The 271004-nt window shown below is 42.3% G+C and overlaps 6 protein-coding genes and 1 long non-coding RNA gene across 10 annotated transcripts in view; 3 read left to right on the top strand and 4 right to left on the bottom strand.

Annotated features, from left to right (window-relative positions):
• Positions 1–17666: 17666 nt before the first annotated feature.
• On the bottom strand, positions 17667–58850 carry IL23R (interleukin 23 receptor). The gene is made up of 14 exons (XM_065409236.1): positions 58787–58850; positions 55770–56066; positions 52878–53001; positions 48441–48601; positions 47627–47772; positions 45708–45867; positions 35429–35511; positions 33046–33262; positions 31896–32093; positions 29387–29488; positions 23388–23462; positions 22014–22110; positions 19035–19125; positions 17667–18308 (listed from the first exon to the last, which is right to left on the bottom strand). Exons 1-14 carry the CDS (start codon positions 58842–58844, stop codon positions 17667–17669), a joined length of 2451 nt encoding a protein of 816 aa, XP_065265308.1. The 5' UTR covers positions 58845–58850.
• A 53059-nt stretch (positions 58851–111909) lies between these two features.
• On the top strand, positions 111910–142097 carry SLC35D1 (solute carrier family 35 member D1). The gene is made up of 12 exons (XM_065409763.1): positions 111910–112097; positions 113106–113139; positions 113232–113318; positions 113974–114041; positions 115015–115086; positions 116178–116246; positions 117332–117434; positions 119704–119796; positions 130916–130983; positions 131945–132023; positions 136980–137062; positions 141989–142097. The coding sequence occupies exons 1-12, from the start codon at positions 111910–111912 to the stop codon at positions 142095–142097; spliced, it is 1053 nt and encodes a 350-aa protein (XP_065265835.1).
• A 17262-nt stretch (positions 142098–159359) lies between these two features.
• Positions 159360–213971, bottom strand: MIER1 (MIER1 transcriptional regulator). Of its 4 annotated transcripts, none has more exons than XM_065408954.1 (14): positions 213892–213971; positions 193339–193363; positions 187560–187705; positions 183843–184004; positions 177447–177579; positions 174174–174238; positions 172842–172877; positions 172296–172368; positions 167886–168037; positions 166819–166900; positions 165829–165923; positions 163400–163527; positions 162144–162283; positions 159360–160510 (listed from the first exon to the last, which is right to left on the bottom strand). In XM_065408954.1, exons 1-14 carry the CDS (start codon positions 213898–213900, stop codon positions 160185–160187), a joined length of 1572 nt encoding a protein of 523 aa, XP_065265026.1. In that variant the 5' UTR covers positions 213901–213971; the 3' UTR covers positions 159360–160184. The 4 variants fall into 4 exon arrangements, with proteins under 4 accessions (XP_065265026.1, XP_065265027.1, XP_065265028.1 ...); XM_065408955.1 differs by having other exon boundaries at positions 177465–177579; XM_065408956.1 differs by lacking the exon at positions 172842–172877.
• Positions 213972–218357: 4386 nt separating this feature from the next.
• LOC135883064 (uncharacterized) lies at positions 218358–221347 on the bottom strand. Its single transcript, XR_010561601.1, has 2 exons — positions 221261–221347; positions 218358–219321 (listed from the first exon to the last, which is right to left on the bottom strand). It is a non-coding gene; the product is annotated as an uncharacterized LOC135883064 (long non-coding RNA).
• A 2441-nt stretch (positions 221348–223788) lies between these two features.
• On the top strand, positions 223789–253489 carry DNAI4 (dynein axonemal intermediate chain 4). Its single transcript, XM_065409235.1, has 17 exons — positions 223789–223844; positions 226450–226639; positions 228873–229066; positions 230417–230523; positions 230757–230913; positions 232948–233087; positions 235130–235297; positions 237068–237265; positions 239062–239318; positions 240820–240906; positions 245857–246008; positions 246886–247043; positions 247240–247361; positions 248202–248300; positions 249466–249692; positions 250558–250711; positions 253445–253489. Exons 1-17 carry the CDS (start codon positions 223789–223791, stop codon positions 253487–253489), a joined length of 2511 nt encoding a protein of 836 aa, XP_065265307.1.
• A 6317-nt stretch (positions 253490–259806) lies between these two features.
• On the top strand, positions 259807–261557 carry INSL5 (insulin like 5). Its single transcript, XM_065408903.1, has 2 exons — positions 259807–259984; positions 261313–261557. Exons 1-2 carry the CDS (start codon positions 259807–259809, stop codon positions 261555–261557), a joined length of 423 nt encoding a protein of 140 aa, XP_065264975.1.
• A 6538-nt stretch (positions 261558–268095) lies between these two features.
• DYNLT5 (dynein light chain Tctex-type family member 5) overlaps positions 268096–271004 on the bottom strand; it is a 9042-nt gene continuing 6133 nt past the window's right edge. Inside the window, exons 3-4 of the mRNA XM_065410108.1 lie at positions 269661–269785; positions 268096–268299 (exon numbers count right to left, since the gene is read on the bottom strand). Of these exons, the coding sequence (XP_065266180.1) occupies positions 268096–268299; positions 269661–269785 (329 nt within the window). The remainder of the gene's footprint in view (positions 268300–269660; positions 269786–271004) is intronic.

The following is a 271004-nucleotide window of genomic DNA, read 5'->3' as shown; positions in this document are numbered from 1 at the left end:
TAATATTGCCACACTGTCCCTAGCTATATTTTTTTGTATCACCATAAATAATTCCTCTCCCTCCATGAAACATTCAAATATTTCTAGACTTACCATATTGCCATCACTTACCTAAGCTATTTATACTTCTCTTTGAAGTCACTCCTTCCAATCATTTTTCTTTGAATATTCCCCTATTAGTCAATATTATTCTGGTACCTCATTACCAGAACTGAATGTTCTATTCTAGGAGTGATAACACACTGGACCATATAGAGAAAGACATACTTCACTATTGCATTACTGTGGCAACGCTCCTCCTCCTCCTCCGCTGGCTCAGCACTTCCCCCTCTGGCGGTGGGGGCCTAGAGTAAATCATTCTGGACAGTGTTTACTCTCCCACTTGGGGGTTTATTTCCCAATATTTTCCAGGCAGGCCTCAGGGCAAGCCCAAAGAGTGCCCCTCCACCAAACAAAACCAAAAAGAAACCAATTTCAACACAAAACTGAGGGGAATACCTTTCCCTACCCTCACTCCTGAGAGTGGGTGGCCTTGTTATTGGCCCTGGGGGTGCCCCTCCTTCCTCTAAACTAAACAGGCAATCTGTTATGTAGCTTCCTCTGTAGAGAGGAGAGCAGCCATCCACCCGGGAGCACCCTTTCTTCCTGCTGCCACTAGCCCTGGCTGCAGAAGCTTGTCTCTCTCCCTCTCTCTCACTGGAGGAGGAATTTTTAAAGGTCTCAGGCAGCCTTTATATGGATGTAGGGATCCCTAATTGACCTGAGGTAATCCCTTTACAATTTGTATGGAAAATAATCTTTATCATTCTAGGGCTAATATACCTGCCTTCCAATGCCAAGCAGAGAACAGAAGTATCCTGTAAAAAATACAGGAGTCTATTATCTAATGAGAAGTGGAACATAAAACAATAAGGAAGTGAAGGATCAGGGCTCCTGTGGAATTATAGACTTGGGCTGCCAACAAAGTAGAGTGTCTGACTGATCTTCCCATGGATTATTTGAACCTGAAGTTCATTTTATGAAATGTATTACTGGACTTTCATTGTGGAACATGAAACCTTCACAAAAACATACAAGCAATTCTGTATATTGAGAAGACCACCCTCTTGCAGCTCTCCAGCCTGACTTTGTCACAATTACATAGTGTCTCCACTCAAGCAACCCAAAAATGCATTGGCCATATTGCCAAGTGCCATCATGTTGCATTACAAATTCAAGTTTAATTTTGCGTTCACTATTATGCCAAGGATACTCTTGTCATCACTACTTTCCAGTATTCTCCCTCCTATTGGCTATGTAGTTTAGATTATTTTTCTCCAGATAACTTGCAGAGATTCATTCTAACATATTAGCATACCTTTTTCCCCCCAAGCTTTCATTTTGCTATCTTTGTCCATACCTTTAACTTCTCTTGCCCCTTTTGTGTTATTTTTCTGTTCTGTCTGATGTTTGCAACCCCTTACAATTTAGAAGCTATGCAAATTTCACTAACATGCTGCTGTCTTCTTCTTTCAGATAGCTCCTGCCATATTTAACATCCTCATGAACTGACAGCGATTCCTGTGCTACCCCCATAGACACCCATTCCCCAGTTCAATGCATTCCCATTTACTATTACCCTTTGCCTTCAGTAATTCAGTCAGTTTTCCTCCATGTGTCGTTCTTCTTCGTGTCCCTCCAAATTCTGCTCCTGTTCTTACTCTATGGGCCTTTCCCATGCTTTGGTTTGATGGCAGCCAGAATACCCATAACTCCTTAAGGCCAAGACCATTGGTTGATCAAGAACACAAGTTGAGTGAAGGTCATTAAAACAGCTTGCTGCAGTAACACTGAGTAGCTTACATAATACAAAGTTTATTTAATGTTGAAAATATAGAATAAAGGCAAATAAATTGCTCCCCTCCATATTGCTGTTGAGAGTTATCACAGGCCTCATGGAGTAGCTGGAAAGGCTCTTTATGTTACAGCTTAAATGAAGTGGAAATCAAAGAATCTTGAATCCTCAGGCCATCCGTGTCCCCATTTGACCATATGAGCTAGTATCACTCAGCTGCCAGCCCTCATGCTTCTACTTTCACTCCCCTTTCCTTTTTTCCCCCTAGTAACCTGACTAACCGTGGTATCCATGGAGACAGGCCTCCAGAGCCCCATGCTAGTGATTCAGTTGTCCAGGCCCTTTGTAGGCCAGTTTTGAGGTGGTTAAACTTTCTTCCTACTGCTTCCTGCACACACAACCAGCTTCCAAGACTCAAGCTACATCTCCTCACTTCATCTCCCTTCTTTGCAACCATTCTATTTAACTCTGAGTTGAATGATTTGGGGCTACTATATTGCTCACTTGGTTTGCTTCACAATGCCATACAGATGAACTCTACTCTGGCTGTTAGCTCTTTGCCGGTGTGTCTATTGTTTATCTCAACAATTTTGTTCAGTGCAAGTTAGTTATCCAGCAGTATAAAAAAATTATTTATCTGTATCAAATATAGTTTCACCTCAACTGCTCTCCCATCCACATCAGTACTGAAGCCAAGTTGAATTAACTTTGAGAGTATGATTTTGTGAGATGTTGTAACAATAATCTACTAAAATCCAAATAGCTAACAGCTGTTGAATCTGCTACTCCCCTCCCCCCGCCCCCTTTGTGGTAAGATTGATTCTTTATTACTTCTTAGGTATGTGGATTATGTTGGGGAGGGAGCAGTCCAGAAAACCCCCACGATAGATGATGCTAATTGTTCATGGTTCTTTTAATCCCTTATGTTTAGTGTTTGCTTGGTTATTTTCTCCTAATATTTGTTCCATTATTTTACTAGACATTACAAGTGATGTTTTCATAAGAATACATTTGTAAAGCTAACATTCAATGAAGCAGGTAAATGTATAAAACCACAGCCATGACTTCTCACATCCTCTTCTGGAAACTACATATTTAGTTTCATTCTCTGCTGTTGCATTCAGTCCTCCTAGCCCTGTAAGTACTTAATCCTCAATAGTGCTAACAAAAAATACTAGAGACCATACTGAATCATATCATTCTAATAAACATTCATGCTCTGCTTGTGTAAGCACTTGAAACTCTGACGTTTTCTGTTGCTTTGTTGTCAGGGTGATTTTGATATACCAACTGCAGTTTATTTACTGTTTTGCTTTTATGTGTCTGCCTGAACTTTAACCTTTTATCCTTGCACTCTGAAAGCCAAAAATGCTATGGGTTAGTGCTTCAGCATAGCTACTTAACATTGTAAAACTTTAGTTTAGTCTTTTAATCCAATTTTTAGTCACTTCAACATACTTACCTGCCGAAAGCTTTATCTCTGTGACTAGTGAGTTACAGAATAATATTTTGACACCTTTTTAGTGTGATGTATGTCAAAAATACATGCATGGTAAAACTAAGCAATACCAGATTATTAGAAGAATTATTCTATTCTGTTTAGTGTTTTATAACACTACTACTTGGTTCCTACATAGCACTTGTCATCTGTAGAGCCTAAAGTGTTTTACAAAGGAAGGTAATTATCATTATCCTAATTTTATAGATGTGAAACTGAGGCACAGTGATTGGCTGAAGGCCACACTGCAGGTTAGTTGCAGATCTGGAAACAGAACCTAAATCTCCTGACACTGGTCTAGTGCCCTAAAACTAGTTAACGCTTGCACTGCCTCCTCTACATAGCATCCACAGTGTAATAACAATGCATGTTTAATTTCATGGAATAATATTTAATTTTAAAATGCACTTAAAATAAGAGACCAACACAACAACTGAAGCAAAATAACAGACTCCATAATCATTACTGTTCTATCGATATCTCATCCCTCTGAGCCTAAAGTTTGTATTTGTCTCGGGAGAATTTCTGATATGCCATATAAAGGTCTGTCAGGGCTGAGTTAAGGATGATATCAAAGCCTTGAGCTTGAATGTTTTTGTTCTTGTGGGTAAAATCCAAAATCCAGGCTCTTAATGGATTACTGTACAGTTTCTTGTATTTTCTTTTTTTTTTAATTGTCCTCTCTTTATCCACTGATAGATCCCTCCCATTGAGATTGCATTAGAGCTGTGAGAAACAATAATAACGGGACTATCTAAGTTCTTTATTGTGTAGAATATGATGCTAAGTTAAGCCATTATATTATATTTAGATTGAAGGTCATAACAATGTCATGTACTGGCATGATATTTTCATGCACCAGTAGGTCTGTTATTCAGGAGTTCCTCCACAGGGTGATAAGTATGAATTTTGAGTGGGCCTGTTACCTCGCTTGTGTCTGCACTGACACCAACAGCGGAGGATGTGAGGCCACAGCTTTTGTGCATCATAAAAGCCAACATCAGCATGAGAAGCTCTCCCACACCATATTCTGACACCAGCCAGTTCCTCTGCACTATGCACAGAAAGAGGATGCCTGGCTGTCATGAGATAGCAGGTAAAGATTTTGCTCAGTGGTAGGATGCATGCAGCAACACACAGACATTTCTACTAGGGCTGTCAATTAATTGCAGTTAACTCACGGGATTAACTAAAAAAAATTAACTGCGATTAAAAAAAATTAATTGTGATTAATCGCATTATTAAACAAAAGAATACCAATTGAAATTTATTAAATATTTTTGGATGTTTTTCTACATTTTCAAATATATTAATTTCTATTGCAACACAGAATATAAAGTGTACAGTGCTCACTTCATATTATTTTTGATTACAAATATAGTCATCCCCATAAAGTCACAGGTTGAATTCTAACATACGTTGGTTTTAGATTGTAATGACTTTCAACTAACAGCAATGTGGTGGCCTGCATGAAGTTAGCAAATGTTCTTCATCCATTAACAAATGTTCATACATTAAAATCACCCTCACAATGGGCAATGATCAGAAGACTTAATGAGCGTCTCAGCAGGGAAGTCCAGGACTGGAGGAGTATGGACACTGAACTATCCTCTTGCCCCTACAGGTCACTTCATGTCAGAGTTGAGATTCATTGCTGGGGAATTAAGACCATAACAATAACCATGTTTTACCTGTTTTTTGACTAAATCTAGAACTTTAGTCCCCTGGGCTGTTGATCTGGGATCTCTCATGAGTAATAACTTCAAGATTTAAACATTTTTTTTAATGATCAAACTATCTACAAGTATCAGAGGGGTAGCCGTGTTAGTCTGAATCTGTAAAAAGCAACAGAGGGTCCTGTGGCACCTTTCTGTTAGTCTTAAAGGTGCCACAGGACCCTCTGTTGCTTTTTACAAACTATCTACAAGATCACTAACTTCTGCGCTTTTGGGTTTGTTGTAGTTTCTGTTAGGGAAGTCAGTATCTGTACTATTTAGTAAGGAATCAGGTTTGGCAGTTCACTTCAATTATAACTACATGAGTTCTCAGTTCAATCAAAGTGTACACAAGTTGATGGAAATAGCTCTGTCACATTGGGAACACTCAGAGACTTAACACACGCCGTGGCATATTTGGTCTCATTCTAACAATACACCTGTGTATATATAGTTGCTGTCATTCTAACACAATATCTAGCCCTGCAACATCCTATGAATGCATGGAAGGGATAGAAAGCAATTAATTTTGCCCTGTACTGTGATACAAAAATGAGTAGAGGACACAATGAAACTGAAAGGCAATGCGTTTAGAAAAAATAAAAGGAAATTCTCCAACATCCAAGTTATAAGTAACCCATGGAACAGGCTGCTGCAAGATAAATTTGAGACAAATGGCTTATATATAATTTAAGAAGATTAGACATTTCTCTGACTCAGAATCCAAGCTAGTTTTCAGGGTCCTCTAAAACCTAAAATATAATGCACATTTGAAATGTAATTCTGATCATTCCATCACAAAAAGATCCAGCAGACTTTGAAAGGACTCAGGCTACGTCCTCACTACGGGGGGGGGGGGGGGGGTCGATTTAAGATACGCAAATTCAGCTACGCGAATAGCGTAGCTGAATTCGACGTATCGGAGCCGACTTACCCCACTGTGAGGACGGCGGCAAATCGACCTCCGCGGCTCCCCCGTCGACGGCGCTTACTCCTACCTCTGCTGGTGTAGTAGAAGCGTCGATTCGGGGATCGATTGTCGCATCCCGACGAGACGCGATAATTCAATCCCCGAGAGATCTATTTCTACCCGCCGATTCAGGCGGGTAGTGTAGACCTGCCCTGAGACAGGATGAAAAGAAGAGGCACGGGAAGACTTCTACATGAGGAAAGACTGAAAAGATTAAGCTGGTTTAATTTAGAGAGAAGATTAGTGAAAGGGGACATGACAGAGGAATGTAAACTAATGACTGATATACAGAAGATGAATCAAGCCTTCCTATTTGTCCTTTCTCCCAGTAAGAAGAATAAGGAAACACTCAATGAAATTGAAAAGCAACCAGTTTAGAACTTCTAAATGGAAATAGTTTTAGACCATTCATAATAATCTGTAGAACTCTTGCCACACTCATAAGTAACATGTTACCACAAGATATCCGAGCATAGCAGAATTCCAAAAGGATTAGACAGACAGATGGGAAATGAGAACATTCATTGTCACACTAGATAGCATAAAATATTTTTAGAAGGGATATAAACTCTCATCCTTCAGGGCATGAGCCATCCACTAACTGGTGTGGGGGTTAAAAAGAAACTGCATCTAATAAATTTGTTAGTCTCTAAGGTGCCACAAGTACTCCTGTTATTTTTGCGGATACAGACTAACACGGCTGCTACTCTGAAACCCATCATAAGCTTGTTATTCCACATTGTATCAGGCTATTGATACTTCTCACTTATTCCATAATTGTCTGAATTAGTGATATGGAAGTGGATAAGCTAAGCTAACCTAACCAAAACTCCATATTCCCCAAATGAGAAGTGGGTAAACTCAGTTTACACATGTTTAACCTAGACCACACTACTGCCTTGACGCATCTGGTATGGTTACTGTCAGTCAGCATACTGGATTAGATGGCTAGGTGCTGTGCATAATCAAAAGAAGGCACAATTCCTGGGCCAAAGAGCTCAGAAAGGGCAAAACAGAGAGATAAGGAAAAAGACATGCATACAGAATATATTTCCCAGATCTGAAAAAGAACTCTGTGTAAGCTGGAAAGTTTCTCTCTTTCACCAATAGAAGTTGCTTTAATAAAGATACTACCCCATCCATCTTGTCTTTCTACATACAACAAAGTTGTATGGAGTTGTGCTTAAGTTATCCTGTTGCTGGTGATTTCCACTATGAATGAATGAGGTTTGTGACATGTTGTATTTGAAATATTTGTTTTCTTCATATACCTGTCAAAACACAGACCATCCATTGCAGCCCTGGAGATGGAGCAATTTCTTAGAGTCAAACGCAGGACAAAACTGCGCCCAGTGCCTGTTTGTAACCAACACCATATTTGAGTTGCACCCATTCAACTACGAGGAAAGAAGATCTGGGTTCAATTGTAGGGACCCTGTTCTGCATGACTGGGAGTGAAATCCTGAACCCACTGAAGTCAGTGGGAGTTTTGTCATTGACTTCAGTGGGGCCAGGATTTCATCCCAGGAATTTGGAGTACAAAAGGAATGCAGGATCAGACCCTTCTGGTTTGTCAAAGAGACATTTCCAGGTTGTGATGACTTCTGTGCATTTCTTGCTCACGTAGTGTCTTGAACTGAAATGTCAGGATGTGGACAAGAAAAAGGTTTATTAACTTCCACATCTCACATTTTGGGTGGTGTGGCTGCTCTTACAATTTCCTTCCTGCACAAGTAACGATCACTACTTTTAGACCAACTTGCATGCTAGAAAAACACTTGCGCTTAGAGACAGTTTGCAGCTTCTAAAATACCACCACAACCTCCGGGTTAAAAAACTTACCTGGTAATAGAGTACTCTGTAAATTAAGTAGAAAGGTGACAGATTTCATAGATCTGACTAGCACACCGCATATTACTAGGAAGCAGCCACAAATAGTCCACAACTATCTCAGCTCAAAAGCCAAGGACAAGCAATTAGAAAGATCAGTCATTCCATCATCAGTTATTTGAGAAGAGCGTACAGAGCCTCACCATTTGAGAAAAGCCTGTAGAGTACTAGCACAATTGGGTTCGTTGTCCATGACTGGCGCTCTTAGGTGTCACCACAATAAAAAATAAATAGTAGTAGTAGTAATTAATATTTAAGTGCCATGTTCCTAGATAGCTTGGTATGGGTATTATAATTTATCTGAGCTTTAAGATTATTAATACACTCCTACAAAATCAGTATTTGTTTCCTTTTAATATTTTACATTTCAGCTTGGTTGTAGGCATTCAGAGGTAACACTTCCTTTTAATATTATTATTAGCTTCATCATTACACAGCGAGAGAGGGATAGCCCTACAATTTGTGTATCCAATTAAGCCATTTATATACAGTATCCTCTATGATTCCAAGCACGTTAGAGACACTTGTATAAGCTTCTTTGTCACATAGTAAAAAGAATGTGCCTAAGGTTACTATTTAAGTAGAACGAGCCTAACAGGCTTGTACTTCCTATGAATAAAATAAGCATGTCCAAAATACAACCAAAAGGAACAAATGCATTTTATGGTTACCCCCACCTTCTCCCTCTTATGCAGGTTGAGGACAATGCTTGGTCTTCTGCAGAATTTTATTTCTAGTCAACTAAAGCAACCAACACATTGTATGAATGTACTCATAAAAATTGGTGTACAACCAAAGATTTTGGCTCTGACCACTAATTTTTATTAAAAATTAAGTCCATATGCAAATAAGATTGGGCCCTGGGCTCCTGACAAGCTGCTAATGTGACTCTCAGTGTCTTTTGGGTATCACATGGAAGTAATCTAAGTACCTCAGAACCCAAGCCAGCTCGATTGAAGTCAATGGGTGTCTTGCCATGCTCTTCAAATGGAGCAGGATTGAGCATGTATTTGCAAACAATGTAAACTAGATACTAAAATATCATCAGAGCTGAAAATATCTTAGAATTTGAGAAAGCCTAACGATCTCTTTCCCCCCCCCCCCCAGATTGTGTAATGGCAGCAAGCCAAAGCCTATAGCCCTTATTCAGACCTTAATTGTAAAGCTTGCACTGAAGGCAATGGGCCTGATTCTCATCACACTCACTTTATAACTCCACTGACTTCTCCATTAGGCTTAATTATGTTTTCATTTCCATTGGGGTAAATTGGGATTAACCCCACTGAGATTGCACTGGTGTAAACAAGAGAAGAATCCAGCTCTGTAAGTCTTTGTCTCATTGCTTTATGGTAATAATTATAAAGCAACTGCAGTAGCTGTACTAGAAAGGACATGCAAAATTTGTGTTTACATAGAATCACTTGGGTTCAGATTCTGATAATATTACTCAAGCTGAACTGCACATTTGAAGACAATCCAACTATTCATGGGGTAGGTACTATTCAACCCAAGTAAGGATATCAAGAATCTGGATCTTAAGGAAAAAACTTAAATTCAGGCCATGTCTTCACTACAAAAGTAGGCTGACACAGGTTACATTGGCATAAAGCAGACACAGTTAGTATATTGCTCATGCACGTGCATATTTAGGTCCTTGCAGCGGCACTCATGAGGTGTCCTTGTGTCAATTCACAGTGAGGTGCATGGATAGATGTCTCATTGTGCAAGTCACCATTGTCCTGTGCACTGAAATTCAGGCAATGCATAGTAGAGTGGAAACAAGCAGCACAATGGTGACTGGGAGCTAGGGGTCAAGTTCCCAGCATGCAACTTTCGCCATCCCATACTAGCATTCATATCCCATAATTTTTATGCCTTTTTTTAATATCCCACAAGGCCATGTGGCACTATTCAGTGTCAGCCATCTCTGACAGAAGCATGGAGCCCACACAGCTCTGTACTATTGTCATGACTGTTGCAAATACAGGCCATACGAGTCTCCAGTATTATCAGAGCTACAGGAAGAAGCGAAACAACAGGGGACCTGACGATTTTTTCAAGTACAGATTTCTGAGTCACATAGCAAAATATAATTCAAGGATGTTGGTGTCATTCACAGAAAAGCTTCGGATGGTGGAGCGCTGCTTCTGGGCGAGAAAAAAGCACTGACTTGTGGGATTGCATCATGATGAGCAGTAGCTGCAGAATTTTCAGATACACAAAGCCATATTCCTGGATCTGTGTGCACTGGCCAGTCCTACAGCGCATGGACACCAGAATGATAGCTGTGTTGACAGTTGAGATGCAAGTGGTGATCGCACTCTGGAAACTTGCAACACTGGATTGCTATTGGTCAGTCTGAAATAATTTTGGATTTGGAAAATCCACGGTTGGGGCCGTTGTCATGTTTCTTGGGTCATTAATTGTGTTCTGCTATGCAAAACCAGGGCTCTTGGCGATGTGCAAGTTACAGTGAATGGATTTGCAACAATGGGGTTCCCAAACTGCAGTGAGGTGACAGATGGCATGCACATCCTTAGTTTGGCACCAGACAAACCTTTTAACAGAGTACATCAGCAGCACAGGCTATTGTTCTATGGTTTATGTAAGCCGTTGCAGATCACCTGTGCACTGGTCTGGAAAGGTACATGATTCTTGTACCTTTAAGAACACAGGACTGTTCAGAAAGCTGCAACCAGGGACATTCTTTCCTGACTGGCCAATTACCATTAGTGATGTTGAAATGCCAATAGTGATCCTGGGAGACCCAGCCAACCCGTTGCTTCCCTGGCACATGAAGCTGTACATCGGCCACCTCAACAGCACCAAGAAAAGATTCAATTACATGCTCAGCAGGTGCAAAATGACTGTTGAATGTACTTACGGATTGGTTCTCATGAGAAAAATATCCCAGTGGCTATAGCTGCCTGTTGTGTCCTATGTAATATCTGTGAGGCCAAGGAGGAAAAGTTGGTGCCAGGAGGTGGGGGAGTGGCTGTCTGCTGAGTTTGACAAGCCAAACAAAAAGGCCATTAGAAAAGCTTAATGTGGAGCTGTGACCCGAGGTGCCTAGGGCCAGGGCCAATCAGAGGAGGGCCATTTGGCCTGGGCCTCAAGCTCAAAGGTGGCCTCAAATTTAGGCACTTGTTAATTTTTTGGCATTTGATAAGTTTCGCAACTTGTTTTTATGCGCATCCCTATCGGGCCAAAATGTGACACACACTCTCAGCTTAGAGCAGCAAATTTAAGCAAATAAGAGATGTGATTTGGTAAAAGACTTAATTTTTTTTGTTAACTGATATAGATTTTGTCATATTAAAGAGTTTAAAATGTTCATAAATATTAATAAAAAGATATCGGTTCTGATGGCACAAGATTAGACCGTGATGAACGTGTCCTCTCTGATCAACTGATTATATATACAAACTACTAGTAGTGGCTGGTGCTGGATCAAGTGCATGTTGAAAAGTAGAGAATTGTCACATTTTAGTGTCTTTATAGTTTTACGTCTAGTTGACGAATAAATTATTTGTGTGTGAGAATTCCTCATTATTATCTTCATATCGTAGCTAAAAGTGGTGATTGGTTGGTTGGCCAAGCTTGGTAGCTTGGCCATCATCATAGGCTTTTGTAGTCTATAGGTCCAGATTCAAGGTGAAAATTTGTGAGGACAATCTTGTACAGTGAGTTTCGTGAGGACACACATTTGAAATTTTTGCACATTATACCTCTGTCTGTATCTGTGTCTGTGTTACTATATATATGTCAGCCCTTTGTCTTCAGCTCAGCCTGTTATATTATACCTTGCGTGCTTGAGTTTTGATTCAGTGATAAGGATAATAACCTGTTTGACTGTTTCCTTTTGTGTTCTTAATTAGTATTCCTTCATTTTAGGTCTTTTCAGCATTTGTGTACATGTTTACAGTAGAAGATTTCAAATGTAGATAAGCTACTTATTTACAGCAGAATATTTCAAGTGTGGATAGGCTACATATTGACCAGATAGATCACTTTGAAGAGGAGATTTGAAAGTGGTGCAAGCAAGAGATGGTGAAAACAACTGAGTGAAGCAGCAGCTAAGAGCTCAAAGCCAATAACTTCATTTCTCAAACCACTGGAAAACACACGTTACCCAACAAACAATGCTACAGATAATGAAAACTCCGCAACTGCAACAGGTGATATTTCGATGCCAATACCTGAACATGAGGAGAGTAGTCAAGGAAGAGATGTGCCAACAGTAACAGATGCAGCAGAAGATCCTGTGTACGATCAAGAAACTCAGCAGCAACAGGAAGATGTAGATCTTACGCAGCAAGAGCAATTCACGAGTACTACAGGTTTGACTGTGGAATTATTGACAAGAGCAATGCTGCCCAAATGCAATCTTTTCTTCAAATTAGTTGTTTTGAAATTCCAAGTAACATTCCACAAGATGCTGATAATCATGCTTTCCCTACTCGTCTGCTGACAAAAACTCTTCCAAATAGTGAGACCTGCACAAGAGACTGGTTATGCTGGAGTACGGAAAAACAATCTCTGTACTGTGCACCCTGCTTCATTTTGAACAAAAGTGCTGCAAATGCATCAGTTCTCTCTGATCAATCAGGATGGAGCATCCACAGAGGTTGGAGGAAGTTGAAAGACTGAATACCATCACATGAGAGTTCAACGTCACACAAAGAAAACTATGTTGTATGGAAATCAGCCAGTAGGGCAGCATCAACTGAAAGTTCAGTTGAGAATTTACTCTTGACTGAACTTTCTACAGAAACTAATAACTGGAAAAAACTTCTTGAGTGCATCCTGAATGTCCTCTTTTTTTTTTTTTCTGTGGGGATTGGCTTTCTTTGGTTCCAGTCAACATATTGGTGATCGTGCAAATGGAAACTTTCTAGGTATAGTTGAGCTCCTCAGCAAATATGACCCACTTTTATCAGAGCATGTTAAACGCGTTCGAGAATCGCAAGAGAGTCAAAAGTGCATGCAAGTCAATTATCTCTCAACACGCATACAAAATGAGTTTATTGAGCTATGTGGGTCATTCGTACAAACAACAATTCTTGATGAGATTCGAAATGCCAAGTATTTTTCAATCATTGTTGATGCCACTCCAGATTGTCCTCACAAGGAACAGACTACTATTGTTATTCGATATGTTAAGATTGTAGACAGCTCAAAATTTTCAATTGAAGAAAGGTTTATTTTGTTTGATAATTTCACGAGAAAAACTGGAAAAGAAATTGCTGCTTGAGTACTAGCAATTCTAGAAGGTTTTAAGTTAGATTTTTCAAGTCTGCATTGGTCAAGCCTATGACAATGGATCTAATATGGCTGGGAAGTACAAGGGTGTACAAGCAGTTCTGCTTGAGCATAATTCAAACTCTATTTTCTCCAGCTGTGGAAACCACACACTAAACCTTGTAGGTGTTGACTGTGCTGAATCATGCAAGGAGGCAATTACTTACTTTGGAACTATTCAGCAAATGTAGAATCTCTTCGGTAGCAGTCCACAAAGGTGGGAAATTCTGAAGCAATATCTTCCTGTTTCACTGCACGGGATGTCCAAAACGAGATGGTCTGCACGGATTGATGGTGTTCAACCAGTTGCACAGCATTTGAATTCAGTGAGAAAGGCTTTAAATGAGCTTGAATCTCTCAAGCTCACTGCACAGGCTTGAACTGAACTTCAGTCTATTCAGAAATACATGTCCAAATTTGAATGCATTCTGATGTCATCTTTGAAGATGAAGCTACTTACAACAATCCACCAAACTAATCTGGTAATTGGAGCATGCAATGTTACACTTGATGTTGAGAGGGATAACATTGAAAGTCTTATCAATGATATTCAATAGATTCATGAACAATGGAATGCGATCCTGAGTCCAAATTAGTAGCACAGAATATTGGCATTTCATCTGAGTTCTCCACCAATCACAATTTACCTACTGAATCCGATGCCAAGCAGCATTGTAGGGTCAATGTCTTCCTTGTTATCATTGATTCGATTCAATCAGGTCTTACATGTCGATTTGAGTCACTGTGACTAATTTGTACCCTTTTTGGATTTCTTTGGCAGTTCAACAGACTGAGTAATGAAGATCTACTTTCTGCAGCTGAACAATTTCAGCAAGAGTACAACAAAGAAATCTCAAAAGATCTCAGTGACAAGGTCATCTTCCTCAAACGAATATATTCCACAAACTTTAAATTGGTTTGCAAGCCAAAGGAATTGCTTCAAGACATACTCAAACTTGGACTCTCTCGGGTGTTTCCTAATATCACAACTGCATTGCATATTTTTGTCAGTTTGCCTGCATCAGTGGCTTCAGGTGAACGCACCTTCAACATGTTGAAACAGGTAAAGAACTATCACCGTTCAACTATGGGACAAGAGCATTTGAATGGGCTTGCCATGCTTAATATCAACTGTGACATTGCATGAAAGCTAGATTTTTCCTCAATAATTGGTGCATTTGCACAGAAAAAGACTAGAAAAGCATTTGCTAATTAAAAAAATATTCAAATTATGTCTCTTTTTTGGTGCCTTATTTTGTTTTCATGTGTCGTCATTTTTTATTTTTATTATGGCGTGGGGCCTCAAAAGCTGGCAGTGGCCCGGACCTCTCTGGACCTCTGAGAGGGCCTGACAACGGTGTCAGCTGAACTCATCGTGGAGTAGCATGGGAAAGTGTCCTCCTACAGAGGAAGAAATAAGGCAGCCAACCCTAGAAACCTCAGAATCTCCATGAAAGTTTCATCGAGATCTCTCAGGAGGATACAAGGGACGTCCTTATGTATATCAACAAACTGCTCTGCATGCCCTCCCTACCCCCCCCCCCACCTAATCCTACAGGGGAATGAAAACAACTCTACCTCAGTTTGTTGCACTGCAACCTTTTCTCACACAAGTAAACTGATGAAAAGTTGATACATGTGTCTTTGGGAACCTGGGATGGTCCAGGCACCATCTTTCCATTTAAACATTGTAATGGGAAAATACATACACACGCTTACCCAAGTTTCCTTTCCCTGCATCGGGCTCATCTGTGGTTGGCTGGTGGGACTGGCAAGAATGTGGTGGAGTCTCAAACAGGTTCTGGCTCCCTGCATAGCCCATATTTTCCTCCTTGTCACTATTCATGGCCAGGGTCTGTGTCTTGGGCTCCTCAGAGGTATCTGTAGTGGTCTAAGGGGTGGTGGTGGAGACTTGGCCATACTCATTGTAACAGTAGCAGGTCTGTGGCTCAGCACCAGATCAACTCTTGGTCTCCCTGACCTCATCGTATGCCTGCCACAGTTTCTTCACTTTTTGTAGATGTCCACATTTCTATGACTACTCCTTAGCTGTGCCTGAACAGTCCCTTCTCCCCAGGGACCCAGGAGATCCAATACCTCCTGTCTACTACAGGCAGGAGCATGTCTAGAAGATGTGACCGGCATGGTTGGGTGGGCAGTTGTACCTAGCACGGGAGAGTTGCTGGGGCACTCACCATGCTGGACAATCAGGGAAAAGCATTTCAAAAATATGCAGTGTTTTCCAAAGGTGGGGAGTGGCTTCTGGTCTCCAAGACCCCTGGGCAATGAAGTCCACAATTGTGACCAGAGCAGTCAGTGTCAGGCATGCACTAGAGCAGTGTTTCTCAACAACCGATCTGAGGACTGGTGCCGTCCCTGAGATCTCCCTGACACAGTTTAGGAAGGCAGCAAGCCGGTTCCTGGTATCAAAAAGGCATAGACGTGGGAAGTAGGGGTGCAGGGGGTGCTGCCCCAGCCTTGGCCCCCTTACCCTTGTCTGGGTCCCCCCTTCCCAGAGACACAGCCCTGCTCCTAGCCCCAGCTCTAGGGGGAGGGGTGTGGACAGGGACAAGGGGGCTGGCTTTCAGCACCCCCACTATTAAAAATTATTTTCCAGCACCACTGCAAAGAGGTTAAAAAACACTGCTAGAGGATTAGTAGGGTTGACGTAGGTCATGCAATGTCTACACTCACTCTGCATCAACCTCAGTACATCAACCAGGACTCGAGGCTGTCCAGGGAGGTCCTGTTACTGCATCACCAGAATGGGGCACTTACATCAGTGGGAGACAAATCTGAGTGTAGACACATGCATGAATTGGTTGATGCAAGGCGGCTGTCATCAACCTAACTTTGTAGTGTAGACCAGGCCTCAGGATAGTGTTTTTAAACAACCCCATAGGTGGGGCTAGACATCTCACAAGTAACATGCTGTTTGTAGCAGGATGGTTTAGGATATGAGTAGCTGGATGGCTAAAAACCTTAATATAACAATGATAAGCCAGCAGTGTATTTAAATACTGGATGATGTTTGTAGGTCCATACCTGGCGCTTAACAAAGACTTTTTTATTTTAATTACAGGTATTAAAATATTGTTCTTATTTTATTATTTGTAGTGCAGTAGCACCTAGGAGCCCTAGTCATGGAGCAGAACCCCACTGTGCGAGGTGCTGTAGAAACACAGAACCAAATGAAGGTCCCTGTGCCAAAGAGCTGACAGTGAAAGTAACGATTAGGAAAGCAAACATTTCCAAGTCAGTTTTTGAATGGGCTGCTGGAAGTTTGATATAAAAATTTGACACTTTCTATTAATTACAAAATTATTTGAAATTCTGTGGAATTACTCCTTTAAAGAATTTATTTAAACTCCCTTTACTGTCATATTTAAGTCTCTAAAACATATGCCAATTTGTTTGTTTTTTTTAAAAGTTTTGACTCACCATGTGAAATAAAAATATTAAACACAATGATACAACCCTGTCTCATTTAAAGTAAGTTTTAGAATGCCTAGGGAATGCTGTGTGATATCTCTAAGAGCACAGGCTGAATTTTCCATGATAGCAGTCCAGGCCATCCTCATACGTACATATCAGAAAAGAGAGGCCTGGCTTTTCATTATCTTGATTTCAACAAAACTGTATTCCCTGCAACATACCTAATGCACGTTCTCATTGCCACGTTGCAGGTCACTCAGAACACTGACGCTGGACTAAAAGAAAATAATTGATGAGGAAGTGAGAAGTTGGTGGGGGCATGGAGGGGAGGTGATTGTGGTAAATCGGTAACATTGTTCCCATTAACTTAGTATGAAAAGTTGTTTTGTGGCAAGTCTAGAAAGATGTTTTAAGTCAACTGGGCAGGGCAAGGTTTGCTGAAGGCTAGTTCTATTCTTATTACAGGATGGAAGTGACAATTAAATATCGATTTTCAGTTGTATGGAAAAGATTTTGTGATTTCAGCCTCCAGGCCTGTATTATACAATATATAAAAATAATCTTAAATGTAGTGCCTTTACATCCCTAATGATCCCAAGATATTTTACAAACTTCAGCTAATAGATATAGGGATAATTTTATCCTTCACTAAAATGCAACCAGCTCTGGAGTGAAACATATCTATTGCAACTATTTAACTAGAGAATGACTTAGGATTTAGGATAGGAGAAGAATTCTGTATCCAGTTAGAAGCGGGCAGGATATAATACCCTTAATTTGAATTCATCTAGGGCACCTGATTTATATACTTACTCTTCTGAAAAGCCAAGGGAATTTAATGACTACAAACGATTAGTGATTTAAGGACCCAAAGTGTTTTATCTCATCCGAAAGTCTTTTGATTCAATTTAAGAAAATGAACTTCAGATTTTGAATTAGGTTTTCAGTTCTGATGCTTGGAAATTCAGAGAGATAGATGTATCATGGCCATAAAATAGTATTATTTCTTTATTACAATTATTTCTATTGAAATAGTTTTCCAACAGTTTGTGGAAAATAGGACTTTATACCTATGGATTCTTCAGTCACAGCTCCTAAGCAAGAGACCAACTCATCTGGAACTAACGTCTGCTCTTGAACATTTTCAGTGGACGGTGGATTTTTCCACTGGTTTTCCAAAAGTGTATTAGGTTCCTCATCTGTTGTACTGAAAGTGTTGCTCTGTCCACTTCTGTTGTTGTTTAAAATGAGGTTAAACTTCTCAAGTAAAAATGTATTGCTCCCAGTTCCTTCAGCATTCCACAAGAAAGTAATAGGACTTGTATAATCTTTTAACAAAACATGTGTATCTTGGCTTGAGAGATACGTGTTTGGATCCAGTGCTTGGGACTGTGTTTCGTAAGTATTACTAAATACATTTCCCAGTGGGCTTCTGTTGGAAACCTGGGGCTTATAGCCATTGTTCTGCTCAGTGACTAGAGCGCTGACAAGCAGTGAGTTTTGGGAGATGGCCATATGCTCAGTGGCCACTTTTCTGTTTCCCTTTTTGGTGTCTGTGGTCTTGCACTCCTCCTGCAGTGATGTCTCTAGTACTTCCGTAACGACTGGATCATCATTATCCAAGAACAACTGGGTGGAATTGCTACTCATTAACTCACTTTTTTCCTGAAAAAAATAAAATAAAATTAACAAATAGACAATATTTTGTAAATGGTAGAAATGTCACTGCTGTTTCCTAAGAAAGAGACAGGAGCGCAGATTCAAAATCCTACTCATTTCACCTATCCTTACTGTTCTCCCTTTCAGTCTCTTTGTTAGCATGTTACACCATCATTTAACCACCTCTGCAAAGGGAACTAGAGGGGAGGAGGAAAGGGAACATGTGAGTGTGCCTGAATATTTTTCAACACACTTCAGGGCCAGTCCTGATTGTAGCGATATTATTTAATATTTAGGTTGCAGTAGAGTCTCCAGATCTCAACCAGGTTGGACCCGATGGTGCTAGGCACTGTACATGCACACACAGATGACGACAGTTCCTGCCCCCAAGAGCTTGCAATCTGATTTCCAGAGCCGCTCCAGAATGTCACAGTGCTTGCTGTGGAATCACGGTGAGCCACGACCCATAACCACAGCATAACCTGTTTCAAATAGATTCATGGATTCCAAAGCCAGAAGGGATCATTGTTATAAGCTAATCTGACCTCCTATTAACGCAGACCATAGTACTTCCCTGAATTAATTCCTGGTTGAACCAGAGCATATCTATCCGAGAGAGAAGATTTCTCTCACTTTGGGCTGTATTTATTTGTTATGACTTTTTGCATGTGGAGTTAAATTTGATCTGTATAGAAAAATGAAAACAACTGGGATGTTGTTTTGAGTAGTTACCTGGAGTGACTTTACCACACTGCTGTTTTCCACATTAGGAAAATCTTCAGTCAGCCATTTTGGTGTCAATGATGCAAGTGCTGTGCTAACTCTTACATAAAATAAAATTAAGTAAAAAGTTAGTGTATTGTATTAGTGACTTAGCAGGGTAAAATTGCCCCTGGACAGAGTGGCAATATGAGACTTATGCACAACTTATGTCTCACTTCAGTGGCATATAGGCCTTGCATTTGCCCTCTGCCCAAGGGTGACATTTACCCTAGGAGTATTAAAGGCTCATTTACTTACAGTAATGTGATATAAATAATGGCGTGCTGTGAATTCTCAGAATTTCTTTGAAAATTGAATCCCATTTTTATTGTAAAAATAGTGTTGAAACCTCCTGGCAAATTTTCCTTGATTTCAATTTAAGTGCCCAATTGAGCATCCCTTTCTCAGACAGAGTTCCCATAGAAGTCAGAGAAAGGTAAACGCAGAACAGGGCTCTTTGGGAACATGAAAGTAGCTTGGTAGATGCACACAAGTGAGTCAGGGCTTGATCCTGAAAGCCTTCCATATGTAGAATTCCTAGGGAAACCATGGAGAGCTCCATTTGAAGTTTACTTGTGGGATTGAGCCCAGAGTATATAGTTTGAATTCCACACATTTACTAATACTGTGAATCAGTTCGATGCTAACAGACTGACTGAGCCTGAGGGAATGGGGTAGGTTGAGTCTGGCTTCACCCCTGGGAAGGGGACAGGCTCTGGAAATTGCTTACTCTGGTCTTATGCTAGGTGGCTGCTACTGAGGAGGCAGTATCCTCTCAGATTCAGCCTTTGCAGCTGTGTAGCCTCCAAGGCCTATGGTGCTCCCATGAATCAGAAGCCATGGAAGCCATTTTAGTCTGGCCCAAGCTCTTGTGCAAAATGTATAGGTTTAAATTTACAGTGTTGCCAGCTGTCAAACTGGAAAAAACAACATATGTTAAGAAGAAGAGGATGCCTATATTTCCTGATCTGTTGAGATTGGCTCAGGCACATGGTCAGAAAAACTGTGGTATTGAAACTTGACTTTCTTACAATCAAAGCTGCTCTGTAACCTACACAAAAGAAAATTACTTAGAAGAAACTTTAAGTGAGCCAAACTTCCATTGTTTTAACTGTGTGGTACAGTGTTCCTGAGGGAATAGGGAGTCTCTGGTTTCAATTAAATGCTTTTATTTAATAGGTGCATCAATAGCAGAATAGATGAAACCTGATTCTGATTCTGTGTCTGGTTCAGAGAACCAGATTTAGTTGGGGATTGGTCCTGCTTTGAACAGGGGGTTGGACTAGATGACCTCCTGAGGTCCCTTCCAACCCTGATATTCTATGATTCTATGAACCCCTTAACACCATCTGTCCACATATTTCTCTTTAGCCTACTTTGTGTTAGTGCCATCCTTTGGATCATGCAGGTTAACTCCATATGCAGGTTAATCCACATTAGGAAAATCTTCAATCAGCCATTTTGATGTCTATGCCACAGGAGTCTGCTTGCCCAAGAACCACAGCATTTCATTCAAGTTTCCTGTACAGGTGTGTTTGATGCAGCAGTGGATGAATTCCTAGGTATCAATATCTTAGTGAAGCACAAGATTCAAATGTTGAGGTAATTCACAAATAACATGCCCATTGTTCTGTGAAGTCCATGGTTCAGAGGGAAGGAGCAGGGGATACAATACATTTGATACTGTATCACTGGTGAAATGGATGTCAGGAAGTCTTTGTAAAATATTTTAACTGTTCTGACTGATTTTTCTTTCTGCTGCCCCCTCCTAAGATCTCTTCCTGTTTCTAAATATCCTAATGTGGGATTTTGATAGGTAAGTTCTATTTAAGTAGTAATTTAAATAGAACAGACTGTTGGGAATCATCAAGAAAGGGATAGATAAGACAGAAAATATCATATTGCCTCTATATAAATCCATGGTACGCCCACACCTTGAATACTGTGTGCAGACGTGGTCGCCCCATCTCAGAAAAGATATATTGGAAAAAGTTCAGAAAAGGGCAACAAAAATAATTAGGGGTATGGAACAGCTTCTGTATGAGGAGAGATTAATAAGTCAGGGACTTTTAAGCTTGGAAAAGAGGCGACTAAGGGGGGATATGATAGAGGTCTATAAAATCATGAGTGGTATAGAGAAAGTAAATAAGGAAGTGTTATTTACTCCTTCTCATAATACAAGAAAAAGGAGCCACCAAATGAAATCAATAGGTAGCAGGTTTAAAACAAACATAAGAAAGTATTTTTTCATGCAATGCACTGTCAACCTCTGGAACTCCTTGCCAGAGGGTGTTGTGAAGGCCAATACTATAACGGGGTTCAAAAGGGAGCTAGATAGATTCATGGAAGATAGGTCCATCAATGGCTATTAGCCAGGATGGGCAGGAATGGTGTCCCTAGCCTCTGTTTTCCAGAAGCTGGGATTGGGTGATGGGGCATGGATCACTTGATGATAACCTGTCTGTTCATTCCCTTTGGGGCACCTGCCATTGGCCACTGTCAGAGGACAGGATACTGGGCTTGATGGACCTTTGGTCTGACCCAGAATGGCTGTTCTTATGTTATTTCCATTTATGCCTTAGCAATAAAGTTTTAAAAGATCAAATATATGCCAACATAGAATAAACTTAATTTGGGTTTAGATTAAGCTTTTTTTCCATTCTTTTTTCTCATATGTCTATATTATGAAATACCCCTTGTTCTCTAAATATGGGCTTTACAGAGGAATGGTCATATTATTTTGTGTTGTGATTATCCACCTTATTGTAAAAAAAACAAAAAACAAAAATCTCGGACATCTTTTGGCAACATAGGATTATGAATGGGAAAAGTTGCCCTGGGTAACGGGGCTGTACAAAACTGGATCAATTTCTATAATTCTAGGGTTTTCTGAGAGAGAGGCATATTCTGGAGACTAAGGGGGGGGGGGGAATGAAAAGAAAGCGGTACCTTTTTCTAAGTGATTTTTTAAATATCAAAGTTAAGAAAACAATTGATAGTATGATCGCACCAGTGCCTATTCCCCAAAAAACTTCTCCATCATTATCTGAAAAGGGAGGGGAAAAAAAGAGAGTTAATCAAATTGCTTATATCTTAGGGAAGATTTTTTTCTAGGCCCCAAACCTGAAAACATGTATACACGTGTGTGAGTAGTCCCATTGAGTTCAATGGGATTATTAACATGCATAAAGTTATTAATATGCATTAGTGTTTGTAGGATTGGGGCATTAGTTTGTAAACCAGCGGCCTGGTGAGAGAACAAACATTTTTCCAAAAATGAAGCTTAGAAAGGCTGAAGGAATCTTTCTTACTTTAAGAAATGCTGTGGGGCCCGTTGCTCAGCTGACATATATCAACATAGCTCTACTAAAGTCAATGGAGCGATGCTGATTTACACCAGTTGAAAATCTGGGATGAAATACACAAAATAGAATATTTAGTGCTTGATTCAGCCCGTTTGTTTAAAAATGACAAAGCAAGGGAGATGAATGTGCACTGTTGTCTTAATTGTGCATTCCCTGTGCACCCCAAGCTCTCACTGTCTTCAGTGAGTGCAGGACCAGGGGCTAGAGGAGCAGCACACTTTACACTGCATACTTCTGTACATTTGCTGCTGTGATCTGGCTGTGAGAATCTAGCTGTGGAAGGGAGTTTCCAGGCAAGCACTTCTCAGAAATATGGCCAGTGTGTTTAACCATTAGCTACACATAAGAACAAATGTGTACGCTGCTTTTAAATTGATCATTTGTTTGGTTTTGGCTGCCTGACTCTGAACAAGCAATACAGAAGTACCTTTACTGGTTACAACAAACCAGAAAAATAACTGAGGTTAGTGTTTCATGAGAAATAAACAAGGCTTTGGCTCAAATTGTGGAGTCAAAATAGCTTAGCCAACATGCCTATCTGTATGATCAGGAAATGCTATCTTATTTTTTGTCTCAGTTTCTCATATCCTAGCTGTTGTCACATACATTTAATTTTAAGTGTCTTAACAAAACAAAAAGTCCTAAAGCATAATTGTTGCAATAGCACAGTTTATACAACCTATTAGTATTATGCCCTAGACTAACTAACATGTGTTGTTTGCTTTATAGGGCTGCAGCATTCTTGTACTGGTGAACGGGTGTGTTTTTGGCTGGGCCATGTCTCCAATAACAAACCAAGTGTTACTAACTTTTCACTTCTCTGTTATCACGTCACTAAACTGCCCTCCCCTCTCACAGTCTCTGAGATACTATTGGTAGCATATAGTACAGCAGAAACCACCCACTTCTGGTCAAGTAGAAACTCTTGCTTACCAAGTCTGAAATACTATCTTCTTACCATAGGAAATCTCCCCTGTAGCTGTGGCGATGATTACAGGATCAGTATCAATGCTTGCGTTTGGGAGCCTTTTTACTGAAATAATTTAATGAGGGAGAGAAAACAGTGTTGTGGTGACAACCTTACAGAATATGTTTCCTTTAAAAATTGGGTACGAAGTGCCTAAATCTGTTCCAAATGGCATTTAGGCACCCAAGACGCTTAGGTGCTTTTTGAACATTTTACCCATGTCCTTACTGAGGGGAAAAAAATAGAGCTGTTTCACTCAAGCCCCAAAGCAGCTGTTGGCACCTATTTGCCTTGGTGTCCAAGCAATTCAATATGGATTTTTGTAGACCTGTCTGGAATTTAGACACAAGTGCAGAATGCTCATACTTACCCTTTTCAGCTCCCCCGCTCCTAACTGGGTGGATGCTTGAGATTTCTCTTCCCAATGCTGACTGCCGGTAGATCAGTTGCCAAACCGCCTTGTCTAATGAGCCTCTTTGTATAATTTTTAAATGGTAAAAGAGAGAAATCCCTACGCCACTCTGCTGTGAGTGGATACCATCCGAGATATTTCATTAGCTTTTCCCCAAAGAGTGTGGATTTTGATGGCCAAGACCACAGACCAGTATGACAAACTGTAACATACAACTTGACTTTATTTAAAAATAACCCTATTTACAGCCATGGAGACCCATCGCTATATCTCTATCTATCTATTTTAGGCCTCCATAATCTGGACTCCCAGGAGATGGAGAACTCTCCACCCACTCAATCATTTCTCCCTGCAACGTTCGCAAAGAAGAATGCGGCAGCCTTGCCTGAATTCCTTTTGAATTCCTTTTGATATCGTTCATTTGGACTGGCTGGATGCAGAGCGATGGCCAGTGATCGTGAGTAGCTTCCATGAAGGGAAGCACATTTATACTGAACAAAGTCACTAGCCTGGTTTCTTGTTTCATTGTTGCAATTCCCTTGGTATCTCCATTTCCCTCAGCCAATAGGAGTCTTTGATTCCACGGAAAACCTCTTCCTTTAATTTTCGAAGTTCCAATCTGTGCTTCTCACTTTGTTTTTAAAGTTACATTCAAACTCTGTGCCCCTAGACCTGGCAGTTCAGGCAAGCAAGTCCAACCCTGATACTTTATTTTGAAGGACTTTTTAAAGCTAACAAAGAAGAGTTTACAGATACAATTTATCCCTTTTTAAAAAAAAATACAGTAAAGGTTCAGAACTCTGTCTTACAACAGGACGATATCATTACACTAAGTCTTATAATAAAACATTGTTGTAAGAAGTAGAGTTGAATGACACTGAGCTTTGAGCCATTGCTGTAGAGTAATGCAGTATTTTTTATAAAGGAAAAATATATTGTAGGTTTACACATGAACATGTACTGGATTTCGAGAACTGCTAATCCTGCTAATGATAAACATCATTACAAGATGTATTGAATTTCGAACATATGTTTGATTCTCAGGATATGAAATACTATTTTAAATACTGATTGAATACAAATGAGTCATCACTGTGGACAATTACAGTCCATGCACCATATCATTTACTCGGTTCTTTGGTTCCCCTGTTGTTCTAGGCACTATTACAATACAGTTAGTAATAATAATAATGGCCGTATCTAGCACAAAATCACTTTTGCCATGTCATTGAGCACCATTTAACCATAATTCTTTTATCTTTAGATCTGTGCTCTATTTGGGTTAAGGACATGACCTTCACCTGAGGTAATTTGTTGGCCTATGTGAAACGCCCATTATATGAAGTTAAATTTTGTCAGGATGACTTGCTATTGTATGATGATTTTCACAATATATCATTTGTTAACACTGAAGAATTATGGGGAGGGAGGAAGTTGTGGGTGTGAAATGAGAAATGTATTGATCTATATATTAAAATATATTTAGCCAATATTAGTGGGTTGAGACAGAATTACTATATTCTACATTGAATGCTGCCATCATGTGGCTCAGGTGGAAATTGCAAATTATAACTATGGATGTTACTTAGAGCTAGTTGAATCTGTTATTGCAAATAGTTTATCTGGTCACTTTGGCCCTTTGTTCTGTTCATGACCCAGTCCTGATTTCTAAGAATATATTTGGTTTTTGCAAGCATTCATCAAAGAGTTTATGCAAACTGATTTCCACAAAGCATTTCTTTCAGCTATGTCTTTGACTACTTGTGATTTATGGTATGTGATTGGTCACCAAAGGCTTATGGCATTGTTTTTGTTCCCTGATTGGATGACTAAATACTCTTAAACTTGGAAATAATGAATGGACTATAGGAATAGCAAATAATGCGGTCTGGAATGAATTTTCATAGCTTGATACATGTTAAGGCCAGAAGGAACCATTATGAGCATCTAGTCTGACCTCCGGCCGCAGAATTTCACCCGGTAATTCCTGAATCAAGCCCATTAACTTATTGTTTCAGATGAGCTCAGGTGAAAAATTTGGGATTCACAAACATTTTCATGAATAAACCAGTGGTTGTCCAAATATTCTCAAACAACAACTAATGGGACCCGACACACACAAACTCTTACAGCAAGTGAAGAGAAATGAGGAGTATTCTATTCTGTAGAGTATGGCAGTATGAGAACCAATATAGAATAGAACAGAATACTTGTGATGGGTTATTCAAACTCCACACTGATAAGGAAGGGGTTAAGCTGTTGCTCTGATCCCAAGAGGCCCTACCCTGCCACACCATCAAAGCATTCATGGCTTGGAGGAGGAGCTCAAAAGGGGAATAGGCCAGCTCAGAAGGAAGGTAGACAGTGGAGATGAACTGATCTACTTGGAGCTCCTGGGAAGGAGCACTACAAGAGATCCTGAGGCTCTGGTTGTAGAGACTTGGCTAAACCCATAGTGGAGAGCCTTGCCACACTCAAGAGGTCTGAGACTTTATCTTTGATTTCAGCAACAGAGGGTCCTGTGGCACCTTTAAGACTAACAGAAGTATTGGAGCATAAACTTTCGTGGGTGAATGCCCACTTCATCTTGCGTCTGATGAAGTGGGCACTCACCCACGAAAGCTTATGCTCCAATACTTCTGTTAGTCTTAAAGGTGCCACAGGACCCTCAGTCTGAATCTGTAAAAAGCAACAAACACGGCTACCCCTCTATTCTTTGATTTCAGTTATTTGATGTTTATTGCTTTACCTGTTGGGAAACAGGGAACTGGTAAGGAAGCAATCCAGGAGTCAGCAATATGGCACTTTCAGGCACAGAACTTAGCTGCCTACCTTTGGGTCCTGGATCTGAACCCAGAGGAGAGGGCAGGCTTGGGGTTCCCTACCATCCCCAGAGGTGGATAGAAAAGTGTGACCTAGCCAGAGGGCCAGAGCTTGAAAGGGGCAGACCACCTCATGGCTGGAGCCACTATTACCAGTGGAAGTGCAAAAGAAGTGATCCTGCTATGCCTGAGCCCGATCACAAAGGGGCACCTCTGGTGTGCACCCACCTGCACAGTATTCCTCCTCTCTTCATAAAAATACTCACAAATCACCTTTTCCGCTATTCAACTGGCTCTAGTGCCCGTAGTTAACATTTCCTTTTTAAAATGCCTTGTTTAACCAAGACTTTGACAAAAAAGGAAGACTGCCAAACTCAGAGACTGTACCAGATTTCTTCTTCTTCTCTGGACCTTCTCCACAACTGTTATATAAGATGAAATGTACGTGTCACGATATCACTGCTGTGTCAACTGTCAAACTATTTCATACAATTGTCTTGGTACGAGTTTCAGTGCAGTCTTTGATCTGACCTGACATTCAGGCTGACATTATGGTTTATAATCAAAGGTGGGAATGTGACTAATTCACAAAAGAAGAAGAAAAACTATTCACTTGTTTTTGCCCCAGTGTGATTCAAGTCCATTGGGAAAATAGGTAATATAGATGTGAAATAGCTTTGACGTATTTATGAGCTTCCTAAATCAACTCTTAACAGAGACAAACTCATTTAGCTAAGTGCTTTAGAGTAATTACAAAAAATCTCTTGGATAACTGGGGTTGTGGATGATGGGGATAAATTATATAGCTATATAACATATATCATTTACCCCAGTCATTTATATATGTAATGTTATTTCTCCCTAATATATATATAATATATGTCACCCATGCCTTTGTCACCTTGGATTACTCTACAAGGGAACACAGATTTAAATATTCAATAGCTGCAGCAAGTGCAGAATTCACCAGCCCAGTTATTAAGTTGTATTTCTCATGACTAGCACATATTTGATTTCACATATGTGGCTTAAAATCACAATATAAATATTGATATGTTCTAACTCAACCAGAAGATATGGGCTTGATGCAGGAATTATCAGGTGATATTCTATGGCCTGTGTAATGCAGAAGGTCATACTACACACTAGATGGTCCTTTCTGGCCTTAAATCCTATGAATATATTAACTCAGCTGTACCGATAACACTCTATACTTAGATCCTGTAGTGTCTTCAGCAGTGCAGCAAACATCACCCTAAGCTATGTTTTGTTGAGAGTTCAAGTTTTAGTGTCTTGCTTATACTGATCCTTTTTTTTTTTTTCCTCACAAGGAGTAGATGGAATATCTATAGCCTGGTTAGTTTCTATGGGAACCCTGTCTGCTGATCTAGTAACTAGATCACCACATTGGAGACAATCAATTTGTCTTTGAGGAAGGACAACACTGAAAACAATGATCAAATAACTTTGAGTATATACTCAAGGTCATGCCTCCTTGGTGGAAAACATTGGCAGGACTGCCCCTGAGAAAAATCCTGGCCAGAAACATAGCCAGTTTGTCTTAGGGGCAATGTATGTACAGCTTCAGGTAGCTCATCTGGAAATCTATTCAGAGTAGCATGAAAAATGATTTTGTGGCTTTATGGAAAAAAACACATATGTTGTCCTTGTCTCCAGTTATGGGTACAGTAGCTTTTCTTTACTGAAGAAAACAGCCAGTAGAATTCTGATGGCCTCCAAAGTGTGTCTCTATTGATCCAGAACAAAAGATCAGGTTTGGGTTTTGTGTACATTACAAATTGCATGAGTCCAAGCCAGGAGAAAACAGGACCCTTTCCCTTTGATCTGGGTGTGAAAGTATGTGAAGTAGCTGTAGGAGAGGGAAATACTTGTGTTCTCCCATATTGTTCTGAAGATCCCTGATTGGCTATTGGCTTGTCCCAGTGTGCCATTTCAGCTGGTGGTCTGGCCAAGGATCAGTTGCACAGAACATCTCAATTAATTTTGTACGTCTGGCTCCCAAGCAGAACAGAGGCCAAAACAATGCTAGAGGCCACTCAATTATCCTACAAGGGAGACAGGGGCATTCAGAATACTGGAGGTTATGCAAAGCTTTCTCTTATTTTTCTATATTTAGACCACATAGGGCCTGGCCCTGGACCTACACAGCTGCTTCTCCCGGGGAGGTTAAGAAGGATCACTGCTTCGCCATTTTCTCCCCATAAAAATGATGGTGTTTCCCCGCATTGCATGGGCTTTAATTGTCAAATGTGCCCCCAAAAGAAGCAAAATTTGTCCTCTTCCATTACAAAGTGAAAATTCTCCCCATGAACAAATCTGCAGATTCTCATGAAAATTCACAAACACATCAGTATTTGTACCATTTTGAAAAGTGAAAATTGATTCCCTTGAGCATCAGCTTTAATTATATTGTGTCCCATGATGAGCTGCAAACTACATTATACCCACACAAAGGCAAAGTGCAACTGTATTGGCAAGGTCCCTGCTAGTGGTGTTCAGGTATCCAAAAAAACCCTTCCTTCTTTTAAACTCCTTCTAAAGTTCTGCTTTTCTCTATAGTTCAAGGAAGGCGGGAGAAAATTGATAGGTTTAGCCATAGTTTATAAAATCAAATAGCTCTACAAAATTGCCAAATCATGGAAAGACCTGGGGGAAGACTGTTTTCCATAAAACTGAACACTGAAATGTTACTTCCATCCCAGCACGCAGTGACTTTACCACAAGAGTACACTTACCTGAATCCACCCGATAAAGTTGGCCAGGACATGGCTTGCTTATTCCATCTTGATACACTGCATATACTGAAATGTTCATGTGAATTCCTTCTGTGAGGTCTCCTGAAACGAATGTTAGTTTTATTTAACATTTCTGTGCAAGTTAAAGTTAAAACTGCAGAAAATTTTAATGGGATATTTAAAGAAAGTGAAAAGAGGCCTGGTCTGACTATATAGGAGCAGGAAGTACTAAGAATGCTTAAATTCTATTCCCATCACTCAGACTGACTATCCAGCTTGGTCAGATTTTTTTTTTGGGGGGGGGGGGGGGGTGGGGGGGGGGGTGGGAGGGTCGTGGTGGAAAACTTCGGGTTTTTTTGCAGTGAAAATTCAACTACTGAACGATACACTCTGGGCTCTCCTTTTGGAGAGGGGAAGCAGTGCATCATGGGTGTCCTTGGCACTGTGCATCATGGGAAGATGTAGTCTGGGTGGGAAGCCTAGCCCATGGAGGACAATGGAGACGTGAGGCAACTGAACAACACTTCCCATGAGGCACTGCCTGCAGCAGCATGGCCAAACCTAAATATTTTGGGGGGTTGGCTGAAATATTTCCATTTTCGGGGCTTTTAAAACTAATTAATGTATTTATATATTAATTTTTGATAAAAAATTCAAATTTTCTTGGAAACTTCTCTCTGCTTCCCTATCTCTAATGGAAGAGCACTCATTAACATTGCAGTGAAGATTAATTAGTTAATGTCTGTAAAGTGCTTTGAAGATGAAAAGCCCTGTGGATATTTGACACCACAGTGACTGGTGGTTTTAAAAAATGCTAGAAAGAGAAGCGTATTATTAAAACCTTCAGAAGGAAATTGCAGTTTAATACATATTGAATATAGCTAACTTATGTATGACAGATCTGTTCTGATACATAACACTGGAGACAATTGTGTTGTGAGAGAATTTGGGTATCAAACTTTTCACCAGTAATAAAACTATAGACCCAAATTTCCTGAACCTGTATTGCTGCAGATTTAGCAAAATGAATGCATTTGTACATATGTGCCATAGCAAATTTTATAATTTCTGTGGTGACACATGGTTTATCAGATGGAAGAATTAATTGTATGTCATTTACAATGAGGCTTTGTTTTCTGCACTGTACATTCCACTGTAAAGACCATATTCGTTAACAGTTTATGGAAGGGATTTTAGTTTCATATTCATTTACATGTCTTACTTGTAAAGTAACACGGCATCCAATGAGAAGGTGACTACAAAGGATGTGTTCATTTTTTATTATACAGTTGTATTTATTATGATGAAAGCAGCTACCAGTTTTCACTTGAATTTGGTTTCTCACATTTTCCTCATAATATATCAGTACAGAATCTTTTTTCCAACTAATATGGTTAACTGGAGATTCATCCTAGGCTAAATTGCTACACTGCCCAGGAATACAGATCCCATTATATGCAATTCACCAAGCCTATGACAACTGATTTTACGGGAGTAAAATGCCAATGATCACAGGGAAATGTGGGGACCAGGAACACTTTGCTGACAAGATCTGCAGTCAACATAACGGAGAGACATGGTGAGGGAGGGTAATATCTTTTATTGGACCAACAGAAGTTGATGATGGTAAAAGAAACAAGCTTTTGAGCTACATCGGGCTCTTCTTCTGAAGCTTGTCTCTTTCACCAATAGAAGTTGGTCCAATAAAAGACATTACTTCGCCCACCTTGTCTCTCTCTCATATCCTGGGATCAAGATGGTTACAATAACGCTGCATTCAGCATAATGGGACACATGCCACAATCCTTATTTTGCTGGATGCTTGACCTCAGTGGGAATTTTGCCCGAGTAAAGCCTGCAGGTTTTGTCCCCTACAATTGTTCAGCAACAATAACTGCAGAAGACAGTTGCTGCCTCACATATTACTGCCTCTGCTCCTGTATTTTCACTCTTTATAGACACATTTCCATATGTACCACTCTTCCCTGCCCACGTATGACTTCACTACTTCCCACAATCTAGCCAAGTTTCATGTCTTCTCCCTCTTTGTGACTTGGTCCCTCCTTTCACAGAGCATCCTACATTTAGAACAGCCTCCCAATTAATTTCCACGTTTCCTGCCCCAACCTCTTTCAGACCACATAACTCCTCCCTCCTGCCAATCTGCTACAAACATCCACCTGCTCTCCTTTGTCATATTTGTACACCTCTACCTCGATATAACACGAATTCGGATATAACATGGTAAAGCAGTGCTCCGGGGGGGGCAGGGCTGCGCACTCTGGTGGATCAAAGCAAGTTCAATATAACGCGGTAAGATTTTTTGGCTCCTGAGGACAGCGTTATATCGAGGTAGAGGTGTACTGTTAAAAGTACCAGAGATCTGGGGCTCAATTTAAATTCACAGTTCCTTTGTTTTCTTTTGTTGTATTTTGAGCTACAAGGCCTTGTGTACATCTATAGCACTATACAGAAAGTAGATAGCAAAAAGATTGTTACCATATCTTACCCTCTATATATGTAAATGTATCCTGGCTGGGGACTTTCTTCCATAAAAAATCGTGTTGCTGGTTATGCTGAGCTGCAAAAATCCATTCAACTATGAACCACAGAACTGATCTTCCAATGTATTTAGGCAGCTCCCATTTGACAGATATTCCTCTGTGGTCATCATGGCTAATCTGCATGTTGGTGGGGGATAGGAAATCTGCAAACAGAGGTAGGAGGAGTGATATGACTAAGGTGGGCCGGATCTTTCCAGTCATAGGAAGGCCCATTAAATGGCCCATTCTGCACAGGGAAACTGCCTATGCTCTGAAATAATTTAAGAAATTATCTTGAAATCAAAGAAAGAGATTTTACACAGACATTTGGAGCATTTTATATATTAAAGGCCTATTGTTGAGTTTATCGCACATTTTCTCTCTCTGAAAATCTGTACCTGTTGCTTTTTACAAGAAACACCTCTGGTTCTTCTAATAGAGAGACTCAAGAACAATCAAATTTTTCCACTTTATTTACCTAATGCACTTTCTATTTAGTCATTTTCACTATATAATCCCTTTCACTTGCAGTGTCTGTGGGACTTTCCCCCGTTGCTGAATGCAAGAAACATTTTAGAAAACAGGAAAATGTGGTTGTGGAAAACCACAGTCATTGGCCTGGGGAATCTGAGGCAGATGTAGACCCTGAAACTACTTCTAATTCCCTGTTGTTGTTGTTTGTTTTAAATGACAAGATGTAAAGGTGAAACTGTGCCTTTATTGGAAATGAAAGGGGTTATTTTCACTAAGGTCCTGTGAACATAGGGAAATTGCCCACGTTCTGAGACTGCTTTCAAGACCTAATTAAGCAGCACAGTTGTGTCAGCTGGTGCCAGCCAATGCAGACAGCCCAAAACTTATTTTTAAAGCTATTGTTGAACAATGTCAGAGAGGAACATTTGAAATATATGGCTGCTTATTTATTGTCTCCAGGGCACACAGTCTGGCATCTTCTGGAGAGCACTAAGTTCATTTATAAAAAGAAGTGAGTAGGAGCAGAATTTCCAGAGGGTTTTATCCAATTTAAAGCAATAAACAGAAGATTTTTTTTTTCTTTCCAGTTCTGACAAAACCAGATTTCAGTTAAAGCTAATGATGATGTGTGCATAATCTTACCGTTAAAATTACTGTGCTCTTGGGTCACTGTTATACTGGCTGGCATGGAACTTCCCTTTGAATTATATGCAGTCACATGGACAGTGCGCATTGCTGGGGAAACCAGAACTTTGCATTGTGTGTCTGATGTGTTACATAAGTTAACCATTTCTCCCCGGCTTTCATGGAACACAGTATAACCCAGAATTCTTCCTCTGGCATCTTTTGGAGCGAGAGGCTGAAAACAATGAAAAAATAAATGCCCTTATAGAACAGTGTGTTATTTGCTGCCACTGGGGAACACATTCCTCGGTTCACCATCCCCACGCATAGTGCTCCGCATGAAATTGTAACTATGTGCCAAGAGTATTGTTAATTGACAGAGGATCTCAAAGGACTGGAGTGAGACTCATCAACTTAGCATGCAGAATACTCTGGAACAATTTCTCCTAAAGGAATAGGTACAAACAAATTTTGCCTTAAGTTTATACAGGCATGTCATCGTCTTTGTCCTCTTTCTTCCCTCAAAAAAAACTGGCTGGTTACTGCTTGTACAAGAAAAACATCACTTTTCCTTGTAGCTTTGAGCTCCCATATAACCAGGATGTGGAACACTCCCAGATGAGCCACAAAACTAAAATCTCTTCCCTTCCCTTCTTCCTGAGCCCATAACTGTGCAGGGGAGCCACCCTCACCCCCCTTATGGGGTATCAGGATCCAGGGGTGTCTCTCCTCTTCTCCTCCCTCCCCCCCACCATGTGGGCTTGGGAGAAAGATGCAAAGACCAGCGAGCCAGAGGGGCAGAAGCAGCCAAAGCAGGGACCTTAGTCCTTTTTGGAGAACTTTCTACCATTTCGACAGGACTTTCTCTGCCCTTTGGTGACTGGCTGCTTACTCCAACCATCACCCTCTCCCTCCCTCATAGGGTATGTCTATACTGCAATTAGACCCCCACAGCTGGCAGGGGTGGCGAGTTGTATGGGCCCGTGGTGCCTGTGCTCCAGGAATATTCAGGGCCCAGGGGCCCGGCTTCACCAATGTTCGGGGCCACCTGCTGCCCCTGCACACCTCCCCCGAAGCGTCTCCCAGCCCCACCTACCGCCTCCAGGCAATTTAAAAGGGCTCCCTGGCCGCCACCACCAGCAGTGCAGCAAGGCTAAGGCGGCTTCCTGCCCAGCCTCACTCCGCGCCACTCCCGGAAGTGGTCAGAACGGCCCTACAGCCCCAGGGGGTGTGTGTCTCCGCATGCTGTCCCCGCCCTGAGCGCTGACTCCGCAGCTCCCATTGGCTGGGAACTGTGGCCAATGGGAGCTGCAGGGGCGCTGCCTGTGGGCAGCGGCGTGCGGAGACCCCACGGCTGCCCCGCCTAGGAGCCGCTGCCAGAGGGGTATGTGGGTTGCTTTTGGGAGCTGCCCGAGGTAAGTGCCTCTCCCTCTCCCGCACCCCAACCTCCTGCCCCAGCCCAAAGCCCGCACCCAAACTCCCTCCCAGAGCCTGCACCCCTCATCCCCTCCCACAGCCCAAACCACTGCCCCAGCCCAGAGCCTGCACCCCAAGCCCCCTCTTGCAACCAAACTCCCTCCCAGAGCCTGCACCCCTCACCCCTCCCACACCCCAACTCCCTGCCCCAGCCCAGAGCCCTCACCCAGCAGCCAAGCTCCCTCCCAGAGCCTGCACCCCTCACCCCCTCCCACACCCCAAACCCCTGCCCCATCCCAGAGCCTGCACCCAAACTCCCTCCCAGAGCCCACACCCCTCCTGCACCCAAACTCCCTCCCAGAGCCTTAGGCAGGTGGGTGGGGGTGGGGGGGAGACTTGGACCTGTTCTGGGCACCACCAAAAATTATACAAACCTGCCGCCCCGACAGCTGGCCCGGGCTGGCTGACTTGGGCTTGGGCTGTTTCATTGCAGTGTCAGCGCCTGGGCTCAGGGTGGGGCCTGGGCTCTAGGACCCTGTGGTCTACACTGCAATGAAACAGCCCCACAGCCCAAGCTAGCTGGCAGTGTAGACGACTACCAATAGTCTCTTCATCCCAGCTTCACTCCTCTTACCTTCGTCTCCCTCTCCCTGTCTGTCAGTGTCCCCTCTCCCTTCTACTTTGCTGATATCCTAACCCTCCTCCCCCAGAAAAGTAGTGGCACTAACATGCTGTTTGCTGCCATCACACTGCTCCTGCTGCTGATGTATTCTGCCCCTACCCCACCCTGTGTCTCTTTTGTCTATTTAGATTGTAAGCTCTTCAGGACAGGGACGGTTTTTTTTGTTCTGCGTCCATACAACACCTAGGGCAACAGGGTCCTGGCCCATGACTGGGGCTCCTAGATGCTACAGTAATACAGATAATAATAATAATAAATGGTATTTTAGAATCCCATGCGGCTTGAAAAAGAAAATGGCATTACCTTTATCAAGACCATCACTTCTTGGCTACCGTTCGTGTATACTGGACCCATAACCCTCCACACATCCAGGATTTTAGAAGGTGCTGCAATCAAAAGAAGTACAGTAACTGAATCGGTGACTTCTGGTATTAATATTTAAATGAACAAGGTAATGGCCATGATTTGGTATGTGACTTAGTTCAGTATTAAAATCAAATGAAATGGCGTCAGTAAGTATTTTCAAAGCACCCCCTTGGGGGCATTCTGAGACACAGGCTCTGGCAGATACGTTTCTATAAACTTTCTAATAATAATTAAGAACTGAGCTGCCTTTAGTTTAGCTCCTTAAGACAGCAGGGAAGGAGTTGATGATGCCTGCCTGGTTTTAGAGACCTGCTGGTACATAGCTCTGCCACTATACAAAGGGAAACAACCCAACTCGGTAGAGTTATTTCTTATTACACCTCTACCTCGATATAAGGCTGTCCTCTGGAGCCAAAAAATCTTACCGCATTATAGGTGAAACCGCGTTATATTGAACTTGCTTTGATCCACCGGAGTGTGCAGCCCTCCCTCCCCCACCCCCCGGAGCACTGCTTTACTGCGTTATAGCCGAATTCGTGTTATATTGGGTCGCGTTATATCGAGGTAGAGGTGTACTATTCTTTCCATTGGTAGTTTGTTCTAGTGATTAATCAACGTCATTGTTTAAAATCTGTGCCTAATTTCTTATTTGGTTCTTGTTTCCCACCACTGGTTCTTGTTTAGCCTTTTACCACTAAATTAAAGTATTCTCTCCTCGTTAAAGAATGTTGTCATCACAAAGTACTTGTAGGCTGTATTCAAGTCTCTTCTCACTCTTTTTGATAAGCTAAACAGTTTGAGATTATCCAGACCTTGCATCATTTCTGTGGCTCTCTTCTGTATCCTCTCCAATTTTTCAACATCCTGGTTAAAATGTGGACACCAGAACTGTACACAATATTCCAGTACCAGACTCACCAATGCCATATACAGAGGTAAAATTGCCTCCTTATTCTTACTCATACTTACAGACCCAGGGATCACATTAGCCCTTTTTGCCATGTTATCACACTGGGAGCTCATGTTCAGTTGTTTTGTCCCCTAAATCCTTCTCAGAGTCACTGCTTTCTAGGATACAGCCCCCCATTCGGTTGGTGTGGCTTGCATTCCTTGTTCCTAGACGTGTATTGTAACTTTGCACTTGACTACCTTAAAATGCATTTTCTTTGAATGGGCCTGTGATGGGGTGTCTACCCCACACAGGACTGGAAGGTGTTCAGATGGCCAGACAGGCCAATTAACTCCACGGACTGCACCTGGAGGAGGAGCCAGGGAGCAGGGGATTGACTGGGAACAGACGCTGGGCAGGAATAGGTGGGACTTCCATAAAGCCTGGGAGCATACAGCAGAAGGGGGACCGGAGGGAAGAAGTCTCCAGTTGCTCCCTGGGAGAAGGGAGGTGTGTCTGGGGCTAGAGACAAGTAGCATAGTTACTCCCTGGGAAGAGGGCTGTGGCGTGGCAAGCCCAGAGAAGGGGGGAGAGCCAGAGAGGTAGGCAAGGCTCAGGGCAAAGAGCAGTGAGGTATGGGGTAGGTCAAACCTTGGCTGCTGCTGAGAAGGCCCCTGAGCCAGAACCTGGAGTAGAGGGTGGACCCGGGTCCCCCTACCAGCCGCTGACAAAGTGGCACCGGTGGGGCAGTGAGCAGGAAAACTGCCTGAGCCAATTTGCCAAGAGGGACTTTAATAGTCTGGAAGGTGGGAACATGTTTGGTGACCCAGACGGAGGGCCGAGTCACAAAGAGGAGGCTAGTATCAGAGGGGTAGCCGTGTTAGTCTGTATCCACCAAAACAATGAGAAGTCCGGTGGCACCTTAAAGCAGGGCTTTGGAGCGGAGCCTGGAGCTGGAGCGCGGAGCAGCTCCGGAGCAGTGGAGCTGCAGGTTTTTGCCTGGCTGGAGCGGAGCCGGAGCACAGCTCCAAAGCCCTGCCTTAAAGACTAACAGATTTATTTGGTCATAAAACTACAATACCCACCTGGGGAAGTGAGGAAACAGATTGACAGAGCGAGACGGGTACCCAGAAGTCACCAACTACAGGACAGGCCCAACAAGGAAAATAACAGAACACCACTGGCCATCATGTACAGCCCCCAGCTAAAACCTCTCCCGCGCATCATCAACGATCTACAATCTATCCTGGAAAACGATCCCTCACTCTCACAGACCTGGGGAGACAGGCCAGTCCTCGCTTACAGACAGCCCCCAAACCTGAAGCAAATACTCACCAGTAACTACACACCACACCACAGAAACACTAACCCAGGAACCAATCCCTGTAACAAACCCCATTGCCTACTCTGTCCCCATATTTACTCCAGTGACACCATCATAGGACCCAACCACATCAGCCACACCATCAGGGTCTCGTTCACCTGCACGTCTACTAATGTTATATATGCCATCATGTGCCAGCAATGCCCCTCTGCCATGTACATTGGCCAAACCGGAGTCTCCACATAAAAGAATAAATGGACACAAATCAGACATCGGGAATGGTAATATACAAAAGCCAGTAGGAGAACACTTCAATTTCCCTGGACATTCAATAACAGATTTAAAAGTAGCCATTTAAAAGAGCGGCGAACAGCAGAGGCTAACTGAGGGAGTTTGCCTGGGATCTGTCCGAGAGGAGGTACGCTAAGTGCTGCATTAGGGGGGCTGTGTTGGTGAGTATCTGAGTGTCTGTTGCTGGGACAGTTTGTCAGTTTGACCGTGTGCTTGATTGCTTGCTTGTTTGTTTGAAAAGTGTGAATTGGGAGTGCTTTGTTCCAGGTGGGCCTTGAGTGGGCCTGACTGGTATATAAGGGCAGTCAGCAGCGAACCAGCTGAGTGGCGAACAGCAGAGGCTAACAGAGGGAGTTCGCCTGGGGAGAGCTCACTGAGGCTTTCATCTGCAGGTTTCTCTGAGTAGTTCCTGCAACAGCTGAGGAAGCTCTTAAGAGGAAGGTGATATGGAAGGTGAGCGATCAGCTGTTGTAACCTGCACAGGTTGTGCCATGTTTGTCTTTCTTCCACAGGACAGAAGCGACTTTGTCTGTACAAAGTGCAAGCTGGTCTCCATATTGGAAGAGAAGGTTCGAGGTCTGGAGAAACGAGTATCGACTCTGCGTTGCATAAGGGAAAATGAAGATTTCCTGGACAGATGTCAGGAGATGCTTCTACGGCCACAATGTTCTGAAGATTCAGAGCAGGCGCAGCAGGGACAGAAGGACGGTGAAGAAGTTTGGCAGCATGTGACCTCCAGAAGGAGAAAGAGGAGCGTCCATGTACCAGCAAAGGAGATACAGGTGAGCAATCGTTTCCATGTTCTCTCTACAGGTACTAATGCGGAGAGTGGACTAGATGACCCATCTGAGGGAAGGGAGCAGAAGGAGACTCCACCGATTGGCAGGCAAAAGATGCACTGTCCTAGGGATGGGGGTTCCACGACCACCACTACCAAGAGGAGGAGGAGGGTGGTGGTGGTCGGGGACTCCCTCCTCAGGGGGACTGAGTCATCTATCTGCCGCCCTGACCGGGAAAACCGAGAGGTCTGCTGCATGCCAGGAGCTAGGATACACGATGTGACGGAGAGACTGCCGAGACTCATCAAGCCCTCGGATCGCTACCCCTTCCTGCTTCTCCATGTGGGCACCAATGATACTGCCAAGAATCACCTTGAGCGGATCACTGCAGACTACGTGGCTCTGGGAAGAAGGATAAAGGAGTTTGAGGCGCAAATGGTGTTCTCGTCCATCCTCCCTGTGCAAGGAAAAGGCCTGGGTAGAGACCGTCGAATCGTGGAAGTCAACGAATGGCTACGCAGGTGGTGTTGGAGAGAAGGCTTTGGATTCTTCGACCATGGGATGGTGTTCCAAGAAGGAGGAGTGCTAGGCAGAGACGGGCTCCACCTAACGAAGAGAGGGAAGAGCATCTTCGCAAGCAGGCTGGCTAACCTAGTGAGGAGGGCTTTAAACTAGGTTCACCGGGGGAAGGAGACCAAAGCCCTGAGGTAAGTGGGGAAATGGGATCCTGGGAGGAAGCACAATCAGGAGAGCGCAAGAGGGGAGGACTCCTGTCTCATACTGAGAAAGAGGGACGATCGATGAGTTATCTTAAGTGCCTATACACAAATGCAAGAAGCCTGGGAAACAAGCAGGGAGAACTGGAAGTCCTGGCACAGTCAGGGAACTATGATGCGATTGGAATAACAGAGACTTGGTGGGATAACTCACATGACTGGAGTACTGTCATGGATGGATATAAACTGTTCAGGAAGGACAGGCAGGGCAGAAAAGGTGGGGGAGTTGCGTTGTATGTAAGAGAGGAGTATGACTGCTCAGAGCTCTGGTATGAAACTGCAGAAAAACCTGAGAGTCTCTGGATAAAGTTAAGAAGTGTGAGCAACAAGGGTGATGTCGTGGTCGGAGTCTGCTATAGACCACCAGACCAGGGGGATGAGGTGGATGAGGCTTTCTTCTGGCAACTAGCAGAAGTTGCTAGATCGCAGGCCCTGGTTCTCATGGGAGACTTTAATCACCCTGATATCTGCTGGGAGAGCAATACAGCGGTGCACAGACAATCCAGGAAGTTTTTGGAAACAATTTCCTGGTGCAAGTGCTGGAGGAACCAACTAGGGGCAGAGCTTTTCTTGACCTGCTGCTCACAAACAGGGAAGAATTCGTAGGGGAAGCAAAAGTGGATGGGAACCTGGGAGGCAGTGACCATGAGATGGTCGAGTTCAGGATCCTGACACAAGGAAGAAAGGAGAGCAGCAGAATACGGACCCTGGACTTCAGAAAAGCAGACTTTGACTCCCTCAGGGAATAGATGGGCAGGATCCCCTGGGAGAATAACATGAAGGGCAAAGGGGTCCAGGAGAGCTGGCTGTATTTTAAAGAATCCTTATTGCGGTTGCAGGAACAAACCATCCCGATGTGTAGAAAGAATAGTAAATATGGCAGGCGACCAGCTTGGCTAAACAGTGAAATCCTTGCTGATCTTAAACGCAAAAAAGAAGCTTACAAGAAGTGGAAGATTGGACAAATGACCAGGGAGGAGTATAAAAATATTGCTCAGGCATGCAGGAGTGAAATCAGGAAGGCCAAATCACACTTGGAGTTGCAGCTAGCAAGAGATGTTAAGAGTAACAAGAAGGGTTTCTTCAGGTATGTTAGCAACAAGAAGAAAGTCAATGAAAGTGTGGGCCCCTTACTGAATGAGGGAGGCAACCTAGTGACCGAGGATGTGGAAAAAGCTAATGTACTCAATGATTTTTTTGCCTCTGTCTTCACGAACAAGGTTAGCTCCCAGACTGCTGCACTGGGCAGCACAGTATGGGGAGAAGGTGACCAGCCCTCTGTGGAGAAAGAAGTGGTTCGGGACTATTTAGAAAAACTGGATGTGCACAAGTCCATGGGGCCGGATGCGCTGCATCCGAGGGTGCTAAAGGAGTTGGCGGATGAGATTGCAGAGCCATTAGCCATTATTTTTGAAAACTCATGGTGATTGTGGGAGGTCCCGGATGACTGGAAAAAGGCTAATGTAGTGCCCATCTTTAAAAAAGGGAAGGAGGAGGATCTGGGGAACTACAGGCCAGTCAGCCTCACCTCAGTCCCTGGAAAAATCATGGAGCAGGTCCTCAAGGAATCAATTATGAAACACTTAGAGGAGAGGAAAGGGATCAGGAACAGTCAGCATGGATTCACCAAGGGGAAGTCGTGCCTGACTAACCTAATTGCCTTCTATGATGAGGGGCTCTGTGGATGAGGGGAAAGCAGTGGATGTGTTATTCCTTGACTTTAGCAAAGCTTTTGATACGGTCTCCCACAGTATTCTTGCCGCCAAGTTAAAGAAGTATGGGCTGGATGAATGGACTGTAAGGTGGATAGAAAGCTGGCTAGATCATCGGGCTCAACGGGTAGTGATCAATGGCTCCATGTCTAGTTGGCAGCCGGTTTCGAGCGGAGTGCCCCAGGGGTCGGTCCTGGGGCCGGTTTTGTTTAATGTCTTTATTAATGATCTGGAGGATGGTGTGGACTGCACTCTCAGCAAGTTTGCAGATGACACTAAACTGGGAGGCGTGGTAGATACATTAGAGGGTAGGGATCGGATACAGAGGGACCTAGACAAATTAGAGGATTGGGCCAAAAAAAACCTGATGAGGTTCAACAAGGACAAGTGCAGAGTCCTGCACTTAGGATGGAAGAATCCCATGCACAGCTACAGACTAGGGACCGAATGGCTAGGTAGCAGTTCTGCAGAAAAGGACCTAGGGGTCACAGTGGACGAGAAGCTGGATATGAGTCAACAGTGTGCTCTTGTTGCCAAGAAGGCTAACAGCATTTTGGGCTGTATAAGTAGGGGCATTGCCAGCAGATCGAGGGACGTGATCGTTCCCCTCTATTCGACATTGGTGAGGCCTCATCTGGAGTACTGTGTCCAATTTTGGGCCCCACACTACAAGAAGGATGTGGAAAAATTGGAAAGAGTCCAGCGGAGGGCAACAAAAATGATTAGGGGTCTGGAGCACATGACTTATGAGGAGAGGCTGAGGGAACTGGGATTGTTTAGTCTCAAGAAGAGAAGAATGAGGGGGGATTTGATAGCTACTTTCAACTACCTGAGGGGGGGTTCCAAAGAGGATGGAGCTCGGCTGTTCTCAGTGGTGGCAGATGACAGAACAAGGAGCAATGGTCTCAAGTTGCAGTGGGGGAGGTCTAGGTTGGATATTAGGAAACACTATTTCACTAGGAGGGTGGTGAAGCACTGGAATGCGTTACCTAGGGAGGTGGTGGAATCTCCGTCCTTAGGGGTTTTTAAGGCCCGGCTTGACAAAGCCCTGGCTGGGATGATTTAGTTGGGAATTGGTCCTGCTTTGAGCAGGGGGTTGGACTAGATGACCTCCTGAGGTCCCTTCCAACCCTGATATTCTATGATTCTATGATTCTTCAACAAAAAAAAACTTCAAAAATAGACTTCAAAGAGAAACTGCAGAGCTACAATTCATCTGCAAACTTAAGACCATTAATCTGGGCTTGAATAGGGACTGGGAGTGGCTGACTCACTACAAAAGCAATTTTCCCTCTCTTGGTATTGCTGCCACCACATCAATTATTGGGAGCGAACCACATCCACCCTGACTGAATTGGCCTTGTCAACACTGGTTCTCCACTTGTAAGGTAACTTCCTCCTCTTCATGTGCCAGTATATCTATGCCTGTATCCGTAATTTTCATTCCGTGCATCTGAAGAAGTGGTTTTTTACCCACGAAAGCTTATGCCCAAATAAATCTGTTAGTCGTCAAAGAGGAGGCTGCAGTTCCTGGAGCAAGAGGGACCACAGGGTGAGACAGGGTGGGTGAAGACAAAATATCCCATTTCCCCTTTGAGAGAGAAGGTTGTGAGGCTGTAATGTTCCAGCAGCCTCTGCTTTCTCCTGAGCTCCACCTCCACTTTGGCCACATAAGATATCCTGTGAAGTTCTTGTTTAAAAACAAACAAACCCTGTGACTGCATTATTAAAACAGAATCTCGAATGCCCTAATCAACAGGGGTAGAGGCCGAGCAGCCAACACATCAGTGTCTGGGGCTCGAATCAGGACTGTTCAAGGAAGACTTGAGAAGTTTGCTCCTATAACAGCCCGTGATAAATCACCTCTAGATGGAAGCGGAAATCAACCGGCAAGTTTTCTGGCTACTGACAATGTCATACCCAGAATTAGCCAGCAGAGGGCACCAGCAAAACACTACCGTGAGACCACTTCTTGCCTAGATGTGCCGTTAACTCTATTTGCCCATCAATTTGTGGGGCGTTTGCTTATGTAGGTATTTAACGCTAATCTTTTTCTGTATCTATAGGAGACTAGAGCCCTGAGTATGTAGTTTCCATGATTCAGTCAGGCTGGGGAAAAAATTAATTTGACTGGCCTTATAATTGCCAAAGTAGCGGTACAACTGCCCAACAGGCATACAGTACCTGGCACAATAATACCTAGAGCTTTTCCTCTAGAAAACACTTTGCAAACAGTCTTTACGGCTGCTCACATGTGGGAAGTGACTGGAGTGTAAGTGTTTGCAGGATTGGGGGGTTAACTTGTAATTCGGTTCAGAATCAAGTGGCACTCTGCATGACAGCAGAGCGCATAGAATGACTGAATAATCCAACTGTACATAAGAATCGGATCAAATTAATTATGCTGTTGATATACCAAGAAATAGCCCTCTGCTCTACTTTCAAAGATGAGACACACTGCAACTAGATAAGAAACATAGTGCCTTTATGACAAGTGTGTGAGTTCTACCATGGTTCATATATCGTCCCTGGATGGAAGTACTCATGGTATCTTTGAAAGCCTATATCCACTAATGAGATGCTAATCCAGGGCCTGATCCAAAGCCTAATGAAGTAAATGGAAAGGTTCCCTTTGACTGCAGTGGCTTTGGCTCAAGCTTTGGATGGTGCTGCTGTATCGTTCTTTCCTTAGCTCACTGCCTTCCAGCAGTGGCACATGCAGGGTGTCACAATGCATTGGCCAGGGCTGATGCCAGCTGCATTAGAGCAGAGGCAGAATGGGTACAGCAATTATTTTATTAGCTCAGTTTAAAACATGAGGCAGTAACTAGCGCTGATACTCTGTGCTCATATCAATGCCTTTCATGTCAAGATCTTTATATACGTTAAGGCTCATAATGACCCTATGAGGTAGATGAGTATTGTACCCATCTAGCAGGTATGTACACTGAGGCACAGAGAGATTTAAATGATTGCCTAAGTCATTGTCAAAGCCAGGAACACAATTGTGATGTCCTGACTCCAAATCTCCTACTTTAACCATTAGATATGCTGTCTCCTTTGACTGATGTTGTTTGTAGTGTTGTGGTAGCCATGTTGGCTCCAGGATATTAGAGACAAAGTGGATGAGGTAATATCTTGTATTGGATCAACTTCTGTTGGAGAAAGAGGCAAGTTTTTGAGTTACAAATGACCTGAAGAAGAGCTCTGTGTAGCCCAAAAGCTTGTCTCTTTCACCAACAGAAGTTGGCCCAATACAAGATATTACCTCACTCACCTTGTGTCTCCATTGACTGAGTCATTTAAAAAATGGCACTAACTATTCTGATGACATCTATCCTGATTGGTTAAACATCACCAAAAGGTGAAAGCCCAAACATTACAAACGGTCAATCTCCTCTTTGCAGATACACTTGTATTTGTATTTTTGCGTGTGTGTTTGAATCCCAGGTGCAAACCTGGGTACCTACATCTCTAGCTACCTAACTGCAGCTGTCAAAAGAGAGGTCGCACCTCAGCCCTTCTTAAAAAATGTACCCTTTATGCTGTCAAGTGGGAAATGATGTATAACATGCGATCACAAATATCTTTACAGTGGGCCTTTATTCCCCTATAGCCTGCCAACCAGGAGGAATGGGAAGTGTTTGTAGCAAAAGATTGTCACACAGGGCCTGGCTTAAGTGACTATTTTTTACATTTAGTCTGATTAGAAAATCAAATGCTACATTCCTGTTTTACATGGTAAGGGACAAATCCTGGTCTCTTTGTTGGATTAAGGTGGAAGAAGATGTAAGGAGCTTTCTTGATCACCACCATAGTGCAGACGCAGGATTTCTCATCAGTGATTAAGAGCAGTAAGAGGTGGGCCCAGCTAACATTCCCATTCCTTGCACCCTGGCCCAAAGGGACTCTGATGAGCCGGCAGGGGTTAGGCATGGCTAGACTGAGGGATGCGTGCATGCTGGCATGCGCTGATCAGGGAATCTGAACATAAGAACAGCCATACTGGGTCAGACCAAAGGTCCATCTAACCCAGTATCCTGTCTTCCAACAGTGGCCACTGCCAGGTGCCCCAGAGGGAATGAACAGAACAGGTAATCATCAAGTCGCCATATCGCCCATTCCTAGCTTCTGGCAAACAGAGGCTAGGGACACCATCCCTGCCCATCCTGGCTAATAGCCATTGATGGACCTGTCCTCCATGAATTTATCTAGTTCTTTTTTGTATATATATAATCTGCTGCTCCAATAAGGTACACCTGACAGTGTACTGATCCCACATGTTCCAATAGCAGGGTAACTAGAAGCCCGCACCATTCCACTCCCTTTGACAATTGCCCCAGAAAAGGGGGTGATCTCATTCAAAGTTTTTAAAAAATAAGAAAAAGTGATGCATGACAGCAGGAGATGGAGCAATCCCCTTGTAAGCCTGGGTGTGAACTCACCTGCTTCTGGGGTTGTGTAAATAAAGGGCGCACTCCATCCACTCCAATAGCTTTTGGCAAGAATTAATCGGCATCTCACTTGAAACTCATACTCTGTGTTCGACTCCAGGCTGTACTCTGTGTGTGGCCCTCTTGTCACATTTATGTCCCATTCTTTCATCTAAAATTGACAAACAATATAACTTTCCAAGCTGTACTAACTAGCCTCATGAAATTAGACATCCTTTCAACAACATGTACTGGAACTATTAATGATGCTATAACAATCCCTGTCCAAGTGCCCTAGCCCTGAGGGAGTAGGCACCTGCCTCCCCAGAGCTCCTAGGAGTGCAGGATCAGTGTGGGCACTGCACCGTGCCCAGGGCCGGCGCTTCCACTAGGCGACCCTAGGTGGTCGCCTAGGCTGGCAGATTTTGGGGGGCGGCATTTTGCCGCCCTCGGCGGCAATTCGGCGGCGGGGGTCCTTCCGCTCCGCGTCTTTAGGGCGCTTCGGTGGCGGGTCCTTCACTCGCTCCGGGACCCGCTGCCAAAGCGCCCCGAAGACGCGGAGTGGAAGGACCCCCGCCGCCGAATGCTCTGAGGAGGAGCGCTGCTGCCTAGGGCGGCAAAAACCCTGGTGCCACTCCTGACCATGCCTTAGCCTAGGGCAGTGTTCGTGGCCAGCTCCTCATGCAAATGTGGAGGGGGGTGTGGCCATGGCCCTGCCTCCTCCTTATCTGTACTGGCCGGGTTTGCACCTCTGGGGGTGTCAGGAGGAAGCAGTGCTCCCCCAAATGGAGGGATTGGGATTGTGCCCTGTCCCTCTGGCAGGGTGTGAGGGGTGGAGGAAATTCTCCACGTTGACTGTGCAAAAGGGCCAGGGTCTATCAGGAGCGGGGCACAATTGAGTCCTAAGCAGCTGATATTAAATCGACCTACAAAAGCAGCCTCATCTCTTAGGGATTTTCTGCATCGGACATTATACTAGTCTGATGGTGTGAATTTCATCCGCAATAGTTATAGTGGTATAACTCCCCTGGCGGACACTCTTATTCTGGTATGAGTGGCTTTTCTAGCTCAGTTTGTCACTTTGGACGTGACTTAAATTAAACGGTAGCACTGGGAAATATCTTGAATATTGCGTTAATTTTCTTTTGCGTAGTATAGGGTTTATCTAAAGAATTCTGCAAGTACAGCGGTAAATTATTTTGAGTTACAAAGCAATGCAAGTCTGCATGCGGCAGTGAGTGGGTGTTACTGAATAGCTCAGTTGGAGCCTCTCCCTTCCAAATCACCGGTTTGAATCCAGCCTAAGTCACAAATGCCCTAATGTTGTTAGACTCTCAAACAGCCATGAGATTACTATGTGAAGTGACTAGGTGGTCTCAGTCCAGGTATGAGTGGACAAGTCCACCGCACAAAACCAACGTCACTAATTGACTCCTGGTAGGAGTTTCAGTGGAAAAGCTTAGAGTAACCCTCAGAGGAGGTGTCTCCAGGTTGGGTTTGATGCACACAGATAGGAGAGTGCAAAGAAGCTTGCGCTGTCCTGCTACTGCTGTACCTGTCTGAATAAACAGAAGACTTCAGTCTCCAGGATTAGTAGCCTTGCACCTTTCACAAGAATTTAGTTCATTTTAAAATGTTTTTAAAACAACCCCCCAAATACCCTTGTCGTTATGGTGCTATTCTGTCCGTAGGGAGTATATGCAATCGCTTGCAAATCCTTGTTTCGTAGACGTTCTCCTCTCCTTACTTGAATACAGCAAATGACTGCATGAAAAACCAGATACCAGAGAACTGGTATCAATAACCTAGCCCAGCGATCTTTCACGCAGGGCCCAATCCTGCTCCCACTGAAGGTAGTGGGAGTTTTGCCATTGACGTCAATGGGAACAGCAGCAGACCCATGTTATGTAGTTGAGAAAGGGTTGCCTCACATGCCAAGTTTGGTCTGCCAGTGCTTTGTATCTCTCTTCACAATAAACGTTCTCCATGAATGTTTGCTTTTTCCAGTGGAGTATGGTTCTCGGTGCTGAACTGTCTGTAGTTTCAACATTGGTGATAACCGGTGTGGCTGGTATCACTAGAAGAGAGACAAAAGAATGGTGAATCTATTCTGAGCCCATGAAGAAAATGGTGCCAGTCTATCACGGTTAGGCTCTGCTATAATGATTTTTTAATATACTTTACTACAGAAGACATCTGTTCTCTCCTGAGAAAAATATATCTTGATTTTTCAGTTTAACCTGTTAAAAAGCCCCATCAGAGAACAATCGCTGGACAATTTCACTGTCAGTTAAAGATAACTTCCCATTAATCAGTTTTATACTTTCATTAATGTACGCTGGGAATTTAATGTTGGAACTAATAGACGGGCAGTATGAGACTTGCTAATTGAAACGTACTACCAAATCACAGGCTCTGTGAGCCTCAATGTCAAATCCAGCACATCACAAAAAACTAAGGAGAGAGCATAGTGACCAGTGAAAGAATATTGATGGAAAATACTACAGACCAATTTGAAAAGAACAAATAAGAGAGGGCCATAAGACAGTGTATCGAAATGTACATCAGCAGCTGTTTCCCTAATGTTAAACAGTACTCCATGTGTAATTTGTCACCAATGTTCTCAGAAAACTTCAGTACTGCACATCCATCTAGATGTAGATTTTATCACTTTGGTTAGGGTTTTTTTAGTTCATACATATTACAACCTGCCTTCAAAGCCATTACTGAATTACCATATATTACCTAAATCCTCAAGGTTAACTTGCAGATGATCCGAATGTGCTGTGCCTAGGTCATTTTTGGCTTGGACCCAAATAGAATACAGTTTGCCTCCTTGTAATTTGCTCAATGAAATGTTGATTGCTGCATTCGAAGGAAATGCTTTCTCCTCACCTGTCTGTAAACTAAAAAAGCAAAAAGCACCGGGGTAAATTCCAGGCCCCATTCAAGTCAATGGGAATTTTGTCATTGACTTCAATGAAGCGAGGAAAGAAACAGCACAAAAGCCAGTTTAAACCAATATAATTTAAAAACAAAAATCCCCGAGAATGGGGATGGTAGGGCCACCACATTGTTACAACAGTTTTGTCAGTCTTATCTCCTGCAGCAAATGCAGCCCAGCAACTCATTTAAGATTAGTGGTATGATAATAAGTTGATCCTCCTGCACTGTGACAGTCTCCTGCATCCCCGAACAACCCACAGTTGGTCATCCAGACCTAATAGGATGACTGTCGGGCTAGTGATGCCACCTCTTTCCTTAGCAATATATACCATTGCCAAATTGATGCTGATGTAGTAACGGCTTTTCCTACTACTTCATTGCATCATAATCCCATTATTTCTCATTTTGCCATCCATGTCCAGAATTCTAAACAAAAAGAAAGATGGTGATTTCTCATTCACAGGATTTTTTTTGTGAATCGTTGTATGGACCATGTTGTTTTTTCTGAATAAAATAGAATCTGGTGTATTCAGTTTTTGTGGATCTACTTAGAAAGGTCCAAATTGACAGGTGAGAACTAAGCAATGAGGAAGAATTCTGCAGTAAACACTACAGTGTTTCAGCATTTATTTAAATTGTTGCTTTACTATCTCAAGACATTGTGGTAGATTATAGCATCTCAGGACCTCTTCAAGGGCTGGTTAAACAACTTGATACTATCTCTGGACATTGGGTCCTTACTGACAAATAGAAACATACATGCCATACATTTGAGGGTGGGAGGTTTACTCAGTATTTCCTTCCCTTTCCACGCCTCCCTTCTGTTTCTGACTTGCCTATTTCTCACTTTCCAATACACTGTTTTTTGATTAATCTGCGGGAAGTCCGTTTTTTCTCTGCTGTTAAGTTTCATAAGTATGTGTACGCTATTGAAAGAGGATGGAACTTCAGAGGGCTGGGTTCAATTCCTGGCTGTGCCACAAACTTCCTGGGTGACCTAAAGCAAGTTACTTAACCTCTCTGTGCTTCATCTGTAAAATGGGGATATTATTTTCCTCTTCATCCTTTATCTGTCTTGTCTGTTTAGATTGTAAGGTCTTTGGGGCAGCTATCTCTTGCTATGTTCATGTCTACACTATATTTGGAGGTGTGATTACAACTTGGGTAGGCATACTCATTCTAGCTTTAATCTAGCTAGCACAGCTAAAAAGAGCAGTGAAGACACAGTGGCATGGACTCCAGAGCTGGCTGTACAAGCCTGCTAATGTACAGGCTGGGTACGTACTAATGTTGCTAGCCTGCAACGCTGACTGTGCCACCGTGTGGCACTTCAGATCAGCTATATGTGCCAAACAATGGAAACTTCCTTAAAATTGTGGAGCTGATGGCTGAGTTTGATGCTGTACTCCAGGAGCAAGAAATGTACACACACCACTACCTTGGAAAAACAATTCAAAATGAGATCATACAGTTACTGGCAACAAAAGTCAAACAGAAGATTGTGGCAGATCTGAAGTCAGCAAGATATTCTGTTATTCTGGACTGCACACCTGACATCAGCCATACAGAACAAATGACTTTAATGGAACATTTTGTAACAACAACAGAACCTAGTGAAAATGTCCCTGCAATGGTGACTGTCAGAGAGCATTTTCTAGAATTTATTGACATTGATGATACTACGAGAGCTGGTTTGACAAACGTGCTTCTTAAAAAGCTGGAAGATACAGGAATTGCGATAGCTGACATGAGAAGCCAGGGCTACAATAATGGTGCCAACATGAGAGGAAAGAACAGAGGAGTGCAGACACAGATCCAAGAGTTAAACCCTTGAGCTTTTTTTGTCCCATGCAGTTCTCATTCATTGAACCTGGTGTTCAGTGATGCAGCATCAGCTTCTAGTGAGGCTGCTGAATTTTTTAATGTAATTCAAAGCATCTTAAAATGCCTTGTTCAAAAATTTTAAGTAACACTTAACTTTCAAATGCCTGAACAGCAAATGTAACTTTTCTTGTATTTTTCTCTGCATCAACTCATCGATGGCAAATTTTGAAGCAACATCTGGGAACATCCTTTCTGACATTGAAACCGCTGAGTGCCACATGATGGGAAAGTCGAGTGGAGGCAATAAAGCCTATCAAACACCAAATTGGGAAGATAGAAGATGCCAGAGTTGCCATTATGGAGGATAATGCTATGACAGGAACTGTTCGTGGGAGAACAGTGGCAGAGGGAAATGGAATCACCAGAAACATACATAACTTCAAATTTCTGTGTGGCTTAGTGTTGTGGCATGACATACTGTTTGAAATAAATGTTGTAAGCAGGAAACTCCAAGGTGTTGACCTTGCTATATCTGGAGCAATGGAACAACTGGACAAAGCAAAGTCATACCTACAGTCTTACTGGTCAGATGAGGGATTTCAAAACGTTCTGAAGAATGCACAGAAGTTGGCAGAGGAACTTCACACAGAAGCTATTTTCCCACACATTCAAGAATACAAGAGTCACCGAAGAAGAAGATATTTTGATTATGAGGCACAGGATAATCCCATAAGAGACCCCAAACAACAATTCAAAGTTGCATTCTTTAACCAGGTGCTAGATTGTGCAATACAGTCAGTTGAAGAACGTTTCATGCAGTTCAAGGAACACAGCAGTATATTAGGGATGTTGTATGATATTCCAAAACCCCTCACTATACCTGAAGAAGACCTACACCAGTAATGATGACATGCGCGATATTGATGCAAGTGATTTAGGTGATAAACTGAAAGCCCTTTCAAGATACATTTCAGCAGGATCAACTAGGGTAACCATACGTCCCGATAATGATCTCTGGTCGGGACGCAATTTGTCCTGATATTTTGCTCCGCAGGCAGCACTCGGTTTTTTTTTTTTTCTCCGCCGGCAGACCCCCCTGCCCTGATGTCCCGATATTTTGTTCCTCTCATCTGGTCACCCTAGGATCAACTCCAAAGGCTGTTCTGGAATATATGTGCACAAATAAGATGAGCACCCTCTTTCCAAATGCTTTTGTTGCTCTGCGCATACTTCTAACATTTCCTGTAACAGTTGCCAGTGGAGAATGCAGCTTCTCCAAGCTGAAGTTAATAAAAACACATCTACACTCCACAATGACACAGGAGAAGCTGGTCGGCCTTGAAACCATCTCAATCAGCATGAGCTGGCCCAGACTGTGGACCTTCAGGAAGCAGTTCAAATCTTTGCAACCAAGAAGGCCCGGAAAGCACCACTTTGATTATTCAAACAGATAAAAATGCCAGTGTTTACTATGCAGACAAGAAAAGTTACATTTGCTGTTCAGGCATTTGAAAGTTAAGTGTTACTTAAAATTTTTGAACAAGGCATTTTAAGTTGTTAGTTCTCCTTTATTGGGGTAGGTAACAGAGCAGTACCATGAGAGGAGTAGAACAGGAAGAAGGCAGGATTGAGACCTTTCAAACCCCCCCCCCCCCCCCCCCCGCCGCTTGGAGTGGCAAAAATCCTGGAGCCGGCCCTGTGGGGGCGTCATTTGATCTCCCCGCCTCAGGTGCCAGAATGTTGTAGGCCAGCCCTGTAAATAGCACTGATTAGACAAGTAATAACAACACTGTGTGGAAACCTAGGTCTTAAAAGATTTAAATCCTAAATACCACCTCATTTGCGTTAAGTGAGAGCTAGCCATGTACACTTGGGAGTTCACCTGAAGAGATCTGTAAGGCGGTGTTCTAGAAAGTGTAAGTAGGACACTCTGTCTTTCCAGTCATCAAAACTAGAGCATTTGTATAATCGTGCTTGGCTTGTGGCTGCTGTTTCTCTGACCACATATGTTTAGACCGCATAGTCATACTGGTACTTCAGGTTACAAGAGCTCCCCAGTCTTACCTCAGGAGTTTCAACTAGTCCAACCCCCTGCTCAAAGCAGGGCCAATCCCCAGACAGATTTTTGCCCCAGATTCCTAAATAGCCCCCTCAAGGATTGAATTTACAACCCTGAGTTTAGCAGGCCAATGCTCAAACCACTGAGCTATCCCTCCCCTCATTAGTGTGTAAGGCAGTGGTTCCCAAACTGGGGTTCACAAACCACCGAGCTATCCTCTCCCCCCCAGATCCTCTTGGTCTTATTCCTTTCAAATGCTCAGAGCCACATTCTAAGCCATGCAGAGAGCCTCTACTTCAATTGTTCTTGGTTTTCAACTAAACACAGCAAGAAGCTGTCCTGGCAGGACTTACCTCTTCAGGTAGAGAATGTAATTAGTACTTATGTAGGTGTACTTCCCTGCGTCCCAAGCACAAGTCAGGTGGTCTGAATGTTCATAAATGACACAAGTTAAATTGGTTGGACTGTCCGGTGGATCTACAAAGATAGATTATATGCAAATGTATGTCAGTTCAGTAGTTAATGGGCAGCTCATCCAATGACTGGACATTTAAACATTTGAAACTAATGTCCTATAGAACCTAAACATAGGGGTCTATATCTCTGAACAGAAGTTACAAAGACGTGCTGCATTTTACCCATAATTGTTTGATACCAGAATCAGATGATTGTGTTATTCTGTGGCTTTCCACAGTGGGTTTTAGCTGAGATTTTAAAGTACTCCACTAGTATTAATTAAATTAATCTTCCACTGGGCTGGGATGCTGGAACTCATTGTCCCAAGGATGGAGCTTGCAGGCTGCAGGCAGGGCATTCCTGGCACCTCCGCAATTCACTCTCTGCCAGAGAAACACTTAAAACGTGAACCTGACCACATTAGAAAATCTTACTAGACGCCTCCCGTTGCCCAAGCTAATGACGAACTGTCCAACTGAACTATGAAATCCAGCGCCTTAGCTGACAGTCCAGAGATCCTTCGCTCAGTCTTAAAGCTACAGGCACCAGGGAAATGTAGTGTGTTTGCTCCTCTAATTTAGAATGTTAATGAGCCAATTTAAGCCATGTCAGTGTGTGGCCAGATACCACGTGGATGGGCATCTTGGCATTTATTTGTTACAAAGATTTATCACCTCTGTGGGGTAGATCAGTATTATTTTACAGATGGGTACAGTGAGAAAGGTAGGCATAAAGGGGCAGGGGACAGCCTGTCAAATGCTCATAGGCGGTGGCCAAGGACCTGAAAGCAAAGACTGCCCAAACTCTATTAATCCCAGGCCAGATGTGTGACTTCCAGCACACTCAAGCACACTGGTGGTAAATCTGGCTGTACTGCTATCTTACGGCAGCTCTCCTGCCAGCAGAAGTGTTCATGTGGCTGCTGTAGTGAGGGGCTCTGGAGTGGGGGGAGGGATTTAATGTTACACAGAACAGCGTTAAAACTTTTGCAGCCATGTCTGCATAAAATGCACAGATTTGGAAAGGAAACCATCTGATTCCCAACTCCTTCCACACTCTGCCTGCCCCATCTTTCTCCTCTCAACTCCACATGTCAGGGTATCCATGATAGTGATTGTGTAGAAGGAAGTAAACTATGGCACATCAGTTTGCCTCTCTGTGCCTCTGTTTTCCTATACATAAAATGGGGATAATGGTAGTGACCACCTGGTAAAGTAAAGCACTTTGAAATCTACCCCTGAAGACTGCTGTATAAGCATTAGGTGGTGTTATAGCCTGTAATGATGCACAAAGTCACTTCTGTTACTTGACTCAGGGAGTTCAATAGCTCCTTGCCATTTGGGCAAGCACACGACAGTGATAGGAGAAGGATAGTTTCAGTGTCACATCCAGATACAGTAACTCCTGGCTTAACGTTGTAGTTACGTTCCTGAAAAATGGGACTTTAAGCGAAACGATGTTAAGCAAATCCAATTTCCCCATAAGAATTAATGTAAATAGGGGGGGGGTTAGGTTCCAAGGAAATTTTTTTCACCAGACAAAAAAACTATATATTATATAGATATATACACAGTATACGTTTTAAACAAACAATTTAATACTGTTCACAGCTATGATGATTGTGAAGCTTGGTTGAGGTGGTGAAGTTAGAGGGTGGAAGAGGGAGGGATATTTCCCAGGGAATGCCTTGCTGCTAAATGATGAACTAGTACTCGGCTGAGCCCTCAAGGGTTAACACAATGTAGCCTCTCACACAAGGCAGCATGAACACGAGGGAGGGGAGAAGCATAGCAGACAGAGACAGACACACACCTTGTGTGTGTGGGAGAGAGAGAGATGCACACTGCCCCTTTAAGTAAGCTGACTCACTCTTAAATACATTGTCTTTTTAAGTGGATCAGGAAGTTGAGACAGCAGCTGCTGCCCCAAGCTCTCTCTGTCTCTCTCCGTCTGTGTCCCCTCACTGCCCTATATGGAGAAGGGGTAAGCGGGGTGCAGGAGCAGGGGGGAGGGGGACACCCTGACATTAGCACCCCTTTCTCCCTGCACAGCAAGCAGGAGTCTCTGGGAGCAGCTCCAAGGCAGAGGGCAGGAGCAGCACATGGCAGTGGGGGGAGGGACAGCTGAACTGCCGGCAATTGGTAGCCTGCTGGGCGGCTGCAGCACAGGGAACTTAGGGGAGTGGGGAGCTGATGGGGGGGCTGCCCGTCCACCCTGGTTCCAAGCCCCCACCAGCTAGCTGCAACGGGCTGCTCTTCCTGCAAGCAGTGGGCAAAGCAGGCGGCTGCCAAACGACTTAGAAGGGAGCATTGCACAACTTTAAACGAGCATGTTCCCTAATTGCTCAGCAACGAAACAACATGAACAGGGACAACCTTAAGTGAGGAGTTACTGTACCTGTGCACAGCCACATGACAGAACATGCACTGAAGTTGCTACTAATGATGCATATCAGCTGAATCCAGTTACAACTTAACTTCCTGGTTAACTACAATCTAGGTTTAATTACTAATAAGACCCCAAACCTTTTATTGTTAAATAAATAAAATTAAAATGGAAGTTTCACTTTTCAACTGGAAAATATACCAGCACTGCTTTTGTGTGATTTTTTTTTTTTTTTTGGGTGCGGCATCTAAAAATATTAAAAGATTTAATACTGTAAATCCGAAAATAGTATTTTGGGGGCTGCAGGCTAACACTGTCTAGGAAGGAATAATAGTTTATACCATCTTAAATGGGATGAAGTAGAATTAGTGGAAAAACCATCATACATACAGCAAATTACTTACGTCCTGCAAAAAATTGTGTTCCACATACTATCATATCTGCAGCTTTGCTGGGACACTTGGCATAACATAGGACAATGGAATATGGTTTTCTGAAATCATGAAGCTGAAGTTGCACTGTAGTTTTGTTTATTGTTGTTAATAATTTGTCTTCTATATGAGTATTATTTAGCATCATGTATAACTTTGCCATTTGACAGTTTACCGTAGAGTGGCAATTTATAGAAATGTTCAAACCCATCTGAATGACTGGAGCTGGTTCTATCCACACGTATCCAGAGCAGTGAACGTTTGAGACTCCTGTGAAAGCATAAATTGATTAAAATAAGGCTCTGATTGCTTATTGAAATAGAAGAAGCTAATGTTTCAGTTATGCAGCATATTTGGCTGCACTTCTTTTTGACTAGTCAAATGATTCTAGTGGGTGCTGCTTAAAACCAGACCTTAATGAACGACGTCAGACCTAAATCCAACAATTGTCCCTGGTTTCTGCAGTGCTCTGCATCCGGGAACTTCTATACCAGAGGTCTCACATGCGGCCTGCGGAGCTCTTCCCTGCGGCCCGCCAAGCTCCCCGTGCGCCCCCCCCGAGTTATTTTATGTGGCAGCTAAGCTCCCTGCTCCCCAATATTTGGGGCCAGGTCTCTCCCCCGGCCCCGCCTGCCACCCCCACGCATCTCCCCCGAGTGTCCCCCGGGCTCACTTGCTGCCCCTTCACTGCCCCGGAGCCTGCAGCTCATGCTGACTCCACTCCGCTCTGCCGGCTTCCGGCATCACCTGCTGCCGCAGGGTCCTAGTGCCCCCTCCACTATGGCCAGGGCAGGCTGCCCTTCCCCTGCCCTTCTGCCCTAGTCCTGAGCCTCTCCAATGCCCCAAACTCCTCATCCACAGCCCTCACCCCTGCAGAGCAGGGGTGGAGTGGTGGTGCAGCGCAGTGCAGTGGGGGGGCTTTAACAGAAGTAAATCTAACTAAGTGCGTGTTTTGTCCTTTGAGTGAGGTGCATTACTGTTGGTGGTGCTTAGCACTTTCCAGGAGGGAGGGGGGAGGAGCAGGGAGCCGCGCGCTCAGGGGAGAAGGTGGAGAGAGATGGGGCAGGGGCGGGGCCTCATGGAAGGGGTGGAGTGGGGGCGGGGCCGGGGGCGGCGAGGGTGGGGTGTCAGTGATGCGGCCCTCGGGCCAATGCACTAGTCCTCATGTGGCCCTTGTGGTCATTTGCGTTTGAGACCCCTGTTCTATACCCACTTCAGGTATAGTTTAAACAATGGAAACATCTACTGATTTTAGTTATGAACCTCCATTGTAAAGCACTTTGAGATCTACTGATGAAAAGCATTATATAGGAGCTAGGTGTTGCTTTTGTTAAAATGAATAAGGCAATCAGTATAATATCCCTTGTATTATTTATTTTGATACTAAATGTAATCTGTTTTACCCTGCACTTGCAGTTTCAGTTTGCCACAGATTTTTGGATTGAGACTGTGTGAGAAATATATATTTAAGAACATAAGATCATAAGAACGGCCATACTGGGGCAGACCAAAGGTCCATCTAGTCCAGTATCCTGTCTTCCGACAGGGGCCAATGCCAGGTGCCTCAGAGGGAATGAACAGAACAGGTAATCATCAAGTGAACCATCCCCTGTTGCCCATTCCCAGCTTCTGGCAAACAGAGGTTAGGGATACCGTCCCTGCCCATCCTGGCTAATAGCCATTGATGGACCTATCCTCCATTAATTTATCTAGTTCTTTTTTTGAACCCTGTTATAGCCTTGGCCTTCACAACATCCTCTGGCAAAGAGTTCCATAGGTTGACTGTGCGTTCTGTGAAGAAATACTTCCTTTTGTTTGTTTCTATCAAAAGGATCAGCAGTGAAATAGTTTATGATGAAAATTTACAATCTTATGACAATTTGTCATTAGCACCTGATTGGGATTAATGGGTATTACTCGGCATTCATGTTTAGTGGGATGTGTACTAGATTGCCATCACACTATCGGAGCAGAAATGGAGTAGGGGGGAAGGTCTGAAATCATGTCGCCATTGAAGTCCATGGGAGTTTTGCCACTGAAGTCAGTGCAGCCAGGATTTTACATGTGGGTGCATGTACACACGCAAAGCTATTGATAGCTAATGAGAGCTTAGAGTTAAGATCACAGTGTCATGCTAAGGGGAAGATTTCGGTGGCCGTGGAATCCTGGAGTACAGAAGCCCTGCCTTCCATACCCTCTAAAACAAAGATACTGAATGGAGTAAGGGCAGTACTGGTACTGAGTATGTGGTCTATCATACATCCTGTACTACACTGACTGGTTCATTGTGGGCATGAAGCCAAGGTTCCATCTGTGTGGGAGGGGGGGAAACAGTGACTTGATACACACTGTTCTCCCTTCTGCACAGCTCTCGCTGGTACAGGTCATGGTGCAGAGATTAAGGGGTGCCTCATCCCCAATGCCCCCACATTCTCCTGTGAGGGCACATAGAAACTGGCCCTATGAAATGTCAGCGGTATGCAGTAATAACTCATATAGGAATCACCTGACTTCACAAATTTCAGATTGTGCTTTAATAATGACTAGAGGGAGATAACCTTTTATAAACGGATCTGAGCTAAAGCAAATGGAAGTGGATTAAGGCAGCTCCACAATAGAAGCACAAGGGCCCCTTATGATCAGATTACAGCTCTGCACCAGAGATGACAAATTTAGCTTCTGAGCGATATCAGATGTGATCTGTTCTTCCTGGAAAGGTGTGACTGCATTGAAACCTCTGATTTCTAAGATATGCAATAAAACGAGGCATATCTATATGTCTGTAGGTGTCAAACAGCTAATAGAAGCCCCCAAAATAGTTTATCTGTTCATCTTATTTCCACTACATTCACTTTATGCTTGGCTGTTTATCAGCTCGGTGTTCCATTATGTTAGCTGAAATGTATTGATTTCTCTAAGATACAAAGCTATACTAACAATTGTTCCTGAATTCAGCACTAAGAAGTGGTGAGATGGAAGACAGACTATACCTCTGTAAATCCAGCTGAAGAGTATATGGAGTGCCACTGCCACTTTAAATCTAACCATGGCCTGATTGATTCGTGGCCGATGTCAGTGGGAAAGCATGGCCTCTGAAAAAATGAAATTAATATTAGACCTTTCTCACAATAAACAATGCAACGTTGAGACCAGGTTCTAAGACAAAACAAAACTAATAACATGAGAGGCCAGTATCAGAACCTCAAATACACAAATGTCATTGGTCCTGCTAGTTCCTGGATCTGTACACACTGCTATAGCTCTGGTCCTACCTCACTTCCAGACGTACTGAAGGGCCTCAGGCTAGTTTCCAGATCCACAGCAGCAAAAATTGAACATGTTGGCCACAGTAGGATGAATCTTTAGATGCTGCTAAATACAGTGGACCAAACTCATGACTGGTGCAATTCCATTAAAGTTAATAGAGGTGTGAATTTGGCGAGGCGTTGTTTAGAGCTGGGCAGAGGAGGCAATATTCAGAGATCTGAGTTCCAGGGCTAGGGTTTGCTAGAGAGGAAAGTATACAGAAGCTATAATGTGGAATCTTAGATCTTTAACGGTGAGTACCTAAAGTAGATATGGCCTGATTTTCAGAAGTGCGGACCACCCACAGCTCCTGTTTTTATCTGGCTCCTTTCTGTCAGTTAGAGAAAAGGAAAATGACTTGCTGTAAGGTGGAGCCCTTGGTTAATTTGCCTACTGGTTATGACTTTCTTTCTGGTTTTTCTATTTCTTTTCTTTATTCTGCTTTGTTTTGAAGATAGACTTTGACTTCTTAAGAAAGATGTCACATCTACCGCAAATTCACTTGAGTACTTTCTACTTAGTACTTTCCTGTGACACTTTCTGGCACGTTCTGATGGTGAAGGGGATTTTTACTCCCAGTAATCTTCAGACACCCACATTCCCTTTGGTAGGGAGACAGTGATTTTTACCCCTCCTACTCCTGACCTATTGTGCAGGTGCCATCAGACTCTAGAAGATTTAGATTAAGCCTCTGAAGTGCCTAGTAATTTTGGGTGTCTCTTGGAACCCAATTTGAAACACCTTTAAAGTGGCCAGAGGGTGGGTACTCGGCACTTTCTCCAAATCAGGCCCCTTTAAAGTAGTCTCAAAGCTGAGCACCCAACTTCACTAGTCACTTTTGAAAATCTTGACCTTAAGCCTCACTGCAACCTGATTGCTCTAGATCAGTTTCCCCCAGACTGTGGGCATGCCTCCCTAGCGGAGCACAGAGGAACGTTCAGGGGGGTTGCGATGGGAACTGGGCCAGCCCCTATGGGGAGTGGGAAGGGAGTGCCCCCTCAGCTCCAACCTGCCCCCAGTCTCTTCTCCAGCGCTCCAGCCCCACCCCCAATCAAGGTCCCGGTGTCGGGTCCTGGCCCCGGCCTTGGACCCTGGCTGCAGCTCCCACTTCTGGCTCTGGCCCCACTCCTGGCTGCGGCTCCGCTCCTGGCTCCGCTCACAGCCGTGGGACCAGCCCTGGCCTCGGCTCCCAATCCTGGACCTGGCTCCCGGTGTGTGTGTGTGTGTGTGTGCGCGCGCGCGGACAGATTTCATTACGGATAAGGGGAGCATGACATAAAAAGTTTGGGGACCACTGCTCTAGATACATCTCTGCCAGCATTTGCAGGGACTTGGAATTTTGAGGCTTGTAAAGATCTAGAGGTTTGAAGTCCAGTCCCATGGAAGAAGAAGTAGACTGGGCCTGGAAATATATCAGTGTTCTGAAGAGAGAGGCAATTCACTATGTACCCACATTCTTCTCATGAATTCATGACATACATGGATTTTGGATAAACTTATTTTCTTGGTAAAGTCATCCAGAGACATCACTTCCTTGTAGGCCACTGGTATTCACCACTTTAAGAGCTTGAATCTGAACTTGCTTAGAAACAAAAGGAATAGGTGCAAAAATGTGCTGCATCCCTCTGTGCCCTAAGGGCATCAGAGCTTACACCAGGTACTGCTATCTGGCATGGGAGCGGATCTGGCTCTGAGCTGGGTGTGTTATTCCAGGGTTACTGTATTCGGTAAACTCAGCACCATCCAGGTGATATGAAATTTCAGAATGGCAGGAGGCCAGGCTCCATCCTCATTAAGCCCTTCTCTCTATCCACAGCTACTCCTCACCCAGTGCTATTTCCTATCTCCTCTCTTTGGAGTCTAATCGGAAGGCTGATCAATGGCCTGCAAGCCCTCCCCTCACATTCATTCCAGGTCTTCAAGGACAAGGTTACTGCCCCTTTACTGTGCATCTAAAAGGCATGCTGAGTAGAGGCCTCCTTATCCCCCCTTTTCAGGGGGTTGTCTGATAAGACAGCTGTCTCCCAATCCTGGGAAGGTCTTCTAAGGACGGGGGGTGTTTGGAAGACTCTCTTCCCTTTATCAGGCAGCAGTGTGGCAGGAAACTTCTGCATTCATGGCTCCTGGCTGTAGAGTGACGCTGGGAGTCGTCAGCAGCAGTAGTACATTGCTTCCTACCCCATTTGGATGATGGAAATGGGTGGCTTCCAGCTCCCTGGAAGACTTTTTGTAGGATGGCAAGAAACAGAACTACCAGAATACCCTCCTCCCTCCCATCCCCTCACGCCAAGCCCTGAAGGGGCTAACTGCTGTTACTTTGAAGGTTCCCAGCAGGGAGGGAAGGGGACAGTCCCCCAAAGTCAAGACAAGAAGGAAGGGGGAATGGAGCTCTTCCATGGATGATTTCAGACATATGGGAATACAGCAGCCTGTTAGGCAGTGGCAGCTGTGTCCCGGGAATGGATTGGAGGGTGAGGGTTGACCCCCAAAGCTTTTTGCAATCCTGGGTTGAATTTTGGGTGTTGTTGTAATCATTTTTACACAGCCCTAGTTTTCATATGTGTGCTTATATAACGCCCACACCTTCTGGGTGGGGTGTTCTGTCCCATCCAGTGATACTGAGACCACTTAGAGAGAGAACTGAAATGAATCTGCTCTACAGCCTTAGCTAACAGTCAGTTGGCTTTTAGCTCATGTGGTAGAGGCTCATGCACTAAGCTCCGGAAGTCCCCGGTTTGATCCCGCTGACGACGGGTCTGTTGGTGTTACATTTTCGTGAAGCACGTTCAATCTTAAACCCACAGATGAATCTGGATTCACATTCATGCATTTATTTGACTGCCGTGTGCACTGTTGTGTCTGTCTAAATCAACACAGGCTTGCAAGTCATTTCTTGTCTAGACCCACTAGTATCTCTTCTATAGTTCTGGTGTGGATCCATTCAACTGCACTGATAGGAACCAGTCCATAATTGTGTACCACTATGGACTACCATTTAAAAACTAACTATTTTAAAAAAACATTAAATGTTAGCTAAATTACAATAATTCTAAAATTAACTAATGGGTAAAGGGAGAGGATTAAAGGGTCAAAAAGACCAAGGGATGGAGCATGCTTCTGAGACCGCATCACTTAATGGCAGTCGGAAAAGGACCTAAGGAGATTTAGTCTTGCATCAAACATCTGGAAGCATGCAATGGAATAAAAATGGCCACAAATATCACAACATTCCAGCTAGTAGCAAGCTCATGGAATCAAGGTGCATCTTCCCACAAGATCAGATCTGCAGAGGAAATATACTTGGAAAGCTCCAGTTACAGATGAATAATCTTTATTAGAAACAGTGCTAGAGACTTCAATGGGACTACTCACATGCATAAGATTATGCAAGGAGTAGTCAATTATTTTTTGTCAAGGTCCAAATTATTTTTTGGTCAAGGTATAGTCAAGGTCCAGACTCCAAAGAAACATTTTTCACACCACAATAATGATGATAAGTAAATAAAAAGATTTCACAGTCCGTTTAATAGCATCTGGCAACCCAGATTTGGCCAATGGTCCACCTATTGACTACCTCATCCAATGGGAGCTGTAATTGTTTTCCTACGTCTCTTCCATCTCTAATGCTATTAGGTTGGTTTTACTTTCCCCTAACTTGTGCAGGATTAATCACTCTGGTATTTTTCTCTAGGGTGTCATCCAGTCTAGTTTTAAAAGTCCCAAGCAATGGGTTTTCTACTTTTCCCCTTGGGAGACTAGTTTATCACTCTCAGGAAGTCTTCTCTAATACCCAGTCTCAATTTTCCCTTGCTGAACTCGATCCCTTTACACCTAGTTTTAATCCCTCCATACCACCCTGTCCCTGGCCATTTTCTCTTTTATGAACCAGCAGCCCTCCAGAGAATGCCAGAAATCCACATGATGTTTCTCAGTGCTGGACTTTTACATTGAGACGAGACCCAAGTTAGATGTAACATGGGTAAAATCAGAGAATTCTCGATTGATAATGCCTCTGAAGGGGCTAGACTATGAAATATCTGGAGCTGGTGAAACTTGGCACAACCTTGCTTATTTTTGATGGGTATACAAGAATGACTGATGTGCAGGGCTGAAACCTCTTCTTGGGATACCACATCCATTTTGGAGTCTATCTGCATATACACATTAGCTACCCAAGCACAACTTTGAGGCGCATGAAAGTATGCTGCTGCAGCTGGCTCTCTGAGGGGAGTCAACGGTCTTTCTCTTTTGTGAGTCTTTGCATTTGTGGATCTCAGTTCGAAACTGAGCTCTAGGAGATACAGAATTGGCACTAACTGAAGGTCAATGATAGCTCTACCCTTCTGTTTAAACTGGTACTTAAGGCTATAGAAAAATGATCAAAAGTAGATATTGCCAAATAATTTTTTTTAAATAATCCCAATGATCTGAAAAAAAAATATTTCCATTGGAAATGGTAATTCTTCAACTGCTGTACTTAGTGATCTAGAATACATTTCAAAAGGCTTTAGACTAATATTACATATCTAGAATGTCTAATGCATAACAAGTATCCTGGTTTTTCTCCTTGTATTGCCTTTGCCCCAGTGTCCTAAGACTTTCCTCTGTATTGGAGATGGCAAAAAAAAATGGTAATCCCCTTCATCAACTTTCATACTCTCTCTCCTTATCTGATCTGGTACAAGAATTTTAACACCCTACCAACATCCTGCAAGTTAAAAGAAACAAATAAAAAACACACATGCTTTGAAAAAGTTCTTCTTTAAGAAGAACTTTCTAGCCTCCAGCTATAACATTTAGATCAGGATTTCAAACACCATCTGATTTGGGAGTTATTCAAATTTACGTTTTTATTCCAATTCATAGGGGCCACCTGCAAACTTTGGAATCAGATGCAGGCTTGGAATTTGAACATCCCGATAATTTAGAAGTATCTGGCGCTGGCGATTCGATCCCATCTCTACTAAGAACTCTGACTACTAAAAACCTCTTAGGTCCAGATTTGTAAAGGTATTAGGTGTTGTGGCGCTCAGCATCGCAACACCTAACTGACTTAGGCACCTAAGTCTCATTTTCAAAAGTGATTTAGGTACTTAAGACCCTAACTCCCATTGGCTATCAATTGGATTTTGGCTCCTAAGTGTCTGAATCCCTTTTGAAAATGAGACTTAGGCTCCTAAATCAGTTAGTTGCTGCATTGCTGAGTGCTCCAATACCTTAGTACACTAACACTGCATTTTAACTTACAGCAGGGGTTCTCAACCTTTTTCTTTCAGAGGCCCCCCCAACATACTATAAAAATTCCACGGCCCATCTGTGCCACAATAACTGTTTTCTGCATAGAAAAGCCAGGGCTGGCATTAGGGGGTAGCAAGCAGGGCAATTGCCTGGGGCCCCATTCCACAGGGCCCCCCCGTGAAATTAAGTAGCTCAGGCTTCTGCTTCAGCCCCGGGTGGTGGGGCTCAAGGCTCTGGGCTTCAGCCCTGCATGGCAGGCCTTAGGCTTTCTGTCCTGCTTGGCGGACCCCCTGAAACCTGCTCACGGCCCCCCAGGGGACCCCGGACCTCTGGTTGAGAACCACTGATTTACAACACATAATCTGGACAAAGTAGTTGTACCATCTCTGCAACACATGCTGTGCCGTAAGTTTACAGAAAGTATGAACAAGAAAACAGTAAAATACCTAAGCCTGCTGCTAACAGCTTCAGATATTAAAAAAAAAAATCTTATCAAAGTTTTGAGGAGTTTGGTTATTTTTTACCTTGCCATCTATCAGGCCATTGTTCCACTTCTGTAGTCAGCTCCTTGTTTTCTCTACTCACTGCTACTTCACAGCATGTTTAAGAGGCTGGGACTAATTCAGAGTTCACTGCTATAACAGAAACTATCAGCAAAACCCTGACCTACATTACTGATCACTCAAGAATACCTTATTGTTTCCAGTTTGATAAGTATCTTTGACTTTGAGTCATTCTGTGGGAAAACCCAGCAGCCCTTAAAGAAACAGCCTCATTTTTTCTCTCATGGCTTTTTGGAAAAGTTTATTTTTAAATTATAATTATTCAATGTTTTTAAAAAACAAACAACCTTTCTCAATTTCCTAATGTTTGTCAGTTATATATAAAAGAAATCTGATATATTTCATACTTACTGTTAGATAGCAGTGAGTTAGGCTTAATTCAGCTGTTAAGAAAAATATCTTTCTGATAATACACACATCAACCTATTACAAAAATCTTTCCCCCTCTGAAATGCTCCAGCTTTCAGCTGCATCAAATTTAGTTACATTCTATCTCTGCCCCTCTTTCCAGGCAATTTATGTGTGAAATGAACAGAAATGTTCCTAATATTTACCTTACAGCATTCCACCAGTCACATCCCTCCATCCCAAACTGCTGCCTTTCTCACTTATCTCCTAAATTGCATTTATTACAGAATTTCCCCCTCTGGTTGAATGTTTTAAGAAGCAGATTCCAGGGATGTCTAATATTATATCCCAATGCTGTGGTTAAGAGTAGCTTCTTACCACAAGTTTAAAATATGGGCACCTAATGTGGGCACCAAACCTGCTTTCAGGTGTTCATATGGACAGTTGGATACACAAATGCCATTTTTACCATTAAAACATGAGATTCTGACCCTCCCATTTGACAAGTAAGTTCATAGTGTTGCCTGTAACTTCTGGCCCTGTCATTTAGGTCAGTATAGAACAGTAAACTCAGTATTGTGACAAGCACCTTCATTCCTCTACTACAGGGAGAAGTACACTTCACCCCAGACAGCCCAATTTTAATTGGGCTCTAATCTGGTGAAGTGCAGTGGGTGAGAGAAGTGGTGCCAGGTGGAAGGGTACAGCAAAGCCCACCCACAACTCCTACTCCAGTCTATGGATTACAGTCCATTCACACCACAGAGGCAGCCACCAATGGATTCATTATAAGGTGCAGAGAGTTCTACAAGGAATGCTCCAGGCAAAGAAGAATTGTATGACGAGAAGATCCCTTTTGAATGAAGAGGCAGTAAGGGATTTCCCTGAAAGGTGAGACTTTCTCCAGAAAGTTACCCACATGGAGGAAAAAGTGTTTCTGCCGAGGCCTGTTTTACAGGTGGTATTCTCTAGAAGAAATGAAGAAGTCCCTTAGGAGAGATCTCTTGCCCCTCGTAGCCCTAGTATGTGCTTTCCAGTAGATGCCCTATCTTTTAAAGTAGGGGAAGGAGAAATCAGGAGAAAACATGAAGTCTCTAAAGCAGGGGTCGGCAACCTTTCAGAAGTGGTGTGCCGAGTCTTCATTTATTCACTCTAATTTAAGGTTTCACGTGCCAGTAATACATGTTAACGTTTTTAGAAGGTCTCTTTCTGTAAGTCTATAATATATAACTTAACTATTGTTGTATGTAAAGTAAATAAGGTTTTTAAAATGTTTAAGAAGCTTCATTTAAAATTAAATTAAAATGCAGAACCCCCCGGACCGGTGGCCAGGACCCAGGCAGTGTGAGTGCCACTGAAAATCTGCTCGCGTGCCGCCTTCGGCACACGTGCCATAGGTTGCCTACCCCTGCTCTAAAACAATGGTAGACATTGTAATCTGATACATTGCTTGTTGTATGTGGCATTAAGGCAAAAAGAGCACTTGAAGGGTGATGTGTGTTTATAGGGTCCCATTAATGTAGATTATTGTGACCAGACAGCAAGTGTGAAAAATCGGGACAGGAGGTGGAGGGTAATAGGAGCCTATATAAGAAAAAGACCCAAAAATCGGGACTGTCCCTATAAAATCGGGACATCTGGTCACCCTACTCTGCAGATTTTCTTCAAAACTTTAGCTAGTCTGGATAAATACAATCCTGCTCCAGAAGAACCTTTATGGATTCTAGGAGACATTGATCTACACAAGGCAGTTTTCTAAAAACCCTGTTGTAGAGGTGCTCCTTTTAGGAGAAAGGCTGCTGGCTAGGACCCCACTAAATCACAAGTGAGCGCTGTCCCCAGCGGGGTAGAGTTGAGGCAGCGGGGTTGGCAACAAAAGCTACAGGGAGGAATCTAGGTCTGTGAGGCAGGGTTTTTACTGGAGATTTGGATTCCACATCAACTGGGTCTCCAGACAGCAGTTGGTTGCTGCCAACATCTGAGAACAAGTAAGACCTGAGCTGAACCCCCTAGGATTGCGGGGAGAGAGAACCTAGACTTGACACGAGCCTGAGGATTGGGGTGAGATGTTTGAGGATTACATTAGCATAATATTTTCTCAATCAGTGACAGATTTTTTCTCCATTATAAAACACTTCTAAAGAGGTGGCTTCTTTTTTCATGACAAGTTTAAGAGTTAACCTCAGTAGCAGTGTTAACCTCATTAGAGCACTGTAACCACAGGAAACATTTACCACATTCTGCTAGGGTGGTATCATTTTATGTTTGCAACACTTTAAAGAGAAATAAAGCTTACAGAAAAGAGTTTTCCCCTCAGGCAGGGTACTGGATTTCCTTCTCTGTCTTATGGAGCGCCATGCACACCAGCACCTCTTATTGCCTTTACACCAACCAATCCTTTTCATGAAAGTGAGGGTCAGGAAGCGAAAGTGGCCAGTCTTAGGGTCTGATCCTCATCTAATGTAACTTACCATTGACTTCAGTGGAGCCAGGCCACTTTACACCAGCTGGGGATCTGGTCACTAGTCTTTCAAAAAGAAATATTTTAGTTTAATGTTCATGAATTATGTTTAGGGGACCCCAGACTGCCCAGCTCCTTAACTTCCTTTGTTGCTGGCCAAGCTCACTACCTGCCCACATGGTCTCCTACTCATCATGAAGGGGTAGAGCCATTTTCTCACCAATGACTCTCCCTTTAAAGATAATTAAAGCAGCAGAACTACATTTTAACACATGCGGCATAATCCATTCATTCTTATCCCTGTTGCCTATGTCAGGGGTCAGGGCCTGCAGCGGAGTCAGTCACCTGGTAACCCTACAAGCACAGCTGGCCTGCAGCAGGCTACCTGATTGACTGCACCATCTGACTGGTCAGGAAGGGCAGCTGGCTGGCTTTAAGCCCCGCAGTAGCTGGCTAGTTGCGCAATGTGTATCATGCCTGTCCCTGCTCCTGCTCGCTCCAGTTCCCTATTGGCATCTGTCTCTCCAGTGCTGATCGCCAACTCTGCATCTGACCTATGACTCTGTTTACTCTCTGGCTCTGGCATTTGCCTTCTGTCCCTCCAGCACTGGTCCAGGGCTTGTTCCTGAACTCTGCCCACCTTAGACCCAGCTGTAATTGGTAGTATGAACTCTCACGTTAACCACTAGACCAGCCAGCCCATGGCCTGGTCTCTAACAGCCTAGTGCCTTACTACACAAGTAGTCCCACTGAAATCAGTTAGACTACTGGCAGAGTAAGGTACTACCAGCATGAGTAAGGGAGGCAAAATAGGTCCTACAATAAACACTAATACTATAATTGAAACAGTATTCTTCATGAATCAGTTGTAAAAAAGTGATTTAATCACACTGAGAAGAATCCTGCCCTTGCATACAACTCCCATTTGATTTCAAAGATGCAGTAGTTGCATGCTGATAGCCAAGTATAGAATTTGTCCCAGAGTTATGAGTCTATTTAAACTTTATACAGAAGTGCAGGCTTCTGACGTAAATGTAATAGCAAGCATGTGGTTTGCATCTCTGCTTAAACAGAGAACACATTGTTTTTGAGAGCGCTTAATTATGCATTTGAGAAAAGGTCATTTTTGTATAGGTTACTCCTTGGGGACTTGGAGAGTGTGACGTGTCTACCAACTTTTTCCTCTTTTCTTTTAATGTAATACAGGAACAGCCCAAGCTGCAAAATTCACAGCTGTGTAAGCCCCCTAAATCTGGATGCTTGGATCCAGTATTTTGGTTCTGATCCTTCTTCAGTAGTCAGTATATTTTTCATGTTGATAGCGCCTACTTCAAGCAAGCAACTGCCACCTTGGTCTTAGGAAGCACATTTCACTTTTCTTTCCTTTCTTCCTTATTCCATTTCCTGGCTCAGTGGCAGCAACTGTTCTGCATGTCTCACTTGCTGGACCCATACGTAGTATTTTACTGCATCTCATTAAGAATCCAGGCTTTGATCCTGCCCCACCGAGGTTAGCTATTGGCTTCACTGGGAGCTATATCAGGTCCCTAGACAAGCCAAATAATTGTATTTTAAAAATGACTACAAATATTTAGTTTAGAGAAACAAGGAACGGTAGGGCCTAATTGTTTTTCTTACTGCCAACTCAGGGGTGTGGTTCCCACTATTTAGTCACAGGGGTTCTTCGACATATTTAGGGGATACCATGATCAAGACTAAGCAAAATAATCACAATCATTATCCAAACCTATTTTATTATTAAAGAAAGAAAACCTTAAACAAACCACACAACTGATAAAGTGGTGGCTTCCGTTACAATCTCTGCTGTATGTCTCTCCGTGGAGAGCTTAAACAGACACTACACCCTTGAGGGAACCACCTCCGGGGGGAGGAGGAGATTCTTTTCTGTGGGAAAGTTAAGATCAAAGTATATTGCTTCCTAAAATTATTGTGACTCCATTCCTTATTATATCCTTCGGTAATTAAGAATATTTATAGATGGCAAAAATAATTTTGTTTCAGGGCAGGTGGACCTGCTGGTTATTAATAACTAACCAGCCAGTTTATAGTTGGCAAAGTAAGCAATCTTAACTATGCGCTATGAAACTAAAGAAAAAGTTTAAATCAGTTACTTAGAAGAAACCATTTGAGGCGCTGTCTTAAAACAGGCCAATTATGAATATTCAGAATCTTAAATCCCATTTTTTCTCCGTTTATCAATGTTTAGCCCCTGTCTCCTCTCCAGGAGGTACATGGTCCAACTGCTTGGTGACTGACAGGAGAAACTTCCTCTCACCAATCTTCGTTGAAGTTTTGGGGAGGTTTTCCTTGGGTTGGTTTCTTCTTGAGTTCTCTCTGTTTTCTTGTCTGTCCGTGGCAGCTTGCTTGTACCGATGGACGGGATAAGTTGATGAGTGCTTGCTGTTTTAAGAAGACTAGCAGAGGAGGTATATGTGAGAGGGTTTGATGCTGGCAGATCAGTTGCCAGCTCATGCCAAGGCCACCGAGCTTCACAAAAGACTGACAAATGCATAGCTGGAAACCTGTCTGGCTCGCCTGTGTGTTAGTATTGTTGAATAGATATTAGGGTTACAAGAATGTGTTTAGACTGACTGGAATACTTGTAGGAGGCTGCATGTGTTAATCCTACTTATAATATCTGTATCCCAGGTTGTTATAAGGTAAAGTTATAACGTTTGCTCTGTAATTATAAAAACGTTTGCTAAGACTGTAAACCCCCACAGTCAGGGGAGAAGCATTACCAAGTTACCAAATACTAATCACCACAAAAGGCATTATCTCCTCCCCAACAAAAGAGAGCTTATAGACACCAGACAAGCCATTGAGGATCAAGTGCAAATTTGTTCCATCACTTAGAAAATGAAGACCTGTGAATGTCTGGCAGGAGATGAATCAGGATGTCAAGCATTATACATTTTATTCTGCTATTCATGGATCTTATTCCAGGATTGATATGATTTTTGTTTCTTGTCCCTTGGCTAATTTAGTCAAAGAAAGCTAATCTGGGAGTTGTACATTAGTCTGATCGTGCCCCTAATATATTGGATTAAAAGTAGAGCTGTCAAGCGATTAAAAAAATTAATCGCCATATTAAAAAATATTAATCGTGATTAATCGCACTGCTAAACAATAATAGAATACCATTTATTTAAATATTTTTGGATGTTTTCTACATTTTCAAATATACTGATTTCAATTACAACACAGAATATAAAGTGTACAGTGCTCACTTTATATTTATTTTTTATTACAAGTATTTGCACTGTAAAAAACTAAAGAAATTGTATTTTTCAATTCACTTAATACAAGTACTATAGTGCAATTTCTTTATCAAGAAAGTTGAACTTACAAATGTAGAATTATGTACAAAAAAAACCCCTGCATTCAAAAATAGAACAATGTAAAATTTTAGAGCCTGCATGTCCACTCAATTCTACTTCAGCCAATTGCTCAGACAAACAAGTATGGTTACAATTTGCAGGAGATAATGCTGCCCACTTCTTGTTTACAGTGTCACCTGAAAGTGAGAACAGACGTTCACATGGCACTGTTGTAGCCGTTGCCGCAAGATATTTACATGCCAGATGCGCTAAATTCATATGTCCCTTCATGCTTCAACCACCATTTCAGAGGACATGTGTCCATGCTGATGACGGGTTCTGTTCGATAACAATCCAAAACAGTGCAGACCAACGCATGTTCATTTTCATCATCTGAGTCAGATGCCACCAGCAGAAGGTTGATTTTCTTTTTTTGGTGGTTCGGGTTCTGTAGTTTCCGCATCTGAGTGTTGCTCTTTTAAGTCTTCTGAAAGCATGCTCCACATCTCGTCCCTCTCCGATTTTGGACGGCCCTTCAGATTCTTAAACCTTGGGTCAAGTGCTATAGCTAGTTTTAGAAATCTCATTGGTGCCTTCTTTGCATTTTATCAAATCTGCTGTGAAAGTGTTCTTAAAATAAACATGTGCTGGGTCATCATCTGAGACTGCTATGACATGAAATATATGGCAGAATGCGGGTAAAACAGAACAGAAGACATACAATTCTCCCCCAAGGAGTTCAGTCACAAACGTAATTAACACATTATTTTTTTAACGAGCATCATCAGCATGGAAGCATGTCCTCTGGAATGGTGGCTGAAGAATGAAGGGGTATACGAATGTATAGCATTTCTGGCACGTAAAGACCTTGCAACGCTGGCTTTAGAATTAAAGAGTTGGAAGAAAATTTTCAGAAATAGAAGAAAATGGTAAGGAAGGGATCCGGTGTTCTCTAGGATGCCAGAAAGGCAGTAATAAGGAGGATCCTTGTAAATAAAGAATCATACCTCAATAAGATGAGAGCACTCGAAGAAGAGAGTTTGATTAAGGAACTGACTGTTTTAGAGGGTAGACATAAATCAACAGGATCTAAAAGTGTATAAGAAAATAATTGAGATGAGGGAAGATTAACCTGTTCCAAACAAAAGGGTGAGCAAATACTTAAATATATTAAGGGCAATACAGCTGATAGGCTTTTAGCCAGAAAGTTAAAGAAACAAGAAAAGTCAGCCATCCCTCTGATTAAAAATAAAAAGGGGGATTTAGTAACCAGCATCAAACAGATCTTTGAAATATGTGCTAACTTTTTCCATACTTTGTACACTTCTGAAGATCCAAATCTTGAATTTATAAATAGATATTTGAGAAGTGTGAAACTACGTTAGCTTTCAGAGGATGATGTGGCAGCTCTTGATAGGGTAATTGCTTCAGAGGAAGTTGAATTTATCATGAAGAGTTTAAAATCCCAAAAAACCCAAGTTCTAATGTTTTTTTGGGAGAGAATATTATAGAGGTCTAAAATAAGAGGTGTTCCCTATTTTAACTGAATTGCTTAACAGTATACTGCCAGGGAACAAGATTCCAGGTAACTAGATATAAATAGTTCACAATCAAGCTGGAAGGGCATATCGAGTTGGGTCCTGCAGAGATCTGTCCTGGATCTGGTTCTATTCAATATCCTCATAAATGATTGGATAATGGCATAGAGAGTACTTATAAAGTTTGGAGATGATACCAATCTGGGGGGGGGGTGACAAGTGCTTTGGAGTACAGAATTAGAACTCAAAATGATGTTGACAAACTGGAGCAATGGTCTGAAATAAATAGGATGAAATTCAATAAAGACGAGCAAAGAACTACACTTAGGAAGCAATAATCAGTTGCACAAATATAAAATAGGAAATGACTGTGTAGGAAGGAGTACTGAAGAAAAGAATCTGGCGGTTATAGTGGATCACAGACTAAGTGAGTCATGAATGTAATACTGTTTCAAAAAAGGGAACATCATTATGGGCAGTATTAGCAGGAGTGTTATAAGCAAAACACGAGAAGTAATTCTTCTACTCTACTCAGCACTGATAAGACCTCAACTGGAGTACTGTGTCCAATTCTGGGCACCACAATCTTGATTGAAAAAGATCTTGATAAGAAAACAACCCAGATGAAAAGATGGGAGAGGGGTTTAGACAAAGACATTGAACTAGTTGAGTTGGGTCTTTATGTGGGAAAGGGGATATACATCTTCAATTTATGTAGTTCTGTAGCGGGGTGGTTACCCACTCCTGCCCTGAGGGGTTTAAAACAGCCCTGGAGGAGGGCTGTGGAAGGGCAAGATGCCTGGGCTGATTGGGAGGAAGCAGGCTCAGCTGGGGCCACGCCCCAATCAGGGCCCAGCTGGCCCTATAAAGGCTTGAGCCAGGAGCTCAAGCAGACAGTCTCTCTCTGTGTTCAGAGAGAGAAGGGCCTGGCTGCAGGGAGCTTAACTAAGTGCCTAGAGTGGAGCAGGGCTGGGGAAAGGCCAAGGGAGCTGGGGAGCTCCATCCTAGGAAAGTCCCAGGCTGCAGGCCTGGTAAGGCCTATTAGGTACTGGGTTGCAGGGGGCAGCCCATGGGTAGGCAGAGGCAGCAGGTCTGAACCCCTTTGCCTGTGATGAGTGGCTTACACTGCAGTCTGCCCCAGTGAACAGGGGCTAGATGGAGACTGGGCAGTAGCCAAGACTGAGGTAAAGTGGGGATAGTGGGTGGGGGTTCCCCTGGGAGGGGGAGACGGATATATATAAAATACAGTCTATATATATATATATAGACACACACACACTGTTTTAAACAAACAATTTAATCCTGTACACAGCAATGATGATGATTGTGAAGTCTGGTTGAGGTGGTGAAGTTAGAGGGTGGGATATTTCCCAGGAAATGCCTTACTGCTAAATGATGAACTAGCACTCGGCTGAGCCCTCAAGGGTGTTAACACGTTGTTAATTTAGCCTCACACTCTACAAGGCAGCACGAATGGAGGGAGGGGAGACAGCATGGCAGAGAGAGACAGAGACACACACCCTGTGTGTGAGAGAGAGACGCGCATTGCCCCTTTAAGTACACTGACGCCACTCTAAGTACATTGCCTTTTTAAGTAGATTAGCAAGTTGAGACAGCAGCTGCTGCCAGCAAGCTCCCTCCGTCCTGAGCCCTGTCCTGTTCCGCCCCCTGCTCTGTGGATGGGGTAAGCGGGGGGCAGGAGCAGGGGGGAGGGGTACACCCTGACATTAGCACCCCTCTTTCTCCCCTCCCCCCACACAGCAAGCAGGAGGCTCCCAGGAGCAGCTCCAAGGCAGAGGGCAGGAGCAGCACAGGGCAGTGTGGGGAGGGACAGCTGAACTGCTGGCAACTGATAGCCTGCTGGGCGGCTGCTGTACAGGGAACTTAGGGGAGTGGGGAGCTGATGGGGGGGGCTGCCCGTCCACTCTGGTTCCAAGCCCCCACCAGCTAGCTGCAACGGGCTGCTCTTCCTGCAAGCAGTGGGCAAAGCAGGCAGCTGCCGAACGACTTAGAAGGGAGCATTGCACAACTTTAAACGAGCATGTTCCCTAACTGATCAGCAATGTTACAACGAAACAACGTTAACCGGGACGACTTTAAGTGAGGAGTTACTGTAGTTAAAAACAGCAAGTGACCTATGCTCCACTTTGCAAGGAAGGTGGAAAAACTCCCAGGGTCTCTGCCAATCTGGCCTGAGGGAAAATTCCTTCCCAACCCCAGAGATGGTGATCAGTTTAGGGTGACCAAATGGCAAGTGTGAAAAATCAGGACACCTTTTTCCAGGAGGGTGGGGGTGGGGGTTGTTAATAGTTGCATATATAAGATGAAAAAAAATAAATAAAAATAGGACATGCATATAGGCCTACCTTGTACTACAGATTGTACAGCTCTCAGTTTTCAGCACCAGCAGTCTCATACTTCTTGGACGGCTTGGCCATGCACATAACATCCTTTCTGCCGATTACATAAGTGTAGAACTCCTTGCAGCTTGTGTTGAAATTCATTTTTACTTGCGTTTCGGACCTCACCAGCTCAATCCTGCTTTGATTCTTCACATCCTTTGTCACTGAAAATACGTGCTCTGTATCAGCATGGCAGGCTGGTATACTGAGCATGAAGGAAACCAGCTTCTTCATGTTAGGAAGATTAGCACCGTCTCCCTTACTGCTGAGCACCTGAGCCCAGAGTTCCTCAACAGTTTTTTTTTCCCCCTGCTCCAAGTTCTTGATGATTTCTTGGACAGTACAAAGCTCATTATAGAGCTCATCCAGGTCCACGGTACTCTGGAGATTCGTTGTTGTTACAGCTGCAGACAGACCTCTGAACTCCAACTCCTCCTCTTGGCTGATATTACAGCACTGAATGTTGTACAAATAGCCGCTAGTGGGAAAGTCAAACTATTTCTCCAGATATTTGACAGAAATATCATAAAGTTTGGTAAAGGCCTTGCGAAGGACTGAATACAAAGATGTCATTCCAATGAACGCATTCTCAACTTTAGCAGCGAAGAATGGGTCATTTTTGTTGTTGCTGTAGCTTCATTCACAGACCGTTTATTATGGCATACACTGCACACAGAGTCACACTAGCCTTCTCCAGGCAGAGCATTGCTGAACACTTTAAGTACATTTTGTAGAAAATAAAGGTGAACCTCAACACTGCTGGTTTCCTGACCTTCTTCACCTGGCTCACTCTCAGCAAACACAGGCCACAAACTCCGTGGACAGTTGTCTCTGCCCAGAGAAACAAAGCAGCTCTTGACTGCTTGCCAAGTGCTAACTAGTCTGTTCACTGATAGGAAAGACTCAACCAATGTGTTGGGACATGACGTAGCAAAGCAGCTTACTCAATGTCCATAAACTCAAACATGTCTTTCAGCACAGCCACTCTCTTAGTAGAACTGCTGAAGTGATTAAATGTCTGAATCACCAATGACTCATTGTCCACTTTTAGAGCCACTGCATTATGCACGATGTGGGCTGGGCAGTTGGCAGGTAAAATATTGTCATTCTTCTTTTTCAGGTTCTGGTATACAGATTTCTGCCTACCATCAGGTGCACTGGGACCAGAGGAGGTTGGGGGAGCCAGGGCACCCTGGCCCCATCACTTTTTTCCAGCCATAAGGGCAAGCAAGGTGGGGGAGGAGATGGGGTGGAGAGGAGCAAGTGGTGGGTGAGGTCTTGGGTGGAAGGGGCAGCGCAGGGGCAGGGCCATGGTTCAGGTGCCAGTGGGCCCCCCCACACACACACTTTTAGAGAGCTTCCATCGCTCCTGCCTGCCATAATTAACATTTGTATTGTCAGCACAAAAGGAAGAGACTTAAGCTAAGTCGAGTTTGTGAATTACAAGTTTTTGAAGGAGAGTGTGTTGGTTATTGACCTGAAGTCTCCTCACTTTCTTCATAAAAGTCTAACAGTTTATCTTGTATTCCTAGTTCAGGTGTCCAATATCTCAGGGATAAGGGAAAGGTTTTATGTTACCTTTGTCTGATGCAGCCATGGCGATTGAGAAGTAGGGTCTGTCTTGACTGTGAAGAATATCAGCAAATTCAGTTAACAGCGGCGATAATACATCTTTAATCAGGGCTTTGGCTTTTCTACGGCCACAACACATTTTTTTTGCAATCATTGAATCTAGATACCAGCTGCAAGCTTCAATTCACAGTCACAGGACCAATACAACTGTTGCTGCACTACTGTGTGATACACTTGGGTAAGCTCTGCATCAACAACATGAGTCTCCAATGTTTCATTGGGCTTGCTGAAGAAGTTTGAGACCAGGATATTCTTCTTTTGCAATTTGGCAGCTTTGCACATGTTGTTTCCTACTGGCATGATGCTTCACAGCCAACACACCGCCATGCCTGATGCTGAATTCTTTTTTTACACAATTTACAAAATGCCTTTGTAATCCAGTTGTAATTTTTTCCCCACTCCGTTCAGTACTTGCATTGTCTTTTTAGCTCTTTAGTGACAGGTTCATCAGCAACACTAACCATCATGACACTTTGCGACAAAGTCTTCACCAGTGAAACCGCGTGGAAGCACACACATACGCACCAAAACACATGACGTGATTAGATAGCCGCATAGATGCGTTGCCACGGTAACTCAAACAAACACACAGGGCCGGCATTAGGGGGTAGCAAGCAGAGCAATTGTTAATAACAGTCACAGATGGGACATATGCCATCATAGGCAATCTCATCATTACATCCCCTTCAAAAATGTATTAAGCTCAGACTTGAATCAAGGTAGATTTCCTCCCCATTCCGTCCCTTGGGAGGCTGTTCCAGAACTTCTCTCCTCTGGGTTAGAAACCTTTGTCTTAATTTCCAAGCCTAAACTTGTTGATGTTCAGTCTATAACCGTTTGTTCTCGTGACAACATTGGCCCTTAACTTAAATAACTCCTCTCCCTCCCTGCTGTTTCAGCTCCCCTTGTGCATATGCTTTGTGATACAGTCTTTAAGTACCCAATGACATGCTATTTTTTATACAGGACTCCAGCCTTATTTAGCTTACAGTTAAACTTACACTTATGAACTGGAAAATGTTCTCTCTCATAAGGAAAAGTGAAACCACATTTTTCTTCATCACAAAACAATACATATTACTAGAGCTGGGTGAAATATTCATCACGAAAGTGTCCACATTCATGAAACTTCTGTGAAATTGTAAAAAAAACCCAACCTTTTTCTTTTTTAAATTAATGTTTGTGTAAAACATTTTAAGCTCTCTGGAAATTTTGGGGGAAAAAACAATAAAACCATCTTAGCATGAACATTTTTTGTACTTGAGAATTTTGATCAAGTTGCTGATGAGCTCCAGGGATCCAGAGACTGGGGGCTAGGAATTCTTTTCCCACCTTTACATTTATTTAGATAGGCCTCACAACATCCTCATAGAGCAGGTAAATACTATTTCCCCCATTTTACAGATTAGGAAACTGAGGCTGAGAGAGGTCAATTGCCTTGCTGGAGGCCACACTTTGGGAACACATTTTGTTCCTCTGAGACTTTGTAGGTCATGCCATCCCTCACATCCATGGGAGAATATTCTTGAAGGTAAGGGCTATTTTGGAGGCAGTGGGTTAGTTTCATTAGAATGTTGAGCTTTAATATCCTTGTCAGCTTCAGCAATTTATTCTGCAGGGGTTTGTGCAAACATTTAAATCGATTTGCAATCCAGTTTGGGTCACTCCTGTCCTGTCCCTGCCCCAGATTTCAAGTTTAAATGAAAGCACAATCTCCAAGCACAAACGCTTACGTTTCACAAGGTTTCAAGTAACAAACAAACACGAACTTTGCACCATTTCAACACAAAACATCAGCCCAGTTGTGAGGATGTGTCTCATCTCTTTAAATACATAGCGGGAAGTCAGGCTGAAGGGGTTGGAGGAGGTTCTGGGTAGAAACGGTTGAAGTAGAGAAACAGAGCAGCTTTAGGTTTAGAACCTTATTCTAGTAAAGTTCCTTGTTTGCCAGAAGAAAGTGACTTTTTCTGTGATCCCTTCCCATTGTCACATGACACCAAGTTCGCTCAAATGATTCACAAACTTTAGCAAAGTTATCAATGAACTTGTTCAAGTTTGTAACAAAATCTAAAGTCAGGTAAGCTTTATGTAGTTTTAAACGTCATTCTCACAATTTTTCACTGATTCAATGTCATGAGATTTTTAAGGTAAATACTAGAGATGGGTGTGAGCTACAAAACAGACATCTAACTCTATAACTAAATTATCCCAAAGTCTGGGAGTTGTTCAGATCTGGGCCCATATCTAATTGGTGTAATTAATACACATAAGGGGAAATATGAATTCAGTATTCCTTGGGCAAAACAAGGGGGCCCAATCCTGCTAACATTGACTTCAAGAGAAATTTTTGCCAAAGTTACCAGATCATCCTGTAGGGGAGAGACCACAATATTGATGCAAAAATGGTATTAATACAATTACTATACCTTATTTGATTAGGTCCTTACAAATGTCTTTGGACCTTTGCTAAATGATAAGCTATAGCTACAATTACGTTGTAGCTAGGATGCTTGGAAATATAACAATACATATATTTAGCTAGCTATATTACAAAATGTGAAAGCTAATCAAAGAAATCCCAGAAGGTTTCTGCTTCTATCTCCCAAGGACATGCACGCATCAAGCAGATAAACAATGTTAAACATTCATGTTTTAGGAAGAGGTCTGATTGTGAAAAGAATGTAGGGTGTGTTAGAGCAATAAATAATAAAGCGGGCTTTACTGATCTTCACCATCTTGCAAGAAAAGCTGCTAGTGTTCTTCAGAGATGTTTTCAACTTTTGTTTATTTCTTAAATGTTGAAACGGCAAAAACTTTTGAGAAGTGCTGACTTGCAAATATGCTAGCTAAATGCAAAGCTCCTAATGTCATTGCTCTGTAAGTGGTAACAGTTTAGGTACCAACATGAAATCTAATGACCTGGCTAAACTAGTGTAAGTAGCCATTTAAATAAAGAATATGTATATTAATGGGCAATTAATTAATTAATTACGGGCCATAGACAAACAAACCCTCACCAACTCAAGACGACAAGAAAAATCTTTTCAAAAACTGTCATGTAGAATCAACAGCTTATGCTAAAGACTTTCTAAAAGTTATTTAATGTTAAAAGACTGTTCTGATAACTAGAAGCTTTTATTTTGAAACTTTTAAGTCAAAGTTACAATAAAATATTAACATGTTACATCATACTTTACTTATTAAGGATCAAGTTAATATTCAAAGAACCTGGCTAAAGATTCTGGCTTGCTAGCTGGGGAGCCCTGCTCCTCTGAGTACACTAAAAAAGATGAGCACATTTCTAAATACCTATCCTCTTTTTGGTGCTTCTTTTGTGTACCTACTTGTAATGAAGAAGTTTTGGACAGTCCATATTTTACTATACCACATTCCCCAGGAGGAGAAATCTCACTTTCCAATAACATGCCATACGAAGTCTTGCAGCTAACAATAAAACAATTTTTTGGTCATGCTGTTTAAAATGTAGATCCTTTTACTGGCGCATTAAGAAAGGAGATCAGTGTAAATGGTGGATTCTCTGTGAATTGAAGTATTTAAATCAAGATTTGAAGACTTCAGTAACTCAGCCAGAAGTTATGGGCCTATTACAGGAGTGAGTGGGTGAAATTCTGTGGCCTGTGATGTGCAGTTCAGACTAGCTGATCATGATGGCCCCTTCTGGCCTTAAAGTCTATGAATTAAGGTTGCACGGGCATTTCCTAACGTTTGAGTGCTTGATTTTGGCTTTCTGCTATCGTGGTGGTGGCGGTTTTGGTTTCTGTATGTACTGTAATAGAGAAGTTTCAGAGTAGCAGCCGTGTTAGTCTGTATCCGCAAAAAGAACAGGAGTACTTGTGGCACCTTAGAGACTAACAAATTTATTAGAGCATAAGCTTTCGTGGGCTACAGCCCAGAAGAAGTGGGCTGTAGCCCACGAAAGCTTATGCTCTAATAAATTTGTTAGTCTCTAAGGTGCCACAAGTACTCCTGTTCTTTTTGTAATAGAGAAAAACATCGTAACAAAGTGAGTTGTGTATGGTTATCACTGCCCTCTGCTGGATGGAATCAGAACTGGTCAAATATCACAGCCTGGCCTTCTCTAGTGCACAACAATAATGGCAATTCTCCATTAGTTTAAGGAGTCAGGGCTCTTATAGCAAAAGGATCTGCGTCCTAGCCTTGGTGTGTCTAATGTTCTGAGCAACCATAGCATTGTGACATCTGTATAGTTCTAGGTGGCCATGGAGTTGTTAGAATACTTAACATCCCTGTGAGAAAGGCAAGTGTGAGGGTTAAGTGGTCAGCAGTATAGCACTTTACAATTTCAAAATGCTTTTAAAAACAACATATTGAGTTGTTTAGTTAATGCACTGTGGTGGTAAAATGATGCAAAGGATTCTGGTATATGGAGATTACAGGAGAGACTTTACAGGGGCTGCTCTCTGAACACAGTCAAGAGAAGCCTGTACTTCTGTCTCATCATTGTAGTGCTGAGAATACGTAAGTGAGGAGCTGGGTGTGTATGTGTGAAGAAGTTGCCTTAAGTGCAGTTCCTCTTCAGCATGGACAGGAGCAAATACTGTTAGAACCACATGTAGGGTTGCCAGGTGTCCGGATTTCAACCGGAACACCCAAACAGGGACCCTGATGGCTCTGGTCAGCACTGCTGACCGGGCTGTTAAAAGTCTGTGGGGTGTGGGGCTGGCAGGCTACCTACCTGGCTCTGAGTGGCTCCAGAAGCGGTGACAAGTTCCTTGGCTCCTTGGTGGAGGGGTGGTCATAGGGGCTCCATGCATTGCTCCTGCCCCGAGCGCCGGCTCAGCAGCTCCCACTGGCTGGGAACTGCGGCTAATGGGAGCTGTGGGGGCAGCGCGCAGAGCCACCTGGCTGCCCCTCTGGCTAGGAGCTGAGGGACATGTGGCTGCTTCCTGGGAGCCCCACGAGGTAAGCGCTGCCTGGCGCCTGCACCCCCTTCCGTCCCCCAACCGCCTGCTCCAGCCCTGGGCCCCGTCTCATACCCAAACTCCCTCCCGGAGCCCACACCCTGAACCCCCTCCCCATGCCCCAACTCCCTGCCACAGCTTGGAACCCCCTCCTGCACTCCGAACCCCTCATCCCCAGCACCCCAACCCCTTACCCCAGCCCAGAGCCCGCTCCCCCAGCCAGAGCCCTCACCCCCTCCCACACTCTAGCCCCCTGCCCCAGCCCGGTGAAAATGAGTGAATGAATGAGGGTGGGGGAGAGCAAGCAACAGAGGGAGGGGGAAGCAGTGAGCGGGGGTGGGGCCTCAGGGAAGGGGTGGGGCAAGGGTGTTCGGTTTTTTGTAATTAAAAAGTTGGCAACCTTAACCACATGGCTTTTTAAGCATAGTTCTAACATGGTTTCACTTTGAACACACTGGCTGACCAAACTGTGTTAGGGTTTTCTCTCTACCCCGTGAATGCAACCATGTTTAGAGATCTGTAATGGGTCTCCCAACATGGCTGTATTTGTAGGGTAAATAGGCCCTCATAAAACAGGCTGGATCCATGTTTAAACTAAACTTAACTCAAGTTTTTACTATGTTTTAAATGTAATCCTTTAACAGAGTTTGAGCCCCTATCTGGATCAGGCCATAATTTTTCCTCTCCTGTCTAGAGTTACCATATTTAAAAAATAAAAAAAGAGGACACTCCACGGGGCCCTAGCCCCGCCCCTTTCCCACCCCCTTCCCCGCCCCAACTCTGCCCCTTCCCCACCCCAACTCTGCCCCTTCCCCAAAGTCCCTGCCCTAACTCTGCCTCCTCCCCTGAGCACCCCGCATTCCCCCTCCTCCCTCCCAGCCACGCGAAAAGGGCTGCCCGAGCGCTACCGGCTTCACGGTTTGCTGGGCAGCCCCCAGACCCTGCGCCCCCGGCCGGCGCTTCCCCAGCGCAGCTGGAGCCCGGGAGGGGAAGCGCCCAGCCGGGGGCGCAGGGTCTGGAGGCTGCCCGGCAAACCGTGAAGCCGGTAGCGCTCGGGCTTCGGGCAGCCCCCATGCCTCCGGACCCTGCGCCCCTGGCCGGGCACTTCCCCTCCCGGGCTCCGGCGGCTGCTGTGCTCCCTGAACTCCTGGGCTCTGTAAGAGCCGAGCTGCCCGAGCGCTACCGGCTTCGGGCAGCCCCCATGCCTTTGGACCCTGCGCCCCTGGAGCCCGGGAGGGGAAGTGCCCGGCCAGGGGCGCAGGGTCCAGAGGCATGGGGGCTGCCCGAAGCCGGTAGCACTCGGGCAGCTCGGCTCTTACAGAGCCCAGGAGTCAGGGAGCACAGCAGCCCCCGGCGCCCGCTCTAAGGTAAGCCAGGGAGTATTTTTCCCGGACATGTTCGGCTTTTTGGAAATTCACCCTGGACGGGGGTTTGATTACCAAAAAGCCGGACATGTCCGGGAAAAACCGGACGTATGGTAACCCTACTCCTGTCCCTCTCACCTCATAGCTTGGCAGCAAGTCACATAGGAAAGGACACATTTTTCTCTCCGTTAGACAAGTGCAAATCTTGGCTTTCCAGGCAGTGCCTCTGATTTACACTAGCATAAACCAGAGCAGAATCAGGTCCTGCAAGCCCTGCTCAGCCACTTCTTCAGGAGGCAGATTAGCCCATTTTCCAGTCTGGGTGGGGTTGTGCATGACTGCACGCCCTGGGGGGAAAGCCCCAGTTCAAATGATTGAACCTGGGAACAGAATATATAGGCATGGTGGTGCCTGACGGTAACCAACACACAATAAGAAAGCCAAGCCCAGTGAGCTGGGGAAGCTATTGCTGAGCAACACTGTAACAAAAGGACGTGGCAGAATTACTGCAGGGTCCTATCCCTGGGGAAAGAGGTGAAGAGGCCGTATGACTGAACTGCATCTCCCCACCACGCACACACTATCTGTCTGGAGCCGACCACAGGAGCTCAGAGCAGCCTTGCAGATGGGTTAGGGGGCCCTGGTGATCTCTTCTGGTAAGTGCCACAGCAAGAGAGGAAAACTACAGGGGAGGTAGAAGAAATGGAGAGCATGTGGGGCAACACAGTCAGGATCCTAGATGCCCTGAGAAGAAGCAGGAATTGGTGAAGAGGCAACAGCAGTGGGGTTAGACAAAAGGAGAAGCAGCAGGACTCAGGTGTCGAGGAAGGGGAAGCCATATTTGTGGGGAAACAGTGCGTGGCAGCAGGTTTGGGGGAATGATGAGGAGACAAGAAGGGAGAAGCAGCAGTGGATTATAGCAGGAGCAGTGGTGCTGGAACTATAGGTTCTGGAGGTGCGGCCACACCCCCTAGCTTGAAGTAGTAACAACAAACACCAACTACGTGGTTTCTATCATCAGCACCCCCACTATAAAAATTGTTCCAGCACCTCTGAACAGGAGAGAGAGACACTGGGAAAGGAAGAACAGGAGAGGCGAGGAGGAACAGTAACTCAGTTTTCCCCATCTGTAAAAGGGGATAAATACTTGCCCTCCTAGGTATGTTGTGAAGCATCCTCAAGATTTGTAAGGTGCATGGAGTTTCTTGGATAGAAGATGCCAGGTGTAATTTCCCTATGCTCACTGAAGAGCATTAGCCTGGTCTACACTATGGTAATGTCCCAGGGCTGACAATGAGTGTAGTTTGACAAACAGACTTTAATTGCAAATGCAGACAAGGACAAACAGTGTTCAGCAGCCGTTCAGAATAGACCAGCTGTCTGCACACGCAGTTTACACCTTGCTTAGCACCAGTTACGCTGCATTCATTGTCAACACCCACTGTCAGCCCCAAAACCATTTTGTTTAGAGCCCCAGGCTCTAGAGTAAAAGGATACAGAGGTGCAATCCTGTCTAGGTGTACATGTGATTTCACTGTGCTACTGGCCAGGCTGTGGTTTGGAAGGTGTGTGGTTAACTGCAAATACAGTCAGTTTTTTAAAACAATGAATCGGTAATTTTAGCCACTATGATTGTCTCTAATTCTTCCAGACGATTCTGGTTTTACAATCACACTTCCCAGTTTAAAAATAAGTTTTACTCTACCCTTTTCCTGTATAAAAGACTCACGCAGACAGGAGAAACCAACTCACTGGCTGACTGTACAGGGGAGTCAATGAACTGGTTTACAGAAGTGCACAAAATAAAACGAAAAATCAGAACAATCACTTTATTTTCTCTAACTTCTTTTAGATCTAGTAATCTAAGGTTAGACTTTTAACTGGATTGAGTAAAACCCCCAAACTCATGTTTTTAAATTGTGCTGCCCCTTTAAATGTACAGTATATGTATCATACCATATCTATTTCTACTATAGCTTAAAGTATATTATCTCATTGTCTCAACTGGAGATGTAGATGAACATGCAGTTGACTTTTCTAAGCTGTTGTAGATACGCACACAAAGGTTTCCATGGGGCTTTGGATGTGTTTGGTACAGTGTGCGCTCTCTCTCTCTCTCTCTCTCTCTGAATGGCAGGAGTTTTTTGTATAACACAAAAAACGTAACTTTTCAGCAGTTGCCAGTCACATTTCAGGGCTGAAGCTGCATCACGGCATATATCTGTGCTACTTCAGCCTCAGACCCCATTCAGGAAAGTACTTAAGAACATGCTTACCTTGCAATGAAGTTCAAGGGGACTTAACTACATGCTTGGCAAAGCTCAGGGCATGTGAGCTGACAAGCTATTGCTTCCCTTAGAAGAGGAATTGCTTCATCATACTGGAACAATGGCTTCTGAGTCTCATTGTTTTAAAACTTGTGCTTAGGAATCTTTTTGTTAACAAAATGATTTATCACATTTCTCTTCATACTAAAAAAGGAGGGACCAAATTTTGCCATCTAGAAACACCCTATACCCTGTGGCTGTTTTTGCTGTTGAAAGCTGGATTGCTAAGTGTTCAAAAACTCGTAGCGACACAAGGCCTGATTTCCAGAGATGCTGAGCACGTCCAACTCCAAAGGAAGACAACGGGAGTTGAGGGTGCTCAGTCCATTTGAAAATAAGGCCACATTGTGCTATCAGTCAATTTGGCCTAGCGGTTAGTGCATTGAGAAGCCTGGAGGCCTGTGGTCTAGTCCCTGTTCTACCAGTGCTTCTTTGTGTAGCCTGGGGCAACTCATCTAACCTTTCTATCTTGGTTCCACCATTGGTAATACGAGGACAATACTAACTTCTCTGACTTTGAGGATTAATCTTTGTAAAGTGCTTTAAGCATGTAAATTGTTATATAATAGCTAAATAATATTTTATTATTATTACCATGCAGGCCTCCTGTAAATTCTACTATAAGCCAAGGAGCATCTTCCCCTCCCTTCCCCCTTCTTTCCCCATGCCCCCATAAACAATCCCTCCTTTCCCCCATCCCTGCTCACATGAAGCTTGTCACCATGGAAGCCTCATTCAATTTGCATCTCACTGAACTTGGGCTTCATTGCTGCAGCATGTTGTAGTGAAGTGCAAGGTGGTTACACAACAAGAGAGTGAAAGCCTGGATGAAGCCTTCGGAGGACACTTGTTAACTTCATTGCACAGGAGGCCTGTGGAAATCCTGCAGCTGAGAGATCTGCAGCTGGACCCATCATACTTCACCATCGGGGCTATTGTGAGTCTCTGCACTTTTCCTCTCCATCAGCTCAGCCAGGCTGTAATTTTATGTCACCTAATGCAGGAGCCAGGTTACGCTGGCAAAGCAGGGATCACAGCAGGATGAGCTTTGAGGAGGATTCAAAGCATAAATAGATCCCACATGGAAGTCAGGAAGGAACCTAACCCACCCCATCCCCTCCACAGACAGCAAACATAGCACTGCACAATTAGACAGGGGTAGTAGGAGGCTTTTTGCCTACTTTGGGAGCAACTAGTATTGGATACTCTCAGATGCAGGCGACTGGGCTAAATAGACCTGAATCAAATCCAATATGGCAAATACTATGTTCCTATGTAGAAAATGATCTGCATCTGCAAAGAAGAAAATATTGTTTGTGCCCTTTTGCTTGTTGCTTTTTGATGTATGAAGAAGACCTGGTTTTAAAATGGTTTGTTTTTCTGCTCGTATTTTTACATTCCACATTCAGATATTGTCTACTCTGTCTTTCCCGGAAGACCCTATGGACAACTAGAGAAACTAGTAGGATTATGACATCACCAAAACCTGTAGAGGGAAACCTTAGCAATATATGTTTCACTCTATATGCATCCGAAGAAGTGGGTTGTAGCCCACAAAAGCTTATGCTCTAATAAATTTGTTAGTCTCTAAGGTGCCACAAGTACTCCTGTTCTTTTTGCGGATACAGACTAACGCGGCTGCTACTCTGAAACTTAGCAACTGAGACTATCAGACTGTTTAGAAGTCGGGTTCTGTTTTTTAACAGCACCTATATAACAAACCCCGAGAAACAGTTGGGAGAAAAGACCTCATTGTTAAAAAAATCAACATGCCTTCCCTTTCGCTGAAAGGCTAAGAGTTCCAAGTCCTACAGCACTCTGGGTTTCCAAGGAGACTTCCAGCAAAAACAGCAGAGATCAGACTATATTTCCAGTGTTTCTGAGAATAGCAAGTAGGAAATAATTTTGGAGGGAAGAATACCCCTTTCTGTCCCTCTGCATACATCATGACATTTTTAAAAGGGAAAGGTCCCCCGCCCTCCCTTTTCCCCTTTTCAGGTCACCCTTAATGTCTTTGGCTATTTACCGCATTCTCCCCCAGCAGATTTCACATTGGAAATCCAATCAGGAACTAATACAGCTCTGCAGTTAATTCCTGAGTACCTTCTGTGACTGCCTCTGGGGAGGCATCTGATAGCAGCATTAAGGGAGGGGCTAGAAGGGCAGCTGTGCAGAGGCCATAGATCTCTGTGCCCCGAAATCTGTGGTTGACCTCATAAAATACAGGAAGGGCCAAGCCCTGCCTCTGTTCCTCATCCACTTTTATGGAATGAGAAGGAAACTCCTAACCTCTCCCCAGGTTTTTCCTGCTAGGCGATAACATGACCCTTAACAAAGTGATGGGACAGTGTTGTGATCCACGGATTGTTCTCCATGACATTGCCACAAAGTTACTGGTGCTCCACAAAGCGTTTTTCAAAGTTTGTAGCATGAAAGCAACAATTTTTCTAAAATCATTATTTCATTATTATCATTATTTATTTTATTATATTTTATTTTAGGAATTTAATTAAAGAAAAATGACCCAGAGACTCTTAGGAAAACTTGATTCTCTGGAACAATATTCACGCAAAAGACTGGCCAAACATGCAAAGGTTGAAGTAAGTATGGAGCAAATGGAAATCATATCCAGGATAGACGCACCCGTTGTCAGCTTTGAAAGAACTGTTTCTTGAGTTATGCCAGCACCCACACACTATCGTGACTTGCACCATATAATAATATCTAAGGTAGATGGATGAGATAGATGGGAGAGGGAGAGACTGATTTATGTCTGACTGATGATTATTCCAGGCAACAAAGGAATACTGATAAAGCGAGCAGGTCATCTGGCAGCTGAGAAAAGAACAACATTAGAAGTGTGACAGGAAGTACCAAGCATTTGGCACCCCCTGCTGGAGGCCCTGCCTTTGGTGTACACTTCCTAAAGAAGGCATCCTTTGGGGGGAAATAGCAAGTGGCCTAGAGAGGTCCCCCAGGATCAGCTGCTGGCAGAACCAATGAAAATTGGTCCTCCAGCAGCTAGAAGATTCGGGAGCAGGCGGAAGCCAGTCAGAGCCCAGCAGGCATGATCTTTTGAAGCTGCGGGCTGCGGTTTTTTTGTGCATCTCAGTGAGAAGTGAGCATTTTAAAAAGAACCCCTTCCCCCGCTGGCATAACCTCAGATGCACCCCACGCCAATGGCTGCTTTTCTGACCATGTGGCTACGGAAGGCCAATCATGTGCCTCTGAGTCCACAAGCATTTTATTTAAAAAAATGATTTGGATTTGGATTTGCAGAGTAATTGTTGCCAAAGAGAAGTAGCCCAGACCCTCCACATGCCAGGCGAGCCTCCCCCCCCACCCCCCCAATACAGCCTCCCTCACTTGCCATGGGCACCAGCCCCCCATTCTTGCCCATGGCAGCTGTGCGGGTCTCCGGTCTCCCTGTGTGAAAGGGACTGTGCAGGGCTTGGGCTACAACCAAGATGGTTGTGCCACAGGCAGCTGCGTTGTGCGGCTGTGATTGGAAACAGGCTGAGGGCTACATCGCATGTGGGTGGCTGCCTAAAAACAGCCAAACAGTGTGAAAATCCTCACAGCACCCAATGCTTGGGGTCAGCCCCATAATCTGGGGCATGATGCTGCCATGAACACTTTAAGGATGAGAACACTTGGCAGGTGCTAAGTTTTGATGCATGAATAATATAACCACAGTAGTAGTTTGTTTTTAAAAGAGTAATGAAATCTCTATTATAAAGCAGCAGTGGGTTGGACTTGTTTTTAGAAGTTAACTTTTGCTTATTTTTCTGACCTGACCTGCCAAGTTCCAGGGACCCAGCTCTGGGTGAACTAGTGAAAGATTGTTTTATATTACAGAATTTAAAGCCCAGGTGGCCATCTTGAGTTAAATATCAATTTACTGCTGTACAATTAAGGCGTGCTCGCCTTGCAAGAGGCCCCGCTGGCTCAGATGGGCCCGTGACAAAATGCCAATGGAGCATCTCACCACAGAGCACCTGTAAATGCACCTGCCACAATGCCAGTGTATGCAGACCAACTCCCCCACCCTTTTCTCATGTACCCAGGGCCGGCTCCAGGCACCAGCGCAGGAAGCAGGTGCTGGGGGTGGCCAATGGAAAGGGGCGGCACGTCTGGGTCTTCGGCGGAATTCGGCGGCGGGTCCCTCAGTCCCTCTTGGAGGGAAGGACTGGCTGCCGAATTGCCGCCGAAGAATGAAGCGGCGCGGTAGAGCAGCCGCCGAAGTGCCGCCGATCGCGGCTTTTTTGTTTTGTTTTTTCCTCTTCGCCACTTGGGGCAGCAAAAAAGCTGGAGCCGGCCCTGCATGTACCTCCCTCCCCCACCAAATTGTCTGGTTTTATAATGCATTCTTTAAAAAAATCGTAGGTTGTCAGAATTCTAGCAAGCTGATTGGGGAAATCTGTAGTAAAAGTCAGGGTAACCAGTATCACAGTAATACTTAACTAAGCTGTCTCAACAATGCATTGCACTGCCGTTAAAGTAAAAAGACATTTTAAAGTGCATTTAAACTCTGAGTGATTATGTAAAATGGTAGTTTCTTAATAACAGCTCTGCTCCCAATGTGTGTCTTCCAAGGCAAAGATAAGTTAATAAAATAAACAAGATTTTATTGCTTTGACTCATGTTGGCTTTAAATTCAGATGCTTAATTGCAGAAAGAGATAACAATAGCTGGTGGTTCACAAAGTTAGTAATATTTCACGTAATAGAAATAAGTATATTGCAGTCCTAACCAATTACGGCCATGTACACTTGTGTTGCAGAGCCCAGGGCTTGGGAAATTGCAGTTAAAGCCATTTGTGACAACCCCATTGACATTTGAATTTAAAGAGGATTATGATCTACCCAGTGCTAGAACAATAAATATTTCCAGGTCTAAACCTGCACTGCAGTTTTCAGAAGATGAACAGCTCTTCCGACATCAGCAAATAAGGTGACCCCAAACTAGAATGTTTGGTGTTAATTTTAGTTTGACTTAGAGATGCTATAAATATCATTAAAGTACCATTACTCTTTGACTTTTACATCAGTTCACTCTCAGCACAATTAAATGGGAGTTGTTAAAACTATCTTGTTTGCATGATTTACCCAAATCTGCAGCCATTTTAAATAGCAATTATTAGTGTCAAAGGTATTATTGTTAGGAAAAGCCTTGCAATAAGGGGATTCTGTGCTGTTTCCTAAAGTGAAATGATTCCTCACCATAAAACAGGAAGCTGCGTAAACGGTAACTCACATGACTGAAGGATAATTTCTAGCATATCCCAAAAGAAAAAGCTGGAAAAGGACAGGCAGTTAGTTTGCTACCTGAGCAGGGGTGAAAGTAAGCCGGTACGGGCCGGTACGGTGTCCTGGTAAAAAGTGGCCGCTGGTACCAGCCCGTACTCAGCCGATGTTAAAGTGCTGCCGCAGCAGCAGGGCCGGCTCTAGGCACCAGCAAAACAAGCTGGTGCTTGGGGCGGCACATTTTTAGGGGCGTCATGGCCGGCGCCAGAATGCCGCCCCTAAAAATGTGCCCCGGCCGCCCTAGCTCACCTCCGCTGCTGCTGGCGCGCGAAACAGCTGTTTCGCGCGCCGCGGCCGCTCGGGGTCTGCTCCTCCCTCCCAGGCTCTCAAACCTGGGAGGGAGGGGGAGATCCCGAGCGGCCGTGGTGCATGAAACAGCCGTTTCGCGCGCTGCTTGCTCCCTCTCCCTCCCAGGCTCTCAAACCTGGGAGGGAGGGGGAGACTCCGAGTGGCCGCGGCGCGGGCCCCACTTCTCCCCCTCCCTCTTAGGCTTGAGAGCCTGGGGGGAGGAGGCAGGGCTGGGGATTTGGGGAAGGGGCGGAGTTGAGGCGGGGGGGGGGGGCGGCCAAAATTGTTTTTGCTTTGGGCGGCATAAATAGGCAGGGCTGGGGATTTGGGGAAGGAGCGGAGTTGAGGCGGGGGGGGGGGGGGGGGGGCCAAAATTGTTTTTGCTTTGGGCGGCATAAATAGGCAGGGCTGGGGATTTGGGGAAGGGGCGGAGTTGAGGCGGGGGGGGGGGGGGCGGCCAAAATTGTTTTTGCTTTGGGCGGCATAAATTCTAGAGCCGGCCCTGCGCAGCAGCACTTTAAGAGGGTAATTAAAGCACTGCTGTGGCAGTGCTTTAACGTCATTGCCCCTTTTGCCCCTCCTACCCCAGGCTGCCGATTGGGGGGGGGGGGCAAAAGGAGCAGCTGCCCCGGGGCCGGCGATTTAAAAGGGCCCGGAGCTCCGGCTGCCACTACAGCGGCAGCGGCCAGAGCCCCGGGCCCTTTAAATCACCGCTGGAGCCCCGGGCAGCACGGGCCAGGCAACGCAGATGGGCTGGCTGGGGGACGCTGACCTCCAGCCCCGCTCCTTCTGCCTGAGGCCCCACCCCTTCCAGGGGCCAGCACCGGCCCCTGTACTGGTAAGTGTTAAATGTTACTTTTACCCCTGCACCTGAGGATGCAATCTTCCTGTGATCCACAAAGTGATTACATACCAGGGTTTGATGTGCTATGTAAAGTGTGTGTCCATGAGCAATTGGAAGTCAAATCCTAGTGAGGAAAATAGAAAGGAGCATATATTCTGGCAAATCAAGTGTAAAGGTATATGGCAGGCCAAGAAGGAATTTGAAGATCAACTAGCTAAGGACACAGACTAACAGCAAACATTTTTTTAAGGGCATCAAAAGCAGGAAGATTGCCAAATGGTCAGTGGGGCTACTGGATGATCAAGCTGCTAAAGGAACACTCAAGGAATACAAGGCCATTGCAGAGAAGCTAAATGAATTCTTTGCATTAGTCTTCACTACAAAGGATATGGAAGAGATTCCCCCATTTGAGCCATTCTTTTTAGATGACAAATTTGAGGAACTGTCCCAGATTAAGGTGTTAGTAGAGGAGGCTTTGGAACAAAATGATAAATTTACCAGTAATAATTCACCAGGACCAGATGGTATTGTTCTGAAGGAACTCAAATATGAAATTGCAGAACTACTAACTGTGGTATGTAACCCATCACTTAAATCAACTGCTGAACCAGATAACTGGACAGTAGCTAATGTAACACCTATTTTTAAAAAGGGTCCATGGATGATCCTGGTAATTACAGGCTTTGGTAAGCCTAACTTCAGCACCAAGCAAAGTGGTTGAAACTATAGTAAAGAATAGAATTACCAGACACACAAATAAAAATGATATGTTTGGGAAGAATCAACACAGCTTTTTGTAAAGGAAAATCATGCCTCGCCAATCTATTAGAATTCTTTGTGGGGGTCAACAAGCATGTAGATAAGGGTAATCCAGTTGGTATAGTGTACTTGGACTTTCAGAAACCCTTTGACAAGGTCCCTCACCAAAGGCTCTTAAGCAAATTCAGTAGTCATGAGGTAAGAGGGAAGGCTCTCTCGTGGATCATTAATGGGTTAAAAGATATGAAAAAAGGGTAGAAAGAGTCAGTTTTCACACGATGGAGAGGTAAATACTGGGACATTATTTATGATGTCTATGACTATGCCATTCAATATGATAAACATTCATAAATGATCTTGAAAAAGGGGTGAACAGTGAGGTGGCAAAATTTGCAGACAATACAAAATTACTCATAGTTTAGTCCAAAGCTGACTGCAAAGAGTTACAAACTCTCACTAAACTGGGTGATTGGGTGACAAAATGGTAGATGAAATTCAATATTGATAAATGCAAAGTACTGTAATGCACATTGAAAACATAATCTCAACTATACATACAAAGTGATGGGGTCTAAATTAGCTGTTAACACTCAAGAAAGATCTTGGAGTCGTCATGGATAGTTCTCCGAAAACATCTGCTCAATGTGCAATGGCAGTCCAATAAAAAAAAAAAAAACCTAACAAAGTTAGTAACAATTAATAAAGGGATAGATAATAAAACAGAAAATATAATGCCGCTATATAAAATGCATGGTACACCCACACCTTGAATACTCTGCATGCATTTCTTGCTGCCTCATCTCAAAAAAATGTGCAGAGAAGGGCAACAAAAATGATTAGGAGTATGGAATGGATTCCATACAAGGAGTGATTAAAAAGACTAGGACTGTACAGGTTAGCAAAGAGATGAATAAGAGAGGTTATAATAGAGGTCTATAAAATCATCAGTGGTGTAGAGAAAGTGAATAGAGAAGTGTTTTTTATCCCTTCGCATAACAAATGTACTAGGGGATGAAATTACTAGGCAGCAGGTTTTAAAACAAACAAAAAGAAGTACTTCACACAACCTGTGGAACTCATTGCCAGGGGATCTTGTGAAGGCCAAAAGTATAACCGGGTTCAAAAAAGAATTAGAGAAATGAATGGAAGATAGGGCCATCAATGGCTATTAGCCAAGATGGTCTGGGACGCAATCCCATGTTTGGATGTCCCTAAATCTCCGACTGCCAGAAGCTGGAACTAGACAAGTGAAGGACCACTTGAAATTGCTCTGTTCTGTTCATTCCCTCTGAAGCATCTCGCACTGGCCACTGTCAGAGACAGGATACTGGGCTAGATGGACCATTGATCTGACCCAGTATAGCCATTCATACATTCTTATGTATCTATTCCCTGCTACTCGGCAGAGAGGGATAGCGCAAAATCAGTACTTTGAACACTCTCAAGTTTGGAGGCATTGTACCTCTGAACACTGCTCCTTCCACAGAAATATAACATTAAATAAAATAATTTGACTTTCATTCCAGTTCTAAGCGCCATTCACAAAGGTTCATTTAATGGAAATTCTCTTCCAGATTCAAGACTTATGGGGCAGCTGCTGGAGTTTGTATAGTGCCTGTTACAATAGGGAGCTCGAAAGCAGCAAGACTGTGTTAGACTGCCAGCCACTCCACGGAAGCAATTTCAAAAGTACTAGGGCCTATACTGGGAACCTTCTGTTCCCATTAAATTCAGTCATAGTTCAAGTGCTCAGCATCTTTCAGGATTAACCCTCTTAGTAAATACACAAAACACTAAATGATAGGGCCCAACCTAACATTTTGGACCTAGAGCTACCACTCATAAGTGCTAAATTTTGTTATTACTGTTATTTCTCATCACTGGGGGGGGGGGGGGGGGACACAACCTTTATTTTGCAATATTAGCCAAAGTATTGCTGTATAATTCTGTTACCTTTTCCAACCTGTTTAACTTTTTTTAGTCAGATGTTGATTGTGCATGTCTATAAAATGTACAGCCTTGATCTTAGTCCTAGCAGGCTTACATCTGTGACCCCAAGACTGATGGCTAGAAAGAGTCACTCCGGCAAACCAACTGCAAGGCCATTTAGTGCTCCAGATACCTTGCAAGCTAAAGCATGTCATCAGAAAGGTACATCTTTACGTAACACAGGGTTACTGCTGATTCTGACATACACCTTCTTCAACTTGTTTAGCAATTTTGTAAAACATTGTATGCAAAGGATTGATATTTGATTTCACATTTCAAAAAGCATGACTTTAGCACTATTGCACCCTGTCTACACTAAACTATGTCTTCACTGCCAAAAGGCGTGTTTTTACATCGAGAGAGTTAGTTAACTTGATGGAAAAAAATGCATTTTTCCAGAAAAAGAAAAATGGTTGCAAGAAACAATTTGTTTGGATGCGTTGAGCTTACAGGCCCTTGCATCTACATGCAGGGCCGGCTCCAGGTTTTCTGCCGCCCCAAGTGGCAAGAAAAAAAAGAAAAAAAAAAAAGCCGCGGCAGTGCGATCGCGCCCCTCCACTCTTCGGCTGCAATTCGGCGGCAGGTCCTTCGCTCCAAGAGGGACTGAGGGACCCGCCGCCAAATTGCTGCTGAAGACCCGGACGTGCAGCCCCAATAGCAGCCGGAGTGCCGCCCCTTGGTATTGGCCGCCCCAAGCACCTGCTTCTTTAGCTGGTGCCTGGAGCCGGCCCTGTCTACATGTAACAGCCATCTAAGATATAAGTGATGACTGTACATGTGGGAGAAGGTCTTTAGCTCAGATATGGTTGAACCAGTACATTGTGAAAAGGAAACCACAAATGTTGCAGCTGCACTGGTTCAAGTAGTTCTCCTAACTCAGGGGTTCTCAAACAAGGGGTAAGGACCCCTCAGGGGGTCATGGGTTATTACATGGGGGGGGGGGTTGCGAGCTGTCAGCCTCCACCCCAAACCCCGCTTTGCATCCAGCATTTATAATTGTTTTAAATATATTTAAAAGTGTTTTTAATTTATAAGGGGGGGGGTCACACTCCGAGGCTTGCTATTTGAAAGGGGTCATCAGTACAAAAGTTTGAGAACCACTGTCCTAACTCATCCAACAATTCAGTTCCCTGTGTTAGGAAAAGAGCAAAAAGCCCTTGCTCCTGGAGACAGTACTGAGCATTATAAGATATGTGCTGCGGAATCTCAGAATGTGCTGGTACAACCACAGATGAAAGGAGTGCTGTATGTGAATGAATCAGAACGGTTCTGTTTAAAAAATAGTGTTTCAGGGTAAATCTGCTACATCATTGCAAGGGAGCAAAACCTTACATGCAATCACTGTCCCTTCAGCGGTTTCCTTGCTTGATGTGGCTGCTTATTTTAATGATTAATTCACCTCTAATGTAACCTATTAATTTAAAATACTGCACTATAATAATCTCTTCAAATTATTCCTAAATTCGTAGAGAATCTGCACACGTTAAAAGAAGATTTTATTTCATTAAAACTAAACCAAAAAGTAAAACCTGCTAGTCTTAGACCAAAAGTTCACAGAAGACCAAAGTGGAACACAGAGGTAAATTCCACTGTCATCTTAATCCCAAACTACTAACTAATACTCTCCATTGCTGTCTTAACTCTAGCCAGATTTACACATGCTTTAAAACCAATACTAATTTCTTCTTGGGATGGTTTACATCATCTTTTGGGGTATGGAAGAAGGAGGTGTCTGTGTGAGGGAAAATTCCTCTTCTGGTTGTAATCTAGATATCCATGAAAATCACTCACCATAGTGAGGGGCAAATTAGAGATGCTAGTTAGTTAGTTCTTTTTTTTTCTGCAAGAAATACAGATCACAATTTTTTTCTAGTGAAACATGTAATTTTTTCAATTTTTTTCATGGCTGTGTCCCCTTTTGCAAAAATTAAAACATTTTATTTTGTATAATTTAACATAACAAACTTGAGGGTATTTAGAATAAATGCTAAAACAAGATTGCTACAAGGTGAGGCAATCTTGCAGAAAGTTCTGAACTTGATGTACGTACAATATAAACGTCAACTGTAAACTCAGGGAAGTGATCAGTGCTGAAAAATGTTTTGCTGGAATGGAGCCTGAAAAAATGAGTGAACATGTGACTATGGGGCGACTTGGTACAGGCGTTCCTGGAATAGATGCTTCTCTTGCATGAACGCCACATTAATATAACACAAGCTGCATACAGTAAAGGTAAATATCTTAAGGTGGACCAGACAGCCAAAAAATATGCCAATGGAACAAACTAAAAGTGAAAAAATCAGCCTTCTTCCTACTGAGCACTAAAACAAAATATTTCTTGTAATAAACAATTAGCTTTTATTATTAATCATATTTATTATGGCAGTGCCGAAGGACCAACCAAGAATGGGGCTGTCTTGTGCTTGGTGCTTAGTAAAAGGTCCTTCCCCTGAGGTGCTTAGAATCTAAATAGACAAGACGGACAGAGTGGGGGAAAGGGGCAAAACACACAAGCAGGATATGAACAATGCGATGGCAATAACTGTCATATTAATTTCACAGTTTTGGGGGGGTTGGGTTTAGTTAGGAGAGGATGAGCTAAATGGAAAGAAAAGGCAAGGGAAGGGGGTGAGGGACAGGGCAGGGGAGAAGAAGGTAAAAGGGACAGGCGTGGAGCTTTGTTTTTGTTGTTCAACATAATTATAACCCTTTGTGGCTAAATACATTCTGATTGGCATAGCCAGATTTTTTTCCTTCCCCTCTGAGCTATAACAACTAGTGCCTGCTTTCAAAACGCTGATACACCCAAGGATTTTCCTTCAGGGTAAAGGCCAGATTCCAGTTTCAGATGTGCATCAGCATGTAGTTAAAGAATACGTAACATTTTGCCAATAGCAACATAGTGATATCTAAGCTGCCACACCTTATCCCTATACTTAAAAGAGGAAATATCAGTTGTAATCCTATGGGTATCTACTGGCAAAACCTGACTTTTTAACAGCTATTTTTATACTACGCACACAAGCAATATTGTGGATTTTTTTTCTTTTTCATTTAGGTAGGCAGTGTTTGCTCATATATCTGAGCCTAGCACCTGTCTCTAAATATGAAATCTACAAAATCTGTATAAGCGATCCACATTTGTGGATACTTACTTTATATTGGGCAGTCAGATTCTGTCATGAGCTTAGTATAAATGGTTATGCAATGATCTGGTATAACAGTTCCTGTTTCTTATTTATAATTCAAGTGACTGGGCTCTTTCATTTTACACAAATGCTACACTTTCTAATCTTTTTTTTTTTATTCCGTCTATGATTTTTTGCTTTAAATGCATGATCATTTAAAGTTTCTGACATACTATTTGCCATGAAGATAAGTTAAAAGTTTTCATGTTAGGGTTATATTTTTAATGGTGGCTCATTACAAATATGATATAATGTTAACATGTACACATACTTCCTCATATCCAGGTTGAAAATATTCTGAAGTTGGATGTCCTCTGTCAGCAAGATAGCCAAGCCCATTTACCATCTACTCTTGACCATATGGACACTTCTCATTGGTGCCCTCCTAAAAGTGCCAGTAGTCAGAATGACGAGTCATTTCTAACAGCTTTAATTGGTAAGAATCAGTGAAATCCTTATGTATCTACAGTTGAGGAAAATACCTGGAGATTTACCAGTAGCATTGCATTGCCTTAGATTCGAATTAGAAGGAAAGTTTTACTTGGAGAAATTAGCAGCGACAATTGGGTAAAAGGACACATCCTGCTTAAATGGGCTATTAAATGTGCATAATTCTAACTTGTTCAACTTACATTTTTCTTTAATTATTTAATTTATTTTTATGACATCAGTTTAAGAAAAAAACAAAAACGTGAGTAACTGTAGGAATGTGCAATGTTCCCTAAGATGGGAAATTCTATGTGACCTGCCACACTTCTGCTACCATCTTGAATTCCTTGTTCTGAAGAAGAAATCCTTATGGCTGAATGTATTATTGCTGCAGCACCATACTGTCAAAGATGAAGACAACATAAGACACCCTCTCTGCAAAGCTGTAGGCCAGGATCGGTCAGTTTAGACCACTGATGGGATTTGCTGAAGCTCTCCCATGTGCTTTATAATACCTAACGCCTATACTATTTTCCAACAGCAGCCTGTGAGAAGTAACTTTTATCTCCCTTATTTGCACATATACATATCACATACGAAAACTCACTGTCTTTTCAGGGGACAAGATAGCGCAATACAGTATTTATGGGGAAGCTGGCAAATTCGTTGCTCAACAGCTAGAGAGAGACAATAAAATCAGAGTCTGTGTAAATGGCCATTTGCCATTAGATGGTCTGAAAGAAAGGTAATTACTGACAGACTGTAAATATTACTGCAAATCTAAGTTGAATTACTTTCTGAATGACCTACTGTGTGGCATCCCAGTAGTCAATGACTGGCCTTACTACCCGGTTAGATCTCACAAGACAAGTAAAGTCAGGCCTGGGCAGTAGTTGGAGTGGAGAACTTCAAAGAGTGCCTAGGATGACGAAGCAGGAAGTGGTACTAGCAATTCAGTGGGTAGCTCTCAATACTGAACCAATGCCCCTGGATGATGCTAAGGAGCCCTGTGCTGCTTAAAGTGCCATTTTTATTGTAAAGCTTAAAAGACAAGTCATGCTGGTCATCAAAGATCTCCTTGGCACTTTTGCAAGGACAAAGACATTAACCTGGGAGTCCTGGTCAAATTCTAACTCAAGTAATTGCCGTCTGCCTACTTACGTTGCCCCTGCAGTTTCACCTGGTTATGGTATTCTTCACCTCTCCTAAGCTGTTGCCTAGTGTTGCTGTGCACTGTTGAGCCATTGTTATACCCCATTCAGACCCGACTGCATGTAAGTGTTGAGCTGATTTTGCTCTGTGTACCAGAGAGGTGGGCAGCCTTTGCTGATTAAAGGGGAAGGCAGAGAAGGAATTAGATCAGGTGAGTCACCTCAGCTGCCCATGTTTAAAGTGAGTTGTCTGACAGACCATTCTCAATGTATCCGAGATGGGGGTTGTTAGCATGAGGGCTCTGCATCTCATGGCTTGAATCAGCATGGGGACAAATGGTCATGCCAGACCCTGCTGGACCTTAGAGGTAATGTCTGAGCCTGTTGCATGACATACAATGTCCCTGAGCCATGGAAGGGGTCGATGGACCCCATTAAGCTGTGCCCCCAGGAGAACTCAGTGGCAGCCCATGATTGGACAATTGTGCAACGCGGGTCGCCAATACGAGCAGGTTGAATCAGGAAAGGACACACGTGTATAAGATAGTTCTGTGTTAACAAACCTGTACTCACAAAGGGCTAGATTTTCAAAAGAGCTCAGCACCTACATTCAGTATCACAATGGGCGCTGCTGGGCACTGAGCTCTTTTGAAACTCTGCCTGCGCGCTTCCACAAAGCCTATTTCTTTCTCCGTTTTGCAGCCTGATATTTGGCAATTCTCATGATAAGCAAAACCTTCAGGAAAAGCTGTCTGCACTGGAGCTGGAGGTATAATTTCCAGCTCAGGTGGATGTAGGTGCACCTGCTTTGATCAACGCAGTGCACTAGAAACAGCAGTGTAGCCATAGAGGTGCAGATGGGTGGACAGGCTAAGTACCAAGGGTCTGGGACGGGATTATACTCAGGGCGGCTAGCCCATCCACTGTGGCTACACTGCTATTTTTAGCATGCTAGTTCAATCAAAACTAGTATGCGCACGTCCACCTGAGGTGGGAATTACACTTCCAGCATGAAGTGTTGTCATATCCTAAGCTGAATGCCCATACCTGCTTTTAAAACATTGTTGTCTGAACATGTTTCAGGTAACAAGCAGCTATCTGCATCATCACTTGTTTAACTATAGGTTTCAGAGTAGCAGCCGTGTTAGTCTGTATCCGCAAAAATAACAGGAGTACTTGTGGCACCTTAGAGACTAACAAATTTTGTTAACAAAATTTGTTAGTCTCTAAGGTGCCACAAGTACTCCTGTTATTTTTGTTTAACTATGGCCTTCTTTATTTTAAGAAATGAAGCTCCTCTGAAAGAAGGTGTTTTTAATCTTGAAGAAACAGAAAGGAAGAATAATTTTCACCTGTCTAAATCTGCTTCAGAAGAAAAGAAAAACCACATCTCCTTGACTATTGAGGATGAAATGGAAAAACCAAATGCCAAAATAATCAATGTGGGCTCTCCGAAAGCAAAATCTCCCAGGCCGGTGGTGGTAATGTCCTGTTTACTGTCCCTGTTGTGTTTGGTAAAGTTTACAATGGGTCTCGTATGTTAGTGCATACTGCTATTAAAAGAATATTCTATTCTGATGTAACCCTTCTGCCCATCTAAGTTGGCAGCAACAAGGGCCGGGTTCTGTATCTAGGGGTTCCGTTTCAATAACACAATGCAAAACCGGCTCGAGCCCCCACCCAGTGACCTGGGACAATTACATAGCACCCCCCTGGGTACCTCTAAGAGGCAATACTTCCCCTCTCGCAAGCACGGAGTCTGAGTGTAGCAGAAAATGTTTAATAACATGAGGTAAACGACATCAGCATAAAATTGGAAAAAACACCACAAACAGGATTCATAACACAAACCATGAGCAAAACCCACCCCAGCAAATTGGGCTGTGTCCTTTCCCTTTGTCTCTTGAATCCAACAACTCAAAAATCACCCAGAGTCCCCCAAAGTCCAACACCCCCAAAGTCTCTTGGGTCCAGCAACCACCCAAAGTCCCCAAAGTCCAACAACCCCCAAAGTCTCTGTCCCTGGTCAGTGCAGCCCCAGAGCAAAAAGGGGGGGGCACGCAGGGTGTTAAGGGGCACCTTACGTGATCCGAGGCTGGCCAGCCGTCTGTTTCTCCGTGGGGGTTCAGCCGCAGCCTTCACCACGAGCCAGTCCACTTTCCTGCCATCCCACGAACTGCTCCGCTCTACAAGCTGCTCCGTTCCACTCCGCTCCGCTCCCCGACCTGTGAGCCGTTCCAGCCGTCCCCGCAAACAGCTCCGCTCGCCGTTCCTTGGGCCACTCCAACCGGCCCCACGCCGCTCACTGCTCCTCCAGTCGTCCCCACAAATTGCTCCGCCAGCTGCTGAGCAATATAGCTTCAGGCTCCCCCACTTGTTAACACTTCACTCAGCGATCTCAGCTCTTAATAACTTTAGCTCTTTTGTGATTTCAGCTCTTAGCGATTTCAGCTCAATAGTAGGGGAGCCCTAGTGCTGGTGCACCATTGGCCCAAAGTGAATTCAGCTCAGCAGCCTGTAACTAGACTCCTAATGGAATCAAAGTTAGCTCTGACATTCAACAGTGGAGAGAGGAGGTGGTGCAATTGGTGTTTCAAACCCTCAGAGGGGGGCCATACCATCAGGTACAAATACCTGTCCCCATCCTCTCTCAATTCACTGGGTTTTGTAACCCATGCCCCTTGTCAAGCAAGTGCTACTTAGGTAATGGTGAAGGACTCACTCAGTCCTTCTGTCATACACCAGTTCCACTGGCCTTGATTCACAGAATCAGGGTAACAAAACTTTATTCTTCCTGCCCCAATAATAGAGAAACTGGGGATCCCACACCAGCCAAAGTAACCACTTTCAGTTGCTGTTGTTCCATGCATAGGCGAGTGCCTATGCAAACAAGATCAGCCCCTGGAGTTCTTTTCCACACTCGCCATAATTCACCACCAGATGTCAGGGTAGAGCTCATCCTGACTCTGCTTACACTGAAATAAGACCAGACTTTTGAACACTTGAGATTCCTACAATAATAGCTTGCTATTTCATTATCCGTATTTGGAATAGTATGTATACAGAGTAACTTTTAGCAGGGGTGGAATCCTGGCCCCAGTGAAGTCAATGGGGATTTTGCCAGGATTCCGCCCTAGATCAGTGGTTCTCAACCAGGGGTACATGTACCCCCGGGGATATGTAGAGGTCTTCCAGAGGATACATCAACTCATCTAGATATTTGCCTAGTTTTACAGCAGGCTACATAAAAAGCACTAGCGAAGTCAGTACAAACTAAAACGTCATACAACAACTTGTTTATATTGTTCTATATACTATACGCTGAAATGTAAGTACAATATTTACATTCCAGTTTATTTATTTTATAATTATATGGTAAAAATGAGAAAGGAAGCCATTTTCAGTAATAGTGTGCTGAGACACTTGTATTTCTATGTTTGATTTTGTAAGCAAGTAGTTTTTAAGTGAGGTGAAACTTGGGGTACAGAAGACAAATCAGACTCCAGAAAGGGGTACAATAGTCTGGAAAGGTTGAGAGCCACCGCCCTACATCATATGTCTACACCTTAGCTTCTGGCCAGTGTACTAGGCTCTCAGTTGAAGGCTGTCTGGAGAGAAGGGAGTGAGTGCAATTTTTAGCCCCTGAAGAATAGGGTAAATTAGGACTCTTGGAAGGAGCCAACCTGATCCCATTTCCAGCACACTTGACATGATCTGCTGCCAGTTCCTGCTCAGTTTGCAAACCAGCAGGGTGAGGGAAGAGACCTCTATTGGGATCTGGTGACAGGGAGGAACTGGCTTAGAGCTAGCAACAGAGCGAGAAAGTAGTGCAGGCTGCAGATGGTTGGGGGGGGTGGGGGGCAGCAGCACATTCTGGCACCCAGCAATGGGTGAGAGGCTTTTTTGATAACGGAAAGGGAGTAGGGCACCTGCTTAGCATGCAGATGAGAAAGGAGATGAGGAATTGGTGATGAATACCGACGTGGTACTAGTCCCTCTGTAAAGAGGAGTACGGACAAATACACACATTCACAATGCTTTAAGGCTTAAGATTTCATGATTAATTTTAAGGCCTAGTAAAATGCAATTTGTGCTTTATGTTGGCAATTGAACCCCGTGGTCTGTCCAGACTTCTTTAAGATTGACGTTTGAGCTAACTTGCATCAAACATGTCCTGAATGAACTCTTCCCATGGAGCCTGAATTCACTTGCTGTGGTATTTTCTGTTTCTGGAGTTATTGGCTATTTTTTTCAGACCTATGTAAAGATTTCAAAAAAACTCTGGAGGTCTTTCCTTCCACTGGGACCTCTATGTATCTCTTTTTTGTTTTTTCTACAGTTTTCTGTATTGTACGTGGATACTCACGCTCTACTTTGGCTAGAAACAAGTGTCAAAAATGTACGATAAATACAGTTTATGTGGATATCAGCACCATGTGACTGTTAGTGTGATATCTTGCTATATTATCTGATCTGATCCTATATATTTCTGCATCTTCAATACATTCTTGGCCTTCTTTATGCAAATATCTCAGAAACTATATCAGTAAGAAAGGAGCAAACTAAAGTTCCATTTTTTTTCCTACAGAAAGTGAGTGAAACATACCCCATCATTTATGCTGAAGAAGAATATATGCAAAACTTTATTTTGAAGAGGTGGCTGCATTTACATGGAGATAAAGTGTCTTATGACTCAGAAAAGGAAAATGGTGAGGTACAAACAAATCCAAATTCCGTTTTACAAAACAACTGTGATTATGCCCTTGCCTTAGTTGGAAAGGAAGAAAAGAGTACTTTTAATGTAGCTGTGAAAGGGAATAAAAAGCTAAAAAGAACATTATCTGGGAAACAGAAAATCAATATTCATATTTTATCTTCAGATGGAAAAAGTAGGAGCTTAAAAGATTCACAGAAGGAAAAAACTTTTGTGCAGAAAATAGTTGGTAGCTTTCATGATGTTGAAGTACCAATCAGTAAGCTTACATCAAAAGACAGGAATGTTTCAGCAACAAGGGCTGAATGTAACCCTGATGGCCTTGTTATACTTGGAGTAAACCCAAAAGCTGCAGCACACCAATCTGCTAAAGCAAATGCAGCAACCGTCACTAAATCTCACGGCTCTTACAGCAAGCCACTAACCGTGGTCTCCCAGCTTCATAAAAAAGGCAGGTTGGCTCATTCGTCACAGTTGGATTATATATCCATAACAAAACCTATTAAAATACCTGACTGTCCAAATGTCAATTCACAGTCATTTCACAAAATCTCAATGAAACGTGATCATTTGGAAAACAAAAGGATTATTCTATCTGGGGCCTGTTTTAAGGAAAAACCTCCACTTAGTCAGAACAATGAAGTATCCAAACCTGCCAGGTATTCTCAACCAGCTTCTTGCAAGGAAGAAACATCAGCTGAGATAAAGCTAAATAATAAGGAACATTGCATAGATAGTAGGAAAGGCCAAGAATGGGATAATACTGTGGAATTCTGGAGCACTCGCAGATCTTCAGCATCACTGAAAAATTCACATGCAGTGCCAGACAACGGCCCTGAGCCCCAGAAAAAAGCAATGCTGCCTGAACGTCCAGCATCATTACCTGTTAACTTCAATCATCCAATTATTAGTATACCAACCGCACAATGTGATGCCTCAGAATTCAAGATAAAAAAATTTGAGGCTGAATTTACAGATGACACCGATACTCCAAAGGACACCAGTCGTTACAATTAACTGATGGTATGTCTAACAATGGGCTACCAAAGATATATGGGATCGATCCATTTCTGAAATGAATGCATCTGCCAATCTAGATGTTATGGTAATTTTTTCTCAGAACAGCTATTATTCTGTATATGAACTTATGTAAACCATGAGATGTTTGCCATTACAATGAATTATGATATAGCAATTATAAGGGGATGTGTGTCTCTTAAAAATTACGATAATTGATAGGCCTTTATTCAATGGTTTTACTAGGCACATATAAGAAGCATTAAACTCCTATTTCAAGCACAGAAGTTACTTCTTTTAAATCCTGAATGACTCTGTGTGTGAACATTTTAATGCATTAAGATATTATCTTTACTTTTAAATACAGAGAGAAAAGGTATTTAGAGTATTATCCACCTTTCTTCCTTAATTTATTGCATAGATTTAAAAAATCTTACAACATCCAGTACTGTGAATTTCACATTGCTTATCATCTATGTTGTATATTTCAAGATTCTAGCCCAAGTCCTCCCTTGCAATGTTAACAAAATTGTATTTAGTGGAATTAGGCTTTTAATATTTAGCAATATTGGATTAGGCTGGAGTTCTCCATAAAATACATTGTAGACAACATGCGTAGACTAATGACTACTTTGATTCACTTATTCTCAGCTAATATTAAATCACAGGCACTTAAAAAAAAGAAGAAGAAAAGGCTTTCAGCGGGATAGATTGTCTCCATATGGGAAGTGTTTGGAACTGAAATGAATGCAGGAGATTTTCATCATGCTACTTAGAAGATATCTTACCAGACGAAGCTAAATTTACACATTGTATTCAGACCTGATAGTTTGAACTTCTGAATAGACATGCAATTTCACTCCTATAACTCTTTCAGTAAGCAACATGTAAGAACCCCACACTTCCAATCATTAGGTGCCTAAATGGTGATGCAAGTCCATGGGCCCTTGGCTTTATCTCCTTACATTGCTAGAGTACATGCAACATAGCTGAGCACCTCATTTGGTTTCTGAACTGAGCTGATGAGTTTGTACATGTAAACACTGTATTTGTAATGCTTTGCCTATAAATGAAATTACTGAGGAACAGATTTGATGTTGGGGTCATTTTCTTTTCTTTTTTTTAATTTCCTTAATTAAGTTCACACTGCTCCACCCACATGCTTGTTGCCGAGCTATGCAACCTTTCTTGTAAAGTGTCAAAGTAGCAAAGTTCATGTTCTCTTTGACCTTGCTACATCAAAGAGAGCCAACTATTTAGACTCCAAAATATATCTTTGTCTGCCCAACATCCCTGTTGCCTTTGTATGTATTTTTGAAAACTATGGATTTATTTTTGTAAATGTGGCTGGATCATCATTGAATGCCCAAACGGAGACACCCCTCCACTCATGCTTGTAGCTGAAGGCTCTTTTAGATTTAAAATTGTTCAATATATTCTAAATCCAACACCATGCAAATCCTTCCTCTTGCCCTGTACAATCCTTCCATCCACCAGCATGTTATATTTCACCCCCAGCTCTCACTACAACCCCAGCACCTCTGCAGGCTTCTGGTGGCTGGTGATAGGAAGGCAGCTGGAAGACTGGAGTTAACCATCTGGTGAGTATCTCTGGGGCACTTCTGTCTTATTGTTACTGATTAACTTTGGGGAGTGAAAGAGGAGCATTTCCGGTGCTGGGAACTTGCTATTGAATTTGATAGGACTGGGCTCGTTGCTGTGTTTTGAAATTTAGACTTGGTTGCCTTGCAGTTAGATGAGTTATCACCTGCTTCTAGCAGGGCTCTTTGAAATGAGAGAAGAGCAGTTTTGATTGGATAGGCCAGTGATTAGAGGCAGATTCCAACTGTTTGTAGGGCCGTGGTTGGTAAGGCAAAGGCAGCTGGGATACTAAGGGAATTAGCCAGCTGAGGAAGGCAGGGATATAAATTGTGTGTTGTTTTCCTTAATTTGCAGGTACTCTACAATGGGAGGAAAATGGTGTGTTGCCAACATCACTGCCAGCTCTTCCTCTGCCTGCACCTATGGGGCCCTCTGCCAGAGAGGCATCCTGACCCTGGAGGCTTCCATCCAGGCCCTGGTCTCGACTTGCTAAGAATGTGGCCTGCATGTCCCTGCTGATTAAAGCCAGGCAGGGGGAACCACTCGGTGTGAGAGGGGTCTGTTGGTGGAATCCCTCAGGGAGCAGGTAAGAGCTGCAGGAGGAGATGGCTCACTGGCATTTAATCTAGGAGCACAAGGACTTCATTGACAGGACAGGCTGCACATGGAAACATTTGGGATGGAGGATGCTAGCTGAATACAGATGACTACAGTGGCACCAGCGTAGGAAGGAGAATGGCTGCTTGCTGGGGAGAAGACTAACTGCTGGCCACCTCGGGCAATAGATAGTGCTCCACTCTCCACCCAGATCCCCCCCATGCATTGAGATGAAGAACTATTATGCCGTACTGGCAACAGGAGATGAGGAACAGACCCCAGTGGCTGAGGAGGAGGAGTCATTCGCCCCAAAAGCTGGGAGGCTCATGGCCATTGCACCCAACAGGAGGAGGTGTAGGATGCTGGTGGTCAGGGACTCCCTTCTGAGGGGGATGGAGACATCCATCTGCTGACCTGACATAATGTCCTGGGAGGTGTGCTGCCTGCCTGGAGCCTGCATCTGAAATGTTACACAAAGTTTACCAAGGTTCATCCATCCCTCTGACCACTCCCCCATGCTGCTCATCCAGGTATGACCCTGAGCAGATCAGCAGTGACTCCAGGGTCAGGAGTGTAGGTTCTGATCTTAGCCATCCTCCCAGTTTAGGATGTGCATGGCCCTGCCTGGTCCTTTACCCTCGAGATGAACGCATGGCTGCACAGATGATGTCAATGTGTGGGCTTTGGCTTCCTTGACCACAGGCTGCTGTTCCAGGAAGAAGGTCTGCTGGGAGAGATGGGGTCCACCTGACTACAGAGGAAAAGAGCATCTTTGTGCACCGGCTTGCCAACCTAGTGAGCAGGGCTTTAAACTAGGTTCAAAGGGGGCAGGTGAGTATAAAAAGAAGTGACCTTAACAGAGAGCTAGATATTGAGGGGGATGTGGAAAATTACAATGGGGTCATAGGAGCAAAAAGAGGGAAATCAGTGGGGGAATCTGTTTAACATCTTAGATGTTTATACACAAATGCAAGGAATATGGGGAATAAACAGGAAGAACTGGAAGTATTAGCCCATCACTCTTCTTGATGTCATTAGTTATTAGCTCTCTTTCCCTGCTAAGTAGCGGAACTACACTTTCCATTGTCTTTCTGGTGCTCCTAATGTATTTAAAGAACCTCTTCTTATTACTTTTTATGTCCCTTGCTAGGTGTAACTCATTTAGTGCATTAGCCTGTTTGGTTTTGCCCCTACATTCTTGTGTTGTTCTGTACTCCTCATTAGCAATTTGTTCATGTTTCTACTTTTTATAGGATTCCTTTTTTGATTTCCAGGTCATTAAAAAGCTCCTGATGGAGCCATATTGGCCTCTTACTATCCTCCCTATTTATCCTTTACTTCGGAATAGTTTGCAGTTGTGCCTTTAATATTGTCTCCCTGAGAAACTGCCAGCTGTCCTGCATACCTTTCCCCCCCCCCCCGAGATTGTCTTCTATTTTGCTTCAGTCTTCATTAAAAAGGTTAACGATGACCAGATGCTTAACACAATTGATACTAACAATTAGGGGGAAAGAATGCAAGGCAAAATAGAGAAAGAAGAGGTTAAAGAATATTTAGATAAATGTGATGTATTCAAGAAAGCAGGGCCTGATTAACTTCAAACTATGATGCTCTGAAGCAATCTCAGAACCATTAGTGATTATATTCGAGAACTCACAGAGGACGGGTGAGGTCCCAGAGGACTGCAGAAGGGCAAATATAGTACTTATCATTAAAAAGAGGAATAAAGAGGACCATTGGAATTATAGACCAGTCAGACTAACTTTGATACATAGAAAGATACTGGAACAAATTATTAAACAATCAATTTGTAAATACCTACAGGACATAGCATTATAGGAAATAGCCAGAAAAGATTTGTCAAGAACAAATCATGCCAAACCAACCCAATTTCCTTCTTTGTCAGGGTTACTGACCTAGTGGATAGGGAGAAGAAGTAGATGTGATATATCTCAATTTGAATAAGGCTTTTGACACAATCCATCATGACATTCTTATAACTAGGGAAATATGGACTAGATGAATTTACTATAAGGTTAGTGCACAACTGCTGAAAGACACTACTCAAAGAGTACTTATCAGTTGTTTGCTGTCAAACTGGGAGGGCTCATCTAGTGGAGTCCCACAGGCATCAGTCCTGGGTCTGGTACTATTCAAAATGATTAATGACTTGGATAGTAGTGGAGGAGAGAATATGGTTATAAAATTTGCAGATGACACCAAGCTGGGAGGGGTTGCATGCATTGTGTTGGACATGATTAGAATTTAAAATGATCTTGACAAATTGGAGAATTGGTCTGCATTCAACAAGATGAAATTCAGTGAACATAAGTGTGATGTTTCACTCCATATTTTTTATGAAAATATGCTTATGATATGAATGGCATAACTGAGATATACTTTATGCAAGATATCAGAGGGGTAGCCGTGTTAGTCTGAATCTGTAAAAAGCAACAGAGGGTCCTGTGGCACCTTTAAGACTAACAGAAGTATTGGGAGCATAAGCTTTCGTGGGTAAGAACCTCACTTCTTCAGATGCAAGTCTGAAGAAGTGAGGTTCTTACCCACGAAAGCTTATGCTCCCAATACTTCTGTTAGTCTTAAAGGTGCCACAGGACCCTCTGTTGCTTTATGCAAGATGGCTCATGTAAGATATCATTGGAAAGGTTATGATTTACTGAATGTGATTATCCAATTCGTATGCCTGTATCATTTCTGTATCTGAAGTTAGGAATATTAATTATGTATCTGTATTTCAAATGTGTTACTTTGGGTGTCACCCCCAACCAGCCTTTCAAGTACAACAATGGAAAAGCCAGACAGGGCTAATGGGCCATCAGCAGAGACAGTGGACTGTGAAAGGGCTTAGTCTTCCTGTGGATGCTCCAGACAGCCTACAAATAATGGCTGTCACAGCCCTGCAGAGACATGGGTCTGAGTCGCCTGGGACTGGACCCACCCCTTGGAATGCCAGCGTTCTTCCACTGGGAGACAAAGGGTTCCCGCCATACACAAGAGCTATATAAGGCAGGGCAGTGACATCGTCGAGGTTCTCCTCTGCCTTCTCACCCAAAAAGACACTGAAAAACACCTGGAAGCAAGAACTGGACTGAGGGGAGAAGGGTTGAAGCCAGGCTGGGAGGGCATCCACTCTGTGAGTGGAAATACCTGAAATCTCCAGCTGCAGGCCAGTGCAGTTGCCTTTCAAGACTTTCTGTAATCTACCTGTGACAATATCTAGGGTGAGAAATTACATTTGGGGGGATAGCTCAGTGGTTTGAGGGATAGCTCAGTGGTTTGAGCATTGGCCTGCTAAACCCAGGGTTATTCAATCCTTGAGGGGGCCATTTAGGGAACTAGGGTAAAAATCTGTCTGGGGATTGGTCCTGCTTTGAGCAGGGGGTTGGACTAGATGATCTCCTGAGGTCCCTTCCAACCCTGATATTCTATGATTATTTTATTTTATTTGCTCCATCTGCTTTGTTCTGTCAGTTATCTCTTATATTCACTTAAATTCACTTTTTGTAGTTAATAAACTGATTTCTTGTTTATAATATAACCCAGTTTGTGCAATTCACAATGGGGGGGGGGGAGATAAGAGGTTGTGCATACCTTCCTACACACTGAGGGAGGAGGCAGATTTCATAATACATCTTTGGGTCTCCACCCCTAGGGAGGTGGACACCTGAGTGCTGTGGGCAAATCCCTTAAACTGAACCTTCCCAGAACTGATCTCAGTGTCTGTTTCGTTCTGCAGTTTGGCATGGCCCTGTTTGTGTGTGCGTGTGCTGGAGGAGGCTTAATAGAATTGCTTGGCTCAGCAAGACAGGTAAAAAGGGTACCCAGGCTGGCATAACAGACAGGCTCAGTGGTATCTCAGCACATCAGGTGGCATCCTAAGGGGGAGGCAAACCATCACAATAAATACTTCACTTAGGAAGGAAAAATGAAATGCACAACTACAAAATGGGGAATCATGGGGTAGGCGTTCGTACTGCTGAAAAGAATCTGGGGGTCATAGAGGAGCACAAATTGAATGAGTTGCAAAAAAGGCTAATATCATTGTGGGATGTATTAACCGAGGTGTGTCCTGTGTAAGACAGAGAAGGTAATGATCCTGCTCTACATGACTCGACTAAGGCCTCAGCTGGAAGACTGGGTCCAGTTCCGTGCACCCCACTTTAGGAAAGATGTGGACAAACGAGAGAGAGTCCAGAGGAGAGCAACAAAAATAGTACAAGGTTGAGAAAACTTGACCTCTGAGGAAAGGTTAACAAAAACCGGGCCTGTTTCATCTTGGGAAAAGAAGAGTGAGGCAGAACCCGCTAACAGTCTTCACCGTCCTCTTTACAAGAGCCTTTGAGGTATTTGATCAATTGTCCCCCCAGAGCCAGTGAAGATAAGACAAAAATTACTGCGCTTAATCTGCAGCAAGGGAGCCCTAGAGAAAAGTGTCGCAGGGGGCTCGCCTGGCAAGGGAATGTGTGGACGCAGGACCAGGGAAGGTTTGAAAGAATAGGTCGGGGACACACCTGTGGGAGATGATTCTAGGTTGACTTGGTCCTGCCCCAGCGCGAGGGCTGGACTTGGTGACGGCCCGAAGTCCCGCGGCCCCAGGCCAACCCCGCGCGCTCTGCCCCCTGGCCGAGCATCGCGCAGCCCCCGCCCCTGCGCTGCCTCCCCCCGGGCGGGCGGGCGCAATCGGCCGCCCCCTTGGGCTCCGCGCCCGGCGCCGCCCCCCGCCCGTCTGACGTGCCCCTGCAGCCATGTCGGCCGCCGCGCGCAGACGCCAGGCAGCCGGGGCGCCGCGAGAAGCCCCCGCTGGCGGAGATGAGGAGCCGGGCATGGCGGCCCCGAGCCTCAGCGTCTGCCTCAAGCTGCTGGCGGCGGCGCTCTACGGGTTCAGCTCCTTCCTCATCGTGGTGGTGAACAAGAGCGTCCTCACCAGCTACGGGTGAGCCGGGCCGTCCGCGCGGCGCTGTGCTCCGGGCAAAGGTCGGCGCCGCGGGGTGGGGGAGCGGGGGCTGGTTGCACATTAACTCGTGCGGCGGGGCCCGGAGCAGAGCTTCCCCCGCCGCCGGGCCCAGGGAGGGGGCTCCTCCGCGCGGGGGAGCTGCTCGGTCACAGCACCGAGCGGGGCAGGGGGCATCAGCTGGAGCCCCATGAGTAGCCCAGTCGGGCGGGCACTGGCTGGGGCGTCCCCCTCTGCCTTCCCCAGCTGCAAGCACAGGGGTTCGCCCCCCTCCCCCCGCCTTCCCCGGCTGCGCACACGGGGGTGGGGGGGTTCGCCCCCTCCCCCCGCCTTCCCCGGCTGCGCGCACGGGGGTGGGGGGGTTCGCCCCCCTCCCCCCCGCCTTCCCCGGCTGCGCGCACGGGGGTGGGGGGGTTCGCCCCCCTCCCCCCCGCCTTCCCCGGCTGCGCGCACGGGGGTGGGGGGGTTCGCCCCCCTCCCCCCCGCCTTCCCCGGCTGCGGGCACGGGGGTGGGTGTGCTTGGGGCCACTGTTTTGATCCTGGCCCCTAGCTAAGCTACAGGCTGTGACTCTTGATTGGCACTTGCTGCATCAGGATGTTGGAAGGTTTGGATGAGCTCGCTAGCTAATCGCTGGGGGGGGGGTTCCCCTGGCGTGGAGCAGGCTGGGGTGCAGGTTCACTGCCTGCAGGGAAGTGTTTAGAGTCACTGAGAATGTGAGCCAGGGGAGAACAAACCTTTAGCATCCCAAAGCTGTAGGTTCATGGGTGTTGTCTGCCGTTAGCTCAGGCGGTTCAGCCAGCTTTTTTAAGCTTTGGCCAGGAAATGCTTTAAGGCAAATATTAAAAGGCTAACATTTAGGCTTAGCTAAAGTGCAAACTTTGACAGCAGGGCAGATTGTATTTTCATGTGGTTTTTCTCTCTCTAGAAAGTGATTGACTGAAAGTACAATGTTAACTTTGCTGACTTTTGTATTTTTTTTTTTACTATAGATTTCCCTCCTCACTATGTGTTGGACTAGGCCAGGTTAGTTGGATTCCTGAATATTGCATGTTTCTAGTAGTGCATGGGAAGGGTTGTCGGGATGGAACAGTGAGTGTTTTGTGCTCCTCTTATAGATGCTGGCCACGGTGACTGTGCTTTGGGTGGGAAAGGCGCTCAGGGTGGTGAAGTTTCCAGACTTTGACAGAAATATACCTCGAAAGGTAAAACATTTTTCCCTCATAGTGTCTAATGTAAAATACAGTTCTTATCCTTTTAAGGTATAAACACTTTAAAATGTGCATATTCTTTAAAAAGTTCAGGAACATCTAGTGCTGTTAGCTAGACTTGAATGAAAGAATGCTTTTTATTTAAAAATATACCATTTTAAAATACTTTATTCATCAAATATAACATGGTTTCTGCCTTATTACATTATGCAATCCGGCACAGAATTCTGCTATGTAAAGCAGTTGTTGTACTTTGTATTTATTTTTGTGTTCTCATGTATGTACCTTTCTCCAAGTTTATGTTGCCATTAATTTTAAAGACCGTATCTATATGCAACCAAAGATGTTCGGTTGATGTTTCACAAACTGTTGCTTAAGATAAATGCATTTTTCAAAAGTGTGTGTGTTGTAACTCATGTTTTAAAGTAGGCTGCACAAATGTTTTTGCTTGTCTCCATATTGAGATGATTCCCTAATTGAAAGCTGTTGTTATAGAGTCGATGCTTTATTATATTATCTGAGGTTTGAATGTGCGTGTGAGAACTAAGCATTTCAGGATTGAAGAACTCTGATCATGTTACTATGTGAATGGGTAGTTTTCTAGCTGTCTAATTTTTTGTTGAGTGTTGTCCCTCTTACAATTTTCTAGACGTTTCCACTACCTCTTCTATATTTTGGGAACCAAATCACAGGACTCTTCAGCACAAAGAAACTGAAGTATGGATAACTTTTATTATTTAGTGAGGTTATAATGTGTTATGATTGTACATAAAGGTGAAACTGATCTTTAATATCACCATGGGCTTGATTTGTGGCAATGTAGGGAATGAGGGTTATAACTATTATCTGGCAACTAGTAATCAAGGTCTCTTTCCTGGCCTTGGAATGTGCAAGGGTTTTTTTTTTTTTTTTTAAGAGCCATAAATCACAAGATGACACTCTCCTGACTGGCATTTAGTGATCTGTCAGTGTCTCCAATTAAGCTTATTCCTATGATCTTAGAGGAGTCTCTATTCTTACGCTTGAACAGCATCTGGGGAGGCGGAAGGAAAGGAGTGGGGAGAAACTGTACTAAAAGATGCTGGCCTTTGGATCTGCTGGGGTGAAGGGTGGGGCAGGAGAAGGGAGAAAATGGTATGACTTAGCTGATTTGAAGAGACATTATTTTGAGGGAAAGTGGGAAAGAACCCCACAATCAGCTACACAGCTATTCATGGAACACTTTTTTCATTCTAATACAACTTGATTATTTACATTGAACTGTGTGAAGCCTTAAGATAAATAGATACATTTGGTAATAAATGTAATCAACCATCATTTGTTACTCTGGAATTCATAGATTTGAGCTTGAAAATAGCCCTACAAAATCAAATTATTGTTAATCTGTGGAAGTAACATGCTCTATATCCAACTGGTAGGAGATGGAGATTTTCTCCTGTGAAAAGTTCTTGACAGGTGTAAGTAGTACCTTTTGGCTATCAAATTAATGATTTCCAGGAGGGATGCCATGGAATCCTTACTGTTGTGGTAGTTTTGTATAGCTATGATTTTAAACGTTATCTTAGTTCCTATAAAGTAACTTGGTGTCGATTCAAAGTATCACTGTGGGGATGAGCTTGGGGTGTAACATGTCTGTGGAGTTTTATAATTCCCCCCCCATGTTTAATCTTATTTTTTTTTTCTTTTGCAGCTTGCCAATGTTCACGGTTCTGAGAAGGTTTTCTATTCTGTTTACAATGTTTGCTGAAGGAATTTTACTCAAGTGAGTTATTTCCAAAACTATCAATCTTTTATTCATATCATTTTTAAGATTGTTAAAGTGGTTGTAACATTTTAAATAAGCCTTTGCGTGTAGAGGATTTGTGCAGTCAGATTTAGTTGGCCATAAATTGGGCTTTAGAAACATGGGGGCACGGAAGAGAGAGAGCACTGATAATACATAATTCTCTTTCTAATAAAATAATCTTATGCTAAATGGGTCCTTCACCTTCATGTTTTTATCAAAGGGAAAAAAAATCTAATGCATTAAGTTTATATATTTAACTACATCGCTAAGGGAGGAAAATGTTAAGATTCTTACACTAATAAGGCACTTTCTACGCTGCATCTCTATCATATTTGTCACTAGGCTGACTCTACATGAGGATTATGTCCATATGCCAGATGGTTAACACACAGTTAATTCCCTACAATGGGGGTGTACTGTATTTTGGCAGTCTTGGATGAGGTCAAGTCTCTAGATTAATTGTCTTGATGTCGTTGGATTCTAGCACTGTTCACTTGCTGTGTAAGCAAGATCATTAACTCCGTGTGTATAGGTAGGTTTGTCAGTCTTCCTACCCTGTAATTCTTTGGGTAGGAGGCTATCCCAAAATGACTTACACCACATCGTACGAGGGTAACCCACTCTGTGTATTATTGATGTCCCGTCCCCTTTCTCCCCCTCCCCTCTGGAATGTCTCCTATTCACAGGCTAGTCGGTGTTAGTGGCCAGTCACCAGAGCATTATGGCATTTTTCTGGTCCACAGTGATAATAGCTCACAAATGGATGTTCAGGTTATCTAATACTGGGGCTAGTTCTGCAACGCCAATCTGAAATCTTTAACTATAGTGGGCTCAGATAGCACTTACTAAAGTGTTACACCCCATCAGTCCTAATTAAAAAATCATAAGTATTCTGCTCTTCCAGAATTTCTGATCTTTGCTCCTTATATGTTGATTCTGTACCAGGCAGTCTGAATTGTGACCAGAGCAAATGCTTTCCCCTTAGTACTAGAAATGGCACTGCGACGTCAAAATTGAACTGTGATTATGAGTGATAGTAAGGTTCTTGTATCTTTTTTTTTTTTCAGGAAGAAATTTTCTTGGGGCATTCAAATGACAGTGTTTGCAATGATAATTGGTGCATTTGTAGCTGCTAGGTAAGACTTCAAGCTTTTATCCCTTCCGCTTTATATTACACAGCTTTTTACAGTTTATATTATTTGTCTGTTTAAATGGCTTGTACAGAGTATGCTGGTTAGTTTACAAAGTTAATTAGAATTCATAAACTGTAACAATTTAACGGTAGCACTTAAATGATGAAATCCTGCCGGCATGTTCTGCAATAGATAGATCAGCTAGAAACTTCTAAACTTAAAAGCATAACTTGTCCTTGTTCAGCTTCCATTTTTTCCACTGTCTGGGATGGTTATGGTGAAGCCTTCATGTAGGTAATGGTAGAATGGGGATCTGCACTTGAAGTTCTGCTGTTTTGGTTAGGTGTGTGACTTATAATTATACCAGTAAAAGCCCTAGTGTGGATGCAGTTATATTGATATAAAGGTGCCTTTTACCACTATAACGTATTCCCCTTCTAGTAGGTAAATAAAGTATACTGGTACAAGTACCTTTATATCAGTATAAGTGAAAGCAATACAATTTTCTAGTGTAAACAAGGCTTAAGTCGTCATGTCAAAGCTTAATTTTAAAATATTTTATGATCCTTTTAAATGGAAATTGCTAAAGTTGTGCAAAACATTGAATTTCATTGTCAGGGCAAGGTGAGTGGAAAAACTCACTTGTTCACTTGTGAGAAGAGTAGATGGCTAGTTAATGGCCTAATGTTTGTATGTTTTCATTCAAAAAAAAAAAAAAAGTCCAGAACTGGAGAAAATGGCTTCCAGTCCCAGACTAAAGCCCCCATCCTCAAACACTTATGTATGTGCTGGACTTTACTATCAGGAGTAGTTCCACTGATTTCAAGCTCATGCTAGTAAAGTTAAGCATGTGTAAACATTTGTGGCATTTATGGGATTGGGGCCTTAGTTTGTACAATTAGTGGTACTGAATGCAGCATTTATTATATTGAGTCTTAGCTCAGTGCCTCAAATGCAGAGGCTAGCCTGCCAGGTAAGCTCACTGGAAACGCCTTTTCTACATGGAACTTATCAGACAAAATATAACATGGAGGAGTTTTATTAATGTTACACTCTGAGCAATTTAAATTCTTAATTTCCCCCTCCAGTGCTGACTTGGCATTTGATCTAGAAGGATATATTTTTATCCTGATTAATGATGTCTTGACAGCTGCAAATGGTGCATATGTAAAACAGAAACTGGATTCAAAGGTAGGCTGACTTCAATTTTCACTTTAAGAATGACATTATTGTGTTACTTTGCAACAGCTAATCTACAACACTGCCACTTTTAAAATTTTGAACATTATGGGTTAATGAATAGAAAGCTAATTGTTGGAGACCGAAAATGTGAGTGTATTCTGCAGCTGGTAATATGGTGTTTGGATGAACTGTTTATTTCCCCAGGTATTGTGCTCTGTCACTGAACTCATCACATCTTGTCACTATTATTTAAAGTAGAACTTTTGTAGCTCCTTATTCTTGTGTTTGTCCTGAACAATATTTTTCTGGATCTTAACTTGACACTTCTGTTTTATTTGCAAATACAGATGCATGTATTTTGAAATAAGCTGTAAATTCAGTTTTATCAAACTGTAAGCATAACCAATTCACTGTTGTTGGAGCTATATTGATTTGTATCTGGGTGAAATAATAGATTTGTCTATTTAGCTACAAAGTCAGGGTCATTTAAAAGAATTAAAAACCTGGTTCTTCACTAGACAGTGAACTGACCACATCCTCCCTCCCACTGCTTTCAAAGGCAGGGAGAGCTGATATGTCAGCCTATTCTACCCTTTTTTCTGCAGCCAGACCTGGAAATGAACTTCTGTCCTTATTGTTGCAACTGTGTAGTTTTTTAACACAGGCTGAGGGATGCTCTATAGTGTACTTTGGGGCAATTGGGAATCCCTGTTCATCTCCTTATAAACACTAAACATACATGTGCTGTATTCTGTTAGAGTCTCAGCAGTATTGCCAAGTTCCTAGTAGTTCAACATCTGAGAAAGAGAAACTGATTGTTTAGGCTACCCTGAAAGTACAAGGATGAGCTTATCAGATGTTCACAACATACAGTGTGAGGGCTAAGTGTAACTTTTATCTACAAGGTGGAGGACAAACCTTTACATTGGTAGTGAACTCCATTTCTATTAATGTAGCCAGGAAGATACACAAGCCACTGTAAATAATTTTTGGGGCATCTGTTGCCTGTGATATGAAGCATTTTCTTGATTATATTTATTGTGAATGTTGAGTCTGTTCCTTAAAATGCTTTACTTAGTCGTTGTCTTCTCCTTTTGCTTCCTGTGATGAAGTTACATGTTTTTGTATAGCATAGAATATTTTGAGCGTAGGAGAAGGCATCTTGTGTGTGAATAAGGTGGCTTATGTCACCAGTCTGCTGCTATGGGAAATGACAAAATATCATGCAAACTATTGAGCTAGGTATGGGTGTATCTGTTCTTCTGCATGCCGTCATAAACCATTTTAGCATTATAAACATATCCTGCAATCTTAAAGTGCTGCAGGGCATAGCTGCAATCTGTTTGACAGTGAAGACACTTCCATTTGATCAATGATAACTATAACCAGGTTTCCAAACCTGCTGGATGGAAGTCAAACTAGGTAAAAGTATTGCCTAATGAACAAAATATAAGGGAGAATTTTACAAGTCTGATAAACAGTGCTCCATCAAGCCTGCTGGAGGTACTCTTCTTTCTGTCTATATTCGGAATTGGTCTGTGTTTGACTTACCTCATGTCAAAACTCTGCCAACAATGCACCTTGCCTACTCTCTCAGAAAATTATTATTGAATGCTTTGGCTGCTGGTGTAAACAGGGCCAAACCATAATGATGCAGAAAACTCAACCAGAATGAGGGCTCAGTCATGATTCCTGCTTCAGGTGTCCAAGAGAGACAAATGGGTGAGGTAATATCTTTTATTGGACCAATTTCTGTTGGGGAGAGAGACAGGCTTTTAAGCTACACAGAGCTCTTCTTCAGGTCCAACACAGTTTGGCTCTGTCTACATCCGTGGTTGGTTGTGGGGCCCATGGAGGTCATTTACTTAGAGGTGCCCAGGTACTGCTCATATTCTGATGAACACCTGACCTCTCTGTCTTCTCTGTGAATTCCAAACCAAATTGCTTTCTCTACCTGAAATGAAACATGGCTGTGTCCCTGAAAGTGTGCATGAGTTTTTAAGACCCGAATATTGATGGTTGTTAATATTTCAGCAATGCCTTTATGGGTCTCTGAAAGAACATCCAAGCACAGAATTCGCCCAGTGGTTCTAAAAGTATCATATGCAAGACAGGTTTATTTCATAATATTTAAAATGTCCATGTTTCACTTCTAACTATGCAGGTATACCACATTCATTTCACTGATGAGACCTGGTTTTGTGTAGCTTTATGTATAAGGTTTTATGTCTCTGTTTTGTGGAGCCAACCTAAATACGCAACTATTTCCTGTTCCTAGGAGCTGGGAAAGTATGGTCTGCTTTATTACAATGCACTGTTTATGATTCTTCCCACCTTGGCCATAGCCTATTTCACAGGAGATGCGCAAAAGGTAGGACTCTTGTTCCAAATTGCAAGTCTTTAGTTGCACAGTAAACGTTTTCTGTCAAATATATGCTTCTGTATTGCTAGAGAAAATGGGGTTTGGTTTTTTTGCTATTCATCATAACTCAGATGTGAAGGCAGAATGACTTTCTATTTCCTGTAACTTATTAGCTTGTTTTTGTTTGCTTTTTTACAAAATTTGCCATTTATATGTAAATGTAAAACTATACTATATAGTTTGGCCCCCTGCTCTGTTTGTAAATTGTATATGGCATGTACTGAATTTGGATGTAAGGGATCATTTTTGGAGGGAGGACTGAAGAAACCACAGAAGTTCCCTATAAAATTAAGTATAAAGAGTTAAGAGAATTAGTGACTGTTGAAAAGAGACACCTTATTTCTGATGAAATCCATGGAATGGCTTTATACTGATCTTCATAAGGACTAAGTAATTCCTTTTTCCTAAAGAGGAATGGAATAATTAAAACCAAGTACTAGGAAGAAGTGGGAGACTTCAGAGTAGGTTTATTGCTGATCAGCTTGTACTAGAAAGATGAAACACTGCAGACTTCTTGGATTTTTTTTCTTTTTGAATTGTAGAGGTAGTTGGTTTTTTATGATGGATTTTGAACACTGTAAATATTAATATTTGCTAATATCAACTCACCAGTATATTGCCTGACTGCCTGCAGATCAATGCGTTTAACATCTGTATGCAAATTTAGAACTTACTTACATGCAAGTGTGCTTAATTTGTTCTTCTAGGACTGACAAAAGCATTGATCTTGCATACCGCTTAGTAAAATAAATTGATATATCTTCCCCCCAAATTGATACTACTTGAAACTTTCACCCATAGATAGCTTATACTAAAAAGTGAAATGGTGGAGCAGCTAAATATTGGGGATGGTGGGGGGAATGTCCTTTATCATTCACATGGAAGGAATTTATATGGGTAATGCCAATTAATATTAATACCAGTTAGATGAGTAAATCTCTTGCATATCAGTAGAGAAAACAGATAATCATAGAAAGCAATTACTAGCATTTTCTTTAATAAAATCACAAGCCACATACACTTACTATAAACTATTTTGGGATGTTTGTGATGCTGCATAGACATTTAGATAGGGAAGTCTTGTGATCTAAAGCTATATCTACTAGTTGGAATATCTTTTTTCTGTTTAATTAGAAGTTTAATGTAACTAATAATCAATGCTGGCAATGGCTTAGATCATAAGTATATGAAAACTGGGTGTGAACAGAAAAGATTTCAGAGTGTCTTTCCGTGCTCCCCACCTCACCCCCACTCCTCTTTGAGATAGGCCAAAGGCAACTCAGCTGGAATATATTTGAGGAAAATGTACTCATTTATAAATTGGAGCCAACAAACGTGGAGTTGAATGTCAGCTTTGTGCTACTCTGTAGAGTCTGTGTATTCACAGTATGTGTCGAAACCTCCTCTTCCCAATTTTTTGAATAAACTTTCTTTTGCTCTCTGAAAAAGGTCTTGGCAATGAAGGTGAACAAAGACTTATTCTGTTTAACTTAGTCCCAGGAAATTCACCATTCACGAGGTTATGAAACTTTATTTAATAAATGCGTGTGTTTATTTCGATGTTTTTTCTAAAGCATATCATTGTACTAATTTTTTTGCATTCTTTGCTAATCCAAAAATGCATTAGTAAAACAATAATAAAAAGTGTAGCCACAGGAGGAGAGTGGCCGTCAGTTATGTGAAGATGCTCAAAAAACTGGATTTTTGTGGAGGGTTAATTATCAGACAAAAAGATTTCAGATCCATAGGAAAATGTTTGTAATAAAAGTTGATAACATTTTCCCATTATCAAAGCATGTAAATGATTTGTCATGGTTATACGTAGTGTTTCATTAATCCATGTCAAAGGTACCGACATCTTGTTGAATTCCCAGTTACACAGCAGGCAGAAATGGCTATGTGCTGAGCGCAAGCAAAATTTACATCTAAATAATTCCTGGCAATGAAGTGAATAAATCTCAGTGAAGCTGGTAGGTTTAAGTTTCTTTAACTGGCTTTTTTTTATGTCCATTTCAAGTATGTACATGGCCCCCCACTTCATCTGTCTCTGAGCGCCTCACAATCTTTCATGTGTTTATTCTCACAACACCTGTGTGAAATACTGCTATAGTATTCTGTACTATTATCCCCATTTTACAGATGGGAACTGAGGTTCAGTTCCCAAGTGACTTGCGTGAGGTCACACAGGAAGTATGTGGTGGATCAGGGAATTGAACCCAGGTATCCCAAGTTCTTGACTAGGACACTAACCACTGGCCCATCCTTCCCTTTAAAGTATTTTAGAGTGGGACATTATGTGGTAAATTGGGAAGTTTATCCAGCCAGAGACCCTTCTAATACCACACAGGCATGGGGGAGAGAACCTGTGTTTTCTCTAGTACTGACTTGGGTGTTTGTGCATATTTATATTTAAAAAATAAATAAAAATGCTTCTGGCATGGGGGCCTGTTGCTTTAAATTGGAAATGTTAGTTTTCAGGCATCTGACATGACTATTGCTAAATGTCTGAAGTTATCTGGCCAGTTGTGCGGTTGTCTGTCATCCAGAGAAATAATGATCAATATAGGATCTTAGATTGTGGGGAGGCTTTTAAGCATTACTGTAGTGTTTAATGCTAAGCGCTGCTGGAGGTTAATATTTGTTGTTGTATGTGTACAGCTATATGTCTGTAGAGCATTTTTAATTATAGATGCTTTCCACCTCAAACCTACTGCTGAGTTACAGTATACAAAGGAGGTGCGTGCGGTTAGGATAGCTTTGAAATGGAATCTATAGTTGGCCTTAGATCTATTTACAAAGAAAATGAGATTCTAGAGCGGTTGTGTCAGCAGGGACATGCAAGATAAACCCCAAGGGAGAGATTCTGCTCTTCTCAGAATATCTTAGAACAGAGGCTGTACGCTCAGTACTATTTCCCTCAACTAGGCAGAAACCAGACTAGAACTAAATTGAGCTTTGGTGATTGTCAAAGCTATGCTTCCATGGCAAAGTATTAATGGAGAAGTCTGTCATCAGATGGCTACATAATAGAAATCAGGACATGTACTAATGTAAGAGTTCTACTTGAACAAAACCAACTCAGAACAGTATAGTTAAGATAGGCAAAGAAAGCAAGAGACTTTTCCCCATCCTAGGGCTTGTCTTTACTACCGGGAAGATGAACATTGCTGCAATCGATGCAGTGGGTGTCGATTTAGCAGGTCTAGATGCGATAAATCGACTGCCGAGCACTCTCCCGTCAACTTGGTACTCCACCAGGGTGAGAGGCGGAGTCGATGGGGGAGCATCAGCCATTGACTTACCGCAGTGAAGACACCACAGTAAGTAGATCTAAGTACGTTGACTTCAGGTACATTATTCACGTAGCTGAAGTTGCGTAACTGAGATCGATTTCCTCTCCCCCTCCTCCCCCCCAGTGTAGACCAGGCCTGAGTTTAGTTGACCGGAGAGCATTTCCTGTAGATGTAGCGCAGTGAAGACACCAGGATAAGTTGACCTAAGCTACGTCGACTCCAGTTACATTGTTAACGTAGCTAGAGTAGCATAACTTAGGTCGACTTACCCCCATAGTGAAGACTAGCCCCTAGTTAAAACTAAGCAACATTAAGCAGCCATGTAGGTAAACTCAAAGGACATAGAGCCAAACCCATTAATAATGCACTGCTAAATGTTCTGTGAAGCTTAGTTCATTGTCATGTTAACTCTAGCAACCTGTTATCTCCTAGTATCTTATGGCCTCCAGTCATACAAGATAACAGCAAGATGCAGTTCCTGTTCACTCCAAGGAGAACGCCTCAGAACTGTTACCGCTGTGTGATTGTTAGCAATATTTAAATCTCCTTCCTGTATTGTAGTAATCTTCCCTTTGAATGAATAGGGTTCCTTAATCAGCTGGACTGATTGCTGTTGGAATGACATGAGGCATATTCTCGACAGCAGGGATACTTAACCTCAGTGTTTCAGAGTAGCAGCCGTGTTCGTCTGTATCCGCAAAAAGAACAGGAGTACTTGTGGCACCTTAGAGACTAACAAATTTATTAGAGCATAAGCTTTCGTGGGCTACAGCATCCGATGAAGTGGGTTGTAGCCCACGAAAGCTTATGCTCTAATAAATTTGTTAGTCTCTAAGGTGCCACAAGTACTCCTGTTCTTTAAACCTCAGTGGTTCAGGAGCCCAATTAGCAATCGGCATTACCCAATGAGCCATAGTAGTGTGAATTCATTGTTTCATTCACTATAGTACTATATTATATATACAATTTTTCTCACAGCAAAATAAGTTAACAATTTAGTGGACGTTGAAAACTTCATTGGTTAATAACATAGTCAAAGCATCCTGATTGGTTAAGAAGTTTGATTAATAATTAAATCAGTGTTTTAATGTCATGTGCTGCAAAGAGCCTCAGGAGACTCTTGTGGCTCGTGAGCCTCAGTCTGAGTATCGCTGCTCTACAGCGTGGTATTCGCCTACTGGCTCCGGAAGTGAAGCCCCAGGAATTATTTCCTTTTCTCTTCCCTCCCATGTTCCTCCCCACTCACCCCCCAAGCACTCCTGTCTTTCTCACTCCTCCAACTTTCTGCTGATCCCATGGTTGGTGGTTTAGTAGTCTTTGTCTGTTTCATTAAGGTATCTTCTGCTTTTTTTTTTTTTTCATGGTTCAGCATTGGCCAAATGTTTGAAGGTGGCACAGGTATTAATGCAGCTAAAAATAACAACAAACAAAGGGTCCCATATGAAGTTAAACTCTGTGCTTCTTGGATTTTTCTGTAAACTAATGTTCCCAGCATCTTTCATTACAAAGAATGGTACAGGTGCCAAATTGCACACCTAAACTTCTAATATGAAATCAGCATAGTTCACTTTATTAACCTCTCCACTTTTATTGTGGAACACAATAAAACTATATTTTGTCTTCAGTATTTTCTACCTTGCAATAGGTGGCTATATGGAACAAATAGATTTTTGTGGCATTAGTGTATTGTTCGGTTTGGAAGGATTAGATTTTTATTGGTAAATGTCAATTTTAGTGTACATATACAAACTGATGAAAAAATATTTCCATTGATGAACATTGACGTTTAGATAGGAAAAGTAAGAAAAATATTGCTTGAGAATTTTTAGAGTTTGAATTAAGGATATTTACTTTATATTTTGATATGTGGTGACACTTCGTGTTTTAATGTTTATAAAGCTTTAACTTTTTGAGTCTGTGTCTACTGTCATTAAATAATTATCGCCCCATAATTTCCCACAACTGTGAAAATTTAAATAGATGAAAATAGGGAAAAAATGCTGAACACATAATTTTCAGCAAAAACTGATGTTTATTTTAAGCCTTTTTTATTTATTATCCATAGAAATTAGTTTAAAAAAAATCTAATTCTGCCTAATTATTGTGTAGCATAGGTATTTTTAAAAGCATGTATGTATTTATAGTCTGGCACACATACACTTGGAGTGCGTTTGTGTTCATAGATGTAGTATACGTGTTACGGTAATCTTCAGGTATAAAATGGAATAGACATTATACCATTGAGACAAATAACTCAATCTCAAAGCCATTCATAATACTACAACTAAGGTTTGATCAGCCAGTTGGCAGCATCTGCTGTGGGTTGGCATTAGTAACTGTTTCCCTGTTCTAAATGTAAATCATTTAGAAACTGATGGACCTCAAATCCCAATAGCAGTATTAGCAACTGCATTTGAATAAGTTGTTACTCTCTTGGGGTATGTCTATGCTGCAGTTAAACACCCGTAGCTGACCTGTGTCTGCTGACTTGGGCTCACTGGGTGGCTTAGTAGCTGTAAAACTGCTGTGTAGATGCTCGGGCTGGAGTCCGGCCTCCGGGACCCCATGAGGGGGAGCATGAATGTCTACACAGCTATTTTTAGCCCATGAGCCTGAGTCAGCTGACCTGGGCCAACCACAGCCCTGCTATGGATCTTTTATTACAGGGTAGAGGTACGCTTGGCACCAGTAAAGAAGTGAAACTTCGTTAATTTTTACAAAAAATTTTTAAAACAGCGGTTCTCAATCTTGTGCGTTGGGACCCCAAAGTTTGTCACGACCCCATTTTAATGGGGTCGCCAGGGCTGGCTTAGACTTGCTGGGGCCTGGGGCCGAAGCCCAAACCCCACCACCCGAGGCCAAAGCTGAAGCCTCAGGGCTTCAGCCCTGGGCATCGGGGCTCAAGTTACAGGCCCCCTGCCTGGGACTGAAGCCCTTTGGCTTTGGTCCACCCTGCGCAGGGGTGGTGGAGCTCGGGCTTTGCCCTCCCCCGGGCTCAGGCTTCGATCCCCCTTCCTGGGGTCGTGTAGTAATTTTTGTGGTCAGAAGGGGGTCGCGGTGCAATGAAGTTTGAGAACCCGTGTTCTAAAACAGCATTCAAAATACTGTTTCTGATAGTTTATACAATCACACACTTTAAAATTATCTTCATATGTGTTAGATTTTAATATCTAAGGTGATGCGATCTGTAGTTGAGCTGCTCTTTTGGCTTCAGAATCCCTGAACTACTTTGCAAAGAACTTTGACACAGCAGGAGAACTAAAAGGCTATCCTAAAACACAATTCTATGGAACAATTAATTGTGCATGAACTTGCAATTCTCTAAACTGCAGCCTTGTTTTAACACAGATTTTGCCTTGATTTTTTAAAATTATTTAAACAGGTTTTGTTAAACACCTTGAGTTAGACTGGTGCCACTTGTAATATAAACAAGGCAATAGATGCTTAGCGCCGTCAGTGCTAGACGTTTTTTTTTTTTTTTTTTTAATCTATATTTTATTGCTCACATTGTTGGAGCTGCAAAATCGTTTCTAAACTGCACACTAACCACCTTCACTATTTCACAAACATCCCCCACGTTCACTATTTATGCTGAATATTGCTGTAAATGGATGACAGAAACAAACTACGTGTCAGCAATTGCTTCTTGAGAAGCTAAGGCTGGGTACTTCTGCCTGCCTCCTTTTCCTGTGTAGACTCATTGGGGAGAGAAAAGAGAAGAGTGAGAGTCCAACAGCGTCTATCCTCTGCTAGTATCTTGAATGCTTCACAAATCTGGCATGGATATAGCAAGAACAAATTATGCCAAACCAACTTAATTTCCTCCTTTGGCAGGATTACTGGCCTAGTGGATAGGGAGGAAGCTATAGATGTGATATCTTGATTTTAGTAAGCCTTTTGACACAGTCCCACATGACATTCTCAAAACAAAGTAGGGAAATGAGGCCTAGATGAATTTACTGTAGGGTGCGTGCACAACAGGTTGAAAGACCATGCTCATAGAGTAGTTATAAATGGTTTGATGTGACACCCTGTAGTTTATCTAGTGTAGTCTCATAGGGGACAGTCCTAGGTCTAGGAGGGCTTTAAACTAGGTTTGACGGGGACAGGTGAGCAAAGCCCACAGGTAAGTGGAGAACATGGAGACCTGGGAGATGGGTCGGAAATAGGAGGGAGCGTAGGCTATCATGGCAGAGAGAAAGGAGGGTCAGGGCAAAACTGGGAGGCAAGATCAAATCAGTATCTTAGATGCCTATATACAAATGCGAGAAGTATGGGTAACAAGCAGGAAGAACTGGAAGTGCTAATAAATAAATACAACTATGACATTGTTGGCATCACCGAAACTTGGTGGGATAATACACGATTGGAATGTTGGTATGGATGGGTACATCTTGCTCAGGAAGGATAGACGGGGGAAAAAGGGAGGAGGTGTTGCCTTGTATATTAAAAATGTACACACTTGGACTGAGGTGGAGATGGACATAGGAGACGGAAGTGTTGAGAGTCTCTGGGTTAGGCTAAAAGGGGTAAAAAACAAGGGTGATGTCATCCTAGGGGTCTACTACAGGCCACCTAACCAGGTGGAAGAGGTGGATGTGGCTTTTTTTAAACAACTAACAAAATCATCCAAAGCCCAAGATCTGGTGGTGATGGGGGACTTCAACTATCCAGATATATGTTGGGAAAATAACACAGCGGGGCACAGACTATCCAATAAGTTCTTGGACTGCATTGCAAACAACTTTTTATTTCAGAAGGTTGAAAAAGCTACTGGGGGGAAGCTGTTCTAGATTTGATTTTAACAAATAGGGAGGAACTCATTGAGAATTTGAAAGTGGAAGGTAGCTTGGGTGAAAGTGATCATGAAATCATAGAGTTCACAATTCTAAGGAAGGGTAGAAGGGACTACAGCAAAATAGAGACAATGGATTTCAGGAAGGCGGATTTTGGTAAGCTCAGAGAGCTGATAGGTAAGGTCCCATGGGAATCAAGACAGGGGAAAAATGACTGAGGAGAGTTGGCAGTTTTTCAAAGGGACACTATTAAGGGCCCAAAAGCAAGCTATTCCGCTGGGTAGGAAAGATAGAAAATGTGGCAAAAGACCATCTTGGCTTAACCACAAGATCTTGCATGATCTAAAAAATAAAAAGGAGTCATATAAAAAATGGAAGCTAGGACAAATTACAAAGGATGAATATAGGCAAACAACACAGGAATGTAGGGGCAAGATTAGAAAGGCAAAGGCACAAAATGAGCTCAAACTAGCTATGGGAATAAAGGGAAACAAGAAGACGTTTTATCAATACGTTAGAAGCAAGAGGAAGACCAAAGACCGAGTAGGCCCACTGCTCAGTGAGGAGGGAGAAACAGTAACAGGAAACTTGGAAATGGCAGAGATGCTTAATGACTTCTTTGTTTCGGTCTTCACCGAGAAGTCTGAACGAATGCCTAACATAGTGAATGCTAATGGGAAGGGGGTAGGTTTAGAAGATAAAATAAAAAAAGAACAAGTTAAAAATCTCTTAGAAAAGTTAGATGCCTGCAAGTCACCAGGGCCTGATGAAATGCATCCTAGAATACTCAAGGAGCTAACAGAGGAGGTATCTGAGCCTCTAGCTATTATCTTTTGAAAATCATGGGAGACAGGAGAGATTCCAGAAGACTGGAAAAGGGCAAACATAGTGCCCATCTACAGAAAGGGAAATAAAAACAACCCAGGAAACTACAGACCAGTTAGTTTAACTTCTGTGCCAGGGAAGATAATGGAGCAAGTAATTAAGGAAATCATCTGCTGTTGCAAAAAAAGCAAACATGATTCTGGGATGCATTAACAGGTGTGTTGTGAGCAAGACATGAGAAGTCATTCTTCCACTCTACTCTGCTCTGGTTAGGCCTCAGCTGGAGTATTGTGTCCAGTTCTGGGCACCGCATTTCAAGAAAGATGTGGAGAAATTGGAGAGGGTCCAGAGAAGAGCAACAAGAATGATTAAAGGTCTAGAGAACATGACCTATGAAGGAAGGCTGAAAGAATTGGGTTTGTTTAGTTTGGAAAAGAGAAGACTGAGAGAGGACATGATAGCAGTCTTCAGGTATCTAAAAGGGTGTCATAAGGAGGTGGGAGAAAACTTGTTCATCTTAGCCTCTAAGGATAGAACAAGAAGTAATGGGCTTAAACTGCAGCAAGGGAGGTTTAGGTTGGACATTAGGAAAAAGTTCGTAACTGTCAGGGTAGTTAAACACTGGAATAAATTGCCTAGGGAGGTTGTGGAATCTCCATCTCTGGAGATACTTAAGAGTAGGTTAGATAAATGTCTATCAGGGATGGTCTAGACAGTATTTGGTCCTGCCATGAGGGCAGGGGACTGGACTCGATGACCTCTCGAGGTCCCTTCCAGTCCTAGAGTCTATGAATCTATGAATCTACTGTGAAGTTTTTATTAATGACTTGGATAATGGAGTAGAGAGTGTGCTTAATGAAAACTGGGAAGGCTTGTAAGCACTTTGGAGGACAGGATTAGAATTCATAATCTTGACAAATTGGAGAGTTGGTCTGAATTCAACAAGATGAAATTAAGTGAAGATAAGTGCAAAGCACTTCACTTAGGAAGGAAAAATGAAATGTACAACAACAAAATGGGGAATAACTGACTAGGTGATAGTGCTGCTGAAAAGGATTTGGGGGTTATAGTGGATCATAAATTGAGAATCAACATCGTGAAGCAGCTGCAAAAAAAGGCTGCTGTTCTGGAGTGTATTAACAGGCATGTCATATGTAAGACATGGGACGTAATTGTCTGATTCTGGTTTGCACTGGTGAGGCCTCAGCTGGAATACAATGTCCAGTTCTCGGCACCACACTTTAGGAAAGATGTGCACAAATTGGAGAGTCCAGAGGAGAGCAATAAAAACGATAAAAGGTTTAGAAAACCTGACCTGTGAGGAAAGATGAAAAAAATAGACATGTTTAATCTTGATAAAAGGCAGGCCGGGGGTCGGGGACCTGATAAGTCTTGAAATATGTTAAGATCTGCTATAAAGAGGAGCAATTGATTGTTCTCCATGTCCACTGAAAATAGGACAAAAAGTATTTGGCTTAATCTGCAGCAAGGGAGATTTAGGTTAGATGCTAGGAAATATTTTCTAACTGTATAGGTAGTTTAACTCTTGAATAGGCTTTCAAGGAAGGTTGTTCAATCAGCATCATTGGAGGTTTTTAAAAACACCTTTCAGGGATGGTCTAAAAGAGATGGGTAGGTGAGGTAATATCTTTTACTGAACCAACTTCTGTTGGTGAGAAAGACAAGCTGGTGAACTTACACAGAGCTCCTCTTGAGTTCTGGGCTGACTGACCTGAAAAAGAGCTCTGTGTAAGCTCAACAGCTTTTCTTTCACCAACAGAAGTTGGTCCAGTAAAAGATATTACCTCGCTCACCTTGTCTCTGTAATATCCTGTGACCAACACTGCTACAACTATGCTGCATACAGGGATGGTCTAAGTTTACTTGGTCCTGCTACAGTGCAGAGGGCTGGCCTCAGTGACCTCTCAAGGTCCCTTTTAGCCTTACATTCCTCCTGTGATTCTAGAATCTGGATTCACACTAAGCCGCTGTTCTCAGAAGGCTGTAATAGCGTTGGTGAATGACCTCCTTATGGCCATGATCCTTTAGTGCTCACTTCTGGCTTTCACATTAACTGCGGCAAAACGTTAAAGGATTAAAGTCTACTTTGGAACATTATTTTTTCATTTTTAAGATTGGATTTGTTTGTTTCAGGCAATGGAATATAAAGGCTGGGCAGATACACTCTTCGTTATACAGTTTACACTCTCATGTGTAATGGGGTAAGGATTTACTTTAACTTTAGTGGTGTTTCCTCCAAGTAGTAGTCTCTCTACTGTATCCCTACCAATAGATACTAAGGAAGGGCCTGCTCTGTAGTCAATATGCACGTAAAACTCCCATTAATGTTAATTGTGGGGAGAATAATCTTTGCAGAGAAGTTCTACTGTTGATAACGTACTAATCAGTAGAAAGTCCAATTTCAGTGGTGGCACAAAATAGTTTGGAGAAAGTTTATTCCTTAAAGGTTGTCTCATGAGTTAGAAATTCAGATGCTACTGTATATTCTGATTTTTTGAGAGACTGCATACCCGTAATGTTTTTTATTTTCTTAAATCTAGCTGTTTTTATGAGCAATGGCATATTTTACTATTTCCTTTTACTCAAACTAGTAGAGTCTTACCAGCTCTCACTTTGCTAATCTACAAACTTGATTCCACGAACTCCAGTGGTCTTGGCCCGCTTCTTAGTAAGAATTAAATAATAGAGTGTGGTAATGAAGTCATTACTAAGATTTCATTACTTTAAAATATAGTTTGAGACACTTACGAACATAACTTCTTATAAATAAAACTAAAAAATGCCTGTCAAACTAAACTACCTGTAGAATTTGTGCTGTAGTATACTTATGTTTTCTGGTCTGTTTGCTCACTCACTAATTTCCAAAATTTAGTGATCACAAAAGGGTTGCCCTGTTAATGCGAATTAGTGAGGTCCTCCTGTACAATGCAGTATAGTATATAGCGTACATGATAGTGTGGGGACACTGTTGCTGTGTATTTTGACAGATAACTTTACTCCATCGTGAGTTATACAGGTTTTTCCAAACAAGTAGTTCTGGAAACTCAGTAGTATGGCATATAATTAAGAGCAGGGAGAGAGATGGCATTTTAGTATAATAAATGCACCCTCAAATGATGAAAAGCTGAATGTTGTGTTTTTGTTTTGTTTTTTCTGCTGCAGGTTTATTTTGATGTACTCCACAGTTCTTTGCACTCAGTATAATTCTGCTCTTACAACTACAATAGTTGGCTGTATTAAGGTAAATTTCATAAATCTCTTAAATATTTGTCAAGTTTATTAAGTTTCCATTTCCTGTGTTACAACAGTGCCTGTATGATGCTTACAAAAGCAGCATAAATGTTTATGTTCTCAGAGGCTTTTGTATGAGTGGAAGGGGTATAGAGAGCTAAGTAGGAATTTTTGGTAACTTGGAGGATAAAATTAGTCTAGAGAAACCAAGAACAGTAAGCCAAATCTTCATGATTGTCTCTCTCAATGCCAATTCAAGGATGTGACCTCCCATTTACTCGCCTGTGGTTCTTACTATGTGTTGTGGGGCACCATAACTAAAGCCTAGCAAAATATTCACACTTATGAATTATGAATAACATTAATAAAAGAAAGGAAAGAAAAAAACCTGTGAGCTATAACCAATGGCTATTTCAGTCATAATCTCTTCTGTATTTCTCTATTATGGAGAGATTACACCATTGAGGATGAGTCTGGGCTCCTGGGGATGTTGTTCCCTAGATAAATTAAGACCAAAGTGTATTATTCTGCAATTCAGTGGTGAGTTCTATCTCAGTGGAGCATAGATAATTATCATAGTTTGTACCTGGGTGAAGGAATTTCATTTAAGGGTTGGTGAATCCTGTTTGGTTATCAGTCCTAACCTAAACAATTTACAGATGGGCAGAGGTAAGTGATCTTAGCTAAATCCTATGAATCTGGAGAAAATATTTAACTTGTTTACTTAAAAGAAGCCATTCAAAAATTACTAATTTAAAATAATAATGTTTCTTAACACACCAAAGCACTTTAAGGAGAGGTTATGAGGCTGGCAATTTACTGAAAATTAAGCATAGGAATCATAGAAATGCAGGACTGGCAGGGACCTTGATAGGTCATCTAGTCCAATCCCCTGCACTGAGGCAGGACTAAGGTGTTATCTGCACCATTGCTGACAGGTGTTTGTCTAACATGTTCTTTAAAACCTCCAATGATGGAGATTCCACATCCTCCCTAGGTAATTTATTCCAGTGCTTAATTACCCTGACAGTTAGTAAGTTTTTCCTAATGTCTAACTTGAGTCTACCTTGCTGCAATTTAAGCCCATTACTTCTTGTCCTGTCCTCAGTGGTTAAGGAAAACTATTTATCACCCTTCTCTTTATAACAACCTTTTACGTCCATGAAGGCTGTTATGTTCCCCTCAGTTTTCTCTTCTCCAAACTAAACAAACCCATTTTTTTCCCCAATATTTCTTCATAGGTCATGTTTTCTAGACCTGTAATCATTTTTGTTGCTCATTTTTACATTCAAATTAAATTCCACTACTTCAGTTTATCAAGGTTAGCTTATGTCGGCTCTCCAGGAGTGCATAGCCTAAACAAGCTGCGGTTTAGCAGGTTTAAGCTGTTACTACTTTACTTACAATAGCATTTCAATAGTCCAGTAAGATCATTACGAGAATAATTTACAACTAATTTGTTGGCAGTGCTTTTGCAAACTTCTTGTCAACAGTGTTAAAAGTCTTGGTGAAGTTATCAGGTTGCAGAAGCAATGCTAGACTAGAGGGTTGCTTCCTTTTCATGCTGTTTTCTGGCTTCTTTGTCATATCAACTATCTTGTTGCTGCTGCAGTTTGTTTGTAGAGCTGTTGATTTGAAGGTATGAGGTGAACAGGCTGAGCTGAGAACTGAAGTATCCAGTGTCCAAGTCTATTTTCTTTCTATAGTCTGATGGAAGGTGGAAGACTCACCTCTTTCAGGGGCTTGGCTGGATTCAAATATCAGCTGCTGTCACCTTTCACTTGCTCAATGCCTTCATGGGATGGGCCTGGCAACATATTCAACTTGGGAATATGCCATCTACTAATGCATATGCAGCTGGGTTGTAATTCATCAGCTTTGTGGTTATTGCTTTTATCTTTGTGGTGGGAAATTCTCAGAGTGTCTTTTTTAAAGTTTTTAATACCTTTCTTTTATTCGGTTAACTTTCTGAGATATCTCTTTAATTTCATGAGGGCTTAATAGAAGTTGAAATAGAATTCTCTGTAGTAACTCATTTGAAACTTTCCTGGGTGTCTGGCTGGTGAGTCTTGCCTACATGCTCAGGGTTTAGCTGGTCACCATATTTGGGGTCGGGAAGGAATTTTCCTCCAGGGCAGATTGGCAGAAGCCCTGGGTTTTTTTTGCCTTCCTCTGCAGCATGGGGCACAGGTCACTTGCTGGAAGATTCTCTGCACCTTGAAGTCTTTAAACCATGATTTGAGGACTTCAATGGCTCAGACACAGGTTTGATACAGGACTGGGTGGGTGACATTCTGTGGCCTGCGTTGTGCAGGAGGTCAGACTAGATGATCATAATGGTCCCTTCTGACCTTAAAGTCTATGATTCAAACGTGGCTGTTTTCATGATTCCTAAAGAGGGTCTTTCAACTTAAATGGTAACCAGATAAATTACTTTTTTCCCTTAACTATACATGCAGAGGTGATTCTTGTCTTCCTAAGTTTGCTAAGGAGTAAACATGCCAGATATCTAATTAGTTCCTCAATAAATACAGATATTTTATACTCCAGTGACTTTTTATATTAACCAGATGTAGCAAGGTCTCTTGATTCTATATTAGTGGATAAAACATCTTACTATTCACATAATATCAGGAAATTTTGCCTTCGATGCTTGCATTTAGAGACACGCATTTGCAAATGAACATAAAAAAGAAGCCTATACTATCTTAACCCTTTAAGAATTTTCACCTTTAAATGGAAAGTAACTAATAACTTCTATAAAATGTTTTCCCAACTACACATTTCCCTTAAAGTTAAAAGTCTGGAGACTTTAGTGCATTATACTGACAACTGGGCATTGCTGGAGGTCTCTTCTATTTGATTTCAGACTTGCATTGTGTGTTTTCCTCATGGCGTAGGTATTGGGCAACCATGTGCATATACTACAGTGCTGTATCCAGTAGTGTGCGAAACCAATCTGCTCCTGAATGCCAGTGCTATACGGGTTGGAACCATGTGTTTTTTGTACTGGGATAACATATGTAGATCATGGGATCCCAGAAAAACACACAGACTTGAACAAACACACGCATGAACTCCCTGCTTCTCCTTCCATGCACAGGTGTTCCCCTAATTCACTTCTGCTTCTTTAGCTTGCTCTCCTCTGTGGACTATCATCTCTCTCCTCCCTCTTTCCCCTAGGCTCTAATCTCCAAACAAGATGACCATACCTGCTTGCTTGGAGAAATGAACAAAGCCATCTCTGGCAAACTGCCTCAGGGGGAGGTACTGAGGCTTTTTGAAAGTTTGTTTTTAGCCATCCCTTGCCATAAACTTTAAGAACAGAACAAAGGAGGCTATTTTTACTTTTTATTTTTAAAATATTTTGATTCATCTATCAAATATATTGGATTCCTCAGAATAAGGGGACTAAGTTTGTGGAATTCACTGTTGCATTGAGTAGGCTTAAGGTGGTGTTGCGTAAAGCAAAGTAGGCAGCTCTGTTGTAGTCAGTGACACCAAGGTCAGACCAAAACACAAGAATGTCAATCTGCCAAAGATCAAAATAGTGTGTATGCTTAGCCAGAGAAGTACCATTTCCAAACAGCGATAGAAGTATAATTCAACTGGTCTGGGGCACTTGCATATATGCTATTTTCATGCTGGACAAAGGCAATCCTAATACTTTGTTTATGTTTATGCAATTGGAAACCAACCATAATTCTGTATGACATAACTGAAATTATGAAATTACTGTGTTTAGGATTGCAGTGAATTATAAATTGGAAATAGAAAGACCTTTCAGGTCCTCTAATCCATAGGTTGAAACAGCCAGTCTACATAAATAGATTGACATTATTAGGTTTCACTTGTTCTTTTTGGCATATCACCACCTCTAAGACATTCTCCAGGCAAGATTCTGTCCTCATTTAAATCTGTGCAACCCCATTGTATCTAATAAGTTAGCACAGGTGTAAGTGAAGATAGGATTTGGTCCTGAAATTAATTAACTATTCCATTGCTTTGGGAGCCACAATAGAATCCAGCTCGCCCTTCTAGTTTCTTGGCTTGACATGGTTAAGAGGTCAGAGGATAGACAAGGAATACATAGAGAGAAAAGATACAGAGGCTTTTATGTTGTATCCCTTTCCAAGAGCCCTCCCATGTCTGTCTGGGCCCTTTCCATTCATTGATACGAGTTTTCAATAGTGATCTGTAGCTGCCAGCATCTGTATATGGATCTCTGCTGGGTAAATTCTTGAATATCTTTTGCCTCATGCACTGGGATTAAGCTCCTGTGGAGCCCTACTGTAGAAGCCCTGTGGATGGTTGTGTGGTTGAAAGCTGAGGATATTGAACTTTGGCATGACTGGAGATCTAAATGAAGTCTTTAACAAAACCAGTGACGCCTGAGGGGAAATGGGAAACCAATAAAAACATATCGGAACTAAAAAGCTACTGTTGAAGTTGTTAGGCCTAGAATTAGGGCTGCCAGCAGTATGTGTAGTTTTGGAAATACATAACTTTTTAAGGGTAAGGATTTTTGTACATGTCAGCATCTGTCTACTTGCAGATAAGGAAGAGAGGCAGAGCAAGAGAACAACTGGCTTTCTGAAGAATTCAGTGCTCTAGGTACATTGTTGTAAGGTTGTCTAGCAGAAGCGTTTTTTCCCCTATGTTGCAGCCTTTGTTTTGCAGGGTGGGAGAAAACATTTTTGGGGCTCAGTAGCGCAATATGAAGGAAAAACAGTAAGACAAGGGGGAAAAAACCATAAGGCCTGAATATTTTAATATTACCAGTAGCCCTGATATGGTAACTTTCAAGTCAGTATTATAAATACAAATGTCAGTATCTTTCACACAGTTATCTCTTCTGACTCTCTTCTATTCATTTCAGTATCCTGTTTATGCCAGTGGAATATACATAAACAGCTGTTTAAAAATTCTAAGCAAAATGTGTAAATCTTTTTTTTTTCCTTTCCAGAATATATTAATAACCTATATCGGAATGTTTTTTGGAGGAGACTATATTTTCACATGGACAAACTTCATTGGGTTAAATATCAGGTAAGAAAACTGAAGACTGGTCTTGAATGTATGTAACACTTCAAAATAACTTGTAAATTGAGAAACTTGCTATTTAATTACTGAAAGAAGTATTGAACCATCCAAATAGGATCACTTTCCAAAATAGAACTGCACTTTTTTGAATTCTGGTGGGAGGAATCCACTACAAAGCTAATATGTAGGAAGTGTTAAGTCTTGATCCTGAAAACAGTTACGGATGTGAGTAGTCCTATTGATATCAAGGGATTTATGTGCATAAAATTAAGTATGTGCCTAATTGCTTGCAGGATCGTGCTCTTGTCATAGCTTTTAGTTAAGATTTTTTTGTATCACCAGCTTAATGTTCCATCATTTTTGGTAACAGATTTGTTTTGAGGTAAAGGAAGAGGAAAATGCGGGGTTTTAAAGGGATAAAACCTTTCGTAGAAGCGTGTGTGTGTGTGTATTCAGGATGACTATTATGGGTGTATCTTTTATAAAAATAAAAGCATATTTTCTTCCTGGCATCTTATTTTTACATGAAATGCTGGTTGCTATTCAAAACACATGTAGGAGGGTGAACTTTAGGCTGTGTGAAGTAATACCATGTCACCCTCAAGCTGTCTCAAGGATTTGTATACATTTGAAACTTAAAAAGCAAATTATTTGCTATGCTAATTACTAAGGTATGTTGTAAGTTTCAAAGAGGAATCGGTAAATCCAGAAGCGAGGCACCTAAAGCCAATTGCTCAATTGGTAACATCATTAAACAGGGCAGAAAACAAAATAACTGAAGTTCCTTTCTGCTGGATGCAAGGTCATCAGTCAGAACCAGCGCTGTCCATAATCTTGTTTTGGATGAAGAACTTAGCCTTGTTTGCATCGCTAGAAAGACATGGGTCAGTGCTGCCTCCAGCCCAGCCTTAGCACAGCTAGTCCTCCAGCCACAAGCCCAGACAAACTCCAGAATGCGCCAGCAAAAAGGAGAGGACACGGAGTAGCAGTCCTGTTTGTACCCTAGCTCTGATTCAGAAACATTCCACCCCAGAAACTAAATCTTTCAGGTGCATCCATAGGACCTGTGAGGTGAAGGACAAGAGGAATCTAGGACTCCTAGTGGTGTACTGTCCTCCAGATGGAAAGCCAGTCAACTTCTGGAAGGAACTAACAGAGCTACTGCCAAGCATGGTACTCCAGATTCCTTGTCCTCTGTGAAGTATGTGCAGCTCGACATATGTTAGATCCTACCTTCAGTGTACATGTAGATATTGGAGGCATCCCCAACGTACCACTCTCCTGGTCTAATCACTAGGTCTTACAGGACTACACCACTGCAATAAAGGAGGCAAAAGCAAGCTGCCTTCTTCTCCACCACAGAGCTGTTTTAAGTAGGGAACCAGCTAGTCAAATCTGATTGCATAGCTTAGACACCAGACCCAAGCATTGACTGCTGAGAGAAGCTGTTGGCTTTGGTGAGATCAACAGAATACATAAGAAGCTAATGGACAAAGAACTCTACCCCGACTAGACTGTATTATCTGCCCCACCACCCTGACTGAGTCTGGCCTGATCACACATGCTGAAGCTCAAAAAGCCCTGTAAAATATTAGAGCCAGAACTTGTGAAACAGATCCATACCCCTTCTGGCTGGTAAAAGCCAATGAAGAATTATGCACACTACTAATGGATACAGTCAGATCCTCCTGCAGAGAAGAAAAGTCACCTACCAAACTCCTTGGGGGGGGGGGGGAAGGAACAGTTCACCCAATCCTCAAGAAAACATCCCTTGACCCTGAAGATCTCTCCAATTGCACTCCTGTCTCCAGCCTCCCATTCCATGGCAAAATAATTGAGAAATCAGCAGCCACCATGCTCCAGCATGTGAATCAGCCAGCATAGTGGATACCTGACAGCTAGGGCACAGAGCAGTGGCAGCACTGTTGGCACTAAAATATGACCACCTCATGGCCATGGACACTGTCAAGATCTCTGTGTTCGCACTGCTGGATCTCTCTGCAGCATTTGACACAGTGGACAACAAGGTACAGCTACATGACACAGGAGGAGTAGATGGCCCAGCACTGCAGTGGCTCCAGTTGTTCCTCTCTATCACTGCTTAACCTTTCCAGAGGGCCTCATCTCTGGGGTCCTATAGGGATTCATACTATCCCCACTTCTCTCCAATAACTACGTGAGACCATTTTGTGGGGAGAGAGGGGAGATGCTGGGGGCCTAGCTGCCAACTAAACTGAAATACATCATTCTCCATGGATGAAAGCACCAACACTACTAAAATGTCAGAATGCCTACAAGAAATCAGCGCTTGGATGAAGAGCAGCTGAGTCAAGCTGGACCCTGGCAAGACCGAAGTGGTGATAGTTGGAAGGGGGGAAATGCTCTGAGCAGAGTGGTTGTCTTCTTTCATTGATGGCGCACACACCCCATTCATCAAAGTGCTGTGAAGCCTCTGGACTCTCTTGGACTCCGAAGCTTGGGTGACAGGTAGCATCAATATCTAAACATTCTTTTTACCTCCAGCTACCTAAAAAGGTGTTGTCCCTCCTCCCCCCTCCCCCCCCCCCCCCGACAAGGCCCTGACTGCCAGGATCCATGCATTAGTAATCTCCCGGTGGGGTTACTATGATTTGCTGTATCTGAAGCTGAATGTGAACATGATGCATGGGCACCAGCTGCTCTGTGAACATATTAGGCCCATGCTCAAAACCCTCCACTGCCTCCTAATTAGTTTCCAATGCCAATTTAAACCTTTGGTCTTAAATTTTCAAAAGCCAAATTTCAATCGGCTGCACTCCTCTGGGACAGTGCGGATCACAAAGCCTGTGACCTAGGAGGTGAGAGCTGGGGATAGAGCGTTCTCTGTTGAGGGGATACCAATCTGGAACAAGGAGTACATGTGACACCTTGGAGACGAACACATTTATTTGGGCATAAGCTTTCGTGGGCTAAAACCTACTTCATCAGATGCATGCAGTGGAAAATACAGTAGGAACACCCACACCCCAACTGTAACAAGTCTTTTAGAGAGGTCAAGTGAATCCAGAATCTGACCATCTTTAGGAAATGCTCTAAAACCTTCCTCTTCGCTAAAGCCTTTTCACCATAAGAATGACACAACACTGATGTCCCCCTTCCACCCAATAAACCCCTGCTAACTAAAAAGAAAATTAATAAATTCAAAAACCCTACCCCACACAGTTTGCCCCAGAAGGGAGACGTGCCAGAGACTCGATTAAGTGCATTAGGGACTTCGCTACTGCTATTAATTTGTTTTACATGGAAGATGCTCAGATACTACAGTGATGAGCAGCAGTACTAAACCTTAAAATAGACAGACATATGAATGAAACGACAATCTGCAGTTAAACTATCAGGATTAAAGAAAATTATGGTTATCGATCATTTTACTTCACGGCATAAGCAAATAATCAGCTGGAGTAATGAATAGATTGTCCCTCCTTGACATATTGTAGCATTTATGGGGTCTCATGCCTTTCTCTGAAGCATCCTGTCCTAACTACTGTATGAGGATAGGTAATTGGACTACTTGGTTCATTGATCATCATCTGCTACAGCATACCCGATGTAACTGTGTAGATTTCATGTGTTGAGACCGCATAAGGGAAAATAACTTAAACTTAATTTAAAAAACCAAAACCCAGAGACTTACCTTTTCAACTGATAAATACCTAAAACAAACAACCCCTTCCCCCCGATCCCCAATTCTACCAACTTAAATGGTTATCTTCAAAAGCCATTTTTAAAAAAATAACACATACCTCCCTGGTTCTCTTTTAAAAACATTCAGAAATGCGTCTGCACCCAGTAAGAATGCACTGCTCGTTCTAGGCACTACTGGGAACATCAGGGGTTGTTTGGTATTCAGTGCACATAAACTGAAAGTTGATACAGTCCTGACCTACATTTGGCTGATCTAAAAGGCATCCTTGGTTTGTTTGGGGGGGGTTAAGTGTTTTTTTTTTGTTTTGTTTTTTTTAATGCTCTGGCTGAATATTTACATCTCAAATTATATAAAGTCTCCAAATAGTGCCACTGGTTTCATTAAAAAAAAACCAAAAAAACTATTTTAAGGTGGAGAGGTTGTGCTGCTAAAATATGCCTGTAAATTTGGACCATTCTCTGTTTCTGCCTTTTAAAAAGATAAATTTTAAATTTGTAACTAAAGGTAGTAAGAGAGAATGAAATTATTTAAGCTTTTTAATGTACTTGGGCATACAGTATTTTATGGTCTGACACGGGTCAAGGGATAACCTAAATAAATAAAATGACCTCAAAAGAAACTGTTTTTAGCTCTGCATAGAACACACACATTCCTTTTTCCTTTATGTTCTTCTGAATGGTAACTTCACAAATTAAAGTCTCTAGATACTTAGTGGTTGGAGAAAATGGGTTATAAATCAGATTGAACAAAATATGAACCGTATGGAGAGGAGAGGATTGATTTCAAGGGGGTAGGGGGAGAATCAGCTAGCTAAATCAAGTTTATGGCTGACACTTCACCACCTTGCTCAGACTCCTCCTTTTACCAATTTAACTTCCTTTGTTCCTTTTGCAGCCTGTATAAAACTGGGGGGGGAGGGGCAGCAGAGTATCATCAAAAATTTGTATTTCTGTGGCTGGCCAGTTATTTATAGGCCCACCCCAACTCCTGTACCACCAGGCCTAGTGTTTGGTACATCTGCATAATGAGATCCATGAATATTTTGGTACAATGGTAGGAATGAATCAAAATTCAGAATAATCTCTGTACTGGATTCTAGTTAAAAGTGTTAATTAGTAAATTGGAGAAGGAATGCACGATTAAAATATGCTTAGAGTCTGTAGAATGGTACTTATGTGATAATTTACATGGAGTTCTAACATTAATATGCATCATTTCTCTCTTTTACCTAAAAATGTGTTTTGTAGTATTGCTGGAAGCCTGGTGTATTCTTACATCACTTTTACAGAAGAGCAGTTGAACAAGCAGTCTGAAGCTACTATCAAGATGGATATTAAAGGAAAAAGCTCAGTATGACCAGGGGATTACTTATAAGAAGTAACTCCTTGTTTGTTGTTTTTTTTCCAACGATCACTGGCAGTATACAGTAAAAATATTACAATGTGGGTGTCTGTTACAGAATAATGCTGGTACTCTGCATTTGCACAATCTAAATATGCTGCCTTTTTAAAAATTTTATTAAAAAGAGATTTATAACTGACTGCACATTAAATATACAGCTGGTTAATTTAATCTAGACTATGAGGAATACATCTTTTGTAATTTATTATGATCAAATCTGGTGGTAGCACCGTGCACAGATGATGTAAACACTTTGATTTTACAGGAGTACCATTAATATTCTTAGATACAATTTTGTTTTCTTGCAAGAAAACGTGTCCGAACCTATCATTTACAGTTTAGCTTGCATCTGGGTTGTCTTGCAGCTAAGCATATCAATGGGCAATAATAAATATTTTTAATTAGCTTTTAGGGTGAATGATTGACTCAGCTCCATCCCCTTCATACTGTCTAAAAGGGCCAGGGTGATGTCAAGGGTCTCAAAAAGCCCTGCATCCCTTTCAGGGCAGAATTCCTCAGTTCAGGCACATCAGGCTGCCTTCGGAGGAACCCCTCACAAACCCTGGTGTGGGGGCATGCCAGTTGTGGGAATGAGTGGGTTGGTATTGGGGGTAGAAGTGTTGCTGTAGCACAGAGCCTTGTGGAGATTCTGGGCAGTGCTGCAGCCCAGAAGACCCCTGCGGGAAACTATTGTAGCTTAGGCCTGGTCCACACTAACCCCCCACTTTGAACTAAGGTACGCAAATTCAGCTACGTTAATAATGTAGCTGAATTCGAAGTACCTTAGTTCGAACTTACCGCGGGTCCAGACGCGGCAGGCAGGCTTCCCCCGTCGATGCCGTGTACTCCTCTCGCCGAGCTGGAGTACCGGTGTCGACGGCGAGCACTTCCGGGATCGATTTATCGCGTCTAGAGAAGACGCGATAAATCGATCCCAGAAGATCGATTGCTTACGGCTGGACCAGGAAGTAAGTGTAGACCTGCCCTTAGATAAGCCCCCCGGTGGTGGAACAGGGAGGACTCTCCAGTCCCTGAAGCAGTTGGGCAAAAAGATGATTTAAAGTCAGCATAGGTCCCTCTGTGCTGGGCTGCAAGTTCTGTGCTGTGCCTCATGGAGAGGCAACATGGAATCTCACCCCTTATCTCAGAAAACGCAAGCTAACAGATTAGTTTACTTTATTTTCGAGAAGGAAGCTACTGAAGCAGGGTAACATTTATAGACTTTCACTAACTATAAGCCAACTGTAGGCCCTGCATAGATCATGAAAAGAAGATACATATTTTTGGCAATTTTGATTTCTTGTCAATATTAAGCTTTCAGAGGAACAAGAAAAAGGGAAAGAAAGGAGTTTTTTCTCTAGAGCTAGAATATGTACAGAAATGGAGGGAAACTGAAATGTAACTTATTTTTTTATTTACTAAGGAAAGGAATGGCTCTGCAACATTGCATATGCAAGTGCCGATCTTTCAGCAGAAGTATCAATTCTGCAATACACTCTTATTTCAGTCAGTCATCCGGTTTTAAGTTTTTGGTCAAAACATTGGCTTGAATAGTCAATGATTTTAGTAGATGTTTAATTTTTTTCATTAACTTTTAAGCCTGTGCTCATCCTGCTCAGATTCTGCATGCCTCACAACAGCTTAGTACCTCTTCTTGTAAAGCTGATATAGGATGGTGAAATTCAAGAATAGGTGGTGGGGTGATGGTACACCACCTTCCAATTTTACATAATATATTGGAGAACTCAGCAGGGAAGCACTGAAATAAAATAAGACCTATCCTGCAGTCATACATGAGTAACTTTACTTACATTAGTAATCCCACTGGACAACTTAATAAGTAAAGGTACTCACGTGCATAAGTTTTTGCAGGGTAAGGTCTAGCACTCATTCAAAATCAAGTGAAAATCTGTGTCTAAAAGACTTTTTTAAATGAATTAATGTTTTTGATTCCCTTCCAATCCCAGTACCAGGTGTGCCCCATTATTCTGAAACAATAGTAAAAGAATAAATTTGAAATATGTTATCTTTTTAGTTTAATAAATTAACAGTTAATCCATATATAACATTTTGTGCAGCTACACATTGACAGGTCATCTAGAATGAATATTTATTATCTCATTGTAGAGAAATACCTTTACTCTTCTAGATGATGTCAAGGTAATTCATTAATTGGTACATTTAATTTGTACCGTTATATGATTGATACAGTTCTGATGTTTTAACTCTGTCCAAATTTTATGCTCTGTTCAGTTTATTTTTGGGTGCAGTAAAATTTATTTTACATTGTGAGCTGTTTTTAATGGAGAAATATTTTTAAAATGTCAAGCCGTATTGATTTTTAAAAAAAAAATTAAAATTGATTCAATAGACAGAAATATCTTCCTCCTTTTGAATCTTTCTTTGGTTAAAATTGTACACTTATCATTTCCCCACAGTTTATTCCTACTCCTACCCTTCACTTACAAGAAGAGACTTTCACAGGCAATTAATCTAATTGCATTTGGAAGGATATTTGGTGGAAAACTGAGTGACATGGTGTTGAAAGAAACATTGCATTTATCAGAATATTTTTTTATGTAATTGAGATGAGCATTTCTGTAACATTTTCTGTAGAAACGTTTAATCAGCATACTGTGTGTTACAGTATGTGTCTACTGTGTTTCTTTGGCAGTTTGCATTGTTAGCCTAGTCCTCCATTTTAGAATCCTTAAAGGTAGCCTGCTTATCTAGTTCTTGTTTTAATTGAGCTAAATGGAAAAATTGTGTATGATACCCATATACCGAAGGAAAAGGATGGGGGAGCATTCAACACAAATGACTCAAAAACTTACCTGATGAGTTCCTGCTTTTGCTAGCTTCCTAAAACCACGCAGCCAGCTCCTGCTCTACTGTGATCCATGATGTGATGGCATAGGTACTAGTGTCACCCAAAGGGGCTATTCTGATAAGTGCCATTTAAGTGTGGTGCAGTTTTGTAAAGTCACTTCTTTGACCCTGATGGTCAATAGACTTTGCAAAACCACTACCCCTTACGCCAGTAGTTTGAAAACAATCCCTTACTCTTGTAGGCCAGCTCCAGGTTAGCAATGGCAGCACAGCAGAAATTAGTTGAGGAAAGTAAACTTAAGATGATTTTTTGTGCTGAATGTCTCTTATTGTGTCTTACAGAATATTTTAGCTCATATACAAAATAAAGGCCTTGCAGGAAATCTTAACACACCCAAAATAATAATAATAATAATAGGTTAGGGAACCAAATTTTCTTTTTAATTTTAGCCTGTTGTGATCCCCATTCTTTTTATAAAATTTGGATCTTTAGTTAAATACTTTAGTCTCAACTTTACATGTGATAAATGTGCCTGTTTTTAAAGGTCAAGGTCAGTAACTCTGTCAAAAGAGGGTTTTCAACTCAGCTCATTCTGCTATAAACTTCAAAATATGCTGCCAAATTCTTTTTTTTCTTATGTCTCCTTGTCTTCGCACCCTCTGATGCGGGAATCTGGAACTGATAGCATCATAATGCCACCACCTGGAAGCAAGAATGCAAAGAACTGCTAGATCCTGCCCCTGGACATATAAGCTTCAGCACCGTCCCCTCAGTTTGCCTTTCCTCCTTTGGAAGCCTGGAGCCCTTGCCTCAGCTCTCCTGCCATCTCTTTTCACTTTTTCTCTTTTGTGGGGACTTTAAAGAAAAAATGGGACAGAATTGAGGAGTGGGGAGAAAGAGAGAAGTAAGAAGCCAGCAGCAGTTTCTCAGATGGAGAGTTGAAGGCAGAGCAAATTGCTGTTCGGTTAAGCACCACCCTGCAAGGGGGTTTCATCTGGGGCCAACTGTTCAAATGGATAAAACATAAATGCCACCACTCAGGGATGGTATGCCCAGTCTGCACCCCACCTCTAAAGTGGGAGTGGCAGCTCCCCTTCCCAGCCCTTGGCAGGCATCCCTCCTCTGAAGAGTCTTTGGGGACCTCCCTCCCAAATGTATTTCTAGTCCTGAAAACCCAGCCTTAGGAGAGAGGGACCAAGCTCTTGGCCGTGATCTGCTCCTGGACTTAGATCAAGCCTCCGAGCCCCTTGGTTGATCTGATGCAGATACCAGTGTCCCCTGACTGGAGACTCTCATCCTCTGCATTCTCTGTTTGGAGACCCCCAAAGATACTGTTTTCAAGCATACATGGTTCTTCGCAGAAGAGGGGGTTATCTTTCCCTTCCACTTGGCCATCCTGGACCTTGCGTCCAAGGAATGGAATTGGGTGGACCTATGCACCCAAGACTCTCGCCCTAAGGCCAGATGTTATCCTGTTTCTCCTGAGGAACCAGACAAAGTATTTGCTATTTCTAAGGTGGATGCATAGGCCTTATGTCTCACTTCTAAATTGTTCTAATGGAGTATATGTCCACCCTACAGACAAGACGTGGGGTGGACTTGGCCCTTAGTACAGCTTACAAGCTCGCAGTAGTGACTTTGAATATTGCAGCTCATTTTGCTCTGTGGGTGGATCTCAGAAGGATTTCTCCTCTGCTTTTCCTGTGACTCCAGAACTAAGAGGCTTTCTCCACTGTCCCCAGTTCTATAGAAGCCGCTTCCTTTTTGTGTAAAGCTGCCTGCATGCGGAGTTTCCACTGTGGGTCAGACACACATTTGGCTTTGGGGGTGGAATGCAGATGAGGGAGTAAAGTCAAAGCTGGCCAGCCGCCCCTTTTAAAGGGCTTAATCTCTTTGACCGTCTAGATGCTGCTACCAAGAGTTATGTAGATGCTTCTAAGAACCACCCCCCATCCTCGGGGAGTGTGCCCCCCTTTATCCCTTGCTGGAAGCCCATGCTCAGGTGTGGGCAGGGGTCCTCTTTGGTATCCTATGACAGGTCAGCCCTTGGTTCTGTGGGATTCAGGTCTTTCGTGGGCCCAGGAGGCTGCTGTTTAAACACTTCTTTCCGCTGTTTCCCAAAGCAGCCCGGTTGCACTCAGGCCAGGTCCATCCCCATAGCTCATCAGCCCTGCCATCGTTGGAAGTCGTTTGCTGATATTTGTGAAAATGTGAGCCCGCCTCCACCTCAGATGCCTGATAACCTTACTCAAGCCCCTTCAGCCTCATGTCTTCTAGAGGCTCAGATCACTGGGGAGAAATCTATCATTGTAAACCTAAAGTATACATCATGGAAGTGATTTTTTTTTTAACCTGAAAAAATATTCCAATATTTCAATTTCATACTTTCTTTGTTCAGCTGATGGACTAGCTCAGAAATTACTTGTTCTAAAACCCTTTATATCTAACAAGACCATGGGAGAGATCCAAACGCCTCTCTGGCCCTTTTATGCTGAGTTATAAGGCCATAGCAATGTAAAGGGGCCTTAAAATCCCCAGTTCCAGTTGTTAGAGGATTCCTCTAGGGCAGGCACTGAGGAAGATAGCCATAAGGCTGCTTTTTGGGGACCCTCTCGCAAGTCCTGGTATAGGCGGTAAGCCTATGGTAGGTGTGGGGTATGGAGGGATGTGTCAGGCAGAGACGCCAGCATCATGGAGATTGTAGCAGATGCTGTGGTCCGCGGGGCAGCCCTTAGAGATTACTGTAATTTAGACAGGCTTCCAGGGGTGTCTAAACTACACCGGGGCCTCTCTAGTATAAGGAGGGAGCAAAGGTGGTTGAAAGCCACCATAGTGCCCCTTCTCCCTGGGCTGAGAATTCTGTGCTGCTGCTCTTAGAGGATTATTTTTTTTTTTAGCCAAGACTACTACTTCTCATCAGTAGCTTAAAAACTGGAATATTTTCAAGTCACTTGTTTGTCATCTTGCTGTACAGAGGCATTTGGGTCAGGATGTTGTTACTGAGAACTTTTACCATTCTTTTATTTTTAAATCTACTGGTTAGATTTATTGTCCTGTAAAATATTCTTAAAGCTTATTTTGTTTGTAAACGTGCACCTTTTAGTGCCAATGTCCAGACAGTATTGTATACACTGGGAAGGTGAACAAAATTGATACAATAGTATATTTTCTACGCTGTTAATCTTACTATAAATATTTTTTCTACATAGATTCTATTTACAAAGTGACCATTTTAGTGTTAAAAGGGTAACCTTTTTCATTTGAATGTACTGCAGGCTTTATATCTGTAAGTCAGGTGACAGCAAAAGGAATTTTATGTGCCTATGTATTTTTTGTACTGGCTTTAAATAAATACTTTTTTCCTGAAAGATTGTGACAATTTGTTTTTCTCTAATTCATCTAGTATTTTTAAGGCTGCCAGTTGAGTTGCTGAACTTCAGCATGAAGGAGAGAGTGTCACGCATGTTAATACAGTGTGGGTCTCTGTGCCCTCTAGTGGCTGAACCACAGAAGAGATTGAGTTAGCTAAGCCTTATACCAGTGGTTCCCAAACTTTACCAACTTGTGAACCCCTTTCACTAAAATGTCAAGTCTCGTGAACCCCATCCTGTAAATGAATATTTCCAGGGATTTTCTCCTTTGCCTGAGTATAAATTATAAAAGCAGTGATCTTGGAAATATAAATTTTGTGTTTGACATGCTTATTACACACTATTATTTATGATTACAGTATTTTGATTACATTATGAAAACGGCAACACTCTTCCAAGATCTCACTTTCGTAGCTTGTATCACTTTGAATAAGCCTGTTATAAGACAAGGCTCCTATGTTTCATCAAAGAGTATCAGATGTGAAACAGCATGAAGGTATTTAAGAAGCCAACTCAGAGTTCCTCCTACACAAGCATTCAGATCTTGAGCAGTCCAGGCAAACAACGCACGTTACAACAAGCTTAAACTTGTTCTTCATAATAATTTTAAAAACAATACTAGCTGCCTATTTAATTTTAAAAACAGCAAAAAAATCCACCTCCCTTTCCATTTCTTATAAGGAGTCTTGAAGTTTAAATCTCCTTAGTGTGATAGATATGCTTGATTTGATCTGCTTAGCTCTTGGAAGTCCAGGGGCTCTGGGCTGCTGGCCCCATGCTGACTGGGGCCCTAGGGACAGCTCTGTCCACCATTAGGGAATTTTTTTTTCCTGAGAACCCCCTGTAACATTTTGCAAACCTCCAGGGGTTCATGAACCCCAGTTTGGGAACCACTGCCTTACACACTAATGAGGGGAGGGATAGCTCAGTGGTTTGAGCATTGGCCTGCTAAACTCAGGGTTGTGAGTTCAATCCTGGAAGAGGCCATTTAGGACTCTGGGGCAAAAATCTGTCTGGGGATTGTTCCTGCTTTGAGCAGGGGGTTGGACTAGATGACCTCCTGAGGTCCCTTCCAACCCTGATATTCTGTGACTTGATCCTCTAGCTCAAGCAGTAGATGCTAATACCTTTTTGGTAGGGAGATCCTGGGTTTAAATCTCCACTAATGACCCAATCAGCAGCATTGATGAGATTTCTGTAGGATTATATAGTGTCATGTAGTTAGATTATAATGCTGTACTCTTCCCCACTGCTCCTCCCATCCCAGTTCATGCTGTCTCACTACCAGAAGAGGACAGCAGCAGTTACTGATGGAGTTAAAAAGGCTGTCAGCTGTTCATTTACTACCACAGCCCAATAATCGGTGAGAGGAGAAGATGAATCCCTGAATCCAGACAGCTGCTTACCAGAAGCAGTCACTTGCCTCAGCTATACTGAATGATTAGTTAAGTTCTCTGCTTGTCTTCTAAAGTTCATACAATAGCTTTTATAGAACACTTTCAGTCACAAAGACAACATAAAAACACGTTACTTCAAACACCTGTGTAGTGCAATGTGCACACAAGACCTACAATGACAAGAAGCAAAGCTGACCTAATTCAACTGAAACTGCAGGTGAGAATTATATGGGGAGAATGTTATTACCTCAATGGAAGGGGGCCAGGACACTGAAGTTAACACTGCTACTCTTGCAAAATAATGTTGTGGGAAAGCTAATGATAAAGTGGTTACAATCACTATTTTTTCATCACATTTGAAAGATCGCAGCACGGTGTCTCCCCACAGGGTCACTGGTTCATTGCTTCAGAGAAAAGCTTCACTTAAGGAATTGCCAGCACCCTCGTTTTCTTGGAGCCCCTTCCTATATGCCTGATCTTGCTTCACTTGGGAGATCTGACATGATCAGTGCACCACTGGGACTCAGACCTTGGTTCTGTCCCACCTCTCACTGACCTGCTCCATGAGCCAGGACAAGTCCCTTCACACTGTTGTGCCCCTATTTCCCATCTTGCACTTTGTCCAGTTTACTGATTTAGAGTGTGAAATATTTGCAGTAGGGTCTCTCTTAAAATGTGTTTGAACAGGGTTTAGCATAATGAAGCCCTGTTCTTGGTTGGGGTCCCTAGTGCTACTCTAGTATGAATAATAAATAAGCATGTTGATTTTTAAATCTTTAAAAAAACAAACAAACCTTGAGTCACTAAGAAGCCACATACTGGTGCTCAATCTTCATTCAGTGTCTGGGACATGCTGTTAATGTGGAAAACAGGTGCTGGGAATTTTTGGGTACAGACTCAGGACCAGTGGCTATTGGTAAATCAATAACTGCAGTGAGGTGATCTCTGTCTAGTACATATCTGCTTTTCACATATTTCACTTCATCAATTTCCAGATAAAATGTGAAATGCTCTCTATAAGTAGTGAATGTAGTGCTTGTAAAAGGCTCTGTTTACTTTCTTATGGACAGCAATAACTGTAAGCTTCCCAAAATGCCTAGCAAAGGCGCCTCAGGCCGGAGTGATGCTTCTTGATTTAAAAAGATAGATGAGTTTTCCTGTCCTTTCAGTACATAGGCTCTGTTAACTAAAGGGGCATTTGTGATGGGGTTTAATAGGACATGTGATCTCCCCACTTCAAAGTGTAGTCTGACCACTGTGCCATTTTCTATAGGCAACTAAACAGCCATTTGTTACTGAGCTACCCTAGCTTCAAACAGCTGCTAGAGCCTAGTTGTACCTGTATTTTTGCCTTAACTTATTCTGGGCTAGCCATAGACATAATGGAATTGGAAGGAGAAGAACTTCAACTCTCATTTTCTTTATCAATTTTTTCCATACAGTGTACCCACTTTCAGACACTTGCAGTGGATTAGATTCACTAGGGTCAGGGTTAGAAAACTCAAGCAGTGAAAGGAGAAAAAAACCCTTTGGTTTAGGGGTGTTAGGGATCTGGTTTGTGATCGGGATGCCTGGTCAAAAAGGGACCCTGGTGGCTCTGGTCAGCATTGCTGACCGGGTCGTTAAAAGTCCAGTCAGCGGTGCAGCAGCACAAGGCAGCCTCCCTGCCTTCTGTAGGGCTCCCCAGCAGCATGTCTCTCCGCTGGTTTCCATGTGGAGGGACAGTCAGGGGGCTCCCCATGCTGCGCCCACCACAAGTGCTGGCTCTGCAGCTCCAGTTGACCATGAACTGTGGCCAATGGGATCTGCGAGGGTGGTGCCTGCAGCTGGGGCAGCGCGCAGAGGAGGCGGGGGAATGGAAGTGGGAACATTTCACTGCTTCTGGGAGCTGCTTGAGGGAAGCACCGCCCAGAGCTTGCACTCTGATGCTGTCCCCCGCCCCAACCCCCTGCATCAGCTGTGCTCTCACGCTCACCCTCTGAACCCCTCACTCCCAGGCCGCAGCACTCCGCTGCACCCCCAAATCCCTCTGAACCCCTCACCTAGCTCCACACCATGGGCCTGCCCGCAGCTATTAGGTGGCACCTGCGCTGCAGCAGCCGTAAAGGGCCCCAGCACCGCGCCTGCTGCAGGAACCGGGAACAACCCAGCCCAGAACCCCGAATTCCTCCCAGCCCCACCAAACCCCTGAAACACCACCCAGCCCCCTGCAAACACTGCCCACCCTTTATAGTACCGCCCACAGCCTAGCCCCCCAAGTCTCCCGAGCTCTGCAACCACCGCCCACCCGTATCACCACCCAGCCCCCCCCGACACACCCAGTGTTCCCTGAGCCCTGCAAACACCCCCAGCCCCCTGTAATACCACCCAACTCCCCCCAGCATCCCATGACCCCCACAAACACCGCACCCCCAAGCCCCTGAAACACTGCCCATCCCCCCCAAGCACCCGCCCCATAATACACCCAACCCCCACCCCCAGGATCTGCCAAGCACCACAAACACCTGCCCCCTCCAACACTGCCGAGCCCCTCTGTAATATCGCACTGTCCCCCAGACATCTCAGCCCCAACTCATATGCCCCATTGACATCCAGCCCAAGAGATGCGCTTACACAGAGCGTTTCTTCATCTGTCTCTCTCATCAGCAGCAGTTGGTCCAATAAGCGATATTACCTTACCTACCTTGTTAAACTTTTGCCAGTTTCAAACGGTGCTAGGGAGGCGAAAGAGAGCACAATCCTTTTCAGTGGATGATTTTTCACATAAGTCGGGTCTTGGGGCACTTCACAGTTTTATGTACGTTTTGAGTGATTGTTTGCTGCCTTCCCTCCACCCCTCCCATCTTAGAAGAAAATAACATTTACTGCATGACTATAAACCTAGCCCTGAGGTGCTGTCCCCGCCACCCCAGTCAGCTGCTGCTCACTTACAGACATCTCTTTGGCCATATTTTATTACCAATTGTGCACCCATCCGAGAGGGTGAAACTGGGTGAGTGAGGGAGAAAGAAGGGATGGGCATGGGGCTGTCTGGGTATGAGGGAAAAAAACTTGGGTTGAGAAGGCCAGGGCTTTGAAGTAGCATAGGGTGAGGGTAGGAGTATAGGTTCTTGTTCCACTGGACAGTGTAGCCACTTCCCCTTCACTCACACTCTAACCTAGCCCATTAAATGTGGCTTGTATGACACCCTCTGCAAAGTGAAACTCCTAGCAGACCAGTGTACAAGGCTAAGGGTGAAGACCATACTAGGGCAGCATGCAGTATGGTCTTTTCATGTCCCGGGTCATTTACTGAATATGATGTTTTAAATCAATGGGAGCTGCCCCTGCAGGGCTTTACCCAGCTCCACAATCAGTCTGGCCTGTGGAAGAATAAGTACCTGCAGGCCTGGCTGATGCAATAGTTACCTCCAGCTGAACATACTGTTAACAGTAAAAAGGAAGAAACTGGGTTAAAATAATGCAAACACTTGACATTTTTTTTGACACACACTAAGAGCCTGGAGAGTACAGCACACTGAATAAGAAAGACATTAGGGAGCGTTAGCACACCATTGCAGAAGTAGAGACGCGCAGGAGGCAACAGAAAATGTGACAGATGTAGCAATGAGGAAACACCTGTTGGAAACTAAAGAAAAAGATTAAACAAGTCTGCTGAAGTGCAATTTTTATGGTAAATATTGGGGAAAAGCAACAGGTTTTTATGAGTTGAATCGAAGGCCTTGTCTATACTAAACAGTTTGGTCAACGAAAGTCAGCTTACAAAACTGGACCCTGCAACGTTCCTTCCACCGATTTAACTCTCTTGCTCTGCTGACATAATAAAACCACCTCAACGAGCCACAGAGAGCTTTTTGCAACAAAGTTAGAGCGATGCAGTGTCAGTGTAGACGCTGCGCTTGCTTATGTCACCCTAAGTGGCCTTTAGGTGTCCCACAATGCCAACCATGACTACTCTGGCTAGCAGTTTCAACTCTGCTACCCTACAGCCAGGAACACAGGCATGAGCTCCTCCCCCTTTAAAGCACTGAGAAATTTTGAAATTCCACTTCGTGTTTGCTCAGCATGGAGAGTTCACAGCAGCGCTGAAGACATGCACTTTTACAAGGAGCCGCACGCCATCCTCGGTGGCGACCTCACCTCCACCACCAAGAGTCCCGTGAATACTTCGGGAGGACTGGAGGCAGTAGAATCAATCCCGAGGATGAAGTGGTGGATAAGGAGATCGAGTTGGAGGAGGAGGTGGGACAGGCAACAGGGTCATCCAGCAGCGTGGTGAGCCAGGACTTCTTTTTAACTCCCGAGGGGTCTAGCCAATCCCAGTACTCTAGCTCTGGTGCCCCTGAAGCAGGAGAGGGGAGCTGCGGTAAGTACTTATTTTGCTTTGATACACAGTAACATAGGTGTCCTTTATTTTGTTACATGGGGCACATGGGAGAAGGGATAGAAATTAACACTAGGTACTGTTTGCATCTGCTTCTCATTGCTGTGTAGCTACTTGGTGGGAGCCTTGCGGAAAAGTTGGTTAATGCACACCGGGAATCTCCCGGGAAGTATCCCTAGAGAGCTCTAGGAAATGTTCCTGCAGTTCCTCTACGGAGGTCCCTTAGGAGAGCTGCTTTGTTTCTTCCCCTGTTGTAGGAAACTTTGCCCCACCAGTCAGCAATTACTCTGCAGGAACCAAAGCAGCACACAGGCAAGCAGCACACAGAGCCACACGTATGTGGGAGATGGACCCTTGCATCCTGTTACCCTCCTTAGTGTGATAACAGCTTTCCCCACCTGTGGAAAATGGTGCCAGTATTCAGAATAGTGTCCCTAAGCACTTGTAGTGATCCCGTTCTGAAACCACCCAGACCTTTTGTCCCATCTTGCACCTTCCTCCGGGCCACACTAACCATGGTTAGTGCTCTGGCCGTGCTATGTGCTTGCCAAGGAAAGTGAGGTGTATATAACTTGTATGATTCAAGACTGAGTGCACTCACTGTACTGACACGGTGTATGGTTTCTTTTGCTTCTGCAGATGAAGGCCAGCTCCTGCACACCAGCGGAGCGCCTCCGCCAGATAAGGAAGTGAACGAGGAGTAAGGAGGACGTGTTTCAAGAAGTGCTGCAATCGTCTGCTCATGCAGACATTAAACACAGAGTGTGGAGAGAGAAATTAAAAACTCAGAAAGGCTAGGCAGGAAAGGAGATGGGCAGAAGCAAATGATAAAGCTTATGGAGGACTAAATAGAGATGCTCATATCCTGGATTGTGCTGCAGTTGGAACAGCAGGTTCTGTTTATAACACTCTTCACAAGACTGGAGAGCGGTGCAGGATCCATGCTTTCAGGCAGAGACGGCGGGTACATAGTTTACAGAGGCAGTTGAAAAATGCCACGAAATATAGTCAGAAGCTCATGGAATGATGAGACGGAGAAAACTGCATCATGGGGCAGTGAGCCCACCCCGCAATGTATTGCAATCCATTCCCAGAACTCCTAGCAGCAGAAAGTGGTGATTTGCACAGTAGGATAGCTACTCTCTGTCAGTGCTAGAGCACCAACTGTGGACATGCTCCACTGACACAAGGAGTGTTGTGTGAATATGCACAAGCAATGTAATTACAGTGGTTTATAATCAAGGATGTAACTTTAGTTGACTTAACTCTGTAGTGTCGACACGGCCTAAGATTTTCGCAATGTATGGTATACCTCTATAACAGCCCAGCTGTAAATACTAGTCTGCTAGTCAATACACAAACTGCATTTAAAACTGGTGATCGACCTGAGGCTTGTGTTTCTCTAAAGAACTAAACTGATGCTATGTTTTAAAATGCTCTTTTTTCAGCCCAGCTCTTAAGGAAAAAATATCAGTAGAGATTGATAGCTGATGGGTCAGAAGCACAGCTAGTTAGCATTACAGCAATTTTTATGTAGGGAAATAGGCACCAATGGCACTAGCATTAACACAAGCCATCAGGTTTATGCCATTCAAATTACACTCATTAATTTATTTTCTAAGCCCTCTGTAGAGATCATAGTTAAAAGAACATGAATCAATTTCCATATTCCTTAGTGAAATGGGATGGAAGTCTGGAACCATGGGCTGAGGCCAGGCAAGAAGCTTGCAGTGAAACAAGCAGAGTATGTGATCAAAATTCCATTTTATATCCAAGACCCCATGTCAGAGCAGAGCACTTCGCTCACACTCCAGGCCTCCCCATCTCAATCCCCACTTCACTCACCATCTTCCCTGCTGATTTCCCCCAGGGAACGTGGGGCCCATAATCAGGGAGGGCACCCAATGCCTCTACATAGAGGCAACAGTGGTTGGCAGGGCTTTCCTAGCATGGCCATATTGGTCCTCCAAAGCCATGGTCAGCAGCACTATGAGAACCCTTAATGTTCAGATAACTAAGTGCAGACACACTGCTGCCCGGTGTTTCAAGGCAGGAGACAGACACTGGGCTCCTTGCACCTCAGGCCTCCCTCTCTGACCACCAGCTTCCAGAGTAGGCAGCCCTGTGGGGGGCTAGCTGGGTTCTAGGAGGTTTGGCAGGCATGTTGTGGGGACTGAGTGAAGGTGAACAAGGGGCCTGTGAAAGGGGAACTGCAGTTGAGCTGATAGCCTAGGATGAAGGTGGGAAAAGCAGTTCCTCTGGGCTAAGGCATCTGTACTTGATGCCTCCACCATGGAGGAAGGGGAATCTTGGTGGGGAGCCCTTAGTAAGCCAATGCCTTGGTGCAGAGACCCTGCTCACCCCTGTGCTGCTGTATGGTAACCAAAGCTGAAGCAGCTCTCTGTGGAACCAAGGCCCCGAACCCCAGGTTCCCCTACACATAAACCTGTTCCTCCTCCGTCCCTCTGCACATCCCTCACTAAATCTCTCACCCCTCAAAGCCTCACCAACTTGTCTGCCCTCCCACATTTCTCTCAGAGCCCACCCCTCACAGCCCTCCTTGGCCTCTGAAGGAACTAGTGAGTCAGGAAGGTAGGAGGCATTGGGAAAGAGAAGTAGCTGATGTAACTGGACAGGTTTGTTGGTTCACAGTGTAGCCCAATTAGATAATCACAAATTAGGGAAATAACTGAGTATGAGAGAAGTTTGGAGTTTCTGGTTATATAGCAGAAAATGAGGGGGGGAGGGGGGAAGTAAAATTTGAAAAGGTACCTTTCTCAGCTGTTTCCTCTGCAACAATTAGGAAATACAAAGAAAATTCAGTTGTTCACAGTAGTTAGTCTAAAATTTGGAGACTAAACTCAATTAAACTGGAAAGTAGAGGGAATTTCACAATCTTCACTATGGAATCGCTACCAACTCCCCTGTAAGACAGGACTATACACTTGCATGTACTTCAGAAGCACAGCTATTCACTCAATTAAAAGTTCTGCTCTGAATTAAAAAACCTCAATAATTGTATACAAAGACAATCCATTAAAAAAAATATTTTAATAAGCTTTTCCAGAATTGCAGACAGGGAATGGGGAAAGGACAAGGGAATTACTAACAGTGCAAAATTACTATGCGTGAAAAAAATGTATAAAAACTAATTTGTAAAGTTTTTTTCAAAATATCGCTTTAAATCCTTTATAAAGCCCAACAAAGGTTTGTTCTGTTGAACTGAATTTTTGATTCAGGCTGCACTCAAAGCACTTCATGAACGAGGACACCTGATCCAGCTGGATACATCATGACAGTGCTTGAAAAATATACTAAGTGTTACACATAAGCTGCTGTCTTTTCAATGCAGTTTGGAAGCTGGTTCAAATATTCCTTGGTTCCAAACTGTGCTGAATGTTTCTGAAATGAATCAAAGTTACTATATTACTAGAATTTTAAATAGTACTAGTAGTGCAATGATTTATCAAATTATAGTGGCTGCATTTTGAAGAACATGAACCAAATATTGTATAAAACACAATGCAAATTATAATTAAATACTTCTTTAAGAATAGCTGAGCATTACATATTCTATGATTATGGAATGTCAGATCTCTTTAGGCATACCATAAAAAGATTAAAAACAAATCAACATTTCTGAAAATGTACACAGTGCCATATTTTACACACAAGCCTGAGACAATTTACTTATAAACTCTCCTATAAAATGTTTTTGCAAGTATTTCCACTTGCAAACAAAAATGCATACAAATAATAAATTGAAAATAGGATTCTGATTAAAGATGTAAAGATTTTTAGAAGCACTGCACTACCTTCATTCTGAAGGTTTCTAAATACCATCTTTGATATAAGACTTGATACTTTGGATTTCTGTTCAACCAAATTTAAAATTGACAATGACCTCCTCCTAAAACAATCACTCCACAAGATTAATGCAGGCCATACATTAAACACTCTCTTGATTATGTCTCTCTGTATAAACTGCTATCTAGTTTTAGTTAGATTAATGTCAATGCCCTAATGTCGGCTGAACTCGTTAAACAGATCTCCTAAAACATCTGAGAAAAATGGGCTAATTTCACACCCAGCCTAACTAATTACGTCAGTGGAGTTACACCAGGTCTGAATTTGGCTCAGCGTATCTAACTCTGTCTGCCTCATGAACATTTGTGAAAAGCAAAAACTGGTGGGAAGGGGGGGAAAAAAAGTTGTGTTTTTGTAAGTCAATGTGATAATCAAATTAGTTTGAAACCACATGACCATAATTTTCAAAGTAAAACCCTGAAGACGTATATAAACTTTTGAAGACCAGCAGAAATAACCAAGTTAAAAAAAAAAAAAAAAGGTAACAGTATATTTGTAAAACCACAGAAGTAGAAGACAACAGTTTATAAATTAGACAATCAGGGCAATGTTTCCTCTGGGTTTCTTTACACTATTTTGTGTAGCTGTGGCTAAGCAGCACTGGTACTGTAAACTTTACACTTCACAGACATAACCTCCCACCTCAACAACATTTCCAACGTTTATTGGGAAAGCTAGAAAGAACAGATTTAGCATCCCCCTCCCTTGTTAAGGGTTCTTCTTTCTAGCACCATCTCTTAAAATAGATACCAACACTTACTATCCCCTCTTACATGTATATATGTTTACATACATGCTGTGCCAACTATGTACATAGATTCTGCTTCTGCACCTGAAGTAGTCAATAATATGAATCCCAACAGTTCACAGAGATGCAAGATCAGGCCCACAGTAACCAGCTGTGCATTAAATTCCTAACTTATGCAACCAGAATCACTTGACCCATTTCCTACCCCTTCTGTGGTCACTGAAATGCACAAGATTATTAAAAATCATCAATGAATAATCTAATGCCTGAACTTGGCTAACAAAGTTTAAACATATTTAAGGATTTGGCTGAAATTAAGCTTTTGTCTTACCTCAAAAATAAAATTTGAAAATGTATAATAAAAGCAAGAAAGTTTGTGCAATAAAAGCATCATGCTTAACTCCAAAATTCTCAAAAATCACTATTTGTCCTTAGACAGAAATTTGAGAAGTCAGATTCTCATAATTATGTGACTGCTTTAACCATCCTATTTTAAGCTTTAACAATTTTAATGGTTTACAGTTTTCTGAGAAGAAAACATGACTTGGTAATAACTACATAAACACTTAAAAATTTGTTTTTAGTGGTTTTTTTTTTTTTTTTTTTTTTTTTTTAAGAAAAAGACTTTAGTAAAATAAAATGAAGCTGACAGACTCAGAATATCTATTTTCTCATAAAAGTTTACCAATTGTACAAGTTAAGAAAATTATACAAGCTTTTGTTTTAAGAAAGGACAGCTCAATCAAGACATAAGTACTGTAAAAATCTTTCAAAGGCTACAAAGAAATCTGGAAAAATACAGAACGTATTTCTTTAGCCCAGATAAGAATATGGAAGACATCATTGATGTCAACAATTTTACATATACAAACCTGACTTGGTTTATTTTTTTAAAAACTTCTATATATAAAAATAATCGTGCTCGTAACTTTCAGGATTCATAGGAGTTCCTTAATTGTATACCACTTCTCTTCATCTAGACTGAAAATTTACACCTGCTTCTCCACTGCGTCTTGGAATTCTAAAATTTCACATTAACTACTTGTGACAATTTAAATTTGAATCAGCTCTCCTCTTTAAAAATATACTTTGTACAGTAGAACTGTATCTACAAACAATTTGAAGAATGTGTATAATAGAAATTTCCTTAATAAATTAAGCAGGAAATGTGTTTACCATATGAACAAGTTTACGGATTCATTTTTCAAACACCTTAAAATACCTAAATGTTGCCAGAACAGTAATAGCCCATAGTTCTGTGCAACAAAATATTCCAGTTCTGCATTTCAGGTCTGAAAAAACAGCAGAACTTCAGAGCCAACTAAAAGGTGTAAGAAAAATCTCAGATTGCTTCAAGGAGTTTGATTTTTGTAAGGTAACCCATCAACCCTGAAAATTTTAGGCACCCCAGAATTTACTCCAAGGAATAAAATCAGTTCCCATATTCAATCATCCAAAGTCTCTAGTTCTTCAAACTTCCCATGTGATATTGCTTCTTGAAAATACTCTGAGGAACCTGGACTTTCTTTTCCATTGCTGTTGATTCTTCTCCTCTTTGCAGGTCTTTCATTTTTTTCTTCAAAATCATTTTCATTTCTTGCAGCTGAATGAGCAAGTTTAGGGTCAATGGAAAGGTTTTCAGTTTCATATCCATTTGTGTCCAGATCTGTGTGAGGTGTTTTCTTACCACCTGTAGGTCCATTCACATGCAATCCTTCAATTTTTACTTCATCTTTACTGGATCTCTCACCTGGCCCATTAGTGGATACACCTGCATTGCAGAAGAAATATGAACTAGACATTTAAGCAATTTCTATCAATACAATAGACCCTTAGGTCCATAAAACCAAAAAGCCAATCTTTGATACAAGTAACTTCATCATGTGACATCTCAAATTTATTGCCATTCCAAGAGATCCATCCCTGAAGCTCTGGTAAGCTGTAGCTCATATACAGACACAACAACATCCTACAGAATACAGTAGGTACCACAGTTTTGCCGGATAATCAAACTACAGCTTTTACAGTCAATCTAGTTAGGATACATATGTCTAAGGTACCACAGATTTCTTAATCCTATTAGAAGAGTCATGCCTATATCAACCTGAGAAGCATTACTGAATAGTTTTCCTCCAGGCTGCAGCACTCATTCTAAAGTGAAGAGAAACGTCTTAATCAAAAACCCAAATTGTTACTTGATCTAAATAGTATAAGATGAAAGCAATAAAAGGAAACTGATCCACCACGAAGATAGTGTCAAGTTTCTGTGTCTAAGCTACAGTGACTGGCAGTTGAGAGGGGGAAAAAAAAAAAAAAAAAAAATACTCCTAACCCTGCCTGGAGGTTTGATAGACTTTCAGGTCCATCTCACGTGCAATAAAGGGGCTGTTTCTTTTCTACAATCCTACTGTAATTTTCCTCTCTACACCTTAACATTACTTAGCAAGAGATGATTGATAGCTTGTGTTCTTTAACTTTCAAAGTTGCTTAATGCATTCTTTTTAAGGTATTAGATCATTTTAATCAAGGAGTATCAATGACAAATGTTTACAATATTCTAATTAAAATGTTCTTCTGTGCTGAAGACTCCAACGAGAAACTGCAGAATTGGAATTAATTTGCAAACTGGACACCATTAAATCAGGCTTGAATAAAGACTGGGAGTGGATGGGTCATTACACAAAGTAAAAACTATTTCCCCATGCTAATTTTTCCCCCTACTGTTACTCACACCTTCTTGTCAACTGTTGGAAATGGGCAATCCTGATTATCACTACAAAAGTTTGTTTTCTCTTGCTGATAATAGCCCACCTTAATTGATTACTCTCGTATAGTTGGCATGGCAACACCCATTTTTTCATGGTGTGTGTGTGTGTGTGTGTGTGTGTGTATATTTTCCTACTGTATTTTCCACTGCATGCATCAGATGAAGTGGGTTTTAGCCCACGAAAGCTTATGCTCAAATAAATTTGTTAGTCTCTAAGGTGCCACAAGTACTCCTGGTTCCTTCTACTTCGAACGCGTCACCTGAAGCAAGCACTGGAGAAGCATTAACATGTCTCATACTTAACTTTAAAGTCAATGGAACTATTCAGTTAAGCACCTGCACAGATGCAGGTGGGACTGAATCTGAAAAGGCTAAAACACTTAAGAGGAAGAAAGTTAAACTTGCCAAACATTTTGCATTGAAATTTATGTGCAAGTATGGTCTTTTAGTTCTGTAACTTACCGCTGATACCTTGGCCAGAACCCCTTGGAAATAAGATATTTCAAGGGTTCTCTCTATGCTCCTTAAAAAAAATTCTTTTTACAACTTTTCAGCCCATTTCCAAGATTGCTATGATGTGGCAACTTCTTTTGTAAGTGAGCAAGATGGGGGTGAAAACACATCAGTGTTTACTTACCATTTTGATTACTGTTGCTAGTTGTGCTGTCCTCCCTCTCAGACTGGCTGGTGCTGCTGTTAGAGGTTGTAGGGGGAGGGGACGGAGCTTGACTGGAAGCAGCACTTTCACTTTCATCTAAAAGACGGTCCATGTAATCCCTAAAAATGAACACCACAGTGAGCACTGGCTTGGCTTTTTAGAAGTTTGTTGTGTGTGTGTGTGTGTAATATATTGTGTACACACACTTCTTTTTTATAACTGCTTCAAGTATTTAGATGGTACCTTATACAGTCAGTTAACGTTATAATCTCCTTATACTAATTTTGATCCTCCTGTTATTTGTCCATGGGAAATAAGGGGCCATGTATAACCTTGGCGTGAAGGTTGTGTATACAGGGAGTCCCCGAAATGAGGGATAGCTCAGTGGTTTGAGCATTGGCTTGCTAAACCCAGGGTTGTGAGTTCAATCCTTGAGGGGGCCACTTAAGGATCTGGGGCAAAATCAGTACTTGGTCTTGCTAGTGAAGGCAGGGGGCTGGACTCGATGACCTTTCAGGGTCCCTTCCAGTTCTATGAGATAGGTATATCTCCATATATTACCAAAGAACGTGATGGGAGGCTGGCATACCGGGGAGCGAATACTGAGGAATACAAGGAGTTCTTGGCTGTGTGCAAAATGCGCTCAACATACAGAAGCAACAAAAAAAAAAAACCAAAAAAAACAACAAAAAAAAAAACCCAAAAAAGTGTGACCATCTAGTCAAATACTGAAAATAGTTACCTGCAAACATTTAAATGTAAACCAACAGGCTTTGCCTGTGTGCGCATACTATTTGTTCTCTGAATATTCAAGAACAAAAGTTTATTAGTATGAATGTTTGCCAAAACAACAAATTTGAAGTAACTACTACAGAATACTTGCAGAAAGCCAAATTAAAATTTGTGATTGTGATGTGTTTGCATAAAACATCCATCAGTGAATGTAGCTGTAGAAATTGTGATCTGTTCAGACAATGCACAACCAGAAAACAGGCTAAATTAAATTAATTGTTCAGTGTAAATGGTTAGCCTTAATACTAACAGGTGTTCTATTTGAGCAATTACACTAAATGGAACTGATTGCATCTCTTCTCCTTTGGCCACTGTCCTGTTGAAAACCGAAATTATGGAGTAATCAAGTTCTTACTGCATTCATTACTCCATTTTAGAAGAGAGCAATATTAAGGAAAGACTATAAATCTGACATGTATGTAAGAAAAGATAGCACCGCTTACGTTACACCAGGATGGAGATTGTACTTCTTTTTCCCAAATCGGGTCTGCTGTGCAAAGAAGTCATACCGCTCTGATTTTTTCCACATGTAATAAAATGCTACACACTCGCCAACTGATCTTGTTCGTACCTGTGAAAAAGGTGCCACACAAAACATTGAAAATCCAAATGTATTTTCTGCTAGAGACCATGAGATACATTATACTTTGAGATTCTGCATGCCCAGAGCAGAGACTCAAAGCATACTATGAATGATTCCCTTAAGATTTTTCAGCTTTATATGATGAGTAACAGGGTGACAGGATAAAAGTATATAAAGTAATAAATGGTATAGAGAAAGTAGATGGAGAACATTTGTTCTCCTTGTCTCCGAACACAAGAACAAGGAGATATTCAATGAAATTCACACAATGTATAATTAAAAACCATGTAACTTACTGACAAGAATTTGCTGCGGCCAAGAAATTAACATGATTCACAATGGAACTGGACATTGATATGGATCTCAAAAATACCCAGCATTGTTATAATTCATGACAAAAGTTTTGGAAAGGATATTTAAACCACACGTTTCAGGGTTTAAGACCATCTCTAACTATTAGACATTAGGATGAGAGCATTAGGATGGGGGTGTGGAAAGCAGATTATCCCACATCTGCCTATAGGAGGGATTTTACACTTTCCTTGGCAGTATCTGGTGCTGGCCACTGTCAGACAGGATACTGAATCAAACCAGAGGTCCATCTAGCCAAGTATGGTAATTCTTATATAGATGTGATGTACCTTTTTAGCATAATTCAGAAATATTCTGGAAGTTACTTTTCCAGATAAAGCTAAATGCCAAATCTGGATTTTGATCAATTAAAAAGGAGCAAGTTAAACAGGGAAGGTGGGCTTCCCAAGCACATGCCTTTTTTTCAAACATTAATTCACAATGGCAGAAAATTTCTGTGCATGTCCATATCAACACATTTCAATGACTAGTTTAGCTCAAGAAAACACAAGGGGCATGGGTTCAGGTGAAAATGGACACACCACGAACAAAATCATGGCATACTACCAGTCATGCAACTATCATGCAAATACAGCTTAAGTATCTAGGTGGGAAACAAATATTTAATAATGGGCTCTTCAATCTACCAGAGAAAGGTATAACAGGATTCAATGGCTGGAAGCTGAAGCAAAACAAATTCAGACCAGAAATAAGGTGTACATTTTTGACAGTGAGGGTAATTAACCATTGGAACAGTTTACCAAGGGTCGTGGTGGATTTTCCATCAACAATTTTTATATCAAGATTGGATGTTTTTCTAAAAGATATACCTCTAGAAATTATTTTGGGGAAGTTCCATGGCCTGTGATATACAGGAAGTCAGATTAGATGATCAAAATGGTCCCTTCTGGCCTTGGCATCTATTTCAAATAGCGGAATACTTTATTGCAGTACTGAGCTGGAATAAGTCCGGTGGTGACAGGAGGTGTGTGCAGCAGGAAGAGCACTCTAGTGACCAGGGGAAGCATCGGGAGCATGCTAACACAGAGAATGCCTCAAGCCTTGACTCTATTAAAGGGAATGATTTGTGAAGCAGGCTTCATGCCCCTAGGTATGGCAGAGGGAACAACTTTTAGGAACCTGGTGCAGATGATGTAATATGTCAAATGCTCATTTGACTTCCACACAGCTGAGGATCTGCCCTAGAGACTGCAGGTGAGGTGGGCAAAAACATATAATGGAAAACTGTAGAAAGCAGATTCTGAAGTTCCCCTTTTATGGGTTTTACATATGCTCTGAGACACCTCTGGATAAAAAGCAAAAACACCATTGTGCCAGTATTCCTGCAGATTGCAATATGAATTTTTGTTGCTTACTAGAGGGAGACTCCACCTATATTTTATTTCCCAGTGGGTTCTGAAAAAAAGCTTTCATTACTCTCTAACTTACACTTGCCCAGGGCTCTGAACAAAGCATACAGTCAAACCTTGAACTCAACTCCAAAATGTCCAAGTAGTCAATCAGTGGAGAAACTCAAGAATTATTACAATATGAAAATTCCTACTAACCTTCCTGTAACAACCTTGGTTGCAGCATTTCCGAAGATGCCTACCACCCTCTACAGAATCTTTAAGTTTATTTAACAAGATTATAATACATTCTGACCAGTTAAGCATTAGGTGATATTGATAAACTCCTTTTTGTAAACAGACCCATTTGAGGCCTTGCACAATGAAAATACCCCATACAGTGCCAGCTAACCAGAACACCCTCCTGTGATAGATCAAGTGACAGAAGGATATGTATAGTACAGTGACTAGAAAAAAAACTGATTTGGAAGGAAGTCAAAAGATATTTAATATCTTTTCAGCTACAAAAAAAAGTAGGAAAATAACTACTTAAAAAAACAAAACAAAACAAAAAAAAAATCATCCTTACCTTGTTTGCCTGAATCAAATGAAAATCTTTTCCATAGGCCTTCAGTCCTTGTTCAAAATTCCTACATTCTTCCTCTGTCCAAACAGCTAACTCTTCTGAAATAAGAAACACAATACAGAAAACATACTTTAAAGTGACAGCATAATGATAACAAATGGAAACTCAAGATTCTGATACAAGAAACACTCTGTATTTAAGTTTCTTAAAGACTCAAAAGCAGAGCAGGCAGGGAGTGCTAACAGATGAGTGCATAAAGAAAAGAACAGAAAGAACTAATACTGAGTAAAAAGTTAAATGAATGAAGAGGAAACAACAACAGACAGAAGGATACAAAGGAAAGATCTGTACAAGGACAGAAAGTGCACAATGCAGCCAAAGCACCTTCTATATATTTAGGTTAGTTTATTAAAGTTTGGAATTTTTTCTGTCAACAAATAAGATTTAGAGGCCTAATCTCTTTTTACTTTGTATTTCGAATTCTTGTGTATTTCACACACATTAACTTTAGTGAATTTTATAAAAGTCCAGAGGCATGAATATAGAGAATAAGCCCTCTACAATTCCTACTTTAGATGGGTGCATTAAAATTCTAAAAAGTTACAAAGTAATGAATAAAAATGTCAAGTTTTTATTCATAAACCCTCTTCTTGTTTGTTATTGCCTAGGTACTTATATATTCATACTATGCCCATCACTTCGTCCTCCAAAATCTCATTTTGGCCCTCAACTTTTAGAAGCACAACGTCAAGCTCATCCCTATATGGCTGCATTAGAAGTGAACTCTGAACGTGGGGTCAGAGTTCATTAATTCCTGGATTTGAGGAAGAGCGATAATAGTGCTACACAATGCTGATGTGAAATCCTGCTGTAATCTGAGGTATCTGACAGCAGCAATCAATGCCCAAATTTTAATGATTTTGCCAAATTAAAGGAGGCATGGGATAAAAAAAGAAAAAACACAAGTACATTTAAAATCTGTTGTATTCTTACCTCTGGCTGCTTTCACATTAAATCTTAATCTTCTCAATGATTCTTCTGTATCAAAATTGCACTTAACCAATTCATACAATGCCTGGAAAGGTGAAAAACTACACATTTAATATGCATAACTCCATATACTACTGAATTTGCATATTGCTACAGTGGTGCAATTATCAATTACTTATTCTGAAAAGTCTAATTTCTCTAAAAATCCAGTAGAAGAAACGGTTTTTAAAACAGCAATATAAGTATACAGAAGACTTACAGATAACTTTTAGGTTATACACCTCCTGGATAGCGTATGTATAATATACACGTTTCCCTTCTTCATTTCTTGTTCTAAAATATTGTATTACAGTGTTATGTACTGTAAAAATAGTTTCCTTTCTCTACCCTAATTTATAGGACAAATTTTTATAACTGATTCCCTAAGATGCAGAAGTGTGACAACAGGTATAGCCTACGCCCATTCTGTGGCGAGACTCAGAAATGAAATTCTGATATCCCAATAAATGTGCACATATGGTTAGTTACACAAAGAGTAACCAACCTGGGCTGGCAATTTTGTTTTACCATACATCCTAAAGCTTAGGAAATCTGCAGGACTGGTGATCTTGTGCTTTAAGGAATTTATGCACATTTCTTCACAGGTCCAGCCCCCCCAAAATATGCAAATTAACAAGATTTACATTGTTCTGACTTGAGAATTGGACACGTGCACACATCAAAGGGCTCATCAATGCACACATTTGTCAAGTCCATGTTCTTTTGATCGGGGCAGGAGCAGAATTTGGTTTTAGTTAGTAAAGTGCTATAAAATCTACAACAAGAAGATCGAGACCAGAACGTAGGTTATTGCAGATAAAAATGTTTCTTAATGCACTTAATTTTAAAACTGAATATGCTTTGTGTTAGTGATTTGGGTTCTTAAACATTTGCTTTTGTTGGGGACAAGAGGGGTGGAAGCAATTCAGTTCCTCTGATGGGGATAAGAGAAAAAAGAAGCAATCTCAAATCAGACTTTGAGGTATGGGGGCAGCAAATGCGATAATTACAATACACATTCTAATATGTACCTGTTCATTGTCTTTAATATGTGATCCTTCAGGAATTGCCTCTAGTCCTTTCTCATCTCCTGTTCGCCTGGAGGCTTCATTGAGGAATTCAATCACTTTATCTTCTGTTAAATAATCAGGATTCCACAGCAGCTGGTCATCATTTTCATACACTAAATTAAGAAAAACAGAAACATAAGTGAAGCATATTCTGTAAGACTCCAACTTCTACTCAACCTCAAAGAATTGCTAGTTTAGAACACAAGAAGATTCAAAATTACGAACATGATTAATGGGAAAATCTGCTTGGCCAGAGGACTGAGCATTATATTCATTTGAAATGTATGGTACTATCAATGCTCTTCCAAATGGTTTCTATGGTTCACTGTTAACTATGTTAGATCATGTACATACACACAGACTACAGTGCAGTGCTGCAAAATACATTGTGCATCTAATCAGATCCCCACGCATACACATCATCTGTGGAACAGAAGATCCCTCCCCGTCCTCTGCCCTTGAAACTACAAAAATCACAAGATGGCAGAACGATTTCAAACAGTGAGTCAACTAGCCCTCCAGACTGCCTTCACCTAACCTCCAAAACAAGACCTTGTGAGTAATTCTCATTTTACTTTGCTGGAAAAGATCTATTAGAGATAAGATTAGAAAACTGATCACTCCAGCTTCCTTAGAACATTTGGTTCAATCACACAAACTGAGGGATGTGTGGACTACTACATGTGAAGTCTTAGCCACCATGGTTCATGAAAGCCAGCAAAAAGCATCCAGGCCCACGACTGACTGAGAACACCTTTGCCTACCACTCTAAGTCAAAATGCCTCTTGAAAGCAGCATCTGATGTCAGAAACCTTGCCAGCTCAGCAGACCATCAACCCACCATTGCCCAGATGACAGGAACAGAGAGAAACATGTGAGTGAAAACGAACTAGCTCAAGCTTAACTCAAGCAAGACGAAGATACTGATAAAAATAAATATTTTGAGAAGATAGCTGAGACACTGGCCTCAATGAAGTCTCAAACCTTCTCTCAATAATAGAGGCTGAAAAACAACTGCCTTTACGCATCATGGATAGGTCTGATTAAGAAAAAAGTAACAGCAGTTAAATCAAGGAATGGTGGTGAACAAAATTTGTTATGGATTTAGTACATTTCTTAATTTGTAACCGACACCATGATGAGTGTATTAGAAGTTGCTAGACACACAAAGAATGACTACCACATCAATGGATGATACCAAAATCTGAACCCCATCTATCCTCATGTTAAATCCCGTAAGTTTTCCCTCTGAGTAGCATCTCAAGGGATTGTTTCAGTCAGCCCCTCTTGCGTGTTCCTCCAACTGCCAAATGGCATGCCTGCCATGGAAGATGCTCTGGCTTAATTCTTAACAAATCTCAAATATTTCCACCTTCTCTTCTGGATAATTTAAGCAATAAAGGGTTGTTGAACTCCAACAAAACTGGGCATTTGTTACTAATTTGTTCCATTTAATACCTAGTATTTTTCTAAGACATTTGCTTTCAAAGGCATTTAGGTGTCTGTCTATATGTTTGGTAGATTCCCAGCTTTTACATCCATATGATAACATGGAAAGAACTCTAGAAAGTAGGGCTGTATAAGGGCATAGACCAGTGGTTCTCAACCTATTTACCACTGTGGGCCACATATGCAGCTCTCTCTAGTGTGGATGCGGCCCAAATAACACATATACACACTACCTGTATGGCCCTTAGGATGTCATATGGGTTGCAGCTGTGTGCAGGCTGAGAACCACTGGTATAGACAGAACTCTGTAATAAATGGGGTGTAGATGATCTAATCCACTTGCTATCTTTGGGGAGAACTGACTGTTTCATAGGGCTTGTCTACACTTAAAACACTGTAGTGCTTCAAAGAAGATGCTACCTACACTGACAGGAGGGCTTCTCGCATCAGCATAGGTAATCCATGTCCCAAGAGAGATGGTACCTAAATCAACAGGAGAATTCTCTGGTCAACTCAGCACTGTCTACACTGCGTCATTCAGGGGTATGGATTTTTTACATCCCTGTGCGATGTAGTTATACCAACCTAATTTCCTAGTGTAGACCAGGCCCTAGAATTATCCCTATATTCTAAAAATAGCCTATATGTTCTTCAGAACTTAGTTCTGCCCACATATTAACAACGTGCCCTCTTAACAGCAATGCAATGCCGCTTAGCCTCTCTTGGTAGTGGATGTGGCTTGGGGTAAAATATGGAAATCTTTCAGTTCCCGGAGTGACTCCTCCATTTCCAAATCAAATAGCTCTGGATATCATCATCCACCTCTGCTTGCCCGTCAAGGGGACGATCTGAAGATTTTCGCAAGAAAAAAAACCTCTTCATCCTTGTTAAAATTCACTTTTCTGTCATGTCAGAAACATCAAACGGGTCTGAGCATATCCTTCACAACTTGAAGGTCCTCAGCAATGATATATTGGGAGCCCTTTTTGCCTTTTCTGTCAGTTAGTCTAACAATGAAGTCTCAAATCAAACAGCCATATTATCTTAGACAGCTCAGTAATTTGCTATGCACATCTGAAGAGTAGCATTTTCTTCCCCAAGGGTTTAGGAGCTTTTGCACCTTTGTCCTTGGCAGTGGACCAATGACAACTAGTCTTCTTCAAGAGGAATAAAGAAGTTCAGCGTGTAGATGAGAAGCGTAGTCGGGAAAGTAACAAATACTTTCCTGATGTCTTGTATTTTCTAAATGGACAACCTACCCTAAATTCTCAATTACTGAGGGACAATCTTCACTCATTGCTATATTTGCTTTCCACAACCAACGCTCTGTATAACTTTTCATGAGTGATGTACCCAAATACTCGGATGCTAATATCTAAACTGTATTCTTTAATTTATTCACCTAAATTTGGGTTATTGCTGATTATGCACTATATGTATCTTATGACTTTAAAAACAAACTTTGTATTTGTGGATAATCTAAGCACTATACCCAGATGTACAGAGACTCTTTTCTTAACCTGTGTATTATATAATTTTTTAACGTTAGCTTTAATAAAAATTTTAAATCTACTCAAGTTCCCTCAGAGACCTGAGTCAGATCTTTCACTGAATCAATTTTCCTGGTGCCAAGGGATCCGACACCAACATATTCTGCTCTTCCATTGTCCAGGCACCCAAGGGTGGAACATGAGAGAAACATCAGACACCAAAACACAATTGGAGCTACACTGATCATGGTGTTAGGTAAACTCACCAACCTCATGTCTTCATTACTTATTTGTCCTGGGCTCTGCTCAGGGCAAAAGTGCTTGCCTTATGGGACACAGATTCAGAGTCCCTAGGTATAAACTCTTTCAATTAACAACACAGGAGTCACTAAACTTGGATTGGGATATCCACAGAGAAGAGTGAGAGTGACAGTGAGCGTGTAGATGAGGCATCACAGACTGGAAATCCATACAGGCAGAGTTCAAAGAATAAATTATACCAAAACTGCATTTGTTATGAAACCTTCATGGAAACGGAGTACGTCATTAAGCTACTATGTTCGGCCAAGTGCTAAAATTCCTAGATGGTCACAATAATGTAATTCTACCCAAAAATACAAATGTTTATATTAGCAGTACATTATAAGTTATACTTTAAGAACAAGATCTCATCAGCTGAGAGCCAAAGGGTATGATTGCACGTTGTCAGCCTAATTTATTTTCCCATTGTAAATGTCAACACTAGTCCAATTTGAGGCCTGTGAATAAAGGTTTCATCCAAAAATACAGTGGGTGGGGAAGGAAAAAGTACAGAACAAAAATTATACCAGCACTAGTGTAACAACAATTTAGTGAAACTTTAACTCCCCTCCCCCCGCAAACAGTCTGTGTCCATGACACATATTTTCAGTTCTCAAACCAGTGATTGGATGCAAGGCCATGAAAAGCTGTTTTTTGTAGGCTTCTGCAGTAAAAAAACCAGCTATATAGTTTTATTATAGAAGGCCACAAGTCATTTACAGTACAGTAAAATAAGAATGGATGAATCAGCAGCAAATTACAAATATACCTTGTTGAATTTCAGAGAAATACAGAGTTCAAGCTCTATGTTAAGATACCTACCAGATAAAGAAAGGAGCACCAAAAGTAGTTTCTCCACAGCTAGCAGCACATACTTTATCTTTTAGTACATTAATATTTAAAATAGATTTATTCCTCCCAGTGACATTTTTTTAATAGCAAAAGCAACTAAATTTTTTGGACTTGATCTCTGCCTGATTTTTATTTTTTTTTAATTCAAGCAAAGAAAGATCTGCCATTTCAATTAATAGCTTAATTTTTTCTAAGATGTCTTGTCTGAAATCCTCCCTCAAACTTTAGTACAGAAACTTGAACAAATCATTTCAGAAATGTTGACAGCATCAAAGCTCACCTTTCTCATTCTCCTTGTATTTGCATATGCCAACTGGAATTTCAGCTTGAAACATAGAACCCACCATGATTTCCTGTTTAAAAAAAAAAAATAATAATAATAATGCATTTGACAGTCTTATCTGTTTTCTATAGAATGACAGAGTGACAATATCCCTTTAAGCACTAAAAAGTCCTGCCACCAATAACCTACAAAATATGTGACAAAAACTAATAGGAATTAAAAAAAACCAATATGGAAATTTACTTTGTCTATGAGGCTTTGAGAGAGTATTAAAAGAAACATACATTAACACTAAAGCTGTTCATTTTTAATTGTTGGGAAGAGCAGGAGAGGAAGCAGATAATTTATAAAGCTCAAAGTCATCATGAGTTAAAACTTAAACTTCAACCCTTTTCCTCTGTTTTGGGAATTAAAAACCCTTCACATCATGCAGAAAATGTATTATGGTTATTTACTTTATGTGGCATATTGGCAGAGGAAAAAGAAAAGTAAATACACATTCTTTTACATCTACTTATTGAGATTAAAAACAATTACGTGTACTTCATATAATGCTTGAGTTGTATTAAAGCATCCCATCTGCAATGATAATTAGAACAAAGATAGCAATTACTTCAGTGTGATTTCTCACTTAAATCACAGAATTTATTTCACTAAATGAAGTTACATTCTCCTGATCGGTCAGATGGAGACTGATGGATATAGAGCTGCTCTGTGATAATGTATGAATACTATATGTGACACGGTTATCGGGATTTCACAGTATGAATATGTTGGTTTAGTTTAATAGCAGGCTGCTGGAAAATACAAGCAGGAAGTGAAACAATAGCTCAAGATACACTACTTCTCAGTAAACATTTCAGCATGGTTAAAACACAAGGCCTGAGCTATAACTGAAGATCCTACGTCCAGGTTACAGTCAAAGTTACAGAGACACAGCTAGGGGCCAGCAGATCAAAGAGACTACAATACTGTGTCCAGAGATCAGGGAAGTTGTTGCCAAGAAGCTGTTTGGACTGACACCCCTCTCTACCCCCAACGGGACATCTGAAGAGGTAGGCCTCCCTGGGTAGATCTTTAAGTAAGAAACATGCATGTAGACTTTTAAAATCCTTCCTCTCGTGTTATGCTTTATTCCTACTGCTAAGATTAAACACTTGGGTTTGAGAAGACTGATCACTGGTAAAAAGGAACCAAACTGCAAAAGAACTGCAGGTGTCAAACCCAGTCAGACATACTGGGCTAAGCACAGCTGATACATAAGGTACTATAGCCCAAGTCCTGGCCTAGGAGTGGGAGAATTGTGTGATTTCACCCCTGGAAAAGTAAAGGCAAAAGGCCTGACACCTGAAGGGATGCATTCAGAGATGCAGCTAGTCCTGTAACTCAGAGAGGGTTTTGAGGGAAACCCCTAAGCAGAGGCTCTGGATTCCAGGCAAGGAAGTCAGAATGGGGGAAATCTAAAAAACGGAGGCTACGCCTATGCAAAGCAGTCCTTGTCCCTGAAGGGAGTGGAAATAACCACGAACTTCAGAAAATAGACAGTGAAGAGAAAGCAAAGTTTAAAAGGCTTAACTCGGCAGTATTTGTATTTTGCCTGCAAAGTATTATGAAATTATTTATTGAAAACAAGCTAACGATGACAACCTGGTGGTTTTAGTTAAGTCAGACAATCTTTTCCACTTTCTGGATAAACTGAAAATTAGCAAAAAGGAGCCCGTTTACAGGAATTAATTCCAGTGAACTCTTATTTCCTGTCTCCTTCTGCTGATAGGATACAATGCCCACTTATGCCTGGAATAATCAACAGTACACTATATTTAATAACACATTTAATAAAGATATATCCTTAACAGCAAGTCCTCAAATGTTTACCTTTTTCCAGTCTTCTGAAGGAATATAATCTTCATCTTCCTCAGATTCTTCTTCTATTTCACTGTCTAAAGAAATTTTTCAGACATTATTTACATGGGAAGTACTACCATAAAGCCTGTTCAGGCCAACATTATATGCCAGTAAAGTATGTCTTGAGACAGATTGCTCAAAGCCATTGCGGCTGGCTATTTGGATCTTGAGCTGTGACGTCACAACCACCTTTCTGTGAATGAACATACGGCTGGGATCTCAGTGAGGAGCAAAACAGGAGACCACCACAACTTGGTCTGTCTTCCAGTTGAAAGGCATCCCATTGTGCCTTAGAAGAAAAAAAAAACAGCTAATGTGCTTACCCAGAGTGGTTAAATATCCTGTTAATTGGAAAGACAGCGAACAGGAAGAAGGTTGTAAGTTTTTAATATGCAAATAAGTGAACAGTATCTATTTTGGGGCCTCACCATAAGACTTAATTCCCCTTCATCCAACTCTACTTGTATTGGAATGTTGTCTGCCTATTGATCAGGTACAGTTTTCTGCAGGCATGCCAGTGTCTTCAATGATTACACTGAAACACAGGTTCTCCTTACTTTCAACGTAACTGGCAGGCTGCTAGGCTAGTCACCCTCATTTCATTTCAGATCCTGTATCCATCACTGGCTTTTCTCATCCTTACAGCAACACTGCCACTACTGCCAGCCTCTGTTGAACTGTTTGTACACTAGAGCACAACATGTGGGTCACTCCAAATCTAGCTGTCACATACTCGGGCCCAATGACGTTTAAAAGTGCTGGACTTCACAGCGCACTCAGCTCGCCACGAGTAGTGCACTGAGAAAGCATATTCCTTAATACCTGTGACATTCGGTACTTGCATTTGCTATAGTGAATTTAACATGTAGGGGTCCTTAAGTCAGGATGTGTCTCTCTAAGGAATGTTGGATAACAGTCTGTATTAGGGACTATCGTTTGCATGGTGTTGAAAGTAGCCACATTAATGTCAGCATGTGAGGATCAGGTAGTAGAAAGACAGACCCTTTTATTAAATGTAAATCAGCATTCTGTTAAACATTGGCAGAGGAACCAAAAGCTAACCTAGGACATCTGTATTAGATAAACATTAAAAGCAGAATGTTACTTAGATTGTAAGCTCTTTGGGGCAAGGGCTGTCTTCTTCTGCTGTGTTTATTGTGTGCCTAGCACAAGTCCTGGTTCATGACGGGCTCTTAGGTGCTGCCGCAATCCAAATAATAAATTTGAAAATGACATTTCTAATGACATAACTAGTGATGCAGATGTGAAGAATTTTAAATGTTAATATCCTTTATTTTAAAGCACTGGGTATATGAGCTATAAACAACCTTTAACTATAAGGTGATAATGTTTGTTGTAAACATATAGGTCTAAGACTCCAAATACACCTCTACCCCGATATAACGCGGTCCTCGGGAGCCAAAAAAAATCTCACCGCCTTATAGGTGAGACCGTGTTATATCGGGGTTGGGCCGGTACGTCGTGCTAGACTGGACCGGCTTCCCTGGCGGTGGTTTAAAGGGCCCGGTGCTCCGCACAGCGGCCGGAGCCTCTGGCCCTTTAAATCCCCACTGGGGCTCTGGCAGCCGGGCTCGGACGGTGATTTAAAGGGCCCAGTGCTCCAGCTGCTGTGGGGAGCCCCGGGCCCTTTAAATCACCGCCGGAGCTCTGGCAGCGGGGCTCGGGCGGAGATTTAAAGGGGCCGGGGCTCCCCGCAGTGGCCAGAGCCTCTGGCCCTTTAAATCACCACTGGAGCACGTGCCGGAGCCCCGGGGCTCCGGCAGCCGGGCAATGATTTAAAGGGCCTTGGGCTCCACACGAATTCGGATATAACGTGGTAAAGCAGCGGGGCTCGGGTGGCGCTTTAAAGGGCCCGGGGCTCCCCGCTGCTTTACCACGTTATATCCGAATTTGTGTTATAATCTGGTCGCGTTCTATCGGGGTAGAGGTGTACCGGGAATGATGCATTTTACCTTCCTCTGGCATAAACGGCTACCCCACACAGTGAAATATTTGGTTGTCCAAATGACTTGGCTGGTAATACCAGATGCTATTCGTTAGGAGAATGCAGGTTTGAGACCCAGATAAGAGGTATTACAATAGCAGTGAGGGTAAGGGGAGGGTTACATAACACTAGATCAGCAGTTCTAAGTGGCTGCAAGAGTGAATTTTAAGCACATCTAAGAAACAGACACATGAACGAAGAGTGGAAGTATGGAGCAGGGAAATGGTAGCACTGAAAATGACGTCGTCAAGATAAATATTTTAAAAGCAAATTTCCTTCTGTATTGCTATCCCCACCGCAGTTTATTAAAACCTGAAATAATTTTTTAAATCTATTTTAGATTTTTATTCATTTTTCTATTACTGAGATTAGACCAAAAAAAATAAGCAGTTTTGCTTTTGTTTCTTGTCAATTTCATTTTCTAGTTCTCACTCACTAAGACAAGGGTTCTCAAAAAGTTTTTCATGGAGTAGACCACAACTTAATGGATACAGTCTTGTGGACCAGCACCTCTCCCATTTATAATTTAGTCTCCATGTAGCAACTACAGCAATTGCTTACTTGGAATATTTATATAAGAAAACAAAATATTCTATGGTCTTTTTAGGGTGAATTAGCAATTGAAAATAAGGTGGTGAGCCAGTCCCCTGCAGCCAGCCAACTCTTCTTGGACCATCAGCAGTGCTCCACAGACCACAGCTGGGGAAATGCTACAGTTGAGCAATACAAGGTTACAAACACTGCAGGGAATATTTGCACTGATCCTTCAAGCTGGTCCACATGGGAAGACGTCACTGGGGCTCCAAGGGGATGGCAAGGGAGCTTTGCAGAGGTGTAGAGGCATGCCCAGGTGGACCTGTTTGCAGGACTGGGGACTATGTTTCCACTGAAATGTTAAGAAGTTATTGAAAGCATTTCCATTGGCCTTAGGTTTTGCTTTTCTTTTTAAATTGTGCACCAGATTTAATCCTACACTTTTCCTTTAATAAAACAAATATACAAAGTCCATGACTTGTAAAAAAAGAGAGAGGCTTTATCATATGCTAAGGAGAGTGGACAACAAAAAACTATGTTTAAGTGAATTGATAATAAAGAAGAGCAGTGGGAGAAGAAAAAATCTGACAAACACTTAAGCTGTAAGACTTAGATTTTTTAGTAACTCAATATTTCATTAATTCTAGATCTTAATAAAGTTATGACAATTTAGATGATGGTGCATAGTACTAAACAGCACATACTTGCATCAAAATATTTACATCGACGTGGGTGAATTATCTCCTGTGGATCTTGAGAAGCAACAGATGGTGCTGGGTCATCATTGGAGGATTGTGTTTCATCCTCCTGACCTGATGAATCCTTTATGGTCTCCTCCTTAAATACAATAAAGCAAACAGGAGACCATTTACACCTTCTGCATTTGAGATAATCATCGCTCTTTTTTTTAATAACATTTTATTTATATTTCCAGAAATGTTGTACACATAATAAAGTATAGGTTGTAGTGTTACGAATGACAGGTACTGGCTGTGGACAGCCACAAAGATTGTTTAGATGCATTACACAGCACTGATATAGATTTTGAAAAAATATTTTAAGCAGGTCAGGTTTTACATTAAGTCTTAGATGAGCTAACCAGAATTAACCACTGTATCTAGTTTTTCCAGCATGGAAATTTAGGGTTAAAGATTTATACCATGAGCAACAATAAGTACTGTCACACTTACGTGAACTATCGTATACCTAAACAGGCTTTGAGCAGGGATGGGGATATGTTGGATTTCCATTACTGAGTGATTCTATGTTTTGCTAGGAGCAATTCCGGGTGTACAGTCCTAATTTTTTGTTAAACTGTTTGTAAGGATATGCAGCTTGTGGATCTCAGAACCAAGGGATAAGTCAATTTCACAATCTTATTCATGTGAAGCACTAGCTTTTCACAAAATTCTCATACTGGGCACTCAGTGTGTCAGTGAACCTACAGACAAACACTGAATGGTACAAATTCCCTTTACTATTAAGTAGTGAGGTTTTTTTTAAATGTTTGATGGAGTAAGTTATACACAATAAGCTAAAAAAACTGGAAATTATAAAGGCATAGAGTTCTTTACCGCTCTCTTGCTCTTAAAGTATACCCCTATCTTTAAAACCATTCCCCCAGAATTTTGGATGTTCTTTTAATATCAGGATTAGGAAACGCTGGATAATCCTTTCTAATCCCGTGGAAGGCTACATCTACATTACAAGCTAGGGATGAGATTCCCAGCTCGCATACACATACAGAGAGCTGGCATGAGTAAAAAATAGTAGCATAGCCACAGCAGCACAGACAGCGGCAGCATGGATCAGCCATGCCAAGTATAAACCTGCTTGAACCCCATGTGGGCATTTACTTGGCACAGCTAAAATGTGCTGTTGCCCATGCTACTGCAGATATGCTGCTATTTATACTTGCACTAAGTATGTATATGTGAGCTGGGATCACACCCCTACCTTGTAGTGTAGATGTAGCCAAAAAAAAGTTACTCTTCAAGGTGTGAGGTTATCATAAAAACCTTCAATAATTAGATTTCACCCCACAAGAAGAATATATCAGCATACTTCAATTCTAACATCACTGAGTCAAGTAAAAATGGTAGAAAGATCAAATATTAAAAGAACAGATGCTGTACAGAAATGAAACCATCATAGTGGGAGATATTAGAATTAAAGAAAGTTACATGAGAAGGGTTAAAAAAAATGAGTTAGTGGATTGATTTATGCATTTGGTGAAGATCACTAATGCAACTTGCTCAAACTTATTTGTTGCAACATCTCAGACACATTGTGCACATCCTGTATGCTTTTAATGACAAAGCAGAATATAAGCTGCAAGTTTCATAAGTAAACAGGAAATCAAAAACAGTCCAAATGCAATACAGCCAAATCAATGGTTCCATAGGAACTTTTCATTTTTTAATTAATGTCATTCCTTTTAAATTTTCACCTTCTACGTTGCATTAAGTACACCTCCTCCGCCCCCAAATTTGTTTTCTACGGCTTTGTTTGTTTCCTTAAGTACAATATCCATACCTTAAAAATTTCTTCTCTCAGAGTTATTCAACTTGCACAGACTTTGCAATTTTTACCGGGGAGCTTTTAAATCACAAGAACAAACTTTCATGCTTTAAAGAGCTGCTCATGTACTCAGTGCATTCCATCCAAAGGCTCCAAGCCTGTAAACTGATACGTGTGGGCAAGAGCCCCATTGATACAAGGCATGGAAGTGTTAATGGAATACTGACAAGGGTACAGAAGGTCCAGCCACACACGAGCTTGTGGAGTTGGGACTCTATTCAGCATGCAATTTTCAAATGGTCAGAACTTTGATAGATTTTAACAAAAAATTGAGGTTGACGTAAGGCACTAATGCTCCTTAAGAAGTAAGCAAATGCCATGTTTCAGCCATTTTTGCTATAGCCCTATTTTTAGAAGTATAGTTAGAATTTTACAACATATTTTAATCTTTTAACTAAAAATTGCTGCTAGGATTTCACTCGTATGTTGAACAGACCAAACATGTAAGAGTTTGTGTTAAAGAGCTCTATTCTTTGCTCAGCCAAACACCCAAGTAAGGCAAGCGGGCCTACTGTACTGTGGCCTAGCATGTATAAACTTTAATTTCCTTTATCTTAAATGGGATTTACATTACAGGATCTCAAAAAACAGCTGTGTCCTTAGCTTATGTCCTTAGGTCTGGACGAAAGTAAAGGCAACCTTTTAATTAGAGAACTGGTGGTTTGTGTAGTAACTAATTTCTTGCTGTGGTAAGGGGGCTAACCTTTCTAACATGTGAATATATGTGAACATGTAGATGTTTAAGTAGTAGCACTAGTAAATCTATATTAAAAATAACACAATTAGATACCAACTCAAATTCTAAGCAGGTGACAGATCACAGAGTGTAACCCTTCATTCTTAAAGGTATCAGCATTAAATTACTCAACCCGCTAGGGGAATCATGAGTTGCTGATCACCACTGTATTAAAGTAGATAAGTTAGCCAGAAGGGGAGCAAATAGAGTACATCGTTCAATCAATGGTGCTTTGAAGGAGTGTAATAATAGTTCAAAAGCTGAGAAAAACTATGCCTCCTTGACTGTACGGGGTTACTATGTGTAAGGTTAGAGTCAGAGTTTGTGACCAGAAGGGACCACCAGATCAACTAGTTTGACCTGTTGTTTATCACAGGACACCAACACCTCATCCACATACTAAACCTAAAAGCTGAAATTAGACCAAAGGAATCAAAAGTAGACCAAAGATTCATCATGTATTTCATTGACCTCCTGATATGATTGACTGTGTTGATTTGATCATTTGATCAACTGTAGATCCCATTTCATGTTATTAATATCTTGATTAATCAATTCAACCTCAACTGTAGCCTTAGATTTAATCACTGTATTGTTCCATCCGGTTTGTTTTGGAAAATTATATTCATTTAGACAGAGATATGTTGATTTAAATTGTATTTGCTTTCACATGATCTTAATAGAATCCATAAATCATAGCAAATTGGTTTCTTTCTCAAAACAGCAACAATGCTAAATAACCTCAAAGGCACAGGTGATCCTGGCCATAATTTATCTCTCATTACTCTTACACCTATTGTGCAGGTCACTTAACCTGTCTATGCTTTAGTTTCCATATCTATAAAATGGGTGAGATAGATCCTCAGTTGTGAGTGCTATAATAAACAGTACATTTATATTAAGGACAATATTTTCTTTTTTCAATCCATACTAAGTTTCCTAACCTCCCTTGATCCTTTTGGTATTAACCGTACAAAGGATTTTATATTACAACTGTAATACTGTAAGATTATATGCTTTAAAAAGCCACCAACAATGGCCAAGTTATAATTATGTCATGACAGTCTAGAAGAAATCAAAAACAGAATAATTAGAACTATAGTTAAAGGCAGGGTCTGGAGAACTGCAAGCAGAAAACTGCCTTCTAAAAAGATGCTTGTTTATCTTAAGAGTTCATAGGACTGCATTTTAAAGAGGCCATGATTATAATGATATATTCTCACAAAATATTTGATCATTTATTTTTAACTATTTATTATACAGGAACAATCACCGTCAGTCTTTAATATGTCAGTCAAAAGTGATTTAAAATTGCCTGAATTTCTGAAATTCAGGCAATCTGCCACCATCATGGGATGACTTTTTATTTCAGTACCACACCTCATCAATAAAATAACTACTGAATTATCACATCCATAATGATAGGCTCAAGTATATAAAATACATTGTTTTCAGAAGAGTCAGACACTATGCTTTAAAGCAGACTATGATCCTGTTGTATATAACGCTACAGTATATGCAATTTATAATTTGTCTCTATAGCATCCAGAATTGATGCTATAAAGATGAAATACACCAAGGGTTTATGGGATTGAGAAGATGTTTAGAGCTCACTCCTGAACAAGTGAGCAAAGTTCAAGTAAAAGTGCCTTTCATAGGAGAATAGAAATTGCTGGACTGGGTCAGACTGCTGGTCCATCTAGACAAGTTTATTCTGGATCTGACAGTGACTAGGTATTAGATGAAGCGGCAAGAAACTTGGCAGACAACAGTTATGGTTCAACATGTGTAAAAGGGCCAAAGCTCATTAGCAGTTGATCCTTAACCAACTACAACTGGATATAAAGCAAGAGGGATGAGGGGAGTAACACCTAATTCAGTCCTCTGATAAAATGAACTCAGGTTTGGGCCATGTGGACCTCTTACGCAAAGATCCATTGGCTGTACCATTTGTTGCTTCTTCCACACTTCTATTTGGAGACCTTTCGGAATCAATTCTGCAGTGTTTAAGAGTGCAGTATTCATGCAAGTATTCATAATAGATTTGCCTCCCAACATAGTGCAAACTATTTCTGTTTCAGCTTCTGTACCAGATGACTGGAGGATAGTTAATGCAACACCTGTTTTTAAAAAAAGGCTCCTGAAGCAATCCTGGCAATTTCAGGCTGGTAAGCCGAACTTCAATACCAGGCAAATTGATTAAAACTATAGTAAAAAACAGAATTATCAGACGCCTAGATGAACATGATTTGTTGGGGAAGAGTCAACATGGCTTTCGTAAAGGGAAATCATGCCTCACCAATCTACCAGAATTGGTCAACAGACATATGGATAAGGGTGATATAATGTACTTGGACCTTCAGAAAGCCTTTGACATGGTCCCTCACCAAATGCTCTTAAGCAAAGTAAGTGCTTAGAATAAGTGGGAAGGTCCTCTCATGGATCAGTAACTGGTTAGAAGATAGAAAAAAAAAGGGTAGGAATAAATGGTCAATTGTCAGAATGGAGAGAGGTAAATAGTGGGATCTGTCCTGGGACCAATGATTTTCCACATATTTATAAATGATCCAGAAAAAGGGGTAAACAGTAAGGTGGCAAAATTTGCAGACAATACAAAATTACTCAAGATAGTTAAGTTGAAAACGGACTGCGAAGAGTTACAAAGGGATCTCACAAAACTGGGTGACTAGGCAACAAAATGTCAGATAAATTCAAAATGTTGATAAATGCAAAATAATGCAAACTGGAAAACAATCTGAACTATACATACAAAATCACAGGGTCTAAAAATTAGCTGTCAGCACTCAACAATCTTGGACTCATTGTTGATCGCTCTCTGAAAACATCTGCTCAATGTGCAGCGGCTATCAAAAAAAGCTAACAGAACATTAGGAACCATGAGGAAAGGAGCAGATAATAAAACAGAAAATATCAAAATGCCACTATATAAATTCATGCTATGCCCATACTCTGAATACTATATGCAGTTCTGGTCACCCCATCTCAAAAAAAAAAAAAAAAACAAAAAAAAACCCACCCACATTAGAATTGAAATAGGTACAGAGAAGGGCAACAAAAATGATTAAGGGCATGGAACAGCTTCAGTAGGAGAAAAGATAAAAAGACTGGGACTTTTCAACTTGGAAAAGAGATGACTAGAGGGGCTATAATAAAGGTCTATAAAATTGTGACTAGTGTGGAGAAAGTGTTATTTACTCATTCACATAACACAAGAACTGGAGATCACCCAATGAAATTAATAGGCAGTAGGCTTAACACACACAAAAGGAAGTACTTCTTCACACAATGCACAGTCAACCTGTGAAACTCATTGTCAAGGGATGTTGTGAAGGTCAAAATTATAATGGAGTTCAGAAAAGAACTAGATAAGTTCATGGAGGATAGGTCCATCAATGGCTATTAGCCAAGATGGTCAGGGATGCAACTCCATGCTCTGGGTGTCCCTAGCCTCTGACTACCAGAAGCTGGGAGTGGATGACAGGGGATGGATCACTCAATGACTGCCTGTTCCGTTCATTCCTTCTGAAGCACCTGGCATTGGCCACTGTCAGAAGACAGGACACTGGGGTAGATGGACCACTGGTCTGACACAGGATGGCTGTTTTTATGTTCTGCTGTGGTTTGGCATCTTGTATGTCCATGTAGGGCTTTTATGAACTATTAGTGACTAAACTAGAAGGAGCATGCAAACTAGTTCAGAATTTCAGGACATAGTACTAGACAACTGAATGGGAAATTTTTTCCAATTAATACAGTCACTTACTTTGTTTTCTCCACTACACCCACTGTTGTCATCATTATCAACATCTTCATCATCTTCTCCTTCCTCTTCCTCCTCATCGTCGTCATCTTCGTCTTCTGGGAGTGGGACTGTACCATCATAGCCATAAAGGCTAAGTAGTTCATTAATTGGCATTTCACCTTCCTGAATAACATCCACCAAGCAAAGTTTTGACTTCCACAAAGACATTTCACGTTACACAGACCTTCTCCACATTTTTAAGATATGTATTTTACACGTAATCTAGCATGGGCAAATATGTGAGGAATGCATGTGTTAAGACTATCTCAGCTAACATGAAAATGTGGTCACTGGGAAAAAATTGGAAGCCTTACAAATCTGGGGAAAATTACTTATTGAATGACATATGGCAGGACTTCCAACTTCTAGCAGTGTAGGAATTTAAACCTGATTTTACATACATATTCCCAAATTATGCACAATACTGACTAGCAGGTCACTGTTCACACAGATACCACTCAGCTCTTCATCACGGGCAAGAGGTAAATACTATTGAGCACATTGTTGCACTACTTTTTAAAATAAAACTACTAAAAATTGTCTACAAATGTGCACAGTTAAAAGTAACCCTTTAAAATATTTGTCCATTTTTAGGTCTTTATATTTAAAAGAGGTTCTACTCTGAAAGATGACTACATATGGCTCCTAATTTTTTTTAATCAACAGTTGTGTTCAGTTTAATACAAAACATTAACTGTCAGCCCTGCAAATTCAACATTGGATCTTTCATTCTCCTGAACCATTAGTAAGAAGTGCTGGCCAAATTATACCCTCTAACACCTATATAACCTCACTGCCTTAAATGGTGATGCACAAGTGCATCTGGTTTGCCCTGTAATTGGAACTTCCAACTTCTACACGGGGGGGGGGGGGGGCAGGGAGGGATATCGATCTAAGATACGCAACTTCAGCTACGTGAATAGCGTAGCTGAAGTCGAAGTATCTTAGACTGATTTACCTTGGGTCCTCACGGCGCGGGATCGACGGCCGCGGCTCCCCCGTCGACTCCGCTACCGCCGCTCACTCCGGTGGAATTCCGGAGTCGACGGGGAGCGCGTTCGGGGAATCGATATATCACGTGTCTTAACGAGACACGATATATCGATCCCCGATAAATCGATCGCTACCCGCTGATACAGCGGGTAGTCTGGACGTACCCAAAGAAGCAAGGAATCCAGCTGACAATCCCTTAGCATTACAGTGCTCCCAAAAAGCAAAAGGTAAAAATATATTTTATCATGAAGCCAGTAGACAGGACACAAGCAGCAGATTGGTTAAGTAAGGTGGCAAATTTTTTACATATTCTTTCTTCTTTTGAAGAACTCTGTATAGCTTGAAAGCTTGTCTCTCTCACCAATAGTAGTCCAGTGAAAGATATTACCTCACCCACCTTATCTCTCTTTACATAGGTGGATTCTCTGAGCCTGCCTTACCCCATTACACTCCAAAAAGCTTCGGGTTCTAGCAACCATTTGTGACAAGGTGGGTATCAAATTATGATCTCTATGTTGTCCTATTTGTAGAAATATAAGCACTGTAACTGCACAAGTCTGAACTTTCCCCAGGGCAGTTATTGTATCCCAGAGAGCTACCCTGCCCAGGAAAGATGTATGACACCTTGAAGGGACTATAACTGAGAACCATCAAGACTGCAATCTAGGGCCATCACTTCATTTCTCAGCTACTGGCCCACCCCCATGAAACAATGTTGTTTTTTTCCTACACAGGGGCCTACAAAGGTAGAGTGGGCGGGAGAACAGAAACATGACAGTTAGATCTGGAGCTTCTTATTGTGAGCACGTGGCACAGAGTCTGAGGCCCTGTTTAAGGCCACGGAGGGTATACTCTCCATAGGGGGCCAACCACCACCACATGTGAACTTCAAGAGAGACTGCCCAGCCTGAAATGCTGACAAACCATGTACTCATAAATAGGGGTGAGCTCAGACTAGGGGATGGTATGTCTCTGGACTTTTTGTTATTTTCAAAGATCTATAACTCTTGAATGCTTTAAAAGTAAAGTCACTATGGTTAAGCAATTCCTTTGCTAAACTTGTGTTCCTTTCTTTCCTACTACACGGTCTCTGAAGGGGTTAAACTAGTAAGCCCGGAGTGCCCACAACCTAGGTGGAACTCATGGAGCATGTGACTTGGGAGGTCTGACACTGGTTTCAGGATATACAGGAGCTGGATGGTGGCATTCCACATCTCAAGGAAGGGTGTCAGACAAGAGATCTGAGCCCAGGAAGAGTGTTCCAGAGCTAGAACCAGTGACTAAATTCTGCCCAGACCTAGTTGGCTTGGATCCAAGGATCCATTCACAACAGGCTGATAACTGTACAGTGGAATACAGGGCCAATTTATAAACACCCTTCCTCTACAGAGGGGTAGCACATGGCTCCCTCCTAGATCTAAACAGCAACACTGCTCATTGTCTTGCTCAGCAGAAAGCCAAAACATGGAGACCCACCATAGTTTCCAACTCCTGCCAAGGAACAAACTCTGGTCCTGACCTTTGATCATTGCCATGGCATCACAAGGTAGTACACAACTATACCACCAAACTGACCCTTGAAAAAGTTATATAAAATATAAGGAAGGAAAGCAATTGTATTGAAAGCTCTCTCTACATACTTGAGGAATCTTATTTCCCAGAATTCACCCTTTCTAGACAAAGTGTCTCCAAATTTGTAATAAACTGATTTACTTAACTTCATTTTCATCTTTAATATCAAACCTGCAATTACAAATGTAAGTGACCATTCGTTATTGTTACTAAAGATTAAACATGCTAAATAGCTTTTTAAAGTTGAACTGGTAGTGATTTACTGTAGTTGAAGAAAATTGTACTTTAGATATAAATTTCAAGATAATTACATGTGCTGAAAGCCTTTCAACCAATGAAATCACAGACTACATTTAAACTAGTTTAGAATTCATTATGAACATCCTTAAACCACAAAGTATTGTTCCTGACTGAATAACCAGATGCAACTGAAGTCAAAATTCTGCCAAGTTCATATCCCCCAAGAGCCCACTTAAAGCAGTATTTAAATGACAGCAAGAGTCCAAGATAAAAAAAATAAATCTTAGAACGCAATTATTTTCAGTACACATTTTAAGATGTATGCGTAGTCATCATTAATTGGCGTTCTAATCTCAGCTCTGCTGACAACTCATGATGTGGCCTTGGGCAAATTGCTTAATCCCTGTCTCAGTTTCCCCACCTACAGAATGGGGCGAATACTACTTATTTCATCACAGGAGTGGTATGAGGATGAATGTTTGTACAAAGAATTTAAAATGTAAAATTAAAAAAAAGTTATGGGACGAAGGAGTTTATTTACAGAAATTTGAAACTGTACTAATCAAATGAACAGGGAATAATCAATTTATGTAAAACAAACATTTAGCTAGAGCACTTCGTTTATGATAGGTCTAAAATATGACATCTACACCAATAGGTATAAACAAAAAAACTATACCTCAACAAGCATTGCAGTCTATTATATAAATATCAGCTTCTTTGCTACAGATTTTTTAATTGCAAAGTACCTCAACAGGTCACCATTCCTAGGATTTATTTGTTCGCCAATGTATTTGTGATCAAAATCCAACAAAATGAAACCATCTTGCATAAAATAATATTTTTGTTTTATAACCCATAAGTGCCATTTACCCTTGTAAGATCCTCTATTTCAGAACTGAAGTTTGTTTCTCCTTCCATCATTTCCTCCTCTTCTAATGTCCGTTCATCATCAAAATCATGAACCAGCATATCAGCTGACGGGTCAAATTCATGGTCATCAGATGTTGCTGAACCTCCTAGTATAAAAAATTTGAAAAGAATTTGATCAATCACATCATGGGTTTAAGGAGTTAGCTTGGTATTAGGGCTGTCAAGCGATTACAAAAATTAATCGCGATTAATTGCACTGTTAAACAATAATAGAATACCATTTATTTAAATATTTTTGGATTTTTCTACATTTTCAATTGCACTACAGTACTTGTATGAGGTGAACTGAAAAATACTATTTATTTTATCATTTTTACAGTGCAAATATTTATAATAAAAAATAACATAAAGTGAGCACTATACACTTTGTATTCTGTGTTGTAATTGAAATCAATATGTTTGGAAATGTAGAAAAACATCCAAATATTTAAATTTCAATTGGTATTCTATTATTTAACAGTGCAATTAAAACTGCAATTAATCGCAATTAATTTTTTTAAATCACGATTAATTTTTGAGTTAATTGCGATTAATCGACAGCCCTACTTGGTATGAATAAAAATTTCAACAGTAACTAAACTAAAATAAAATCTAGACACGAAAGATGTTTGCAAAGTCTGAAGTTTTAAAGAATTCAACTGTCCTATTTATTCAAAGGAGAGGTTCATACTCTGTTTAGATGGTCAAAAGCTATGGAAAGAATCAAAGGTGAGGGTTTGACTTCAGTTTTCAAAGTACTGCACAGTTGCATGACACCAACTGCTGCTACACACAGCCCTCAGCTTAATCTCTATACAACTGATAATTTAGGGGTTGGTGTCTTCAAAAGCTGAGATATTCAACAGCCTGCACCAGAGTTCTACACTGGGTAAATTACTACAAATATTGACCATGATGTACATGAAGGGAATTTTCTTGGCTTCTTAGAAGGTACCATTCTTAAAACTGAAAGATTAGAAGGAAGTTTTAAGACTTTGCACACTTGGACAAGACCTTGGCATTCAGGCAATTTTCTACCTATTTTTTGTTTCCCCCCCCCTTTCGCATGATTCTTTGTACAAAAATAGACTAGATATAGTAACAATTAGCAGTAATAAGTGAAAAAATAAATGAAAGGCAGACTGCTAACAGACTGAGCACAATGCTGAAACCCACGAACTATTGATTTATAATCCCAGCACTTCTAACTACTTGCCTTGGGCAAGTAACTTCATCTGTGTTTCAGTTTCCAAATCTGTAAAAAGTGAGAATATGTAGCTCACAGTGGTGTTATGAGCATTAATGTTTATAAATCCATTTAAAAATATAAAGTGAATCAACTATCATTAAATGAGTTTTAGCAATATTTAAGTTTTCAAATATGTTGTAGTCCAGGGATATTAACAGTGAAATTTAGCATCTACTTTGCAATGGGAAGCTTAGTAAACGTCTTCAGGTTATGAAGTCACTGCCGGTGACAATTTACATCACAGAAAGACATTAAGAGATCTCCAAGAAAAAAAACTGTTTAAAACATGAATTTGCATGTTAAAGGAAAATGGAAAAATCACTTATTTTAATAAACATTTCCAACTTTTTATAGTACCTGACACTATTAGGTAGTCATGCATGCTGCTATACAATTACATAATGTACTGAATTATTTTGTTTGGTATTTTCACTACATGAAAGAACACTACTGAACAATGATGCTCTGTAAAATCTTAAAAATTAAAGATTTGATTGCTTTTGTTGATGCAGTAGCTTCCAACGCCAAAACCTGATCTTTTGTAGGACTTGCACCAGAGCAGAGTCTGGCTTTCATTTGAAATGATCTCCCCATAATTTGCAGAAAACATCTATTTGCTGAACAGATAATTTCATAACCAAAAGCAGCATATTCATTACCTAAAGTAGCAAAAATATCCGCTGACACTAATTCTAAAAGAAACTCCAGTTTCTCACGGAACATCAGTATATGTAGGTGTGATTTTTTGCTGAAATAACTATACCAGTACAGCCCCTAGCGTGGATATAGTTATAGAAGTAAAAAAGGCCTTATACTGATATAACTGCATCTACACTAGGGGTTTGTACTGCTTTTATTGCTAAACATAGTTAAATGGTATAACTGTTCAAGACAAGGTAGTCCAAGAAAAAAGTGAAGCTGCTAATGTTGGAAGGCTTGCATTTAAACTACTAGGATGTTAATCTTGACAAGGGCAATCATCTTGGACAAAGTGTTATATAACACTGGTCTACAATTTTTGAGAAGTCGTCTGCTTCAGAGATAAAATGTGCTATTTATTATGTATTTTGATGTGCTGAATTCAAATATGACAATTAAAACAACTGATTGGCTACTGTTTCTAAGATATTTAAGTTTTTATATTTTATGTCTATGTATATTGTGTAGATAGTAGAGTTTTAATCATAAATTGTAAACCTAGGTCTTTTCATGTGTTTATGGTTGCTTTACATGATAATATTTCACCTGTCCTGTTTATGTAGCACTTTAAAAATCAGCAAAAGGGTTATATAAATAAAATTTATTATGAAACAAAGGGCAAAAAACTATTATGTACATAGTTTAGTCCTATTCAGTGTCTACTCGGCGCTTCTTGGCTTGTCTCTTGTATTCATTAAATGGAGCATCTCTTGTCACTGTCCAGCAATAGTCTGCAAGCATTGATGGGCTCCATTTGCCCTGATAGCGTTTCTCCATTGTTACAATGTCCTGGTGAAATCGCTCGCCGTGCTCGTCGCTCACTGCTCCGCAGTTCGGTGGAAAAAAAATCTAGATGAGAGTGCAAAAAATGTATCTTTAGTGACATGTTGCAACCAAGGCTTTTGTATGCCTTGAGGAGGTTTTCCACCAACAACCTGTAGTTGTCTGCCTTGTTGTTTCCGAGAAAATTTATTGCCACTAACTGGAAGGCTTTCCATGCCGTCTTTTCCTTGCCACGCAGTGCATGGTCAAATGCATCATCTCGAAGAAGTTCACGAATCTGAGGACCAAGAAAGACACCTTCCTTTGTCTTAGCTTCACTTAACCTTGGAAATTTTCCACGGAGGTACTTGAAAGCTGCTTGTGTTTTGTCAATGGCCTTGACAAAGTTCTTCATCAGACCCAGCTTGATGTGTAAGGGTGGTAACAAAATCTTCCTTGATTCAACAAGTGGTGGATGCTGAACACTTTTCCTCCCAGGCTCCAATGACTGTCGGAGTGGCCAATCTTTCTTGATGTAGTGGGAATCTCTTGCACGACTATCCCATTCGCAGAGAAAACAGCAGTACTTTGTGTATCCAGTCTGCAGACCAAGCAAGAGAGCAACAACCTTCAAATCACCACAAAGCTGCCACTGATGTTGGTCATAGTTTATGCACCTCAAAAGTTGTTTCATGTTGTCCTAGGTTTCCTTCATATGGACTGCATGACCAACTGGAATTGATGGCAAAACATTGCCATTATGCAGTAAAACAGCTTTAAGACTCGTCTTCGATGAATCAATGAACGGTCTCCACTCATTTGGATCGTGAACGATGTTGAGGGCTGCCATCACACCATCGATGTTGTTGCAGGCTACAAGATCACCTTCCATGAAGAAGAATGGGACAAGATCCTTTTGACGGTCACGGAACATGGAAACCCTAACATCACCTGCCAGGAGATTCCACTGCTGTAGTCTGGAGCCCAACAGCTCTGCTTTACTCTTGGGTAGTTCCAAATCCCTGACAAGGTCATTCAGTTCACCTTGTGTTATGAGGTGTGTTTCAGAGGAGGAGGATGGGAGAAAATGTGGGTCCTGTGACATTGATGGTTCAGGACCAGAAGTTTCATCCTCTTCCTCGTCTGACTCAAGTGAGAATGATTCTGGTGCATCAGGAACCAGCAGTCCTTCTCCGTGGGGTACTGGGTGTATAGCTGATGGAATGTTTGGATAATGCACAGTCCACTTTTTCTTCTTTGACACACCTTTCCCAACTGGAGGCACCATGCAGAAGTAACAATTGCTGGTATGATCTGTTGGCTCTCTCCAAATCATTGGCACTGCAAAAGGCATAGATTTCCTTTTCCTGTTCAACCACTGGCGAAGATTTGTTGCACAAGTGTTGCAGCATATGTGTGGGGCCCACCTCTTGTTCTGATCTCCAATTTTGCAGCCAAAATAAAGGTGATAGGCTTTCTTAACCATAGTGGTTATACTGCGCTTTTGTGATGCAAAAGTCACTTCACCACAAACATAGCAGAAGTTATCTGCACTGTTCACACAAGTACGAGGCATCTCTGCTCACTTTGGCTAAACAGAAATGTGTCCCTTTGCAAAATCAAACACCGACAAATAAGAGAGCACGACACTGTATGATTTCTAGAGCTGATATACGGCAATTTGTTCAGCAGAGTGATGTAAGCTTCGTTATGATTGCATCATCCATAACTTCTAGGAATAACATGATGCAATTCATATCATGTATGACGCAATACCAGCTTCAGATTGCATCATTCATTGTTTTGCCTAAAAAGCAAGTACTGTCCAAACCCAGTCATAGATTTATTCATAGATCCAGTCAAAGATGTATTTTAGTCATTTCTGGTTTAAATTGAGATCCCTTCCCTTTATAACTCACTTATCCTCCGCCATTCCCAAGTCAAGGGTCGTATATACTGACCCAATAGCATATCTTGAAAACTAGAGCCAATCAACAATTTTAAGCGTCATTTTCGTTCTCAGTGACCCAGAATTAGTAAAATTTGACTACATTTATTTCAGAAGCATTTTGGCTGTAGAGCAGTGTAATTAACACTGGTTACTGTAGTAGCAAGTGTGAAAAAGCAAGCACTCAGTATTTATTACAACACTGCACACTAAAAAGCCCAGCAGAAATGAGTTAATCATATTAGATCAGACATCAACCAGTTTTTAAAAGAGATGTGATGGAAATTCCTTTTTTTTTTTTCAGTAATCCATAGAAGCAAATATGCTCCTATTGATTACAGTCCACAGAGTGTACTGCAGGATCAGTGAAAAAAAGCCTTTGGTTTTCCTGTTAATGTGAGTGAATTTCGTGCATGGAAAACATGGGACAAATATAACTGTCACTAGTCTTGTATTATCTACTAGTCAAGTTCTAGACATAATACAAGTAGCTGCTATGCAAACGACAATGCTCTGTAAATTGACCTTAATCTTGACCCACATAAATTTCTGCACTTTCAGTACTGGTCATCTACTAATCAAAGGCTGCCAATTATGTCAAATTGTGTGGTGGTTTTGTGATGTATGCAAATGAAAAATACAGTTAGTATACATATTCCTATTTGTGTCTTTTAAATGACAAATATAAAATATAATAACTAGAATGAATTACAATCACTACAAATAATTAAAGTATGCCAAAATATAACAATGATTAAAAATCAAATTGGAAGCTGTCATCTTCACTGTCTAATGGTTTACGTAAGACAACATAAGATGCATAGGAAAGATACTTTCAAAGGTGTACATTATTTTTAAGATTTAAAAACAATTTAATTATTCAATTAACAAACCTAATTAAAAATTAGAACCATACCACAGTGATAAACCTGTAGTAACTGGGAATATGCAATGCCTCTAATTTCAACTTTGCACTGTTAATTCCAATAGCAATAATATTAAAAAAAATAGAAGGTAATGACTGGCATTTTACTGAAGTGTTCCCCTCCCTCTCAAACATAATACTACATTAAAATTTTTACCTGGGCTTGAAGACTGAAGAGAAGGCTACAAAGAAAAAAATAAATTAGTTTTTCCATATTAAGTCTGTACAAACAAACATAGAAGGTGAATTCAATAGCTGATCTGATACAAACAATTATAAATAAGCAGTGAATTGACAGTCACTTTTTCACCAATATATCAGAAACATCTTAGCCATTCTAAGTGGGTTTAAAACGACAAACAAGATTCATTTCCTTCTTTATACTTCCAGCCTTGCTATATTTAACCTAATGGGAAGAATTCCCCATTTTGTGAAGCAATAATTGAGTTCCTGAGAGTATAAAATACAGCAATTCTGAAACCAAGTTAAATAGCCCCCATCTCCCAAATCATAAGTAGTACATCACAAAAAAGCCCTAATTATATTTAGATAAAATACTAAAAACTTTTTTTTTCCCCCTTCAAAAAAGAAAAAGAAGAAACTGCAACAGGAAGTTCACGTAAAGCTTAGGAAGGAGACAAACTATTAGATATCAATCTGTGACCCAAAACTGGGAGAAGTTTGAAAGTTTTCTTAAAAGCCATCTGGTCCTGCCCGAGCACTAGTGTAATGCTAGTTTGTCAGAAAAACAGGGAATTGTATTGACATTATACTGCAAACAATATTTTAGAATTCTGGAATATAAAAAAGTCTATACTTCAGCAAAGACCTTTTATTATAGAGGCTCTATATAGGTTAAATCTCCATACTGACTCACTTTAGCAGCCCATGACCTGCAAAAGGCATTTCCAGCATCCCCCTTCCCCCAACGTAAATTGCATTGAAATAAACCTTCTAATGCAACTCGGAAAGAAAGCTGCTTTCAGATTAGCAATTTTTCCAAATGTGAAATACTAATATTTAAAAAAGGACTAGCTAAAAATGTTAGTTTACTTGACCAATGTTTTGTGTTAGAACTACAGATGTGCACAAGTAAAGTTACCTGAATATTTTTGCCCTTCTCTTAAACTGCATCCTACTATAATGGTCAAAAAGATTTGGAGGTGTGTTTCTGGGGGCTATTGTGGCCAGCAGGATTCACTATATTAACATATACATACCAAAAAAAGATAGTGAACATACAAATATTTATTTCAATGGAGCTATTACAGTCTATTTTAGTCACCTAAGAACGGTCATCCTGGGTCAGACTAATGGTCCATCTAGCCCATATCCTGTCTTCTGACAGAGGCCTGTGCCAGATGTTTTAGAGAATGAATAAAACATGGCAATTATAGAGTGATTCAACCCCATTGCCCAGTTCCAGCTTCTCGCAGTGAGAGATTTAGGGACACCCAAAGCATGGGGTTGCATCCCTGATCCTTTTGTCTAGTAGCCATTGATGAACCTATCCTCCATTAACTTATCTAGTTCTTTTTTTGAACTCAATTATACTTGTGGCGTTCATAACATCCCCTAGTAACAAGTTTCACAGGTTGTGCATTGTGTGAATACTACTTTTTGTTTGTTTTAAACCTGCTGCCCGTTAATTTCAGGGGGTAACCCCCTTGTTCTTTTGGTGTATGAAGGGGTAAATAACACTTTCCTATTCACTTTCTCCACAACATTCATGATTTTATAAACTTCTGCCACGTCCCCCCCCTTAGTTGTTGCTTTTCTATGTTAACCAGTCCCAGTCTTTTTAATCTCTTCTCATATGGAAGCAGTTCCATATGCTAATTATTTTTGCTCTTTCTTTGCAACTTTTCCAATTCTAATATGTTTTTTTCAGACGGGATGACCAGAACTGTATGCAGTAATCAAGGTATGGACATACCATGGATTTATGTTGTGGCACTATAATAGTTTCTGTCTTATCTATCCCTTTCCTAATGATTCCTAACACTGCTAGATTTCTTGACTGCTGCTGCACATCAAGCAGATGTTTTCACAGAACTATCCACGATGACTCGAAGAGGTCTTTCTTGAATGGTAACAGCTAATTTAGACCCCATTATTTTGTATGTATAATTGGGATTATGTTTTCCAATGTGCATTACTTTGCACTCATCAACACTCAATTTCATCTGCTATTTTGTTGCCCAGTCACCAGTTTTGTGAGATCCCTTTGTAACTCTTTGCAGTCTGCTTTGGACTTATCTTGAGTAATACAGTAACGCCTCGCTTAACGTTGTAGTTATGTTCCTGAAAAATGCTACTTTAAGCGAAATGATGTTAAGCAAATCCAATTTCCCCATAAGAATTAATTTAAAGGGGGGGGGGGGGGAGACTAGGTTCCAGGGAAATTTTTTTTGCCAGATAAAAGACATATTATATATATAAATTATATATACACACACACACAAACACAGTATAAGTTTTAAACAATTTAATACTGTACACAGCAATGATGATTGTGAAGCTTGGTGGAGTCAGAGGGTGGGATATTTCCCAGGGAATGCCTTGCTGATAAATGATGAACTAACACTTAGCTGAGCCCTCAAGGGTTAACACATTGTTGTTAATGTAGCCTCACACTCTACAAGGCAGCACAAATGCAGGGAGGAGACAATAGATGCATGGCAGTGGCTCCAAACATTCCCTGCGGAAACTGAACGTGATGATAAACCCACGCTATCCCACTGGAGCGCACCACTCCCTCCACTTTCCAAAGTGCCGGGTGGTGCGTGAGTGTAAGAGAGCCACACACCATGTGTGTGAGAGAAAGAGAGAGATGCGCATTGCCCCTTTAAGTACGCTGACCCCACTCTAAGTACACTGCCTTTTAAAATACATCAGTAAGTTGAGACAGCAACTGCTGCCAGCAAGCTCCCTCCATCCTGAGTCCTGTCGTGACCCGTTCCCCCCCCCCACACACACACTCTGTGGATGGGGTACAGGAGTGGGGGGAGGAGGAACACCCTGACATCAGCACCCCTCTTCCCCCTCCCCCACCTTCTGCACAGCAAGCAGGAGGCGCCTCGGAGTGGCTCCAAGGCAGAGGGCAGGAGCAGCACATGGCAGTGTGTGTGTGTGTGTGGGGGGGACGACGACACTTGAACTGCCCAGCACTTGATAGCCTGCTAGGCGGCTGCCGCACAGGGAATTTAGGGGAGCTGATAGGGGGCTGCCAGCCCACCCTGGTTCCAAGCCCCCACCAGCTAGCTCCAACGGGCTGCTCTTCCAGCAAGCAGTGGACAAAGCAGGCGGCTGCCAAACGATGGCATTGCGCACCTTTAAATGAGCGTGTTCTCGAATAGATAAGCGACATAACAAAACAACGTTAACCGGGACGACGTTAAGTGAGGAGTTACTGTACTGTATTGGCTGCAAACTTTGCCACATCACTGTTTACCCCCTTTTCTAGATCATTTATAAATATGTTGAATAGGACTGGTCCCAATACAGATACTTGGGAGACCCCCACTATTTGCCATTTTCCATTCTGAAAATTGAACATTTATTCCTACCCTTTGTTTCCTATCTTTTAACTAGTTATTGATCCATGAGAGGACCCTTCCCTCTTATCACATGACTGCTTACTTTGCTTAAGAGCATTTGGTGAGGGACCTTGTCAAAGTCTTTCTGAAGGTTGAAGTACACTATCCCAACAGGATCACCCTTAACAACATGCTTGTTGACTCCCCTCAAAGAATTCTAGTAGATTGGTGAGGCATGATTTCCCTTTTAAAAAGCCCTGTTGACTCTTCCCCAACATGTTGTGTTCACCTATATTGGTGACAGTGTTGTTCTTTATTATAGTTTCAACCATTTTGCCTGGTGCTTAAGTTAGGCTTACTCGCTTGTAATAGCCAGGATTGCCTCTGGAGCCTTTTTTTAAAAAGTCAGCACTACATTAGCTACCCTACAGTCATCTGGTACAGAGTCTAATTTAAGTGATAGGTTACATATCTCAGTAGTTCTGCAATTTCATATCTGAGTTCCTTCAGAACACCATCTGGTCCAGGTGACATTGTTTAATTTATCAATCTGTTCCAAAACCTCCTTTACTAACACCTCAAACTGAGACAGTTCCTCAGATCCGTCACCTAAAAGAGAAAGGCTCTGAGGGCGATTCCCACACCTGAGCCAAAGCAGTGAAGACCACTGCAAAGAATTCACTTAACTTCTCTGCAACAGCCGTGTTCTCCGAGTGCTCCTTTAGCATCTCAATCGTCCAGTAGTCCCACTGACTGTTTGGCAGGCTTCCTGCTTCTGCTGTACTTCATTTTTTGCTGTTAGTTTGTGTGTATTTTGCTAGTTACTCTTTTTTTTTGGCCTGCCTAATTATATTTTTATACTTGAAATATTTCACATACAGATGGCAACTAAATTAGTAATCTACTAATATCCAAATTAAGCAATAGATTGCCACTGATTATCCATAGTGCACTGTTAGGCATCTTTTAAAACCACCTGCCCAATGTCACATAAAACACAGAGCAGAATCTCACTAATTTTCAGTTAGATACTTTAACTGGCTGGAACACAGTGTTCTCCCATCACTTTTCAGCAAGGACTTAACACAGTACGGAAAGAGGTTTCCTGTTGACTACATTACTTTTACAAAATTCAATGAACAATATTGCTTTTTATGTTTGCCTACTTTAAATCTGCAAAACTGAGCAATACACAATTGGTCCATCAATTATTGTGAATTAATTAGACCCTTGTGTACCTGCTGCAGCATGCCCTCATATTAAGAAATTCACTCTGCTTATTTTAGCTTGGTCAACAATGCTTGAAGAAATGAGTAGACAGAATTAAATTTTAGTCCATGCAAAGTAAACATGAGGGGAGGGGAAAAACTACTGAGTAAGAAAATTCCAAATAAAAGCCTCATTTTCAAGGATAAATTTCTTAGAACAGCTACAGAAGAGAGCCTGTGGTATAAATCTGAAATGGGCATATGTAGTGGCGAGTGGGAACTCTGGCTAATGCAGGTAGCAGCAAAGTCTAATTTATAATAAACAGCTCAGCTTAATTGATGCTACCTAGGGTGTTCTCAGACGCAAAGAAACTAGCCAGTTTCTTAAATTCTGTGGTGTTGCTTAAGAGTGTTGTGAACTGCAACAGAAGAATGTTTCACTGCTTGAAGGTAAAAGAGGGGATAAATAAAGAAAAGTCCAGCTACCAATAATCAACTTATGTTCTCCAAAAACAGTCTCTGCAGATCTACACTACAACATGCCATGCCTCACAAACCATGGAACCAACACAATAAGCCATGAGAGAACATGCACTGACTACAGATCAAACCTCTTCAAACTATGAAGTTCCACAACATCTACCCATCTTTAGCTCCTTTCCATTTCAGCAAAATATCTGTGTGCTGAAGACAAAAAATAAGGGCATTTCTGGGGGATCAAAGGGATGCTTAGTCTGGGCATTTAATACAAGGTTTAGGTCCCAAGAAGGATTTCTCTTTATTGGCAAAGGGTTGAGAAGCAAGGCAACTTTGTGAAATATTATGCCTCAGTGAGATGAAATTCTACCTCAGCATGCTAGAGATAGCAAGCAGACAACAGCTGTTGCTTGGATTTTTAGAGTTTGAACTTTTAGGCCCATATTAAGATCTTGCTGCAAGAAACTCAAAAACGTTGTTTTGCCCTTGCCTTGACTACATCCACAACTTTGCATTGTGCCAAATGTGTAGACTAAGCCCTTAAAAGTGCCCCGTTTGTGGAATGCTCTCTCACAGGGTGGATAAAAATCAATGTTAAAAAACCCACACACCAAAAAATGGATTTTTATTAGGATTTTTTATTTAAATTACAAGTTTCTCTTAAAAAAATAAACCTGTTTAATATAAAATCTGAATTTAATACAAAATATATTAAGGCCTAAACATATAATCTCTTATAACATTTAAATAAAAAATATGCTGAATCCATGAGAGTCTCTATAAAGAACTGAGTTAAAGGCTGCTTTTCTATATAAAGAACGAATCAGGGGGAAAACATCTAACTTTTGAGATGAAGCTTTATAAATATGGCACAGTAAGTGCATTGTATTAAGGTCTTGATCTTGTGGGAGACCTAGGACTATGCTACTGGGAACAAGAGACTGGCAATGTCATCACAGGCGTTGGAACCTGGTTTCTGACTCTAGAAAACACCATGTATCATCTCATCAGATTCATCCACTGAGCACACCTGGGTGGTCTCATACTCCTATTTTAAAGCATCTCTTTACCTGAGCTCTGATTGGCTCAATTCTCCAATTATGAATATTTTTGATTCCACTAACCATGAAAGTCACTGTCCAGCACATGGGAAAAAGAGCAGTGATCTGCCCAGTAACCACCAGCCCTTGCTTCTGGATGATTCCGGGCACTTCACGTAAATGGCCTTGCTCTGTCTCCTTGCATGGGTACATGGACAGAGATCAGAAATTAATTTCTGAACTGCCTCCCTCTGTCGCTAAACAAAAGCTACTGCAGTGCAAAAGGCATGCAGGTTACATGAGGCGAAGTCTTGGATTGTTATTTTGTTTTTCTGGGGATGGGGCAGGGGAGTTACATAACAAGGGAGAAGCATCGAAGTGTGGAACTAGAAAGGAGCATCATATTGTCAAAATAGGACCCTGTGGGAAGAAGGGACAACATTCTTGAGAGTGCAGTCTCTAGAGCAGGGGTCGGCAACCTTTCAGAAATGGTGTGCCGAGTTTTCATTTATTCACTCTAATTTAAGGTTTTGCATGCCAGTAATACATTTTAACATTTTTAGAAGGTCTCTTTCTATAAGTCTATAAAATATAACTAAACTAGTGTTGTATGTAAAGTAAATAAGGTTTTTAGAATGTTTAAGAAGCTTCATTTAAAATTAAATTAAAATGCAGAGCCTCCTGGACCGGTGCCCAGGACCCAGGCAGTGTGAGTGCCACTGAAAATCAGCTCACATGCCGCCTTCGGCACATGTGCCATAGGTTGCCTACCCCTGCTCTAGAGTGTTGATTTCAACACCTGGGAACTGCAGGAAAACTGGCTGCATATCGTAAAAACGACCCTACCTAGGAATATTTTCAAGAAATTCTTGTACCTCTGTGTAAAATAAGGAACACGCACCAAACATAAACAGTGGAACAAACAGATGGAAGGCCTCGCTGTCAGAATGAAACAACATTATGAAAAATACTCATCAGAAGGCAATGACTGAAGATGATGTGCACATGTCTGAACAATCTGGACCAACTGATTAGTAAACTTATATTTGCACCATTTTTATGGACTGCCTATCATGTCTTACTATGGTAGTCTTCATGGGTGGAGCAATATACACAATGATCCAGTAACATGTGCTTGTGTGACAACAGATGAAGGGGCTGTCTGTCTCACAGAAACAAACAATGCATCAGGAAATGACCATACAGCAGAACACTTAAAAGTAACAGCAGTAAAAGCTATAACAAACTGTGGAAAAAAATTCAAGTGTCAAGTGTGCAGCTTTGTCACAGTCAATGCTGCAAATATAGCAAAGATGAGCAGAAATTTAGAAGATGATGGGAACCTGAAATTTGACAAATGGGTGCAGTGCTCATTTGAGGCATCTTTTACCCAAAGACTAAAGTACAACTCCAGGAACACAGGAAAAATGTTGCTGAAATTACAAAATACTTCCCTAACTAGTTATTTGTTTCAGCTTCACTGAAGAGAGCAGGAGAAGCTAAACTAATTCTCCCCCAAGATCCATGAAGGAAGCCAGTGACTGACTGTTTCAAGCTATTTATTAAGAACTAGCCTACTCTGATGACAATTTGTGAAGAAAAAATAGATGGTACTATCACAGCTAATGTAGTCAACATCCGACTATGGGGAAAATGTAGTAGCAGGTATAAAGACAGATAGATACAATGGTGGGCGCTTAGGACTAAACTACTCTATTCAGGTGCTAACATCTGGGACAACCAGTGAGCTGCATCCTTACAAAACCAGTTTAGCTGACTCATCTGAAGGAAGGAGCAGTAGAAAATTAACCAAAAGACAGAATAAAGGAAGTCGGGGTGGGGGTGTAGAGAAAGAAGGTGGGGATTAACAGCAAGCCAGATAGGAAGAGGTGATGTGGTACAGAAGAGAGCAAGGTCACCCAGCATGTAGCAACCTCATAGAATATCAGGGTTGGAAGGGACCTCAGGAGGCATCTAGTCCAACCCCCTGCTCAAAGCAGGACCAATCCCCAACTAAATCATTCCAGCCAGGGCTTTGTCAAGCCTGACCTTAAAAACCTCTAAGGAAGGAGATTCCACCACCTCCCTAGGTAACCCATTCCAGTGCTTCACCACCCTCCTAGTGAAAAAGTTTTTCCTAATATCCAACCTAAACCTCCCCCACTGCAACTTGAGACCATTACTCCTTGTTCTGTCATCTGCTACCACTGAGAACAGTCTAGATCCATCCTCTTTGGAACCCCCTTTCAGGTAGTTAAAAACAGCTATCAAATCCCCCCTCATTCTTCTCTTCTGCAGACTAAACAATCCTAGTTCCCTCAGCCTCTCCTCATAAATCATGTGCTCCAGCCCCCTAATCATTTTTGTTGCCATCCACTGGACTCTTTCCAATTTTTCCACATCCTTCTTGTAATGTGAAGCCCAAAACTGGACACAGTACTCCAGGTGAGGCCTCACCAATGTCCAATAGAGAGGAATGATCATGTCCCACGATCTGCTGGCAATGCCCCTACTTATACAGCCCAAAATACCGTTAGCCTTCTTGGCAACAAGGGCACACTGTTGACTCATATCCAGCTTCGCGTCCACTGTAAACCTTAGGTCCTTTTCTGCAGAACTGCTGCCTACCCATTCGGTCCCTAGTCTGTAGCAGTGCATGGGATTCTTCCGTCCTAAGTGCAGGACTCTGCACTTGTCCTTGTTGAACCTCATCAGATTTCTTTTGGCCCAATCCTCTAATTTATCTAGGTCCCTCTGTATGTTATCCCCACCCTCCAGCGTATCTACCACTCCTCCCAGTTTAGTGTCATCTGCAAATTTGCTGAGGGTGCAGCCCACACCATCCTCCAGATCATTAATGAAGATATTGAACAAAACAAAACAGGACCGACCCTTGGGGCACCCTGCTTGATACCGGCTGCCAACTAGACATGGAGCCATTGATCACTACCCGTTGAGCCCAACGATCTAGCCAGATTTCTATCCACCTTAAAGTCCATTCATCCAGCCCATACTTCTTTAACTTGCTGGCAAGAATACTGTGGGAGACCGTATCAAAAGCTTTGCTAAAGTCAAAGAATAACACATCCACTGCTTTCCCCTCATCCACAGAGCCAGTTATCTCGTCATAGAAAGCAATTAGGTTAGTCAGGCATGACTTGCCCTTGGTGAATCCATGCTGACTGTTCCTGATCACTTTCCTCTCCTCTAAGTGCTTCAGAATTGATTCCTTGAGGACCTGCTCCATAATTTTTCTAGGGAGTGAGGTGAGGCTGACTGGCCTGTAGTTCCCTGGATCCTCCTCCTTCCCTTTTTTAAAGATGGGCACTACATTAGCCTTTTTCCAGTCATCCGGGACCTCCTTGGATCGCCATGAGTTTTCAAAGATAATGGCCAATGGTTCTGCAATCACATCCACCAACTCCTTTAGCACCCCCGGATGCAGTGCATCCGGCCCCATGGATTTGTGCTCATCCAGCTTTTCTAAATAGTCCTGAACCACTTCTTTCTCCACACAGGGCTGGTCACCTCCTCCCCATGCTGTGGGGACACGGGGCAGAGGGACTCAGTTTACTTTCCAGAGCACAGATAGCCCCATGGACTCTGGACAACAAAAAGGACTCAGACCCCAGTCCAAAGAATATCCTAGTGTGATAAGGAAACGACAGGAACATGCATTTAGAATTTATTGTTTTATATGACCTGTACTCTTCTGTGCTTTACATGATCAAGAGAGCATAAGTGTGTTAGACTGTGCAAAGCATGAGTGTGTATTATCGGCTCTGTGCTTCTGAAACAGCTAAACTGTAAACCAGAAGCACCACACCTTTAAGATGGAGTTCTGGGACAAGGTGTGTGCAAATAAGTGGTATCTTGGGGGTCAGCGCTGGTCCTGGAGACCTAGGGCAGGTGGGCTGACGAGTCAGTGCCCAGGAAATGTGCCAGGGAGGCCAATGGAGGGAACAGTGCTGCGGAGGCTCCAGAAGCTTAGAACACCCAGGAATTCAGCAGCAGAGGCTTGGATTCCCCTCACAGCAGACCTAGTTGGTGTCTATGAAGAGACACTTGCTAGGATCTGTGACAAGTATATCTTGGTTGATCAGGATAGGAGTTAGAGCTCCTGCGCAGGGGTGGGCAAACTTTTTGGCCTGAGGGCCACATCTGGGGAAATTGTATGCAGGGCCCTGAATGTAGGGCTGGGGTAGGGGGTTGGGGTGCGGGAGGGAGTATGGTGTGCAGGAAGGGGCTCAGGGCAAGGGGTGTGGAGTGCAGGAGGGGGCTCAGGGCAGGGGTGCAGGAGGGGTGTGGAGTGTACGAGGGGACTCAGGGCAGGGGGTTGGAGTGCAGGAGGGGTGCGGCAGGGGGTTGGGGTGCGGGCTCCGGCCCCGCTTACCTATAGCAGCTCCGGGGTGGCAGCGTTGCACAGCGGGGCTAAGACACGCTCTCTGCCTGCCCTGGCCCCACTCCTGGAAGCGGCCGGCACTATGTCCCTGCAGCCCCTGGGGGAAGGCGGGGTGGGTGCAGAGGGCTCAGCGTGCTGCCCTCGCCTGCAGGTACCTCCCCCAAAGCTCCCATTGGCCGCTGTTCCCTGTTCCTGGCCAATAGGAGCTGCGGGGGGCGGTGCCTGCAGCGCACAGAGCCCTCTGCCCCCTCCCCATCTACCCCCCCGGGGCCGCAGGGACATGGTGCCGGTTGCTTCCGGGAGCGGCATGGGGCCCACAGCGCCACAGGGGTGGCAATCCTGCGGGCCAGATCCAAAGCCCTGACGGGTCAGGTCCAGCCCATGGGCCGTAATTTGCCCACACCTATCCTAGAGCATATCTGATTGCTCTAAGCTTGAACCAACTGGTAGTGTTTTGAAGCTCTGTTCTTACATTATCTTGGATGAAACTGTCCCTAAATGAGCTTCCCCGTTCTTGAAGCTGGTATAGATGGTCTTCACCAATGCTCTCAGATTCAGACAGTGTGACCCTCTGAATACCTGCTTTCTTTTAGCCCCTAGAGAGGGACTGTCAATACTCCTCTGGCACTAGGACCAGCAAGGACAAGGATGATGGGTCCTGGGCTCCCAGGAAAATAAACTGCTAGAGAGAGGATACATGTGGAACTTCACAACAGCATGATGGTGCAAGAGACCACCATCCTGATCAGAGATAAAGCCCTAATAAATGTGACTGAAGAATCGATTACACTATTGTTGTCACAACCAGCTTCTGAATCCCATCCTCTTGTAGAAAAAAAACTTCCATGGAGATTGGTATCTACAACTTCTCATAAATAATATAAACCATATGAGTAATTCAGCTCTTGATGGGATTGACAAATCTGAGTTGTTTCAGAAGAGAATCTGGGCTGTGCCAAAACTGCTCGGGAGCTTTCGCCAGGAAGGGTGCTCTGACGAGCAAGTCATCACAGAATGGGTATACATACATCCTTTTCTGCCCGAGGAAAAACACAACATTATCTAGCATTTTGGTAGGGCAAATAGTAAGGCAACATACTAGCAACATTGTCAGCCACATGTGAAGCTGAGATCTTCCTGTGTGGTTTCATATAATAATTAGGCTTGGAAGGATTAGATTTTTATAAGTAAGTGTCCGTAAACATTGATTTCACACAAACCAACACAAAATATTTGCACTGATCATCAAAAATGTGTAGACTGGCAAAGCAAGAAAAATGCTGCTGGAGAACATTAGAGTTTGATTTAAGGATATTTACTTTGGATATTTTGACATGTGATGTTGACAATTTGTGTTTTAACAGTTGTTTTAATGTTTTGAATCTCAACACTTACTGTCATTAATTATCTCGCCCCCACACAGTTTATTGCAATAATGAAAAATCAATAGAATAAAATGCTTAAAATCAATATTATCCATCAAAATTACAAAAAAATTGATTTCTGCCAAGCCTAATAATTATCTACACATTATTATTATTTATTGTTGAGCTGAAGAACACCTGACAATAGAAAAATCTCCTTTGGAAATTGCTGCTATGGTGGAATAAAAGGTCTCAATCCTGAACTGTGACTTTGAGAAGAATCTATTCAAGAACTTCAGGTTGAGCACCCATCTATCTTTGAAAAACCTGAACACTAGAAAGAGGATGAAGTGGAATCTTAAGCCTTCTTGTTCCCTGAAAACTCAATTACCCAAATTAGAAGATGATATATTGCAGTCTTCATACTCTGTTATTTCAATTGGTTAAAGGAAGAAGAGGATGTCAATGTAGGCTTATGAACTGGCAAATATAAATATAACCACCTTTAAAGGAAAGGCTTCAGACAGATTATAAGACAAACACTAGAGAGAAACTTGGTAAGTTGCAAAGGCTGCTAAATTTGCTTTATGGGTAGAACAGTACAGAATATCTTAATCAAAGATAAAAATTTAAAAAAGAGGAACCGGGAAGTTTGTAAAGAACCATCCAGAATATCCATCTACTCCATTTCAAAATGGAAGCTGGGCAGTCTTATAAAATTGCAACATGATGTTTTTAACTGCCAAATCAGTATTCAATAGTCTCCCTTGCTAAAACATCAGATTCATGGCTGCTAGGTGAAAGGACTCAAAACACAGATGCAGGATTTGATCTATCCTCAGAAAAAGATTATCAGAACCCAAGAGTAAGAAGAACAGCAGCTCTCAAGACAAAGTTAATAAGTGTGAGTGGCAGACATTATGAGTCCATGCTGGAGCTGTGAGTTAGTCAGGCTCCATGTTCCTGGATTTTACACTAGTTTCATTTTCTACCTACAGATCTTAAAGACGACAAACAGAAGGCTCTTTTCCAAAGTAAGAAGATTGTCATTGTCCTGGATCTCAGTCCAAGCAAAACTTTAGACATCTGGCATCATCCTTGGTAGTAAAACTACGCATCTACAGATGATTCCAGCTGGAAAAGATTGTGTCTGTTACCATGCTGTTTAAATACCATAAGAACCAAAAGTCCATCTAGCCAACAGTGACCAATGCCAGGTGCCCCAGAGGGAATGAACGTAACAGTAACCATCAAGTGATCCATCCCTTGTCACCTATTCCCAGCTTCTGGCAAACAGAGGGTTTTATTCAAGAGAGGGAACTTTTCCATGCAATCTATTCTTTCTTGGTTTCCAGAAGCTGTGGGTTAGCAAATGGCCCAGTTAGGCACGGCATCCTAAACTGAATGTATCCATACTTACTATAAGAGATACAGATTTCTGAAATGAATGACACCCAAGACTCCAACGGCTTACAGGAGATGCAAAAAAACACACTGCGTTTATCCAAAATGGGATGCACACAAAATTCAGCTAAGGTTGAAGAAGCCAGAGGTGCAGTCTTTAGAACACTAAGGCCAAAGAAGGCAGCCATTTTTCAAGAAAAACAGGCCTATTCCTATCAGTTGAAATCTTGCCAGTTTCACTGCTTTCTGAAACACAAAGAGAAGTGCTTCTAAAAAAGAAATACTAAAGCTCTTCTACAGTCCAGAGTGACTATTGCAAGTGTTACTCCAGGGGGAAATTCTGTGCCAAAACAAACATAATATTTTAAAATTCTGCATATTTCTCAAACCAACCCAATATAATCATACCAGTTTCAATTATTTTGGTAATTTATTTCAAAATACCTGTTAGCAACTATGTCTATAACAATACAGACAACAAAAAAGATTCAGGAAATGTTTTTTTGATCAGATTCTTTACTAGGCATATTAATACAGAATTCTGAATAATAATAATTTAAATTACAATACAGAAATGTATTTCCCACACCCCTCAGATGCAGTGCAAAGGCTTGGGGGAGTAGGGTTATCAGAAGAGCTGAGGGAGGGGGACGTGGTTGCTAGGAAGGAACCAGAGTGTCAAATCGGAAAGGCTGTTGGGTGGGAGAAGTATGGAACAGGTGTTTTTCTGGGCGGGGAGGAATTGTTAGGGAGCCTCCACCATACAGATGCTGGCTGACCCCTAGCTTCTCTCAGTCAGGCACATTGCCCGTCCCCTTGTGTCCTTGCACCCCACTCAGCCACCCCTCCTCCCCATGTGTCCCTGCACCCTCTCCCCCTGTCCCCATGCTGATATGGGACCTCATACTGAAAGAAATCTTTACTGAACCCTCTATTCTGGCTTTCAAACAATCCCCCAACCTCATCAGAAACAAGCTCCCCACAGAACAGGTCACACCTTTCCTCCTAATTACTGGAGGGGTGTTAACAGGCCACTTCAGCTTGAATGGTCCCTTGAAACGTGTTAACTACTTATGATAAACAATTATGATAAACAATATTTAGCTGCGACACTAAGGCTACATCTACACTAGAAACTTCAAAGTGCTTTGAAGCGTGAGTGTGGTCACGCGTGAGTGCTGGGAGAGAGCTCTCCCAGGGCTCCTGGTAATCCACCTCCATAAGGGGAATAGCTCCGAGCACTCGGAGCCTGTCCACACTAGCCCTTTGAAACGCTCAAACGTACTGCGCTCAGGTGGGTGATTTTTCATACCGCTGAGCCAGCAAGTTAGAGCGCTATAAAACGTAAGTGTAGACATGCTCTAAATTTTCCAGATCTGAAGAGCTCTATGTAAGCGCAAAAACTTGTCTCTCTCATCAACAGAAGTTGGTTCAATTAAAGGTATACCTCACCCACCTTGTCTCTCTCATATCCTGGGATCAATATGGCTACAACAACACTGCATACGATAATGAAGTTTATTTTTTTTTTCCTTGCAAAATGTCAGTAACAAGTACACTTTCCTTTATCACTTCATTCGTCGTCATGGAATAAAATCACTGTTTTATGGACTTATTCCAGGTGTGTCCATACCCAAATATATGATCATCAAACAGGTTGCACATCAAAGTTTTGAATGTATAGCAGCTTTTCATCCATTTATTTTACTAATGTTATATTTAGTTAGTTCACCCATGACTAAATTGCTGACACCTCAGAGATGGAATGCAGGAGCCATTTAACAGGCTACAGCAGTACTACATATCTACGGTACTTGGTGCAGGAAGTTAACAACAACTTAATTGGTGACTTGGAGGAAGCAACCAGCTGAAATGGCCGACATACCCTTTGCTTAAGATGGTGTGCCTTCCTTTTGTTACTTGGATATACAAACTGCAGTCTTGTTAGAACCCTTGTGCATTACTGTCTATTCAGGTAATGGCAGTGTTCAAGAACATTTACCCCCACTTGTGTTTGGCAAGAAGGTTGAACATTTGCTGGATTTGTACCTCCAGGCTGGTGTAAGATTACTACTTGGGTCTACATCTGAACTCCACTTGGAAATTTCAGCTAAGACAAAAAATGGATGCCCACTGAAGAATTTTACACACAGTACTCTGACGCTTGGGACTGATTTGGCTTCCTTGTCACCGCCAGATGAAATTTAAGGTGTTTGTCTCAGTTTATGAAGTCTTGTTATTTGGTTACCAGATATTTAAGAGACCACTTCTTCTCCCAGAAAGCTGAGGTCAGTTAGGATACTTGAGCTTGTACATCAGGGGCTGGATGCAGCACACTCAGTAGAGGGCCCTTGATTACATAATTTCCTTTGATCAGATACAGCCCAACTTTGATGACTTTCAAAGACTATCCATTTACTTAGGCTGTTTCTGAGGAAAGGGTTAGGTAAGATTTTGTTCAGTTTATCAGTTATCAAATTTTAAAATGCTGTGTTATATTTATTGTAAGTTTTCCAAGATAAGTTAATGGGCACAAATTCAAACTGAACAAACCAATCTGGTTGCAACTACTTAGGAATTTAGATAAGCAGAAACTAATTACCCACACTTGGTCATGACACCTCACTTTTGTAAAAGTGTGATGAAGAATTTGATGATCACAGTTGGTCAGAACCTCTGCTTTACGTCTCATCTGAAGCACAAGCCTTCAACAGCACAATATCCCAGAACACCATGCTGAGTAATTAATTCAGTTTTCATTTGAAGACTGACTTGACTGAAGTTTCCTGTATCATCCTGTGATTCCTTGGAAGTCTCCCACCTTCATACTGTTCAGGCCCATCCCTCCTCAACTTGTGAAATCCGAAGACCTCATAGCCAGAGGTGATATGATTGTAAAAAACACAAGTGACAATACTACTATATTTCATATAGCATATTGTGTTACTGTTAATTAGAACCCTCTCCCCTCCATGGAAGACAAAATGCTTCACAGAATTACATTATACAGAGTTAGGCGGCATAAGCAGGGGGAAAAGCATGTATTCAACTGAGACTTAAAATAGATGGGAAACACATATAGGAAGGCAGTTCCAGATGCCAAGTGCTGCAAAGGTGACGGTTCTCATCGCACCATTAATGCGGGGGTGAGGGGGAAAAGGAGGGGCACATCAATGAGAAAGCATACTGTCTTAAAAGCTGTGGTATTTAATATGGGCTGGCTTATGTTCTTTTTTAGCTAAGGAAACTGCACACGTATAATTACACTTGGACACAACTGCATCACTTTCTCCACAGCCTATGTACTAAACTAGAATTCTGATTAACAACTGCATACCTATTTTTAAACCTTAAATACTCAAAATGTGGATACCCAATCAAAATAAAACCTTTTGTAAAACATATATATGTAAAATGTTAACAGCGAGACTGTCCCCTTCCAGCCTGTGTCAGCCCCTTTTCCCATATTAAAAAGGTAGAACCGCAAAGGGGTATTAATTTCTCTTCAAAAGCTTATAATCAGGGAAAGTGAATTAAATTGCATATATACCATTACTGAATGAATGTACAGTACAACCTCAGAGTTATGAACTGACCAGTCAAACACACCCCTCATTTGGAACCGAAAGTACACAATCAGGCAGCAGCAGAGACCAAAAATCAAATACAGCACAGTACTGTGTTAAACTACTAAAAAAATAAAGGGAAAGCAGCATTTTTCTTCAGCATAAAGTTTCAAAGCTGTATTAAGTCAATGTTCAGCTATAAATTTTTGAAAGAACAATGTTTTGTTCAGAGTTATGAACATTTCAGAGTTATAAACAACCTCCATGCCTGAGGTACTCGTAACTCTGAGGTTCTACTGTATATGCCAAATGTTTCTTCAAATCAACTGCTCTTAGAGTTAATACTACTTCTCTATCTCAAAGAAAGCTGGAAGGCTAAATTCACTAAAATTTGTCAGGTGCTCCGATATCACAGAAATGCCTATAAATTAAATAAATATAGTCATTAGTAATTAAAACCAAACAATATAAAAAAAGGAACATTCAAACCAGTATTAACTTAAAAAAAAAAAGTTTCACTTTTGCAGATAAAAATCAGTTTCATTTTCTAGTCCCATTTACTAGCATAATGGGGTATGAGTTCCCGTCAACTAACTATTTCAAGCCCAACGTTCCATTAAATTAAAAATAATCCACAAAGTCTTTTCATTTTCATATTATATTTGTTCAGCATTTTAAGTCTATAATTTTGGTCTTAAAAAGCTAGCTGTTTGTATCTTGAACACAACAGTTTATGATACTTCCTCACTTAAAGTATGTCTACACTGCAGCTGGAAGCTTGCTTCCCAGAGCACAGACAGATCACAGAAATGCACTAGCTCTGCTTAAGCTAGTGTGCAAAAAACAGCAGTGTAGCCTTGGGTAGTCCAGGCAGCAGTTTGGGCTAGCCATCTGATACAAACCCACCATGACTCCCCAGGTACACACCTGAGTTGCTACCTGTGCTACCCCTGGCTACACAGCTATTTTTAGCACACTAGCTCAAGCAGAGCTAGTACATCTGTCTATCCGCTCTGGAAAGCGCATTCCCCACTGCAGTCAGCACTGAATTCACAGCCTGGGGAAGAGAGGGATAATGTAGCTTTAAGACACCTTTGAGCCCTTCTGATCCTCAGCTTTTTCCTGGCCCCTGGTGTAATTTAGACAGCCCTCAGGGCCTAAGTTATTAGCAACCCTTCTCCACAGTGCTGCTTGATGTGACCCCCATTTAGACAAATTTAGTCTAAACTTCCAATCTGAAGTCAAACAAAATCTCTCAATACTGTTCCTATACAATCTGACATTCTCCCAGAAGTGTAAAAATTGCCCTTTCAGACCCAGTGCTTCCCAACCCTGATATAACCTTCCATCCTTGCTCCCAGTACACCTGCTACCACCACCTCCAAAGACAGCATTACAGCAGCATCTTCCTCAGCTCCTGCACCACAGAAATCTTTCTACAGCCTGATCCAGGGATTCTGGAGCCCCTTTATGCTGCTCTAGCACTATAACATGTCATCAAAGGGTCAGAGTGAGGATGAGGATCTCCATCTAAGTCCACATTCCTAGAAACAAAGTTTTAAAATAAAGCTCTCTGAAGTTCTCCTGTGGCCTCTGAACAGTTTTTCTTTTATCCATTAGCAAAATATCAAGCCCAACAGAATATAAGTATAGCTCCAGAACAAGGCACATTAATACGAAATTAAAAAAAAAAAATCATGTTTCACCAGCTTCACCAAGATGGCTTTCTACAGCTCTATCTGTATGCACTCTGCAACAGAAGTCCCATAGCACTGAGAATTGTATAATCTGTTACAATGCGAATATACATGGAAAATACAGTATAGAAAACTTATGCAGAAAGTACCAGTTACTGGCTCCTGCAACAACATGGTGAACTTGAGTTCACACCAGTGTAGTATGCAAAAGATTTCAGAACTAACACCAGTATTTAATTGACAAAATGTGCAAGCAATTAGTGAGACTTTAACACACAGATCCCACATGCTGTTATGTCCAAAACATCAAGTGTCCCTACATCTCTGTGGCCTTGAAGATATGAGAGGGAAGGGGAGTTACATACTTGAATTTATTGCAGGTTATGAAAATACTGAGGGAGGAGATCTGTGACTCTCATTGACCCCCCCCCCACCCCAAAGATATTGAGAGAAAAAATTAAGGTGTTTATTTCCCAACTGTGGTGACACTGAGGATATGATAAACATATTGAGCACCTTATAGTACAGACTTCTGCAGCAGGAAGGGGTCTGAATGCCAAATCAAGATCTTCATGGGGCAGGGGAGGGGAAGAAGGAATACACACTGAAAAAAGGTTTCAGGGGGTAGCCGTGTTAGTCTGTATCAGTAAAAACAATGAGGAGTTCTTGTGGCACCTCAGATACATGGAGTGGAAAATACAGTAAGCACAGCAACTCCCATCTTTTCATGTGCTGTACATTTATACCTGCTTACTGTATTTTCCACTCCATGCATCGGATGAAGTGGGTTACAGCCCACGAAAGCTTATGCCCAAATAAATCTGTTAGTCTCTAAGGTGCCACAAGAACTCCTCATTGTTTTTACACTGAAAAAAGAAAACTCTCCCCAAGTCAAAATAAGAGGAGGGATGAAAAAGAGGTTTCATAACTCATAGTTTAAAAAAGGATAACAGATCTGATAAATAGTCTACTCTAAAGATGGAGGGGGCTCACTGAGTTGATTAAACTGCAAGACAGTTGTTTCTAAAGACACTCTCCCTTTACAGAAGAATGGCTTTACTGTATGAATTGCAAATGAACATTTCCAATATCATTCACTAAAATGGTTCTACCAGCATATTAGTTGAAACTTCCAATTCCAAGTCAAAGAAAATCTCAGCAACATTTCTACTGCCTCTGTCCAGAACATGAAATGAGCAATTCCCCAAGAAAGGTAAAATATTGTCCTTTCATATCCTGTCAGAAGAGGCAAATCCCTGCCACACAAACCTCAAGTGAGCCTTTTTACATCCCATCATACACGACCCACAAAACAGAAGAACTATAGATAGCTCTTCCCCATTCTCCCCACTTGGAGACCCCAGAGTAAGGGGGAGCTCTTCCTTCTTTCCCCACCAGGAAAAGCAGTGCCTCTCTCCAGGCACAGAAGCTACCCACCCACGCCCGGCCATAGGAATAAACCACCTAACCCCAGGTTGGCTGCTTCCACTCCTGCCATAAGAGTAACAGCCCTCACGCAGCATCCCCACCCCAAGGCTTACTGGCTGCCTCCCCACCTCCCTAATGGTAGGCGCCCCCCGTGGCGGGTCGCGCTCCCCCCGCCCAGTGGCGGGCCGCGCCCCCCCCTACTCCCCCCCCCTGTGGCGGGCCGCGCCCCCCCTACTCCCCCCCCCCTGTGGCGGGCCGCGCCCCCCCGCTCCCATAGGGGGGTGCCCCTACTCCCCCGCCCCGTGGCGGGCCGCGCCCCCCTTCCCATAGGGGTGGCGCCCCTGCCCCCGCGGTATCACCCCGGGGCAGCAAGGGGCGCGCCCCTAAACTCACCAAGCACAACCCCCCTGTCCCGACGTAGGACCCCCCGCCACCAGGGGCGGGGCCCTGTCCCGGGCAGAGGCCCACGAGGGAGATACAGGGCGGCCTCAGCTCCCAGGTAACTAACTTGTGGGAAGCTCCTCTCGGCCGCAGCCCCGCGCAACAAGTTCCCGGCCAGCCCCCGCCCCAGAGCCGGGCTCTTACCTCCGCCATGTTCACTGGGCGGGCGGGACAGGGAGTAGGGAGGGTCACATCGCCGCCGCGGCGAAGGAAGCGGCACCGGCGGCGGCGGGTCACGGTCTGTGCGGCGGCCGGGGAGGGGGGCCGCCTGGGGCAAAGACACCAACGTCACTGCGTACAGGCGGCGGGCGCGCCCCCGACAGCACCCAGTGCACGCTCCAGGCCGGGCCCGCGCGCTCCCAAGACGTACAGCACACAGCTGACGTAGAGAACAGAAAGCCCCGCCCTATCAGGTTCTACTCGCCAGCAAATAGGGAAATCCTTCTTCCCCCATCCATCGGTGCAGGCCGCGGGCCGTCAGAGCCCCTCTTACGTCTAGTCACGAGCGTGCGAAGGCCGCTCCGGCTGGCATATGGTGCCGGACCCCCATGTCACTAGCTAGCAGCACCTCTCCCCCTCCCAGTGTCACTCACGAGTCTAGCAAAAGAGCTGGTCCCTCTACTGCACTCGCAAATGGTGGTATCAGTCACCTACAAACAGGGTTCACTTGAATAACCAGCATAAGTACTCTCCCTTCCCCTGTGCAAATCACCAGCTCGTATACATCCCACCCCACCCCGTGCAAATCAAGACACCGGGACAAACAGTACTCACCTTCCCCCAAGCAATGTAAATCACCTGCACACATACTTCCCCTTCCCCCTCTCCCTTCCCAGTGAAATCAATAGCACACATTCACCTCCCATACAAATCACCAGCACACATACACTCCCGATGCAAATCACCAACCAGCAAACGGGGTTCATGCTAGTCTAAATCACCAGCAAATTATTATTTACAGTATCAGTACTGCCAACATCAAGCATTCAAAAATCATGAGACAGGTCCCAAACAATCATGCAATCGGCTTAAAAATTAGATTTAAAATACATATATTTCGAATTTAGGGACTTTTTTTGCCTTCGGTTTCTCTGTCTTTAAGATGCACTCATTTCATGTTTTTAAGCCTTTTCTACAACCACGAGGACCAGAAACTTGCTTTACAAAAAGGAAAAACCAAATCTGAGAGTCTCATGTAATAACATGACTCCAGGAGCTAGGGCTATAAGTAAAGTATCATAATACCTGTGATACAACCACAACCATTGTCAGCACTGTGTAGTGTCTACAGCAGGGGTCGGCAACCTTTCAGAAGGGGTGTGCCGAGTCTTCATTTATTCACTCTAATTTAAGGTTTCGCGTGCCAGTCATACATTTTAACGTTTTTAGAAGGTCTCTTTCTATAAGTCTATAATATATAACTAAACTAGTGTTGTATGTAAAGTAAATAAGGTTTTTAAAATGTTTAAGAAGCTTCATTTAAAATTAAATTAAAATGCGGAGCCCCCCGGACCAGTGGCCAGGACCCGGGCAGTGTGAGTGCCACTGAAAATCAGCTCGCGTGCCGCCTTTGGCACGCGTGCCATAGGTTGCCTACCCCTGGTCTACAGACACCAATCCTGACTGAGGCGTCATTGTGCTAGGCACTGTACAAACATGTAGTAAGAGACAGTCCATTATCCAAAGAATTTACCATCTAAACAGCTAAAACAGAAAAAGGGTGAGAGCGGTCTCCTCTCCCTAGTGTAAGGCTCCAGTAAATAGAGTCTCACCGGGTACAAGTCCAAAGGATGTGCATCTGTCTTAAATTGCAACAGCTAAGTTTTGTTTACTTTTGTAATGAATTAAGACAAAGGACAACAGAAGCATAATAACTTGCTTTAATTTAGGACAATCAATTTTTTAAAAAATGTCTAAATAGATGTCAGACTCAAAATCACAATTCAAATTTTACCAATACTCTGAGTATAGGATCTGTGCCATAATCTGTTGGGGAGCTCATTAGCACTGTAAGGAATGTTTGCTTTGTGAGCTGGTTCATGCATGTACTATAAATGCCAACTAGGGCTGCAAAGCCTGATTACCCTGATAATACCTCAGCAGAAGTCAGTGATGTTTTCTGTAGACTGACACAAGATTATATTAACCAGTACAAATGGAAGGTTAACAAAGACCTTACGTGAGGTACAACATAACTAATGGGCTTAAAACAGACAAATATAAATTAAATATAACCAAACTAAAAAGTACACTCACATTTTCTATTAATATTATTTCTCTTTATTCTAGATTCCCTATGTCACTTGTATCTGGTCACTGCCATTTTTTTTTTCCAAATAGATTAAGCAGTGGTGCAAATTTAGGCCTCAATCCCACAAACATTTAGACCTAGTCTGCACTACAAATTACATCAACATAAGCTGCCTTGCCTTGACCTACTTGTGTATGTGTCTACATTAAAATTTGACTCCTACCAACGTGAGCGCTTCATTATGCCAACATAGTAACACCACCTGCCTGAGTAGCACTGAGCGATGGTTGATATACTCAGACCAATGCAGAACAAGTGTAGACACTGTGTTACCTATGTCGACTCTAAGCCCTGGTCTACACTACGAGTTTAGGTCGAATTTAGCAGCCTTAGATCGATTTAACCCTGCACCCATCCACATGACGAAGCCATTTTTGTCGACTTAAAGGGCGCTTAAAATTGATTTCTGTACTCCTCCTCGACGAGGGGATTAGTGCTGAAATCGACATTGCTGGGTCAAATTTGGGGTAGTGTGGATGCAATTCGACGGTATTGGCCTCTGGGAGCTATCCCAGAGTGCTCCATTGTGACCGCTCTGGACAGCACTTTCAACTCAGATGCACTGGCCAGGTACACAGGAAAAGCCCCGGGAACTTTTGAATTTCATTTCCTGTTTGGTCAGCGTGGCAAGCTGATCAGCACAGGTGACCGTGCAGATCTCATCAACAGAGGTGACCATGGAGTCCCAGAATCACAAAAGAGCTCCTGCATGGACCGAACGGGAGGTACTGGATCTGATCGCTGTCTGGGGAGATGAATCCATGCTATCCTAACTCTGTTCCAAAAAACGAAATGCCAAAATATTTGAAAAAAATCTCCAAGGGCATGAAGGACAGAGGCTATAACAGGGACCCGCAGCAGTGCTGTGTGAAACTTAAGGAGCTGAGGCAAGCCTACCAAAAAACCAAAGAGGCAAATGGCCGCTCTGGGTCAGACCCCCAGACATGCTGCTTCTATGATGAGCTACATGCAATTCTAGGGAGTGCCCCCACCACTACCCCACCCCTGTTTGTGGACTCCTGCAAGGGGGGAGTCTCACGCAACAGGGATGAGGATTTTGGGGACAAGGATGATGATCATCATCATAGAATATCAGGGTTGGAAGGGACCTCAGGAAGTCATCTAGTCCAACCCCCTGCTCAAAGGAGGACCAATCCCCAGACAGATTTTTGGCCCAGATCCCTAAATGGCCCCCTCAAGGATTGAACTCACAACCCTGGGTTTAGCAGGCCAATGCTCAAACCACTGAGCTATCCCTCCCCCAAATGATGAAGAGGAGGTTGAAGAACGCACACAGCAAGCAAGCAAGCAGAGAAACCGTTCTCCCTGACAGCCAGGAACCGTTTATCACCCTGGAGCAAATACCCTCCCAACCCTCCCAAGGCGGGCTCCCGGACCTTGAATGCGGAGAAGGGACCTCTGGTGAGTGTACCTTTGTAAATATAATACATGGTTTAAAAGCAAGCATGTTTAATGATTAATTTGCCCTGAAGACTTAAAGAAGCCAAAAGACTGTGGCTTACCATGGCTGCCTGCAAGCCGAATTTTGTTGCCCAGCCCTGTGTGTGTGATCTCTCACACCAAACCGGCAGGCCCTCAATATAAGAGGCAAAATGTGACCTTGTACTCTAAAATGTGTCTTTTTAAATACTACTCTCCCTTTTTTTTCCTACCGCAGCTGCAAATGTTTCAACGCTCCCTCTATCACCTCCGTCCCAGAGGCTAGCACAGATAAGAAGGCGAAAAAACCACACTCGCGATGAAATGTTCTCTGAGTTCATGCAGTCCTCCCGCACTGAAAGAGACCAGCAAAATGCATGGAGGCAAACAATGTCAGAGTCCAGGAAAGCACAAAATGAACGCGAGACAGGAGGGACGGCTGGAGCAAGAGGAGAGATGGCGGCAGCATGATGAGAGGAGGCAGGAGGCAATGCTGAGGCTACTGGAGGATCAAACTGGTGTGCTCCGGCGTATGGTTGAGCTGCAGGAAAGGCAGCAGGAGCACAGACCGCCGCTTCAGCCCCTGTGTAACCAACCACCCTCCTCCCCAAGTTTCATAACCTCCTCACCCAGACGCCCAAGAACGCGGGGAGGGGGGCTCCGGGCACCCAACCACTCCACCCCAGAGGACTGCCCAAGCAACAGAAGGCTGGCATTCAATAAGTTGTGAAGTTCAGTGTGCCCTTGTCCTTCCCTCCTCCCCTATCCCACCTGGTGCTTCCCTCCTCCCCCATCCCTCCCGGGCTACCTTGGCAGTTATCCCCCTATTTGTGTGACGAATTAATAAAGAATGCATGAATTTGAAACAACAATGACTTTATTGCCTCTGCAAGCAGTGATCGAAGGGGGGAGAGGAAGGCGGTTGTTTTACAGGGAAGTAGAGTGAACCAAGGGGGCGGGTTTTCATCAAGGAGGAACAAACAGAACTTTGACACCGTAGCCTGGCCAGTCATGAAACTGGTTTTCAAAGCTTCTCTGATGCACAGCGTGCCCTGTTGTGCTCTTCTAACTGCCCTGGTGTCTGGCTGCGCGTAATCAGCGGCCCGGCGATTTGCCTCAACCTACCCCGCCATAAACGTCTCCCCCTTACTCTCACAGATATTGTGGAGCACACAGCAAGCAGTAATAACTATGGGGATATTGGTTTCGCTGAGGTCTGTGCTTGTTTCCTGGACCCAGAGTTGGCATTCCACAGCATGAACCACCATGATGTCCACATTGCCAGGGCCCGTGCTTTGAGAGAAGTCTGTGTCCATGTCCTCATCACTCTCGTCACCGCGCTGCCGTCGCCTCCTCACCTGCTTTTGCAGGTTCTGGATCTGCATATACTGCAGGATAATGCGTGAGGTGTTTACAACAGTGATAACTGCCGCGGTGATCTGAGCGGGCTCCATGCTTGCTGTGGTATGGCATCTGCAGGACAGCAGAATTGCAGCAGAAGCGGTGGATGATGGAATAGATATTTATAGAGAGAGGCAACGAGAATAGATATTTATAGAGAACAACGAGAGGACCTGCGAGGTGGATTCATGAGAGCAGGAGAGCAGAGTTGCAGCGGAAGCGGGAGCCCATGACAGCCAACATGGAGAAATTTGCTATCGATCGAGACAGGAGAGCAGAGTGGCAGCGGAAGTGGTGGTTCGAATGCCAGTTTTTCCGACTTATTGCTCCGTCTGTGGCCAGAGCAGGAGAGCAGAGTGGCAGCGGAAGTGGTCGTTCGATGACGACGGTTAGCAGTCCAATTGCTGAAAGCAATATGGCGCCTGCACGGAAAAAAGGCACGAAACAATTGTCTGCTGTTGTTTTCACGGAAGGAGGGGCGACTGACGACATGTACCCAAAACCACCCGCAACAATGTTTTTGCCCCATCAGACATTGCAAGCTCAACCCAGAATTCCAATGGGCGGCAGAGACTGCGGGAACTGTGGGATAGCTACCCACAGTGCAACGCTCCGGAAGTCGATGCTAGCCACAGTACTGTGGATGCACTCCGCCGACTTAATGCGCTTAGTGGGGGCACACACAATCGACTGTATAAAATCGCTTCCTAAAAAATCGACTTCTATAAATTCGACCTAATTTTGTAGTGTAGACATACCCTAACAGTCCTCCAGCAACTGTCTAACAATGCCTGACACTGACTGCCCTGGTCACAATTGTTAACTCCCCTTCCTGGAAACAGGAAGCCCCCCGGCTTTAAAACCCTGTGAATTTTTGAAATGCCTTTTCCTGATTGTGCATCTTGGTGAGCACACCTCTAGCAGCTCTCCATTATTATGCACAACTGCCCAGCTGACCATGCCGGCTACATGCGTCAGACACGCTCTGGGCTGAAATAGGCAGGAGTCTCGGGAGATATTAGATCTCCTCTGCCTGCGGAGCAGGGCCGGCTCCAGGCACCAGCTTGGCAAGCAGGTGCTTGGGGCGGCCACTCCAGAGAGGGGCGGCATGTCCAGCTACTCGGCGGCAATTCGGTGGACGGTCCCTCACTCCCGCTCGGAGCGAAGGACCTCCCGCCGAATTGCCACAGCAGATCGTGATCGCGGCTTTTTTTTTTTTTTTGGCTGCTTGGGGCGGCCAAAACCCTGGAGCCGGCCCTGCTGCGGAGAGAAGAGACTGTGTAAGCAGTTATGGACCAGCCATAGAAACATGGATATCTATGAGAGATTGTATGGAGAATGCAGGAGAAGGGGTATGACAGGGATCAGCCCAGCGCTGTGTGAAAGCAAAGGAACTACATTAAGCATATCATAAGGCTAGGGAAGCCAATAATTGATCTGGTGCCAAGCTGCACACCTGCCGCTTTCACGAAGAGCTGCGTGCCATACTTGAGGGAGACTCCACACCCTAGCACACCACTATGGATACTTTCGAGTGAACAGCAAGGAGGAGGTGGAGGAAGAAGGAGGAGGAGGATGGGAGACATGCAACCGGGGAGCTGTGCCGCAAGCCAGGACGTGTTTGAGACTCCATCACAGTCTGATCAGTTCCAGCAGCACTCCCTCCCACACCCCGCAGTCCCTCCCGCACCCCGGTCCCCAACCCGCTGCCCCAGCCCTACATTCATGGCCCTGCATGCAATTTCCCCACCCAGATGTGGCCCTCAGGCCAAAAAGTCCCACCCCTGACCTAGAGGCTCTGACCAAGACCAGGACTCCATTGTGGTAGGCACTGTAAGAGATAGCAAGTGACAGTCCCTGCTCCCAAGGAGTTTACCAACCTAAAGACTGGAAAAGTGTTGGAGAAAGGAAATGTTATTAGCCCTATTTACAGATGGGTGCATAGAGCTTAAGTGACATGGGAAATTTGCGACAGCCAGGAATTAAACACAGGTCTAGTGCTTGAACCACAAGAGCATTCTTGACTATACATTGTATCCCGTTATCTAAGTCTCCCCACTAGCTATAACAATCTAAATTAATACCAAACATAGCTAAACAATGTAAGCTTTTTAATTTTGTAAATTTCCAATCTCGCCATGCCTCACATACACACTCACTCTCTCTCTCTGTCAAAGGCACATTGAAATTGCACCAAAATGTTGGGGGGAAACCTGCAACCACGCTGTCCCTAGGTGAGACTTTTTTAGTCTGTGGTTTGGGTTTTGTTTACCTTTTTAGGAAAAAAAATGTGTTACACAATATTTATAGCCTATGATTATTACATTCAGACTCCAATGCCACCAGTTTTTCAATACTCACATTTTAAACGCTTTAAGAAGTTCTGTTACTCTGGTGGACTGTTTAGCCACACAGTTGCATCGTTGCTTTCCTTACAAAGGGAGAGAAGAATACAGACTTGCCCCAAGTCCCCGTTAATTTGAAGGCAGTGTTTAACATCTCTCTTTCAAGGATTTTGGTGTTTCAATGAGAAAAGGGGGTTACAGGGCCCTGAACGGTCAGGATAGGGTTCCTAGCATGCGTTTAGGTTGACTGAGGGCAGACTACAAGACCCTAAGAAAGAACAGGTAGGAGCTCCGAGCCCGGAAGGCTTGTTTGAGGCTCAGGTGTAACGATGGCCCCGGTGTGTGTGGGGTCCAGAGCCTCACTGGTTTGGGGGGGGTGAAGCTCCTCCTAGCCCCTGGTGTGTGTGGGGTCCAGAGCCTCACTGGTTTTGGGCGGGGGGAGAGCTCCTGGCCCCTGGCTCTTGCTGTATGGGGGTCCGGACCCTTAGGTGTTGGCAGGGCCGGTGCAAGGCGGAACTTCCTCCTTGCGCTCCCCCCTCACCCAGCTAACCCCGCCCCCCCCACGGCAGCTAACTCAGCCCCCCCCGGGGAGCCCCCCCCCGCAGTAGCTACCCCCACTCTGCAGCTAACCCCGCCCGGGGAGCCCCTCCCCTGTGGCAGCTAACCCCACCCGGGGAGTCCCCCCCAGCTCACCTCGGCTCCGCCTCCTCCGCTGAGCACGCCAGCGCCGCTCTAATTCTCCTCCCCTCCCAGGCTTGCGGCGCCAATTGGAGGAGACTTAGAGCAGGGGCTGTGTGCTCAGCGGAGGAGGCAGAGTGGAGGTGATCTGGGGCAGGGAGCAGTTCCCCTGTGCGTCCCCCCCCCGTTACTGCGGGCGGCCCTCCCCGCGCCCCCCCGCCCCAGCTCACCTTCACTCCACCTCCTCGCAGGGATGGCATGTTTGTAGAAATTTTGATGGTGCCCAGAACCCGCCCCCGCCCAAACTCCACCCCCCCAAACTCCGCCCCCCACCTGCCCAAGGCTCTGGGAGGGAGTTTGGGTGAGGGAGGAGGTCTGGGGTGCAGGCCCTAGGCAGGGGATTGGGGTGCAGGGTGCAGGCTCTGGGAGGGAGTTTTGGGATGGGAGGGGTGCAGGGGTGAGGGCTGTGGCTGCAGATGAGGGGTTTGGAGTGTGGGAGGGGCTCAGGGCGAGAGTAGGAGTGTGGGGGGAGCGGGTTCTAGCTGGGACTGGGGATAAGGTGTTTGGGGTGCTGGCGGGGCTCGGGCAGAGGGTCAGGGTGTGGGGGGATGAGGGCTCTGGCTGGGACTGGGGATAAGGTGTTTGGGGTGCTGGAGGGGCTCGGGCAGAGGGTTGAGGTGCAGTGGGGGGTTAAAGCTCTGGCTGGGGGTGTGGGCTCTGGGGTGGGACAGAGCTGGGGATGAGTTTGGGATACAGGCAGGCTGCTCTGGGACAGGGGCCAGAGAGGACTCCCCCAAGCCCTTTCCCTGCCAGCAGCAGCAAGCTCTGGGGGAGGAGTCCCCCTTTCCTGCCCCCCCAGCAGCACCCTCATCCTCACCACTGTCACTGCATGTGTCCTAGGGTCCCTCTCAGGTCCTGGAATCTCCCTTGCCTCCCCATGGTGGGGCGCTGCCTGTGCCTCCTCCCCTGCTGTTGCCCCTAACTGTAACGTCACCGGGGGTGATGGATGGGGGTGCCTCCTTGCCCAGCATGGGGCAGGAGCAGTGACTGTGGGCAGGGGGGTCCCCTGTGCTGCTGGAGGGTCCCATTGGAAAATGAAAGGGTCTGAGGGGGAAGGGCAGGCTCAGAGTCAGTCTGCTCTGGCAGTGGAGCAGGGGGGCACTAAGACCCTGTGGCAGCAGTTGTTGCAGGGAAGCAGCATGGAGGAGACAAAGACAGACAGGCTCTGCTCCGGGACAGAGAATTGGGGGGGGGGGGGGAGACCGTGAAAGGCGGGGCCAGGGGACACTCAGGGAAGGCGTGGGGTCGGGGGAACACACGGCCCCAAGTATTGCTGGAGCTGGACCCCTGGCTCTGAATATTGCTGGTGCCCGAGCACCATCTGGATCAGCTTTTGGGTGCCCCCAACCACTAGGCGCTCCGTCCTGGCTCTTGCTGTGCGGGGCTCCGGCCCCTGACCGGTGTTGTGTGTGTGTGTGGGGGAGCTCCTGGCTCTTGCTGTGCGGGGGTCCGGACCCTGACTGGTGTTGGGGGGAGCTCCTGGCCCCCGTTGTGTGGGGCTCCTATCTCTGACTGGTGGTGGTGGGGGGGGGGTTCCTGGCCCCTGTGTGGGGGAGCCGAGAGCCACAGCGGGCCGCCAGTCATGAACAACCTACCTCACTGCAGCGCCTACCCTGTGTTTCCGTCCCTCTCTGCCAGCCAATCAACTGGGCGCACGTTGGACTGCGGTTGCCATGGTTACCATGTAAACACGCTGCCTCTGGGCTCGAGCAGGAGAGCGCAGGGCCGCTGGGACCGGAGCTGTATCGAGAGTCGCCCCCTCCGGGACACGGGCACCGAGCCCCCTCCCTCAGCCCCGCCAGCACCATGTCCTCCTCCACCCAGGCCGGCAAGGGCAAGAGCCATAGCGTCGTGGTCAGCTTGTGAGTGCCCCGCCGCAGGGTCCTGTGTCGGTCACTGGCAACCGGCGCTGGGCAGTGGGCTCAAGAGGACATGGCGGGCAGGCTGGGGGCCTGTCATCTCCACAAGCCCCGGCTGCTCAGACAGCCAGGGCCAGTGCAACCATTTAGGCAAACTAGGCGGCTGCCTAGGGCGCCTGGTGGTTGGGGGCACCTAAAAGCTGATCCACGTGGTGCTCGGACACCAGCAATATTCAGAGCCAGGGGTCCAGCTCCAGCAATACTTGGGGCTGTGTCCCCCACCTGCAGCCCCCCCCCCCCACGCCTTCCCTGAGTGTCCCCTGGCCCCGACTTGCTGCCCCCGCCTTTCACGGTCTCCCCCCCCCCCCCACCTGTCCCGGAGCAGAGCCTGTCTGTCTTTGTCTCCTCCATGCTGCGTCCCTGCAACAACTGCTGCCGCAGGGTCCTAGTGCCCCCCTGCTCCACTGCCAGGGCAGACTGACTCTGAGCCTGCCCTTCCCTCTCAGACCCTTTCATTTTCCAATGGGACCCTCCAGCAGCACAGGGGACCCCCCTGCCCACAGTCACTGCTCCTGTCCCATGCTGGGCAAGGAGGCACCCCCATCCCTCACCCCCGGTGAGGCTACAGTCAGGGGCAACAGCAGGGGAGGAGGCACAGGCAGTGCCCCACCATGGGGCAAGCAAGGGAGATTCCAGGACCTGAGAGGGACCCTAGGAGCACATGCAGTGACAGTGGTGAGGGTGAGGGTGCTGCTGGGGGGGCAGGAAAGGGGGACTCCTCCCCCAGAGCTTGCTGCTGCTGGCAGGGAAAGGGCTGGGGGGAGTCCTCTCTGGCCCCTGTCCCAGAGCAGCCTGCCTGTACCCCAAACTCATCCCCAGCTCTGCCCCACCCCAGAGCCCACACCCCCAGCCAGAGCTTTAACCTCCCACTGCACCCTCAACCCTCTGCCCCAGCCCCTCCAGCACCCCAAACACCTTATCCCCAGTCCCAGCCAGAGCCCTCTCCCCCCACACTCCTACTCTCGCCCTGAGCCCCTCCCACACCCCAAATCCCCCATTCCCAGCCCCAGACAGAGCCCTCACCCCCACACCCCTACTCTCGCCCTGAGCCCCCCCACACTCCAAACCTCTCATCTGCAGCCACACCTCACAGCCCTCACCCCTGCACCCCTCCTATCCCAAAACTCCCTCCCAGAGCCTGCACCCTGCACCCCAATCCCCTGCCCCAGCCTAGGGCCTGCACCCCAGACCTCCTCCCTCAACCAAACTCCCTCCCAGAGCCTTGGGCAGGTGGGGGGGTGGAGTTTGGGCGGGGGCGGGTTCTGGGCACCACCAAAATTTCTACAAACATGCCATCCCTGCGAGGAGGTGGAGTGAAGGTGAGCTGGGGCGGGGGGAGGGCCGCCCGCAGTAACAGGGGGGGACGCACAGGGGAACCGCTCTCCGCCCCAGATCACCTCCACTCTGCCTCCTCCTCTGAGCACACAGCCCCTGCTCTAAGTCTCCTCCAATCGGCGCCGCAAGCCTGGGAGGGGAGGAGAATTAGAGCGGCGCCGGCGTGCTCAGCGGAGGAGGCAGAGCCGAGGTGAGCTGGGGGGGGGGCTCCCCGGGCGGGGTTAGCTGCCGCAGAGAGGGGGTCTCCCCGGGCAGGGTTAGCTGCAGAGGGGGGGTAGCTACTGCGGGGGGGCTCCCCAGTTGGGGGGGGGTGGGCTCCCCGGGTGGGGGGGCTGAGTTAGCTGCCGTGGGGGGGGGGGCGGGGTAAGCTGGGGGAGGGGTGCAAGGTGGAAGTTTTGCCTAGGGCGCAAAACTTCCTTGCACCGGTCCTGCAGACAGCGCTCGAGCTAGTGGTTGTCTCTGCTAATCCTGGCAGACCAGGCTCCATCCCAGTGCTATAAATCTGCACTGAGAATGTGGGGTTTTGTTGGTTACTCATGCATCCGATGAAGTGGGCTGTAGCCCACGAAATCTTATGCTCAAATAAATGTGTTAGTCTCTAAGGTGCCACAAGTACTCCTGTTCTTTTTGCGGATGCAGACTAACACGGCTGCTACTCTGAAACCTTAGTTTACAAGATCTCTCTCCTATCTGATCTATGTGGCACATTTCAAGTGCACCCATCCCTGGAGTACCTAGCTACCAGTAAGCTTTCTTTGCAGTTAGCATCTTCCACACAAGGATCTCAGGGCATTTTAGAGCAATGAATGGACTAAACCTCACAGCTGCCTTGTGAAAGAGGGAACCCTAATTTTACAGATAGAGAAACAAAAGCACAGCTATATGATTCACCAAACTCCAGCAGAAAATCTTTGATAGAGTTGAGAACTGTACCTACGTGGTCTGAATCCAAATCCTACATTTTAATCCAAAGACTGTGCTTCTTGGTCCTTCATTTCCATACCAGTTGCCTTTCACCACACTTAAAGCCCCATAAAGAGACAAGAACTTTAGCATTTCTTCTATTCTGTTATTTTACAGTTAACATTTGCTTCTGTGTTTGTGAAGTTGACATTTTGTAGTAGACATCCACAATTTCACTACAGCTTTATACTGTTCATCTGCTAAATAGTCAATATAAATTTCTTGATCATATTTTGTTTGGTTGAAATAGGACATCAAAGCTGGAGTTAAATATGAAGAGGACATCTATTTCAGGAACTAGCAGCCAAAGACGAATGAGCTATGTTAGTGGTTTCAACCCAAACAGAGTTGGATCACTGAGTCGAAGAAGCATACTGATGGCTTCTGATGGCAAAACCATGGATAAGGGGTCTCTCATAGGGAGTAGGCATACCATTCAGGTAATGAACTTTTCAATACCAAATATTTCTAATTATGTTTAACTGATAATCTTAAAAGTTGTCTGGAAAGAAGCTTGGGTGGATTGCAGAGGGAAAAGAGGGCAGCGTGACAGGGTAACTCTGACTCTGAATGTGACAAGGGTAAGCTTTCTAGGAAAAGGGGAAGCCAGTGCAGATATTCCAGAAAGTGAGAAAACCCGTTGGAAAGGGTGGATGATGATCAGTGTTTAAAAAGTGATCCTCAAAGGAACAAACAAAGTATCTGTGCCCTTTTTGCTTCTTTACAATATACTGAGGAAGGCTGAGATTTCCCCTCTCCTTTATTTTCTAACTTACAGAGTTTCTGCCTTGTCTTCCCTGTTTTTTTCTAGGTGACACTTTGGAGGATTCCTTGGAAGTCCAGAGAACTAGTGTAGGAGATTCCCTTGCTCTTAAGGATCAGAAATGTTTAATCTTTAACAAAAGATCTTTTATCCCAAAAGGACATCAGTCATATATGTTAAATTGATTTAAAAAAAATAGTGATTAAAATGAATTTCTTTTGCAGGTGCACAGGTTTCACTGGTACTTTTGATGTCATAAGGTAGCTAGTTCTCCGTGCCCATGGAGTCTTGGGGAAAAACAGGGTACATGAGACCACCATTTTTGCTTTTGAAAAAACAAGGAGGATTTCCCCCCCTTAATCTTATGCATTCATCCATCATAAAGAAAAAGAGAAATATTTTTTCTGTCACCTCTTATATAGCAAATATTTGCTACATCTAGCATATCTATACTTGCTTGCCTTGATTTGATTATAGGCTGTATACAAACAGCTACATGCTCAAGGAAAGCTTGATTCCAGATCAAATAAATGAAAGATAACTTTTATAAATTCAGCATGTTATATTAATATCCAACTAAGGTTTTGCATGCAAACTGATAAGAATTGTCAATCTAGGCTAAAGCATATTATATACATGCATTTCTCTGTTAGTGCAGGGGTCTTACATGGATCCAATCCATTTCATTAGCTCTGAATGTGACACTAAGGCTGTGCATAGGACACTGTGCATGGGAATGACTTTTACCCTTAGAGAATGTCAGGTTCCAGTTCTGTTAATATGCCATCTTTCACAAACATTTAAGAATTGTTCTCCTAATTAAACAAACAAAAAGCGGAGAAAACGTTCTTTTGAAAAAACATTTCTTTTTTTTTATTTTGTAATAATAATGCTTTGAATTACTATAAGAGCTTTTATCCTGTATTGCCAAGGCACTTTACAAATCGTAATTGCCTCATAGCACTCAACGTGGGGAGGTATTATCTCCTTTTTATAAGTGGGAGACTAAAGTAGGGAGATTTAACTGACTTACAGGGGTACACAATAACTCAAATAGCCAAGGAATACATATATTTATAGAGCAGTGAAATTTACTTTTTCCATTACTGGCTTGTGTTGATTTGAAAAATCAGCCATTTAGAGCAACAGTTTTCTTCTTAAGTTGAAAATAACCTGTGTTTAAATCCATGAGATATGTTGACAGGAGCATTTGTATTTGTTTAGCTGACATAGAGAAGAAATTCCAATATAAAGTATCAAGAAAATTCTGTTTAGAAACCTTACAATCCACTTACAGTATATTTTCTTGCAGAAGAAAGATTTTTTTAGGGGAGGGACTAATAAAATTTAATAAAATTGCATAATAATTTCATAATATTAGCACTGTGAACCAGCTAGCCTCTGATTTATACCAGATTTTGCCAGAATTTAGGTCTGCTAGATTTGTTACTATAAAGCAGCACAGCCTGAAAAGTCAGCAGTGGTGATCAGGGTGAAAGTGTGCCTCAAGTAGCTGGTGTCTGTAGTTTCTCAGCATATTCCTGAAACAGCCTCCACTGGCAGAGTTCCTAAGAAGCTCTTGGCAGAAACTAAAGATGTCCTCTCATAGTTGAACCCCTTGAGGGAGAGCGGCAGTACAAACAACATCTACCCTCTCAATGTATGCTGGCACAGAGAGGTTTCATTGCTCCTCCCTATGTTAACTACTAGGGTGAATGTTCCTGTACCTTCTAATACTAATAAAGTTAACTGTTGCATAGCTGCATTTGTAGCTCAAACGTTTGTCTTTTTCACCAACAGAAGTTGTTCCAATAAGAGATATTACCTCACCCACCTTGCATAGCTACATATCATTTTCATTTGTTTAGAGAACACAAGATAATTTTTATTATTGTTATTTAAATATTCAGGTATTTGATGAGCAAGGGAAGGATGTAACACCTCGGCCACTCTATCATCCAGAACCAAGTGCTTCGCTACACAGACAAAGCAAAATCTTATCAACGCAGGATTTCTCTGGGGCCACTGGATCTGATTTTCTGTCTTCCTTATCCATGCATCAGACATCTGGAGTTAATGCTAGTTTAGTAGGTCCATTCTCAAGGTAGGTTGTTGCATTCCTTGGGTCAAATCCTGGCCCATGCTATACAGGATTCCAGAATGGCCATGTATGTAAGCTTCAGAAGTGCTAGTACCAGGAATAATGGGAGCCCTGGGTTCCAGTCCCTGCTCAAATTATTTTAAGGCCCCTCCAATCTCCTTGGCATTTCCTGTCAGCTAGCTTAGGTGGATCCCTGCTCAGCATGCCGGCTTTTGTGGATCCCAGTCTTAGGCACCTAACTCTCCCTATGTATTGTATAGGGAGCCTATGTGCTTAATTCAGGGCTGTGGATTCCACTAAGCGGAAAGGGACCTAAAGTTAGGTGTTGCAACACTGAGGCTCAGTCCAGTCCGCTTTGTGTATCTAGCCCTCAGTTGCCATTGCAGTACGGCGTAAACTTAAGGGTTTGCATTTTAAATTTTGGGAATAATAACCAATATAATGGAATCTATCTATAATTTGTCAGTCACACCTTCCTTAGCCTATTTTCCTACGCTGCATTATATTCTTATATATTTTTAGACACACACCTTTTGAGGAAAAGGAAGTATACTAAGAAAACTGTTATACACAAGTATGTTTTAAAAAAACCTTCATCACAACCACTCCCTACACATAGATTATCACTGTTAAGGCAAAATGAAAAAACACAATGAGACAATTAAGTGTATATGATTTTCAAGATGTTTTCTTATATATTTCAAAGAAATTTCAAAGGATTGATAGTGAAAAGTGCTGAAGACTCTCACCTGACAGTCGTGGGCTCATAGCATCACACAGCAACATCGCTCGCCCTTACGGCTAGTAAAAAGTGGGAGGGCATAGCCCTCCCCTTTTTAAAAGTGTGGGGGGGCATGGCTCCCTGGCCCCCTCCTGTTCCGGCATTCCTGCTCCACACTTCCCAGCCAGCCTTGCTGCTCTAACAGCACCACTGGCTGTGTGGCCTGGAGATTGGATGAGGCTGGGGTTCAAGAGGTCAGGGATCTAGTCCTGGTGTCACCGTAGGTAAGTCCCTTGGCTTCTCTGAGTTTCAGCATCCCCAGCTGTGAAATGGCAATAACCACCATGCTTTGAGATCACTGCCTGACGCATGCTGTGGTGAATGGATCCCAGATCTTATTAAATTCTTCCCCATCATCTTTTCAGTACCATAGGATACTCTCTCAGATGAAGTCTTAATTTATTAACTCTTTTAAACAAATTCATTATTTTCCTTCCAGTGTCTTTCTAGGATTTCTCTTGTGACACAAGCATTTGCTGTATGCACAATCACTATGTAATTCATTATTTTTGTATTATTTTGAATATTGCCATTTCTGGACTTTATTTCTTTATATTTCTTTGTTATTAAAGGACATATGGAAGCAGCAGTATTTCTAAATCAACATCTACAACTGAGTCTATGGCAGATGAAATAGTAGAGCCTGGTTCTAGACGAGACACAGCTATTAGCTTATCTGGTAAAGAAAATGTGCTGTTGTAATTACAGAGATTCATACTGTTGGCTTTGAAGCATGATTCTGGGAGACACTGAAGTCGGTAGAAGTTGAGGGGTGCTGAGCACCCCTCGAGGAGCTCAGTGCCCCACAGTATGTGACTCCAAGTCAACACTATTATTTTTTACAGTTAAGTTTTCCTCTTTTGATCTTAGAACAGAAAAATATTTTCATTTTCACATTATATAATTTGACAGATGTACAGGTGAGGCGAGATGAGATAAAAGAACAACTGACAAAAGAAGACATTGATAAGAGAGTGGATATTTACCTCACGGAGACAGAAACTATCTGGTTATTGGACATGCCAACTGTCATGATGTCTGTAGAATCTGAAGATGCTGAAAAAGTGCAGTATGTATATTTACAATTTCACACACACTTCGGTATCCCGAGCCACAATATGCTCAATGCCCTCAATTTCCATTGACTTCAGAGAGTTGAAAGGGCTCATGAACATACAGGATCAAGGTCTTTACTACCTATATTTCACAAGATGACTTTTGTCTAAATGCCATACTGTACTCGCTTCCATCTCTAAACATGACACGCTAGTCTCCTTTATGCTGTCTTGCTGATTGAATTTAGACCTTTCACCTACTGGGGCAGATAAAGCAGTTAGTGAAAAGCAGGGGTGGGTAGTATCCTAGTGACAACAAAACCCATTACTAAAATGAATGTTTTATTTTAAAAAATCATTTCCCTTTACCCAAGTAAAAAGGCTTTCAAAAACAAATGTCAATCTTTAATTATTTACCATCAGTTGGAGCCCCATTATCATGCTAGGAGGAAGAACAGGAGCAGTTTTTATTGCTTAAAATGCATTTATTATGTAGCAGTGCTATGTAAACATAGGAAAATCAGACTTTTAATCCAAACATTAAAGAGACACACTCAGATAAACATTATATGGTATTAGTAACACAGGAAAGGATGTTTGTTTTCTTAAAAAACAAACCAACCAACAACCTGTAGAAAGGATTTAGAGCCTCATTCTGCAAATGCTTGCATTTAAGGCAGTTATTCACTGTAGTAAATGCTGTGCTTGGTAGTATGTTTGTGGGAGGATCAGATTCTAGATGGCTAGAGAGCCTACAGGAGTTAGGTTTTGATACAGAAAAACTGTTCTGGGATTTCTGGTTTATTTACAGCAGTTCAGGTTTACTAAAAAACAACACTATCCCCTTCCACCCCCCCCCCCCCAAGTTTGGCAAAAGACTCTGGATGTATGCTTTCCATGTAGCTTTTCAGTCAGTAATTCCTAAACAAATGTATAAACCAACAAACTAGAGAATCTTTATGTTTCCCTGAGGCTGCTGTCTCTTTCTACTACTAAAGTAACCCAACCCCTTTTTAAAGTGTAGAGCCTAAATAGGCTCCGCTGCACCTAATTAATTCCCACTTTGGCATTTTAGGCTAAATTCACAAAGGTACGTAGGTGCCTAAACCCCAGACTTAGGTGCCTAAATTTGGGGGTTTACAAACACCAGCCGTTCCCTGTAGGTGCCTAAACAAACTTGGCACCTAAATTTTCAGAATAAACATTTCCTCTGCCTAAATGTCTGCCTCTGGGTATGTGCACTGCTGCCTCAGTGTAGGTGTCCAGGTGCTTATCTCCCACCTAAGCCCCAGAGTGATTCACCAAACCAGGGAAGATAGGCTTACCTGTATTGCCTGTGAGGCCCTACCTGGTAGGCATGCTCAGAGACTGCCTGCTAGATTGGGTCCCATTCAAAATCTGGCCAAAGGAGAAGCAGGTGGTGATAGTGCTACCCATCATACATGTTTTAGCAACCCAATAATTAGAGCACTCACCTCTGATGTGGGAGACCTGGGTTCAACTCCCTCTCTGCCTGATGGGGGAGAAAGAATTTGAAGAGGGATCTCCCACTCCTCAGGGGGAAGGTGACCAAACTGTTGGTAGATTCAGGCTTAGTATAATCCACTTCTGCTTTTTGAGTATTAAAACTGAAAGAACTAAAAAAAGACATTTCCTCTTCACTATTTCTGCAGTTATTAGAGACTAGACAATATAGATTAATCACTTTCACTTTTGTATTTAGGCAGCATCTAGTTAGTTTCACTCTGTAGTAGAGATGGGCCAGAGCTACAAATTTCAGAACTGTATCTGAATTTCCCCAAAGTTCAAGGATGTTTGGATCTGGTGTTTTGGCTCAGGCCCATCTCTATAATACTTTTCTGATCTAAACAGTGTGGCAAAGTTGGGGTAGCAACCACTGCAAGGGAATATTTGGAGCCAAATAAAACCTTTTTAATTGAAAGAGACAGAAGCAGTAGACTTTAGTTGAAAACACCATGTCCTGTGCAATGTGTAGTTTTAATATGGATAGATTTGGTTTTTTTTAACATGTATGTAATTTTTCAAAGGGAACGGAACAAGGATTATATTGAGCTTTGTAAAAATAGAGTTGGTAATGATCGCTTTGTGGAAAGGATGATGCAAACGCTTAATGGAGCACCAAAGAATAAAGAAGTGCAATGTGAGAAAATCCTCATGGAGGATAAAGGTAAATTATCATTCAAAAAAGTGATAAATATAGCAAATGTTGCTTAAGAGCCCTTTCCCATTAAACATTTTGTACATTTGCTAATTGTTATTATTGTGACTTATTAGTGATGAAACTTAGATTATTCATTACTTATGAAACATATTCAGGAGAACACTAAAATTAAAGAAAGACCATGTGACTTGGTCGACGCTACTTTTGAGCAGGTGTATAAGCAGGCTAACGAAGAGTTCAGGAAGTAGACCTGGGTGGGAGATGGTTTTCCTGTCCTGCCAAAATTTTTGTGATTTCAATAATTTTTCCTGCCCCAAATTGGGATGAAAATTTAAAGTCTCACATTTTTGCAGTCTGAAAATCTGAAAATAAAATTTGGTTTGGGTCCATCAAAATGTTTTGAAGGGTTGTTTCAAACTGGAAAACTGAAATTTTTTGTTTAGAAAATTTCAAAGTGGAATGTTTTGACACTTCCTAAACCTCACAAATATTCTTTGCAATGAGAAATTTCTCAATTTCTCTCTCCTGCAGAAAGTTTCAGTTCAGTCAAATAAGCATTTTTTCCATAAAAATGTTTTGTCAAAAAATTCCTGAGCAGCTCTATCAGGGAGTCCTTTCCCTGCTTATACACCCATGCAGCAGCCAGCCAGAACGTTAGTGTTTGCATTTCTTGAGCATAAGATGAAGGTATGGTAGAGTGGCCTGAAGTAGTCTGCATCCCAACAGAGATGTGGCAGCAGGAGATGGGATAGCAGCATCAGCAGGGCCCCTGCCTCACTTCTACACCTCCTACTCCTAGCATTTAGAAACTGGTCCAGGGAGCAGCACTTTCATCCATTGAAAGGATATAGTAGTTGCTCCTGCTAAGAGCTCTCCCCCTTTGTATTCTGTCCGTCTCAGCACCACAGAGGCAGAGTACTTCTGGCAAGGCAAAACTATCCAAAACTCAAACTAAACATCTTTTTGAGATTTGAAAATGCTGTTCCTTTTTTGTCCTTAACTTTTCCAGTGGCTCTGGTTTCAGCTCTAGGCGAAGATAGCACAGTATGGTAGCATGGAGAAGCTCTTTCACAGGATTTCAAATCTCAGTCAAACCAGGAAGTCCTGGCAAACATAGGAGAAGACTGTCTTACAAGACTTCTGCCTCAGTTTTCTAGACAAATTTGGACAAGTATGCAGGCTTTTAGATGTTTATCCAAATTTCATCACCCACTTATGGCATTTTCTTTATGAAGAAGGCAAAAGAATGGCTGTGGGGAATGGTGCTCTAAATCTTATTTCTTTGATTTATTTAATGTATATAAACTACATGTAAAAGGATAGTATTGTAGAAAAAGTAGAGAGGACATATAGATGTTCACATATATGTGTATAGATTAGATACAGAAATGAACTAGCAGTATATTCTCCACATTATATGCATCTGTAATTCTGATTATTCTACATTCCAGTAGTTGATGTTTTGTAAAGTTGAATACATAAAGACTTATGGGTATATAAATGCTAAGTATTATTAAAGTTTTTTAATAGGAGATGGACACACACACTGATGGGAGACCCTACACACAGTCGACGTTAGTACACCCATGACAGCCCCACAGTTGCTGTTGTTGCAAACTTGTCTGACACTGTTTCTGTACCATTTTACCGAAGAGATTTGGCATCTCCTATAAAAAGTCTAATATTTCCCTGCATTTTAGTGCTTTACAGTAAATGTTTAGAAGCACAATACAGTAGAACCTCAGTTATGAGCACCTCAGGAATGGAGGTTGTTCGTAACTCTGAATAAAACGTTATGGTTGTTCTTTCAAAAGTTTACAGCTGAACACTGACTTAATACAGCTTTGAAACTTTACTATGCAGAAGAAAAGTGCTGCTTTCCCTTTATTTTTTAGTAGTTTACGTTTAACACAGTACTGTACTGTATTTGCTTTTTTTTTTGGTCTCTGCTGCTGCCTGACTGCGTATTTCCGGTTCCAAATGAGGTGTGTGGTTGACTCGTCAGTTCATAACTTACTGTGCTATGGTATTGTGTAATTCATTTTTAGGGATAATGGCCACTTCTTGGGACTTGTATGATTCCTTTAATGCCTTGGAAACAACGCTTACATCTTCAGTAACGGAAAGAAGTAGCAGACCAACAAGTGTGAGTAGCAGTAAATCTAATGTGACCAAAGACCGTGAACGAACCATGTCTACGACTTCTACAGATAGAGGTAATTTTTCTTTCTAGGTTTAAATTTCTACAGTGTTTTTCTCCTTATAAAGTTGTGATTATCTGTATTTTTATAAAAATTATACTGAGAACATGTTCAAACTGCACAATTTAGCATTCAAAGTTAAAGTAAAAAAATAACAGGGTTAAGGTGGCATGCAGAACCTTAACTCTGTCCCCTTTTGTGTAAGAACTATGATAATGTTTTATTACATCGTCACTACCACACCTAAAAAAATACAATATTATATTACACGTTTCTCTGCAACCTTAGCTACGCATTGTAGAATCATATACTTCAGGATGGTACACATGGGTATGGGCAAACAGGGTCACATACTATTTCTCAGACAATACTGTACAATTTTTATAATCCTCAGCAATTATTGACCATAAATTCCTATGCTCACTTTTACCAGATATAAAGGCTATAATGTATATTACAAGAAATAGGCTGCAGTCTTGCAGTTCATCCAGGTCCTCAGTTAACAAAACAAACCCAACCAGATTGGACAGCATTTGTCCTTCCCTTGAGTCTTGGACATCCATCAAAGCCTTCTAATCGTTTTTTTCCCCAGCTGAGACCCAGATAGGACTCTCTTAGAAGCCTGTCATGGCTGTTCCTTTAATCAACCAGAGATGTTGCTTGCTACTGAATGATGTGAAACACTTTTCTCTGTGGGGTATGCTCAGTATGCTGCCTCCAAAGCACTCTTAACCCATCCCCCTCATGGCCTGGTGCGGCTTTACAGGCTGAATCATAAGACTGTCACCTTATTTAAAGGGACACTTGTCAGAATAAAAACAATAGCTGTCAAATCAAATTTCCTTTATTAGAGTTTTAATATTACCTTCGAATATTAAAACTGGAAAACAAACTAAAAAAAATCATGGTACTTTCCACCATGTATGCAGTTTACTTTTTGCTCATCACTCAGCATGGACAATGGAAATGGATAGTCACCTTTACTTGTATTTATGGTTATATTCTAATTGGTTTTATGTCCTGGGCCTCATGTTGCAATGTTTGAGTTTAAATTTAAGTTTAAACAAAAACAAAAAAACAGTTTCTTTTTAAAACATGGGGGAAAAAATCTTAAAGTTAGTTTGTTTTTCTCTTTTAAACAAAAATGCCACCCATGCACATCAATGGGTGTGGGGAACTCATGGGGTCAGCGGTGAAAGGGGGATGGTCCCAGTAGCAAGAGAGGGAGACACTTGCCAAGAGATAATAGGTAGTTCCTTCCCCTTGGGAATCTCTAGCACGCATTGGCCAGAGGGGGAGAGAGGGGCTGATTGGCCAGCATTCCCCAGCTCCCAGAATTTAGCCGGTGCAGGGACCATGTGGAGCCTCTTTTGGCTCCATTCCAGCAGCCCACCCTACCCACCCAAACGAGGAATGGGAACCTAGCCTGATAGAGGCTGCTGGTCTATCCCATCACCTGTTTAACTTGTATATCCTAAATGAAAACTAAGTTCTGCCCTTTAGATACGTGCACATGGGTCCCATTATCTGGGATGCACACAGACACTAGGGCAGAATTTAGCCCTAAGAGATTGTAGTGTAGACACTTTGTATTACATGGCTACTTGATAGAGTTTTGGAAATACAAAGAAAACAAAACTAAAGAACTAAAAAAAAGCTAATAGTGGAGATATTTATTGATGACAAGATTTTCTGGGGGGGGTTTTCTTCTGACTTTTGCCTGTGAAATATATTGGATTATCCAGCTAAACCTGCCTTTTTCAATATTATCTGTTGGTTTTCCAGAGAGCATAACCTCAAGTTCTATAATCGATTTGGAAAGTGTTATTCTTGCCAGAATCCACGAAGAAGAGGAAGACCATTTTGAAGCGATATTAAAATCAGAAAAATTTCAGCAGGATTTATTTTTTATGGAAAGGGTTCTAATGGAGAATGTTTTTCAGCCCAAACTTGCAGCTTATCGGCAACTTCCTGTTCTTATAGGTATACTTCTCATCAGATATGTCATTCTCAATATGAAGGAGCCTATTTTGCATGCTAACAAATATACCAAGTAAAGTTGCCCCTACTCTGAAGTCTTGACAGAGGAACCAATTCTGTTAAATAAAGACAAAGGTTGGGGAAAGATTTGCAAAACCCAAACTGGGGTTGTTCAGTACTATGCTCCATCTTACCAACCCCCCCAAAAATATACACAGAGCTTTGTGGAAGGTTTGGATAAATGGTTCTTGAGCTGGCTCATCTCCACTATTAACAGCAGTAAACTGAGACTGGTTTCCACAGTATTTATCAAACTAGTTTTTACACTGTATCTTGAGCTTCCAGAAACAATATGGCTTCATGGACAGAGCACTGGGCTGGGACTCAAAAGACCTGGGATCTATTCCTAGCTCTGCCACTAGCCTGCTGGGTGACTGCAGGCCAATCATTTCCCCACCCTGTGCCTTGGCTTATCCCCATTTGATAGATGGGAACAATGATACTGACCTCCTCTGTAAAGCACTTTGAGGTCTACTACTGAAAAGTGCTAGATATGATTGGTTAGTATGTTTTCTTGGTATTACAGCTCTTCACTAGAACACACAGTCTTTCAGCTCAGCTCAGATTAAAATTCAGGCCAGACTGGCAGTAAAAGTTTAATCATCTGATGGCTGTTCAGTGCCTATGCAAAATGAGAAGGTGGATTCACTGCAGATCATAAGTGGCACTTATTGGACTATTGTTGGCAATCTTCAATAAAGAAGCCAAGAACTGACGGGGGAGAGACTGAACTACCATCTTACCCCTTAGGGGAGGTCCAGTTAAAATAGGGATTAAAAACATATGAAGTGAGGCCTGTTATACCTGTTCACCAGACAGAGGGCTTCAAGTTTCCCAAGCTGTCAATCCAACACTGACCACAAGCAATAAATTCAATTTTTTAGGTAGGAGAGGGGGGAAACCCACCACCACACACACCCTGCATTTTAAAGGGCCCAGAAGAGCTTGCAGACTTAGCTTTTGCCCCTCTTATCCCCACATCAAAAATTTCAAATCTTGCATCCTCTAATAGCATAAATTCCAGAGTGGTATTTGCTCTTGTTTGATGTTTTAAAAATCAGGGAAGTAGATAAGGGAAAGATTTTCAAAATCTCAGATGGGAGTTAGGTGCCAGTTCCTATTTGAAAGTCTACAGTAGATCCATATTACTTCACAAGAATGACCTGCCAGCCCTTCCAGATTTGCAAATTTTGTTAATTGGCAACTAAGCAGAAAAAAAAAACCACCCCTAACAAATGAAATATAAGTATACTTTGCACATTTATATTGACAAATGCAATTTTACTGTAATTATAACATTTCATAGTAACCATTAAATGTGCTATGGTGACAATTTTCAAACCTGGATCCATAAAATTTGGCATCAATGTTGAAAAATTTACAACTTAGATTAACCAGTAAATAGGAGGAAACTTTCCTTGGGGGGAGGGTAGGTTAACCTATAACTACCTCCTGCAGGGTTCTTGAACCCTCCTATGAAACATCCAGTACTGGACACAGTTGGTGATGGGACATTGGACTATCTGGATCGCTAGTCTGATCCAGAATGCTAGTTTCTATGATCCTACAAAAATGTTGGCCAAATTTTGAAAAATTAGTTCTCTGAATCTTCATTACAGTGCTCTGCTATGAAATCTTTGCTGAGAAGTGGGATGAGATCACTGTGTTTCTGGTCAGAATTAGCAGGATTGCAGATTAGTGGAGTACTACTACGATTCTATTGTATTTGTTGCATTTAGAACCAGTTCTTACATCTGATGCTGGCAAAGAGGAAGGAGAAACAGAGGAAGCAGAAGAGGAGGAGGAGGAAGGGGGTGAGGAAGAGGAAGAGGAGGAAGAGCAAAAGGAAACAGTAGTTAGTTCATCAATTTTGTTAGATCTAAGTGAAGCACCAGAAGAAATCTTACCGCCCAGTCTGGAACGACTGTGGTCCTATACATGTGAGTGGACTAATGGCCACAATGTGAGCAGTATGGCTTGGAACAAGTTAAACCCAGTGAGTTACCAAATTTATTCTTCTAACCTTTTTTCTAGAATTGGATGGGTAATTGTCAAGGTAAAATACTAGCTCGGGAGTAGGGTTTCAGATGCTGGGTAGATGTGTGACAGGGAGGGATTCATCCCTGAGGTCAGACAGGTGGTGGTTGCTTCCTGCAGTCTGTATCTTCCTCTGCCATATGCTGACTTAGCCGCATTGATCCACTCTTTCATGATCTTCAGGATAGATAATTGCATCTCACCATTCCTAAGAATGAGCAAATCTACCTTGGAGATCTTCAGTTGGTTCAGTATGCAGCAGCTTACCTTCTCAGCAGCACTGGTCTCAAAGGGCGCTTAACCAGGATGTTCAGATAACTACACTGGTTATAGAATTTTGGGTCAAATTAAAAATCTCTGTACTAATCTTTAAGACCATTCATGGCATTGATCCAAGATGGTATAGGGACCACCTCTTGCTCTGTGACAATGATCTCCCTAGATCGCTGCATTTCTCAGGAATGAGGACACCAACAACCTTGAGAGTAAGACTCATGAGAATGACAGGCACAGCTTTCACAGCAGCTGGTACAAGATGATAGAACTCACTTCCTGTGGAGGTCAGAATGACCTCAGAGCACTCTACTGTCAGAGCAGTATACATCTCACTTCTCTGATTTAGCTTTCCCATGGTGACAACAAAAATAACAATGTAGGGGAAGAAGGTAAAAATGGGGGAGGAGGAATATAAAAACAATCAGACTGCCTCAGGGGGGAAAGGGAGGAAATATGGCCACAAATAAAGTCTTTGGGCCAGATCCTCAGATGTAAATTGATATAAAACTGTTGGCCTGTTGGGTACTGCTCCATATGTTTATACTGACTAGCCACAAACTAAGAATTGTAAGACCATTAGATGCTTATTTTCGAAATGCTCATTTCACAAAAAAAAGGTTTTTTGTGTAGAGGAATACAATTTAAAGGAGTTGAAGAGTAAGGTCCTTGCTGCCAAGTTCCTTGCTTGTTACTTATAAACCACAAGGTGTAAATAGCAGAGGCAATGATAAAAATATTATTTGTCTTCCCTCCTTGAAATATTAAGCCCTGGAAACATTTACCAGACTGTATCAAATACTGCACATTAACATAAGTTTATAAAACACTTTATATACATCTATATAAAATGGACAGATTTTTATAGGGGCCTGCCTTTTTTGTGGGCACAATTTGTGCTCACTAAAATTGCACTTGCAATTAATTTTCATTCATGCATAGTGAGTAGTGCCTTGCACATACTACATTAGAATTTGACGCTCAGAGTAATCTTATTTACTTTAATTACCTTACTTTGCTTATCTGACTACATTACTGAGACTGTGTACTCTGTACTTGGTACTACGTTATCTAAGTAGAAGGATTTGCGCACTTAACTGCTGGCAGAAAGCTGCCACTTAAAATTCTAGCTTTAAATTTCTGCTTTAATTGAAGTATATCCACCAATCTGTACTTTTGGGTTTTAGGATCTTTTGGCTGTTGGTTATGGGCAGTTTGGTTTTCAAGAACAGAAGAAAGGCTTGGCTTGCTGCTGGTCACTCAAGAACCCTATGGTAACACAAGTAGAGATAAAGCACAATTTATTTTAGTTCTTGTTACTTTAATAATTTTTTTTTGCTGTAATAATTTTGTATGATTTAATAGCAGATCATTGAGTTTCCTGTTGCTTGAGAAAGCAAGACATATAGCAGTAATGTTAATTTGTTGGCCCAGACTAAACCCCTGGAAAATGGATAATAATTAACAATTCTTATTTTTAAAATGTCTAAACTACCTTACTGCTGGTGAAAGATGCTAGAAAACACTGGAGACTAAAGATCTTGTTCACAGGACAGTTACAGCAAAGGGAACAAGGGTACTGCACACTTCCTCCACAATAGCCTGCCAATGTGCCTCAGATTTCACCTGGAGGAAGCATCTACAGACAGTAGCTTAGCCTCTGTGCCCATTCATCCTCTGTACTGTGGTTTTGTAATATGGACATCTGTCCACAGGGAACTGAACTCATGTCACAAAGACCATCAAACTGCTGGTTAGAACAGTCAATTTAAACCAACTTAGGCTATGTCTACACTGCACTTTCGTCGTTAAACACCCCCCGCCCCTCCCCAAAAAGGACAAAAGTTTTAATGACAAAAACCGCTGGTGTGGACAGTGTTTTGTTGACAGGAGACACTCTCCCACTGACGTAGCTACCACCCCTCATTGGGAATGGTTTTATTTTGTCATCAGAAGAGCTTTCTCCTGGCAACAAAGAGTGGCTACTCTATGTGCCTTACAGTGGCAAGGCTTTAGCAGCATGGCTGTGCCGCTGTAAGTGGCACAGTCATAGCCTTAGACTGGGCAACCTAAGAATGAAAAACTCTGTATCCGGTTTCCAATCCCCTAGCCAAGATTGTGAATTAATCAGGTTAGCTATTACCTGGATTAGATCCAGGTGTGTAGTTCCTCCTATAAAGATTTTCATACTGTGGGGAAAGCTCTTTTAAGCATTTCAAATATAAAACCAAAATTATTTACCTTGCATTTGTTTTCCCATAATCTTCCTACAGTTGCAAATTGAGGATATTTGTATTTTAAATTTAGGGTTTCTCCTTCCCAGTCCATCTTCTCGTCTGCAATAAATTTTGCGCTGTATGAAAAAAAAGGAGGTATTTTAAATTTAATTTCAACATCTGCAGAATGTAACTTTTCATGATATTTTCAATAAACAGCAGATTTCAAAGCTAACATTTAAAAATGTGATGTTTCTGTGAGAATAGTGACCCTTGCCAAAACAAATGTTTGAATTTAAAAAAATGAAAATTGAGGGTTTTCTTTTAATATAGAATAATTTTCACTCAGAAATGTGAAAACTATCAATTTTTCACAAAATCACATTTTCTGAAATCAAAACAAAATGCAGAAACCTCATCCTGAAGTTTTCAAACTTCACTGTAAATATTTCACACAGCCCCAGCCATGATGCAGATTTCCATGGAAACACTCTAATGTCACCAACTCAAATCTGAGTTCATTACCAAATCAAATAAAAAAGAAGATAACCTATCAGGGAAAATGCTCTTATTCAGATACTTCTGGGATGGGAGTAAAGAACAGACAATAACTGGCTACAGGGCCGTCCTTAACCATACGCAAACTACGCAGCTGCGTAGGGCACCAGGAAATTTGGGGCAATTTGGTGCCCCAAATTTCCTGGTGCCCTACGCAGCTGCATGCTGCTCCAGCCTCCAGCCTGATCCACCCCGCTGGCTGAACTGGCCAGGAAAGCTGCCCCCGCCCCTGCTCCGCCCCCACCCCGCCTCTTCCCACCCTGCTCCGCCCCAGCCCCGCCCCACTCCTGCCCCTTCCCACCACTGCTCCACCCCTGCCCCACCCCTTCCCCTGAGCTACATCCCCGGGGACTGCAGCAGGGGTCGGGCGCGCCTTGCACTCACCGAGTGGCAGGAAGTAGAGCGACCCGGCCCCAACCTGCTCCACCGGCTTGTGCTGGGGGCGATTTCCCACCTGCCCCCTACAGATGTTGGGCACTGCCCCTCCCCCCCACGGAGGCCTGGGGACACCCCCCCCCCCCACGGAGGCCTGGGGACAGTCCCCCGCTCCTCCCACAGGGGGGCTGCGTAGGGCACCACAATGTCTGGAGACAGCCCTGACTGGCTAGGCAACTGGATATTTCTGTAACTCTCTTCTTTCAATTTTGCTCCAATCTGAGGCGTTCCCTTCTCAATACGTAACAGAGATGTGCATAGATGTGCCTGGGTTCTTCCCAGCACTGCCACTTGTGCGCACCTGCTGTGTGACCTTGGACAAGTAACTTCATCTCTCTAGATCTGAATTTCCCCATCTGTAAAATCCGGACAGTAAGACGTAGGGCTTGTCTACGTTGCCCCACACTTGGATTACGGGGGTGTGAATAGTAGAGCGCACCAAAGTGCTGCACTGTAATGCCCTTGCGTGGACACTGTGGGTGTGAACCAAAAGGTTCCTAGTTTGTGCTCGAAGAGGACTATGTTAACAGGTCTACATTAATGAAATTTAGGAACCTTTTAGTTCGCACCTGGAATGTCCACACTGGGGAACTATAGTGCAGTATTTTGGTGCACACTCACACCCCATAGTACAGACTGCAAGTCAGTATAGATATAGCCATACTTTCCTTTTTGATGTCATTTCAGATCTAGGATTGGAATAAAAGCAATGTATTTTTATTATCATTGTATTATTTTCTTTAAAAGCTATGCTATTTCTTATACACTTGTCCATTTCTGCAAGCTTTTATATGACTAAAAGTTTGCAGGATCAGGACCTCAGGGTCTATAAATTATTCTAATTTCAGTATGTAATTGCTAGACAGTTCCTGGAAGAGAGGTTCTAAAATCCGGTACGCTTATATACTTACATCTTTAGGGCCAAATCTTGCTTGCACACAAATATTATTGACTTCAGTGAGACTACCTTTGAGGGAGATGAGCAAGATTTGGCCCTAAGTGTAGTAAGCTGGGCTGTGCAACTAAAAAAGGTGAAATGCCTGTAAAAATCAGATCTATATGATAGAATACAATAACATTTGTATTGAAATGAATTGTTACATTCATTTACTATTCCCATAACTTTTAATTTTCACTTCAAATGCACTTCAAACCCCAAGATCCAAATTGCACTATATAATGACTTGCCCCTATGTGTCTGTGACTATTAGCTCCTTTACAACTGATTATATAGACAAATTTGAAGTCACCCAAACTGTTGAGATAATTGCATCATATTAGATCAGGGGTGGGCAAACTACGTCCCGGGGGCCACATCCAGCCATTCAGATGTTTGAATCCTGCCCTCGAGCTCCCGCTGGGGAGCAGGGTCCAGGGCTTGCCCCACTCCGGTGCTCCAGCCAGGGAGTGGGGTCAGGGGTTGGCCCCGCTCCGCATGGCTCCCGGAAGCAGCAGCGTGTCCCCCCTCCAGGCCCTACGTGTAGGGGCAGCCAGGGGACTCTGCACGCTGCCCTCGCCCCAAGCATGGCTCCCGCAGCTCCCATTGACCGGGAACCACAGCCAATGGGAGCTGCAGGGGCGGCACCTGTGGACAGGGCAACGCACAGAGCTGCCTGGCCATGCCTCTGCATAGGAGCCGGAGTGGGGACATGCTGCTGCTTCCGGGAGCTGCTTGAGGTAAGCACTGCCTGGAGCCTACACCTCTATCCCCCTCCCGGGCCCCAACCCCCTGCTGCAGCCCTCTGAACCCCTTGGTCCCAACCTGGAGCACCCTCCTGCACCCCCAGTCCCACCCCAGAGCCTGCACCCCCAGCCAGAGCCCTCAGCCCCTCAACCACCTGCCCCAGCCCGAAGACCCCTCCTGTACCCTGAACTCCTCATTTCTGGCCCCATCCCAGAGCCCACTCCCCCAGCTGGAGCCCTCCCCGCCTCCCACACCCCAACCCTCAATTTCATAAGCATTTATGGCCCGCCATACAATTTCCATACCCAGATGTGGCCCTCCAGCCAAAAAGTTTACCCACCCATGTACTAGATGGTTTTGTAAAGGTCTAAAATGATTTGGCTCAATATTTGTTTTACATTTTTGATTCTTGAAAATCTCATTTTTTAAACACAGTAAAAATGAATACTCACAATCAAATTCAAATAATGGTGCTGCTATAAACATTACTCAGGCTAAAGCCAAGGTTTTATAGGGAGTTAAGGAGTACAGAATCAGCCTCTAACTGGTACCTTCCTCCCTCTAACGTTTTAGATGTTCTATCACATCAGTGTTTATGGCACCATGAAATTAACACAGTACAGATCAACGATACTTATATGGCTCCCATCTCTACATTAGCTGAGTGCATAAGCATCAGAATTAAGAGCTGACATATATTGAAACATGCTTATTTTCAGACTAATACCCTGATGACCATGGTTAAATTCAATGGCTTCAGTAGAGTTGCATCTTCTTACAACACGGGCTAAATTTGGTCCATGTAGGCAATGCAATTCTTTAGTTGCAGTCTATAAAAGGTAAATTGCATGAACATAGCACTCTGGCTTAAACTACCTAAGTTACCTTACATTACAGTTTACCTCCAACTAAACTTCTGCTGATTAGAAAAGCACATGAATAAAAAGCAGAGAAGATTAGATGTTAAATTGTGAGATGGGCAAAAATTAGAAGTGGTGGTTTGCTTTTTTTCAAATGTCAGGTTTAGGTTGTAGTGGGGATCTGGATCCCATCCCACTTTATCCAACCCTCCAAAGTTCAGGGAAATTGTAGTCACTTATACGGTTCACTTTAAACCCATCTCTAATTCAATTTACAATATAAAAGTCACATTTCTGCACAGCGCTCCTTTCAAATTTGACAACCATAGCAGGAAATAATAGTCTCAGTTATTTAGAATATTGTCTTAAAGTTGAACCTGGTAAAGCATTTGTAGCATTAGAAAAATAGTGGTTAGTCTAGCAATTAGCTAATAGAAGAATGAAATAAATGTGCTGTTTTCTTCTGTTCAGTGGCCAGAGCGTATTTATCAATGTGATCATGGTGTTACTGCACTGGATTTCTCTCTGGCAAACCCAAACCTTTTAGCAGTTGGAATGTACAGTGGCACAGTAGCCATCTATAATGTACAGACTCATAATACCACCGCACTTTTGGACAGCAGGTAAGATTACAAACTCCCCACCTTGTTGCACTTCTTTCATGTCTTGTTAGTTGTGGACATTCATTCCATTGCTAAAATTTAAATAAACGAGTGAACAGTAGTGCTCTTGAAAAAGTGGATTCAGTGAAGGCAGGGAAGTGCTGCATAATTCCCCCCTTCCCAGCTTTGCTAATGTCTCTCAATTCTGATTTGAAACACTTACACTGTACCCACCTACAATCCTGGGACTTACTTGAAAAGAAACTGTCAGGCATGAAGACTTTGATATATATAAATGTCCATGAAAGACTAGATTAGGCCAACCATGAAGCAGCACCAGTACAACGATTTGGATACCTAAAGAAAAGTGCTTCAGTCATTTAAACATTATTCTATAATTAAATATGTAAAAATATTTTCTAAAATGTACTTTTAAAACAACTTTTCAAAACAATAGATATATGTCTTAAAACTCTGACTTTTCATAGAATCATAGAAGATTAGGCTTGGAAGAGACCTCAGGAGGTCATCTAGTCCAACCCCCTGCTCAAAGCTGGATCAACACCAACTAAATCTTCCCACCCATAGCTTTGTTAAAAACCTCTAAGGATGGAGATTCCACCACCTCCCTAGATAACCCATTCCAGTGCTTCACCACCCTCCTAGTGAAATAGTGTTTCCTAATATCCAACCTAGACCTTCCCCACCTCCCATGAAAATTAAAACAACACCTCCCTTGAAAATTAAAATAACCAATTAACACATGCCCACACTCCAGAGTGTTTGTTCCTAAGTTATATACACACCAGTTTTGTTGCTTATGTAGTAACTTTTAAAAAATGCATTCTCCCTTATTTCTGTTAACTTATAGCTCTGTTTGTGCGTTCCTTTATTTCAGTGAATCTTTTGATAAGCATATAGGCCCTGTATGGCAGCTGAAGTGGATCGAACAGGACAGGGGCACAACGGGAGATGACAAAGGAGAGATATTAATCTCTATCTCAGCAGATGGCAGAATAACCAAGTGGCTTATACGCAAAGGACTAGGCTGCACTGGTAAGCCTATTCTCTCAGGACTTTCTACACTGGGCTATTGCACAATACCTTATTCCAGGCAATTTCCCTGTGTAAACAGCCCATAGATAAAACATTTCAGAATTGTTAAATATCTGAAGTACTTATGAGTTATTCAGAATGTTCTAATATCTCTTTCATGTAAAATTCATATTCCATGTACTGTCTATTTGCATAGATCTGATGAAACTGAAGCGAACCGCAAGTGAAAGGAAAAAACTAACTGGTGAAAAAGAAAAGAAAAGTGAAGCTCTGATATCTCGACAGGCACCTGGAATGTGCTTTGACTTTCATCCACGGGTAGGCTCAGGAAATCCATTGTGATTATTAATGTTTCAAATTCAGTTGGCTGAAATTTTATATATTAGAACAAAACATTATAGGTCAGATCCTCAGCTGGTGTACAGTGATGGAGCTATACCATCACAGCTGAAGATTTCACCTCATGTGTTTAAACAAACACTAAGTTGTAGTAGTCTCCTGGAATCTGGAGACATAAGCTAGACCAGCCCTAACTGCTGCTCTAACTGTGAATATTCACATAAGAATGAATGAAAATTTCAAAAGAGAAGCTGTCTGGTGCCAGAAGATTAATACACTTGCCTTTTACTTTTAGCTGATTTTATTCAAGGTTGGTTTACGTCACCAGTGAAACACATTTGGAAATCTCTTTTTTCCCAAGTGAATTTTTCCTGTCTCACAAGTTCACTGCATGGATCTCTGCATTGTAGGCACTCTCTAATGAAAGCCCCCAAACAGTTCAAAAATGGAGATCAGGATTCAGGTATAGGGGAAGCTTGCACTGCAGTTGCCCATGTTTCTCCAGCAGTAGCTATAGAATGCTTCTGATGTACATAAGCGCTAACAATATTACCCAAAACTGATCAGAGAGAAAACCAAGCAAGCTAACCCCTATATTTTGTGAGTTTTACAGTTTTAAGTATGTTGCTTTGATTGACTTTGGGCCTGATCCCAAGGGCAGGTGAACAAACACAGTTCTCATTGAAGTCAGTGGGAATTTGAGTGCTCAGCATCTCCCAGCAATTTCACAGCCTAAACTCCACACAGCTCTTTAAATATGTCAGGATAAATATCCTACAGGTTGAATCCCAGTTTGGAATATCTGGATTTTTGTTTCAGAATACTAATATATACCTGGCTGGGACAGAAGAAGGGCATATTCACAAATGTTCTTGTTCATATAATGAGCAGTTCCTAGAGACCTACCGAGCACATAAGGTAGGTAAAATTAAATAACAGAAAAAGTGATTGGATCAGTTAGATCTCAGAAGAAATGTTTGATTACAAGAAATAAGTTTATTTAATTTGTTATATTCAGTAGGCGACACACTTGCAACACAGATTTTAAAACCAAAGCCTCTTTTCTTAGCTTAGTAAGAAGGCTACAAGATATAAAGCATCAAAACTCTTTTGAAATTATGCTCTTTAATATATAGATTCTTTAAGGATTACTAATCCTTTCTTAAAGCTTTGCTGTAACTAATTTAAATGTAGTCCTGGCTTTATTTAAAATTAATAATCAGATGAGTGATCTCATTGACCTGGAACTCATGGGTTAATATGGTGAAATGTCCACAAGAGTTTTAACAACCCCAATTGCTCTGCACCTCAGATTTGTCTCATCCAGCAGATTGCACTCCCAAGAGTAGTTTTTTCTAACATTCTGACAGGGCACTGAATCAGCAGTGACTCAGGCCTGGTCTACACTACGACTTTAATTCGGATTTAGCTGCTTTAATTCGAATTAACGCTTGACCCGTCCACACAACGAAGCCATTTAATTCGAATTAAAGAGCCCTTTAATTCGATTTCTGTACTCCTCCTCGACGAGAGGAGTAGCGTCAAAATCGGTATTGTTAATCCGAATTAAGGTTAGTGTGGCCGCAATTCGAAGTTATTGGCAATTCAATGTTATTGGCTACCCACAATGCAACGCTCTGGAAATCGATGCTACTACGGTAGCTTGGACGCACACCACCGAATTAATGGTGCCTAGTGTGGCCGAATACATTCGAATTTATAAAATCGGTTTCCTAAATTCGAATTATATAAATTCGGATTAATCCTGTAGTGTAGACATACCCTCAGAAGGAAAAACGAAACCCCTACTGAATCATCACCATCACCAACAAAATATTTTTGGTCTTAGAACATACAGCACATCCTGTGATCTTTGCTGTCCTAATACGCTGTGTATGACAGTGAAATAATAGTATTGTCAGTACTGAGGGGGGCAGATTGTCAAAGACACAAAGGGCAGTGAGGCACCCAGCTCGCACTTAAAATAATTGGGAGTTGGGCGCCTAGTTTGCTTAAGCTATTTTGAAAATCCCAGCCTGCTAACTTTGGAGTAACATGCAATTCCCTTTTCCCCAATGTTAAGGGTCCTGTGTACAAGATAGCATGGAATCCAGTCAGTGCTGACATCTTTTTAAGCTGCTCTGCGGACTGGAGTATTATTTTATGGCGCCAAGATTCAGTAAGGCCCATTTTAACTTTCAGTTCCACCACTAATGTTGTTCATGACATTATGTGGTCTCCAAAATCAGCCTTTGTATTTGCAGCAGTGAATGAAGGCAGAGTGGAAATTTGGGACCTGAGTGTCAGCACGTAAGTAATAACTTTTCTTGGGGAGGATTCTGAAATAATAGAAAGACACACTAACGCTTATAAAATATTTAATTATGGTAGTGCCCAAAGGCCCCAGTTGGAATTGGTGCCTGACCATTATAATTACAAAGCATTTAGATGTAATAACATTGTATTGCATTCTAAAATGTTCACTGTACAGGCAACAGGTAGCATCTACTAAAGTGTTTAAAGAAAATCCAGGGCTGGGGGCTGGATGGCTCAGGGAACTGGGGGCTGCTCTTTTGCCACAGGAGTCCTGGATTCTACCACTTCCATGAGTTTTAAAAAAACATCCTTGAGCTTTAACATTTTGGGACTTTTGCACATGAGCCACAGACACCAGTGGGGGTTGGGACACCTGCCCCGTCTTCTCATCTCAGTTTTTGATGAAAAGTGAGTGTAAAAGGGTGTCAGTTCAGAATTATCTACTCGCTTACACTGGTGATAGCACTGCACACCCACTTTGCCCAGTGTAAATGACTGTACCAAGTGCAATGCAGCAGAGAACTAGGTCCAGTGTATCATTCACTAAAAAGCAAATGATTTCTATTCTAAAAAATTGAAAATCTCCAGCTATTAGGCAGTAGAGCAGATGATTTTTCAGGTAGCCTGGATACCCTGGTTAGCGAGGGTTGGGATTTGAGTTGTATTTATCAGAGAACTAGCAAAATGCACTTTCACCATTACTTAAGGTTTTAGATTTTAGTTTGCCCAGATAATAAAAGTGAAAAGTAAAGATTCAGCAATACTAGGATTAGCTGATTCCTGTACTAGTCCTCTAGACAAATGCCCCATTGGTCTCATTTCTAGTAGATATTAACATCATCTCATTTTTTGGTTTCAGTTTGGACCCCCTGATTGTGACCTTTGCCAACCCAGGAGTGAAATTCACAACTGTACTTTTTGCTAAAAACACAGACTGCATTCTAATAGGGGACAGTAATGGAACAGTCAGTGTGTATGAGCTGAGGAACATGACTGCTTCAGATAGTAATAAGGTATGACTGACAGGATAAGTGGGTTCATCCTAAGATGCCCATATACTTATCTGGGTCCCTCTTCCTTCTTTAAGCATTTATCTTAAAGAATTAGGTTGAAAAAAGTTTAGCTAATAAAAGATGTTTTGTGTAACAACACATGGAATGTATGAATAGATTCAAAGCACACCTGTCTCCTGCTCTTATACATGCAGAAACACTAGGATTTCTGAACCAGAGGGATACATGAGGTCCAATTCAGGACTTGGACTCCACTTGATTGAAAAGGAGGGGAACCACTGGGTACAATGTTTGGACTTTCTCCCAAAAGTTGCAGAGTTCACATATTCCACTGATTCTCTGTGGCCAGAGTCAAAGGAGGTTTTTTTTTTTTTTCTTCTTCCGGGTAGAGGAAGGAGTCAGAGGTGTGGTCTGCACGTTTTATCTCACTCACACACACACACACACACACACACACTCTCTCTCTCTCTTTATTCCTAGCATGAGTAAATCTCCATGTCCAGCTGACTCTGCAGGGATTGCATGCACACTCCCAGCCATCCAGAATAGAGGCTCACATTAATGCTGTCGTCTCCTTAGCAAACTCACTAGCCTCTGTTCCCCACCTAATACTGCGTACAGATGTGGTCTCCTCATCTAAAAAAAGATATACTGGCACTAGAAAAGGTTCAGAAAAGGGCAACTAAAATGATTAGGGGTTTGGAACAGGTCCCATATGAGGAGAAATTAAAGAGGCTAGGACTCTTCAGCTTGGAAAAGAGGAGACTAAGGGGGGATATGATAGAGGTATATAAAATCATGAGTGATGTGGAGAAAGTGGATAAGGAAAAGTTATTTACTTATTCCCATAATACAAGAACTAGGGGTCACCAAATGAAATTAATAGGCAGCAGGTTTAAAACAAATACAAGGAAGTTCTTCTTCACGCAGCGCACAGTCAACTTGTGGAACTCCTTACCTGAGGAGGTTGTGAAGGCTAGGACTATAACAGCGTTTAAAAGAGAACTGGATAAATTCATGGTGGTTAAGTCCATTAATGGCTATTAGCAAGGATGGGTAAGGAATGGTGTCCCTAGCCTCTGTTTGTCAGAGGATGGAGATGGATGGCAGGAGAGAGATCACTTGATCATTGCCTGTTGGTCCACTCCCTCTGGGGCACCTGGCATTGGCCACTGTCGGTAGACAGGATACTGGGCTAGATGGACCTTTGGTCTGACCCGGTACGGCCGTTCTTATGTTCTTATCTTTACTCTGGCAGAAAAATAATTGCCTTGCTCTTGCAAGGACTTTCCTGTCCCCAAATCCAGGTCTCTCCAGTTTCCTTGGATTAGTACTGAGTGAATCTCCCTACAGAACAGCTACTGTCGACTTCATGCTAACACAGGCAGCAATGTTCAAGTGAGATGCACCCAGAAGTGAATCCCTGCTGCTCACCTCGCTCCTATATTTTAACAGCCATATCTGTGCCAATTTATCCTGAAGCTCTCCTGTGGGCAGAGGATGTGCTGATTAATTAAATCAAACAACCCTGGCTCCCTCATCCCTCCTAGAGCAGTCTGCAAAGGTCTTGGGTATTCTAATAACTGGTGCATCCATGTTACAGTGGGGTCTGCATGTGCTCTGGCAGACTCATTACCTGGATCCCTGAACTATACTGTACTGCTTAAATCCGTTCATAGCTCTCCCACTGTCCATGCAACACTGGGCAAGTAAATTCATTGCTCTGTGCTTCAGTTTCCCAATTAGTAAAATAGGGTGATTACCCACCTTTGTAAAGCACACTGCTTTCAGTGTAAAACAGTATGTAAAGTAATACTGGGGGAGAGAAAATGCTAACCTTTATGAGAGCCTCACTTGGAGAATTAAACAATAGCTCTTTATTATTATTTGTGTTACCATAGTGCCTAGAAGCCCTAGTCATGGGCTCCTTCTTTTGCGAGGCACTACGCAAACAGAACAAAAAGATGTTCCTGCCCCAAAGAATTTAAGGAATAACTGTTACACTTAAAAAAAATTATTACACAATCACCACTATCAGGTACAAAACTTCTCTAAATTTTTTAAACACAGAAAATTCTGCAGTAAATTAAGGTGGAAAGATAGTCTTGTGGTTAAGGCATTGGACTGGGACAAGAGATCTGTGTTAAGTTACCATCTCTGACACAGATGTCCTGTGTGACCTTGGACAAGTCACTTAATTAGGCTGTGCGCCTCAGGTCCCTGTTTGTAAAATGCGGATACTATTTCTCTTTGTCTGTTTTGCTTATTTCTTGTGTTAGCTCTTTGGACAAGAGTGTCCTTCTAGGGTTATATACAGTGCCCAGCACAGTGGACCCAGCTCACTCGAATACTAATCAAGTGAATAGACTACAGCATGGTGTACGTTGCCCTACTGAACAGGCACCACCTTGCAGGCTAGCCTCTTTTTATAAAGAAGAATAAGTTTATGCCGTCAAGTATGATGTTGCAAATGCACACTACACAGTCCTACCTGCCATGAAATCTCTTTAAACTACCACACCCGTTATTTCTAAAGGTGCTATTTAGGAAACAGTAGGTCTGTAAAAGGAAGCAACTAGCATCTTACAATTAATTTAGCCATTTACTTCTCCCTTCTTCTTGATATCCATTATGTGGATATCATTAATCTAAGACTAAGTGGGGCTTTTTAGATCACTTCTTTTCTTAAGCACAATTACAATGCAAAACAATATCTTTTTTCTTCTTTTACAGGTGGATGCTTTACATGACATAATTGGCTCTGCTCTAGCCAGTTAACACTAGTTTACTGATAATACTTCTCAGTCAGTAAACAAAGGAAAAGACAACAAATAATGATGTCCTATGTGTCTGTATATCCTGAAGCCTGTCATTTAATTATGCAGAAAAAAATCACCATAAAATGCTATATTGTATTAAATAAAGTGTAACAATTTTTCCATCATTAAATGTATCTGGAATCAAACTGAATGCCCTGAATTTTCCTCTGGAAATGCCCATCATTGCACACAAATTAAGTATAAGTTATGCTTCCAGTATATTTTCCTGTATCAATGCACAAGTCAATTGCATAAATCAAACAAAACATCCTGTCCTTCTTCATTACCCATATGGATCCCCAGAGTTCTCAGTAAAGTTCCAAGTAAAGAGAGGGCTGGAAACTTGAGTCACAATGGCAGAAAACTAAGTTCATAACAGACAATTTGAAACACAAAGAATTTCTCCAAGCATATGTGGAGGTGCTATTGCAGTCCAAGAGATCATTCCTCTACATATGACATTGCATTATACTTATGGTCGTGGGGTGAAATCTTGGCCCCACTGAAGTCAATGGCAAAAATCCCATAGACTTCACCAGCGCCAAGATTTCACCCTTAATCTAGGATTTCATCCCAGTCTTTATTTTCAAAGCACTAAACAGCCTATGTCCAGGACACCTAGTGTAGTGCTTCATCCTTCAGTACCTCAACAGCTCTGCTCAGAGACAACAGACCTGTCGGTCTGAAAGCTCATTTATCCAAGAGACAGGGCTGGCCTGAAACTGTCCCCCTGAAGGAACCACCATGAACCTCACAATGTTCAGGTCCAAACATCACACATACTCCCTCAGCCTTGCCTTCCTGCCAACACCACATGGCACATCAAGGGCCTGAGCCAAAACCTAGTGAAGGCAAGAGAAAGATACCCACTAGAGTCACTGGGCTCTTGGTCAGGCCTTAACTTATTAGAGGAAGAATAAGAAAACACCTGGAAGAAAACTCCTATTTAGGCCACCACAGTGGGAATCAAGACATTGCCTCAAGTCTGCATTAGAAGCAGTCAATTTTCCGTCTCTTGCTCTCAACCTGGCGTTCTCTTGCCTGGGAATACCTCATATAGTGAGTGAGCAAGATCTTTTTCAGATCCCATGTGATCTGCATTCAAACCACAGCTAACGATAAAGGCAGACCTCCTCAAGCAGTTACAACTAAACTTCAGCAAGTAACCAGTAACAGCTACTAAGGCAGATACACAGTACCCCCACAAATCATTCCACAGTGATGAATGACTGGCCAGATTTGAACATGGATTCCTTGTACAGAGGCACTTTACACTCTTTGTAGACCACATTGCTAATTCTATTGAATAATGATACTGGACCTGGGGGTCCTTACATGAGGACAACTATATTATCCTAGAGGATTTGGGGTATTAGTTGTCCATAAAAATGGATCATCTTCCCATGTGACCAATTAACAATATTATTCCAAGTTCTAGCCCGTTATCTGCAGTTAGGGGGAGATTCATCTCTAGACACAGGAAAAATATAATCAAAGCCTTGAAGTGAAATGCTCTGCTTGTCAATTGATGAATGCAATATCTGTTCTGTCCTTAAGTGTTGTTATGCAGTGGGCCTTATTTTTTAAATGTACAGAACATTTAGTCTGTCTCATTTGTTTTACAGTGAATGCTCAATGTTTAAACACAACCTCAAAATTGTACATCATTTACAGACCCATTACCATTCATTTCCTTTGACATTACACACTTTATGACAAAACTGCAAGCTTGACCCTTGACAGAGAACAAATTCACGTATGTTTCTGGGACGACAACCATTAAGGTGAATCATGTGTTAATCATTATTAAAAATCTGACAAAAAACACACCATTTCTTTTCATCAATGAAGATAGTTGTTTACTTACCGGTATTAGTAGTGAAAATGCCCTTTCCATCACACCCATAACACGCAGTAACTCACTCTGCGCAAAACAATTAAAGTTTAATGTTATGGTGCTGGGAAACACTTTTGATGCTAGGAAGTGATAAAGATCTTCAAGGTTGCTCATGTAGTTTGTTTCTAAATAGTGAATTTCTGACCTCAATTGTCCAAACCATAGCAATTTTCTTAAGCATGTGTTATTGCAAAATAATGCTTTAGCAACCTACAGACACAGCAATACCATACCAACAAAATAATACAGATAGATCATAGAGCAGTGTCACAGATTTCTAAATCTCTCTTTATAGGATCTATGCAGCACAGTCATAAAGCTTCTCAGCCGTGCTCTTTTAAAAATTCCCATTTTTCAGATGTTACCAAAATAAAATACAGGCAGGGTCTGATCAGAAACAGTCAAATAAAAAAAGAGTCCCATTCAATTATATCATATAATGGCAGACAGCTAAAAGGAGACAAGTTTTTAAAATGCTTATATACCAATGCTAGAAGTCTAAATAATAAACTGGGTGAACTAGAGTGCCTTGTATTAAATGAGGCTATTGATAGAATAGGCATCACAAAAACTTGGTGGAATGAGGATAATCAATGGGATACAGTAATACCAGGGTACAAAATATATCGGAAGGACAGAACAGGTCGTGCTGGTGGGGGAGTGGAATTATATGTGAAAGAAAGCTTAGAATCAAATGAAGTAAAAATCATAAATGAATCAAGTTGTACCATAGAATCTCTATGGATAGAAATTCCATGCTCTAATAATAAGAATATAGCAGTAGGGATATATTACCGACCACCTGACTGTGAAATGCTCAATAATAATAATGGGGGATTTCAATTATCCCCATATTGATTGGGTACATGTCACCTCAGGACAGGATGCAGAGAGATAAAGTTCCTTGACACCTTAAATGACTGCTTCTTGGAGCAGCTGGTCCTGGAACCCACAAGGGGAGAGGCAATTCTTGATTTAGTCCTAAGTGGAGCACAGGATCTGGTCCAAGAGGTGAATATAGCTGGACCGCTTGGTAATAGTGACCAGAATATAATTAAATTTAATATCCCTGTGGCAGGAAAAACACCACAGCAGCCCAATACTGTAGCATTTAATTTCAGAAAGGGGAACTACACAAAAATGAGTATAGTTAAACAGAAATTAAAGGGTACAGCGCCAAAAGGGAAATCTCTGCAAGCTTCATGGAAACTTTTTAAAGACACCATAATAGAGGCTCAACTTAAATGTATGCCCCAAATTAAAAAACATAGTAAGAGAACCAAAAAAGAGCCACCGTGGCTAAACAACAAAGTAAAAGAAGCAGTGTGAGGCAAAAAGGCATCCTTTAAAAAGTGGAAGTTAAATCCTTGTGAGGAAAATAGAAAGGAGCATAAACACTGGCAAATGAAGTGTAAAAATACAATTAGGAAGGCTAAAAAAGAATTTGAGGAACAGTTAGCCAAAGACTCAAAAAGTAATAGTAATTTTTTTTTAAGTACATCAGAAGCAGGAAGCCTGCTAAACAACCAGTGGGGCCACTGGACGATCGAGGTGCTAAAGGAGCACTCAACGACGATAAGGCCATTGCGGAGAAACTAAATGAATTCTTTGCATCGGTCTTCACGGCTGAGGATGTGAGGGAGATTCCCAAACCCGAGCCATTCTTTTTAGGTGACAGATCTGAGGAACTGTCCCAGATTGAGGTGTCATTAGAGGTGGTTTTGGAACAAATTGATAAATTAAACAGCAATAAGTCACCAGGACCAGATGGTATTCACCCAAGAGTTCTGAAGGAACTCAAATGTGAAATTGCAGAACTACTAACTGTAGTCTGTAACCTATTGTTTAAATCAGCTTCTGTACTAGATGACTGGAGGATAGCTAATGTTACGCCGATTTTTAAAAAGGGCTCTAGAGATGATCCCGGCAATTGCAGGCCTATAATTACAGGCCTGACTTCAGTACCAGGCAAATTGGTTGAAACTATAATAAAAAACAATATTGTCAAACATATAGATGAACATAATTTGTTGAGGAAGAGTCAACATGGTTTTAGTAAAGGGAAATCAAGCCTCACGAATCTACTAGAATTCTTTGAGGGGGTCAACAAGCATGTGGACCAAGGAGATCCAGTGTTCTTAGATTTTCAGAAAGCCTTTGACAAGGTCCCTCACCAAAGGCTCTTATGCAAAGTAAGCTGCCACGGGATAAGAGGGAAGGTACTCTCATGGACTGGTAACTGGTTAAAAGATAGGAAACAAAGGGTAGGTATAAATGGTCAGTTTTCAGAACGGAGAGAGGTAAATAGTGGTGTCCCCCAGGGGTCTGTTCTTGGACCAGTCCTATTCAACATATTCATAAATGATCTGGAAAAAGGGGTAAATAGTGAGGTGGCAAAATTTGCAGATGATACAAAATTACTAAAGATAGTTAAGACCCAGGCAGACTGCGAAGAGCTACAAAAGGATCTCTCAAAACTGGGTGACTGGGCAACAAAATGGCAGATGAAATTTAATATTGATAAATGCAGAGTAATGCACATTGGAAAGCATAATCTCAACTATACATATAAAATGATGGGGTCTAAGTTAGCTGTTACCACTCAAGAAAGAGACCTTGGAGTCATTGTGGATAGTTCTCTGAAAACATCCACTCAATGTGCAGCGGCAGTCAAAAAAGCAAACAGAATGCTGGGAATAATTAAGAAAGGGATAGATAATAGGACAGAAAATATCATGTTGCCTCTATATAAATCCATAGTACGCTCACATCTTGAATACTGTGTGCAGATGGGGTCGCCCCAACTCGAAAAAGATATATTGGAATTGGAAAAGGTTCAGAAATGGTCAACAAAAATGATTAGGGGTATGGAACGGCTTCCGTATGAGGAGAGATTAATATGACTGGGACTATTCAGCTTGGAAAAGAGACAGCTAAGGGGAGATATAATTGAGGTCTATAAAATCATGACTGGTATAGAGAAAGTAGATAAGGAAGTGTTGTTTACTACTTCTCATAACACAAGAACTAGGGGTCACCAAATGAAATTAATAGGCAGCAGGTTTAAAACAAATAAAAGGAAGTATTTCTTCACACAACACACAGTCAACCTGTGCAACTTCTTGCCAGAGGATATTGTGAAGGCCAAGACCATAACAGGGTTCAAAAAAGAACTAGATAAATTCATGGAGGATAGGTCCATCAATGGCTATTAGCCAGGATGGGCAGGAATGGTGTCCCTAGCCTCTGTTTGCCAGAAGCTGGGAATGAGCAACAGGAGATGGAGCACTTGGTGATTACCTGTTCTGTTCATTTCCTCCAGGGCACCTGGTACTGGCCACTGTCGGAAGACAGGATACTGGGCTAGCTGGACCTTTGGTCTGACCCAGTAGGGCCATTCTTATGTTCTAAAAAGGATGGATAGAATAATTATAGTTATTTTGCAGTTTGTTTTGAGCATGTGGAAATAATCCATTTTCCACCATATTCCCTTTTAAATTTCCTTTTAACACCATACATCTACAGGGTCAGATTTTCAAAACTAGCCACATACAACTGCACATGTACACATGTGCACCATCTAATTGATTGCATAAAGATACCTTGTGTGCAGAAGCAGATTAGGTGCCTATTTTGCCATGTGCCTGTGCAAATCCCTGATTTACTGGCGCACAAAAAAGTCTCCACATGAATAAATTCATTACATGAAATGGGTCTGGGTGCCTAACTTTGAAAATCTGGCCCATATTTTTAAACACAATTGCCAAATTACATGAAGGAACACTTAGCAAGAGCAAAAATGATGAATGAGCGTATGATTAAATAAATGAGAACTAAAGAACTGACAAAAGTGAAATCACTCTGTAGCTTGAGCTTTTCAGTATAACAGAAATGACCAGATCTCTATTTAAATGGTCATCATTAGCACAGCTGTGAAATTGGCTGTTGTAGACTGAGCTTTTCCACAATCAAAAACAACATACACAGTTAAATGTGTGAAACATGCAATAAAACTTCCATTCCTTTTTGCAGAAAGTACTCATTCGTAGTGTTGATCTAAGCTAGTGCTCTATAAATATGCTGCACTACTGGATATGCTTCCATTGTTAAGTAATAGTGCTACCTAAATATACCCTTTAATAATTGTTTGCTCAGAATCCAAGTGGAAATCCTAAAGCACTTAAAATGTTACCAGAAACAGCTGATTAACTCACATGCTTGACAAACATTAAAGCCTCATGAAAATGAGCCCTTGCCCTATAGAGTCAATGGACATTGTATATAAATAGGCTGGATTCAGCAGAATCCTCAGATCTTGGCGTTGCTGGCCCTCTTTCTTCCCCACTGAATTCTGATCCAACAGGTGCTATTTCTGCAAAATGAAGGGTGCAATCCAGGGTTTGGTTTTAATCTCTCTCCTGATAGCAGTCTCTGACGTAAAAGGTGAAGAGAATTTTATGAAGCTTTGTGGGAGAGAATTCATAAGAGCTGTCGTCTTCACATGTGGGGGATCCCGATGGAGAAGGCATCTGATTGACGATCCACAGGATCTATTTGGTAAGTGTTGGGTTATGTGCAGTGGGCTCACTTCTTCCCTCGTATGCATTCACAAATCTAACTGAATTCAGCAGGGGGTGGTGTCACCTGGATGCCTCTAAGGGCACAATTGGATGCTTAGTTTCTTTTATCTCTGTAAAATGTATTTCTTGAGTCGGTATTGTGGGGGCTTTGTTTCAGATAAGGAAGTGAAATTGCACAACTTTGCACTATGTTTCTCTGAAGCTTACCTAGCTTAGGTAAGGTTTTGTTTTTTGAAATAAAAAAGGATCTAGGTTGAGATTTTCAAGCCAATTGTGTGCTTAACACTTAGTTTTGAAATGCTCAACCCTAGTTTTTATGTCAAGGGGGGGAAATCCTGCCCCCTTTGAAGTGAATGGAAGTTTTGCCATTGTCTTCAAGAGGCATGGCTTTCCCACAAGATGTTTTACAGTACAAACTGATTTGCAAATTACTGGGAAGTTTCAGAAAATTCAGCAATATACATTAAAGTCATACCAGGGTAATACGCATTGCTAGCGATTTGTACTCAAAATTTGGGACCTTAATTATAAAGGATTAAATAAGTGAGTTTGGTTTTAGGAAACCATTCTTTCTATGTATTTTATATTTTCCAGTCAAGCATCTACTTTCATGGACACTCTTATACTAGTGAAAGCTTGAATCTCATGGCTACATGCAGAGAAAAAGGTTTGGCTAGAAATACTTTTGCAAAATATTTTAGAGAACTAGCCAAATGGGGAAATCACTTAACTCTGTATTAGGCAAGGAGTGAATTACAAACAGCTGGGAAACAATTTGCAATACTAGGGTATAAATTTTTGAAAATCTTGGAACTATTCATATCTGATACATAAAGCAATGGCACTTGAACTTTAGGAAGGAATGTACCATATCATAGTACAGTATGTTGCTTTTAAATGTAATGGTCAGAATGAAGGGGCACTGTTAGTACTTCGAAACAAATGTACAGTTAGTTTCAGCCATCAAAGCAACTGCACTAACAGATTTGTTGTCCTCACTTGAACAGCTGCACAGACAAGCTGTAAAAGAATTACAGATTCTTTAATGGGATATTAATAGGCTCTTTAATTCTTAGACATCTGTTTCAGTGCAATTCTGGTGAAATAAATGTTAATGATCAGGTAAATCCTAATCATTCAGACCACAATAGACAGGCACAATGAACCAGAATGAGGTGAGAATAACTTTGACCTTTTGGTTTCTTTGGTGTAGGCTACTTTATCTTTTCTGTTAGAGCTGAAAGTCTACACTTTACTAAGGATTCTATGCCCTCTAATTTTAGTTTGTTTCTAATTTTTATGTAGAAGACAGAGGAAGTCACCTGCATTTGCCACGTGAAAACAGTGATTCAACAGAACCCTTGGAATATGGCATTCAGAATCCAGAATCCATGAGGGAAGAAACCCTTAACAACAAACCCCAGTCTCAGAGAGACTTAAGAGGCACCAGGCAAAAGTCTATACAAGAAAGACGGGAAGTGGTTTCGCTGCTTACTACATCCTGCTGCAGCATCGGCTGCAGCGAAAAAGATATAAGTTCACTGTGCTAAAATGTATCAGATGCTGGATGGATTATATCCATAGCTTTAATACATTAAAATAATCACAACATGTAACTGTCTGAAACTAGACTATTACAATTGTGTTTCTTGAATTCTAGCTTTATTTTCTGCATCACACCGAGACTTAAAGGTTAAATTTTAAATAGTATAATGCAGAGCAGCTTTGAAATGCCTTTTTGTGATGATTGCTCAGCTCTTTGTACAAGGCATTTAACATGTTTTAAATAGTTAAATTGCAAACCACATGTGCAAATATTTTCCCCTGTCCAATTATTGTACTAGTTTCAGTTTTTGTGGCTAAATTTTAATAAAGTGTGCCATGTACTATGTATGTGTCTCATTGTGCTTTCTCATTTATGAACACCCCCAGCAGGATTACAAAGCTGGGGGTATACATAGCTAATAGTGTCACTCAGAGATCAAAATCATAATAATGCAATACATGTAGTATCCATAATGCCTTTACAATATGGGTATCAGAATGAAACTGTGATTCAAGCACCCACGCTCAACATCAGACTTGCAATATCAGATCAGACCAGTGATCCATCTAGTCCAGTGTTCAGTCTCCAACAATGGCCAGTACCAGAAACTCCAGAGAAAGTTGCTAGAATTCTCATAATGGATGATTATGGAATAACCTGCCCATCAGCAAAGTTTCTTCCTCGAAACCCCAACAATTCGTAGCTGGCTTTTGCCCTGTGCATAAGGGTTTGTAGCCCTTATACTTGTATCTTATTGTGAGCTGTTGTTGTCCCCACAGTTCTCCAAATAAAGTCTACACAAGGTCAATTCTGGGTACAAAGTCAAATTTTCCCCCTTACAGAGAGATTGAAGATACAGTTCCGAGCTCAAGGACGTACATTTCCTCTTGTAACTAGAGACAGATCCCAAAGTCAAAATACTTTTTTTTTACCTTTATGCACCTTAAAAAAGGACATTTATCCAAAAGCTCTAAGCTTTTTGGATATTACTTAAAAATACATATCAAAACTCCTCCACTGCAATCAGGGCCGACGAGAGGGGGGGAAGCCGGTACAAATTACTGGGGCCCGGCGGTCTGGAAGGGGGCCCGGTCCCCTCTCCCTCCCCCCCCGTCGGCCCTGTTTAGCCGGTCCGCCCTGGCTGGGGGGCCCGAAAAAAAATTTTCACCGGGGCCCGAACCCGCTCTCGGCGGCCCTGACTGCAATGAGACAACAGCTATATCCTCCAGTATGACCCAAACCAGCAAGACAAGCAAACAAAAAGCTAGAACTACCCTCCCGCTCCAGCAATTCACCAGCTTCCCAAGTCTCTCCCACTTTCAAATCCCTTGAATAAACAAAACGTGGCTGGCAGTTTGCCCTGAAGATCATTAGATCTGGCATAAAGTTTTTCAAAAGTATTCAAGTGGCTTAGGACCCTGAATCTAATTTTCAGAACCTATGGCCAGGTCTACACTAAAAAGTTAGGTTGACCCAGCTGTTTGGACTGTTCAAAGTGTAGACATAACCCAATTCCCGTTGACTTTCTAAGAGACATAGGCTTCAAAGTGCCTAAGTCGCTTTTGAAAATTAGAGTCAGGCTCCTAAGATAATTGTGCTGTTGAAATTTTACCCCGAGGGCATTTTGATTCGAGATCATGGTAGTAGAACTAGTTTATAAGCTGTGGGGGCAGCCTTAACTTCTGTGCTCTGACTGGGCTATTGGAGATAATGGTACAGACAGCTCTAACGCCCTGGACCAGCCGGGCTCTCAGGATGGCTCCAATACAGAAGAAAAAACAGTGCTTGCCTGGGGAGTTAGATAGGCACCATTGGTGCTAGAAATATTACCCAGTCAGAAGACCTGGTTGTAACACAATTAAATTTTGTAGCATGGATGGTACCTACTCATACCCCCATAACCAGGCCAAAGCCTTGGACTGTTCAAAGCTTTTGCCCAGTTATAAGGAATCCAGGAGGGGTCCCATCCACACTTCAATTTTTAAGTTGTATTGTAGTTGGACCAGGGGAGTGCTGTCAAGCAGACAATCCTGAAGTTAAATTGTGACAATATGGCACAATGGTCGATTCAGTCACTGCCCTTGATCTGTAACATCTGTGCTATTCTTGCAGCGAAACTCTCCTGAGCAGAGAATGAGGAATTGAGCCAAATTGCAGGGCTCCACTGAGGCCAAACGCCTTTCCCTTGGAACAAGTTCTGCAAAGGGGTAAAAATGAGGTGGGGTTTATTAAACCTCGTCTGCTTTTCTATCTAGTGTTTTCAAAAACAAAACACATTGAACGACCCATTTTAAATAGATGGTGCCAAGGAGAAGTTCAGAACATAAAAAACTTGCATTAAAGATTAAGTAGTAAACCTAATGCTGCAATACTGGTGCAGAAGAGATGTACAAGTATACATTTATAATAATCAAATATTAGGTATTTTTCCTTTACAGCAGTGGGTCTCAAACTTTTTTTACTGGTGACCCGTTTCACACAGCAAGCCTCTGAGTGAGACCCCCCCTAATAAATTAAACATTTTAAAATATATTTAACACCATTATAAATGCTGGAGGCAAGCGGGGTTTGGGGTGGAGGTTGACAGCTTGCGACCCCCCATGTAATAACCTCGTGACCCCCCTGAGGGGTCCCAACCCCCAGTTTGAGAACCCCTGCTTTACAGTATTAGCAGTAATGGGCCTAAGATTAAATATTCATATATGTAAGAAAATTAGTCCTGACCTTAGATCTTCTACAGCAATGGTTCTCGACCTTTCCAGACTACTGTACCCCTTTAAGGAGTCTGATTTGTCTTGCGTATCCCCAAGTTTCACCTCACTTAAAGACTACTTGCTTACAAAATCAGACATAAAAATACAAAAGTGTCACAGCACACTATAACTGACAAATTGCTCACTTTCTCATTTTCACCATATAAATTATAAAATAAATTGATTGGAATATAAATATTTTACTTACATTTCAGTATGATACTTGAGTTTGTTTTTCACTTGTGAGCCTTGTCTGTGGAGCTGAAGCATGTAATTTAGCTTTGCAGGGGCCCCGGGTGATTGCCCTGCTTCCCACCCCCTAATGCCAGCCCTGCACTTCCAATCCCCCTAAACCCATCCAATGACCCTCCCCCCGGGGGGCTGCACACCCCAGGTTGTGAAACACTGATCTAGATTAGTTGAGTACCTCCTGAAAGACTTCTGTGTACCCCCACGGGTATGCATACACCTGGTTGAGAATCACTATTCTACAGAAGTCTTAGAGGCTTTTTTACCAGATTTTTACCATCTTTTGGAAACACCTCTGCTTCATCTTATGAAAAAAGGAGATGAAAGCCTCAAAAAAAGTAAATGATCCATGGAGTAACGTACATCAGCTGGTTAAGCAACGAGCTATAAAAGTTAGGCCCTGGACACTCTACTACAAGATAAAACTGAATCCCCTGCCATATCTGGGTCATGGGCTTTTTTTTTTTTCTTTTTTACAGTTCAGTATATGATTTTTTTATGTTATAAAGCTAAGTTTATTTAACATCAAGAGCTAAAACCAGTTGGTTCATATTGCAGACGCTGCTGTGTTATTTTCACTTTTGCTAAACTATGGCCACTTCTGATGGAACATTAACTATAAACCCACATGGCTCTATGTATAAAAATAAATAGAAACCAGCTCAGTGTTTCTCAAACACCAAGAGAGATTTATTTTTGACACTTTAGAACGTCACTTAATTTAAAACCTAAGTTCTACATATTTGCTTTCTACTATAAAATTAAAACCCAAGCAGACCTGCTTGGAATCATGGTACATTTTGATCTTCCATGAAAATTCCTGGGTAAAGCTTATTATGGGAGTGATATGTGCATGAATATGATCTCATCCATCCAATATATCAACAGGTCTCTAAAGTGCACAGATCTAAAATGCAAGCTGTATGGAAGGTGGACTTAATCAGGTGAAATTGACCTGCATACCATATTAGGACATTTCTCCCCTCCTCCTCCCACAACTCTGTGATGTTGCACTCCAGATGCTTTATGAAAATATGCTTATGAATGTGAATATGATGTAACTGGAATATGCTTTATGCAAAAGGTGGCTTGTAAGGTATCATTACAAAGCTTATAATCTACTGGGTGTGTTCATCCTATTTATTTGCATGTATTATTTCTATGTCTGAAGTTAGGAGAATAAGACATAAACTTGTATTACTGATGTAAACATATTAAGTGGAAGCCATTAAGGGTGCTTCAGAATCAATGAACTGTAAATGGCTGTTTACTTGCAAACCGTCCTGTGTATGTGTGGGCCAGCCCTGGAAGAATGGAGGCTGGGGTCTTACAGTGACAGGTGACCATGTCACCGGATAATGAAATCCATCTTAAATCTGGTACTTTTCCATTTAGGGTGGAAGCATCTCCTGCCACCCCTCAGGAGGAGTCCCCATAGAGCCAAAAGAAAAGGTTTTTATGGTGCAAGGATGCTGCTTCTCCCTATACCAGAAGTTTGGAACCTGGCCCACAGAAATGTAATATAAAGGGTTTTGTATGGGGTATAAATTCCATCTTTGTCCACAACACTTTTTGTATCAATGGGGATTCCATAAGTGAATCCAGAGCAGCAAATATCCCTAATATCTATATATTCTGTTTTCAGCATTTAAGATGACCTCATGCTCTGCCTTAGTGGTACCCTGATGTAACAATTAAAAATCACTTGGTACATTTGGGCAGAAAATGGTATCTGGCAATATGTCAAATTTCTTATGCTATTTAAACAAAAGTGTTTTCCCCTTCTATTCTGAATGTTGTCATCTCAACTTTTCTGGGTAATTTATCAACTATTTTCAAGGTGTGTACTTGTAGGTATAAAAATGACAAGGAGCAGAACAGATAACACATTTAAGCCTTTTAAGAAACTACGGCTTTGTCTATGCTACCACTTTTGTTGGTCAAACTTTTGTCGGTCAAGGGTGTGGAAAAAACAAAAAAACAAAAAAAACAACCATCCCTGACCGACAAAAGTTTCACCGGCAAAAGTGCTGTGGACGCGCTATGTCGGTAGGAGAGGCTCTCCTGCCCACATAGCTAACGCTGCTCATTGGGGGTGGCTTAATTATGCCAGCAGGAGAGCTCTCTCCCCTCGGCATAGAGTGGTTACCCACAGTAGACCTTACAGCAGCAAGGCTATAGCGGTACAGCTGTTCCCCTGTAAGGTCTGTAGTGTAGACATAGCCCAAAAGATAAAGGTGAGTAGACAAGGATTTAACAGGATTTCTATATTAATCCAGAAACAAGAAAGAAATAAAACCACCTTAATTAAAACATTAATTCCAAGTCTTGCACAGTGCAGTTTTAACTAATTAAATTTACTTTATTATAAGTAAAATGGAAACGGAATTTCATATACATACCACAGATTAGACACATTGCTGCTTACAGTACAATAAAACATTTCTGAACATAATTAACTGTTGTTACCTGTCATGATACTTATCCAGATTTTCCTCAGAGCTCTTAATTCTTACTAGTTAAGGGCCAAAATCCTCTCATTGCAAAAACAAAAAAACCCAAACAAATAGTGGAACATCTACAGTTCTGCAACACTGGAAATAGGAGCAGGAGGAAAGGAAAGAAGGTCTGATGGGGTATACTCAATTGGCCCCACCCTGCTTCACCTGCAAGAGCTGTCAGGCATGGAGAGGGCGGTTAAAAGCAGAAAGCCATCTTACTTGGGGACCAACCAGGAAGGACAGTTTAATTTGTTACCAGGAACCTGTTGGTGGTGGTGAAGACAAGCTGCTACAGCTGGGATCTGCGTGAAAGGAAGGGGGATGAAATTTGAGCCCAGAAGGCCAAAGATTCTTGTGGTTTGTGTTTACGTTGGACTTTGACTTGGGGACTTCGCTAACACGGAAGGGGTAGATCTTCCTCAGTGACTTGGCAAGAGGCCTAAACCACATCCATAACTAAAATGTGCTGAAGACTCCATTGGGGAAATTGAGCCAGAGATGCCACATGAGAAGGGGGTGGACATGGACAGTTCCTCTGCCATAGGAGGGCTGAAGACAATGAGTTGTGTGGATCTCCCACTTGTAAAACCTTTTAGGGTACTGGTCACAGCTCATGACATGGTTGTGCAGCTGCCCAACATTTTAACCCCAAGATGAGGGCGGAAGGGAAGGATTTTTTTTTTTACTTCTGCAAATCCCATATTGGCCTTATGCACAAAGCCCTTTTACTTGGGACTGAAACTGAGGACCAGGATTTAATTAGAGCAAATAATGATACAAGCTAATACAGTGATATGTGGTTCTAAAAAAACAATTAAAGAGTCAGGTGCAAAATGTCATTTTAGTATGAATCATTTCCTGTGGAAAGTAGCAAGAGTAGAAAATGGTTTAAGTGTGCATGATTATTACATTTACCACTGAAAGGCTTATTTCCCCCATTTTAAAACAAATGTAAACTGACTGTCTTCTAACAGTTTTTCTACAATATAAACATGATAAGTTAGATATTTTTCTTCCACTGATAAACTAGAGCTTTTCATTATTCAAAATAAACAGCATAGACATTTGCAAGACCAAACAGTGAGGTATTTTTGAAAGCATATGATGAAAACGTATCACTCGCAGGATCCCAAATGCATCTGCTTCCAATTCGCATGCTCTGTTCATTTAGTTGTCCAATATGTACAATCACAATAATTTTGTACCTTGGTATCATAAGGTCTTTTACCCGAGCCTTAATAACCTATAAGAGAGAAACATGTTCAGTAGGTTCACAGGTAAAAATCACTGCACTGATACAGTATAGTATAAAAATGTCTAGAAATACTGTACGTAACATGTTCAAGAATCTTGTTGGTAATCACCTAACCATAGACTTGCAACATCATCCTGTAAGTATTCCAGTACCACTAGAGGGTGGAATATGTGAGACTGAGGTTACAGTGCCAATGAATCAGTATTTTCAACACTGATGATAGTGATATCAGTTCTTGGAAATGCCATATCCCCAAAGGATTAACTTCAGGAGTTGCATTTAAAAAAGTGGTGGCAGCTTCTTGAATAGTTAGAGAGAGCAAAGCACAATTCAAATATGAAAACTGTCTATGAAAAAGATGGCACCTTCACTCTTAAGAGATCGTCTCCATGTGTGTATTCAGTTGTTGACTAAAATGTACAAAACCAAACAAAAATACCCAAACACACAAGTTTTTACTGCCTTTTACTCCTGTTAGCCTTACAGACCCATTTTTGCTGAAAGAATAAGTTGCATATGCTATTCTTTCTCAACAAACAAATCTGTTGATGATGCCCAAGTTTCACTCTATTACACCTAAGCAAACTCACTGAAGACTTGCACATGTTACCAAGCAGAATTTGCGACAGCACAAATGCATAAGTATCACTGAGGGGCTATTCTGGATGTTTCTGGAGGATTAAGTTCAGTGAACTGAGGCCACTTAACTTTTAAATGAGAGCATCCACACAGGGATTTAATAGATTTTAACTTCATACCTTTAGTTCACTCGTTTTAATTTCCCTAAGCCCTATATTCTACTTACTAATATTGTGTCTTCCGACATGAAAAGCCAAGGAAAGGAGATTTTGAAGAAAAATCTGAGGCATTGTCCTGCCAGGGGTACAGGGTTTGCCTGTCCCCAAATCTGGTGGATGCTGGGGATCCACAGAAGGAGAGTTAGCACTATGCTCCCACATTGCCTCTGGTACACCTAATGCCCACTCACATGGTTCCTTGGGAGGACAAGTTCAATGGAACCATTCCCCATTGGCCACAGTAGTCCCTGTGACCGTCCCCGGGGATATGCACAAAAGTTACTACAGCCTGGGACTGTTCCATTTTCTGGGTAAATTTTGAGGACCAGAGGAAGGATGATGTGCAGTCTCTGGCCCACCCACTTGTCACAAGCCTTACAAGTCATGTTTCCCTCCCCAATGCATACCCCAGACATACAGAAAAGGGTCCACCAGAGAAAGTGGGGAGACTGTACATGAAAGACCCCTCAATACATGGATTTGAGAAGGGGGTGAATCTGACCCGTAATTTACTCCAAAAGCCTAATTGTACTAATAATTTATTTTTTATACCTCAGAGATGGTCTTGGTCATTTGTCTGCATAGCTCTGCTTCATATTTTTCTTCTTGAAGATAATTAGTCAGCACATCCTTCAAAATATTATTTACTGTGACCACTGGAAAACGTTTTGCAGGACCTGGTATATGTAGATATTTTATAGTGCTTTAATTTATAAATCCATGTTGAGAATAACTGAACACATTGTAAACTGCCTTTTTAAACCGACTAATCAAAATGACCAATGAAAGGGGGTTAATTAGAACAGTGAACTAGTACACTAGTTATCTCTCTCGCTCTCTCTCTGAATTCAAATCCTGGATCAGGTGAAAACTAAAAATATTTTTATCGATCTCTAATTATAAAGCTACCACACAATTTGGTATGGGTTTAAGTCTATTTAAAAGAGACCCAGAACTGAAACAGGAGGGATGCTAAAGATCAGGACTGAGATGCTTCGTTTAACCTTGCACAGCATCTCTGGTTCTAACCAGTGCTATTACAATATTTCATTTCAAGAACATTAATTCACCCACAAATTAAACAGAGAAAGAGTGATTTTTATTACTGGAAAATAAAGCACCTTCAAATTCATATTTTTTCTCTTTAACTACAAGTTTGTAATAGATTTACCAGGAAATTAAGTATAAACAAGTTAAGGTTTGTAGCACTTTGGGAATTTTTAACAAGATTCCTTGTTTGTTCTCATTCCCCTCCAGAATTTTTACCAGAAAATTAAACTGACATGTAAAACAAGAATGACAATCATGTAAGGTATCAATGGATCTTTCTAATTGGAAAAAGAACGAGGAGTACAGGTACTTGTGGCACCTTAGAGACTAACAAATTTATTTGGGCATAAGCTTTCGTGACCTAAAACCCACTTCATCAGATGCATGGAGTGGAAAATACAGTAGGAAGATTTTATTTTATATATATATATATATATATATATACACACACACACACACACACACACAATACATACACACAGAACATGAAAAGATGGGGGTTGCCTTACTAATTCTAACGAGACAAATCAATTAAAGTGGGCTATTATCAGCAGGAGGAAAAATCACCTTTGTAGGGGTAATTAGGGTGGCCCATTTCAAACAGCTGACAAGAAGGTATGAGTAACAGTAGAGCGGGAAAATTAGCATGGGGAAATAGTTTTAAGTTTGTGTAATGACCCATCCACGCCCAGGCTTTATTCAGGCCTAATTTGATGGTGTCCAGTTTGCAAATTAATTCCAGTTCTGCAGTTTCTAGTTGGAGTCTGTTTTTGTTGTTGAAGAATTGCCACTTTTAGGTCTATAATTGAGTGTCCAGGGAGGTTTAAGTGTTCTCCGGCTGGTTTT

The sequence above is a fragment of the Emys orbicularis genome, chromosome 8 (assembly GCF_028017835.1).
Source record: "Emys orbicularis isolate rEmyOrb1 chromosome 8, rEmyOrb1.hap1, whole genome shotgun sequence".
Classification (NCBI taxonomy): Eukaryota; Metazoa; Chordata; order Testudines; family Emydidae; genus Emys; species Emys orbicularis.
This window is presented reverse-complemented; position numbering and strand designations above follow the sequence as displayed.

Coding starts and splice junctions, on each gene's coding strand:
- SLC35D1 (XM_065409763.1), top strand. CDS start 111,910: ATGTCGGCCGCCGCGCGCAGACGCCAGGCAGCCGGGGCGCCGCGAGAA. Junction 116,247..117,331: donor GGTGCATTTGTAGCTGCTAG/GTAAGACTTCAA, acceptor TTCCCCCTCCAG/TGCTGACTTGGCATTTGATC. Junction 117,435..119,703: donor AACAGAAACTGGATTCAAAG/GTAGGCTGACTT, acceptor TCCTGTTCCTAG/GAGCTGGGAAAGTATGGTCT.
- INSL5 (XM_065408903.1), top strand. CDS start 259,807: ATGAAGGGTGCAATCCAGGGTTTGGTTTTAATCTCTCTCCTGATAGCA. Junction 259,985..261,312: donor CGATCCACAGGATCTATTTG/GTAAGTGTTGGG, acceptor ATTTTTATGTAG/AAGACAGAGGAAGTCACCTG.
- IL23R (XM_065409236.1), bottom strand. CDS start 58,844: ATGGTTAGATTTAAAGTGGCAGTGGCACTCCATATACTCTTCAGCTGG. Junction 32,094..33,045: donor AGAGCACAGTAATTTTAACG/GTAAGATTATGC, acceptor CTCTGTTTGCAG/ATTTCCTATCCCCCACCAAC. Junction 29,489..31,895: donor TACATTTACATATATAGAGG/GTAAGATATGGT, acceptor CATTCGTTTCAG/GAGACCTCACAGAAGGAATT.
- MIER1 (XM_065408954.1), bottom strand. Junction 168,038..172,295: donor ATACAAGGAGAATGAGAAAG/GTGAGCTTTGAT, acceptor TTCTTAATTTAG/TGTATGAAAATGATGACCAG. Junction 163,528..165,828: donor ATTTGATTCAGGCAAACAAG/GTAAGGATGATT, acceptor CCTTTTTCACAG/GTACGAACAAGATCAGTTGG.
- DNAI4 (XM_065409235.1), top strand. CDS start 223,789: ATGTCCTCCTCCACCCAGGCCGGCAAGGGCAAGAGCCATAGCGTCGTG. Junction 233,088..235,129: donor AATCCTCATGGAGGATAAAG/GTAAATTATCAT, acceptor ATTCATTTTTAG/GGATAATGGCCACTTCTTGG. Junction 247,362..248,201: donor GCTTTGACTTTCATCCACGG/GTAGGCTCAGGA, acceptor TTTTTGTTTCAG/AATACTAATATATACCTGGC.